General features: G+C 38.9%; 8 protein-coding genes and 1 long non-coding RNA gene across 31 annotated transcripts; 3 read left to right on the forward strand and 6 right to left on the reverse strand.

The window, feature by feature from the left end:
- Positions 1–1,747: 1,747 nt before the first annotated feature.
- RSL24D1 (ribosomal L24 domain containing 1) lies at positions 1,748–9,547 on the reverse strand. The gene is made up of 6 exons (XM_042804256.1): positions 9,412–9,547; positions 7,185–7,298; positions 4,773–4,845; positions 3,977–4,040; positions 3,414–3,499; positions 1,748–2,151 (listed from the first exon to the last, which is right to left on the reverse strand). Exons 1-6 carry the CDS (start codon positions 9,490–9,492, stop codon positions 2,078–2,080), a joined length of 492 nt encoding a protein of 163 aa, XP_042660190.1. The 5' UTR covers positions 9,493–9,547; the 3' UTR covers positions 1,748–2,077.
- Positions 9,548–14,093: 4,546 nt separating this feature from the next.
- On the reverse strand, positions 14,094–51,157 carry RAB27A (RAB27A, member RAS oncogene family). Of its 14 annotated transcripts, XM_042804175.1 has the most exons (8): positions 48,817–48,928; positions 37,085–37,202; positions 30,646–30,725; positions 23,139–23,311; positions 21,338–21,423; positions 20,465–20,568; positions 19,579–19,702; positions 14,094–16,899 (listed from the first exon to the last, which is right to left on the reverse strand). In XM_042804175.1, the coding sequence occupies exons 4-8, from the start codon at positions 23,289–23,291 to the stop codon at positions 16,701–16,703; spliced, it is 666 nt and encodes a 221-aa protein (XP_042660109.1). In that variant the 5' UTR covers positions 23,292–23,311; positions 30,646–30,725; positions 37,085–37,202; positions 48,817–48,928; the 3' UTR covers positions 14,094–16,700. The 14 variants fall into 14 exon arrangements, with proteins under 14 accessions (XP_042660109.1, XP_042660110.1, XP_042660111.1 ...); XM_042804176.1 differs by lacking the exons at positions 30,646–30,725; positions 48,817–48,928 and adding an exon at positions 51,107–51,157; XM_042804177.1 differs by lacking the exons at positions 30,646–30,725; positions 48,817–48,928 and adding an exon at positions 50,463–50,551.
- On the forward strand, positions 51,114–60,515 carry PIGB (phosphatidylinositol glycan anchor biosynthesis class B). 3 transcript variants are annotated; one of them, XM_032999294.2, is made up of 12 exons: positions 51,114–51,323; positions 51,396–51,531; positions 51,825–51,942; positions 52,542–52,646; positions 52,819–52,949; positions 53,522–53,662; positions 54,075–54,126; positions 54,551–54,762; positions 55,939–56,003; positions 58,278–58,488; positions 59,244–59,424; positions 60,020–60,515. In XM_032999294.2, the coding sequence occupies exons 1-12, from the start codon at positions 51,227–51,229 to the stop codon at positions 60,149–60,151; spliced, it is 1,581 nt and encodes a 526-aa protein (XP_032855185.2). In that variant the 5' UTR covers positions 51,114–51,226; the 3' UTR covers positions 60,152–60,515. The 3 variants fall into 3 exon arrangements, with proteins under 3 accessions (XP_032855185.2, XP_042660104.1, XP_042660105.1); XM_042804170.1 differs by having other exon boundaries at positions 51,121–51,323; positions 51,829–51,942; XM_042804171.1 differs by having other exon boundaries at positions 51,121–51,323; positions 51,829–51,942; positions 54,551–54,714.
- Positions 60,504–86,311, reverse strand: CCPG1 (cell cycle progression 1). 2 transcript variants are annotated; one of them, XM_042804168.1, is made up of 9 exons: positions 86,200–86,311; positions 80,394–80,465; positions 75,288–75,402; positions 74,254–74,333; positions 73,855–74,062; positions 69,408–69,662; positions 65,694–65,815; positions 63,216–64,618; positions 60,504–61,243 (listed from the first exon to the last, which is right to left on the reverse strand). In XM_042804168.1, the coding sequence occupies exons 2-9, from the start codon at positions 80,451–80,453 to the stop codon at positions 61,066–61,068; spliced, it is 2,421 nt and encodes an 806-aa protein (XP_042660102.1). In that variant the 5' UTR covers positions 80,454–80,465; positions 86,200–86,311; the 3' UTR covers positions 60,504–61,065. The 2 variants fall into 2 exon arrangements, with proteins under 2 accessions (XP_042660102.1, XP_042660103.1); XM_042804169.1 differs by lacking the exons at positions 73,855–74,062; positions 74,254–74,333; positions 75,288–75,402; positions 80,394–80,465; positions 86,200–86,311 and adding an exon at positions 72,726–72,859.
- Positions 86,312–87,912: 1,601 nt separating this feature from the next.
- CUNH15orf65 (chromosome unknown C15orf65 homolog) lies at positions 87,913–88,266 on the forward strand. Its single transcript, XM_009974869.2, has one exon. The coding sequence runs from the start codon at positions 87,913–87,915 to the stop codon at positions 88,264–88,266; it is 354 nt and encodes a 117-aa protein (XP_009973171.2).
- A 906-nt stretch (positions 88,267–89,172) lies between these two features.
- DNAAF4 (dynein axonemal assembly factor 4) lies at positions 89,173–101,042 on the reverse strand. 6 transcript variants are annotated; one of them, XR_006166563.1, is made up of 10 exons: positions 99,322–99,470; positions 98,623–98,770; positions 98,082–98,215; positions 96,700–96,940; positions 95,817–95,962; positions 95,077–95,186; positions 94,218–94,371; positions 93,107–93,212; positions 91,044–91,752; positions 89,173–90,274 (listed from the first exon to the last, which is right to left on the reverse strand). XR_006166563.1 is itself a non-coding variant. In XM_042803812.1 (10 exons), the coding sequence occupies exons 1-10, from the start codon at positions 100,975–100,977 to the stop codon at positions 91,643–91,645; spliced, it is 1,134 nt and encodes a 377-aa protein (XP_042659746.1). In that variant the 5' UTR covers positions 100,978–101,042; the 3' UTR covers positions 90,286–91,642. The 6 variants fall into 6 exon arrangements, 5 of the variants coding, with proteins under 5 accessions (XP_042659745.1, XP_042659746.1, XP_032855211.1 ...); XM_042803812.1 differs by lacking the exons at positions 89,173–90,274; positions 99,322–99,470 and adding exons at positions 99,963–100,010; positions 100,929–101,042 and having other exon boundaries at positions 90,286–91,752; positions 98,623–98,658; XM_032999320.2 differs by lacking the exons at positions 89,173–90,274; positions 99,322–99,470 and adding exons at positions 99,963–100,010; positions 100,929–101,042 and having other exon boundaries at positions 90,286–91,752.
- A 6,218-nt stretch (positions 101,043–107,260) lies between these two features.
- PYGO1 (pygopus family PHD finger 1) lies at positions 107,261–116,397 on the reverse strand. Its single transcript, XM_042803814.1, has 3 exons — positions 116,271–116,397; positions 111,707–111,792; positions 107,261–109,946 (listed from the first exon to the last, which is right to left on the reverse strand). The coding sequence occupies exons 1-3, from the start codon at positions 116,317–116,319 to the stop codon at positions 108,825–108,827; spliced, it is 1,257 nt and encodes a 418-aa protein (XP_042659748.1). The 5' UTR covers positions 116,320–116,397; the 3' UTR covers positions 107,261–108,824.
- A 613-nt stretch (positions 116,398–117,010) lies between these two features.
- Positions 117,011–149,927, forward strand: LOC122154554. Of its 2 annotated transcripts, XR_006166564.1 has the most exons (4): positions 117,011–117,323; positions 142,283–142,467; positions 144,798–145,024; positions 148,672–149,927. It is a non-coding gene; the product is annotated as an uncharacterized LOC122154554 (long non-coding RNA). The 2 variants fall into 2 exon arrangements; XR_006166565.1 differs by lacking the exon at positions 148,672–149,927 and having other exon boundaries at positions 144,798–145,211.
- On the reverse strand, positions 134,523–216,193 carry PRTG (protogenin). The gene is given in 20 exon segments (XM_042803810.1): positions 134,523–135,076; positions 136,161–136,260; positions 137,250–137,415; positions 138,316–138,436; positions 139,600–139,782; positions 143,393–143,563; positions 144,327–144,454; positions 146,168–146,354; positions 146,885–146,980; positions 172,002–172,190; positions 172,960–173,265; positions 174,293–174,457; positions 178,316–178,563; positions 179,208–179,367; positions 179,964–180,122; positions 181,253–181,390; positions 181,698–181,831; positions 182,840–182,984; positions 214,894–215,196; positions 216,106–216,193. Coding segments are annotated over 20 exon segments (3,579 nt in total). The 3' UTR covers positions 134,523–134,684.
- Between the last annotated feature and the right edge of the window lie 14,321 nt (positions 216,194–230,514).

A 230,514-nucleotide genomic window follows, 5' to 3' on the forward strand; every position in this document is an offset into this window, starting at 1 on the left:
CTTACAATTATACTATTACACTGGCTGTAACGAGGCACACAGGTTAAGCAACTTGTACAACAGGCAGGATATTTCAGATATTTATGGTTGCAGTGTGCTTCCCAAATGGCTCTTCCCAGCTGCTGTACAATGACTACTTCATTTACAGACCTTCATAGGAAAGGGTTAACAATCCCACACATACACTTGTATAGAGCACATAAACAAATAAAGTATTGCAGTTCATTTAAAGATACGTGACAGAAAAACTACAGATATTATGTAATATAAATTACTTAATGCTAAAAAAACTCATATGAAGTAAAAGATTGTATATAAATACTACGTAACATCCAGTGGGATTCATCGCCTTTCTCTTCTTTGCACAGATTTACTTTGCTATTTTTGGAGAAAATTAAAACTTGGCACTCGCTGAACATCGTATCTTTAAAACTCAGTTAAAGAAAAAAACATCTGTAGTAAGATTTTTTGATAAAGTATCCCACTTCAAGGATTAAGGGCATCAAATACTATGGTAAAACAGGCCATGCAAAAAAAAAAAACCAAACAAAAACCACACTTCCCAAGCTGAGAAACTTGTATAGTCACACATAAACATACTAATTAACATTCTGTGAAGGTTTCCCTTCATTATGTCCAAGGATTATACTGTAGCATCTTAGTAATTTCATCCCATTGACAAGTTTTCTGGCCAATTTACCATATGCTTTTGAGATGTTATTCGTATTACAGTTTACACAGCAAATATTATTATTGTACATCTAAAATACTTATCAGCTCTCACCTTATCAGCAAATTTTAAATTATAGCAAAATTTTAATTTCATGAAGATATGAAGGAATTATGTATTTTTGTTACTGGTAGTTATTTTTATCTCACTAAAAGACATCAGTTTTCCAAATATCTAAACATATTTCGTAAATCAAGAGATGAAAATCTGAGTACAATGCCTGTTTATTTCATACACTCCCCATTGTCCCTTTTCCTACGTTCAAATACAACTCTTTTCTGAACTACACAAAACACATGTAGGTGTGTATGTGTGTCATGTATGAGGAAGTTTTCCAGTGCTTGATATAGCACATATTCAAGTTTTGAATAGAATTACAAATTACTATTTTTCAGGACAACTAGCGCTGACAATAAAGTAAATACTATTTTAAATGTCTTTGAAAGGCTTCTCTGATCACATTGTTGTAGATAAACTGACAGTTTGAAAAAGCAGAGCATTTATCTTGGTACTGATGACACACTGAATAAAGATAAATACCACAACAATATGCAAAATACCTATGCTTTAACACAACCTTCTTTTCTATCAAAATAATCCCGAGCGTTACGTAAAAACAGTCAAAAGTGTGATTTATTGAGCATCTCAATCAGCCTGACTGAATGTCAGATTTGAATTTCAGTGTCAGGAGGATGGCAGGTCCAACTTCAGACTGGATGCTATCACCATTACTATTTTCCAAACAGCAGTAAGTCTGTCATCACTGGTAGCTTTCCCAGGCTTAGGTGTCAACCGCAATGTAATCCTGGGGAAGCTGACTTAAAAAGGAGATAAAACAAACACTATATGTATTCCTAACTTACTGAAAAATTTTCCCAGTGACAAGAGTGAAAATAAGTCTGAACTGCACTGTACTGATGAAAAACAATACATCCTGCCTCACCTTGTAACTGTTAAGATTTATTTTTATCTGCTTCTACCACTACAAAAGAACAACAGACAAAAAGAAAGAAAAGCTCAAGGCCAACATCTTTTATTCCTTGAATTATCAGGGAAAAGTTATCCAGAAAGAAACTGTGACTTTCCAAGGAGCACACAGTATCTCAAGCAATATGCCATATTCTCCATCCTGTTGACAAGGTTTTCTCAAATTACATAATTGTAAGTACTGCCCAAACCAGTATCCATCTTATTTTTTACAAAACTAAAATTCATTCAAACTGTAAGTGACTGCTATTCATTAAAATGTATTTTTCTTCAGCTGCAAGCACAGTTCTGAATGATGTCAGGTGAGGCAGTAAGGACCTATCAACTGCTGAGTGGATATAAATAGAAAATAAAAGCACTTTAAGAATCTTCTTCCATAGCCACATCCTCTTGTAGCTTCTGCACCATTTTGTCCTCCAGCTGTTTTGGTGTGCCTTCAAAGTAAAGAAAAAATTAAATTAAACATGTCTCTCTAAACCCAAATAACTGTTCTTCTTTGAAAAATATTCTAGGTGAAACAGCCTAAATATATTGCTTACAGAGTTGTTTAGGAGTAAACCCATAAAACTTACACATATTTATTGCTCACCTCCATTGCCACCTAAAACTACTGAAGAATTGTTTTAACAGAAAAGCCTATGCTGTTTTTATGCAAAATCTAAAATGCAGTGAAACATATGTTTTCATCTAGTATGATGAACTTTGATATAGCTGGCAATACCTAGCAGAACCTTCCAAATATTATAAAAATGCCTTATTTTTAACAGATCAATCGCCTTCACACATTACTTTTTATAAAAAGATTTAAGCCCTTCTGAATGCTGTGTTGGATGGCAATAGTGTTAATTGTCAATAATACTACCAAAACCAAAAAAAGTAAATGTAGTCCTTTGAATTCAGATCTTTTTTCTTTTTCTTCCCTCAAAAAACAAGGGACAGATTAGACAAAAGTCTAAAAATATCTTCACAAGACCTTGTTTCACATATGTACAATCTTAGACTATAGTTAATGCAAACTGGAAGAAAAAAAATAGAACAGACTTCTTAGTAACATCTAGTAATATGTCATACCTACATCCACGGGGACAAAATCACTGATTATTTTTATAAAATGGTAACTAATGGAAACATTTTTAACTTCTCTCCATTAGCTGTATTTTAAAAAAATAAATCATCTCTACAATCCATTGTTATCAACATCACCTAGCACAAGCTAGTACTTGTAATACTTTAGAAACCAGAAAATTACTTGGGAGAAACAGATTTCTAAAAAAACTACTCTCACAATTAGCTAACATTCAAAGAACAGAGTTTAACTACTGTGTTTTGTATCAATCAGTGGTATAGTCTGTCAATTTCAAATTATCAATTCAAAGGGAGGCCTTAGATAAAAGTATTGATTAACATGCAGTTCATATACTGCCAGGTGTCAAGTGCAGTTTAAAAACACTCAAATAAGGAAAAGAAAGGATGAATGAAGGACTAGATAAATAAAAAGGTATGTTTGAATCAGAATGAAGATACTGCTTACACTTAGTGGCAAAAGCTATTCCCTATATTCAACAGATAAATTAATTGTAAGAAAAATGCACAGGATTATTGATCTGTAGAATCAGTCATACTAAAAAAATCAATATTCATAATAAAACTGTATACACAAGTTAAGCTAAGCAAACCAGGTAAAGCAAGTTCTTACCTGCATGTGGAGCACGAAGAAGGTGGATATTTTGTTTGACTTCTTTGATGTCTTCTGCCTTCTGCAACTCTTTGCTCTTCTTTAGTCTGGGGAGGGGGAAAATGAAACTTAATTACCTTCAAAGAAGAAATGTATGTTTTCGTTTTAGTGCATGACACATCTTTAGCTGAAAGTATGTAAACTGTGAAAAGCTAGGATTATGAGGAAATAAAGGTAAAAAGTATGTGAAAATCAACTCAAGCATATACTGGATACAAAACCAGAAAAAAGCCAGCACTTATTAACTCTTACCAGAAATTTGTTTAAATCTAAGACTCCTTATCACAAATAAGGAAGTATAACTATTATTATTGTGTCCAAAAGGTACATTTCATTGGACAGCCACTAGAGCATAGTAGTTTGGTAGAGTACTAGAACCCACTCAATCTATTTTACCCTGTCACTTGGATCACTGTATATGTACAAAGCAAATAACCATTTAAAACTTTTGATCATAATTTTTCTGGAAAGACTGTTTAATACAGATTTGCAAGAGCTCCCATATTATGAATACTTCTCCTCACCTGTTCATAATAAATCTAGCTTGGCGTTTTTTCTTTATTTCTTCCACTCTCTTCATTGCATCAACTGAAATAAAGCAGAAGTGGTTTAAAATGTGCTTACATACCTACAGTTGAAAATACATGCTATTTTCCAGAGCAACACTACCAGTATTCCGTAATACCTCTACATCAGAAGCAACTCTTCTACTATCTAGAGGAAGTTATTCCTCCTTCAAAAAGCAGGGTAGAGGAATATTCTGTGTACCGACTATGATGAATTGTATTTTCACACTAATTTATGCTCCCACTATTGTGTCCCCACATATTTTCTACAATTAACCATCACTGCAAAAGACTCTTACTCTAAATGAAATCAGATGCAAGTTACAACCTTCTCCTTTGCAGCATTCATTCATGAGATAAGTAACTTCCATACTTCCATTTTACAGCAATTGATTTATTAAATGAACAAGCGACATGAGCAGGAACAAAGAAACAACTGCATCTATATAAAAGGCTTACACTAGGAGCCTCTTACAAAGCTGGAGAACCACTAATTCAAAATAGAGGAATGCTACACCTCATTTTCTAACCAGTTTTGAAAAAAAAAAAAAATCAAGTGAAACTCCATACCTTTTCACAACTCAAACCACCTCCTCCTCCTCCACACATAAGAATTCAGTCATGATTCCAGTAATTTCAAGCACAATCACTACAAAGTGTCAATACTCTAAAAAGTCTTCTCAAAACATGTTCACATAGAGTAAAACTTTGCATCCCATATTTTTCATATTTTATTTTTTCTAAAATGACTCACCAGTCTTGTTCCACAACTCTCTCTGGTATTTCACTGGTTCATTTCTACGTTTTTCAAACTCAAATGAATTATCCTATATTGAAAAAAGCAAATATAGATTATATACAGAAGCCTATTTAGATCAGTACATTCTTACTACAGCACTCATTTATATAACTTAATATTTTACATAATATTTTTTTTCCCTTTCAGAATCTCAGTTCCTAACAACCTCTAGAGATAACTAAACTAAAAGGAAATAGAGTGAAATGTTTGACCTCAAAGTGTCATAAGCCACTGTGGTTTGTCTGAAGAAAATTATTTACCAAAACATCTCCCTCAGCTATTTACTTTTTAGCAAGACAAAAGGAACAGAGAAGACCAATGTGGAGTAGGAAACACAGAGTAGACTACAACAGGTAGAAGGCAAGACTGAAAAAAGATAGAATCAAAAGCATTTAATGCAAGTCAACTAAGTTCTACTCAACAGCCTGTAATTTTGAAAAGGTTCAAAAAAGCCCAACACTGTAAGAATACTGAAACAATATAAAATCATTTGAAATTGTGAAATATTTCAGTTTATGACTTTATGGTGTTTGGGGCAGCTAGAGATTTTTCTTTTCGTTGTTTTTTTTTCCAAGAGTTTAAGATGGAAATGCAGTTTCCTGATTTTTTTTTGCTAGGTATAGTTATGCTTTCTACCAACTTTGAGGACTCTTCCCTGTCCCAAGGTTCTTTTTTGTAGAGGTAAATCAGAGTTATTAGACCAGCTGCTAATGTTCACTTGAGCTAAACACATCTCCAGTGAAAGAAACTACACAGAATAGCAAGAAATGGCACATACACACTCACAAGCCATGCTCCATTGGCAGACAAATATGAGTTTTCACCATGGGACAGCACCAAGCAAAATACCAAAAATACAAGCTGTAGAGCACATCATATGCTAACATCTACATGCCATTCTTAAAAACAACAAAAAAAATTAGCTAAAATTAATTTTTTGCCAAGTGTAACACAGCACCACATCAATTCACTGTTTATCCTAAACTGTGTCAGCTTTTACGTATTTAGAATATACAGCATTGTTTTGTATCATGAGAACACAGCACAAACAGTGAAAAGAAGTCTCATAAGAATACAGAATGATTCCAAGTGCCATGGTCTTCTAACCTACATGCACAGAGATAAACTACAGCTGCCTCATACTGGCCGAAGGATCTTTTCACTTCCAGACATGAGGGGACAGAATGACCAACTCCTCAGTCATTCCGCATGAGAGAGTAACACAGTCCCTCAAAAACACCTTGTGCACCACCACCCAGCAAGATTATGGGTTTTGTTTTTTGTGGGGTTTTTTTTTTTGTTAATAAAAAAAATCATTTGAAATCCAGAGGAACAAGGGAATATATTTAACCTCTATCCAATGTACCTGTTTAAAGCAGCCAGAACTATCACCTTCTTACAAACTACAGTATTCCCTACTGTCACAAGCCTATTTAGACATGCTCCCCAAAGCTGGCTTCTGAAAGAATGGGTACCAAACTACAACAAAGCGGTATGTTTCTACATTAATTCTTAACGTACATAGATACATCTCAAAATGGAGCATACTGTCACTTATTTAGACATGTATAAAGGAATCTGAAATTAAGGTATTTTCAGAAAGGTAATTCAACTTAGCCAGAAACAACTTGAAAGCAAGAAATACAATTAGAGAAGATGCTAATTAATTATGGCTTCTCAGAGTCACATTAAAAAAATCAAATCACATTCTTTTCCTTGGAAGATCCACAGAAGGAATCAAATCACTACATCAAAATATTAAGTTGCTAGTCTTTTGTCAAAAAACAGGTAATTAAGTCACCATAATTCTCAAATATTTTAAGTATTTTTACCACTAAAGTAACTTTGTCTTGAAAATATTTTCAAGATCTCATATATTGTTTTTGAAACATTCCTATCAATGTAAGGACTCTTCCTACACATAGTATGTTTCAAAAGGTAACTATCTTATGTGCATGAGACTTCCTGGCATACCTGGTGAGATTATCTGATTGTGCAGAAATACAGCTACCAAATGTGTATGCACAGAGAGTAGGAGATCTATAAAAGGAAAGGAGAAAAAAAAAAAAAAAAAAAAAAGCCTTGGACTTGGGAACCACCATGTATTACTGACACAGACACCTGATACACTGGCTTCCACGCAGAAGCTGAAACAGGAAGTTGCAAGCTAAATGAAGAGCTCACTTGCAAGAAAACTGTCACATCCTCTTCCACAATCTTTCTTTTCTTAACTTACTCCATCCCTTGTGCTCATCTAATTAAATGATAATGCATTAAACTAGCTAACCTAACCTGTTTGCAACTGGAATAGGCTAGATTTCTGCCATTTTAGTGAGCTAATGTAAAGTGTGAATCAGTACAACTTACCACTGTCAATTCTTTGCCAGCTGCTTTCCGGAATGCTTTGGTCCATCTCATCTTTCTGGGGTTTCGTTTCTTTTTAAAGTTTCTATGGCATTTTGATTTGCAGAATCTAAATATCTTAAAGAAGCAGCGGGGCATAGGGAGAGAAAAAAGTTTACAGTCAAATCATGTTATGTCCTGCCCTACTGCAACTGTGATATCAAACACTGAAGTTTCTCTAACAATACTGCTCATTGAAAACAACATTCATCTTTCAAATTTAAATATTTTTAATTCAAATATAGCTATTAACAAAAAGAATTTCAAGCACTATTGGTTTTTCATCATAAAGTCATTTTCACAGCTGTCAGGAACATGCACAAATACTTACAGTTATGCTGACTATAAATAAAATATAGCAGAGTTGTGAGAATTATCATCTGCAAAAGTAAATATGAAACCAAACCTGTACTATGAATAAACAATTTTCTACACCTGTCGGCACTTTTTAAATCCAGTACCAGCCTGACAACAACAAAGAATCCTCCCACCTCTCATATAACATTTCTGAATTCAATACACATACACAGATACAAAAAAATATCTATCTTCAGGAATGCAGCTTTAAGCCTTAAAGATTATCCTGCAGCAGGAGTCCTAAGCACATTAGTTAAGTCCTGGACTGAATTCACCGAAAGCTGTTAAAGCATATGCCAAAACATTCCAACTGACCTTTCTTTCTTCCCTCTATTTTTTCACATATTCTACAGAATGCTAGCCTCATTTTAGACACCTGCTGCTGCTAGCCACTGCAGCGCTGTATGTTCATCCAAGCAACGTTTTCAGGCCCAATAAAGATGCATAAAAGAAACTTCACTATTCATACTTGAAATTTCCCTTTTATGAGTACTGAAACTGTGTAACTAATATCCAAGCTAAAGAACAACCCTCTATCCCAAACTGTTTGAAATGCAAGACATTTCCCAGTCAAAGAATATCTAGCAAGATGACAGTAAAATAAGGTGGGGGGGGAGGAAGGGGAACAACACACACACAGGATGACACATAACCATATCCCTATTTAGAGTCCTTAATTTCACCTAAATTTGCACATCACTTTGAACTATCCTGGGCTGTCCAGCAACCAGAGCAGAGATGAAACTTTACTTAAGAATACTCAAAATTACATTTGTTATTCATGAATTATTGAAAACCCTATTTTCTTTCAACCATACTCTCCTTCCCATCTAATAGTCACTTCTAAAGAAAATTAATAGAAAACATGAAACCTCTCGTAAAGGCTACCATTATATTTTTCTCTTTCATAGATCACCTGTTCACAGCTAACCTGCCACTGTGCTACTTTTTTTTTTTCAAAGCACACACCTTGCGGCCATTTTCAAGGAAATGGAACTGCATCAATTTACATCTACCTCTAAATTCCCCAAAGCTGTGACTCAGATGAGCAATACAGTTGAGCCAGCACTTGTTTAGACATCTGAGCATGGGAAGGAAGCTATCTACAGAAGCTTCGTTTCACACTGGGGTCTCCAGTGCCCTATAGGATAGTTAAGGAATACAGCAGAGGCTGAGGAACCATACACAACGTTTTACGTATAAAATTGTCACCATAATGTAAAGCCCAAAGTGCTACACACATCCAGTTATGACAGCCTCAATCGGGTAAGTCATATGAGATAACCCAGTGAGCTAACCCAGTGAACTTTAAGTAGGGTGCCACGAGAGAGACATGAACCAGCTGCTGCAGCACACAGTGCCTCTAATCGAGGCTGTTCAAAGCCTCAGAACCACCTGCTATTAACCTGAAGCCCCCACTTCTCCAAAAGCGGAAAATTTAAGGACGAAGATGTTGCATTGCTCCGCGAAGCACACAATTTCTTAGTAAAAAAAATAATTCAGCCCTCACTCAGCCTGACCGCCGCAGCAGCTGGCAGGTTACTGCATCGCTCCACGCAGCGGCCCCCACAGCGCCAACAAACCCGCGCGGCGCCCGCTCAGGCCCCCTCACGACGGCGCGCGCGGCGTGGGCAGCGACCACGCGGGCTCCAGCACGGCGGGTGGCTCCGGGGCCGCAGGTGCACAACGGGAACACACACACCCCACCCCGCCCCAGGCCCGGACCGCCGCGGGAGCGCTGGGCCAGGCCCAGCCGGGAAGGCTGCTAGGAGGAGCGGGCCCAGGCGCCGCCGCTGACGGGCACCAGCCGCGCCCTCCCCTTGCCAGGCGGTACCTTGCAGTCGTTGCGCACGAACATGACGCCGTGCCCCGGGTAGATGGGCCCCGAACAGAAGTAGCACTTCTCGATCCGCATGGCCCCCGCACGCCCCGCCGGAAGGGCGCGACCAGCTGACCGGAGGCGGAGCGGCGCCGCCCGGGAGAGCGGGCAAGGCGCCCCCTGCCGGCCGCGGGGCGCCAAAGCGCCGCGGGAGAGGGCGCAGGCGCAGACGCTCCCCGACGCCCCGCCCACCCCTCCGCGGAGAGGGGGAGTCGGTTCCCGCGGTCGTTAACGGCGGCCACTGCTAACCGGGAGCCCCGGCACAGGCACCTGGCTGGCGACAAGCAAGTGCTCGCTCCGGGTTCCCGACCCGGCCGGCCCGACGGGAGTCACAGCAGGTGGCGGGGAGACAGCCCGCAGCGAGGCAGGCGCGCAGGCAGAGATGGTAGATCATTTCACGTCGTGTCAGTGTTGAGGCAGCAGCATTCAGGGTATTGGAGAACCTGCTCCGCCGGTGGGAGGTTGGTGATGCAGCACAGGAGCCGGCGGCCAGCCCAGCCCCAGGGCCCCAAACAACTCGTGGGGCACCAAGAAGTACAACACGCCAGTGGCATCTCCCCTCACAAGCGACTCGCTGGAAAACAGCATTTCCAAGTGTATCAGGGGCTGTGGAAGCCTCTCCTCACACCCGCAGTGAGCAATGGGAGAGCAGTAGTGCTCCTGTCACATGCTATAGGCATCTAAGCAGCCTACCCTATGAAGAAGCCAGCAACCAGAAATAAAGCAATGTCCCCAAGAGTCCTGTAAAATGTGTCGCGTAAGGTCTATGTGAAAAACAAAGAGCTCCTTTTGCTGAGTGTGGTTGAAGACACCGGATAGAGCTACTCCTCTGATGCGGTCTCTGCCAGACTGAGTGGGAAATGGGAAAGACAGCTCCTGCTGGACGTAAACCTCTTTAGAGCACCATACAGGACTGACCCTTAACGTCCCCAAAACAAGCATGTTCCAGGACACATTCCCTCCCAAGGATTCTGGAATAATGTGTCATTTTTTAATTCAGGGATTTTGGTTTAGATTTGACTCTAGAGTAGCATAAGCTTTTCAAATCCATCTTAATTTCTTTGGCAGGTTTTAACCATTGTGAAATACAGGTAGGACCATGAGACTTACTATATGCCGTAGCAAAATCTCTTAATAAAAATAAAACAGATCAGTCATATATAAAATGTGGAAGAGATTATTGCTCCAAAAATTAGAAACTGGGCCACAAGGCTACCATATGAACAATGCCGAGACTATCGTTTGTGTGGAAGTTCTCATTGCTCTGCTTTCTTTGAAGTTAAAAGAAAGCTCCATTTATTGGCTGATAGGAGCCACAGTTTCTAAATCATTACATAAACAGGTTACTGGGGGGGAAAGGGTGAGAAGAGTATCTACGAAAGCACAGGCCAAGAATCACAAACATGCTACACTCACTCACTGGATATACAGATCAGCCACATGCACGCTAACTGCAATACACTATCGAGAGCATGATCTGTCCTTTGATTTGACCAGAAAAAATCCTGTTGAAAGCTGAGATACAGTCATGCTCATTAAAGTATTAAACTCAAAAAAGCAACCCATACAAAGAAAAGAAGTTGGGATGAACTATTAGACAACACTGCATCTTCAAAAGTAAGCTGCCTTTTCTCTTTCCTAAATGACCCTCCACTTCGCTGAAACATACATTTATATCTTAGTATGGAAATTAAATACAAATTAAAAGATTTTGTGATCAGCTTGTGTTTGATGCCCTCTGGCTTCTCAATATAAATGCAAAATATTGTTTTAAGTGTGAAAAATGAAGCTGAAATGGCTCAGTATTAACATAAGGATAGAGACAGTAACCCAAGGAAAGGAAGGGAGTCAGACATCGATTTTAAATCTACAGTTGATTAAACTTCAGGCAAATCACTTTCTGTTCCATTTACATATTTGTAAGATCCAAGTCTTCTACAGGGGAGTTAAATTTAAAAACAAAATTTGAAGTACTGTCTAAAACCTGTGGCTCTGCACACATTACTCTGAAGAACCTCTTACTCCTGTTCCCTCTCCTGAAGTTACCTGTTTATTGTGAAAGGACCTAAAAGCTAGGCCCTGTACCTTCCTAGATTGATTGGAATTGGACAGGGTCTCCCCTCTGTTCTTCAATCTTAGGATGACATCCCAGCTCACCATAAGTGAAATCTTCATCACCATGTAACACTTTAGCACCACAATTCCTGCTTCTCCATTTAAAAAAAATTAGTTATCTGAGTATTTGGTGAAAAATCCATGTGTTGAATTGCATGTGTCTTTGGGGCAGTTTTTGCTTTCTGGTTTCTAGAACAAAAAAGGCAGCCAGCTTGGGGGTATATTAAAAATGATGGAAGGAAGAAAAAAAATTGCTTTAGCACAGTAGAGTCACTAATCTTATCAGCACAGAACTTGTCTCCAATCCGTTTGAAAACCAGACCTCAGCCACATCCTATTGCAGGAGACAGAGGCTAGAGCATATGACTGGCAACTAGCACTCACCCCCAGCCCTAAGGAAAAACAGCTCTGAACTGACTCAGAGACAGAGAGCAAGATAGGACTGTACAGGGTATTAGTTAGTCTCATGTTGCACGCCAGGGGGAAGGCACTGTGGCTGTGACAGAAGATGGCAACCCAGCTGATAAGAGGAAATAGTAGAGATACATAAAACAAAGCAATTTTATGAGGGAAGCTATGAAGATACCAAGTTTACAGCTACAGGCAAAACCAAATAGTAAACAAGATTGCTTAGGTCTAGGGCTGCTGTGCTTTGGTGTATGCAATTGCAATCCTTCTTTTTCAGTTTGATTACTTTGAGTTTCCTACCCATGTGACTTTTTTCCCCATGAGCTGAATTTATTTCACTGAAGACAGCTTTTTCCTGGCAGAGTACTGTATTGTGAAGTCTTTTGTGGCTTCTACAGTTTAAACCCTGTGGATTACAGACTGTCACCGCCTCCAGCAGACATATGGGATGTGAGAGCACAGGGATACTACAAGCATTTACAATTGGATTTTTTTCCCCCTCCCTCTGTTTTTCATATCAAGGCACTAATCTCTTCAACTACAAGCCATTATGTTGTGGATTTTAAGTGCTTATTTCTGACCTAAAAGGCAATACAGATTGAAGATTGCTGGAACCAGAACCCAGCTTAATTATCAAAAAACCCAGGTAGTTCTACTCCATTAAGTTACTCACAGACAGAATTAGGTATCCAGCTGACAAACAGCCTCACTGGAAGAAGAGGTTTTGCAAACTGAGTGGCTCATTTGTCTGATTTTTGACAGAGATTACCACAGCAAGAACTGTTTCACCAAACAACTCAATACCTTAAACTCAGAGCAAAGTTCTGGTTTGCAAATATTTATGTACTTGTCCAAGTTTCCTAATAGAAGTAAAAGAACTGTCACATACAATTCATATAAACTGTCATATAGAGTCATATAAAAGAACTGTCAGACGTGCACTTGTAGGATCAGATTCACAGAGCATATAATCATTTTGGTTGGAAGTCACTTCTAGAGGGCATCTAAACTGAAGTCTTGCTCAGAGCAGGACAAATTAACACCAGGTGGCTCAGGGCCACATCCAGTTGAGTTTTTAGTGTCTTCAAGGATGGAGATTCCATAACCTTCCTCAGCTCCAGTTCCAATTTCTGACTAATTGTATGGTGACAATTTCTTCCTAATGTCTAATCAGAATTTTCTACACACCAACTTTTCTCTGTTGCCTCTTTACTATCCCTCTGAGATAGGTCTGGCTCCATCTTCTGTATACCCTCCCATTAGATAGTTCAAGACAGCAGAAAGGTCTCCCTTAGCTTTCTCTTCTTAAAACTAAGCAAACCCAGTTCTCCCTCCTCCTACCGCCCGTGCTCCAGCCCTCTCCTCTTTGTGGCATCTGCTGGATTCACTGCATGTCAATGTCTTTCTTCCACTGGGGTGTCCAAAACAGGACACAGAACACCAGATGCAATCTTATAATTACTGAATGTAAAGGAAGACTTACTTTCTCAACCTGCTGGCTTCATTTTACTAATGCAGCCCCAGATGCAGATGGCCTTTCTTTGCCACAAGGGCACATTTCTGGCTCCTGGCCAACCTGCTTTTGAACAGGATGCCCATCCCCTTTTCTGCAAAATGATTTTTGAGCCAGTACTACTGCATGGGGATATTCCAATCTAGATGGAATACCCAGTCATACTTGCCCTTGTTAATGAGCTTTAACTCAGCCCATTTCTCTTGCCTGTCAAGGAACCTCTGAAGAACAGCTGTGTCCTCCAGCATATCAAAACCTACCTGGTAATCTATACTGCTCTTGATGGAAGCAGCTATTCTGAAAAAATAGGCTCCATACCTTTGTAGAAGCAATAGATTTTACAAAACATATTGCTTGATTCCCTCTGCTCTGAACATGCTACATGCTCACATTCGCAGCTTTCTGAACATCTTACGAATACAGAAGTGTTGCCTCTGTTTTCTTCTATGGGTTTGAGCTCCTTCTGGCATCACCCAGGATGCATCAGGCCACCATCCAACTGGTTTGGTCAGTGCAAGAGAGGAAGATCAAGTAGTACCTAGGCCACAGATGAGAACTTAAGACACATTTGAACTAAAAAAGACACAATGCATAGGGAAAGTGCAGAAGAATACAGACTGATATTATACTGAGACAACAGGAAATGTTACAGTTCAGTTCAACAAATGCTGACAAGGTTCAGATCAGGAATGTTTCATTATTTTATATTAAAAATAAATCCTGGGACGAAGCATCATAATGGAAATCCTTTCCAGAACTTTGTTCCATTACAGATCAACATTTTCACCTGACACTGTATGGAAACAACTTCTCTTGAAATAACAGTTTCTCATCACATGAGAATTCTCCATTTATTTGTTTGGGTTTTTTTTTAAAACAGTACTAGAATAGCAAGAATAGTGTAATTCACTGTCAAGGAACATTTATCGTGATTTCTCATAAGAGTTAAAAAAGGAACAAAAGTTTTGTCACAGAATAATTCAAACAAATAAATCTTATGGCACATTTCAAAGGCTATCTGTCTTTATACACTAAATAGTTACATGTAATATGCATGAAAAAATATGACAGTTTTCGTATTTAATATCCAATATCCAATCTAAACATAAGTATTCAAAATACAGTATTTTTACACCATTTCAGCAGTCACTTAGCTCAGTAGTTGGTTGCAATAATCAATATTTTCAGGAACTAGATGGAGCTATAAGCACAAAAACTCCCATTAAAGTTAATACATGACAAAGTTCCACTGTAACCCTCTGAAAAGCAAAGAGTTACATTAAAAGAAATTTGGACACTGAAGTACACTGAAATGTACTGTGTCCTACAGTAGAGTTTGATACTCCACTGGTCAGAAACATGATGGTAACTTCAAAAGGCACTCTGAGTTAAACTACAGTAACTCTGGTCCACAAGCATTTTAGAATCTTGGTATTGTATAGCAGGAAAAAAACCCTCTATTTATTCAATATAAATTGCTTTCATCTCTGTCCTAGCCCCAGAGCAGTCAAATTATATTGCACTTTTAAAATATTGTGTGTAGGCTGTGATAAAAATCTAATATTTACATATTGTGTTTGTTAAGGAACAATGCATTACTTTGTAAAATATTTTAAGAACCAAGTTTTAACACTTATTCTTGTATTATTACTATAATCAGAAGCTACATCAAGTATATAATTTTTTTTTATTAGCTCCTATTCTAGAAACATTTTTGGTCCTTCAGAAAATGTCATGCTGCAGTTCACGTTCACAACTGGTATCAATGCTTGCCTGAAATTGCAGTAGTTAGCATATTTAATTAAATAAATACAAAATTTTAAAGAAATAATAGCTTTGGAGTTTTGTAAACAAACTGCTGTTGAAAGTCTGTAACAAGATTTGGCATGTTAAGACTTTAATTGGCAATACTTTACAGTTATACAACCTCTGCCAGGGTAGAAAAGAGTTTAGGAGGCACATCTTATAAATCAGTCTGGAAAATGACCCAAAAAATACTGATTGTTCCTTAGGTTCTATCAATAAATAAAAATGATCAAAGAGTAACATGATCCATGGAAACCAAAACTGACATTTCTGTGATCCCTAGGGGGAAAAAAAGAAGTAGCAATTCTTTTTTAAAAACAACCTAACGAAATTAACAAGCCATAAATGAATATATGATAACCAAGACATACAGGACACAAAGGTTGGCAGAATAAAATAGACATTATAGATTTATAGAAGTACTGATCTAGACAGAACTGGTATCTTAGCTGCATCTCACCAGAAAACAATCATCATTCATTTTTCAATCCAAATTTGAAAAAATATTCCAAATCGGTGTTTGCTAAAACAAGTTCAGTGCAAAGCACTAGCTCTGATGAAATTTTGCTCACATCTAGGTATGCCCTACATTCCTATTAAAACATGAGTGGTAACATAAAAGAAATATAACAGATGTACAGTTATGCCATTTACTGATAAATGTATGTATATTCATGTTCTAGAAATTCAAATGATGTCAGGAGGTCTCATAGGCTGTGTTGTATGTATTTTATATAGTACAGTTGTAGTTTACATATTCAATTTCATGACATATCCAAAGTGCTCTATGTATGAACTCCTGTGCTTCTCTGTAGTTTTTTATTCTATATAGAATAGCTTCCTTTTGGTTTTCATCACTAAAAACTGATGGTTTGAAGGAGCAAGGAAAAGCTACTCGCAGGCTTTTCTGGAAAACACAGGACTTGCTCTTTAAGAATGTTATTGATTGATGAAAAGATTAAGTGATTCTGTTCAAAACCAAGAACCATGTTGGTAAGCTTGCTGTTAGTAGAGACTAAGAGAGCTGTCACGGCACATAACCTAAATGCCTCATCCGTGCAGTTAATAGAGCCTTCAAAGGGCAACTGAAAATCCTTCAATTCAGAAGCATAACCTTTCTCACTGCCCACAGAGAGATGTTTCTAAATTTGGTAATGAAAATTCCTCTCCTCTTCCCTCCAAAGTAGAAAGTTAGAGAAATACCCAGTCCTACACCAAACTAAACCTCTGTCCCATTATTAATAAACTGCATACCTTGCAAGCAAAGGTCAATGTTGTTTGAGGAAAAACCTGAAAATTAATATAGCTCATTAAATAACTACACGATGTTATTTGCCCATAAGTTAAACAGTTAAGCCACAACTGTACTATATCATATACATGAAACTTAGTTGTAACTGAGTTAACAGCCACATTTGCCTTTTTCTTGCTCCTCATTCAGTTGTTCTGTAGAGCTGTGCCCATTGGAGCGCACTACCCCTTCTGGGATCCAGGATTTATCCACACACCGTTCCATGCGCTTCATAATGAGGTCGAGCAGAGTTTCAATGGCTTTGCTTACATTATTCCCATTAGCTGCACTGGTTTCAAAATACGGTATTCTGCAGAAGACAAAAACCACAAACTTACATCACATGGTTTATATTCATAGGAGAAAAACCAATACATGTTTACTGCCACATACTTAGAAATCACACAAACATTGTTACTGCTACTTCATAGCAGAAAGACGCTAAATGGTCAGTGCTCTGAAATGCAAAAGAAATTAATGAAATGGCTGACTCCGTAGGTAGAGCAGAAGGATAAGCTTTAATTTACATCGTGGAATCCACAATTTACAGAGGCACTGGTCAGTATGAGTTCCCAAAGTTATGCTCCAGAGGTCTGTTTTTTTCAGCTCCGTTCCCTGAAAAAAGATGCAATTACTTTATATGGCCTTGTGCGCATAAGTCTTCTCCTTAGTGATTTCTATCTACATCAGCTAGGGAGTTGTTGCAAGATAGAAAACACTAGCATGGAATGTTCCCCTGCTGGCAAGGCAGTAAAGACTCCTGATGTGGTACTCTTATCACTACAAAAGTGTTTCTTCTGTTGACACCTCAACTATAAACTCTCTTACATGAAAAAAATAAATAAATAAATAAATAAATCTCAGTGCTCAGACCACCTATGTCTTTGTTAACAAAACTTTCTAGGCACCTTGGTACTGAAAGTACACTGCTAGTTTTCGTTATTGTTGTAGATCAGGAAGTTTCAAAGGCGGGTCTGTAGGCTTCAACTGTCTGTGCTCAGTGCTCCCCACAGAGTGGTGCTACATTAGTGTTACTCCCCAAGTGACAGATATAATCACTTCATAATTTTAAGTATTTCTTAATTATCTTGCAAGATTCAATGAGTGGTCATAATATTATCTTACTGTCTTAAGTGTGTAGGTCGTCTGCAGTAATTTTCAAAATACACCACTTACCAGTACAAGGCCTTTCCACAGAAAGACAATATTCACTATCTCACACTTTTGTTACCAGAAGACTGTTTGCTGCAGCAGGATTTATCTTGCTTCCCTTCAGGACTAAATGACTACTAGCAGCTATCCTGTCTCATCTCTACAGGGCAGAGAATTTTGTAACTGCCCGTTGATTAAACATGATCTATAACTTTGACTTTTAACCCCTTATTCCTAAATTGTTATTTTCAGCCACAAAGATAAACATTTAATAAATTATTTCCAGAAGTTGCATGCAAAGAGATATCTTTCAAATCTTTAAGAAATGGACGTGTGCCATCTGCTGCTCTTTAAAAGTTTTTGTTCCTTCACAAGCAACTACCGTATGCACTTGCTGTTGTCTGTGTGACATGGACTTCAAGCATTTTCATAGGAGAAGGAAAAGGTAAGAAGGTAATACTGCACTAAACCCACTTGTCTCTAACAGACAGATTGCTTCTGATTTGCTTCCAGTGATTCTTCAAGGACAAGGAAAGCTAATTTGTGACTACGATAAGAAATAGCATGGCACAACAGGACTAGACCTGCAGAACACAGCAGTTAGCACTGAGGACCTTGTGTTCACACTATGCACGTTTTCTGGGCTTTACTTTGGACCAGCTCTAATCTCTTCCTCTGGATTTAACGCAGATTACTGGCTGGAGCACATAATCTAGTTTAGTTTTCATCTGAGAAGGAATTCAGTTCACATGATAGAAAGCTGCTCCACTACCTGAATCAAACTACAATAAATGGATCAGAATATTTGCTTCAAAAGTGCACTTTTGATGCACACTGATGCAAATGTAATCCAGAGATGAGACCCATGGAATAGTTAAGGGGGTGCAGGAGTACTACGGGATTAATTACTATCTGGTAGGAATAAAGATTTCACACAGTTCCCTTAGGGATGCATGACCTGTTCCTGTAGGGAAGGGGAAGGGCAAGGCTACCCTGTTTTCCTGCTGATCTGACTTGGTTTTCAGACTCCCTGGGAGTCTGTGAGAGTGCAGATGCCTGCAAGAAAACACAGTTGGCCTCTTTGACGCTAAGTCACTATGAATTCACCTATGGTACAGTCCTAGCAAAACTGCTTAAACAGTTGAGAGAAGATTGAATGGGGAGAGGGCAGAGAACTGGGGAACCAGGGTCTGAGGCAGAACTGCTCTTCCACGGGAACCCAGGACTCTGCAAGCAGACTCTCTGAACACTGGTGAATGGGTCTCAAGGCTCTCAAAGAAACTGAGGCCACATGTTTCCATGGCCATGCCAGAGACAACCAGGTTGTAGGCTGCCCTACAACAAACTTTAGTAAAACAACTCAGTTTGTAAATTAAGATATTATTGCTCGGTATTATTTTTGTTTTCTCAAAATCTGATGTGACACTCATCACCTCACCAAATGCTCTTTTGGATTTCACTTCATAAGAGACCTGCGTTCTCTGTGCCCCACAGAAAGCCTCAGCACAGGCAACAGCAAAGAACTAGACCCCCATCATTCATCTGCCTCTCCAGCTAAATTCTCTTTTCCAAAATGTTTGTGAAAATTTACTTTGCTTACTGCTGAGGAAAGAGGTTGATTAACCAATCTCCAGTGCAGGATTATTGCAATACTAAGTATGAACTTTTAGACAATACAGAAAACGTTAATCTCTGGCAGAAAAAAAGATATCATACCAGCCAGTTAAGCATTCTGAAATGCTTATTCTCACAATAACCTTTCAGTATACAGAAAAGGCATTACAGAAAACATTTAATTCCACTTTAAACACAGCAATAATTGGAAGAAGTTACTTACCCATATTTTTCTGCAAGTTCCTTAGCCTCTTCTTCTTTCACCATTCTTTGGTCTTCCAGATCACTCTTGTTTCCACATAATACAATGTCAGGGTTTTCACAATATGCATGCATTTGCAGCTGACCTAACAGCAACAACATGAATACGGGTCACAACTTACTGTCACACATAAAGATCACTAAGAACACTACTACTGCATTTCAGGGGACACAAATCCTTCAGGAAAATGACTCTTTGAAAGACAGAAAACAAGTATGTTCTCTGTTATTTCAGAACTTCTGCTACTGCACTGAGGAGCCAGAGAACAGGTGGACATCCACTATCATGTACCCAGTGAAAAAGCCAGGGAACAAGACAGGGGAGAAGAAGCCTGACAAAGTAAACATAGAAGGTGTGTATTTGTAGCTTGAGTTATGCTCACCAAGCATCTTCAGTGAGCTGCCAGGAAGGAATATACTTCCCTCTCCTGATGGATGATGCAGTTTGGGAACTCCTTCACCTAGATACACCAGCCTCATAACATTTGCCTTCCATTAGGTGTTGCTGACAAAGCTTCACATCAGTCAGAACAGAGTTTTGCATAGGCTTTCCACACACTTACATTACTGAGTATCACCAGAGCCAGGGATATGACGTTTTCCTGGCTTGCTTTCATATAGGTTAAGATTCAAGTTCAGTAGGCAAAGCTGAATTTCAGGCAAACACTAGAAGTCACCACTACCAGTTATTACACTTATAAATGCAACATTTACCTTCTTTTACTCAGAAAGCTGTAAAAACTAATATTTTCCATTCTATTTAGTAGTGAGACTCCATATTTACAAACACAGCCTCCTCCCTGCCCATGCAAAAAAAGAAATAAAAAAAAAGCAAAGAAATGCCATACTTATCCAGTTCCTGACATTCAGAAAGCTTTGCTCATTTGTCAGATCAAAGAGTAGAAGAAACCCCATGGCATCTCTGAAGAAAGCTGTTGTCAAGCTACGAAACCTGAACCAGCAATGTAAAATTAGTTGGCTCATCTGTCAAGTTACTTTGAAAATATAATTGCATACAGTCAGAAAACTGAGGTAATTTAAGACTGAATTAACTAGAATGAAATATTAATCATAATTGTTTTGCTGATGTAGGGACTGTGTAACAAGAACTGCTAACGTTACTATGGTCTAATCAAGGCCTAAGTAAGTCAAGGAGACATTTCACTCAAGCATGAGAGCTTTAGGCAGTCTTCTACTATAAAGCATGACTCAATCAAGATTCAGAAATTAAAATAAGAATGAAATTCAAACTTTGAGCAGAGATTTGTTCCCTATACACATCAGTTCTTGATTTTAAGACTATCAACCACAAGGATATTAGTCTTTTGATAGACAAATAGAAAATAATTCTTTGAGGTGATTTCACCTGTCTGACTTTCCCAAGACCTAAACATATTTACAGAAATTTAAGGGTTAAAAAAAAAAAAAAAAAAAAAGCTTTAAAAGCATCTATATGCATTGGCCATGAAAAAATAAACTGAGAGTTTCCAAAAGACAAAAAGCAACAATTAGAGTTTTAATGTTTTACAGGTATAAATTACAGTTGTAATTTAATGGGTATTCATAGGACACTTTCCATCACTGTCAAAGTAAGTGCACTTTTCCATCTTGAGTCATGCAATTAAAATGTAACAACCAATAAAGGGAATTCGTGTACTTGGTTTCATTTGCATCTAGCTTGATGACAACTGCTTTACTTTCTAGGTGTGGGTAGAACATACCTTTCTTGCCCAGCAGTATCCCAGAGCTGAAGGTGTATCCTCTGTCCTCTGCCACCAATGCCATCTGGCCCATTGGGTCTGTACACCTGTAAAAGACAAATTTGTAAGAATGAGTGTTAGCAGTCCAGCCTCTATAGAACACAAAATAACTGACATTTAAATTCATTAAATGTAGCAAAACTAGCATTGACCATGCAAAGATCCCAAATACAGCTCAATCTCTCTGCTTTATAAGACAAAAGTAATACAGGTTGCATTTTAATTTTTCATCCAATTGAATATTTAAAATAAGGCTAAAAGTGAAACTGTAAAAACAGTATCCAATAGGCCAGGGACTCCAAACAGATATTTAGAGTGACCATTAAGTTTCATTAGACAAGCTTAATTTTAGTATTTTGATTTTCTAATTTTTGCTATTATCTTGTATTGTGTTCAAATTAAAATATTAATTTTAAGAAAGAACAGTCATATCATGAAATGTGGCAATATATTTGTACACCTAACAGAAACTCATTAGCAAAACAGAATATACTCAAAGATAATGATATCTCTTCTTAGTTGCCAAAAGACTGCTAAAAAAGAGCTGAGGGTAGATCTTATCATATCATAGTTTAAAAAGCAGAAATTGGATTATAATAATAAAATCTGAAGAGTTTATTCAAGATGAAAATATAAATAAGGGCCTCTGTTAGCTTTGGAAGGAGCAGATAAAAATAAACTAATTTCTTGTTTAGAACGCTCCATATAGGGTCATCTTCTTTACCTTCACTGTTGTTGTACCTAATGTTACCAGAGTTATAAACATATCTTTAGAGACACATAAAATTGATGAATTTGTGGATTATATGAATCAGGTTGTGAAACTTAAATCTTATCCTGAGTTATCAAATATGCTGATAAATAAACCCACCATGTTTACTATTCCACAAAAGGAATACTAACATTCGAGAGACCATTTTCACATTTAAGATATTTACTCCCTGCATTACTGTGGTGCATGTCATACAATAAAAGTCAGTGTGCACAATGCCCATTACACCATCCAGATTTATGGACACTTGGGAAATCAGACTGCACTGATAGGCATTTAATACTTCTACATAAGAATTTAAAAAAACTTGTGCCTACTCAATTTCTCAATGCAGTAAGGACCAGCATCCAATCGGTTATGGGCTCAGGTTCATATCAAAAGTACATCTGCCTAGTTTAGTAACAATTCAGGAGTCAGGAAAAACAAACAGAACAAAACAAAACAAAAAAAAAAACACAAAACAAAACAAAAAAACACCAAATCAAAACCCACCTACCTTAGTTTTCACAATTCTTCTCTGGTAGTGGTAACTGCTTAGGAAGCCAGATCAGCTCCATGTATCATGCTATTCAATTTCATTCACATTTTAAAATCAACATTGCAGTCTTTGTTCACCAGCCATTTCAGTTCACAAACAGCAAAACCATTTTTACTACAGCCCAATCCTTAAACAGAGTTCAACAATAAAAGCCCTACCCCAGGTACTATGTGCACAATTCACAGAGTAGATACACTCATCAACACTTGCTGAGCACTAAATAAGAGGTTGCTTAGAATCAGCTCCTCTAACTTTGTGGGGAAAACACACACCAACAACAAAAATAACCAGGTAAAATGAAATCATTTCCTTGTCACAAGATTAAGTACACAGTAACTATTAATTGCACGGCTACACATAAGTATCAGCAGGTCAGATTTTTAAAAAATAGATTCTAGCCATCACCAAGACAGACACCATCTTAAACTAGCACACTGTTTGTGAAAACTCACCACTCTCTTTTCCCGAAAGTCAATGCCGACCGTTGTGATAAATTTGGAATTAAATTTGCCATCCGTATATTGGTAAAGAAGGCTGGTCTTTCCTACTCCAGAATCACCGAGTGCTAAAAATTTTATGAGGTAATCATAGTCTCCATCAGACATAGTGAGAATTCAGAAGACACCTTAAAAAGCAAAACAAAAAGGATTAGTTGGTCAACAACTCTGCCAAGGCTTCTTTTGACAAATCTTTAAAATACAAATCACTATTTGAACTACAAAACATTCAGCAGTGGGACCAGTTCAGTACTCTTTTACAGTGGTTTCACCTTAAACTCTCAATTATGCCGATTTTCAATATCAAATTCAGCTGTGCCTGAAGAAGTGCATAATTAATTTTATTACATTCCTCTTACTAGAAAAAGAAGGCAACACAATTTTAACTTCTTCAGAAAAGACTGGAAATGAAGGTCAAAGTATTCTAGACATCTGGAACATGAACTGAAGAACTGTTTTTAATCTGCATGGAACCTGGCAGAAGCTATGTAAACATAACAGCAATGTAATTCTGACCTCACATTCACTGTGACATTAACATATGCAAAAAAAAACCAATTGAGACTGTCCACTATATTTAAATAAAAATGACAATCATTTTCTACAGTAATAGCTATTTTTCAGTCTTGAAAAGATTTTTCATACGAGGAAAAAAAAAATAACCAAGCAACATTTTGTTGGGTTTTTTTGATTTGTTTTGTTTAGAGGACCAATTTTCAGTTTTTGAAGTTTTTATCATGATGCTAGTTAATCATTTAAACTAAAACTTGACCCTGAATTGCCATTAAACAACACACACATTTTCCCATGGCCTGTACACATGTAAGAAATTTCTCTCTATTCTTTTTGTGCCTTTGAAAAAATAACCATATTAGATATAGTCTGATCAAAGCGCAGTAACAGCTAGAATGTATAACAAAAAACACTGGCAAGTCTCATGTATACTAGAGAAACTGATGTAAGTGCACTAGTATTTTCCTGTTGAGTAGCTACTGAGACTCTCATCCCCCAAAACAAATAGTAGAGAGCTGCCTTATGTTGTGTTCAAAGACATGAACATGAAAAGATAAACCTAAAATAATCATTCTAAAAGCAACATAAAACTGGCATTAAATTGCCTCTTATGAATGAGAGAAATAGATATAAAAATACAAAAAATTAGATAGATGAAATAAAATGAAGAAACAATAATAAAAAAAGTAAAATTGCTGTTTCAACTATAAATAAGTATTTGTGGAACTATCTGTAGCTTAAATTAGATAAAATTATTCACTTCAGGTCAAACAGTGCAGTAGTTTGCATCAATGGCAAACCACCAATTCATTTATTGAATATCAATTTACAGCTTGAGGCTTGGAACAAACTCCATATCTCAGGTATGTGGATGTCAGTCACCACCATTAAGCTAAAACCATAACTATCTTTAAAGTTTCAACTTTATATTAGTACTGCTCTTGGTTACAAGACAGAACCGTGATTAGTCAACTTAGCCATGGCTGGACTTACCACGACCAAACGCAGACAATGGTCAGATTTACACCCTGACACCCTCCAACTGAAGAGCGAGTGGAAAGTATCTGACACTTTTTTGCCATTTCCAGTTTTGAAGTCTCCCTTCCCCCAGCCAGGGCATATTTTACATTATGCCATCAATGACAGTAAAACCTTGCAAGAAAGGGGTTTTAGGTGACAGAGTTTACACTCACTACCATGCAACAGCCAGCTAATTCACTTTCCACTGTTGTGTTTCAATACAGAGTCTTGCAATAGAGTAGAAGACTGAAACAAGAAAAACCCACAGTAACAGTTATCGGTGAGCTTTTGACATAAATACACAACTACTGCAGACCTACATCCACCACACAGGTCTGAAAGAACGGCATATTCAAGTAAGCAAGTTGAACAGGCAGCCACACAGGGATGCAAGAACATTTTTGTGAGAAATTAAAAGTTCTTATCCATTGGACACATTCACACATACCAGCAAGAGGTGCTTTGGAGTTTTTGTTTTGTTTTACAAATCCTCCACCCTGCTGGGCAAAAAAAAAAAAAGTAAAATCAGATCACCTACCTTGTAGCTCTACAAAATCTTTTCATTGAAATGCACTAGAAGGGAGAAATATTTTACAAAGCAAACAAGGAGGTTTTTACTAAAGAATGGATTTGATTTAAACTTCCATCTTGTATATGATGTTTCTTTCACACTCAGATGTTCTCCAAGGGCAAAGGGCTTTTTAAGCTCCCCCTCTGCTCAAGTACATGTTCTTTCAGCTTCAATACTCTTAAATAAATTGTTGCTCAAAAAGGCTTAAATGCAAATCTTAGGGCCAGTCTATTATATAAAGACAAGATAGCTTCATGTCTTTTACTATGCTGTCCACCTGTACAAAAGTATTTGCTTTGTCTTGTTGGTATTTTGTCAGCTAGCTATAGGTATACAGAACATTTTTAATAACAAATACAAATTATAGTGCTGCTAATTTCTGTTGTAAGAAAGATAATTTATCATGTGTCCTGTGTGAGACCTTACAGAGGAAGAAAGGATGCTACAGCTCGTACTTGGAGCTGTAAGAAACTGTTAGGGTTCAGCTGCACCCTTCCACTGGACAGAGCTGGGTGAAAGCTCTGGTGAAAACAAAAAGGTCAAGGTCAGACCTTGGGGATGTAAAACCTAAAGGTATTCCTAGCGTCATATCTGATTTGTAGACTATCTGTTTGGACAAACACACCACGTCATTTGGAACACTTAAGCCTGAATTCTCAATTCTCTGTAAGGCTGGTAAACAATTTGCAAATGACTGATAGAGGACTAGGAGCCCTTCACAGGAAGGTCATAAAAATGCCTTCTAAAGGATTTGCTTAAGAAGGAAATTTTTCCTAAGGCTTTTGAAATGCACACACCTTTCACTGCACCCCATAATGTCAATCTATTATTCAAATATCTCCAGGGAGTGGTTCTTGTGAAACCCTGAACAGTTAACCTATCCTTGGAGACATGCAAAGAGCTATTTTCATAGCAGTTTCAAGCCCTGTCCTCCTCCCTGTACAAATATTTAGAAAGTGATCTCCACCCTCTAATTCTGAGACCTGCAGTCCTAGTGCCCAGACACATCCAGCTCTGCGTAACAGAAATAAGAATATATTCACAGCAAAGTATATTCATAGCAAAAACTGCTGTGGAGTTTTAAAAGTCATGGCCCTGTTACTAAAAACCCATCCTATTTCTTCCTTCCAGTTTTACTTCTTTTACAGTTAGGCTTCATAGCTTCACACCTTCCTGTCTTTCCTTCCACATTTTTATACCTCGTGTATCAAGAGAGTGGGAGGCAGAAAAGAAAAAATCAGAAAAAATTGATGATACAATTAGAATTCATCAGTGTGACCAAAAGAAAAAAAAAAAAAAAATCTGAATTCATTCCCAAATGTTGCTTCTAAGAGTAAGAACTCCTTGGCTGAAAAATTTCACCAGTGGACACAGTTTTAGGCTCCAGACCAAACTCTTCAGGGTTTGGCCTTTTGTAAAGCCCTCCTTAAATCCCATTCAGCTCTGGATTTGCACTTCACCTAGCATGCAGATGGACAGGGGTTTCGAGCAAGTGCTGGGAAAACTCCACTGGCCTTTTCCATTGCTGACAGGACCTCTGCAGCCATCACTTAAGCTGTGCCTGTACAGCTGCTGCTCTGGAGCCTCCAGATACACACATGTCCGGACCATGGCTTGCCAAGAAGGGATGCTCTGCAAAGCGAGTGCTGCTCTTGTTCAGTGGATTTTCTAGTCCATGGTTCTTTCACATTAACAGGCATCAACGTTAACAGGCTTGTATTTTTGCCTTCAGGACACAAATATCACAAACCTATTGTGTGATAAAACATTCAAGACTATGGCAATGTTGCTCCTGTATAAATTAAGAAAATTGGCTTGGCATGCATGATTTCCCCTGTGCAGTATGGGGACGGGAAATATGCTTTCTGAACTGGCCTTGCACAAAACATGAAACTCCTGTGCTGCTACAGAGCAGATGGAGGGGAGAAGGAAAAAGGAAGGCAGCACAAAGAGATGAATAAATGAAAACACAAGCCAAAAAAAAACAAACCAAAACATTGAGCTGCAAATAAAAATGTGTACACACACACACACAGAGTGCAAAATTCAGGAAATCTGAACATGCTCTTAATCAGACAGTCCTCAAATACATCAACTGAAAGTAAGTATACCACTTACCCCAAACACTGCTAAAGGAATAGTTAGGAGACACTGGAGATAGTACTTCCAGCAGGAGTATTTTTCTAGCACCACCTTTTTAGCACAGAGCCAAGAGGCTTACGTGTCACCTGTTTGCATTCATGTTGATGGGTGCTCAGAGATAGAGAGGTGTGCCTTATGTCTCCATGTTTAAGGAGGGTGCTGCCTGACAGCATGGCTGGGAAACAATTACACAGTTCATGTCCCATTTATTCCTAGAGGCAAACAGCATTTCAGAAGAGATTTGTGCATGACCTACCTAGAGGCAGATCAAAAGTATCTGCTAAATCACCCACACCTGAATACAATTACACTGTTCCTCACAAGTGTTTTCATACAAAAATGTATTAATGATGGAATACATGGATCATGGCCATTCAGTTCCATTCATAGCTTTACATCCTTCCCTCTCAGATGTGAAGTCTCTAATGCAAACTGCTGATATCTTTCTCTCTTGTACAGACCCAAGGACACCGCGCTGTCCCATGGGTACCATAGTGAAAACCTTCTTTACCATAGATTTCTAAAGAAGAAAAAAATTATTCTTTGGCAAAGACTGGAACATAAGGTATTATGTCTGACATGACTTCAGACCACACCTGCAACACTACCCCATTTTGCAGTGAAGCAATATGTATTTAACAGAGGAAGCTTTTTTCATTTTGGGGGGGGGGGGGGGGGGGGCGAAAGGGGGGGGGATCCTCCCCACACTACACCACCTAGCCAGCCCACCCAAGAGCCACCAAAAGCCACCATTCTGTATGAAACGACTCACATGAAACAGTTTGACTCAACCTACTCCTCCCTCTCATAGCAAGTGAAATGACGCTCTGTACTCTGTACAGCTCAGACATCACCGCAGCATCCCAGACCTGCATAAAGCCAGTGACTAACACGGTAGGATATACCACACAGTTGTAGAGAGACATACTAATTCCAAGTTGCCAAAACACAGCTATTAGACCAACAACTAATTAATATTTTAAGATACCACGGGATTTCATCACACTGTCATTTTGGGGATGGACAGCAGACACTCAAAGATTACAGTTAACTTTTAACAGCATCCACCTTCTGCAAGTGTCACCCAGCTTTCAGGTAGATCTTACAAAGACAGACAAGTTGTGACTTGGCCTTGCCTTGTTTGCTCGAGAAAACCAGATCTCACTGGAATAGTGGGACATTCACTAGACTATGTCCTAAAGGTGAGAGCCAAACTGCAGTGAAGTCTGCATATTCCCCCTGCAATGGAGATCCAGCCCTTAACGGATGGAGCAAGTGCAGTGAAGGGGTGACATCCCTTGGCATCTCTCACAGAAAGAGCAGTGTGCAATAGGCAAAAAATCTGGAGTCTGCTTAAGAAGGTTCCACAGTATTCATGTATAAGTGAGCCATATTTATAAATATACGATGAAAAAGTCAATGGTATTTAGAGCTCAAAAATGCTTTGCAAATGGAGATTTCCCCAAATATGGCTTTATTCTTAAAAAGCAGTTGAAGCTGCATGCTTATGATTAAAGAGCTGGGGGAAGAGGAGTCCAAATCCCACACAGACACAAAAGGAAGATACTGCAGGTCTCTTGATGGACAATGTGTAAATACAAGTACAAGGGAATAATGCATTTGTACAGGTTTAGTCATTCTGCAAGTAAATTTGTATTAAAAAAGCTTCTCATTGGGGCACTGCACAAACTTAAACAACTTTAATAACTAACTGTTTTATATGTCACTTGATTTGTTACAGCAGAAGCACTGAGAAAGTGATCTGGACCTCAAAAGAATAAGTTTACTAATGCTGTCATACCAGCATTACCATCACAGTACAGCAAAGCAATAACCACATTCCTGACCAGCGTGGGTGAAGCGTAGCAAATGGCCTCACCCTGCTCTAAGGCTTCTGTAGCACCTTAATGCAGGTCACCATCAGACATCTGCCAGCTCTGTCGAAACAAGGGACAGAGTTAAACAATGTTCCTGCTTAGTCAACACTTTATTAGAAGTACCTTTGACTAAAAGCTGCCAGATATGTACAAATGTAATATAGATGAATTATGACAACATTTTTTTACAAACTCAAGTAACTGCTATGCTGGGGAAAGACAGTTAATAAATAAGCACTTTAATATTCTGAGCTGCACTGTTTTTTTCTTAGGAAAATATATGGCATGGCTTGTTTTAATTTTCCCAACATGACACTTTCTGCAACTTCTGGGACTTTTCTGTAACATAATGAGAAGGAAAATAGCCCTTCCTCTCACAAATGAGAGGGATAAATTCAGTTGCTCTGAGAATTTATCTTTCGGTTACTCTCAATTGCTTTACTTGACATTTTACTGTTATGACCTTTTTAGTTTCAACTACAGAGGAATTCTAAGGAATTGTAGGACCATCGTCTAAGGATTGTCTCTTTCTTGGAAGGATCTAAGTCATTTTAAAAGTGCTCAGGATACATATAGGAGTCTGCAAAAATACATGACAAAAAAATAGGCTGTGAGTCTTTAGCTTCCAAATGCTGATGTCACTTCTATCTCAGCTGAAGGTGCTCCACGACACTTTGCCAGCTGTCAGCATTGCTAGAACTGCAGAATTTTACAGAGCAAGAAGAACTGACATGCATACAAAGTACTCGGAGTATTAGTTATAATGGGACACACAAGGCATAAAATCATTATTGTATCCAGAAGGGGGGCATGAACAGGGTAAGTGAAGCAACAGGTCTGCAGATGTGGTGAGAACCTTGCACAATAGGCTGGGCAAGGAAACAGCAGATTCTGGATTTCATTTCCAGAAAACCAAGGGAAACTGGGAATGGAGAAGCCAGGAAAGGAAATAACAGTTAGTTTTGCAACTATATCTGCCATTTCAGCGTAACCTAACCAACAAAAAAAGAGGATGAATTTCAAAGAATGGCTCAGTTACATAAAGGAATGAAAGGCAGCATGGAACTGGGAAAAAAAAAATGGAACATAAAACCAGGAATGTTGCAGTTAAAACTCTAATATCACCCATAAAGAAGGATCTCTGTGCAGTTTCAGCTTCTCTGCAAAAAGCACAGCACCATCACTATTCCCTCATCAGTTTCAAACATTTTCATGCTTCGTGGTTAAGAAAATACTGTAGATAAATAAAGATTTGCAACAGGATTTGATGAAAACAGTTTAACTCTCTCAGAGGACCTGTCCCCCTCCTGGGAAGGAGAGCTTTTGCCTCCCACGTTACCTCTTTGAACTCTCATCAGAAGTTGCTTTCAGGTTGTAGCAGTGAAGCAGACACACCATGTGAATAAACTCCAGAGCAGACTGGGAAAAATAAAGCAAAGATTTTTTTGTTTGTTTGTTTTTCTTAAAAAAACAGCTCCATACTACTTACTCCTTCCTCAGCCATTCAACTGTTCCTCTAATAAATACATTAAACCACAATGCCTTACAAGTTAATGTGCTATGCTTTTTCACTAACTTATAAACAGGAAATTCAGAGCAATGACCAGCATCCTTCCTTGATGTGACAATTCTGACCGCTTTGGAACCCAGCCCATAGCTTACTCACAGCCTAACCTTAACATTTGTAAGACATCACTATACTGTACCTGCTCTTGACAATATCAAGGAATTATGAATGACAGTCTCACACAGATTTACAGAGTATCTAATTCTTTCAGTCAACACAGGAGCCACCAGGATTTCACCTACAAAGCTGGTCATATTCACAGAAGGAGGGAAATACCCAGAAGTCTGCCCACCCACTCATTCAGCAGCACTTCCAACTCCAGAAGGGTAAGGAAAAAGAGCACACTTCTATTTCTGCCCTCAGAAATAGCCACTGAAAGATAGAGAAGATAAGATGAATCACATAGGATCATAAGATTTGCACGTTTCTTTAAGGAATGCTTTGGTTTTCCTGTAGATAACAAAAATCTCCAGTAGACAGCTGGAATAAACAGACACATGAACAAGCAGAATAAAAGGAAGAGAAAAGTGAAAAAATCTAAAAACTGAAAAAGGAAGAAGTTTCATATGTGCAGTTAGAATACAAATGAAGTGACATCTCCGGGAAAACATGCCCATGTACTCATGCTAAAGAAAGTATTATATTTTTATGCTCCACCTATGTGGGCGATTCAGTAAGCTGCAATACACTTTAGTCAGGCCAGGCTCTTTGTTTAAGCCTGTTAAAGCGCACACTGTAAACAGCCAGAGGAAAATATTTGCAGCTTCTTTAAAAATATATATATTTGGTTTTCTCCTCTAGGGCAGGAAAGTTCTCAGCTACCTTCCAACTTGTTTTGTAGGACAGATACCTGGAATACAGATAATGATTCAGATAATGATAGCTGTATACTGCATTAGACAGAAATGATATAGCAAAAATAAATTATCATGATTAGGTCAATTAAAAGTCTATGGAGAAGGTCAGGCAACAGATAATCTGAAGAGACCTCCTAGTCACTGTTGGACAAAAGTGAAACCCATGGAAATATGATATAAATGGGACTATTAAATTGCATCATCCATCTAACATGATGTGGGCAAGCATACAAAGGGGTGAGGCAGGAAAGAATTTCAGTGCATAATTTAATCCACTTCTCATACTTCGGATTGGGAAATACCAGCTTCTCTTTTTTTTCATAGGAGGTTAAACTCACTTCTTTGCTAAATCTGGTTTTTGATTGGAAGATGCAACAAGTTACTTTTTGTTTTTTTTGCAGCTGATACCATTCTTTAGTATTACTGCCTTTCTATAACATTGTGATCTGTGCAAGTTACTTGATTTAGTTCAACAATAACTAACAGGGGGACACAGTATATAGCATTTCCTACATTTTGTTCTGGCTATTTGTTCCGCAAGAAGTTAAGTTTTCTTATTACTTAGATGACATTGAAATATCCAAAGATTTTTAAGTCCATCAGAAGTTAGTCTGTCTATGCCTGCCAAACAAAAACAGCTAACCACAAGGCATTGTGGCCTTTTAAAGCAGGACTGATGTGTCAGATCACATTTCCAGCCACCAGTGAAAACGTCCTGTTCCTCAGAAAATTTACTGGTTATCAAAGCTGTTGGCTGAACAACTAATCAATACCCATTTCTAATAAACTGGAAAATCTCTATTATCTATTAATATTGGGCATGACATTAGGAATGGTAAATTATTTGTGGAAATATTTTCTTAAGTGGATCTAGGAAAAAGGGCAAAATATAGTTATCTGTGGGAAAGCAAGGGAAACCATCAGTTGAGAAAACCCCTGTCCAGTAACTAGAAAAGGTTATTCCTTCTACTCCTTAATCTCAAATCCAATGTGGTTGGACTTGAAATACAAGGGACAGTCACAGATGCTAAGCAGGGAAGTGGTGTACATGGACAAAGATGGAAGTCTGTATCTAGACTGATAAAACTGAGGCTCACAGCTATCATTCACTTATCCCAAACTTTTAAAAATCATAAAATCTTGATAGAGGTATCCTTGTAGATGCCGAGAGCGCTGGGGCTACTTCAGATCATGCTGGCAACCACTGAAATGTGGAGACAGCAGAGCAATGCAGGCTGGCAGCATGACACTTTAAAGAAACTGCGAGATGGGTCAGCTGTGAATAATCTGCTCCTAAGATGTCTCTGAAAGGAACTGAGCCTTTGATTTCAGAGTCTGGAATAGCTATAGTCTGAGAGAGATATTTTCAGCCAGTATTGGGCTGGATTTTTTAGTAAACATGTCTGGAAACAGTAAGCCTATGTGATGGTTCCATGTTTCATAAATGCTATGAAAAGGTGACAAATAACTTGCTGAGAATATTCCAGGCATAATTTAACTCATCCATTACATAATAAAACACCACTTCTGCCTGAAATAGAGCCAGGGTATATTCAACAGGCCATGACCTGTTTTCTTCAGGAAGTTACTAATGTGAGACAGCAAAGCAGAAATCTCGATCTGTGACAACAAGACACAGTCATTTTTGAGCATGCTTGTGGTTCAAAGCTATCACCCTTAAATTGCTCTAACAAAGCAAAGCTAAAACTACAGTTGTGGGGCTTTTCCCCGCAAGAATTTTAAAATAAGCCCATGCTTTCAACAAGTCAACAAATCTTTCACTTCAACAGCTCTAGACCTGCAGCATGTATTAACACTGTCCAACCTTTCTACTGAAGCTCTGCAGTCCGCCAAAATATTCAGATGGTGCCTTGGTAAAATGTTTGCTTCAGTTCGTATCCTAGCACAGCTTCTTTTCTAGAGCCTTAAGGAAGGGATAATTCAAAAAAAGCACTGATTAAGCAGGCTGAACTGCACAACACAAAGCTTCCATTCAAAAAGCCTGCTGTTTTTCAACCTGAGTTGCCAACACTATTTATCTTACTGCTCTGATCAGAATCCCATATTACAGCATGAATTACAATTACATCTACAGCAAAGACTGCTCAGATAAATGGCACAGCAAGCTAGAATTCCTTACACTAATTCTTGTCACAGAGGTATGCATGAGCCCTGCAAGGAAAGCAAAAAGACTCACAAGTCTAATACCACAGTTTGCCCGTACTATTCATTTTAGTTATTCCCAGATTGAGGGAGGGCCCCAAAGTGGCTGTAGATCAACACCTGGCAGCCATTGCCAGCTTTTCATGCTGTAGACTCCTTCCTGCAAAATTATTTTGCAACACTTCCTGCAGACGTACAGTGTCATCAAGTTTCACTTTAACTGACCCACAATAACAGGCAATTTCCTACCACTTACCCCCAGAAGTCTTCAATTAAAGTTATTATTCAGAATGTTTCTGTTATAGCTAATAAATGGCTCAGAAGCAGCAAGCTTACGGAACAACCACCTCTATAACCCAAGTTCCAGAAAAAATATAGTTATTCTAAGAAAATAAATCACCATTCAGACTGCTCTAATTGATCCAAGAAGTGCAAGTTTCCTGTAGAAAACATCAAAGAAACGGACATGTAGTTTTCATACCACAGAGGATTCAGACTGTGTCTTCTTGACCTAGCACCAAGTATAAAACCTTGCATACTTATGAAGAATCCGAAAATCCCACACAAACTGACAAACTTCATATAACAATCTGTAATTTTTTACATTCTACATTATGACTGAGAAATGCATCAAACCTCTGAAATTAAAAACAAGATATAAAGAGTAAGTAGATATGAAGGGATCTATTCAGCTATACCCTTCTGTGCACAAGTCACTGGAGTATGCAACGGTACTGTCCAGCAAGAGTTTCTATTTGAAAAGATTCATTAAATTAGGTGCTGTAGTTTCATCTCATATTAAAACTCTGACTTTGGCTTACAGTGTTTGGTTTGATTTTAAAGCAGTGCATATGATTTCCTATAGAAGGAAATAAAAATCCAATTAAGAGATTCCAGTAAAAACAAATGCAGTATGTGACAAAAGAAAATCTCATTTAGCACTAATCAGTACAGCTGCAGTGCCTATAGTGGAGATATGCTAACATATACCAACCCACTCACTTCCAGAGAATTTCCACCTCACCAGGATCTCAGTTCTGCTTCTGTTTATACCAACAGTTGCACCATAATGCATCAAAACTGAATTTTTGTAAAGAAACTTAATCTCGCTGACACAGTATTCAAACAAAACTCAGAAGCAGCAGCTATATTGTTTCCTAGTTATAAAGTCAAACATTTTAGACCAAAGAAAAGCTACTCTTAACTTTCTCCCCTTGAAAAGTTATTTCTACTTCCCTTTGACTAAAGCTTATTTCCCTCATTCCACTAGGATATGTTCCAGGTCTTTGTCCATTAACTGCTTTTAAGTATGAGTTAATTCTTTAATTTAGTATAGTTTCAGAATTTTTGTTGGTCTTCTTTTTTTCAACTTTTTTTCTTTAAAGGAAAGAAAAAAAAAGATATTTTCTCTTTGATGCCATTCTTAGTGACATGTTTAAAGAATTCCAGCTGAACTACACTCCTAATTTGTCTTTACCAGGCTTAATTACTAAGGGTGCTTTGTTTAGGATAGTGCTGTAAATGAAAGACATGCTGGAAAAAAGCACATATACTGAAACCACACTGGGAGTACGGTGAGGGAAAGGGCGACAGCACCACATGCTAGAATTTTGTTTTGCTTTATATAAGAGAATCCCAACATTATCAAAATTTAATCCACAAATAACTCAGGCTAGTAGAAATCACTACCCTAAAATGACCTAGAAATTGTTTCTGTAACACACATTCAAAATACACATGTAATGCAATAATTTAAAAGCATTATGTAACAGTAAATTACAATGAAGCAATTATGACAACCAATCCATCCAACATAGAAAAAAAAAAAAAAAAACCAACACTAAATCAAGCATCAATGCTTACAAAAATCCTGCCTCCCAGTTATTTTATACAAGCTTTTCATATACTGAGGATGTCTATAAAGAAACAGCAAGAAAACATTTATTTAACTATGTTTATGAATTTGTCACTTCGTTCTCATAAACACAAGTCAAGGGGTGATAATCAGGACTAGAAAAATCATCTTAAAATACTCTATGCTAGACATTAATTAAAACCCTGGGAAAGCCTTGTGACCTTCCCACAAAAGTAGAGGAGAATACTGTTTTCTGTTCTCTGAATAACTCCTCCTTGGTTATCTGGAGACAAACTCCAAACTGTGGGTTTGGTCCATGATTAGAAAAACACTGTCAAATTCATGGCCTAGATAGGATGCCTGATTACAGATTCATGCTTGGGGTGGCAAGTAATAACCTAGTCAGATAGGCACATACATTCTGGGTTTCTTCCAGAGGAGATACACAACACAATAACAACAGTCCACCCCCATATTGCCTTCACCATAATTAATTTTAAGATTGAAACCATTACTATATGATTGAACAAGCAATGTGAATTAGATAAGTTCTCATGGTTCCTTGAAGTCCAATTTCTTTTGCTAATTAGAAGTAATAGACTCCGCAGCACACCATTTTTATTCCTTTTATCATCAATTTAGCGTGCATGAGAACAAACATGATGGGACGGAACCCAGTTAAAAAACCATTCTAAAGGACTGTTTATTAAGTACAACTTACCTTTATATGTTGAGAACAAAGGAATAGATAGAGGGGGAAAAAGTTCAAGCAGTACAACATTTAAAAATACAGAGTTATTTTGTTCTGTATTACGAAATGTTATTTGCACAGGACACTTTACTGTTAAAGGTCTAATTCTACTTTCTAACTGTAGAAAAAGTTTGATTTAACAGAGAAGAAAATGTAGGCTGATGACTTGGGACCAGAAGGAGCATCCTACAGTTACTGAATTCAGACACTGGTCACTGCAGTCATTTATTTTAATCTTATTGATGAACTTACCCAAGTGTCTTTAAATCTGACTGACTCCTTTGTGAAAAGCAACGACCAAAGACATATCAAAGAGCTGCAGTTTTGTCCTTTAGACCCAAAGCCTATGTTTTACATAAGCCAATATACTTCCCAGTTTTAAGTTTACTTTTCCCCTCTAGAACATGAGCATGCAGCAACTCTGACCTGTCTCCCAAAACATTTCAGGCAGTTTGTCAAAAGTACAGCAACATTGTTTCAAAGCTCTTAACAGAGGAACAGTTGGCATACAACAACTGTCAGCTCAAGGAAAACAATGTAATAAATCTTAGGAAAATAATTTAAAAAGAGACAGTGTTTACATACCTATACTTAACAGCTGCAAATGGATCTGTAGTTTTCCAAGGGCACTTCAGTGACCAGTTCCCTGACACAGTTCAGATGTCTTGAATACCATTGTCATGCAAAAAGAGCCATTTCTCATCTACAGATAGTATCAGGAAAGAAAATAAAACCAAAATCCTGTAGTTCAGAATAATAGCTCTAAAATTCACTGACATGCAAAGCTGCCAGACCCACACAACCACCCTACCCACCTAATTACATTCAGCTGCTTGTCATGTGGTCTCGCTGACAGATCAAGTGATCCCTTTTCCTTTTAAAACTCCCCAATGTAGCTAACTAGATCTCCCTAAACCAGGTAACAAACATTGAGCCTTTGCATGAACTACTGACACTCCTCCTTCTTGTCGTAGGAAGTTGCAGTATGTTTCACTACAAAAAAATAAAATACAGCAAACACAGTAGTCTACTATAATGAAACATAGCAGAACAAAAAGCTTCCAAAACCAAATGGAGAATTTCTGTTTTGAGCCTGGATTTATTTTATGCCTTTACAGATAGCAGAAAAAGTTACCAATAACAAAACTGGCAGAGATGCTAGAGTGAGAGCACATGAGAAGGAGCTGAAAAGATTGGGAGGGCAGTGGCAACAACACTACAGGGCTTTGTGGGCACCCACATCCAGCCCCTTCTGCTGAACTACTTCTGATGGTGACAAGCTCCAACAAAAGACCAGAGTTCATATGTTGCCATAAACTTTCTGAACCACTGCAGCTAAATCTGCAGGTGTCCCCCTCTCCCGCTGCCCAATCTTAAGAGACACATGCAGACATTTTAAACATTTCAGTGATATCAAGGAAATAAAAGTTACTGATTGAACATATAAACCAACTCTTCCTCAACAACCAGTCCATTCATCAGGGCTATTAATGCAGGAACCCAACAGGCAAGGTTCATGTGTGTGGCCGCGTTACTCCCCTGGCGTCGGCACCAAGGCCCTGGCTGGACAGAGGTTCCTGCGCTGCGTCCAAGGGATGAGAGAGGAACTACACAGCCGCCTGCCGTCACCGCGAGGCCTCGTCCCCTCTCACAAACGCCTCTGACATTACAGATGCTAACAGTAGAGGACTGAAAGGTGGGGACAAAGCGAGTTTTGCACTCACTATGTATGATTTAGCAGATGTGAGGTTCTACAGAGGACTAGTCAGCTTGCACAGCCCTTTCTTGGCTCAGTTCCTTTCCTCACAGTGTTTCAAGATCAGAGAAGTAGGAAGGTAAACGAAGAAGGTTTCTAAGACCACTCTCTGGTCTTATCATTTAAGAAGCGCTGCAGACAGCCTGCTACAACATTTAACATATCCTCAGTGCATTTGTCTACCAGTAATGAAGTCAGCCCCACAAGCTCCCTAATTCAGTAGTTTCAATGCTCAACTACCTTGCCTCCTTTTCTGTGAATTGAGGCAATTTTTACTGCCCCTTGCCCACTGAACTTCTAAGTTCTGTTATACAGAGCTTGCATGGCAAACAACTATCTATCATGGAACACTTACTTTTTCATGCTCTGCCTTAGCATTTTTTCATATTTAACTAAAATCCATTTATTTCACATTTTGCTACAGGTTTTAATTTTTTAAATTCTACTCATTCTTTGTTCATCCCAATCTTCTATAAATTTCAGAAGGTTGGTTTCAGAAGAATACAGAAGTCCCTTTTTTGCTTCCACATGCAATAAAAAAGTTTGTGTTCAATTTTCAGCAATGAGAACATTTTTAACCTTTAACTGCTTCCCTGATCAATACCAGCATATTTGCTTACTGTGAAGAAATATTCAGACCACAAGCATCCGAGAATTTCTGGTAACTGCTCCAGAGAGAAGAATGAGGAACAGGATAAGAAGTGTTAACAGACAAAGCCTCAACATGTCTGCGGTGTTGCAAACAGCCCTGGGGGGGTGGCTACATAAACTAAACACAAACTCCCTGTCTAGAAGTCTCAACCAGCAATGGAAATACAGTTCAAACTCTTCCATACCGTAAGATTTTTGACATCTTTGGGGAAAACAATTCATAAATAATTCCCAGACTTCAGCTTTTGATTTCGGGACAAAATGAGGATGCTTAACTTTCCTCCTACCAATCTGGCGTGAGGACCACCAATTAATTTTCCCTTCACTCTTCCAGGAAAGGGTTTTATCTGAAACATGAGACTGTGCTAGGAAGGTACAGCTGAAGTAATGCTTATTTTCGGAGGGTGAAGTTATATTGATTTCAAACTGCAGAGTTAGCGCCAAAAAAAGAGGGCCTCAGTTTACAAATCAGGAGGACATCAGTGTTTGGTTACTTAAAGTCTCTGGTTTTAAACAAACACATTTGCAGTCTGGGCAAATGCTGCATAAACAGCTGAGCCAACCCTACTTCAGTGGCAGGAAGCGCATGCAAACTGTTCAGCAGCAGTTGGAAAAGGAATCACTGCAGCCAGCCCAAGATAAGCCTTCCTCTCACTGCTACCCAAATCTTAGGGGGCTATAAGAGCTTGGACACTTTCTAAATTTATGCAGGGGATCAAAATTACACCAGTAAAGGCCTGAAACTGTGAAATGTAGTTTTGAAGCTACAGCTCTACAAAGGAGTGGCCACCTATTCTGTTATTAAATCTTCCCACCATCTTTACAAACAAGTTTTATGAACACATTGTATGAACAAGGTGACCTGAATGCATAGAATTTATGGCCTTCTTGTAAAAATGATCTATGCTGTACAAACCTAGGAATTTAGGAGGAAATTTGAGGAGAGTCAAACACAGTGGACTGTGTAGAGCATTCTTCATCCCAAATATCAGAATATTTGCCTTCATACATTCCATACTCTTGAGAAAATTTCAAGTGTCCAAACTGGCCTGTAACAGGTGCTTCCCCTAGAAGAAAATGCTGGATTGTTTTCTGTCTGACCATGGTTCTTTGCAGGAATTAAGACATCTGCCACTGGAGATGAAAATAGAGGAAGAAGAGGATCTAGCAACAGTCCATTTCAGATAATACTACAGAACAACTCATCTCTGTCTTCAAAGCCAAAAGCTGTACCCAACATCAGTGGCAACTTCCTCCTCCACTCTCCCCCACTCCCCAGTTACCCAATTCTGTCGGAGGTCTCATCTCCAGCACTCTGACCGGTTAATGGCTTTTCCAACACACACTAAAAACACACCATGCCCTTACCCACAGCCATAGTTTTCACACATGAATTCAACAGATGACGTGCAAGTCTACAGAATGAAAACCAACTAACAGGCAGCCAAGGGTAATGTTATTTATTAGCATCCACAAATCTCGTCTGTGCCACAAAACCTCTACTGGCAATCAAAGAGGAAATTTTAAAAATGCAAGAGGGGGAAGAGCAGCCACTGGGACACACTGCCCATGAACTGTTTTAAATATACGGTGGAAAACTTCAAGAAGAGCCGGAGCACATGCTACACAGCAATTATTTCACAGTGAGAGAAACACTCTACAAAATACAAAAAGAATAGATAAGAATAAAGTAAATAGGAAAAACATGAACATATTAATTGGTACAGAACTATAGTCACTTCCTTGGAAGAAAGCTTCTTGCAAAAAGACACTGGAAAAAATTAGAGTGGCTGATGGGATTCGCTGCAAAGGAAAACTGACCCACTGTCATGTGAATGATCTTGCTACTTACTGCTTCAGCAGTCCAAAAATTCAGCAACATGCCAATACCTCAAGGCAGAATTAAAAAGACCTGAGGGAAGGAGACAAAATCCTTCACACATTTTTCCCTGCTTTACTCTCACCAATATCCTTCCAAAAAAAAAAAAAATAGAGAACCCACACTCAGATGATAAGCTTTCACATCAGAAATGTAATAGCTGAACTTTGCCAGCAACAAATCATGAAATACCCCTTCAGTGATTAAAATGAAAGTAGGTCAGGCAAGCCTTCCTGTTACCCAAAAGGCCCATCTGCTAAATATTTAGTAATACTATAGATTAAAGTAAAACTTCCATGTTTTGTTCTTTTAACTATAAGCCAATCTAAGCAGTTTCTAGTAGTAGTGACAGAGCTTTCTTTTAGCATTGCAAGAGATAAAGTGTTAGTATATTTAAGGTCACTAGCATTTTACACAGAAAAGAGCTTCTTAAAAATAGCCTCCTCCAAGAGAGGCTCTAGATGACTAACTTCCAAGAGTTACCACAGTGTCTTCAAGAATAAAAAAATGTTAACACTAAAATAATTGACAAATTAAAACTATCACTTTTGTTTCCATGGAACATCAGACTGCCTAAAGACAGGAATCCTTCCCAGCAATTGGGCATTTAACATCAGCACTTTGAAAACATTTAGACCAAACTCTGTCATCTTTTTCACAGGAAAAACATCAAAAGATTGCTTCCTGAAATAAAATTTGCTTATATTTGAAGAACCTGTTAGTATCTGAGAAAAGACTAGTAAAATTATTGCAAACAAGCAAATCTAATTGATTTGTAAATTCTGTTGAACTACAAGTTTACTGCCTCCACATCACTTTCTATTAAAGTCAGTGTAGGTACAGTTTATCCTGAGGCAAAGCCAAGAGTATAGGTGCTTGCTCCAGATCTGAAGGAAAAGTGAAGAAAAACTATAAAATTTTATTCCTGAATCAGGTTCTCTCTTATTACAGTTCTGAAACATGAGAAAGAATACAAGGAAATACAGTATCCATGTACAAGGTGTTAATACAAGAAATGTTGAATAAAAAAAGCTCTGTATTTAAAAAGGCAATAGAATATATTAGTCTAAGAACAAACATGATTATCCATTTTGACTGAAAGTAACAAAACTGATCCTTCTGCCTGGAGGAAATTATATTTTGACAACATTCAGACTATTCAGATTACATCATCTACACTTAAAAGAGGAATATTCAACCTAAAGATGGATTAATTACTCAACACACTTCAACTCTTCTGTGAGACTTATGTTGGTTCCACATTTTGTAAAACTTATATCAAGTGGGTGCCTGACTGCATGAAGAAAGCACCTAGAATGGTAATGCAGGCAGGTAGAAGTGTCCCTGCATTTTGATAAGAAACTGTAAAAGCACACTAACAATCTGATGTCTCCAGCTTCAGTCTGAAGAGTTACAACTCGCACTTTAGATCAATGATCTTCATCTACATATTAAAAGGGTTCATGACTAAGTATATTTTTTTAATTAAAATAAATAATAGCTTTACAGGAAGCTGTTGTACCAATATAAAGGAACACGTGCACTACAGCTTCCTCAGGATTTGCAATGTTTTACAATCCTATAATATTAATACAGTTTTGAAAGTTGCTTTCATATTTTTATTCATGCTTAAGCTTAATCGATATGCATTTGTTCTTTGTACTACCTGACCAAATATGTCATTGCCAAGTAAAAGACACTGCTTCTTAAAACTGATCTCAGCAGAGTTCAAATTTGGACACAGCTGGTTTTCCCTTCCAGCACAAGAAGGCCCTGTTTGCATCTTTTGAAAATCTACTTAATAGGGCAAGTGGTTCTTCATTCTCCTTGTAAACTGACAATAGTGTCTTTTACACTTTCAATTTGCTCTCAGGAGGAAAAAACGAAAGGCTAGTTATTTGCAGTATTTGACAGATATAGAAGCATGCCTCTTCTGAGCTACAGCGAAGCATTTCTTTTGTCCTATAGTACTGTTTGTTCTTGCATGCAATGAAGCATATGAAACCTAACTAAACACCTGTGATGCCTATTTTTCTCCTCTACCATTTCTTAAACCATGAATAACATGAACATTAGAGCTCCTTCATTTTCACATTTATGCAGTGACTCCCTAAGTTAAGTGTAAATGATCTGACTGGTTGATCTTATTTCCTTCAGAGTATGCAAGACGATTGGGTGGGCTTGTAAAGATGATGATTCTGAAGCACATTACCAAAGTAGGTCTTTCTTCTGTTGGCCCTATTCCACTCGCTGCGCGACTCCCAATTATGAAAAATGTTACTGCTCCAATTACTCATGAACTCTCAGGATGCTAGGCTGAATAAAAAAGTTCCTGAGGCTCAACACACCACACTGAAGATTATGAATACAATAAGGACTTCTTTGAGCAAAGCTCCAAATTTGCAATGCAGAAAACAAAGCTGAAATGTGAACATTCCTCTTAGCCTGGTTTCCTAAGGAAACAAGGCTTATTAGAGAGAGGGGCAGAGATAGTGGATTTCTGTAATTTCTGCCTTCTCCCCCAACACTTAAATCTGTTGTTTTAGTACTCCTTCACAGAGGGGAAGAAGCCACAAAGATACGTAGTTCCTATACACTTTGTGAAAAACTGGCAGCTGGATAAAGGAAAGAATTTGGTGCACACCTCCACTGCAAGAGGACAGTTAGTTTTCCAGTTGTATAAGGGACACCCACTAGCTGGCCAAGTTGTATAAGCATTGCCTCAGACCAGCCTCAGCACATGCTGTGACAATCATTCAGTTTTACATTTACTTTCAATCTGGATTTAAAGACATTTTCTACTTAAAAGCAGATTTTATTTTTAATAATAGATGTGCTTAAATTTAAAGTTAACAGAACAAAAACTAGTTTGAGTTTCACTGTATTAGCAGTTCAACTTTGGTTGGTTTTTTTTTGTGTTTTGTTTTGTTTTAAACCCTCCTAGAAAGCATGATTCCACTTTTGCAGCACATTCTTTCCACAAGTCCCCCAAAGCCTGCTCTTCAGCTTCTACTGACACACAGCAGGATCTCAGGCCCTGCCCTGTGCATTGGGTGGTATATCCAAACTGACAATTCTAGAAAACTGCCAAGTAAAGATCTATAGTCACCTCTTCTACTTCATAGCTAAAGAACATTAAAAAAAAACTACTACTTTAACAACTCCAACTTAGGGCTACATTTATCCAAACTAAAATTATGAGAGTTTTGCTATCAAATGGAGAAGAAATATAATCAAATTCAGATGGTATTGTCTTCAAATTCAGATGACACCATCTCTGTGCAGAGATGTCTATTCTGACACCATTCTAATGCAAGAATATGGAAAAATTAAGTATAGCCAGACAGTTCATGCCCCAGCAGAAAAGACCTGTCAAGTTGAATCATTGTTAGAGGAGAAAGTGGAGCATGTGCTGTTATGCACACAGGATCTTAAAAGTGCTAGATGAGAAACACTCTTTTGCAAATGGATGACAGTAGCAGGGCTAGAACCTAACCTGATACCTGTATTTCAGGTCACGTTCAGTCATGTATAAAGTTTGGTTTAGAACCAAACAAGTCGGGGGAGATGAATTATAATTAACATTTGCAATTAAAAAACAAAACAAAAAACTATACTACTTTTTGTTATTATCCACATTCTGAGTGTTAGCTAGGAGTCAAAGTAGACTTGGGAAGCACCACTCATTGGCAATAACTATAACAGCAATGCATCTCTCATGCAAACCTTGCATAAAACAATTTCGTAGCACAAGCAACCCCCACAGCTGTTAGCTTTGAGTGATATTATGAAGTTTTCAAAATGCATCACACTCCATGTTAGTTATGCAATTATGAGCAAGAATTTGCAGGAGGAGGGAGGAGTGTAATTTCCCTCAGCAACTACTAATATGAAATGTTATACTTGCAAGACTGGCAAATACACACAAAAAAAGCAGAAAACTGGCATTTTTTATCATAAAAATGAATCAACTTTTCTTTTCCTCCTACCTAACATACACGCTTTTTTAGTCATTATCACTAATAGCAGCCTCAGACTAGTTCAAATATTCCTGTTCGCCAGGGATGTTAATGGAAAGAATTTTTTTTATTCCTTTTCAGTTCAGAGAGTAACCTTTTTCTTTATACCTCTTTGAGCAGCTAAGAGAAGAAAATGAAATATCCAACAGTCATGAAAATAATGAGATAGGCCCTCAGAATGAAAGTTGGTTGACTTTAGAGAGCATATGTTGTTCGCTTTCATAGTTGTATAGCAGCTACTGTGACAGCACTGTCATTTTGAAGTGCTTAATTAGAAATGGGAGGATGCCTTTAAAACAGTAGGACTTCTGCAAGAGAACCTTCATTACCTTCTCATGACATATGCTGCCTCGTGAGTTTGTATGCTTAACAAAAGTACTATAAAAACAGTGTATCAATTGTTTTCAATTTTATTTTGCTTTCTGCCATTTCTAATTCAAACCTGAAAAGGGCTTACATATCTGAAAGCTCACCTACCCCTACTAATAACATAAATTGGTCTAATAAAAGGCATTACTTCTAACCATGGAGCTCACCTTACCTGAAAGGAAAAAACCTGAATCTTGAGTAATACTTAACTATTTTGCTATCTATTCATTTATCCTTCTATCACCTTTTCAACTGATAGCTGTACACACAAGCAGCAAGACAGCAAGCTGCAAAACTGCAATCACAAACTCCAAAGTTAATCTGGAATCAGCTGCTTGATTGGTGTAGCAGTTGTCTTTATATCCATCCAGTGTTTTATTTGCATATAAAATACTTCAGCTAGACATACTCCTTACAGTCCTTTCATTCACATAACTCTTTTACACAAAGAATCGCAGCAGAAGCATAGAGTGATTTTCAAAATACTATTTGCAAGTGCCCACAAATTTAACTTTCAATTTTAAAGCACTGCTCACATATTTCATTTTTTCCACAGCAAACCACAAATTTCTAGAAAAGCTGTACTCCTCTTACTAAGCTGGGATCTTCATTGCTGCTTCCTGCCCCCTTCCTACCTTGGTACCAGTCTTCACACTTTATCTAGCATGCCTTAGTCTTACCCATTTCTCATCATTAAAAGTATCAGAGAGAAAGGGAACAGCTATGGGAAACAGGTTTACAAACTCAGGAAAATAGCACTGCATTGGTTTACTCTTTGATATTATCATCAGAGCTGTAAAAGCAAGGACGCTTGCCTTCCTTTTTTACTTTTTTCCCCTGCAGTAGTTTAAAATACTGAGGAACTTGTCTGTTCAGATCCAAAGTGCTGGCCAGTAAGTGAAAAGGATTCCAACACCCAGTACTATGCAAAATTGTCATACCTATATCACAGTATTTTCAACCCCCTGAAGCCACAGCAACATCATAGGAAAAAAATTATGCTGGTTATATGTCATAATTTAATCTATATGCCATAATTTAATCTTCAAAGTTTATTAGATTGGAAAATAAATCACATATGTTGAGACTACTTATTACAATAATCAAAAGTAAATTCTGTTGTATAATGTATGAAAACAAAACAATGTAAGGATGTTCCAGGAAATAAATTAGGGGCTAAGACTTCTCAGTCACTATGGTTTTACCTCCACTGGAGATAAAAGGGTATGATCTCATCTGATTTAATGTGCTTCAAGTTATTCCTGCCTCCTGACAGGGATGCAATCTTCAAACTAAGACAACCAAAAAAGAAATGAGGAAAAGAAATCTCATAACCAGATGCTATTCCCAGAGGAAAATGGATTGGGAATATAGATGTATGAATAGAAAAAAAATGTGTTTCTGCTATAAAAAGCTGCCTTTTAGACAAGTATTTCTTTAACCATGCTGTACTTAAACAACTTTTCAGCCATGTTTTAAGTCAGTTCTGTAAACATGATTTTATCTCCAGCACCAGGGGTATCTGCCAGACAAGAGGAGCGAAAGCCAGTCTTTGAGCACTTGACATGTCCAGCCCAGCAAATGCTTAGTTATAAATATGTAAGTAACACTCTGAAATTACTGAAGAACAAACTTAACTATATGCAGGACCAGATCACGTGTACAGTGGAGTGCAATAATGCAGCTTTAATGCAGAAGAGAGCATTTGATGATTAAGTACCTAAATCAGAAATGTAATACATTCTAAATGCACCCTGTTATAATTATTTGCTGAGACATTAACAGGGGAAAAAGTTGTCATTCCTTATAATCCATCTCTAGCACCAATTTTGCCTAAATTAAATTCTTACTAGTCATCTGTTGACTACAACAAACTGCTCTTAGTAATGGAATTGATCTGAATTTCCAGGGTTATGCTGAAAATTTACATGACTAATCAATGGTCATTATGCCAGCATAGCAGATACCTGGCAGTAACAGAACAACCAAGAATCCAAAGAAGACACACAGGGATTACTGCTCATACTGTGTGTTTCTGTAAATGACAAAAGCTACTTAAAAATTCTTTTATCTCACCAATCTTCTATTTGAAAGAAAAGGAAATGTGTAGTCAAGTGATAAAATAATGTGTTCCCATGTTTAATGATAGTGATGAAAACAAACTTACTGGTTTTAGATATCTGGTTGCAGATGAGAAATTTTATCAACTGTAAAAATAAAACAGCCTAAGTTGTAGCACATTCCTACCACCCAGAACTCCTTTGTGCTAGAGATTAAGTACACATAAAACTAGAACCCTGAACTAGAAACACAGGAACATGCTGTTCTTTTTTCCATCTTTTTAACCATGCTTTTGAGACACTCATTTAGCATCACAAATATTCTTTCTACAATTATGTATCAACATTTGAAATGCATATTGTACTATGTTTTTCCCTGGCTGGAAAATACTTGGAACAGTCACAAAAGTAGTAGAAGTCTATGAATAGAAACAAGGGCTGAGAAGATAAGTCTACATAAGAATGCATTTCTAAGAAAAGGCAGACAGAATGGATTTTAGAAACTGATTAGTGCCGCTAATGCATTTTATGCATGGAAATCAATAAACATTTTGTAGAGTTTCAATAAAAACTGTAAGTACAGAGAAACATCACCTTGCCAATAATACCTAGCAGAACTCCTAACTCCAAACATGCATGTGTGTTACCCTGATGAAAAACTGAAAAGTACTAATCATTAGGGAAAGTGTTTGAGGAGTCATATGATCAGAAAGCTCAAAATATACCTGATGCATCTCTAAGTAGAGATAAAAGCTAAGGTTGGGTGTTTTTGACAGTTCTAGGCATGTCTTTTATACTTTCCTAGCACTATAAAAAAAAAAAATACAGCTTACATACTAATATAATCTTGTTACTTAGAGAGCTAGAAAAAAACAAGACATTTTTTCTGATGGATTTAGTTTTCTTTGGCTCCAAGATCATAAAGCATTAGTTTAGCCCAAGCATTGCAGATCAGGTTGAAGAGTCCTCCTGAACCCTCTAAGCAAGCAAACTGTCAGACAAACATGCAGCGTTCAGAAAGAAGCAACAGATCTGTTGATACTCAAACACAAAACTTAAAGTTTTGGCTAAAAGAGAAAACACACTCATACTTCTCCCTCAACGATTCACGATTTTTAAAGGCTTTTTTGGAGTTTTTTTACATCGCACATATGATCTACTTCTCTTTTTTAGGAAAGAAGTGCACGTCTTGAGGTGTGGGAAACGTCCAGGTCCTACAGCTGCTACACGGGGGGGCCCGCGAGCGCCCGTTGCCGTGCTGAGGGCAGCGGCCGCGAAGTTAAGCACACGTACGGGCACTCGACAGGCCGAGCCTCCACACTGCTTCGTCTCTCGGCTGAGGTGGCCCCCGGCAAGACCCCACGCCGCCGGTGCGGCGGGGGGGCCGGAGGGCAGCTCCCGCAGCACAGCGAAATCACCTTCTTCCCCTCAGTATTTCGAGCTCCCGGCCCAAACCGCCCGTCCAGAGAGAACTGCTGTTGCGGCGGAAGCGTTTCTCTGAACCGCCCCCCAGTGCCTCCCGCCGCCGCCGCGGACGGTGCGAGGGCCCCGCCGCCCCTCAGCCCGGGCCGCTGCCCTCCTACCTGCTCGCTTCCCACGGCACTGGGGCTGCCGCAGCGCCGCGGCCCTCCCTCCGCACCTACCCGGTTTTGGGCTGCAAGCGTGCCTTTTCCGTCAAGGCAACATCACTTCCCGTGAGGCCCGAGGTAGGGGCGGGAACGGCCCCTCCCGGCGGCGGGGCGGGCAGGGCAGGGCAGGGCAGGGCAGGCAGCACCGCCCCGGCCCCGGTCCCGGTCCCGGTCCCGGCCCCGCTCCGCTCCATCCCTCCCTCCCCCGCCCCAAGAAACGGGCGCCCGGTCCGGGAAAGCTGAGGGGGCTGGCGAGTGCGGCCCGAGGGCTGCACCCTACCGCAACCAGGCGATGCTCTGGCACTGCCCCCCCGCTACTCGCCTTGCTCAAATTCAGAAGGCCGTTTTTAATGGCACAGGCTGGCCCGTCAGTCCTCACTTTCCTGAAAGATCACATGCCGTTTAATAACAACGCACGAGAGGCAAAACAGGATTTGAAGAGAGAATACGTGGTGCCAGGTAACATCCACCACTGTGGTGGATTCAGTGAGTTTTTTCTGCCGCCTGCTGGTTCCCTTCCCTCACCAGAGAAAAGCACTTTCTCTTTGCTCTCTCGACAGCTGCGCAATAAACACACTTTAAATCCAGCAGTCTCAAGAATTCAGCAAGCACAGTCTTAAGCCCAGTTGTATCACTAACCCTTTCTGTCTGCATCAGTTCAGGCATCCTCCTTCGTGAGACTTTTCAAAATCAACAGCCGTCTTTATGGATAAACTTCCAGCAACTGCGCTTACAAACAAAGCACCTACTAGACTTCAGTTATGCCTTTTCAATAAATAATGGTCTTGTAAACAAAGGAAGCTGCTGGAATCACCACAGTAGTTCTGTGTTTGCACTCACCAGATTTGTGGCATTCCCTCATGTCCAAACTAGATCTATCATGCACTCAACTGCACCTCCCAACCCACCTTCTACTGCTACTCTCTCACCTTAGTTTCTGTAGTCTATCTACTGCCTTCAGTTGTCTCATCATTCCTGGCTTTAAAGAAAATCACATCCAGGGAAAGGAGTTTTTTCCCTCATGTAGTGCACAGATTCTGTGTTGAAACCAGAATGTGACAGAAGTTCCTTCCAAGATTTGCAGGCTTTGGTTTCTCTTTAGATTCACTAAAGCCTTACAATACCTGCTGATCTGGTTTCCCTGAGCCTCAGATTCCGTTCTCTCTGTCAGACTGACCCACACCTATTGCAAGATTAATGCCAGCCTACTCAGCTGAAGCGCTTCTCCAAGTAAAACCCAGCTTCCAGGCAATGTTACCTATTAAAGCCACTCTAGCCTCATTCTGTCAGGAATGACAAGATGCATATATGCATATGTGGTGCATATGTGTATGTATATATATACAGGTATGAATACACAGGTAAGCCAAGGACACTGAAGCTGGGTGCAGTTCCCTTCTCAGTCCTAAGTACAATTGCATTCCCAACAGAACTGAAATATTAAGAACCGAAACCACGACAGGTGGATAAAAATGGTATTTATCACTTGGAGGATCAGATTAGAGGCAATGCAAAAAAAACCCATGAAGTGTAACCATACAACTGCGGCTTTCTTTTTCCAGTTCCCTGGTGGCAATTTAAACTTAGACACGAAGACGTACCTTTACACATTCAGAATTTTATACCTATTTCAACATTCACATCCCTAGAGGCTGCTACCAAACACAGAGGTACGCAGTGACACCTTCAGCTGGCGGGCTGCAGCGGAGCAGGGCCGGGCTGCAGAGGCCGCTCGGGATGGCCGCGGCGGGCCCACGGTGCAGGAGGGACGTTCCCCGACTGGCGACGAACGCTCCGGCTTGGTGAGGGGCGTGGGCGCCATTTCCTCTGACGGAAGGCGCGGAGGTCCCGGCTGCGAGGAGCTCCCGGGGTACGGCGCCAGGGCAGCGACGCGGTTCCCACGACTCCCTTAAGGCCTCTTCTCCGGCGCGGCGACCGCCGGCCGCCCCGCCGTGCTCTCGGGGGGCTGCCGGGCCCCGGGCGGCTGGAAGACGGGCCGGTAGATGTAGACGCCGCTGGTCACGCCGAGCACCACCGCCAGAGCCACCTGCGGCAGCGGCAGCGGCAGCCGCCCCCACATGGCGGCGGGCGGAGCTGCCGCACCTGCGCCCACTGACGCGCGTGTCAGGCGCTGCGGTCCCCCGCGGCGGGGGAGAGGGGCCGGGGGGCAGGAAGCGCGGCGCGCCCCGGGAGCGCTTCGCCCCACGGCCACCGACAGCGGCGTGCCAGGCCCGGCGCCCCTCACCTGAAGGACGGGAGATGACGGAGCGGCGGCCCCCGCACCGCTCGCTACAGTGCCCGGAAGAAAGCGCCGGTCGCGCATGCGCCGCTGACGGCGGAGGCCCGGCGCGGTGCGACGGGACGGATGGAGGCGGCGGGCGGGCTGCGGGCCCGCGGGCCGGTACGGCTCCGCCAGCGGCGGTCGGTGCTGTACAGCTCCCCCGGCGGGCAGCGAGGCTCCGGTAAGCGGGTGCGGGGCGGTGGGGCGGCGGGTCTCGGGGTTGGCTCTTGACGGACAGGCTCCCCTCCCGCAGGCGCGGCCGGCGGGCCGGCGCCGCTGCTGGCGCTGGCGGTGGCGCTGCGGACGGTGAACTGCTTCCTCGTCCGCACCAGCTTCGTCCCGGACGAGTACTGGCAGGCGCTGGAGGTGGCGCATCGCATGGTCTTCAAATATCCTTGGCGCTGCCAGACCCACGCCGGTCCTCACGCAGTCCCCCTCCTTGCCCGAGTTTTACCTCCCCCCCCGCCGCATCAGCGGAGAGTCACGGCCGCGCGGTGTCGCGAGTGGGAGGCGCGCTCGGGTGGATTTCCACGGCAGTGAGGTGTTGGTTTGACCAGTTGCAAAAACACCCCTACTTTTGACCACGGGGATCAACGTCTCGACGCGGGCAAGTCTGAGCATTACACAGCTCGCGTGACACCTTTTGTTTCAGTTGTTCATGATCTATCCTTAATATTAGTAATTATGGCTACCTGACTTGGGAATGGGTAAATGGCCTAAGGGGCTATTCATACCCACTAATCTTTGCAAGCATCTACAAAGCTTTACAGCTGTTGGCCAAGGATGATGTTCAGCTGTTGGTGAGTATAATCAAAAAACACATCTGCTACTAAAATTCAATTGAAAGCATTGTATTTAAATTCAGGGTATTCTTGTAACTGGCCAGGTAAAATATAAAGCCTTGAATCTAGCAACTAGAGATGTGTGAGCTGAGACCTCACTGTAGCATACCACAGGGGTGCAGAAGTCATTCACAGATCTCTAGTCACAGTACTGATGCCTGTGACTGCAGAAGATTATTCCTGGCCTTGAGTCTCCTTGAATCTCATGGTGTTCACCACTGCATCATAACTGCTTAGTGCTTCAGCTTTCTAGACTGTTTAATAATATATGTTTGCACTAAATTCAGTAACAGTCCCTTTTGACTTCTACTGGAGTTGAATGGCAAAGAATTCTACTTTCACTTTCTGAACACTTGCAGATGAACTTTAGACTTTGTGCTGGCAGAAATACTAGTCTTACCCAAGGACCTTTTTTTTAATCATAAAAAGCTATAGAGAATATTCACTAATTCACTATTTTCATGTCTGAACAGTCATTCACTAATTCAGTAGTCCTCTCTTCAAACTTAGAATTTAACACATTTGTTGCAAGTGAATTTTTTGCTCTGCTTACATAGATATGGGTCCCTAGACTTGCACAGGCAGTGTTGGCAGCTTTTGCTGATGTGAAGCTTTACTCATTAGTGCAACGCCTTGAAAATGCAGAAACAGCAAAGTGTGTGGTGAGTGTCAGCCTTTAAAAAAATTTTATGCATGTTAATAAACGCTGGTTGTTGCAGTGTAAACAACAGCCAGATGATAGTAAGTCACACCTTGAAGAATTATTGCCTTCATTTAAAACTACAGAATTTAACACTTCTTCCTATACATACTGTTGTTCATAATTATTTTCAGTACTTCTGCCAGCTGTGTTCCTGGTTTACATGGTATGCCTGTACCAGAACTCTAACAAACACCATGGAAACTCTTCTTACCATTTTTGCTCTTTCCTACTATCCAATAAAAGGTTCCAAGATGGGAAGCAGGTGAGAAACTTTCTACTAACAGTACTGTTAATTTTTGGCTTAAGATAACACCAATCTAATGCTACTGTTTAAAATGGTAACTTTTATCTGAAAATATAAGGCAACCAAAATCACCTCGTGCACGCAGCAAGAGCTCTAGATCATGAAAGGATCAGCAATTGTGGTATTTCCTCTAATTTTTTGAAGCCATGGTATAGCTGGTATGTAAAATTGATATTCACCAGTTCCCTTATACAAAGTATCACTTTACAGGAGACTTTCCTTTAAAGGATTGAAATGTGGGGTAACTTGGGAAAAGATAACAAAAGTTTGTTTGGGTTCAGATATAGGTCATGACTTTCTTTTACCATTTTAAAGCAAGTATGTGCTTCTAGTTAGAAGCTCCATTGCTAATAAAACAATTATATAGTTGGCAGCCTCCCAAGAAAAGGAGAGTATCTGCACTGAGAGAATCAATGTTATCTACAGTATGAAAACCTTTTAGTCAGGAACATGACAATAATGTCACTGTCTGCAAAAGAATTGACCAAAGCTCCTGATAAACTTGTTTTTCTTATACTCCTTCATTCTAGTTGCAAATATTTAGCTTTGCTAGCACTTGCAATTGTTATTCGTCCCACCGCTATTATCCCATGGATACCTTTGGTCTTCAGTCATTTTTTGCAAGAACAGAGAAAAGCAGACCTTATCCTACACAACTGCCTTCCAATTGGGTATGTTCTTACTGAATTTAAACTATGACTATGCACAGCTATATCTTAAGATTGATTTTACCACCACCAAGGCAGACAACCCCAAAAGCTGATTTAATGTAAAAAACAAGGAAAAGTCTTTTTTGAGAAGTTAAATAAGGACCGTGCTTCCTTTAAATCAATGTATATGCTGCAAAAAAGCACTAGGAGAGATTTCTTGAGGGTGAGACACGAATAGCATTTCCGCTTAAATCTGGGATTGTGCCAAGGATACTGGGTGATGGCAACTGACCACTGTAAAATAGCCCTGAGTATGGATAATCTCAAAAAAGATGATGAATCTGGGAGTTTTGACAGCTACTTAGAGAACAGTAGAATCTAATACAAAAGCAACTCAGGCAGAATCACTGCAATCAACTTTTCATTTTTGCAGATTGGTCACAGTAGGAACCTCTTTAATAATTGACCGGGTGTTTTTTGGTGAGGTAAGTTGTTTTAAATTTGACTTACAAGACGGTGGTTGGGTTTTAGCATTTTAACATGGACAGATGGTTCAGACACCTCTGACTTCCATTATTTCTGTGACTGTGTCTTGCCTATGCTTTCTAAATAGATCCTAAGCCATAAGCCCTTAAACACTGACTCCTCAGTTATTTTAAATGACACAGATTGTTACTTAAAATCAGTTTGCTATCAATAAACCAGTAGTTATCAACAAACTACAAAACTTACATGCCGCTGTGTTTAATTGCTAGGGGAAGTCTGTGACAAGTCTTAGTAGAAAAAAACATAAGTATGAATGAAAATGCTCTATCATTTAAGGTCAGTGATGACTGTAATTCAATTTAGCTCTTGGTTTTCACTTTGGATTTGTATTTAACTCCCCCACCTCCACCCCTCATCTCCCAGTGGGTACTGGTTCAGCTGAACTTCTTGAAATTCAACGTGCTGCAGAATTTGGGAGCATTTTACGGATCTCATCCTTGGCATTGGTACTTCACTCAGGGACTACCAGTCATCTTGGGTACCCATCTGCCTTTTTTTATTCATGGCTGTGTGCTGGCAGCAAAAAGGTATCGCATCTTTCTAATGACAGTTATTTGGACAATGTTGGTGTACAGGTAATTTCTCCTAAGTGTAACTACTATCTTTTACTGGTTCTCTTCTTTCCAAAGCTCATGTCCTCTCTAGAATAAGTGACAGAAAACTTTAAACTATTCAAACACTCTAAGAAATGCAGTCAATTATACAATAGTTTCTAGAATTTTACGTAATACTACTTCTTATATTGTTACCAAACATGTATTTTTAGAATTTATTAGACCCTTACAGAATAAAATAATTCAGCATGACATTGGATGGAAAAAAAAAAAATCACACCACTCAAATCACCTAACATGTTTAAGCAACATTAGAAGTAGTCAGAAAACTGTGTTTACTAGATGCCTGATAATGAAAATACCATTATATTTGGTTCTTCAATATATCCCCAGTAATATGGGAGGTTCTTAGGCCTCAAACTTACTCCATTCACAAGTCTACACACAGCTCTTAAGATTTATCATAGGACTGTATGTCTTAAGTTGAGAAGAAAAGGTAAGCTGTTTCTAAAGCATCAGAATTAACTGGAGATTAAATGAGAGACTTTGAGACAATAAAATATACAGCAAATTAATAAATACTAAGTAATAAATGGTATTAAGACTACAGTAGTAACAGAATACAGCAGAACAGCAGCAAGGCCACAAATGCCATCTTTCAGTCCATCTCAAAACTGGATGTAGCTCTATTGGTTTTAGGCCTTTTTTATCTCCCTTAAGTTTTGTAAGAACCTGTTTGGTTCCCCTGACACAAGCCTTGCAATTATCCCCCAGAAGCTGGCATGAGAAATTGCGTAACGTTGTATTAGCAGAGGTGGATGTTACTTAACTTGTATACTTGAGTCTCAGCTTCTCATCCACACTTTTTGTGTTTTATTACAGAAAGTAAATTGGTGAAGTACTATCTAAGTTATATCTAGTAGTCATAGAATCAGACCACTTAATCACTAGAGTAGTAGTCAGGTGCTTTTATTAGTGCTTGGTTTAAACTGACCAAATAATTTTATTTTGAACATACTCATTAAGTTCTTAAAAAGCAACAACTTTGATTTTTACTCTAAACTGCTTCAATGCCCAAAGCTTTTTAGTACATGCAAGTGCTTTTCTTCCAGTCCTCCATGCTCTAAAAACACATTTTGTCAAAAGAACTGACGCATTGAGCTTTCTCACTGTAGTACTTTATCTGTTTTATTGCAGCATGCTCAGCCATAAAGAATTCAGGTTCATCTACCCAGTACTACCATTTTGCATGATTTTTTGTGGTAAGCATTGGTTTCAAATGTCTTGCAACCTTCCCTGTATATAATTTTTACCTAAAGAGAGCCTGTTAAAAGTCAATGTAGGTATTTGACAAAAGAGCCTTAGAACTAACCTAACTTCTTCTTACAGCTAGTGGAAACCAAAAAAAAAAAAAAAAAAAAAGGAAGAACACCAAGTGACTGAAACACAGGTGGAGACTCCTTAGCATGGATAAAAGTACTTCCTGAAAATGTGAAAATTGCCTCAGTGACTGCTAATGTTTTAGCAAGGCCACCCTTACAGTGAATTTTGTTCCGTGGGTTCTTTGTAGTATTTTTCCACACAGTTGTCTCAAATATGCCTGACAAATGCCTTTGAGTATGCAACAAAAATTAAAGTATTTAAAAACTAAAATTAGCCTTTTCTAGATTCAGATGTGTTAGTAGATAATGCTAGTTTTCTGTCTGCTCATGACCAACTACCAGCTGGAAGCTACTTCCCACAGAAGTCTGAGAGCAGTTAATGTGATAGCTTTTTCCTTCAGGCATAGTGAAGTGAATTTGTTAAAAACAGGAATAATGTCCCTAAACTAATGTGGTTAACTTAGAAGTTTAATTAAGGAGAATCTGTCCACAGTTTAAACTTGAAAGCATTTTCCTTTTGCTAATGAAGATTTTTCTCATACTTTAACAGAAACTTTAAAAGTACTCATTTATCTTTTTCTGTTATTTTGTGTTTTTTTTCTTTTAAACACAGAAAAGAGCCTAACAAAGAAGTATTTTATATTTTACAAAACTTGGTAATAACTACAGTACTGTAGGAAAAGTAAAATCATGATGTAAAGTCTAGTATGCTGAAAAGTTACAAAGGAAAGATTAAAACTTCTGGAACACGAAGCTGTACAGCTTTAGTTTACCTACAAGATCAAAACAGAGGAATCAATGAAAAACAATTTTCTTTAACCTGTTTTGCTAGTCTAAACAGAAGTAAATCTTTCTTCAATAGTTTTGCTGTCTGCTGAGATTAAGTATGTAATATGTCTTTGCTTAGTTCAGTTCAGTAGCAGATTTAAGATGAACCAGTTCTACCTCATGTGCAGAAAAATTCAAATCAGACCACTATTTTTTGTTAATATCCCTTTTAACTTTCATGTCTATAAGGGAATGAGATCATTACACAATTTATCAAGTGTTAATCATCATCTGTTTGGATACTTTAGTAAAGACAAAAGTGACAAAAGTTATTTCTGATAACTCAGTGGTTACAGAGGGGTCTTTAAATTGCTCAAAACTTCATAAATAAAAGCAGAAAAAAAACCCACATATTTTTTACAGTAATTTCCAAGCACATTTAAAGATAAGCTAAGAGCATTTCACAAGAGCAATTAAAAAATGCCTATAATAGAATGTTTCCACTCGTGTTTAAGCCACAGACTAATTAGTAGACTTTGTTTTCATTGAAGATCTGCAATTTGTTGGAACAGACCAACTGAACGCTAATTTAACTTGCTACTGACTTCTGAAACAGGCCTATTATAACTTGCTGCTTGTGATTCAGTAAATGTGGACACAGAGCTAGGCTGCATAAAATATTTTTATCTCCTGACAAGCACATGACTTAAGGGTTTCCAGACTGGTTGCAACATGGAACCATCTTCTGTGCCAGGTCCATCTAAGTGTTGGTTGTGAGAAACACATTTACACAGCTCTCTCCCATCGGGAGAAATGCCTCTTCCTATTACTATCTCCTTTAAGAAATGTGAGGGGGAAGGGGTCAGTAGATGGGAAAAGATGGAAGAGTAAACTTTTCCCAAAGGTAACAGCGCAAAAATTAGTAACAATAAAAGTATGATGGAGCTTTCAGTATGTTGGAGAAAAAGCATACCACAGCCATACCAGAGTGCACGTTGCCATTTATTCTAGCTCTACTTGGACATGCATGAATCTGAACACATCAGTAAGTTGCCACATATCATTCATCTAAACTGAATGGACTATTTTTCCCCACAAGCAATCAAAATTAAGCTCTAAAGAGACAAAGCACTGACTTTGAAATCATACTTCTGTACTTCAAAAGACAGGTATGGGCTTACACTGTTAAATCCAAGAGTTAATAAGCGCAAAGTCTAACCTCTGAATTTCCATTCAAAGAGAAAAGACTGAAAGAACACTATTAAAATACCTCAAAGCAAGGTACTGTTATCAACTCAGTTTTCCAGTAAGTTATGGTACTTTCAAAAATACTGTGTGCAACTGTTAGTATGTGCTTCTCTCAAACTTACTCTAATGTTTCTATAGGATATTCTTTGAAACAACTGAAAGCATGGAAGAAATCTGCAGCAAGTTTCCTGCTTTTATCAAACTTACTCCCAGCCCTGTATACAGGGTTGATTCACCAGCGAGGCACTCTCGATGTTATGAGTCACATACAGCAACTCTGTAATAACTCTTACCAGTCACAAGCTTTTGTCTTCATCATGATGCCGTGCCACTCTACTCCATTTTACAGGTACTACAGTAGTTAATAGTGTACTATATTAAAATCCATACACTCAAGCATAAATTAAGGTTTGGGGTTTTTTTTTTTCCTAAGCTTAATAAATTGAGATGGATAAACATATACAGGAAGAGTTTTCATTTTTCATACAGTTAATACAGAATGAATAGGTGAAATAAGCCAAATGCTTATTCCATAGATTAAAATTCAGCATCTAAGTTTTATTCAGTTTTTGTCAAATAGCTTTGTATGAGGATATGCACTCAGTCTTACGGCTTCTGAAAGTAATAACTTTTCATTATGGTAACTTTTGTAGCAAAACTGGACTGATTGTTACAAACTATTAATTTTACCCTCTGCTACTAGAGAGTAAAGAAAAGTAATTACAACATAAAATAATCGAGGTCACTATTCCAAAAAGTTTGCAATAGATCCTGGCAAGTAAATAAAACACTGAAGTAGATATAAACAGGGAAGCTGATATAGAAAAGTACCTTTTTAAGAAACTGCTGTTATGCATATGGTATTTTTATTAAGATAAATCTGCTTTCTGTGAACTGCTAACAACACAGACACAGCATTTTGGAGCTGAATCCACCTGTTCCACTTTTGCTTTATATGAAGTACAGAAGGGAAGAAAATATGACTCTGGGGGAGAAAAGCTAATTATTCCATTTTCGTTTTGGCTGAGATAAAGTGATGAGTCATTTCAAATATGAGATACTGGTCAGTTTATCCTGAAGTATTTGTTCTGTTTTTCTCCCTAGTCACGTTCACTGTCCTCTAAAAATGAGATTCCTTCAGTGTCCCCCAGACCTAACCAGAGATGAGAGCTATATTGATGAAGCAGATGTATTTTACTCTAATCCACTTGGCTGGCTTAACAAGGAGTTTTACAATGATACGTTATTACCCAGTCACTTGATCTTCTTCAGCGTGCTAGAACAGGTATGGTAACTGCAAGATGAAACAAACTAGTTTTGAGGTCAAGTTACAAAATAAATTAGGGGAGAGTTATAGTTAATATTTTTTGAAAATTGTTGTCCACAATTTTTTAAACACAGTTTAAATTCAAATTGAACCCTCTAGTCCGTAATATAGTATAGATACCATTTCAGTGATACATACTTAACATTCATGTATACCCTCTCCTGTGTGGAAATTCTATATGCCTTAAAGTAATTAATGTTTTATGAAATTCTCCTCAAGCCATATTAAAAACAAATGTACCATCCATTCCCAGAACCACACATTTTTAAGTAAGCAACAATGACAAGCAAAAACGTCTGCAGTCAAGAGTACCTTTCCCCCCTCAATTTTTTTATGAAGCCCATGTACTCAAAACAACGGTGTCTGGTGAACATCCACTCCGGACAGGATCAAACAGGATAGGTACCTCTTTTTCTAGCAGTCTTTCCTAAAATAAAGGATAAAACTTCCAGGGGACAGTTGAATTGATGGTTTTCAAAAAACTTTGGAACACTGTTCTGATGCTCCCAACTGCAATTTCTGACTCTGGAAACTAATATATGTTCATTTACAGGAAATATCATCATTTCTAACTTTAAGGGGCTATGAGAAAACAGCTACTGTCTTTCATACTCATGTACCTCAAGGACGAGTTGGAAGCCATATCTATATCTACAGGAGAAAAACTGAAATGAATCATACCTGAAGATCAGTTTCTAGACTTAAGACCTAATGAGATCAGTTTGGCATAGCAGTACTATGCTTAGAGGATCTTGTACTGCAGACAGGAGAGTGTAGTGAGTCTGAAACCGGGTAAGTCAGAAGGGGAAAGTCTGACTAGGCAGCCACTGGCTGTCTGGAAACACAGAAACCTCTTCCTGAAGGCAACTTTGGTAGCAGTATGGCAGGATGTGGGTGCTGACCTACCTTACAACACCAGAAAACATCAGGAAAACCGAAGTTACCATATGACTACTTGAACAGTAAGCAATTAGACAAGACTGGACCATTTTTATAGAACTGTACAGCTATACTAGGTTTGTTTTATAAATAAAGACTTTTACCCACAATGTCTCTTTATTTTTCTTCTACAATATGCAGATATGCAAGACATTTCAAGTGCTTAAATCAGCAAGCTGATTAGAATGCAACACAGCAAATTCTTCACAATTCAACAGGCTCTTGAGCCCCCCCAAAGACAAGAAGCAAGTATAAGATTACAAAACACTAACAAATACATTACCGTAATGTAGACCTATTTTTTGAAGGCTGAGATGAAGTTAGTATATCAAACACTGGAATTAATTATTGCTACATTATGCATGACTCAAGCTTGAACTATACTAATGGAATGCAATTAAGCATATTTTTCATACAGAAGTCATTCCATGCCTAGTTTCTGCAACAATACTGCTGGCACTCAAACTATCATCATTTCCAAAGAACAGTTAAAGCAACAGTACAGAATATGCAAATCAGAAAGCCTGACATCTGCCTTTTAACAAAAATGTGTAAAAATCAAATTATTTAGCGAAAAAACTTGCATCTTGCTGCTTTGTTGAAAAACAATTAGTTTCCGGAGAGGATGTGAATTCTAATCTTATTTTTACCATAAATTACTCAATATTTTGGATCAAAGGGTAATTGCCCCAATTCTATTTCAAGATTTGCCATGTGTCTTCCATTAGTGCGACCATGTTTATGCCATTTACCTTCTCTTTTATTACGGTGCTGGTACTTCTGAGCTTGTTTTTCATGTCTGGAATTTTCACTTTGTGTAAAAGGCCTTTTAGGTCGACTGCAAGGAGTAAACAAAAGCTTATTACTATTCTTATGAAAGCATCTCCCTAAAAACATTCTGAAACACAATTACATTGTCAAGAACAGCTTTTAACATCCTGAGGTTGACTGAAAACCAATCAGTATTAAGTAGTCCCTTCTCTTGTAAGCAAAATGGAGGTAAAGGGATGTGTTTATTTAAATCATCAATAAGATAGCATATTTAAAATAAGTCCTTTCTAAAAATAAAAATGCTCTGCAGCTGTTTGTCCGGAGTTCTTTTTAGAATAAAGCCAGGAAAACAGCTGTTTGCTTATCCCTGCTGTCATGACTGAGGTCTCAATATATATTTTCAGTGATTTTATTACATCATGCTTGATAAAAATAATGTAAACTTTACAGACCCTTAGAAAGGCATGCTTTGTGAAAACATGGGCACTTCAGAGGTTTTCATGTACAATAAGTACATTTATACAGAGAGAGGGGGCACTGACAAAAAACACTTGCTTACCAGTTCCAGTTTTTAATGCAAACAATCTCATTATACTACATGCTGTTACATTATGACTAGCATCTCTTGGCTTCTGCTAAACTAAGGCTATTTTCATCCTCAGTATCGTACAAACTTCTGCAACATACCATTAATAAATGAATTTCAAATTCTGTTTTTCTGCAAACTGAATTAAAGTGCTCAAAAATTAAGTGTTGGATTTAATTAAAAATTCAAGTTCATTTAGATAATAAACTAATAAGAAGTAGTTGGACTATAAATAAAAACACAAAACTTATGTCATGTGTTTGCCAAAACTACACATTAAAAAGGCTACTTGGTAGCTGGTAACAGGATTATCATCCTCATGGTTCAACTTTTAATAAAAGAAAGTACTACCTCACATGATTTAGTAACCCCAATGTAGTTAAGTATTCAGACTTCCTGCTGCACTAGAACACATGAAATAATAAACAAGTCCAAAAGAGAAACCTGACTGAAGAACTGAAGCTTAATCTAAATAGTAAGTATGCTTTGCACTGAATACCAGCACAGGGAAAAGTTCTATTATAGCTACAAGGACAACTTTGTGTGTATTATAAATTAGTTAACATATCACATTTTTTCTTACCTGATCAGAATAAACATTAGCACAACAGATTATATAGCCAATTTTATAATAGCAATGATATTACAAGCCACATAAAATATATACTTAAGTGTTCCAGGAGCAAGTTCCACACAATATATTAAGGCTGCTTGCTTAATTTTCTTTCACCAAAGTCTATGCCATAGAAACAGTCCACTGTATCTAGCTCCCTTGGGCCAGCCAGGCAGCGTAACAACTGCTCTGCAGAATACCTGAGAATACTATTAGATACAGGCAAGTAACACAGGAAACAATTCATGCCAAGGGCCTTGGTAAACAAGTCTTAAAGTTTAGTCAGGGTCAGGATCTGAAGTCCACCATTTGACTAGCTCTACTCTGGGCATACAGAGTATCTCCCTATTATACTACACTACAAGAGTAGAGAAGTTTGTGAAAAGCCAGCAAGGAATATACCTGCCAGAACAGGACTCTGCAACTGCTCAAATATATCTCAAAACCTTCTCATTTGGGAAAGGACAACCTAGTTAATACTGCTTCCAAGATAGTTATTCATTCCATCAGATAGGCAATCATAGCTGTTCAGTCTAAAGTCATCCTACCTGCAGTTACTCAGTCTTCTAAAAAACTCAGGAGAAATATTTAATTGCTTATAGTGGCTCTGTAGTGCCTCCCAAAGTAACATCACACACAAGATTTCTATATAAGGTACTACAGATTCACTTCATGTAACAATCTAGTATTTCCACTGAGTCCTTCAGAAAGTCTTCTAGAGTGTATATATATAGACATAAACATACACCTTAGAAGACAACCTATTAGAACAAGGACACTAGTTCTATTTACAAAGACTACTCAATGGTGTTAACAAGTTCAGAAGACATGGAAACAAACCTGGGTCCATACTGAGGCGAATTATCATAATGAAAGTAGTATCTATAGATGTATTTGTCCAAATCCTCAAAAACTTTTTCATTATTATTTTGGTATTCCTTCATATCTTCCAGGTAATCCTTGACATCATTAACGAAATCAGTGAACAGCATCTGGTCATGTATAAATATCCCATTATGAAAAAACTTATTGATGAAATTTTCTAGTTCTCTCCAGTGATGAAAGTTATGTACAACTTGTTGCAAATACTTTCTCATTAGCCGATTAAATTCATCCACCCTGATAGGATCCGATTCTCTGTTAAAAAGACTAATGAATTCTTGATGAGCACATTCAAAAATACCAGAGCAGCCCTTTAGGACAAACTGGTGTCTTCTATTACACAAAGGATCATTGAGATGTTTTGGTGACTCTGTACCTTTTTCGAATATTGTAAAATGATGTTTTCTTCCGTCTTTGAATTCTTTTGGCATGTTAGGTCCCCTGTAATGCATGTGCTTCAAATTCTCGTAAGAGTTATGTTCTCGGTAAAAAGTTCGAGCTTTCTTGTTTGCCTCATGTCTTTTATCATTTGACTTCTCCTTTTCATCAAAGATGTTTTTTGTGCTATCTTTGAAATGTCTGAATGTAGACTTTACAGAATCAGAGAATTTTTTCAGGTTTTCTTTTACTGCTTCTTTAGCCTGCTTAATCTTTTCTTTATGATGTCTTACAAACTCTTTCGTGGAATTTTTCATAGCATCAAAAGTTTCTTTAACTGAACCAAAAAATGATTCCTTTGATTTTTTTTTAGTCTTACTTTGCCCTTTAGCACCTTTCTTCTGTCCCTTGTCATTCATTTCTTGGTTTTCAGTTTGGTCTTTTGCTTCAACATACAGCTTCTCCCATAAATCAGAGCGTTGCTGCTCGAAGTTTAGCTTTTTTTCTAGTTCTACTAGTCTTTCTCGCAGAGTTTCTATTTCTTGATTTTCTCTTAATGTATCAACATCATTAGCATTGTCAGGTGTTTGTCGAGAACTTAACTGTTCCAGTTCTTTTTTCAGAGCTTCTGTAATATGACGTTCTTTGTCTAGTTCTCTCCTTAACATCTGTGCCTCTGCAAAGAGTGTTTCCTTTTGCCTAAGAAAGTTGTGGTTTCTTTGCTTTTCCTCTTCCAAATATTCCCTTAGTTTCTGATTTTCAATTACAATAGACTCAGTGCTAGTACCTTTACCTTCTAAGTTTCTAATTTGTTGTCTTAGCTTCCTTAATTCTTCCTGAAGTGAGGCCAAAGCTTTTTCTTCCTTCTCTAAAGACTCTCTTAAGTGCTGATTTTCTGCAGCAAGACTTTTTTTTTGAGATTCAAAGGATTTCTTCTCCACATCAGTAGAAGTCAAACATGTGGCAAGATCTCCCTTGAGTGACTAATACAAACAAAAAAGAAGCACAAATACTACAATTAGAATGGTTACAATTTCACTTATAAAGATAAAAGACCAAGGTAGCCCAGACAGAGTTTACTTGTCATCTTGGATGCAGTGTCACATGTTGCAGCAAGATGCAAAAATAGAGCTAGTTTGTTTATCTCAGATACACACAAACACTTTCTTGGCAACAAAGACCATGTGAGAGGCTCCCTCTTCCAACCATAGGTCATCACCCCTCACTTGTATTGCCTTAACTACCTGAAGGATAGTAAACTGAGTACATGAATTGTAACATCTTAAAAGAAAATTAAAATCAACAGCAAACATGCACATCTATGTTCAGTAAATTGGGTTTACAGATTACAAACCGAAACACATTAGCAGAAGCAAGGACATTCAACAGTTGGAGCAGAAATTCAGGAACTGATTTTGAACCAAATTTGTTGCTGAAAATGCATGTTCATGTAACTACATCCTAACACAAAAGGATCTCCCCAGTCTCTTGGCATCTTTGACAAACTCTAGAAGTAAATATACAGAATTATGTATAAATGCTGCTATCAGCAACATAAAAGAAAACTTAAAAAAAAAAAAAATCTACACAGACATGCACACACAAAGCACTCCCTAATCTTCTCTTTGAATGATCTAACATTAACAAACTGGAAGTACAGGTTAAGTATTTCAAAAATTAATAACTATTTTTCATTTAGAAAGCAAATTCATAAAATCTGTATGTTCAACCTATAACAGGTTTTTACCAGCACATTCTACTTCAGCTGTCTTCATTAATGACAACCTGGCATTATGTCATAGGGAAAGAGTCTCTGTTTCCAGATAACTCCTAGACTACATACACATAAAACCCAGTATGTTTAAACACATTCCAGTAACAAGTTTGATCAAAATACAAAATCTTTGTCCAAAATTCATGGGAAAGAAAAATTACATTCTCAGAAAGAACTTAAAGAAAAAAGATGTAATGGATGTATATGAAATTAATTTCACTTTGAGTAAATTACACACATAATGACAGAACAACCCAATGACTTCCAGCTAAACTCATACCTACCCCCACTTTATGATGCACTTTATCTCCTTGTTCTTGTTGGCACTGGTAGAGGTCATCTTTCATATCTTTTAATTCACATGTCTTTGTCACCAACTGCTGACGTTTCTGGATCTGTATTGTCCCTACAAAAGACAAAAAATTTTCTGATAGTCTGACTCACATTAAATAGTTAGAGGAACAGACAAATCCAAACATCATCTTCATTTTCTCTGCAAATTCAAAAGCATTCTTAACTTGCAGTTTCTACCCAGCACTTTACTGTTCAGCTGTAACAAAATAAAGACTATAAAACCAGATTGTTACATGCTGATTCTGTTTCTTCCAATGATAAACAATTTTTCAAACAGACCCAAAAATTTGCTGTTACACCGTCTTTTATTTGATGATAACAAATGAAGGAATTTTGGAACACTACACAGAAATAAGTTAGAAACAATGGGAGTTACACAGGAAAGGATACGTGTGACATTTTGTCATTTTTTTTTAGTAACGTGCAAGCCAACCAGGATAAAAGAGAGACCATTAGTCTACGCATTATCCATTTCAGAACTACAACTTTTACTGTTAAGTAAAGTTACATGAATATGATATTAACAGAGGCAAACTTTCATGCAGAAACACAGTTACTGCACACTGCTCACAAAGCAGCAAGTATTTGTAGGCCCTATCTCATCATTCTTATCCACGACAAAGTTGAAGAGCAAGCAAATATTCTGTCTTTCAATTGACAGATAAAGGCTAAGGCATCCTATTTTTCTGAAATAATATTTTCATTGTACTTGCCAACAATTCTTTCTATCAAGTAAACTTCTTTTCTGGTACTTCCCTACCTATACATATATTCTGTAAATCCTAACACTGATGCAGTTTTTATTTTTTTGCTTTTAAGGTTTTCTTTGAATTGACTCTACAGCAGATGGCAACAGCAAGTTTTAGGTGTTTCTTTCAAAACCAAGGCAGCATAGGCAAAGTTCTACTACTGTATTTAAAGGCAGGTGGGATGTATTATTAAACGGAAGGAAGTCTATAAATACTGTTACACTGAGGAATTTTTTGTGCTCTCTTAATTTCTATTTAATGTATTGTCAAGTATGAACTTTAAAACAACTTAAAAACAGACAGTGCTCAATTAAACCAAGTTGAACCTCAATAGTTCAATTCAGCTAAGGGAAAGCAAGGTTTTTACAGCAATGATTTTAAGTTTATATAGTCCTAATAAACACTTATTAAAAATCACACATCCATGTATAAGTAAATTTAAGTATTCTGACAGTAAATTTGGTTTCATATTTATGTTCTATAGATACTTGAAGAAGTCTATTGATCCTAAGAATCTTAAGACTGCATCTGAAAAATCATCTTTTAGTGTAAAGAGTTCACATCAAGAGGAACCTGAATTACAGAAAAACACCTAAAACTGTTTTTCTCCTTATCAAGAATCATACTGTAGATACAGTAAACGAATGACATTTAGCAACACAAAGTGTAGCAAAGACACTGAAAATGCACATAATGAGGCACCATTCCTCAGTAATTGGTTTGTTTCCAGCTGGTACTCTAAGACACAGTATCCTTCAGATTCTTTAAGTAATCTAGCTAAATCCGTTGCATTACAGCAATATTCCCTTTTGCAGACTGGTTAAAGAAAAGAATCAAATATCTGGACATCCATAAGAAGATATTCTTCTGGCAAAGACTTACTAAATTTAGCTTTTCCAGTTACCTATTTTTCTGGAAAGCTTTCCCTCTTTCAGATCTCCTCCCTAGAGCATCATAAAGCCAGCTAACTCAGTTTAATACTGATTAGGATACAGGTACTGATTAAAACCTAATCCTAATCCTAGTTGCTTTCTACATCTTTAAAAGTCTTAAAGAGATCCTGGAGCTCTAGCTAAAGGGAAAACACCGTATCCTGACACTGACCCAAAATAAAAAAAAAAAGTAATTTCATAAAAAGTAACACTTTCCAATCATCTTACATGACAATTACCCTAGCATTAAAAGACTGCTGTGGAAAACATTGATTCCAAGCTGAATCACAAAAACGCAAAGTAGTCCTCTAGGGAGATGGACTTCTCTTTGCAAGTTTGTGTTTAAAAAACAAAAAACCAAACAAACAAACAAAAAAAAAACACCAAAAAAAATCCCCAAAAAACACCCAACCAAAAACCAAAGAACAAAACCAGGAAGATGGAAAACAGGGTTTGATTTCATTTCTAGTGGTAGAAAGATTAGTTATCACATAACCATGAAGAATTTTCCCTTGAAAAGGCAAAAACTAAGGCCGCACAGAGTTACCTTCTTTCTCCTGAGAATGCTGTCATCACTGATGACAAATTTTACTTAGGACTGATTCAATGAATGAACCAGTGAATGCCTTAATAAAGATATGATCCTGAGTACATTTCCAAAATGTGTTTCTCAACCATAGATCTCAAAGTTCTTTAAAAGGTTAGTATTTATCATTAACCCCAATTTAAACACAGTAAAATGATTAACAGAACTGAAACCTCAAGTTAGCACCACAAAGCACTATTAAAGATTGGTCTAGTCATTGTGCTCCTCTCTCCTTCTAGCATGCCAATATATAACAATCAGTTTTTACACCAGCTACTACTAGCTGCAGCTGCTAAACAAAACATAGATTACACACCTGGATTAGTCATTCCTACAATCCTGCATACACTAGTAATTCCTAAAACTCAATCTACTACTTCTTTTAATATAATTATGCATACATATATGGATGTGTGTGTACACATATACACACACAATTTTAAAAGTAAATCTGAATGCAAGCACAGCATCCACAATACGTCACTCATGACACTTACCTTCAGGTTTGCCTAAGGAAAAAAAAAATCAGGGTCAAGTGAAAATTAGTATAAATCTCAAAATAAATGTCAAAATGTAGACTCCTAGCAATTAGTCAAAATCAAATCCAATTAGAAGCATATTCCAAGTCTCAAGCTGAACCACAAGTCTTCTTATGAAGGCACATTTTCATATAAAACTAAAACTACTCAGGAAAAATTACTATTAAAAATAAATGCTATTTTTTATCATAACATATGTATCTTAGAAGCTCAGGATTGCACTGTGTAGATTTAAATCTGGAATGAGTTCTGCTGTTTTGTTAAATGTAGTAACAATCTACATAATGCTTAACTTTAGGCAATGCACTAAATCCAGAAAGATTGCTGCTATCCTGGATTCCCTGAACCACTTTGGAATTGCAAGGACAACTACAGTATATTTTTCTCCACCACAGAGAGAAAACTATTGATAGTATGAACTCCTGTGAAAAAAATATACCTTGCTCTTATGTTTACCAGATGAGTACATATGAGACAAAAGCCTGAAATAACTCTTAGAATGTTGTTAGGAATGGTAAGCACTACCACACATTTTTTTCAAAATGATGATGTGAAAGCTGAAAGGTACACACTGCATTATGACAACAAGAAATTTCTATCTGAAAGGGCAACCAAAAAATTATTTTTATTTAAAGTAGTGTATATTAAATTGCATAATTGTATAATACAATTGCACCGCTGAAGGGCCTCCCTATATTATCCCTGTGTTAGCAGTTCCTTTTTCTCATTTTTAGGTTTAGATTGTCAGCAGAGAAAAAGAAAAAAATTAGAGTCACAATAAAATGGTATTTGCTATGCAAGATGTTGATTCTCTGTATACTGTATTCTATAAACTCACCATAGAAGTGTCCAAAGCCCATGCTGATTGCAATCACCAAAGCCAGTACGATGCATCTGTTAAGGCCACTACTGAACTGGCGTTTGTGCTGCTCTTCTCGGGGAGGTTCAGACCCGGGTTCAGTAGGTGACCCACCCTCAGCCTCAGAGCTAGAGATCAGCCTCTTCTTCGCCCGACGTTTTCGTACTGTAGGACTGGACTGACTGCTAGTTTCATCACTACTTGACTCATCATTGCTAGCCTGAGATGAAAAAACTGAACACCAACATAGAACAGTCTTTAAAATGCATTAATTGTTTGCTTTAAAAATCAAGTACCAAAATCCATCATTTTTATGCAAAATATATTTGGTATTTATCTTGGAGAACATTAATAAAAAAAATTTTCAATGTGATAGTTTGTACTGGATATTATGCAAGGAATGCTTGATCTCCAAGGTTAAAAACTAATTTTTTAAAAGGAAAAGATAAAGAATCAAAAAATTATCAGCTAAAAACTACAGCACTTCCCAATACCTTATCATTCACTCATTAGAACGTGTTTCTTTCAGACAATCCTGCCTCTTAAAGCATCTACATGTCCCACCTCTGCAAATTCTTATGAGGTAGAAAGGTTAAGGATTCAGTTTTCCTTCTCTTATAGATATTGAGACTGAACTATTTAATAATAAAAGAGCAACATAGAGGTTTGCTATAAGAAAGCCTCCTAAAAGACAAACATGCTTTCATTACATTCTCTCAAAAAACTTCATTCTGTGATCTACATGCAGCTGCAGACAAAATTCCCTTAAAGTTCCATTAATGTAGGTATTATGAATATATATACCTTTGCATTGCAAATTTGAGTATGTAATTATGTATACTACCATATACTACCTATTAACATCTTTACCCACTTTTCAAAAAAGCCATTTTCAACCACTGCTGCACAGGAAAAGAACCCCTCAGGTGCTTCTGTGTTTGCCCCTCCCTTACACTCCGAATCAAAAATGCTTCTATTCCCTGATTTATATTTTGGAACAATGGGATTGGACAGGATTTGAAATAACAACAAATTCTAATAATAAAAAATATATTTGATAGTATTTTTGTAAAGTGGTATTCATGATGCCATTTGTATGTTCATGTTCCTATGGCTCAAAAGCCATACATTCTAACTGGGAAAATATCAACAGAGCTGTAATTGCTTGTTGCTGTTAGTGGTATAAATGCTTGCTGCATGTACTGCAAACAAATTTACATAATCCAGTATATAAGTAATGATTATTTAATCCTCCTACGAAATCATCATTTTCAAGCATAAGGCAAATATCAAGGGGAAGCAGTAGAAGGGTGAAAAATAAGCTTTCAAATACCTAAATTCATGTACCTAATATACATGCCCAAAATGGAGTCGATGTGATCAATGAATCCTCCAGCACATGATACAGTGCTCCTGATTGGACACAAAATTTGATGCCTGCAATTACACAATGCTAATGCCCCTTCTAGAAATATGGCCATTCACTCTCATATCAGAGATCATCACTCAAATGTAAAAATATAAATACAGTGTTACTGTCCTTGAACATTTCACAGGTGAAAACCATTTGTTTGAGCAAAGCCATGCACACATCACTGAATAGACAAGAATGCCAAGCAGTGCTAGCCATTATCTATAAAACGCATTACCAATTAGGATTCTTCACTTAAAATAAATTCCAACTTAATAGAAGTGTGATTGCATTAACCCCAGAAAAGATTACCAATTAGTAACTGGAATATATGTCTAATTTCTGACTGCATGGATAAGCAACATGTCAGATAATGAAAGGTAACTTCCTCTCTTACTAAAAAAAAAAAAAAAAAATCCATTTTAGTCAATTAGTCAAACCAGACTGACCAAGCAGATCCTGCAATAAAGACAAATCACTTCAACAGCTACTTGACATGCAGATTCTTAAATGAATTTACACAGCTTGGCAGAAAAGGACACTATTTTAGAATAAGTCGTTTAAGCAGATGCATTCTTCCTCAATCCTGGACAATGAAGACAAGCATTCAGAAATTAGTCAGGAGAAAGGTATTTTTACTCAAAAGCAGACGGCAGACATTATAAAGGATTATACAGGAAATACTTAGTAACACAGGTGTTATTATTGCTTATTTGTTTTTTTTTTGAGGTTTTTTCAACAGCCAAAAAAGCTTACACACATGGAATACAAAAGTGGTTAAGGAGCAAGCTGCTTCTAGCCAAATGGGAAATTCTTTGATATATACTGGGACAGCAAAGATTAGGAAAGGGGAAAAAAAAAAAAAAGACAATCAGAAAGCAGAGAAAAAGCTGCAAGACACCTAAAGACATTCATAAACACTTACTGGCAAGTTGTCAACAGCATTACACTTTCAGGCAAGAATGACACTGCCTGACAGCTGCTGTAAGAATTCAGTACAAAGCTGTACTCTAACATTCACAGGATGACAAGGAGCATTAATGAAGAAGTGTGACCACACGAGTGGTCTAAATTTCTAGCTTCTGCCATGATTTTGAAGTGGCAGATCTACACTAGAAACCAGATGAAGTAGCAATGTCAGTTAAGAATGTGATTTTCTTTGACATTTCTCCACAGACATGACTCAAACCTAGATGCAGTTTATTTCAGTATATGAGCACTTCTGCTAGTTAACCTATTTCATGAAGCAATATTAAAACATTTATGTTCGCATGGTGAAGACAGCCTAAGCAGGAACTGGTTTGAAAGTAACAGTGGAAAAAAATCCTTGTGAAACTTTTTAATATCCACATTATGAAAATCTAAAGCTCATCCTTTTCTAACACAATAGAAAACTCAACAACAAGTGGATGGCAAAGATTTCCATTGCCAAAAAGTAGCATGAAATTTTTGACTGCTAAAACTTTGGCATTTAAAATAAATGCAAAAGTACTCCAGACATTTTCTGTAATACTTGGTCAATTAAATGCACACCGCTAAAGACCATGCTGAAATCAGCTTAAGTTAGAAGGAAGAAATTCTTTTTGCCAGTCACACATAGATTTGGAATTCAACAAGAACCATCCATTTAAACGGTCAAGCATACATATCAAAATGTATTTCAAAGCTTACTGATGTCCATTCCAAATTCACATGTAAGTTTAACATTTTTCAAATAAGACACAGACAGCTTAGTCAAATTCTTCAACGAGGACTGGCTTTCAGCATCTGCTTGGAATATCACTACTAATAGATCAAGTCAGATTGCTACTGATAGTTTTAAGAACACTCCATGCAAGCCATAAGCAATCAGCTTTACACAAGCTGATCAAATTTAATCACACCACCTTGGAAAGGAAGACTGCGAGACACATGCTCTTTCACCTCATTTCCCCATCCCCTTACACAACCAGGGATCTTCCTCAGCTTCTCCAGCCAACTGACTTTTGTGTACAAAAACATGGGGGGAAAAAAATAGCATTTTTAGAACTCAGCCCTAAAAGAAAAAAAAAAAGTCAACTAGATTTTAAATTTAAAATTAAGTCAAGACATCCAGAGGACTTAAAGAAAGCAACAGCTTTGTTACAAATCATCACTGATCATAAATAGATGCTGTCACTTTCTGATTTCCAACAAATACTATACAGATACATGACCATTTAACAATGCTTTACTCTACTTCTAAGACAAAACAGTATTTTAAGAAAAATCCTGCTCTTGTAATAAACTTACTTTGAAAAGTAAAAAAATCAGTAACACAAGTGTTACATAGAATAAAGAGAGCAGAAAAGATTACAAATAAGCAGCCAAACAGAATTAAAAAAGAAGACTAGAGAACTAGAAAAGAGTAACACAACAGTAAGCTTTTCTGTTCGGGTTTGTTGTGATTTTGTTGGCTTGTTTTTAATTGGCCAAATATTCATATCCTTCCTCCTGAATATCATGCATTGCATATTTCTACCAAGTTCTAGGAGTACCTTAAAAAAAATTTTATATATACATATATACACACACATTCACTATGTAGCTATGAAGGTAAGCAAAAAGTTTTTGTAGTCATGCTGCTATTAGTTCTCATGGGCTCAGAAATCAATTTTCTCCCAACTATTACTCATTTATGCCAAATTATAAAAGCCAAAAAAATTGTCAAGAGAAAACCTACAATTATTCTATGAGCTAAAAGTAATTTTAGTTCTCCAAAATGCACTAGAAATTTACTTTCTCTTTAAAATAGTGAACCCTTAATGGAGAGAACGCTTTCAAATAAGAAGATTGCAAACATACGTTTGGACAAAGTTTTAGAGTTAGGGCAACTAGAGTTGCTCTAGAGACTGCAAATACTGGGGCATGTACTCAACGAGACCAATTTTTTTCCACCATCTCCACACCAAGAAGATTCCCTAAGCAAAGATTTTTATTTCCTTTTTTCCTCGTGACATTTTTGCACACAGTTGCTAAGTAATTTATTGTTCTTACCAGTTTCCAGATGGGAAAATGCATATTGACTGCTAGAAGAGGAACCCATGTTAAAATCCTTTGAGCTTCGAGCTTCTTCACCATCAGCTGGAGCTTCCTCCTGACTTTGAGTTTCTTCTGGTTTTGGAGCTTCCAGTGTAACAATGTCAGAATCATCACTAATCGTTCCAATGCAGGACCCATCATCAGGGATGTTTTCTTTCTTTCCCTAGGGAAACAGACAATGTAAAAACTATTCAGATTCATACAATATAAAGTAATTTAAAAAAATAATAGGAATGCTTAATGCTTAAAAAAAAAAAGGAAAAATCAGTATCTTTCTTTTAATGCCTTCAAAACATTGCCTGGCATTATCAGATGGGGCTTACAGACACTTCTCGATAACATAATGTAATTTACCTCTGGAACTGTCTGAGTTTCCTCAAAAGCAGAGGGAGTATTATCTACCACTGATATCTCTCCGTCACTGCTGCATTGAGCTACATAAATACAGTAAAAAACAAATAAACATGGGATTAAAACTAATAACCACAAATTATGCCCACTTCTATATAATATTAAAATACGTATAATTGTGACATTTCTATTATCTACTCATATCAGGGAAGATTTTTTAAAAATACACTAAATTTTATTTTTAATATCCCTCTAACAAACATCAGAATCCCATTTGTTATTAGGTAATACAATGTTTTGGAGAATACTTAAATTCTAATGCTCCTACTGATCATAATGCAAGTAACCTATAAATGAAAAGCACAGTTAGATAAAAACCATCACTATACTGTAAGTTGATACATCAGTACATTCATATGCTAGGATAATTAAAATATTTTCATTGGAGTTTGAGTGTCTAGTCCTGTTTCTACAAGGAGAGGTTATGAATTTGGAAACATGGTCAAGCTCAAATTTAGTCCACTGCACACCAAACCTGTCATGTCTGTGTTCTCATACCGATATTTACAGATCAAGTATTAAATCCAGTAATTAAAGTGGAAGGATTTTCATCGTATTAATATGCACCAGACTTACACTTCCAACTCAAGAAATGCTAACAGTGCCACAACGTTATTTTTCAGGTGTATAAGCATTGATGGTTCCTTCCAAATTACTCTTAGTTGATCTATGACATTATTAAGGAATATTTCTTTTATCAATAGCACTTCTATAAACTATCTTCCAGCAACATCAGTGCCTACTATAACATATCTAAAATATTGACAAAATTAAATACATTCTCCTAATTTAATTTATTTCAAGAAAAAATACTTCTATAAAGTTGATGGCTGAATATTTTCCATAATACTGATGAAGCAAGTACTTTGACAGAGGCCTACAAAGTACACAAACTCTATTAAAAATACTAATTTTGTGCCAATGTTACAACATGTAACTACCTATTTTATGAAGCTGCCCCTCTTTTAATATCTTACCTTGCAAATCAGTTGGTTGCTCCTCTTCTTGTAAAGAAACATATTCTTCTGAAACAAACTCACGATTATCATTGGTACTTCCATTTTCTGAAGTCACTGTCTCTATGTCAGAACCCTGGAGTTGAAGAGTTTTAAACAAACATTACAGTTAATGGGGTTTCCATCAATAAAGGAGAAGGAAAGGGTCACAAGAAAACAGAACGTCAGTAATAAAAACAGAAGAATAATAACCTTTAAAACTGAAGATTAAAAGCAAGATGAGTAACATGTAATTAACTAGACCGAAACGACTGTTAGTGTGTAATACTTATGACTACTATTGAAAAAAGGCAGAGGACATTTCTAGGGGAAAAAAAAAAAAAGGCAATTTAGACACCAATTAACAACTAAGCTAAATATTTTAAATAACTAATTTCTATGAGCTTTGTAAGACCTATTTATTAAATAGAATTTAGAGAAACAGAGGAGACTGTCAAGTGAGTTTTGAATACAGCATCTAATTCTTGAACACTTGCCCATGTATTGTATGTAAATACACACATCCTCCCCAAAACAGAACTTCAAGAGTACCACCATGAACCCTAGTAAGTAATGCTACTGGGAAAAAATATGCATAACTCCACTCCATCTCAATTCCTGTCAGCAAATTTGAATGGCTGTTTTAATAGTACATCTCTGACATCAGAAAACCAAATATTTATACAGTCTTCAAACTGGACTTCTCTCTGTAATCCAGAAAGGAGCCTTAGTTATTAGTCAGCTGCCAGTCAACAACAACCTCAGAGCAAAACTTGAGCTGAAGATAAACAACTCTCAGAGGCTGCAGGGCACTACAGGCAAGCGATGTGGCTGACAACTCTAATCTTCATATTATAATTTTTGTTTAAAGGAACTGATGGAACACAAGTAAGGTTATTAGAAAACTATAAACATGCAAAGCGTAACTGAAAAACACAAAGTCACTCTGATCCATAAATAACTTGAGCTGTTTTTGTAAACAGAGATAGTTATTTTTGCAACAGCTGGTCTGAAATTACAGTAGTAGTAATACATCCAGATCAGTTTCCCTAGATGTCTCATTTCAGGACTTAAGCAAACATGTATGCTTTCGTTTTAAGAGAAGACAGTACTTTGAGAAAATTAGATAACTCAAAAAGAGATGCATAAAATATAATCTACCATCACATTACGAAGTTACATTCCTTTTTAAAAGGCTGCAAAAAAATTAACTGTTTTAGGAATTTGACAAATACTTTGGATTTTTTTTTCTTTTGATTACAGAAGTATCACAATTTTCATATCAAATGTTTTGCAGAAATTCCACACTCAATTATAAGCAACTTATTAAAATCTGAATGAACTCTCAGGGAAGAAAATACAAAATTAATTGGGGGTTTTGGCTCAGCTGGGTTTTGTAGATAGGTATGTAGATTTATTATGTCATAATTGTTCTCCAGTGCAACAGAACCCTTACTTTCATTTAAGTTGTGAAGAAGAAAAAAAAATAACAAAAATCTAGTTTGCCCAGGCTCCACAAGAAGGCAAACATCAGGAAGAGAGCTTAAAACAGATTAAAATTTTAGCTAAAATACCAAGCAACTAAACTAGCTGAGAATAAGGTAAACCATCCTTTTTTAAACAGGTGCAGTCTGGTGTGGATGTCTGAACAATCCAATTCACTTGATCTGTTGCTAGACCACCATCACCCTTCCATTTCGTCAACAGCAAAGAGGTTGAGGAAGGATACCATCTTCTCACTACACTTTTTCCTACAAGCCTACCAAAATTTGCAAGTCCTTTAAGAGTAGTCCAACAGTACACAGCATCACTTCTCTGTTCAAAGCAGATATTAAAATCAGCATACACAGCTGTCAGTTCTCTGCAATCACCATCTAGCCAATTGCAATTTCTTGCCCCTCCACTCGGTGCCTTTGTAACTGGCAAAACAAATGTAGAAACTGATTCTGTTGCATCATCATCAATACTAGTTGCAATAATATGTAAGAAAGCAATCCTACAGCATTTCAAATTTGTCTAATCCTTAGCTCTATCCTTTTCCTATGTTTCCAGATCATTTCCCTGAAGAATACAGTAGCCCACGTCACCCCTTTCCTGAATAACAAGCATGTGAATAGTATCTAGCCATCCCAATTGATCCTACTTTCTTCATGCTCAGATTCAAAGCTGTCTTGCCAGCAGAATGCAAATAATGGGAGCTCGTAAACACCAGTGCTTTCCCACCCCAAAGTGCATGATTTTATTTCTTTTAATTAGTGCAGAATAACTGGGAACATAAAATCTCTACACCACAGAAGTCTGTTCTGATTTGGCTAGACAAATCTCTGCCTTTCTATAATCTTGTACTATGTTAATTTATTTAGACTGTATAAATCATTTTCAGTTACAGTGTAAAATAACTATCTCAAGTACAAAAATAAAGCCTTCAATACATAGCTAACCCAACTGTTGTAGCCAACTACTAAATCCTTCCACTTTTATTAGAAGTCTGAAAAGTCCAGCAGCCTGTGTGCTCCTGTATCCTGCTTGGTCTTGAGGACTAGAGTGAGTATTCTGCTTCTCTTTTGGTGACAAGACTCCCAACTTGTCATCCAGCCCAAAATAAAGAAAAGTTTTAACCACCTCTTAAATATCACCTTGCTGCCAACAGAAATGAAACTATGACCCAACATTTATAAGCCACAAATCATACCTCTTGTGCTTTTGAAACTGATCTGAGCTTTCAAAATTTAAGTACAATCACAAGCTTGTAATGGCTTGCCTTTCAAATTACCCAAATTTTCATTATAATCTGCAAACTGGGTAGGGTGCAGTGAAGGAGAAACAGCAGATCACTACTGTCCTGTCTATACCCGAGCAAATTGCTGAAGGCAACTTTACAATCAATATGATCAGTGGAGCCAAGACAGAGTTATTTGACCAAATATGTGTTGACCTTAGTATAAGAATTACTGCTCTCTAGACTGCATTGACTTCATTGATTTAATCTGTACAATGCAAACTTAGAAACCAACAACAGAATCGGACACCTACGCATAGATACCTTGGCCACAATGAATTCCATCCCAACAGACCTTAAATTGCTTCTTTTTTTTTCTTTTGTCTCTATTTATTCTACTAGGAATTAAAAATTACTTTTATTTTAATAAAGCCATTGTCACACTATACAAATAGCCAAACATGAGAAGACAGGAAACACAAACATGCAAATTAAACCAGGGCTACACAGACATAATAGTGACTTTACAAATAGCTATACCCCATGACTTCAAAGAATGAGGGAATTCTAGCATTTCTTCCCAAATAAAAGTATGCCTGATAAATGAAGCTATAGTAGAGATCAAAAGATGGACAGAAACACAATGGAAGCTGTACAAATTTGATAGAGCTCCATCCATCAACTGAATAGGTCTTAAAAGGCAGCAAGTATTTTGAACCAATAACAGTTTTTTGCTTTGCACACAGCCTGTTCACACCATCTACCATCACAGCTTCCTTACGCAACAATAAGATTGCTTTTGTTTATTTCCTTATGGAAGATACCTCTTCAGTAAAAGGCTGCCTAATGGAAAAAAAAAAAACCAAAACCACTCTCTTAGTTGCTGCCACTATCTCACTCCTGCACTGCCATAGGAATTCCTCCTCCACAAGGTGCCAACATCCAGGTTATTTCTACTTATTTTATGCCTTATGTTCTCCTGCCTGAACAAAAGTGCCAAGGAAATCCAAAATTCCAACAAACTTGTGCTAAAAGCTGCTCTAAGTCCGTGGAAAACACAAAAGAAAGCCACTTCAAAACTCAGTCCTTCTCACAGAAGACTCTCTTGCCACCTCCAAGCCTTTTAGACTTACAGTTTTCAAGACCCTCCAAACAAAGTATGCCAAGCCCTCACCAAACATCATTTTAAGCTCCAAGGCAGCTATACTTCTTATTCCTGACCTAGCAGTACAGATGTTACTAAGGAGAGCTGCCCTACCCTCCCATCACCTTCATTACCCAATAAAGCTAATAAAATGTTGACATTCCCTTACTCATTGTAGATGCCCCCAGATTCCACTTGAAGCAATAAGGCCTGGGAAAACTTCAGCATCTTGGGTATGGAACAGATAATTACATACTCTCTGCAACATAACCCGCTCCAAAGGATTTCCAAACAGTCTTCGCAACACTGATTTCTGGAGACCCCAGACCCTCTGAACACCCCATATCTTTCCTTCTCAATGCAGAACAGCGTTCCACACAAATGAAAGTGCTTAAAATCACGCAAATAAGACCCACTAGGCCAATACTCATCTTTCTCCAAACTGCTTATGCATTCTGTAAGCAGAGTGAGGCAGCACATCTCACAGATGTTTAGGTCAGCCCTCAACTTCCTGAGCCCAGAGGCTCAACTCAGAGACAGAGACTGTTCCAGTCAGGAACAAAAGCAGGCAGTTAATCACCAACTATAGCATTTGCATGAGTCTTGAAAATGCTTTCTTCTAATATTCTAGTCATTGAGCACAAATTTGTCTCTATCCTATTTTTTCATCGTAAGAAAGACAGAATGTAAGGACAGAGGGCTGTTCCTAAACAGCAAGCAATTGTTGAAGCTAGGATCAGATACCTTAGTGGTAAAAAAGACTTGGAGAAATCATGGAATCATTTCCCTTCTGCAAGAAAATTTTTTCCTGCCCATTATTCCAAACTTTTTGGGGGGGGGGAGGGGGGGGATTTGGAAGGAAAAGAAGAAATATATTCGCAACAACAGACAAGTTACATAGAATGTCAACATTTTCAGGAAAGATGGAAGAGAGGAGAGCATCTCACTAAAATTCTAGCACATCTCATTAAAATTCTAGCAATATTTCAAAGTAAAACCTTTGCAGGAAAAAATTATTCTTTTAAATAACAAAATTTGTATCAGCTACAGTACAGGATACACATTTTTAAACAGTAGTTTTGTGTTTTGTTATTTATAAATCTCTCCTATATTCTCTGTTGAAATGCAACATACACACAAACAAAAATTACAAAGTTGAAATATTATTTTACTGCATACAGCTAGTCTTAAACTGAAAGAACTTTATTAATTTGAGATTGGGTACCTCATGATTGATGACAGTCCAGCCACAAGATGAATCACTGTCACTGGAATTTTCAGACATTTTCAAAGCACACTGTAAGTAAAAGTAGATACTTTTAATATGCAATATATGTAATCTCACTACTACCTTGAATAAAAATAAAGAAAACAGAGGAATCCAAATCATGATGTTACAGAACACTACACTAGCTCACAAACTGTTATTCTGCAATTAAAAAAAAGACGATAGAATAAAAGTTTAGAAAGAAAATATATTATTTTGTACATATTTCCTATTATCTTTTTTATACTTGGACCAAATATGACTTCACTAGTACCTACCTATTTTAGCCAGCCAAAAAGCTCTTACACTACTGTCGTTGTCTGAGCCCAGAGGGCAACTGAGCAGCACACAGGCACTCACTCCCACCTTCCCCTCAGGACTTAGGAAAAAATAAAGGCGGCAGAATAGAGATGAGGACAGGGAGGGGTGGCTTTATGGTCACAGGCAAAGGACAGACTCATTACAAGAAGAACATCAATTTTATTCAGACACTAACAAGAACAACACTTAACAGACAAGGTGGGACAGTGAGAAGCATTACCACATCAAAAAAAAAAAAAAAAACAAAAAACAAAAAACAAATAAACAAAAAACCACCCTCCCCCGCCATTTCCTGGGCTTAGTTCCACTCCAGATCTCTCTACCTCCTCTCCCACAGTGGTGCAGTGGGCAGGGGATGGGGCTCACGGTCAGTCCCATACTCCTTCCTTTGGGGCGTGGGGGCGGAATGGAACTCCTCACTTTCTTCCCCTGTTCCTCATGACTCCCCTCTCATGGGAGCCAGTCCTCCATAAACTTTCACCCCATGCTGCTTCAGCATGGGTCCCCCTGGCATGTTGCAGTCCCCCCCCATCACTGAACAACAACAGCAGGGGGTGCTTCTTCCCTCAGAGTCCCCAGCTTCCTTTAAGTACAGACACCTGCATCAGCACGGGCTCCTCCACAGGCCGCAGGTTGGCCTCTGCTCCACCAGGGAGCTCCATGGGTGGCAGGGGAGTGCAGCCCTGCTGTCTCACCACGAGTTCTGCTCCAGCACACCTCCTTCCCTTCCTCCTCCTTTTCTCCACCGACCTCGGTGTTCTCATAGGTGTCCTCACAACTCCTCCTCACAAGTCCCAGCTCCCTCTCAAGTTCCCCTTCTTAAATACATTATCGCAGAGGCGCAGCCACCATGGCTAACTGGCTCCATCCTGGCCAGAGGTGGGGCCAACTTGGAGCTGGGGGAGCTTTTGAGAAGCTTCTCACAGGAGCCACTCTTGTTACCCCTTCCCCCACTACCAAACCCTGCCACACAAACCCAGCACAACTAGTTAAACACACACACACAGCGCTAGGCAGTAAATCATTAATCAAATTTAAGATTTGTCTGTAGCATCTCTGTTTAAGATATGTTTCAGTAGGTAAAGTAATTTCTGAATTGATACATGGCACAGGAACTACAGTTTATTCAAGAAAAGCACCATGTTATTTTTGAGAAGAGACAAATTAGGCTCTTTTGGAAGTAATTCTCTAAAACTCCTGGGAAAAACAAAGCTTTGTTTCTTTCACTTCTTTCAAACACCCTCAAATGTACCATTTCTGAAGAGAATTCAGAGAATACCTGGAGAGTACAAAAACAAAGTGAAAAAACCTGAAGTTAAAATTTTATGTGTTACAATACTACTGGATTACTTTGGCAGTTATTTTCAGAAGAGAGCTGTGGCTGCAGCTGCCCATTCTTTCTCCTGTACCAGTAATACAGAGTATTCGTTACTGTTACTCATTCAGATTATTTTTTAAAGTTCTCAACCAACAGAAAGACTTTAAGAAGAAGTGTAATGCATTTCTTGTTCCTTAAAAATTCATCCAGTTGTTAAATAAAATTTACTACAGGTTTATCTTGGGGAAGAAAAACCTTCCCAAAAATACAACAATGTCCAATCAATTGTGTGTTACGTTATGCATCCAATATAATAAAACAGCAAGAGAAATCATGGTTCAATAAAGCTTCTATAAAATGATGATTATATCGAGAAATCAGAGTTCTGAGAACTTCAGACATCTGCTTTATTTCCCACAGCTAGTTACTCCTGGTAAGAACACAGAAAAAGGCACCTATTGGTTCAAATTTATTTACTCTCTACTTTATTATCAATCCTGTCTTTACTCCCAATTTGTTAACAGAAAATATACACAAACCTTGAATTAGCACATCTAAATATGCCACTGTGGCTAGAAATTTGCACAACAAACCATGACACTTCCAATTCCATTTAGATTTCTTACAAAATACAGTAAATGTTTCTCTTGTATCTCTGCATTACAATAGTTTTTCTTATATAACACTTTTTCCTCATCAACTTCAACTAATATATTTGGAGTTACTCTGTAAAAAAGGCAACGGTGACAATCACAACCACAGTTTATAAAGCAAAACCAGTCACTGACAATCAACTTACATATCAAACTTACAGAGAAACTGGATTTCCATTTATTATAAAGCCCTACTTTGAATATGGTTGCCATTTTCCTTCATATCTTTTTCTTCCTTCACTAGTGCTTTTCCTGGAATCTCAGCTAGGAACATTGCAGGGTAAGGGGAGAACGGAAGAGGATTTTGGTTTGGGGTTGGGTTGCTTTTTTTGAAAACATACTGTATTTAATCATCCAAATTTTTTTTTAAATCATGATTTTTTTTTTTAAATGATACTTCTTCAATCATCAAAATAACAAATACCCAAAATGGCAAAGATGGAGTTCCTAAATTCTCTTGAGATGATACCATCTGTTTGCCATCATTACATTATGCTGAATTTGACCCAGCATTCAGAAGCAGCATTCCTTTCAGAGAAAGGTAATTACCAGCACCAGAACTTGCCACTTATCAGAAACATCACTGGCTATGTTGCAAAAACTGTACTGGTAATCTGAAATTATCTTTTAAGGATTCTCTTCAGTATAAAAACAATCCCATTTCATTGTTGTACAGCTCAGCAAATAGATCATAAGAGTACCAAATGTATTGTCATTGAAAACCAAGCCTTTTGTGTAACCACAAAAAACACTGTTTGGGGCAAATATAGTACAGACAGCTACTCAGTTCTTGTTTGTAAGTCTGATTTCCACTGTGGAAGAAATTCAGGCTGTGGTTTTACAACATGGCAATTCCTGTTTTAGTGCATCTCAGTGCTAAATGAAAAACAATGGAGTCACATAACTAAAATCATTTAATAGACCAAAAAAAAAAAAAAAACCAAAACAACAACAACAAAAAAATACCACCACACACCCCCCAACCCCAAATCAAAACTGTTGATACAAACAGATTTACAAATTTTGCAAGGGCAAGTTTAACAGCAGACTGTGCTGGACATTGTAACGTCTGTCTTCCTCTAGCTAACTCAGCATTTCATCACAGGCCCTGGCTAACTCAAGATAAATGCTGTTGTGTTCTCCCGCTCCATCCAGATCACACACTAACAGGTAATTGAGCACTGCATAAAACCAGTTCTATTACATACACAACCATGGCCTCAGGCTCCACATCTGTCTTCCCTTCCCAAATGAAAGCGTCAGTACCTAAGTGGGCATCGGCATAATCAAAAAATATTTAAAAACCCAAACAGACGAACAAGCTGACAAACAATCATCATTTTCTTATTACTTGATGACCTTGAATCAAAAGTTACTTATCTTGTATTCGAACAGAATATTATACTAATACTGTATATTTAACTGCATACATGTAATAGATCTCAAAAAAAGAAAGATTTTTAAGTATTAGGAAAAAAATGGAAAAAAAAATAATAATTACAAAATCATTGAGGTTTACAGGTAGAATTGCTAAACCTATCAAGGATGACAGAGTGCATGGCATCAGACTGAAGGTCATCTCTAGAGTCGCTATATTCCTACAAGCATATTCAGCAAACATACATGAGTAGAACAGTTATGAAAAGCAGAGCATTATATTAATTATAATTAGTTAGCACTAAAAGAGCAAAACAGCCTAACCAGATTTAATTAAAAACCACCTACATACAGTGATCCTAAACTTCAATTAGCAGATATGGTAAACAACTTATTTCTGTAAAAGATTAATAAAACATATCTAGTCAAAACCAGTCACTTAGGGAAAGGGAAATACAGAAGCTTGATCTGAGCCCAATGGCTAAACCAAGCTACTCACAAAATCTTCACCAGTTTGTATTCTCCACCACCAAATGATAAAGACCCACTAAGAATCAGTACTGTTTTCCTACCAGCCCAAAGGTGCTGGATACCGTTGGCACTATCTTCCTGAATGCACGCTGTTAAATAAATAATTAAATAAAAAGAAATGTATCTTTGGGCGTCCGTTAAACAGAATAAGCAAACAGGCAGAAGCCTGCAAACTTCTTAATGAATCAAGATGATGCTAATGAGTTCTAGTTCAGTAACAGCAGGGATAACTGGAAGAAACAGTAGAGAATTCCACACCTCCTGTATGTCAGGCCAAGCCAGAAAGATTAAAAAAAGAAAAATTCACCTCACACACAGAGCTTCACTGGTTTGGCTTCTCACTACATAGTTTTATTGCCACAATTTTTCAAAATAAAGTTACAGTTCAAGTTCTTCTATATTCCAGTTTAAACTGCAAAGCTCGTTGTAGGTCCCCAAGCATCCTACACTCCCAGTGACACTGCCTACTACATTTTCCATCTAGATAAAATAAATATCCATTATATTCAGAGTTTAACCTCAACACACTGCTGGTGGTGGTGGAGGGAGGGAAGAGGGGGCAAGGAATCAGGAGTGTGAAGTAATTTCCTAGCTTTAGTGAAATGCAAACTAGAAGCAGAAGGTGTAAAAGTTTACAGCCATGTGTATTGCTGATAACGTAATACCAAGTTATTCCATATAAAAATGAGATACCACATTTTATTTATCCACTGTGAAGCAGAATAAACAACAGTCTCAGAAAGAATAACCATACCAGCCTAAACAAACCCCTAAGTTCTTCCAACTTCAAAGAGAATTTCTTAGACTAAAAAGCAACTCAGTGTTGACAAAGATGAATAACAAGACATGGATAGGAATCGGTGTTCTTTAGTTTGCTGTGCTGTCATTCCAAGCAAAAACTCACAGTTCTCGTCTACAGTAGCTTCTTTGTCGCACAGCAGAAATAAAAACATGTTACAGTGGTATTATACTTTAGGATTTTCATGCAAGTCTATTATTTCTACTAAGCAGTATAATTTCTTCCTCAAAGTAACATTCTTCTTAATACCTTTAGCTACCCATAAAGACTATTTCGTTGCCATGATTTCCAGCAAGTCAAATGTGGCTTCCAAAAGCCAACCCCCCCAGCCCCTGGCCTGGCACTCCCTGCTGAGCCCTCGCCACTTGTCTCTGGCCGGTGTTATGAAAACACACCCGAAACAGAAACCGGCACGGCGCAGTAACAGTTAAAGCAACAGTAAGCCCATTTATGAAACAGAGCACCTTGCATCAGCCGGAGAGACAGAGGCGGATGATGAAAGACAAGGAAGTTGGCAAACGCCAGGGCCAGGGCCGGCACGGCGGGGAACGCCGCCCGCGGAGCCCGCTCGGCCGCCCCTCACCGCCCCGCTCCCCCGCTCCCCGCGACCGCCAGCGACCGTGCCCGCCCCGGCCCCAGCGCCCCCGGGCTCTGCCCCGCTCCAGGCAGCCTCCCGCGCCCCCGGCCGCCGCGCTCCCCGGGAGGCCGCGCTCCGAGGCCAGGCTGGAAGGCGGCAGCTCCCCGCGGGCCGATCCCGCCGCCCACCTGAGCGCGGCCCCAGCGGGGCCCGGCACAGACGAGGCACCGGCAGCTGCGGCCGCCAGTGACGCCGTCAAAAACAACACCGACCCGACCCGCCCAGGCCGGGCCGCGCCTGCGCAGGGGGGCGGCGCCCCGCAGCACGCTGGCGATCGTAGTCCGCGCCTCACTGCGGCCCAGCGGCCCGCCCGCCTCGCGAACTACAGCGCCCAGGGTGCGCCGCGGCGGGCCCCCGGGGCTCCCGCTGCTATGGCAACGCCGCGCCGCTACGCTCGGGCCGCGGCGACCCCGGACAGCGGCAGCGGGTAGGGCCGGGCCCGCCTGGGCCGCCCGGCGGCGGTGGGTGTCCCGGGGGGAGGGCGCTCGGAGCCACCCGCAGCGCGGGGAGCGCATTTCAGATGCAGTCACAGGATAACCGGGCAAACGGACAACCTGCTCTAAAGGGATGCGCTCCCTTATGCGCGAATAATGTTTGTACTAAAGGAAATGGAAAAAAAGACAAAACAAAACGCAACAACAAAAAACAACAAAAAACAACAAAAAAGCCCCACCAAAAAAAAAAAAAAAAAAAAAAAAAAAAGAAAGACCAGTGTATGGACTAGAATTATTTGATCCTTCTAGTTTTGGATAGGTGGAAAAATTCTGCTGACTGTGACTTAACTAATTTGGAAAGTTTCCCACCAGCACAGGCTTGGAATCAGACGCATGTGGCTGTGCTGCCTCAGAAGAAGCTGTCCTCTCCCAAAGTACAGCTCACAACAGGCGGTAAGGCAGCAACAAGGGGTAAGGCAGCTCCCACACCAACCGTGCACCTGCAACGCATCTCATCAACAGGCACAACACAAACAGGGCAGATCCTAAAGCCCAGAAATTTAGGCCCCACCTGTGCTCTAATACTGGTGCAAAGAAACAGGACAACACCAGGCCTCATTAATAAAGTAAAGGAAAAGTCAGCATTTCTTACTTGAGTTTTATCTAAGGTAGCAATTTAAATGCTGTCTTCATCTCTTACATGACTGAGGAACAAAGGAAAAAAGTTTCATAGCACCTCTGAAGAACAGCAGGTTTTGAATGGCTGCTCAGCAAAACTAAGGGAGGTACCCTTATTCAGTGCAGTTTTACTGCATGCTCATCAATACCACATTAGAGCACTTTCCATGAATGGACTAAGAAGTATCTGTCACGTGTTAATTCACTCCCTACAGAGGAAAAAAAAAAACATAAATGCATGCATGCAAAGTTGAGTGAGAAAGTAGTCACTGGGACATTTCTTTAAGGCTATTCCAGCATTTCTGGGGCCTGGAATAATTCTAGGGCTATTTCAGCAAACATATTTCTGTATATTAGAAAAAGAAGTCAAAACCAAAACTATCCACAAAGCCTCACTATATTCTTACTCGCACTTATAATACTATTATCTACACTTTCTGCTACACATAGTATTTTCTATGCTCAAGATTATCACTAATGCAGAACTTGATGCAAATTCCAAATTTTGGCTACTACTTCATAGTCAACATGAGCCCATTTATCACTGTCCAGTTTACTAAATAAGGTCAAAAGTCTGCAGCGTTAAGTTCCTCACTCTACCGTGCACGTATTTCAATACACATCTTGAGCAACTTTTGCTCTGACCACAAACACTTAACAAATTTGAAATGCTTTGCCCTGTTATTTGAAAGGCTGAATTAAAATCTGTCTCCTTAATAGGGAAAGAAGATGACTTCTGCCAAGAAACTGCCATCAAGTCCAAACACTAAGCAAAACAAACCTCCTCATCTGCCTCTCTGCACAAATCCTGGCAACCTGGTGTTCTCCTGTATGTCGGACCCCAAAACACTCATGACCAATGCTGCTTCAACAAAGCCTCAGGTTTTACTGTTTAAAACAACTTCAAGTGAATATGGTGCTATACCACCTATTCCACAGATGGTGCCATGTATTTATCATCCAGTGGATCTAACCTTTTCAAAACACTTACTGACTTGTGCATCATCTCAAGATAGTTATTTAAACACTGCCATTGACAGAAGTAGGGTATATGACTACCCCAATTTTCAGCATACTCTATAAAAATGCATCTCCATCTTTTGTCATAGACTACACACTTAGCTTTACGAAAATAAACCTGTTATTTCAGTTATTCTGCTAATAACGGTCAATATCTGATTTATTTTGGTTTTGCTGGGTTTCATGGTTTAGCCCCAGCTCGCAACTAGGCCCCACATAGCTGCTCGCTCACTCCCCCCTGCAGTGGTATGGGGGAGAGAATCAGAAGAGTAAAAGTGAGAAAACTTGTGGGTTGAGATATAAAGACAGTTTAATAAGTAAAGCAAAAGCCACACAAGCAAACCAAAACAAGGAATTCGTTCACCCCTTCCCATGGGCAGGCAGGTGCTCAGACATCTCCAGGACAGCTGGGCTCCATCACACTTAATGGTGACTTCAGAAGACAAATGCCATCACCCCAAGCATCCCCCCCTTCCACCTCCTTCCCCAGCTTTACGTGCTGATCGTGCCGGCACCATGGTCTGGAACATCCCTTGGGCCAGTGGGGGTCAGCTGTCCCGGCTGTGTCCCCTCCCAGCCTCCTGTGCACCCCCAGCCCACTCGCTGGTGGGGAGGGCTGAGATGCAGAAAAGGCCTTGACTCTATGTAAGCACTGCTCAGTGGTAACTAAAATATCCCTGTGAGCACAAATCCAGAACATAGCCCCACACTATCTACTGCGAAGAAAATTAACTTTGTCCCAGCCAAAACCAGCACATGGGTTGAGTAAGATGTATCAGAAAAGGATGTTTCTCATTTCATAGAATCATAGAATGGTTTGGGTTGGAAGGAACCTTAAAGATCACCTAGTTCCTAACCCCCCTGCCACAGGCAGGGACACCTTCCACCAGCCCAGGGTGCTCCCAGCCCCGTCCAACCTGGCCTGGAACCCTCCCAGGGAGGGGGCAGCCACAGCTGCTCTGGGCAACCTGTGCCAGTGCCTCACCACTCGCACAGGGAAGAACTTCTTCCTTAGAACTAATCTGAATCTACCCTCTCTCAGTTCAAAACCGTTAAACCTCGTCTTATCCCTACACTCCCTGATAAAGAGTCCCTCCCCAGCTTTCCTGTAGCCCCCTTTAAGTACTGGCAGGCCGCTATAAGGTCTACCCAAAGCCTTCTCTTCTCCAGGCTGAACAACCCCAACTCTCCCAGCCTGTCCTCATAAGGAAGGTGCTCCAGCAAAAAGTGTATTTGATAATACACTTCTCTCAATCAGACCTAAACACATAAAAATAAAACTTTTGAAAATGGTATCATAAATGTGGAACTCTAATTTTTAGAAAGAGTTAAATGCAAAAGACATTGACCTGAAGGTTTTTTTAATTAAACTATTTTCTGGTTTTAAAGCTTCAAGCCAGCCTCCACATTCCTCCATCTCAGGACACTACCACCAACATAATGCATATGACTTCAGTACAGTGTACACACCATCAGCTCAGGTATTGAAGTCAGAAGTTTAACATCCATTTGCTTCCAGTATAATCAGATGGAACAGTCAGATACAGTTCATGCCACTGAGCACATATGCTTCCCTAACCTTTAAAGACAGTACTGTTTCTATTTCACAGCATTAGAAAAAGATGCCTGCCTACATCAAAAACAGCCTTGAGTAGCTATAATAAATCTCTACAATACAAACAGCCTATACAAACGTATACAGATTGTTCTAATTGGCTCTGGAACCAAAACAGAAAATCAGGAACTTACAACCAGCATCTACTTCTTTGGATTTTTTTTTTTTCCCATTGCCAATATCCCCTCTCCTTAGCCCCCAATTCCCCTCAGTAATTACATGAGAGAAAATAGCCTTATTTTCGCAAGTATACCATTACACTCAACTGAGGCACTAAAGCTCTTGCATTGCCTTCCTTCCAACTGCTATTTAAAAAGTATTTTCACCTCCTTCCATTGCAATGCAGTAAGTATCTAAAGGAAGAAGGAACAGCAGCTACCCCAGGCATTTCTGACTCACCTCAGCACTCTCAAGGCTCTGAGTAAAGCAACTGGAAGCCACACCTGAACCTTCTCCCTGCTCCAAGAGTATAAAAGTTACACAAAATAACATATATCTGCATAAAAAATATTTTGTTCTAAAAACAGAAATCAGTCATAAATGGTATTCAGGAAACCAACTGATGTGGAAAATTCAGAAGTCTGCTAAAACTGCTACTGAAAGGTGTGTAGTTGAAACAGTCACAATTTGGATAGAATGCCTAACAAAACAGAACCACCTCAAGACCAGTGTTTCAGGTTGTCACAGTAAGAAATATGCTAACATATATATATGTGTGTGTGTGTGTATAAATATATGTATATAAACAATACAGTTCTATATTGCATTCATCCACTATCCAAAACAATAGCTGCAGGACTTCAGAGCACAGTGTTGTGCTTCATGTCAATTTACAATACTTGCAACCTCACCAGGGTGGCCCCTTCTTAGAGAATCTTTAATCACACCAGTATTCCTGAGATACTGACCAATGTCAGAGTACAAGTTAAAACACTAGCTCAAGAAAAATATATATTCTCATATAAACAACAATGGCTTTGATTTAGAATGTGCTTTACAGCTACACTGTAAAATTACTAATTGTAGTAGGATGGAAGAAGTAATATGCGTTGATAGGACTATTTATCACAAGATTAATTTACCACTACAATACAACACTACAGGTTCATAATTTTTCCAATTACCTTGTTTTGTCAGCCCAAACAAATGTTTCAGAATAGTCTTAAAATATTCAACATATATTCCTTAATTTTAAAAAGAATGTTCTGCATGACTTAAAATCTACCTCTATGCTTCCAGGTGGAGGTTTTCCAAAGTAGATGCCTGAATTAGAGTCTCTAAATTCACTGTCTTAGTTTCAGATGTGCCAAACACAGCATGAACAATAAGAAAAGAAGAAAGCATATAACCACAACCATATAACACAACTGTTTAAGCTTTGGTGGAGAACAGAAAGATAGAATTTAATAGGTGTTGACTATATGGAGCTACTGAAGTTGTTTGAAAACTCATTGTCTGATTCAGTAGATATTTCCAGACAAATATTTCACTTAGTTATGAGTAACTTCAAATCAAGTACCAAAAGCATGTTTTAATATTTAGCCTACCAATATGTCACAGAAAGCAAAAATATGACAAGTTTGTATCAAAATGATATAAAATATATCTAATAATATTTGTTATAATGCTATACTTTCCAAAAATAGCAATTCATATATCCAGTCCTTTACAATTCTGTAGGTGTTTTGAGTGAAACAGAAAAATGTCTAGTTAACAACATATTGAAGAGAACTAAGATTCCTTCTGATGCCCCCAAAAAGCATCCCTGTCAAAAAGTTTTTGATTTGTTTTGTTGTTTTGTTTTGTTGTTTTTTTTTTTTTTAATTAATAATCTTGCATTGTTCCTTGAATTAGGTGTCGAATCTTCTCAGCATCTTTTTCTATAGTTTCATTTTTAGGATCAATCTTGAGAGCTGCTTCATAATCCTGGAGACCTAATACATTTATTAAGAAAGTCAATCAATAATGCAAGTGCATCCTTTTCAGCAACTAATGGGAAATAACTACTCCCTAGTTCTATGCATAATATATTCATCTTGAGTTTTGCTACTGAGCAAGATGGAATAAGAATTACATTAGGTTTAACTTTTGTCAGTAAATAAATTTATATTTTGTTTATATTTTTTTACAAAATATTTTACTGGAAACACTCTACTACATAAACATTTTCAGGTATTGAAACATGAAAGCAGAGCCTCTAAATTCACACACATATATATATATGCACACACGTACATGAGGGGAGTGTTCAGAAGTGTTTTGCAGAAGAGAAAAAAAATCGATTAACATAATGGCAGTGCATGAAAGCAAGAAAAAGAAAAAAACCCATGAACTGTGAATACTAGATCTTGGGGGGGGAAAAGGCAAACCATGAGTATAGGAAGTAAAATAAAATCTTGTTTAATTGTCTTTTTATGAGGCTTCCAAGTGCAAATGAAACTGTAAGGGAATGATAAGGGGATTCATTGGTAGAAAAAGGTTACAGATAGGAAAAGCTTAGTATTTCAACACAGAAATTTTGAATATTCTTCACTTTCTATTATCAGCTTTCACTTGTAGATTTGCCTTACAAAAGTAAACTGGTATTCTTAGAGAACCCAGTAGGACACTTAATTCAGCTATTTTCACACAAATCTTATGTACTTGAAACATTTTGATCATCAATACAGGTTTCATACATCATTTTACAAAGATACATTACTAAGCACTTCATAAGAAAGTATTTTAGAAATATTTCAGGTTGTTTTAAGTTAATTTGCTCTATATTTGGAAATGCTGTAAATATAATCTCAAAGCCAATAAAACATTGCTTCATGAACAGCAAAACTAGTGCAACCTAGTTTCACATCAGTTTGCATCCTACATTTGAATGCTTCCCAATGCAAACACCTCCTCTCTGACCTCTCATTAATTCTTCACCAACACCTTCCCTGGCCACCAAGCCTCTATGCACAAGAAAGACTGACCCAATAGACCAAGAGACCAAACAGAGGCTAGAGCCTTTTCCTCAATGGAAAAATTAATTTTTACTCCTTAAATTAGGAATACAGTCACTTTTCTTAACACTTGTAAAGATTTTTCAAGTAGAATTGCAATTAGCCAGTAAATCAAATTTAAAAATTAAGGAATGTGATAATTCTCTTAACAAAAAGAGATATAGATTGCATAGGCCTCCTTTAACATGCCTCCTGAAAAAATAAAGGTGTGAGCAGTCTCATTGAGCTAAACAGAATTACCTACATGTCACTATAAATCCATGTGCATGTTTTCACAAAATCAAAGTCTCACCTTCAGCATATAATTCCAGCTGACAAAACGCTGTTCCACGTCTCACATATGCTTTTACTCGAGCATTCTCATTATCAGGAACAGGTGGTGTCAGCAGTTCTAGTGCCTATAGAAATGAAAACACCCAAAATACTTAGAGGTAGATTTTCCATAATTTTGTTTTCTTCTCATTTACACACACTTCTCTCACCTAATTACTCTTATTATACAGTAACATAGTAACTGTTCAAATAGAAATAGAAAATTAAAATTTAACTATATGGCTTGTGAATCTGGTCATTAAGATTTGCATCCGTCACCCCACAGTTTGCTAAATACAGTTTCATTGCCATAGCTAAAAACCAATAAATACTGTGTTAAATGTTTATTGCAGTCAAATGATGTATTCTGTTTTCATACATGATACACCATACTATGCTACAAAAGAAAAAAAAAAAAAAAAAAAAAGGCAACAGCCCTAAAAAAGCACGTGTTGTAGCAGTAATTACTAGAAAAAAACACAAGTTTCAAGCCTCAAGTACTTACTAGTTCAAAAAAAAAATTACAGAAAACTTTCTCCAAATTATTCAGGTGCCATTTGAGATCACTCCTCTCACATAGCACACATAAAGGCTGCTAAAACATCAAGATAACACAGCTCTTCTTTAAAAATGTCATTTGTTGGGATTTTTTTAAGGTATCCTCCTCATCACCACTACTTTTTTTTTAATTCCCACCAAATGAAGAACACCACAACATGTTACAAAAGGTATCTGTGTATATTTTCTTTCCTTTTTTTGTGCTCAAAGTTGTCATTTGGTTTTTTTTTTTTAGTGTATATATTGCTACAGTATTTTACCTGTAAAGAAACATGTACTGAGTCAACATATGGCCATTCATCCCAAATGTTTGGAAGCATGGTGTGGGTTTTTTTAGGCTGCTGTTCTGGTTTAAGTTTCTGAAAGTTCATTAATCAAACACTATCAAATTTTAGTATTTTACCATGGCTTCATTATATCAATTTTGAATTTTAAAATTTTGAATTGCACTAATAAGTATTTTCAGATCTGCTTGAAACAAAACCATCACAACCATGTATAAGATGACAGACAGAAAACCTATGTATTTATACCTTAGAGGAATCTTCAATGACTTTATGTAAATTTCTCAGTTTAAGGTGGCAAGCAGCACGATTCAGATAAAGTAGGGGAAGCTTATTGTTTAGCCGCACTGCGAGGTTATATGCGTTTGCAGCTGCAAGATAGTTTCCTGTTGCAAACATTTTGCTAAATATAAAACAAAAAGTGAAAGGTGCATTTTAAATAAGGTGTTAAATCACAAAATAAATACCTAATTATTGTTAACAATTCCTTTTCAAAAATTTGAAGTTTTAGCAGCTTTTCCTTGGAAATGGCCATTTACAGCCTTTTCTGAGAACAACATAGCTGAAGTTCAGTCAAACTTCATGCTGACAATATAGCATATAGACACACAACTTGGCAAAAAGAGTCATTGCTTAAAAGCAATGAAGAACAGTAAGAGATGAACACATGTACCCAGACACAGGACTGATTTTCAAAGCTATGTATTTGATTACTATTGCTTAATCAAACCCTTCTGTATAACACAACACTATAAACTTACTAATATTTCTATCAAATTCCTACAGTTTGTTTTAGACAGATGTTTAACCTCTCAATAAAGTACAGATGAAAGGAAATCCACCTACACATAATATTGCACTGACTTAGCTGTCCTCATAGAAAACTATGCATTATATGTTCACAATTATTTTGTCCATCATGAGCTTCAGCAATTGCATCTCATGACTATCAGATTCAAACCCCGTAATCTGTCAGTAAATTCTTTACTACACAGACATTCACCATTTGTATCTATGACAAATAGAAAATATCAAAACTAAAAAATAGACACACACTATATAACTAATATTTCATTTTCAATACATCTTCAAATGGAATCTAGCTTACTTTCCTTTGTCCTTTAACCAGTCTGGATTCTTCTCCTCTTCTTTTAAATCTTCCAGCTCAGACAAATCAGCACTTATTGTTCTTCGAGCTTCTGCTTGTTTACGTAGCCACTGTAAATATACAACGTGCAAGAATTATTTCTGAAGGAAAATTCAAATCTAAAGAAGGATTTTGCTTTCATCTTTTCACTCGCTCCTATCAAAATAATTCTATTTGCCACATATTTTGGACAGAGAGAAATACTTCTGATATGAAAAACTTCCAAGTTTCCCCAAATAGTTTATTAGTATGTGAGAAGTAAGGTTACTGCATGACTAATACATTTTTGTTTGCTTGTTTGCTTTGGAATTTCCAAAATGACTGTGTTCATTCAACAGAACTCAAAAGAGCTAACTGTGAGCTGCTTCTTAAGAAAACAGAACTTAAAGAATATTAAATATAAGAGTGAAGACATTTCAAATTTTGTACTTCAAGGAATTCAATTAATAGTTACTTTTTTTTTTCCCACCTCCCCAAAAAAGGAACATGCTATTTATTAATCTGCACAATCACATCCTTGGTGAAAATAATTTTTCTATACAAGTTTTTATTTAAATCTTAATGTTAACAAGACTGCCTTCCTTGGAAGATAAGAATATTGCACAGGTAACATTTCTGTCAACTTACTGAATACATGGTAAATCATTTGCCACTTTGGAAGACAGTGGAAGCATCATACGAAAACAGAGAGCAATCCTTACCTCCTCCTCTTCTGCGATGCGAGATTCTCTCAGAGCTGTAGGAAAAACTCGTGCTGTAAAGTTAATTTTAATTGTAGCAGCAGAGCGAGGAGCTGGTAACTGTTCTTCCTTTAAATTTTCTGAAAACATGCTATAGGAACCATGACCTATGAAAATAATGGGAGTACTGGAAGTGAAAAATGAAGCAAAAGAGATTTGTCTGGCTTTCTACCAAAGTCCAAAGTACACCTAATTTAGAAATTCTGCACCTTAGAACCAAGCCTCTAATAGCTTAAGAAAGGTTTAGGCTTGTTCTTTTGAAGGGAAAGTTCAAAAAAAATGTTTGCTCTTGCTGTCTCATGACATCTATTTACTGGCTACATTATGTGTCACAAATGAACTTAAACTCCTCTTACACCACTGTCTCTGTCACTTATGTGATTCTCTGACAGGGCAACTGCAAAAGCTAAAACTAACCTCACCAAAACAAACAAAACAAAAATGAAATTGTTTCTGTTGTTTTAGTTCCCTGAATTGACTTTTTGTGGGGCCAAGACATGGAATAGAGAGAGTAAAAGGAGACTGTATGTCTGTGAAAACCATCAGTTAGACAACTTCGGAAAATGTGAACTCCACCCTTACACTGTCATAAAGGCTTTCTGGTTTACTTTTCTAAATCTTAGAACAAACCTGCCCTTGTATGTCCAAAGACTTAAATGAGAGCTAAGAACTCACATGCTTTAGCTCAATAAATTCCCTGAAAATAAAGACACTAAAATAAGTGCAAATGAAAAGAACTAGTTGAGAGTGGTGGAAACAAAGATAAATGATGAATTAAAAACATCTAGGAATAAAGGTATACCCACACTTTAAGGAATGGTAAAATACACTTCAGTAATACAACCTTTAGTAGGTTTGAATCTGGCCTTTGAAGTTCCTTCATTAGGAATCCTAGTTTGGCCAATTTTTTCCTTTTTCTTCTCCTTTAGTTGCTCCACTTCATGATGTAGTTCCCCTTCTTTTTGTACCTCCTTCTGTTTTTCAGCATCTTTTTGCTGGTTTTCCCATAACTCCAACTCCTTAGTGACCTTCTGCCGCTCCTTTTCTTTTAGATCTTCAATTCTTTTTCTTTCTGCTTCTTCTAGCTGTTTGAATGATAAACCTATGAGATACCTCGCATCTGATAATAGTAAGATGACTAAGTAAAAGTCACTATTATTTTCCCAGTTTCATACCCCAAGCATAGCATCACTGTTAATGTGATTGTACAAGTGGAGCTATGAAAGATGCTTAAAAATGATTGGGAGAGTAAAGATTTCTGATTACTTTTTATAAGTCATATCCTTTGACTATTTTACTACCACTACTAAGGTGTGATCCAGAAACATTCAGAAGTCATATCCTTTGACTATTTTACTACCACTACTAAGGTGTGATCCAGAAACATTCAGAAGTCATATCCTTCAACTATTTTACTACCACTACTAAAGTGTGATCCAAAAACATTCAGAAATAAGTTTTACTTGTAAACAATGAAAATCCTAGTCATGTCCCAATGCAGATCTCTGGAATATCCAGAAATGTAAAATATATGGCTTCATTTTAATACCCTATTTCTTATTTCTTCTCTTCTCTTTGAGATTATTGCATAGGCAGAATAGGTACAACATTGATACTGAGAAAGTCACTGACTGCAGTTCATTTTAGTCCAAATTGCATATATAATCTTAAAAAGTCATTGTATACTTTAAAAAAATCCTTTAAAACACAAATTAAACAATCAGACTTTTTATATACATAAAAATTTTGAAGAACATATCTTACAAAACCCATAAAACGCAGAACAAAGATACAAAGACACACACACAAAAGGCAATGAACAGCAAATCTGATATAAAATATAACAATGAATAATTAAGCTTTTTTTAAAATCGGTATTTTTGACAGTGCTAAATGACTAAACACTTGAGCTGATGCAAAGGCCACAAAAGATTACAGTTTCCCCACATTACTGTAGTCTCCTTTCAACTGACAAAAATCTGAGCTCCTTACCAAAAGCTTTAATTAGTATTACTAGTGGAAAATGGCAACTTCTAAGTATTTTTTCTATATCGCTTTCATATATGGTAATAGAGACTTTGTAAGTACAAGGAAATAACAAGGTTCTCCACCACTGTAATAAAAATTAGTATTTTTCATATTTTTAAGGTATAAATGTAACCAAGCAGCTGCCAGATTAGTTGGTAGTTACTTAAATGTGTCTTGTAGAGATCCTTCTAAGCTTACCTTCATTGTGGCTTCCAAAGCATATTTTTTGTGTTCCTGTTTTGTAACTTTTTTTGCTTCCGTCTCCTCTTTTGCCTTTTCATGGGCTTTTAGAACAGCATTCTCTCTTAGATATTGCAGTTTCTCCTTGTTAACTTAAAAAACAAGCAAAAACTATATTAGTAATTTAAGCCTGAAGTTCTATTGTTATGTACCATATTCATAAAAACATGATCCCTTTTGCTACTTTGTCTGGGAAAATGCTACATGGTTCAAATTCCACAAAGCAGTCTCTTATCAAGCCCATCTCTAAAAAAGAAAAAATGAGATTCCCTTACACACAAAATGTCATTTTTACAATAAACACTGTTTTGTGCACACTAGAGCCTGTAATTGTTCTTTGTCTGTTTTCATATACTTTCTATTTTTAACTATGAACAACAAGGTTTAACTTAGTAAATATCTAGCAGCAGAAGTTTTACATTCCTTATTACAGTTTGCAAAGTTTTGGCACAGTTTGGGTTTCTTACATGCAATCTACTTTTCACAATAGAGAACTTACCATTTGCTAGTGTTAGGGAATCCCACATGGCCACTTCTTTTTTATACAAAGTGAAGAAAATTATTCCATTTCCAATTTTTGCGGTGCTATTTGTGTCATCAATAGGAGCATATAAAACAGCTTCAAATAAAAAGGGAGGGATGCTTACCTATAAAAATATAATTAATTTGTACTAATATTTATAACTTTTAATTAAATCTCACATATTCAGAATACTCAATACAAACATACAGTAAACCTCAAGAAACACATGCTGTTGACAAAGCTAATATTTTATTAAGAACAGATAAGAGATTTTAAAAGTTCGTTCCTCAGCACTGCAACGGAAACTATGGACCTCAAATTTACAATTATTATTCCTAATCTAAGTAGACGTGAATCGGGTCATTTAGAGGACAGGCAGCTGACACCTGTTGAACAAAAGGAGCATTCAGACAGAGAATGAACAGTAGTAAAACCATTAACTCTAGCAGGATCGGTATTTACCAGCCTGCAGCATAAAAAGGGAGATTATAGACCAGCTATGATAAAAGAGTATAAACTTGATAGCGCTGCCATGGTGTATTAAGCGGGTGCTTTTTGACAGAGCTATAAGGTACCACCACGCCACAGGCCCCCGGGCACAACTGATCTCAAGGCAGCGGTTCCGCACGTCAGAAGGCCCGTGAGACCGGGGAGGGCAGGGCGCGGCCTCCCCACCTTCAAGTACTGGTCAGTGCAGAAGATGCTGGCGGGGGTGGCCCGCCCGCCGCGCAACGGCAGCGAGAGGTACACGGTGGAGCCAGTCTGCCGCCAGCTGTACTCCCGCAGCCACACCGGCATGGCTGCCCGTTGCTACGGGCGCGCCGCCGCCGTTGCTAGGAGCAGGAGAGCTTCCGCGGCTGCCCGGGAGCACTTCCGGGACCGCCCCCGCGCTGCCCCCGGAAGCTGCCGGCGGGCCCAACCCCCGGCCATGGCCAATGGCGCCCCGCGCAGAGGGGGCAGGGCGAGCCGCGGTGCACGCTGGGAGATGTGGTTCGCACGCCTCTCCCCCCCGCCCCCGGCACCCCACGGCTCTGGAGCGGAGTTCCCGGCACCCAACAACGGCGGCAGCGGGCAGCCGCCGCTCCCACCGAGCCTGCCGTCCACAGGGCTCCCCTGCCGCCCGAGGAGGAGGAGAAAGGCGGGGTGCAGGCGAGGCGCTTTTTCCTGCCAGTCCTCCCTGCAGTCTGAAAGAACGAAAACTGCCTCAGCAGCTCAAAGCAACCTGTGCAGCAAGTTAAGCAAACGTACGGTGGTTTTGACTTTCTAAAACTTAGCGTGATAGAAATCCCACTGTTGGCACTGGCCCACTGACTTACCGAGATCCAGTGTGTGTAAGGTGCTGTTCTGGTTTTCATCACTCACACCTGAGCAGAGTAGGAAGGAATGCAGCTCTTATTATCCACATACGTTTCCACAGAGACGGACAATTTCTGGTAAAAACTATTAAAAGCTGAGGACTGATTTAGCAATACACTGAAACTTCCAGATGTCCGGTTAAAATAATTAGGTCATGCTGGCAGCTCCATGCTATTGCCTTGCAATACTGTCTATTCTGCTGACTTTGCCAAAACTGGGGAGGTAATTTGCACACTGTTGCTCAACTTTCCTCAAACAAACAGTAACACTGTATCTGCCAAAATAAAGTCTAGTGTACAGAAAGCAACTGCTTCTGGGGAGAGTATGAGTTAAATGTGAGCCAAACACATTTGGATAAATATTCAGGTATGTTTAAATCCCTCAAAAGAATACAATTACTTAGAACTACTTGGAAAAAATCCAGAACCACAAAGTCCAGTTTTCCTCCTTTACTTTCTTTTAAAATATGACCAAGGAAAATTGAGTTTAATATTCCACACATTAGCTAAGATTTCTGATGTGTATCACTGAATATTTAATTATGTTCTATTATCTATATTCCAAAGCAATGTTCAAATGGTAGTGGTTACTAGGTTACTATTAAATTGTGTGTGTGTGTATATATATGTATATATATATATAGAGAGAGAGAGAGAAAAGTAGATACCACAGAGGTTTAAAACTTTTTCAGAGCAAGAAATCCAACATAACTGGTATGACTTCTGGGTTATCCTCCACCCTCACTCACTCACATCAGTATCATTTGGATGAATCTTGCATGGACTGGAATCTAAGAACTACATTAATTTCCTCATTCCAAGAGCATGCAAAAGTACAAGAGGAAAAAGATTTAACTGAAAATCAAAATGCTTTAGGTATTTTTGGCACATGTGACTTGGTATTTTTAAACCTTGCACGATACATACTTTCAGACACAGTGGAACTGCACCGTGGCATAAGGAGCCTTGCTGTCATCTGCAGCGGCAGAAGAGGAGACTTCTGTGGTTTATAGTTCTGAACCTAAACTGTGATGTCTTCATAAACAGACTATCAGTCTAAGAAACTGTAAGAAAAAATAAGTAAGTAAATAAAAGCTGAGGAAAGATTATCCCTTTGAGAACAAAACTCCTGTTTGTTTCAAACTTGCCTCCTGTTACCTTTATTGAATATCTTAGTTGTCTCTATTGCAAGACAAACTTCAGGCAAGTGCAGACAAGTATGAAACAAGGAAGTTCTAAACACCCCTTCTGTGTCACTCGGGTTTTTATAGACCTTCCTCCATTCTAAGAGATGTTCTTTTTTCCTAGAAAGACTCTCAGCTTGCTGACATTTCTTTTACATAGCTTTATCTTCCTTGCTGACCTCTGAAACTTTCCCAGTTCTACTATATTGAAAATGGAAAGGCCAAAACTGCATACAGTAGTCAAAATCCTATTTGCCTGCGTTCTAGATGAAGTAATGGAAGAGTTGGGGGTTGGAGAGGATAGTGTTTTGTTTTGTTTTAAATCAGGGTGTTCCAATAGGAGCATTGGCTAGGATGATTATAATGTAATAGTAACTCAAAATTTCCTACCACTCCAGAAGGCAACTGTAGTCATCCAGAACACAATCCTTCAGTTTTGAAGAGTTCATTCACAGACAATAAAAATCTTAGATTTGTTGCATCCTGGTCTTCTGCCTTGGTCATCCAGATGTCACTTAATCACAGAGAATATACTGAAATGAAGCAGGTTATTATCCATTCCTGCCAGAAAGAACATACTGTGTATACACACTTTTCAAGACAAGACACTTTTATGGTTACCTGTATTTGGTGTTCTCAAGTTACACAAAATGGCTCCAATACATTAACAAAAAAGTCTATTTAAAAGCTAGATCTCCAATGCAAAGCTGTGTATTTCACTTGTAGAAGACACAGTAAATGTCACTAACACATTTCTAACTCAAAATATAAGTTTTAGCTGCTAAAATACGTAAAATGGACTGAACAAGATCTTGGATTAACCTTCAAAGTCTCATATTGATGTGTATCTGCAGGAACACCACCTGTGTCATATACATTCTACATTGCTAGCTTACTTGGACAAATGACCAAGCTCTCACTATGACACCTTTGCAAAATAAACCAAACCAGAGGTCCATTCACTAACTTATCAGTCAAAAGTGCAAGAAACTTTGTAGTGAAAGGAGATCAAATTTCCCCTGGAACACTTTAAATTCCCATCTCTTGTGCTATGAAGGATGGAGATTTATATTCCAGTCAAATCTTAATAATATTACTAATGCTCTGGATCTCCCAGTTGCCAATATATACATACATCTCTTCCAAGAGTTATTTCACTTGCAATGGCTTCAGAGGCTTCAATATATGGGGGGGTGGGGTGGGGTGTGTGGAAATCCTTTAAATAGTTTACATTTTCTTTAATTTAATATATAACCCTTTTTTTCCCATCCTTTCTAAATTTCTAAATTCTCTCTCATTTCTCTCATCCGTCCATATTTTTTAAGAGCTGGAACATTTTAGGAGATGCAATTTATTCCAACTAACTGTTTTGCATGTATAGCTTGGGACCATACCACCAAAATTCTTGGTAAAATACTGATTTGTTAGGTGTTCGTTCTAGCATTTCAACAAACAGGAATAGATTAGTAACAATCTTATAAATTAGAATAAATAATTCTTATAATTCTTTGTATAATCTCTTCCCAAGTGCAGAAAGCTCTTAAAAAAAAAAATCTATTCAGCTAAATGGTACCTGAGCCTTCCTTCCCACCTTGTGAGAAAGGAATAGGGCTTATGGTACAAAACTTCTTCTAATCTGCTTTGAAGTTACTTCAGATTAATGCCCTTACAGAACAGCAGACCTCTCCAAGAGAGGCAGGAGCTCTTTTTTGATCAATACAACCTCATACTGTTTCTTGCAGGATTATGCCTAATCCAAATGCATTCTCACTGCCAAAACATTAGAGGAGTTAATTTAGGCATTACATCACCTTCATAAAATCAACAGGCAACTTCCCCACAAAAATGATCTTTATTTTAAAAGAAACTGAAACCAGACATCAGAAAGCAACAGTTACATAGAGTGCTGGACAGAACCTACCATATACATTTTCCAAGAACACTCGAATCAGATTCTGATATATGCTCTTCTAAAAGGTAAAATATCACATCATTATTAAAAAAAAAAAAAACCTAGATGTCAACAGTCTTATTCATTTTATATTTTGCACTGTTTGGATGGCAGTAGATTGGTAACTTGCCTTTTTCAACTCATCTTTAACACTGAAAGGAGAATGTGGACAAAAAAATTCCAAGTCAGAAAACCCTAAAGAACACATTGTCAGCTCTAAAGCCCATATACAAAAGCTTGGAAGAGAGACTGTCTTTTAAATAAAAATCCCTCAACAACTCCATATTATTTCACATTTCAGAAAAAGTATCAAGGAAAAAAAAAAAAAAAAGAGAAATATATTAAAGGCTTGCCCTCTTTAAAATATATGGAAGTTCAGATTTAGACCATCCTTTAGAAGAGGAGATGACTCCAATTCCAAACTGCCTCCAATACAGCAATTACTGAATTACAGTTCACAAACCTCTGAGTAAAAAGGTTGGGTTGGATCAAAAATTATTTTAGGACAAACAGTTTGAACATGAAAACATGAGAACATGAAAAGGAAAACTAATCATATATGGCAAACAATACAAAAATAGGTATTCCTTATGATGTTGGGATAAGCCATTTCTGAACCAGGAAACTAAGGGTGACATTGAATACTTTAAGCTGTAGGCAGCACCTCTAAAGGGCTGAATATCATTCAAAGTTAGTTACCTCAGAACTGATGACACAACACTAGGGCACTAAAGGGGCCCTTTATTTCCATATAAAGCATAAGCCAACAAGAAATCAGAGGAGTTCTATACAAAGAAGTGAATGTGCATAACTCAAGATGTAGTATAGGAGAGTTATATTGCGTTAAAAGTTCTGCTAAGTACACTTAATTTTCCAATTTTAAGGAAGAGTCTATTCTAATATAGAAAGCTTCAGACAAAACTTAGTAATTGCAGAATAACTTTAAAATACATCAGTTCTACATCCTCCTGCATATATCTAATCACATCCAATAGATTAAAAAATTACAGGTTTTATAAACCAAGTAAAGAATGTTAGAATAGAATTTTCACACCCATGAGCTTATTACCAAATGTTCACCCATTTGTCAGTGGATAAAATTAAGAAATTCATACTAACAGTTATGGCAATAAGATGACAATGCACGTAAGTACTGCATGTTCTGAAAGGTAGTCAGTTTTAATTACCATGAATTGCTACCATCTATCATACCTCATTCTATGCAAGATACCACGCAAGCTACCAATCCATAAACAATAATGTTTCACATACTTCATAGAGTAGCTTAAAACACATCGTGATATGAAATAATTTGTATTACATAGTAATTTAATCCCTGGCCACAGGGTTAATGCTGGACAAAGTCTGGAAACTTTTTTCCAATTTGAATTACATACATTAACTTTGCCACACACCACAGCACTAATGCATGTATTACTTCAGACATGCTCTAATTTAAAATTGAAACAAAAAAGTTGTTGCAAAAATACATGTCACCAATGTGGAACACATTCAAGATTGTATAAAAAGTACTGAACTGATATCCCAAAACAGGTATATTTAAGCAGTACATAAGGAAAGATTAGTTTTAATATGAAACAGTCATTTAAGTCACATACAACATGATAAGAAGCATGACTTCCTTTTTTAAAAATGTTACACCAAATACTTTTACTGCCAGGCAATGTTTATTTATAAAATGAAAGGGATATATTTAATGCAGATGTGTTATCGTATTAAGTTGGAATAAAGACAAATGTTAAAAAGGTGCTACATTTGAACACCACTGATTTTGTAAAAATCTCAAACCATAAAAAGCATTTCACTTGCAAATATCATACGCCCTGAACTGCAAACACTTTGAAACATTCTTGACTCTGTGCATGTCGTTCCACTGACTTGGTTAATTCTTACATACTTGATGTTAAGCCTGAAAAGTACGATTACAAGACTGCTTCTTAGCTGAAAAACATCAGAGGTCACAAAGCATACTCTTCTTTGAGCATCCCCCAAAATTATAGTTTTGTTTCAAATAGAGCAAACTTTATTACTTTTCTCTAATCTCTTTCATTTGAATATCTCAAATAATAACTAGGCCTCTAAACACCTTTAAGAAGTAAGTGTTAGTCCGATCTCCTGAAAGAAGAGATTGAGGCATAGTTAACCTGCTTGTCTCAAGTTATAGAAGGGCTTAATAAAAAAGCCAGAAACGGGATTTTTGGTACCTACCCTCTAGCCTACATGCAGCAGTGTCACCCTAACATCAATAAAACAAGTTTTTAAAGAGCAAATTAAATGTTTTCTCATTTAAAACTGCTCTCTGACAAAAAAACTAAGTATTAAGGACAGTTAAATCCAGCTTGTATCTATTTATTTCAGCTGAGGGGGGTAAAAAAGAAAAAGAACATTTTGGGCAATATAGGCTGCATTTCTGACCATGACAAGGAGCTATTTCAAAAGGACACAGTATTTTCCACAAAAATATTACGGTTTGTAAGATTTACAAAATCTTTGCAGTATTTTTGGTGTGCAGCACCAGTACAGCCTAAATCACTAGTAATGAAAGAAGCACATGATAGTTCATTACAAATTGTTTCATGTAGAGTATTACAAAAAAACCTCACCTATTCTAATCAACCCTCCCTCCCACCCACTCTTCTATAACTAATTTCTAATTCTAACCAGCTGACATTTTCCTAGTACCTTACTAACAAAACATGATTGTTGGTTTTCCTGTGCAGACTTGAACTACTACTAGTCAATACATGCAGAGAAAAACAAAGTATAATCCCCTCTCTAGATAAAGAGTCCAGGTATGCCAAAAGCATATCAGTAGGGCAAGTGTATTGATTGGATGACTTTTGGAGATCCTAATCAGTTGTATCTCTATGATCAGTGTGATAATAAGTTTGGTTTTGTTGTTCATTTATTTTTATTTTATATAATTGGCATTTGCTAATACCTTATATTTGAAGGTTAATAAATGCAGAAAATTTACTGGGTTACAAATCCAACATAGTACCAGTTTAGAGAAGCTGAAATAAATTGTTAGAATAAGTTTCACAAATACAGTTTAAGGCCTTATCAAATGATACTCCAGTTGATTTTAAGTCTTTAAGAACACTATATTTAAACTCTAATGTCTTGCTAGCTAATATAGAAAACACTTGCCTAACTTCATGTAGGGTTGAAGAAGAGATTAAGAAATACATGGCTATTTTAAATGCAATGTGTGCTCCAAAATGTTAAAACATTAATTGGACTTCTGAAAACAAATGCCCCAAACATCTTCTCACAACACGAATGGGGTGTGGGAGTGAGAAAGGTATTGTGAACAGCACACTTGGATACCAATATCATAATTGGAGCTTTTGATGGATTTTCACTGAGCAAAATGGTTTTTTTATTTACATTGCTGTAGGTCTGAACCAGCTCCACTACCTTCATAGTGCAAACTGTTGCACAGATTAAACTGATCCCCAGAGGAACAAATCTATCTAAACAAGGTTTGGTTTAATTTATACTTTAGACACCAAAAGCAAATTCTAACAGTTGGTCAGTCATTAGGAAAAGTACGGAAGAATAAATCTCTCTGAGGTTGTTGCTTGGTTGGTTTTTTGTCTGTTTTTAAATATCACACTTCTAACAAAACAAGTTTAAATTTAGTCTCTGTACTAAATAAAGAAAATAGTGATGCAAAAAGAAGCCCTGGACCTGCCTTACGTTTTCTTTACATCTCCCTATAGGAAATCCTCAAAACATGAATTGTGTCAATTAAACTTTAGACATTTCCTTTTTCCTGATGAGAGGCAAGACAAAGAAGGAGGGCAATACTGCACTTCTCCAGTAGAAGAGTATATAAAACTTTTCACTTTTAAAATAAAACAAGGGCAGTTATGCAGATCTGCACAGTATCTTCCAGTAAAGTGCCACAGTAGAGCCCATTTAAAATCAGACACAATGGTGAACTACCTACCAATCAGGCCTCACTTTTCACTCATTGGCATAGCTTACCATAAAAGCTATCTCTTTATACAGATTACTGTATTCTATGTAGGCTCCTACATCACTCATCACCACAGACCTGAACAATTTGTCACATTAAGGAACACAACGAGTACCTGTAATGCTTGACATGATTTAATTGCTGACTGTTTAAAAACTGTAAGTTTCCAGCACAGTAGTGAGTATTATAAGCAGAGTCTGTTATTACAGTGACACCTTTTATTAAGTTAAAACAACACTTCTCTCTACAGAAATAATCATTTTCAGTTGTATATGCAACTTTATCACATTGCTAAGGCTGAAGTCTTCACAGCTAGACGTTTCCCCACACTAAAAGGGGGGGGGGGGGGGGGGGGGGGGGGGAGAGAGTATTTTTGAGAACAAGAATAAGATCAAATTACCCATATTAAAACAGAATTCTTAGCATCACACATGAAACTCTAGTGCCATTTATACTTGTCAGTAGGATATCAAGAAGCTAAACTTATGATTACTTGCTCCTGATGTGAGCTAAACTCATCTGATGTGAAAGCTGGCTGAGACAGTGGTGGGAATTCAGTTTTAAGACTTTGCTGGACAAATTATCTTGCAATTCAGAGCCTGTGCTGAGCACACTCCGTTGCCTTGCGCTCTCCTTCATGCCAAGTGGACTGTGTAAGCTCAGGAGGACAGAGCAGGCTCTAGATGGAAGCCCAAGAAGATGGGCAGGACTTTCCCTGCACTAATTCATTCACAATTCTCAGGCAGCACTGAGGCAGGAAACTAGAACCATCTATCAGAAAGGATGAGAGAAATGTGCATGACTGCACAACCATGACAGATGCAAAGACTGTATCCTAGTGTATGTGCTTAAGATAAATGAATTAAGGTTACATATGCAACCCTAGTTTTGGTATTCTCTAGACTTAAAGCACTGGACTTCATAACTTTGATGCGTTCTTTTTCCAACGTAATCATATTTTGGAACTACTTCCAAATACTGCAAGACTTAGCAAGAATCTTCAGCAAGTAAGTATTTGTTGAGAACTCAAAAAAGATCACTGCCTTTTCAAGAAAATATATATGTGTAAAAGTTATTGGGTTTCACTGTGCTACTAAGCATCAAGTCATCAATTTTTGAATAGTGTGTTAATGCTTTACTTCAAAAATAGGAAAAAGCACACAGGAAATTCTCTGTATTTTCCCTAAAATAAAAACTATTAGTACTGCACATTCCTCCATGTCATCTCAACGATATTCAAAGAAAGGATAGCAAGAACATCAGTAATGGATATTCATCCCAAAAAAATGAAATGTAATGAGTACTCGCAAATATAGTACCATTAAAACCAAGCACTAAATGCTAGTGTTAGTTAACACATTAACACTAGCAAATTAGGGGGTATTCATACAGGCACATTTTTGCCTTCAATAAAATTGTCAATGCACATCCTACTTCAGATCAGTTGTCAGTTATGTTTTACAGTTTAATCAGAAACAAAAAAGTATTCCATCCTGTAAAAAATTTCAACACATAAAACTAAGAGTACCAAAGCTGAGATGGAAGTTTATGAATGAAAACAGATTAGGGAGAAAAAGATGACAGCAATCAAACACAACTGATTGTCTGCAGAAAGTGAAGTACCCAATTTGTAACCAAATCTTCATAGCAAGTATTTCAACCACCACCACCAATTCACATTGTTAGCCATCCGTATTCAACGCAGGTGGTCCTGCAGTCTCTCTGGTACGCATTAACTGGACATCTTTGTCAGCCATGCAAGTATCACAACCCCATACTGCCGATGCTTCTGCTGTAAGAAGGCCATAAGCGGACTCAGTCATGCCTGTACAGATCCGATGAAACCATTTTTGACAAGAGGCTTCACACAGGATGGCATCCTGATCATCATTAACTTCATGTGTACAAATTCCACATGGATAGACAGGTTCAGAGGACGAGTGACCATGACGACTGGGATGAAGGGGTGTTTTGCTGCTCTTTTCAGAGTTGCATCCTTCAGCAGTACCTCGAGGCTGGCGGGACTTACTCTGAGTCCCATTTGAATGGCCAGCATTAGTGTTATCAGCACTATTAGAATGGCTATTATCCTGATTTACCACATTGTTTCGAGTAACATTTTTTAGGTCACTGTTACCTTGACTCACAATGTCCTCTGTCCTGTGATGATGCTGATGAGCAGCAGTGTTCTGGCTGGCTGGTTTGCTTGCACCTTGACTAAAGTCTTGCTTTTGTGCTGATGATTTTGTCTGGTTGTACGTGTTTGGTGGAGGAACAAAAGAATGGTTTGACTCTAGCTGAGAATTTGGGAAATTTGGATTGTTTCCAGGACCAAAGTTAGATGGCACATCAGGGTGAGGTATGTGACCAGAATGGCCAAAGTTCTCACCAGGATTTGGTCTGAAATGCTGACCAGGCATATTGACATTTTGATTTATCTGACCACTACTATAAGGTGGTTGATTCCCAAAACCTGGGTTATCATGGGGACCAAAGCTGAAAGAGTGGGGTCGACTAAAACCCATTCCCACAGGGTTTTGAGGAAGGGGATGTGGTTGGTTTCTGAGGGAGTAAGAACCACCATATGGCGAGGACACTCTGGGCAGCATGTGAGGTGGCATTCTGAAAGTGTTATATCCTCCAAAGCCAGGATAACCAGGATTACTAAAATATGGATTTCCTGAAGGAAGTGGTTTATAAGACACAGTATTATAGTTGTCATCAAATGGATTTGCAGCTACAAGGTGGTCAGAGCTTGGATTCGGCGGTGGAGCATATTCAGATGGAGGAGGAAATGATGACCCCTAAAAATATTTTAAATACAACATTTAAATTAGTTTTAGTAATTCCCTGCAAGATAGACCAACCACAAAGGTCCTGGATTAGCAGCACTACTGCTAAAAGAACAGTTCAGCTGTTGTGTAAAGCTCAGCCGCTGTACCCTGCCAGGTTGTCTGAAATTTCAGCACAGAGGCAACAGAGGAGTTTGTGCTCCAGATAACATGGTGATTTATAGTAATCACAGTGTTTTAAAAATTGTGCAGTTGCACAACCATGCTTCTGAAAAGTACTACTTGATATGTGACTCCTATTTCTTTATCTTTTACATAAGAAAACCAACAGCACAGAAAGCCAGGTGTCACATAAACACATGCACAACATATTTCCAAATGTTGATGAGCAGATTTGAAGCATTTCCTTAGTTTCATTTTGGGTTCATCTTACTGAATATACACCTCTTAAGGCACCCCACTTCTATGAGGATATACAAACCTCGTGTTACTATAACCTTAAGAAGGTATATAAAATATAGAAGCCTGAATATAGGAATTTTCTCTATTCTGTGTACCAAACAGAGGTCTCCCTTATGAGCATTCAGTGATTGTAACAGTCTGCAAAGCACAGTTAGTAGGTATAAAATACAAGCATTTCTGGTTACAGAGCATAATCAAGTGTTTAATGGAGCCCAGAGGCTGTTTAAATGTCAGCAGAGCAGCTATACAACTGAGTTTCATTCTAGACTAGCCTGTGGGGAACATCTAGCTGGTTCACCCTCAAGCTAACTGTGCTCACAGAAAGCATTTCCTCCTAAACACTAATAAACTAAGACTGAATGGGTTTTTTTTCCCCAAAAAAATCTGCTGTGCTGCAGGTTTTGAACCTGGTAAGAAAAGAGAGGACACTAGTCTGCATACACTCTATAGTTATCACCATTCCAGAACACAAGGAAAGCTCCAACAGGAAAAAGGTCTGAAACCCTTAAATTAACCAATTATTTCTCAGAGCAGGTTTCACTATGACTACTTTAACACAAAACAAAAATTAAGAAAACAGATCCACATCTCAATGGAATCTGGATAGGTCTAACAGAAAGTGATTGTTTGACCTACATAAATAAAATTACTCTCACTGGGCAGTACCAAATTAACAGATACTCTCACTCAAAGCTGAATGAACACACAAAGGAAAATTCTGCACTACAGAGATCTAATTGCTTTACATGTTTTGTATTCAGGCTTCCTTTTCTGGAAACAGAAGTTGTATAGAAATGCCAAATTGCAGGGATTCACTGGAAAGAAGCCAAACCTGCCTCACAGCTTTTGCTTGAAAATCACTTGGGGAATATGCCAAGAGTTTGGTCAAAGCATTAACAAACTGTACTGATCCATTAGCCCACAAACCTACACATACAGGAATAAAAGTAAGAAGAAAAGTAGTCTCATGGCAACTACTCATGCTGTACAGATTTCTACCAATGGCTACAAAGTCATTAAAAGAAAGTCTGTCTCAGAATCAAATCCAGATGGTAAAATACAAGTTGTTGCAGTCTCACTGTGCTCCTCTCTTTATAGGTCTTTGGCAACCTACAGAGATTAAAATAACTTCAGTGAGAATAACTAGTACTATGAAGATTTAAACTTCACAGTACAACTGAAATATTTTGTATGTAAGTGCTATTTGTGAGAATAGACTGATATTCCAAACAATGCAGGACAGTCATACCAGCAAACAACATCTGAGTGCACTGTTTATTAAGAAATCAAAAGACCCAAAGGGAATTTACCTGTGTATTTGCTTTGCGCTTTTTCTTATCAGGGCTTCCAAGTTGTACTCCTGGTCCTCCTAACCCATCCAATCCACTGTCACCACCTACAAAATTTCAATCAGTGCAATACTGCATTAGTTTTCTTACAGACTGTATTTTAAGTTTGCCTCTGTCTGTCTGTCACAGCAACAGATATCTATGTCACAGACACTGAACGTGCATTAATTTTAGTGCCTTACATTGCAAGTCCTTAAGGAGCAAACACCTGGAGATAAAAGTTAGCAAATCTTGTACACAGATTTCTTACTCTATTACCACTTTAATGTCTAATTCATGCTCATTACAGTTGGAATAACCATTTCCATTTATTTTATGTTTATCTGTCCCTTGGTTCTTAACATCTCCACTTCAGCAGTTACAAGTATTTCTTGTCTGCATAATGCATAAAACTTTCAAAAGAACTGCTTAAAACCACGCCTAAGATTCACCTCCTATTTAACTTACACAGACATAGTATTTATCAAACTCACTGTACCAATATACAACAGTATATTACAGTATGCCATGAAGGAAAAAGCAAACAGTAGTAGATCCATGAATGTAAATGACTGAAAACCTGAGATGTTGTTTAGACAGATCTCCAGTTTATCAGACCTAAGTTTCACTAAATGCAAGACCTAATCAAACAAAAAGACATCTGCCAAAAATGAGAGGGACTCTAAGTGAACCTGCCCTACTCTGCAGAAAACTCACAGAATAGTTGAGTATGGCTGGCCTGGCCCAAAAATAAGTGAAGAATGTTAATTTTATTGATCATTCAGTCAGACTTGACTAAGCAATAGAAAGGGGTATATATACTTAACCTGGGATTCTTCTTCACCTTTTGTAATAATGGGAGAAGCTCTCAAAGTTGTATAAAACATTACTTTAATTTTTAAAACTCTAGTTAGACCATAGACTCCCCCAAAAAAAAATTTCTAGCACATTTCTTCTTATTCCAATCAGTGTTCCTTCATGGGGCTCAAGTGGATTTGCCATCATATGGGAATACAAAGAAAACCCTGAGCTGAAGCATGAAAATCACTTTTGGGTGATATGAGAGCAACACCTGTTAAGATACTATCATTACATTAAGAAACTGTTTGGTAATTAGTTTTTTTGAAAGGCCCATTAACATAATAGCTTATTTGCTCTTTAAAAAAAAAATATATGTATATATAGTTATAGTATAGAACAATACAAAGTGGACAATCCAACATAAAAATTTTACTGCTATTTGTCTAAAACTCATATTCAGAATACAAATCAAACTATCAAAACACAAGCACACAGCTGAACTCATAGGTTTGTCTTTGTTATCAAAGGCAACCTGGAGATAACTGTGAATTACCAATAGTATTATGAAAAGAAGCATAATGTATGACATTACACTGCCCTATGTTAGACGGGTATTCCCAGCAGACAACTAAACCAGATTTAGGATTATTTAGTAAAGTAACACAAAATCTCTTCTCACAGGGAGGAAGTAGACCTACTGTATAGAGACTGAAATACCCAACAGTTATTTCAAATACTCCTGATCAAAGGAGGCCTGACAAATTTTAACTCCTAGCACTTACTTCCTCCTACCCCTCCTGTTTTGAGGTTTCTGGGAATTTACCAGTCCTACCTCAAGTAAGAATCCCATTCTGCCTCTGATTTAATAAATTCCTTTTGTCTTCGGCTGCCACTGTTGAAACTTAATTTAATTTTTCACTATACATAAGGAAGATACGTGAACATCCCAAATCAACACCTATCAAATTTTAAATCTGAATTTCAAAGACTAGAGCATGAAGTCACGATCATGTTCTCAAAATAAACTCATGCTTGAGCATAGCATATCACAGTATAACCTACCATCAGAGTACCTAGGCATTACTCTTTAACAGAAGAGTCCTCTTTGCCTTCATTTAGAATATAAAATCCTACAAGTGTTTAGTGTGCTATGAAGCACTGTCATTGCATTAATGTAGATACTAAATAATCACAGCATAATGCTTAACATAAAGAATGATGACAAATCTCCCTTAAATTCCAACTCTATAAATCATCTTCTTGACAAACTATTTGCTCAAAACTGTCCCTGCACTTTCCACTAGCTTCTTCTCCAGCATTCTTATACCTTTATCACAAATTCAGTGGGAAATTGTACTATGAACACCAGTTCTCACAACTACCTGAAATACACTCCTGTTCATGGTCCTGTACTCTTAATACATAAATGACATTAACCACTGAGAGCAAAATATTACAAATATCTAGATTTCTTTTAATAAATTCAGCAACTGTTAGCACAGTTATCAGTAAATATGTGGTCAAGTAGAATACTGAGGATCATATGCAAGTGCTGTTTTACCGTAGCATAAGTTAAAACTTTATAAAATTATGTAGAAATTCCCTCTCTGGCATAAAATGCTCCAAAAACATAAGCATATGAATATTAGAATTCCATTGACAAGTTCCACCTATTTCTACATTAATTACTTACACGGGTGAAGTCATTCACATGCCTAGGTTTGCAGAACTGAGTCCTATGTGTGGAGCGGTACAAAGCTTTTGTATTTTCAGTTCTCGCTGTGTGAGGCCAATGATTTAATTTAGCCTTACAAATTTATATTTTCCCTGTGGGTTTTGTAATGATTTAATTTATACATGAAAGGAAACAGAATGTTAGTCCAAGCATACCTCCAAAAAAAGGAGTGAATAAGGATCATTTTCATGCAGCCAAAATAAACTTTTCAGAAAGTCACTTTTGGTACCTACCACACAGACTTTCATTAAAAGGTGTACTAAGCACTCTGGAACATTGTACTAAGGGTGCAAAAAATTATTTAATTGTCTGAGACTAATTTTCCAGGAAAAAATGCAATCCTTTTGACTGAGACATCATATATGTAATGGATCTAGAGATATAAATACATTTTTGATAACTATTCCCTTATTAAATAATGGATAAAATTTGTTTCAGCCATTTACATTTAGGAAACAGAAAAGAGATAAATCCTGTATTCTTACTTCATACGTGTGCATGACTGACATTTTCAGTGTTGGTCAGGAGAACTGCAACCTGGAGTTTTGTTTACATATTAAGAGATTATGACTTTGCATGTAATTTATGCCATACTTAACATACTGCAAATACACTGTGGAGTATTTTCATACTCACTGACAAATCTCTGTCTAGGTTTTTACAGGACAGATGCCAGAGTCTTTTTAAACAGTAAGACTCGGTTATCTCAGTAAGAGCGTTTTCCCAAGAAACATAAATGGGTGAATAAACTTTTCATTATAGACAGAAACCTAAAAAGGGTGTCATTTCAACCAGATTTGGCAGACCTATTGTGTGGCCCTGACACTGTAGACAGGTTTGATATTACGTGGTAATCACATGAAACTCAGTGGGTAGCTCAGGCACGTGAAACTGTATGTGCTTAAATATTTGCAGAATCAGGGCTTGAGAGTGAAGGAGTCTAATGAATCCCAGTCTCCTTTGTAACACTGCCGGGTATTTTCATTCTCTCATTCTCAAGGTTGTAAACCAGCTATTACTAGAACAGTTTTAGAAAAGCAAACTGCAAATCAATGACAACATGCATAGCAGAATCCACACCTTTCCCCACTTACCCAAGCATAGAAAAGCTATCAAGAACAATAGAATTCCAGGGGCAAAACAGGAGGCGAGGAAAAAAGAAACAATAAATTGCAGATCTCACCATTTTGCCACGATTTTCACCCAACTCAGTCACCTTACTGTCTTTCGTTATTTTATTCAAGAATGCATTTCTGTTTTTAAGGACTATAAGGGCACAACTACCGGTACGCAGACCGACGTGCTACTGCCATTAAAGTCAGTTGCACAGCCGAAGTCAGAATAGATACCGTATTCCTACACTTCTCCTTACCCATTTCAAAGAAACGCGTACTTCAAACCTCACTAGAGCCATACAACAGTGTTATTAATAAAGAACAGGATTTCGATAAATTTTTCGTTTCCTGAAAAAAAAAAAAAACAAAAAACAAAAAAACGGGAATCAAGCGCCAGACCAGGGGTAGAAGAGCGAACACTCAAGTGTGATTTATGGGCTCTGCATCAACACTAACTCGGACATGTGGCACTGCCGACGTATTCCCTTGCACCAACAGTATGCACGCTGCATACTAATGGACAGCACATCCAGAAAAACACAAGAGACATAACCACGCACCCGACCGCCTCCGCGCATGGGTCACATCTGAGCCTAAAGCCAGCCCCGAGTTTTGCAGCTCCAGGCCCGGAGGCTGCGGGAGCCCGCGGGGCCCGGCCGGGCCCCACCGTGCAAACTTAGCGCTGCTCCCGCGCCGCCCGGCCCCGCCGCCGCCAGCCGCGGGGAAGGACGGCGGCGGGGGCGCGGGCGGCCCGGCCCGGGCTGCGCTGCTGCGGGCCGGGAGCCCGCCGGGCGGGTCGGGCCGGTACTCGCACCCCGCGGCACCGGCAGCTCCCCGCACGGGAGTTAGGCCCCAGCAGCGGCCACCTCCCGGCCCGCACCGGCCCTCCTCGTACCTCGGGATCTCTTCAGAGCGATGGGGTCCTTCTCCTGTTCCGCTGACATTACAGACAGCAGTGCATGGCTCCCAGGGCGGCAGGAATCGGGGCTCTTTGATGCTGCTGCCGCCGTCGCCGGCCCGCACCCCGCCCCCTCCGCCCCCGCCTCCTCCGCCGCCGCCCCCGCCCGCTGCTGCCGTAGCCGCCGCCGCGGCCGCCCCAGCGGCAGAGCTGCCAGACTTTGCAAAGTTTGGGAGCGGGAGGGCTCTTCGGCGGCCCGCGGCGGGGACCGGGCGAGGCGGGCGCCGGCAAGCGGAGGGCGGCCGCCCGGGAGCTGCGCGGGGCTCCACGGGGCGCCGAGCCGCGACGGGCAGGGCCCCCGCGGGCTGCCGGCGCCCGCCTCGCTCGGCGCCCGCCGCCGGGGCTGCCAGGCCCCGCGGCCCCGCACAGCGCCCCCGCCGGCCACCAGCGCCGCTCACTGCGCCGTGGCCCGGCCGCCGTTGCCAGCCCGCTCCCGGGCCCCCAGGGGCGGCGGCGGCGGCTCTGGCGGCGGCGGGGCGCTCCGCGGGGCTCCCCGCGCTCCCGCCATCAGCTCGGCGGGGGTGCGGCCCTTCCCACGGGGCTGCCGGCCCCGGCCCCGCACCGCCCGCTCTGAGAGCGCCGCTCGGAACAAAGCCGCCGCGCTGGGGCGGGCTCAGCCGGCGCCGCCGCCCTCCCGCTCGGCCGCCGGGCAGCGCCGGGGCGGGCGCGGGCCGGCTGCGCGCGGCGGCTGAGAGGGGCGGCGAGGCCGGCGCGCGGCGACGGGGACCGTTAGCGCGCGTGAGGGCGGGGGCCGGGGCACGAGCGGCCGCTGCCCTCAGCGGCGGCTCCTCTTTCTCGGCCGCAGCCGCCCGCGCCCAGCACCGTGCGGGTAACGGCCGCGCTCCCCGGGCGGCTCCTCGGGGCTTCACCGCCTACCTCTCGGGCGGCGCGCGCCCTTCCCGCCTCCGGGATGCGGCCCTGGTTCCTCCCGCCCCGCGCGGCCGCTCGTCGGAGGCGCCGCAGCACCGTGCCCCGGCGGATCGCGGGCAGGTAGGTCCACGCTAGCTGGAGGACCCTCTTCGAGGAGGGGCTGCCTCCATGCAGGTACCACCCTCCCGTCTGGTCTCCGGCCTGACGGTAGGACAGCGGGGAAGCAACCCACTGGGCCCAGATGGTGGCCCTCAGAGTGTTGGTGAACCTTTGCCGAACCCTTGAAAAACACAAGATGGTGGGTGAAACACGGCTGGTGTCACTGTAGTTTTGTGGATACATACATTCTGCCACAGTTTCCCATCTTCTGAAGTGGCTGTGTTTCAGAGATGTTCCAGGTGGAGTCCTCATCCTTGATCAAAATTGTTGATCAACAGTGTTCGTTAACTTTTGAATGAGGATTTATTGCCCCTTAACTGGGATAAAAATGTCCAGCTGTAGAGTACGAGGTTTGCCATCATACCTCATTTCGCAATACCTATCAGTGCTATTTCTTCACATACCTTCTTGTTAGATGGGTAGTTGGTACTTTTCCAGTATTTGGAACACTTTTTCTGAGGGGAAAAAAAGAAGTGATGTTTGTGTAGAGGTTAAGGTATTGGAATTACTGTGGTTTTGCTTTATCATTTTGCACGTCTGATGAAATAAAATGGAGAAAGTAATTAAATATTTTATGTCAATTTGTGTCCTTCCCTAGACATCACTTTTATTTGTCCACAGCCTTGTACTTTGCAGCAATCCCAGAATGCATGTGCCTCAAAGTATTGCATACTGTTGGTATTCTTGTGGGATCTGCTGGTTAATTTTGTGTAATCTTGCTGAAGAGAAGTGTAGCCTGTTATTAGGAAGGTGGGTGTAAGCTAGTCTATATTTGGAGGAAGATGTGCCTTATCTGTAAAGAGATCTGCATTTTCTGTGATGGAGCTCGCTGTAGGCCTAGATAATTCTCCAAGGACTGCACGAGCCTTTGTACAAGGCTGCCTTGTAATAGCATGTAGACTGTAATTATGGATGCGCAGATTGATGTCCCTGAGTCTATAAAGGTTCCTAGGGGGAGATTGTCTGCATCAAAAATGTGAGCAGGGAATTCAGATTTAACCCAGTGCTCTAGTTGCAAAAAATTATGTCTGTTTTGCTGTTCATCCAAATCCAGCTTTAACTTGTACTCAGGTCTTTAGCGAGTCGTCTGTGAGGATGCTTTGGACTGACTTTACACACCTGAACCTACGTTGGAAATGGCTGACACGGTATCTGAAGGGAAGTAAATCACTTGCTCAGGTGCCTACACCAGCACCTCAAATATTCCCAAAAAGTCTATGAAAGTTCTCATTATCACACACCATTTACCACCTGATAGCCTTGCTAAGTTGTTCTTAAAATTACTCCATCATTTCTTCCTCTAGAAAGTTGGCATTAATTAAGAAGGCTTAGGGGTACCTAGTAGCAACCTTCTGACACTTAAGTGGAGTTTACCAAGAAGAGACAGACAGGCTCTTTACTGACATGTATAACAGGCAAATGAGACTCAGTGGTCATAATTTGAAACGAGGTTCCAACTGGCTATGAGGAGAGCGAAAAAATTGTTTTGAGGCTAAGCAACCATTAGAACAAGAAACTAAAGAAATTGTACAATCTCCATCTTGGGAGGTTTTCAAAACCCAACTGGGCAAAGCCCAAATAGCCTGGCCCAAGTTCAGCATTAACCTTGTTTTGTGCAGGAGATTGGACTCAAAGTCAAGACCTCCCAATTCCCCTTCGAACTCTAATAATTCTGTCATTCTGAAATAATTTTCTTCTTTTTAACAATAACCAACCACACAGAAAGCTCTTGCTCCCTGCCAGAGCACTCAGTTGTGAACAAATAACAAATACTATTTAAGTTTATACTCTCTAACTCACCCTGACTGTTGAAAAGGGTGGCTTTGTTGAGATAACAGTAACTTCAATCACATGTGACATACCAGCCCTAAAAATGTTGTTAAGTATAGAAGAGCTGGTCTTGGTAACTTCTAGGTTCCTTTCCTTCTGAATGCAGGTTAGAAAGAAGGCTACTACAAGAGCCTTTCTGTACAAACTACCCATAGGTAAAGGAAGTTCTAATGATTGTTACCGTAGTGCCTGAACATTCAACACTGCATTACATTATCAGGAGAGAAATATCAATTAGACGAGGGTCCACACCAGGGCATTAACATTTAAGGGGTTTTACTGCATCTTTTCACATCTATCTACTGCATATCTCGGGAGCAGAGAGTATCATAGAAGCACATTTTGACAACATAAGAATGTATGCAAATGCACTGATGGAAAAAATACAAACATCTCAGAGAAATTTACTGACATTTAAAGAATTCAAAAACAAAAAAAGTGAAAGATTTGTTCTGTTTGATTTTATGGGGGCCAAGATTTCATCCCAGAAGAATAAAATTAGGGAAGGAAAAAAAAAAAGGCAGATCAGAAGGAAAAGAGCTGTAAACTGGCTGAACTGTGTAACTCTGCCACTTCTACTACCAGGGGAAACTGTAAAAGTCTTCATCTCATGTAAACTGTGTATGTTCCAAAATAAAGCATGCACAGCTTCAACCTGTGATTTACCAACTCATCACAGAACATTTCCTACACAGCGAGAGAGCAATGCAATGGACCTAGACCTAGAGTCCAGCAGGCTGGTGCAGAAGGGCAGCACATCCGGCCTGTGTGGGCTGTGTCAAGGTATGGCACATGCACAGCAAGATCAAGCAGCACCTCCGCAGGTTTTCTGGCACATGGACACAGAAGCCAAGCAGCCAGTGATCTCTCTGCCTCCCAGACAGAAAGCGTTGAGCTGGAAAAAAGGGACACATTTAAGGAAATTTGGATTGTGATAGCCTTAGCTCATAACAGTCTTCTAGCATCAGCAGATTTGATTCCCCCACCTGCTATGAGGGGAAAAAAATAAAATCAGTAATTATTTTTTCCAAAAGGCCCTTTTTCATGTTATACAAAATAAACTGCTAGTTCTACAAACTTGTACACGTTTCACAATACTACTGTGATAGATAGGACTGTATCAAGGCTGGAGGGAGTTTGTCAGGCCTGAGACTACACTAAAAATCTGTTTTTGCTGTTACACTAGAGTTACACCTCTTCCTCCAGACTCATTTGTTCTTCTCCTCCGTATCTCCCTTTTTCAGGGTAGTAAAATTTAACACATGTTTATAAGTTACACAGAAATGTGCATTTTATGCCTTATTAGTCTAGCTGGTTATGCAGCTGGTATTGCTCTGGGAAAATGTGTTAACTAGGTCCCTTCTAGGTCTTATCAGATGTACAGCATCTCTCTGCCAATCTCGGGGATTGTAACCATAACTGAAACAGTTTGAGCACAAGTCATTGAAGCTATTTTAGTGCAAATTGCTTGCCTACTGGTGAATGCTACATCTGTTATGGTGATGTAAACCAGATCTCACGAGCCTACGTCTGTTTCATTTCTGCTTTTAATCAACAAAAATTAAGACTATCTAAATTTCTGCATTAACTGTTCATCCACATAATATTATGTACAAAACAAAATCTAATTAATTGTCCATGTTTTAACTTTAATCTGAAATGAATACAAAACTGTTTGTAGGGAAGAAGTGCAGAACAGATTGCTTTACAAGTTAGTCCATGAAAGAATGTAAGATTTTTTTCTGTAGTTCATTGCGTTAGTCTTCTTCCATGTGATGCATGATATATCTTGAAATGAGTAAAAAGACTGAGAGTGATCATGCCTTTGTCTAATCACATATCAAATCATTGGCTGATGAAACACATTTTCCTAAGCTTTGCAAGACATTAGTGGACTGATCAAAAAATGTCTCAGAAATGGGTACAAAGGGCATTGTAATGTCATATCTATACTGGAACAACATTTTTTAAGTTCAAAGCAAGCTCTTAGATAGTCCTGAAATTTAGCGAGACTAATTGATTTCTCTTTTTGAGTGCACACTTACCTTTTCAGCTTGCAGTTAAAATACAGCCATGTTCAAGTATTTCAGGAAAAACAACTCCAATGCACTCAGATACTCTTGCCAACAACACATATGACTTAGAAAGTTAAAACCTACAATTTACCAACAGTCTTAAACTATAAAATTTTATAGCCAATATGTAAGAATTAATACGTATACTACTTAAACATTTCAGATATGAAGACAGACATTGGTTATCTAGGCACTCAAGTTTCATTATTGGGTTTGTTTATATACAAAAGTACAAAAGTTTTTACAAGAAATACAGTATATGTGTATATATACACATTTAAAAACCCTCATTTGATCTTCAAGTTACCAAGGAACATAAGATTTCTTTCCCCTTTACCTGTAGGATAAATAAAATAGAACTTTCAGTTTTCTATGTTAACGTTGTCAAGTTAATACATTTTAGAAATGGGAAAATACATGTTTAACAAACCTTTGTGGGCTCCTCTTCAAAATGGTCTACCACCTCAAAGTGGTCGCCTGTTGAGCAATGAATAGTGAAATGGGGACGCTCTGTGGGGAAGTGAAAGAAATGCAATTTCGTGTACTTTCTGGATTATCATTTTTAATTCTCTACATTTTCATGTTTATCATGATTTGATGAAAAGAGAGGCAAGTATTTCTGCACTTTATTCGGTTTTCTCAAGAGCCCTTTCTAGTTTTCTGCAAAGGTCACACTGATCTTTACCATAATTGGTTATGAATCAGCTCATGGATCCAGACTCCAATGACCTTGCTGAGAGTCCAGGTTATAAAGTTTGCTACTGTGAAAACCCAAGGAAGCCTTGTCTCAGGCTGTCCTATGCATCAGTGCATTTTAAGTAATTAAATTTAGGCAAAGACTCTTCTGGGATTTGCATTGCAGAATTGCCAAAGTGAAATCTTTGCCATAAAACTAAAGGAGTGGTAATGCTAACTCTAGAGGTAGAAGAGCCTCTTTTGCAGAAAAAGCTCTCCAAGCTTAGCACAATTGTGTGGGTATTCTCTCATTTTAGCTTTGTTCCCCAGTGAGGCCTTGGACAGGCACAGAGCTTCCTGACCCATGCATATCTGTCTGATCCAGATCAGTAGTTGAGTTTTTCAATAACAATTATGTTTCTTTGAAATTAAGAGCAGGATGCTCAGAAATCAGCTCTACATTAAACAACAAACAAGACCAAAATCTTAGTACAAAAATATCGTTGTTTGTATTGGGTGTAGGCGGCATGGTTTTTGTAGCAGGTGGGCTGCAGCGGTGGCCTCTGTGAGTGCAGACCCGGAATAATAAATTAATCTTCCCCAAGCCCAGTCTGTTTTGCCTGTGATAGTAATTGGTAAGCAATCTCCCCGTCTTTATCTTGGCCCACGAGCATTTTAATTTCATTTTCTCCCCATTCTGTTGAGGAGGGGGAGTAAGAGAGCAGCTTGGTGGTGATCTGGCAGCCAGCCAAGTTTAACCCACCATAATGTTACAGACCTTTTTACAGTAAGACCACATGTATTTTATAGTAATTACTAAGCATTTCCACAATTAGCAAGTAACAAGGAAATACAGTTAGTAGACAATCTAGGGGACTGCTACATGACAGTATGCGCTATGTGTTTTTTTTCTATTATTGGCAATTATAGCTTAGTCTTATTTTTTAAGGAAAATATTTACTGAAATGCAGTAACAAAACCTCTATTTTGAACAAGTAACTATGAGTAATAGGAAATCTGCTGGGAAGCAGGAGCCAAATACTGTCTGAATTTGGGGGTTTGTAGACTATGAAAGGAAAATGCAGCTAAAGCAGAAAAAAAATCAAAATGAAAGACAAGATATCACAAACATACCATTGTTAGAAAATGCAGTTAAAAAACCACCACTGTGAAATCTCAGAATTCTGCCATCCTTTAAGAGGAGATAATGAATCATACTTGGTTACCCCTTTTGTTTATTGTGCAACAAAAGTAGGGAAGAACACAAGAACAGATAACTAAATATGCCTAAGTACACTGTGACCTAGTTACATAGATGCTGCACTCACCCTTTACATCTGAGAGCACTTTCTCTAATCCCCAGGCAAAAATTCACATGAAATCCAGGATTTCAAGAAAAAAATGTGGAACTAATTATTTAAAATATATGCACTATCTGTCTGCAAACACCAAACTAGATTAACTTGCTTGACATGTATTATGCCTAGTGGGTACAATTCAAAATCTGAAATTTACAGACAGACGTTTTAGGGTACTATACATCAGTTCCTATGGAAATCTGTTAGTTATCTGCAGTTGCAGGTCTGGGCTGTGAGTTTGGGCCCAGCTAAGCTATAGAAGAGGGACATCATCACAAACTCTTAAAACCTTGTCAAATGCTAAACCAACTTGTGGAGTGATCCTATTAAAAGACTGTTTCCAGCCAACCCAACTACAAACGGCAACCTCATCAACCTGGCCTGAGACTTCTAAATCATAGGATATGATGCAAGCCAGCATACTCTGCTGGGTTCCAGGGTGCTTATCCAATCTCTGGCTAGTGCTCAGAAGCCAATCACAGAGGTAGTCCAGGCTCATGTACAGCTCTGAGCCTTTACAATTGCAGAAGCTGACTCTTGAGTATTGAACGTTGTGCTGGGTTTGCGTGTGGGGCAGGGGCTTTGGTAGTGGGGGGCAGGGCTACAGCGGTGGCCCCTGTAAGAAACTTCTCACAGCTCCCCTGGCTCCATGTCAGACCCAGCTCTGCACCGAGGCCCAGCCAATTAGCCATGGTGGCTGCCACCTTGCCACCCATGGAGGTCTGTGATGGAGCAGGTACCCACCTGCAGCCCATGGAGGAGCCCCCACTGGGGCAGGCATCTGCACCCAAAGAAGGCCAGGACTCTGTGGGAAGAAGCCCCCACTGTTGTAGTTCAGTGCTGGGAGGATTGCAACATGTGGCAGGGACCCACACCAGAGCAGCTAGGGAATGGCTGCAGTCCGTGGGAAGGTCTCGTGTCAGAGACAGTTTGTGGAGAACTGTCTCCTGTGAGCGGGGAACCAGGCTGGAGCAGGGGAAGAAAGTGAGGAGTCCCTTCCCCACCCCAGAGGAGGAAGAAGTGGCAACACTGATTGCACCCCCCCATTCCCTGCCCCTGCGCCACTGTTGGGGGGAAGGTGGAGAAATCTGGAGCAAAGCTGAGCCAGGGAAGATGGGAGGAGTGGGGGAAGGCTTTTTTAAGATGTGGTAATACTTCTCCCTGTCCTACTCTGTCTGTTAATTGTTGTTGGTGTCTGAATTAAATTGATGTTCTTCCCCTAATAAGTCTGTCTTGCCCCTGACTCTTCCTGTCCTTACCTCAATTCTGGAGCCTTTCGCTTTATTTTCTCCTTCCCAGTCCTGAGGGTGAAGAGGGGAGTTAGCAGCTATGCGGTGTTCAGTTGCCCTCTGAGCTCAAACCACAACAACTGTGATTCTAGGCCGTGCTACAATGGCTTCTAATATGCAGACCTTCTGCACAGATTTTATCTTACCATCTGTAAATCAGAAAGCTAGAAATGCAGTATATTAAAAATAAAAGGGTGCTTTCCTCTTTAATATAGTCATTTTGCTGTAAAATAATGTAAAATCCAGTATCAGAATTCTTTCTTGTTACGAACTAGAGGTTGTCTTGCTTTTGATTTTGCAGGAGAATTTTAATTTAAATACTTATAACTCAAGCTTGGAGTTAACTTATCCTTTGAAGTTGGAAATCTCGATCTCAAGGGATTCATTCTGCCTTGACTGTGGGCTTTGTGTAAAGCAAAGCCAGATTGTTTTATTTGGTAGAGACTGAGCAAGCTGTTACTGACTTTTAAATATTCCAAAGCATGATGGTTGCTAACATGAATGATATAATTTTTAATGGAAATTAATATTTTTTTAAAATTGTACAGTCTGTGCTGTAAACTATCTTACTTCCAGCTTCAATTGCATGACCTAATATAGGGGAGGCTATGAGAAAGTAGTTCAGTGGGATTGTTTTAAGCTAATATGTCTGTAAATTACAAAAAGTAAAGAGGCAGCATATATTGAGCTCTGTCACTCATCCGCTGGTGATAGCTTTCAGCAAACCAGAGAGGTTAATTTCCTAGACCAACACACCAAAATTCAAATTGTTAAAGGCTGTAGTGAGCTATAGCGTGAGCAACACTTTTCCTGCTTTCATGTGGTGCAACTGCCTGACAGCCTAGCGAGAAATCTGCTGCTTTACTCGTGAAGATCTTTTTTTCCCAGTGTATTGCCATGCAGATAAAAGGAAATTCAAAACCATTCTATTAACATGACCTCTGGGGAGTCCCCAGTCTATTTCCAGCTAATGAGGAATCCAGTGTTTTGGGCACTGATTTAAAACTTCCCCTGGAGCAGTATAATGGGATACATAGCTTCAGTCACCCACAGAAATTCACTTCCATCCTTCAGACCTGCAGATGATTACAGTGACCAGCATCCCCCAGCCCACCTGACATTCTGATCAGTTTTCAGTGACACCCAAGCCATCTCTCCCAAGAAACCCTGAGAAACTTGGACCACTTTGCAGCACTGCCTGAAAACCATCTCAGCTGGTTCTTGCAGGCCAAACAGGGATTCACTCATGACAGTAAGGGCAGAAATCTCCCAGAGAGCAGCTGGCACCCAAAAGTCTGCCAGCCCCCAGATCTCTATTGCCAGCCAAGGGAGATCCTACAGGCTAGGGGTATCTGTGAATTGTCTATCTTTCACTGAGGCACAGCTAGATTCTGAATTATTTGCTTTTTCTGAATGTCTTAATGGTGCATTCCTGTGTAAATAGGATATAAATCATGGGATTTAAGTAAAGCTTACACTCCACTTTCAGGTAGGAACAATACGGTATCTCTTTGTCAAATCTGAGCTTGTTTGCCTGGGGCTCTACCATGCAGGTATATGCAAAGAGTTCAAATCCCATCCTCTTCACTGTGTGGGGAGGAAAAGGTGAAGTCATGTCTTAATACACTAATTCTAGAAAGAGTAGGACACTGCAACACAAACAGCAACAGCACTAGCACCTACAGCTTCTCTCTTACTGACGGGGGATACGCTCTGCTGCCCAGCAATCCTGAGACCATGACTGCAGATGAAGGAAAAAGTGGAGACAGACTGGACTCCAAAGTGCCAACATAGATTAGAAGTAATATATGGCACAGGTTAATTCTACTGATAAAAAATGCTTATGCATCCCCCAGACAGAAAACCCAGCTGGATTTACTTGTAAATATTCAGAGAAATAACTTAAGGAATACATGAAAGGAGAGCAGATATCTTTTTTCATATATAACAAAATGCAATGTCAGGCTTTAGGTGCAAAAGAGATTCCAAATCTACAGTCACCAGAGCTCCACATTTGGTGGAGAACTGGGCTGGTTTTCAAGACACACATGCCCACTTTAGACCTTGGGGCAGCCAGTTCCTTTAACACGTGGGGCTCTGCACGGTGTTAGCAGTCAAATAAAGGCACAAACTCTGCTTCGTAACAGAGATGGCAATTTTACCTGCTGAGTGAAAGAGCAAGGACAGGGAGAGGAATTAACCCATGAAGAACTGCTGCTCACCTGTTGTAGTGCAAGGGCTGTTTCGCATATCACAATCCTGATGTGTTCCCACAATCGCAGGCAGAGTCCTTTCCCTCCCTACTTCCCCGCCTGCTGCAGCCTGGCAACATGCCAGGCATGGCAGGAAGCTGGCCTTCGTATTCCAAGATACTGGTCCTTTTATCCAAAACCACAGATAAGCAAAGACTGTAGATTGATGTCACTGATAAACTAAACAAAGCAGCAGCAATGCTGTCATTTCAATTAATGTGGCCATTCCATGTAAATGGCCAACAGAGCTCACCACTCTGAAGCTCATACGTTCGGGTTGGTGGCAGACTGCAGGCAGGTAGCACAGCATCAAGTCACAAGCCAGGGCTGTTTTAAAGCTTTCCTCTGCAGTAATAACTCCTTGAAAGATGGGGCTTTACTATTTATTTTTTGCTATTGAGAATGATGATTCTGGACTGTGAAAGGTATAGCAGTAACAATCAGGAACTGCAGTTGGTTCCTTTTCTCACTGAGAATAGCATCTCTGGTGGACTACACTGGTAGAGCTTTCATACCACTGGGCAGTCCGAGACTGACTGCTCCCTAGCTATTCAAAATTATCTGTTATCTTTTAAAATAGAATTTATTTACTATATTTAAGATTTATGAGTTTTTTTATAAATACTCTGTTAAAATACTTTATTATATTTTCAGCATTGGCCTAATTTTCTCAATTATCTCTGAACAGCAGTATTTCAGTGTTCCTATATTTGAACATAAGGAATAAAGAATTCTGGATTAGAGTTTGTTCTATAAATAGTCACCACAGCTGGTGCTCTAATACTCCCAGGGATAAATGTCGTATCAGCTACCCAACTAGGCAGAACTGTTCTAGCAGCAGACTCTGCAGGTAAGAACAGCTGTGATTCATAAAGGAGCATGATGAGGCTTTTTGGATTTTCTTCATCTTCTGAGAATTCAAAAGGAAAGGCAGACATCATGGTTCTACTGTAGAATCCAGGCAGCCTGACTCATCAGCACGAGATGGTGCCAGAGCAGAAAGGCTCCTAGGGGCACACACAGCACACCCTCTCACTTAGGGACACCAGTAAGTGACAGGGTGTGCGCCTCTTAGAGAGGGTCAAAATAAGAAGTAAAAATAGATGTATTCAGAAGCAGTCATTTCCTGGACATAGAAGAAAGTTAGTGAACATTTATTTCATATTTTCAATTCCCAATAATTTCAAAGCTTTGAAATACGTGTGAAGTATATTCTCTTTCCCATTAAGTATATTCAGTGCCAGTCTTTTAGGGAACAATGCAGATGGAAAAAACAAAGTCAAACCTACCTAGGTATTGCAAGAGGTCAGATTCCATGGCTGTTTTGTTTTTAATCTCCCTACAGATCCTGTAAATAACAGCAGTAATTACTGTGGTTTCATTTGCATTAGTGTAAGATTTGCATGGGCACCACTACTCTAAATCCAACTCTGTACTCAACTCTCTAAACCACCTGGCCAATTTTTCAGTTGCTTTCAAGTGGCAATCAGTAATCAACCTGCTAGCAATAAAAACCTTTTAATGCCTGTAGAACATGATTTCCTTGCTAGTTTAACTTGACTGACTTTCATCTGGGTTGTAGTCCTTTGTGAAAATAGAAGTTTGCCTTTTGACCAACAGCAACTGCATTTTTGTAGTCATCACACATTGAAATACCAGGTTCAACCGTTGGCAGGTGTAAAAATGCTGGGAAAAACTCAGTACTGCAGCTTTGTCAGCAGCTTTCCAGACTTTTGAGAGCAACTGTGCAGAGAACACATCTTCCACACCCAATGAAAATATACCAAAACACAGATCTTCCGTGGGTGTTTGACAATAGTTGAACATAGATGGATGTTTTAGGTGGGGAAATAATTCCAGGTACATAAATCAGACATGAATACATGTTTAAGAAAGTTCTATAAATGTCAATGAGAAGGCATGTGCAGTTTACATCTTTTTAAGACTTTTAAGTGCCAACATCTCCTTGGCCCCTCAGCCTAAAATAAGGCACTGTCTTCCTTGTTCAGAGCCAGTTGTCAGAGACACTGAAATAAACTATTTATCAAGTAGCACTTTTACTAAGGAAAACTTTTATTTCAACTGTGCAATCAATCAGTATTTAAACAGCAGTTTCATAAACATTTGGCATTTAAACTTCTATTACTTTTTGGCATGACCTTGGGGTAGTATATAAACAACCCTGGAGGGGAAAAATGAACCAACACACTAGGTAACGATTACTAGAATGCTAGAAAAAGAAAAACAAATCCACATTATTAAACAAAATAGTTTTTAAAAGACATTAAAAAGTTACATTCAAATCAGGGCAAACATTAGCTTTCCTCGTGCAATGGAATTCACAGAGCTGATCCCCTGAGACAAATATAAAATTAATACAATTCAGCTCCATCTTCCATTAGCCAGTCAGCTATTGTTGCCCTTAGAAGAAAATGGCACACGGAGTGAAAGGATCCAGAACACCACAATATGAGATACATACCTGGCTCCTACACTGGCAATTCATTCACAACTTTTAAAAAAACCCAAAAGCCAAACAATCAAAAAGCAACATTTGTATAAGTCAGTTTTTCATATACAGTCAGTCTTTACTGAAAACACACCAGGCAGATACAATGTGAGTATATGCAACCATGAAAAGCTGAAAACTTCCAGGAGCACAGCTCGCAATGGAACCAGAGGGCCCAACACAGCAAAGCCTTATGCATGTGTTTACATCCCTTTGGAGTCAATTAGAACCAGTCTCAGTGTAAATCTAAAGGAATTCCAAAGATATAAACTTACTCACATTTGAGCCAAATTGAATTTGTGTTCTTTTCATAGGGTCCTTTATAACAGAACACGATTTGGTTTTGGACTTGTATTGAAAAATACTATTTTTTTGAAACACACGTTCCAAAACATACAGTTAGATAAATAATATATTTTTAGCTTATGTAATTACAGAAAGGCGCTCAGTATTTCCTGTAGACAGACAAATTCCTCTGCTTTAGAAATTGCTTGCTATTAGCAAACCTGCAGTTGCAGCAACTAGTAAGTGTGTAACAATTGTTCAAGGTAAGAACTACCTCTTTAGCAACTACTAGGTGTCATTCTGCTTTCAATTTTACCAGAATAATTTCAGGAAATTGGTTTCTGTGAACTACCACCAGAGTTACACCTGTGCAGCTCTCCTCAGTTGATGTGAATGAGATTTTTGGCTAAACATGGAATGCCCTACAAACCCTACCAAAATTTTCCCTGTTAGGAGATGGACTTTGCCATGCATGAACTTCATTCTGCAACAGATAAAATGAGCAGGAGTTCCTGGTCTTGGGGCTTACAAGTTTGCTCAGAGTAACATGTTACTGAGACCCAGCAATTCATGCTAACTATGCTCATGTGCACTCAGTTTGCAGCAAAAGGTAAATCATTCAAGTTGACTTAGTTTGTAATGAAAAAAAAAAAGTAAACTGACTTGAAATACTCAGTATTTACTACAGGCTAAGACTGGATGCATGGAGAGTTACAGTGGACCTCTGATGCACAGGAATTTGTTATCTTACAAAAATCAATTTGCCAATGGGAGTTTTAACCCTGTAAGAATTCTGTCCTTTAAAAACAGTAATACTGCGAAGAATTAAAAACCAACCAAACAACAAAAAGTCTGATTTTGTCTCTCTGGACCATGCAAACCGAAATAAAATTAATTCTCCCACTGACTTGTAAAGAAACAGGATGAGGATCCTGATCTATGGCAAACAAGATTTAGCTCACAGTCTAAAACAAGGGAATAAAACCAAAGAGGCAATGAACTAGAAAGAATAATTAAAAATAGGTAAAGAAACCTCTCGATACACTTTTCTGTTAAAATCTCATGAGTTACACAAAATCCACAGCTAGTATAGGAAATTATTAGAAATGATATGTAGATTTTTCAAGTTTCTCTTACAAAAGCAGAGTTATTAAAAAAATCAACTGATAGGTCCTGGTCTACACAGCATACACATTCCCAATTTCTCCTAGATAAAAAGTATTCTCATCTTTCAGGAGTTATTTGTTAAATATGAAGAAAGTACACAAGTGTAACTGTGGGCAGATTCAGCATTTCACTTTGGATCCAGGTCCTGCAGAACAGGCACTGCTGTTGTAATTGAAGGGCAGAGTCCTCACTTGGAAACACAATTAGCATGGTGAGCCAGTTCCAAGATTTCCTCTATATCTTTTGATGCTTTTCAAGTGACATCAACTGTAACATTTTTGCTTTCTTTTTAAAGTACAATGGTTGCATATACACTCATTACACCAGCCACGGCTCCTTAGTTCTTAATACACTTCAACAAAATCAATTCACATAGTGTAACACTAAATTCCACATTTATGTTCATCTTTCAGAACATATTTAGTAAAATTCATAATTAAAAGATGATTTTTGTTTTCTCCAGGACCCAGTTTCTATAGACATAACCAAGAAAAAAAAAATATTGGAAAACCTGAAACCATCCTGCCTGCAGTGTTCTGCCAGCTCCTTCTAGGCAAATGTAATGAACAAAGTTTACATATGAAAAACTGATTTCCTTAGAGAGCCACAGGCATAAACTTTTAAGAAAATTAGTATCTCTAGTATCATATCTATAATTACATGTGTTGGCTTCAAGCATATGAAGCATTTAAACTTTGAGCCCAATTTTGCACTGCTACACTCATGCAGGATTGATTCTGCTATTGAGTTCAGTGGAGAAAGTATCAATTTCTACTCAGTTTTTCTGGAGATTCCTTTGCTTACATTGGTGGAGTGTTCAATCATAAGACGAATTTTCTCTTGAAAAATGTTGTGATATATTAGTAATAGGCCGTGAATTTTTAGAACATATTTTTTGTTCTGTAGTAATCATGACTGTGACAAAATAAAGGGAAGCACATGAATGTAGACTGGGTTCTGGAGAAATGTATTATATTTGGTTAACATAAAAATAAAGAAAAAGAATAATTAATGTCTAACTAAGCTTGCCTATATGCTGAGGTAACCTTAAATATCTTTGGTTTGTTTTTATTTGCTGATAAAAAGTACCGTAATAAAACATTAAGTCATAAATAGAGTTTTCTGGATGTGCTGCTCTCTAATACACTGAATATTTTCAACTCTTTGGCCACTGAAGTTAGAGCATCTATATTAAACTGATAAATTTTATATGAAGTATGTTTCTGTCAAATTATCCATGGGTTAAACTACAGAGTTGGTCTCTGGAAGAAAAGTTTAGGATTTAAAGTATTTACCTGTAATGAAGGTCATAAATTACATCCCATTATCAGTACTTACAGCAAACAAATCTTTGGAAAAGCAAACAGTTACCATCTGCATATCAGCTCTTTCTGAATGAAACTAACAAAAGAGGCTACTCTGAAAGATGAAGTGTGAAACTTCATGCTACAGTTACACATTCTTAATCTAGTTTTGATTAACTCACACTTTACCTAACTAGAAACAGTACTCTGCTGTACACTAAACATTCTGCCTGACAAGACCAAAAATAAATCTTTGGTGAAAAAGTTTTGTTTTTCTTCAGCAAGTAGATAAACAACTGTTCAAAAATAATTTTTTTAATACTGTATTGTTGATCAACTACATGCTGGAGAAAAAAATTACACTTGGAAGTCTTTGGAGATATCTGCTGGTATTATTATAACTTTCTTTAAAGGCTCTTGTAACAACAAGGTAGTTAAAATTGTAGAAGCATACAATTCATCTATGCTATCAATTACTACAATCAAGAAGCCCTATTGTTTTTTGTTAGTAACTACTTATATGGTAAAATGTAGTCAGCTCTTCAAACCTATAGCTCTTAACTACTTCAATTATTTTTGGACAATATGTGGCTTCCTTCTCTTCTACAGAAAATCTTTGGTACAAGATTATTTTAAAGCATTTGAATCAACACTGTTATGAAAAGGTGAATGTGTACTGTCTGGTTCAGAACTAGCAAACAGTTACAAGGTGAGAACTATAATAACTAGAGGCCGATTCACCAACACAAAGCAGACAGAACAGTAGGGCTTACTGATGACTTCTGAGCACCTTTTGATACATGAGGAACAATTCAAAAGTCAGCCTGGCCTATGTTGAAGTGTGACATCTTGGCCCCAGTAAGGTCAGTGGGAGTTCTGACAGACTTAAATAAAGCCAGGAGTTCCTACGGTTGCTTTCTCACAACATTACATTTTAAACATTTCTTTTTTTAAAAACATATGCCTAATTTTTTTTTTTTTTTTTTTTTTTTTAAGTAAAACAGAGAAAGATCAGGAGTAAAGAGGAGGACTGGATACAGATACAGGCAAGTTTATAACATTGGATGATTCCAACCTCCTCCCTCTCTCTCCCTTTCTCCTATTAAAAAACAAAACATGATACCCTGTCATTTTGCTCCACGTTTCTGTGAGGCAGCTCAAAAGTAACAAATTGTTCCCTGAGTACAGGAAAAAACAACAACAACAAAAAAACCCAAAAAACCACTAGAATAACTTTTAAGGAGGTAGTATAAAACAGGAATTGCATGGGTTCAAGGCAGTAGCAGTACTCACCTCTTTCAACAGACTCTTCAACTAAAGCTCTGGCTTTTATTTCTCATGGTAGCCTAGTCAGAGTTTTAGATTGGCATGTGGGTAAAGTCACTCCCTGAGCTAAAATTCCTGGCTAACAGCACACTAGGCAAAGGCAAGGAGCAGGGTTGCATCCTAACAACAGCTCTGAGACATACTACGATACTAGCAGTGCTTATCAGCACTCAAGCTGGGTAAAAATGAACAATAAATTCATGATACAGTTTACTTAGAACATCTAAGAAGAATTTAAGGCATCTTTCTGTACTCCAAAGCAACTTCATGAATACTAAAAAGGCGTAAGGCAAATCAGTAGTTTTATATAATGCAAGGCACCATTGTTAAGAAGTACTGTGACACTGGAATACTCAGCATTATCTATTCCATGACCCCCAGGCAGAGCCAAACTGTTTGAAATGCTGAATACTTCTTTATTTTGCCATGCTTTTTAGCATTAACTGTCAATAAAGGGGCAACACTGGTCACTGTGGGGAACCCAACGTGTCCCAGAGCCCTAAGGATACAGGATACATCCTCTCAGCAGTTGCTGGCACAAGTTTCTGGGGAAAAGGCACTGCCCTAGGCTTACAGGGGTTATGAGAAATCAAGAGGTACAAAAGATTTCATGTGGCTGTGTATGTGGAAGCACAAACTCCAATTTTCCCAGTTTTTAACATCCTCTATGTCAACCACATTAAATCATTACATTTTAGACTCTGAGGTTTCCTTCTTTTCAAAGACAGAGCTTCAGCTAAACAATCTTGTTCACCTACCTATACAACTCCCTGATCACTGAACGCACACACGTGCGTGCGCACACACACACACACACACACATTCTACAAAAGTGAAAACAAATGAAAAAAAACACAAAATAAAACAACACTACTAGGAAGTATCATCAGTTCCATAGCTGAGACCAACTAGAACACAAATGAGGTAAAGCAATCGTCATTCAGAGTTCACCTCTCGGCAAACTGAGGTAGATAGTCAGCAAAAGGGCCAACAGACTTCCCTTTGCTCCAGTGACATTTTTAACTTTAGTCAGAAATCTTCACTGTCCTTTCACATTTGTTGAGCACTGAACATTCAAAATGAGTGAGTTTTTAAAACAAACAAAACAAAACAAAGAAAAAAACATTCAACAGAAATATGGGATCACCTGCTAGGTTAGTCAGGCTTTCCACAATATAAAACTTTGGCTCCCTGTTCATTGTCCTTCGAACAGACATACACTGCGAGAATGTCTGACGTGGCCCCAAGGATGTCAGTTTTGTGCCGCAGAGTGGATCTGAAGAGGCAAGGTAGGAGTCTGGTCAGTAGGGAACGGCAGAGGAGACTCTGTGCAGTTACTTCTGGCAGGGCTCATCATGTTCGTACTCAAGTCACTGCTTACAAAAGGACTGGTAGGGGGAGGCGTGGCACTTGTCACAGAGGAGAGGTGTATCTCATCGTTGGACTCGTGAGAAAATCTTCCGGAGTCACCAGTCTCATGGCTTCCTTCGCTGTTGGCTGAATGCTCCGTATCAGCAACAATACTGAACGGCACCTGGAAATTAGACTGCTGGCCAGGAGAGCTGGGGGACTCATCCTCACTGATCAGCACAGTGGTGCCTGGCTGATACAGACACATCGCCTGGACAAATCTTCTCTGAGGTTACATAAAAAGCAAAGAGAAAAAGGTTGTTCAGTGTCTGAAAAGCTGAGCCACAATTTTAATTTTTATTACATTTCCTATCTCCTATTCCGCTAGAGTGGCGCTAACAGCATTGGCTCGGAACTATCTGGGCTTTCCTACAGGAGGTTAAAAAGAATCACTCTCAAGTCTTGCTCATACTTTTCCATGATAGATGAAATAATCCCTTCTAGCTAAGCATGGCTAATCAAGAATAATTTCACTGGAGAGACCTGAATGATATTTTAAAAACATACTTGGTAGAGATCTCTACCATCCCTTTGTGCATATTCTTTCAGCATTATTCCTTGGGTGGTAGCAAATGTTTTTCTTATAGAGGCATCAGAAACATGCAGCTGCTTCTGGAAATATTTTAGAATACTACTTCACAATACAGATATAAAGATTTCCTATTCTTTAAACATAGGAGACCACAATACATGCTACAGTTCAATAAATATTAGTTAGATGCCCTATAGATGTGAATTTGCACAATAATGTTCAGGATTTGGTTTAACACTTCAGTTTTAAACTGTTATTTTTCTTATCCAAATAGCAAATGTGTCCAGAGCAACAATTTCAGAAGCCAGACAGGTCTACTCAGATTCACAGTTTCTTCAGTAGTTTGGATAAATCAATTACCCTCTCTTGGTTTCTCTTCAGCAAACAAAGTTTTAGCTGTCAGAGTAGGAGGGGATTGTTTATGTTTTTAATATTATTTTAATTTATAAATACATATTCTATTTATAGTTATACAAAGTCTCTGTAGATGCTATGTACAGACCCAGTACATAGAAATCCTTTTGCTCACAGATAAAAGGGCACAGGCAACTAAGTTATCAGTTAACTGTAAAGAGTTACAACATCTGACAACTTGGGATAGAAAATTCACCTTCCGTAAGACTTCACTGCGTGATAGAACACCATCAACCTTAACACAACTGAAACTATCCAATTAAAAACTTAGACCATTAATTATGCTTTTCCATAACTAAAAAACTACATATCTTGTTTTGCAAATACAGGGTATTAAAGACTGCACATCTCTGCCCATTAGACCAACTACCTCCTCAGTCTTCTTCTTCGTATCTTGGAAGAACAGCCACCTTTTCTTGCAGTTAGCCTTTGTGACAGGCCCATAGCTGTTAATAATCAGATCAGATCCCCCCTACAATAGAGGAAGACACACAGACATTTATTTTAACAAACTAAATTTCTAAGATATTTGAAAATATTTTTCTATTCCTACCTATTAGCTCCATACTGAAATGGAAGACAAATGAAGTCTTAGTGCTCGGTTACATTTTTGCGGTCCAGTATTCATCTTCTGCTCGAGACAAGTCAAGACCAGATCCACTAAATCAGGCAAGCCCATAGGCCAGATGCAACAGCTAGAATACTGAAAACACACAGCAAAATATTCCAGCCACTGCTCTTGCTCTACTACATTGAATGGGACCATTCATAGCCACAGTGTCTGTGCCTCTACTGGGATCCATTTCCACTTCCCAGCTCTTGCGCGTATCCTCAAGGAGCAGCTCCATTCAAGTTTGCAGTGTGTACAGAACAAGCCTTAAATCAGTACGTCTGCATGTGGAAGTAAGGCCAATGTGGTTTTGTCACACTGGACTCCTGCACTGTAAGATTCTACACATCCACTGATACATCCTGCCATCTAGATTAATTTATAATTTGACCAAATATGAGTTTATAAAATGTAACATTGTCTTACCAGTAAATATACAAAAAAATAGTATTTTCTTTCATACCTGCTTAGTGTCATACTTGACTAGATAGTGCACAGGCACTTACAGAAGTCACTGCTGACAAGGACTCTCACCTATCTCCTTGGATTAGCAGAGGCCACCTAGCAGCCCTAAGTCTTTGAAGCTTTTATCCTTTGATACTGTGCCAGAGTCAAACTCTGCAATCTGCAGAGTATAGTGTAAGACAAGTGTATTGAATTGGATCTCTAGCTAAACTTTAAGATAAGTCTTGAAAATCTGCTCCTGGGTTGCCAAACTCGTGCTTGTCCTATTAAAAAACCTGCTGTGGATTTGCAGTGTACATATTTTGCTTTTGATAAGGACTCTGATGTTATAGCAGTGAATTCTAAACAAAGATTTCTGTTTGGGGAGTGAGTAAAGCTCACCGTACCTTAGCATCGAGGAAGCTGTTTCCCACCATCATTGGCAATAAGGATTCTTCATTCTGTGCAATTCCTTCAATACTCTTCTCCACCTCATTAGCGCTGGCTAATGAGATGCTGTTATGTGACAGCTGGTCAGTGCTTTGCTGCCCAGGTTTAGGAGCAGATGTTTTCCTACACAGTGTTAAGCAGAAATAAAATTGATCCACAGGAAGAAAATATTTAAAAATCAAGGATAAACTTCAAAGCTATTATTAATCAAGTAATATTCTTGGCATTTACATTTTGTTATATGATACTCCTAACTCTCATGGAATTTAAATGTTATTGCTTGTGATAAAAATAACATCTGCTTCCAGTTAATCATACACAGTAGGCTACAAGCTTACGTGCAGACAGGAATTGTCATAATTAATAATATTACTTGGAGGAAGTAAGCATTAATGATACCAAGACCTTTCTACCATGCTACACAGAGACTGTCTCCCAATCCTATTTTTTCCTGCATGTACACTTGTTACTAAAATATACTTTCAGACAGTTTTTAAATTTATTATTTCAAGTAACTTGTATTTGTTCCAATCCCAAAGTTATGGGCAGAGTCACTGGGCCAGTTTACGTCCCATAGCAGCTGATGACAAGGTAGACACGGTAGCTTGCACCACTGTGAAGAGATTGCATCATGAAACTGCTTTATGTCAGAGTTCCTCTTGTCCAGCAATACCAGAGGGTTAAAGCCTTGCAAACCAGGTCCGGGCAGGCTGGAGGGTTAAGCAGGAGGAGCAGATGATGTAAAGCAACATGCTTATCTGACTCAAAACGGGTTTTTTATTTGGAAACATGCCTCATACTTAGTTGTCAAAGCACCCCTGACTCACTCTGGGTTCTTCCTTTTAATTGGAGAAGGGGCTTAGGTAGATTAGGAAGAGCCAACAAAGTGCTTTATTTCCACTGCTGGTAGGAATAGGTGAAGAGACAGAGTACTGCCGAGAACTTAGCATTCTTGGAGGAGAAGGCACATCCCAAGAATCAATGCACTGAGAAAGAGCTCAGTTTTCAAGAACAAAAACATACCTGGCTTTACTTCGATAAATTAAGATCAGGATGCAGATAAGGATGCAAGTCAAGGCTATGCAAACCCCAACAACAATGCCAGTCATTGATTTCTGGTCCAGATGGTAATAGTCAGAATAAGCTATAGCAAAAAAGAACATAGAAAGACTCAGTAAATTAGAACAGTTACCCCGCTACTCCCTGTCAGGAAATTAATAGGGTGACAGTCACAACCACGGAGACAAATGCTTCCTTTTAATGAGATTTCCAGACCTTCTCTGTCATACATGTTGACACTTTTGAGAACAAAACTTGTAGACCAGAGAAGTGTATGCAGTCCTGGTGTGGGAGGGGGAGAAGGGACTGTTGGAGAGCAGCTCTCTCCAACCCTTTCCTTACATGGTGCTACTGGACAATAAAGGGACAAGGCTTGGAGAATTCCAGCCACTGTTACCTAAGAGGATTCACTTTGGTTTGTGCTTTGACATCATATATCTATTAACCTAATCCTGGGGGCATGGCTATTTGCTTACTCAGGCCTAAAATATATCCAAATGCCAGGAAGGGAGAAAACATGAGCAAGAAAAATTCCTACGTTTTAATCACAATTCAGTGTATACAAACAAGAAAAGATTAAAAGGTTCATGTACCTGAATAATTACTAGCTCTTGTCTCCCCAAATAGCTTTAAAATTTGTAACAAGTCACCAGGATGAATCCTGTTCTACGTCAGACAAAGACAATGTGTTCTTCCATTCTTATATGGAGAAAGAACCAATATTGCCTTAATTTCCACAAGGTAACTGATCATTTTCCCCAAAGAGCTGCAGGTGGGACCGACTTATTTGGTGAAAATATATGCTGGTATATCACTGACTGGCAGGTTGATTTAGGTTGCTAGAATACCAGGAACCAGAAAATTTCAACAGATTTGAGATGCCATCTCATCTCTGCTGGGCTGTGTGGTTCTAACTGGCCCGGTACTACTGGTATCTCAAGCCAAATAAAGGACTTATAAATGTCTTAGAAGAGCAGCTGCAAAGCTGATACTGATACAAAATTCAGAAGAGTTATGTATTCTCATTTGAAAGGCAAATTTCCAACTTTTGAGTGAAAGAATTAAACCAGTTGAGTTGAACTGAGATAAAAATTCCAAGATGCTTTTATGTAGGAGAAAATGCTACACTGTTAGGACTGCCTCACATAAACCAGAATGGTTTACCCAGAAAGCAGTTATAAACTAAAAGAAGCAGGGATCTTTTTTCCTGGTACTTGTGACATCAGTAATCAAAACATTGCTACTGACTTGTAGAATCTCCGGAATCCAAGCGTTTAGGTCTCTGATTAGACTCTGATGTTGACTTTGGCAGGACAGCAAGTTCTACTGCATTTGAGAAGGGTCCTTCTCCCACTTCATTGGAGGCTGCTATTTTGACCAAGTAGACATTTCCTGCTACAAGGTTCTCCAGCAAAGCCATGGTCATTGCTCCTGTGAAAAGATTTGATAAACAGTTCTAGTTAGACAAAATCTGTGGGAACAGACTGAGATTTAAACATTGGGACCTACGCTTTCCTTCCAATAACACCTCCAAATCTTGTTTGGGGACTGTGGTCATTCTCATACATTCTAACCTGCATATACAGCATACAGAATGAACACTGGGGTTGCCTGTTTGTCCCTTCTAACCTTTCTCTCCATACTGCTTGAACACAGCACACTGTGAAGCGCCAATATAGTTCAAAACCAAGAGTCAAGTATTGGCTACAATACACAGCATACTAATCCTAAATCTAGCACTAGCTGCATTTCATTGTGATAGCATTTCTGTTGTGATCATATCTGTGACTAGATCCTCCCAGCATTAACCAGACTTACAGGTAGAGAAAGCAGAATGTTAGACCTTTCTCATATACTAATCTGTGCGCCTCTCCTAGAGCCACTGTACCATGAATGTGAATGAAAGTTGCCATAACAAAATAATTCAGGTTCAGTTTATCAAATTTCAGGTCTAGTTGGTAAAATGAACAAGACAGATTTGTAAGAGTACCATGCTTTTAAAATAAAATTAAACCCTAGTTAGACCTGTGTAGGCTTCCTTGATTACTGTGCATCTAAGCTATGCTACTAAATATATTACAGAAAATGTCTCTCTCACATGCTAAGGATTTATTTGCTAAAGTCCCTGAAGGCAGAAAAAAACAGATTAAGAACATAAATAGGATTCACTTGCATTGTCCTTAGACAGGCAAAACTCCTATCAAAGTCAGTGAGATCTTTGCCTGCCCAGGAACTGCAGACTGCTGCTTAAAATTCCAGTTTCTTTCTGAAATGCCAGTGTTTCTTCCTACCATAGAAATATATTGCTTTTCTCTCCCTAAATAGTGGCAGGCCAAATCTATCCCTTGTTCTCTTTCACATATTCCATTTACTTTCTCAGACTTAAGTCTAAATTTCAACCTTTCAAATCAGTTTCAGAAGTCAGAATTTATAGTATCATGGGAGTGTATAAAATACAAGGTTTTTTTGTTGACAGAAAAGATTATACATTTGGCAAAAGGGAAGCTACTTCAAAAGCTATTTCAGGTCTTCCATAAAAAACACCCATTAGCTGAAAGCATTTGAAGTAAAATGTGAGGTATCTGTAACCAAAGGAGCTGTAATGTTTAGCACCAGCAAGGGCAAAAGGTCATGTTTCAATATTACAGGCTCTTTCCCACCAGCTCCTCTCAAATCTGCTGCATTGCTAAAGCAAGTAAGCACTTGGTACTGATTTACTGCACACCGAGTGTGTAAAGGCTGTAACTTCTTATCCACTTGAAGAGAACTAGGGAAAAGGCGGGAGGGTGGCTGGAAGACAGCTCACATCATGAATCAGCAACAAATTGCAGTTATATTTTTTAATTCTGCCATGCTTAGCACAAGCTCAATCAAATTAGAGGATCTTGGTTTTTAGGTGATGAATTGATAGAAATTTTCATGCATAAACTACAGCCTTTGCTAGCACTTACATAGGTGGTAGGGTTGGTTTGTGGTTTTTTTGTTTTGTTCTGGTGGGGGTTTAGAATTTTTTATTTGGGAGGGGCATGTCTTTGGAGGTATGGGAAAAGAATGGGGTTAAGATTTCACAAATCTGCAGAACAAGTTTAGTGTCAAGACAAAACAAATGCTATTTATTACATGGGGTGAGGTGATCTTATCAGAGTAAATGCATTAAAAAAAAACCACCTGCTTCTACCTCATATTACTTATGAAAGGACTGTCACAGGACTATCCTAGTATTTGCCCAATCTTACCTCTACATAGTAATTTTCTTCCACAGACTTTTTCATCTGTGCTTTAACTAAGAGCATTACAGATTATCCTAACGTGTCAAGATTTCCAAATTCCATGCCATGCCTCAAACCCTAATATAGCTGTCAAAATACAAAATTAGTGACTCTAGCATCGATGGACATAGTAATTAATACACTGAGATTTGTAGCTCTCCATTTGCTCACTCCCTCCAACTCTTTCAGCATGGGAACACATTAAAAATGTTTACTGTTATTGCCATCCCCCTCATCCGAAATATCTATGGTAAAATATTATTTGAGATGATGTTCAGTTTCACAGCCATGGCTGAGCTGAGTATATACCTGACAGCAATTCAGCCACTTTGCTGCATATAACAAATGCAGCGTATCATCATCTGAATGACAAGATTTATTCCTCAACTGTAAGCTGTCTGTGAATTTAAATCTGCTGGGGTTTTTAGCGAGTAAAAACTAATATTAAATTGGTTCTTTAATATGACAACATTACATCACCGTTTACTTCAACAATTTAATGGGACAACGTTGTATCGCTGTTTCTTTTAAGAATTTTAATAGTGAAAAGACATGGGCTCAATATTCTCCCTATAGTTAGACCTCACTGATATTTCGGAGACTAGTTATTTTTCACAGATCTTGCTTAAGATTAATAGTCATCTTACTGTTATTCTTCACAGCTGACCACTGCATTTGAGGCCAGCCCGACAAATACCATTCTGCCCCGGCGAAGACAAAGCGGCACTGCTACCTCTCAAAATGGCTGTTGGTTCTTCGTCCTCTCTTCAGGAGCAGAACAAAAAACAACCACAGTCTTTGAACTGAAAGAGTTCACACTCACTGATGGTGGAGTGAATTGTCCTCTGTGAGTGCATTCTCATTATGCTTTATGAATTTTATCCACAGAAAATTTAAAGCCTCACTCTCTGCTAACAGCTAAGCTTTCAGCCATGAAACCACACAGAACAACAAAACAGTATCTCTTCCTGGGCAATCTTCTTAAATAAGCTACTCAAGTACATGAATTTACTCTGTAACACTGAGCTTCTCTCTCTGGTTTAATACATTATTAGAACTTTATCTATTCTGAACTGCCCATCTATTTTGACTACCAGCCGAACGGTAAATGCCTTTTTTTTCTGGCTATAGTAGAAACCTGTTCTTGATGCAGCTCTTCAAATCATAGTATTATTCTGGGAAGTGCCTATAAAAATTTAGACTATGCCTACATCTAATCACAAAGATGTGACTGCAGTTCATATTGCCATACCTGCGTTACTGTTAAGATTAGCTAGCTGGGGCTAGAATAGAGCCAGAGAGTTATATTGAACTTGCAGAGCAATTTACTGGGAGTAGGGGAAAGTTCATTAAGCAAACTGAGCTAATTGGATTGGTGGTGATTGAAAGAAACATATAAATCCACACAGCCATTTATAAATTTATTTCTAGAAAACAAAGCATCTCAGATTTCAGATTTGAAAGGATGTATTTATAAAACGAAACCATCATAATCGTGGTTACAACTGAACTAAGATGAATGTAATCAGATTTATGAGATATTTTGGTTCACATGCACATACTGATCTCCAAAGCAACAGACAGCCCCTCTCCCCTCACCTTCTGAGTATTAATTGTTTTTTAATAATTTTCATCAAAACCATGGGAATAATTCTTTTATGTGAACATATGGATTTCTTTCTTATTGTAGTCCAAGAGAGCTGAAAGTAACAAAGCATCCTGTAAGTAGCATCATCATTTGTCCAGTTCATACGTTTATGATTTTAGTTTACCTTCTCTGTGCAACACTTGCCATTCCCCAGCAATCCAAGACTTCCTGGATGCATAGAGGATAGTATATCGTGTAACAACTGTTTCAGGACCATCAGGTGGCTTCCAGGAAACCAAAGCAGTATCATCCTCTATCAAAGTCACCTTCACTCCTACTGGAGGGCCAGATGGTGCTGTGAGAACAGTAACACAATGCTATTAGGCTAACCTAATTTACATGCAATTAAATTGCTCAGAAAGAAACTGATGTGCAGACCCAAAGGCTACTGCTACATCCCAGACAAACAACATACAAACACACACATACTACTTCTCAACAGAAACTTTCCTCTTAACTCTGATCTGGTTAATAGCTTAGATTTTGTAAAAGCAAATTTCGTATTTTCCCTTCAAGTCCAGAAGGAAAGTTACTGACAAAAAAACTACAGCATTATCCTGTGAAGAGGTATATCCCAAACACTGCAGTGCTAAGAACATGAAACCAAGGTTTTTGATTTTCACTGATCAAGCTGATAGAAAAGCAAGCCAGCAGCTAGGGCACTGGATGTGTAATATTCTTATAGTTTCTAAAACTTCTGGGTTTTAAAATATGTTCTCATAATGCCTATGAATCAGCCATGCCTCTTCAATACATATTTTACATCTTTTATTCAAGTTATTTTTATTCAGTGGTTGCTAATGGTGTAAGTATACCACACTCTACCTAAAAATCATTGCTGATTTTAGGTAGAATTTGAAAAAGAATTTCACAGTTCTAAAACAAGGATTTTCTTGACAGCATTTTTCTATCTCTCACTGAGAAGAGCAGTATCAGTATCTCAGAGGAAAGTACTTCTCTCTTCTACAGACAATTTAAAATTAATAAGCAATTTTTCAGGCCATTTTGTTTACAGAGCTTTTTTTTTAGAACCATGTGGTCCTCTCCTAGTGCCTTACCTTCTGGAAGGGTAGTATGATAGACTACTGGACTCCAGGGACTGGATAGCTGGTCCACATGCAGCCTAACTGCAAATTCATACATAGTTTTTGGCTCAAGACCTTGAACTAACATGTGAGTCTCTGACCTATACAGATGAAAGAATAAATTAAATTTTACAACAGCAGTGGACTTGGAGATCCCAAACTCAAATGATACCTCTTAGTCACTGTGAGTAGATTCACACTGTCAGTTCAACACAAGACAAACCAGTTAAAGACCAGACACGTGGTCCATCTGCGCTGTCTACCTGAAAATATAATTGTACTAACCCCAGAGCTCCCTGGAAGATATTACATCTGCTGTCAGTTGACTTGAGTTCAGGATTTCACAAGGATTGTTTGGACAGCTGATGCACAAGCAAGTCCAAGAATATTATTTTCCAGATCACCAGTGGGAATCCCAAACTCACTTTCCACTTTTGTCCACAGGACATTATGCTTCAAGCTGGCTTAACACTTAAACTACAACCACCACCACTGCTGAAAAGGTACATGCTGTTGGTTCCACCAGTTATTCCTGGATCTGCGTCTCCATTCCCAGAACAGACATAGGCTACGTGTGCAACTTCCCCTTCCACTTATGGCCTCTAGCACCTCACGTTTGGAGGATCTCTGTAGAATGTGAATGTTCTCTACTCATCTTGTAGTTATATTTGGTAATTTATTAATTGGAAAATGTATTATATTAATTGTAAAACTGCAGTCTGTTATTTGATCACAAAGTCATCTGTAGACATGCTGCTTTATTTTTATTCTGCAAACCGGGGGAAATCTTTCATATACACAGGGGTTAATTCCAAGTGATAATACTGAAATCAAGATTAAATCTCAATTTTAAATGGTGTTAGTCTACAAATATTACTTTATTAAATCTCATTGAGTATTTTCACCTTCCATGCTGCAAATGCAGTCACCAGTACTTGCAACAGCCTCATCACAAAAAGCAGCATTCATTGCTATGCTCCATATTGCACACTAAGAATTTTACATGGTGATTATACTGTGTCAAATCGTTAAGTCAGGAGTTATACAGCAGGGGATGTGTTCTTTGAAGAAAAAAACATCAATATTAGGATAGGAACTATCTTTTAAGATAGCATTTTTCTTATTTAGACGGCTTCAGTAAACCCAGGTATTGAAGGAGCAACACACACAGAATCCCTCAACAGCACCATGGCCCCCAGCATAGGCAGTCACTATGTAGCAAAATCTTCTGCTCCCATACCACCTGGGCAGAGAGCTGGACACCAAGCTGGGGCAGAATTTCTTCCCTGTTCTGCCATTCTGTGGCTCATGCATTGCTTCTCTGAAAAGCAAGCTGTAGCTCCTACTAGCCTTTCTCCTGGCAGGGTGCCACACACTTAAGAACACGGCATTCCCACAATAATATGCTCAGCCCCTCAAAATTCAAAAATTCTTTTTTCCAGTCTTAAAATCAGACGCTGGACTAAGTCCCATCTTTGACTAGACAAACTACCTATAAAATAAGTATTCAATTCCGTTTGGTTGATGAAGAGCTTAAAATTAAATTCAACTTAGACAACTAAAAAGCCATTAAAAATTCTAGAGCTCATCCAGGGATCCAACACAAGGATCACAGGTAGAGAATTAAGCTGTTCTACAAATATATCTTAACCTAAGAAACAGACCTAGCAGCCACTGGGCAAAACACACAGTCCTCTAAGGGAGACAGAAGTTGTTACACTAAAAGGCTATTAAGAGAGGGCAGAAGGAGCAGAAACTGAGTAGGAAGGATCTGGAAATGGGAAACCAAGACTCATTAGTAGCACTGCACTTACGTTTGAAGGTAGAGAACCAGAGAAGCATTCTGCAGCCCTACTGGGTTGCAGCGGATTGTGTAGTTAATGACTTGTGCAGATGTAAAGGCAGGCTTTCCCCAGTGAAGGTAGATAGAAGATGAAGTATTAGCTTTGGCATAAAGGTGGTGAGGAGGTGGTGGTGGTGGCACCATGCGATCACGGACAGCTGTTTAAAACAAAAAAGTAGCATGAATTATTTAATGAGCTGTATACAGATACTGGTAAGATTAAGAGACAGGTCTGAGCCCACAGGTTTAGATCTGCCCCTGCACAGAATTACCTAGTATTCAGACCCAGGAATCTGGTTTAATGGCTTTAATGGTTCAAGCCATTAAAGACCCCTCCTAACCCAATACATGTACTCCTGTAGTCTCATTTGTTTAATCAAAACCAAAATCAAAACCATAAACAGAGATAAACCTCTCATATGTTATATGATACATCACTGGTTAGATGATGCAGACAATCCAACAAGGGAGGAAGACATGCTTGGTAGCTATCTTGTTTCCTCAGCTGTAGTTCATGAACACAGGTCTCAGTTGCAGGATGACTAGGATAGTATTTGTCACAGATATAATCTTTCTGGTTCTCTGTTTTACACTGAATTAATTGATTATTTATAGGTTAAAAACACAGAGTTGCTGGGACATTGAAACAGCTCAGCTCTTAAATTCTTCATGCACCTACAATACTTACAGACACATCCTGGAGTGCTGACTGTTTGGTCTGCCTGATAACCTTCTTCCATACTGTTATATGCCAGCAGCCTTACATGATACTTTCTTCTAGGGTCTGCACAAAGAGAAAAGGAATAATTAGACTCAAGTAAAAAAATAAGGATTTTCAGACTTCCACAGATAGTGACATAGCTTGATTCTCCTGCAAGTTTGGTTCAAAACTTGTCTGCTACAGTCAGCAGACCGATGAACAGGCTGGATGCCTGGAAGCCCATCTTTTCTCCAGCTCTGTGAATTTCTCTGAATCTTTGCCCAGAATCAGTCACTTATCTCTCAGTCTTGCTTCTGACAGCCTAAGACACTAAGTTTGTAACAGAAATCAGTGGAAGTAGGATAAATATGACATTTCTATCTATAACAAAATCACACCTTCACAGCTACAGAGCTAGATTTAATAGTATGATTCAGCATATTGAAAGCATTTTCAGTCTTTAATAATTATTTGTTAAAACGGCATGAGGTCCACAGAAACCAACATTTATTTCTGGATAAGCAGGCTGTAATGAAGCAGGGCAATCAAAGCAAATGCAAGACGACAGGACCCAGCAAAGAGATGGGAAATGTTTTGGTTCCAGGTTCTAAGCAGAGATGTTCTATGAAACAACAGTGATTGTTAATAATGCCTCTGACTAAGAACTTCCTCTTACATGTGTTTTTTTCAAAGCTGGTTCTGGCATTCTTAGAGGATCACTGTTCCTAGCTTGAAGTGTCTCCTTATTTCTCTTTCTCTGGCCATGTCTTTGGGTACCCATATTGCAGTTTGCTGCTTCTCTCAGTTCTGTTAATGGTACACTGGCCTTGATCCAAGTGAAAAATTACTACAGAGAAATGAGTTAGAAAGGGGCCTTGAGTTTTCTGTAAGTGGAGATGCCGTGGGGTACCCAGAGGCAGTTAGGAGTACAAACCACCAGGACGGCCACCCTACTTCTCTGCAGCCTGCTCCCTTACAATGGCATTTGCAACAAATCCCTTCCATGCAGTGATGATTTGCAAGGTGGTAGTGTTTGCTATTAGTACAGATGAGCTCTTCTTCACCCCAGTACTGATGTAGGTATTAGGACATTCTCCTCTTCTATTGTCATGAACTTATTTCTTTCTCTTATGAGCTTCAGAAGGTTCAGATGTTACACAACTGTGCTGCTCCTGTTTATTTCTTCTTTTCTTGCCCTAAAACACCATAATATTATCCCTTCTCAAAATAAGCTCTACTCTTTCTAATTTTAGCTGAGATTTGACATAGTCTCTCCCACGAAATAAACAGGAACACAAATCCCTGACATTTCTTCGTGAATAGGACAGTTGTTAACATTAGACCGTTAGCTCCCTCTGCAGTCTCTGCACCAGCAATACAATCTTAACAACTCGATTCAATGTTTCCGTAAAGACAGCGTGGTAATTTCATAATAATGCATTCATAAAATATTTTCATATTTATTTTGAAATCGATAATCTTTTTGTGCTGTAGTTACATCAGCTTTAAATGAGATATTGCTAGGTAGAGTTTACATCTCTAAATATGTTTATTTTTAAAGACTATTAAACCAAAATCTAAATATAGGTGTGAAAGAAAAGGGGCTTTTAAATTTGAAGTATTTCTTTAATGTGTTTAACACTAATGGTAGAATAGTCAAGAGGATACCATTCCCATTTTTCAAACAGACTTTAACACACACTTTACAAGTAGACAATATAAATAAAATGTCAAAAAAATAGGTTTTTTAACTTAATTTCTCATTTGTTTTGTAGGTTTTTTTCACTCTACAGTATCACTTGAGCAACAGATGACATCAGTTGTTCCTAGCCAACAAACTCCAATCAAAGAAAAGGAGATGGACACAAACACACAGAATAACCTTAAGCATGCGGTAAAAGAAAACATGGAATTTTAATACTGAAAATTCAGAAAGATAGTAAGACATTATATATAAATCATTATAATCTCTTAAAAATTTGTGAAAACCAAAAGACACATGAAGGGAAGCTGCGTTTTAAAACACTGAGCCCAGCCAAAAAGATACGTGCACTTGAAAAGTACCAAGTGATATGAATACACCAAAATCAAGTTATGGTGACTTCTTGAGGTGAATTACAGCATGCATCTCAGAAAAGCCGAAATATATAACTTCCTAGGCTGCTTGACTTGTGGTAGGAATACATATATTTAGCATGTAACTGAAATATTCAAAAACAAAGAAACAAAGAGAACACCAAGACAGCTTTAATATTATGCTTTGGAGGTTGTTACAATGATCAATTCTTCCATCCATTCTTAGAAAAAACTTGCATTCCGGTACTATTTAGGAGACCCTTGAACAGATTCCACACAAACAGGCGGCATCCAGCCAGCCAAGTGTCACAGTCCATCTTTCTTTACAAGTTCCTGCAGAAGAGACCCCTGCTGCATTTCCGCAAGACACAGGAATGACAGACACAATTTATCATCCTGCCGAGCACCTTCAAAAACTCTGTGCCCTTTGAAAGTGGTCACCCAGAACTGATCATCTTCACTGTGAAATGAAGAATAACTAAGGTCTAGTGCCCTGCTGAGCTGAATGAGGAGCCTGTGAGGTCTGTTTATCCTCATTGCCTTTTTTTATATAAAACAAAAAAACAAAAACCAAAAAACCCACCCAACCTGAATTCCTCATTAACACTTGATGGAGGAGGGGGAAGGAAGAATAATGGGATGGGGAAGAAAGGCAGAAATGTAACTTCCATCAAAAAAAAATCAAACGTATTTGAGAAAAACACATTCTTTTCACCTTAAAGTGTCTTTAATGCTCTACATTTAGAAAAAGCACTATATTGAATACCATTCCTCTTACTCCTGTATAATGCAAGTAGTTTCAAAAAGAATCGTCTTCATATAGAAGGGCCTGTTTAAAAATAAAGTCTCTCAACTAGTCTCTACTATCTAAAACCCAAGGTTGTTTCCACTGCAGGACATCATGGTTCAATTGGTAGCAAGACTAGTTCAATCCAAAAGCAGTGTCAGAATTTTTAAACTGTCACACATTACTGCTTCTATGGTTGAAAAACATCTGCTGGTATCTGTAATTGAAACAGCAACTGGGGAGGGCTGCATTACATACCAGCCCAGTAAAGCCTAAATGTTATAGTAATCTAAAAAGGAGAATATAAAAGAATTTTAAAGACAGTGTACTGAACAGCAAAAAAATTGGTGTGAAACTTCCTTCATAGATTACATGTATAACTTTAGCAAAGACTAATTCACAGCACCTGCTGAGATGCTGTTCCATGTTGCTCACAGCTTTACCATATGCAAAACAAGACAACCAACAACCAAAGATCCACCTCCAGTTCCAAGAGAGATACTTGCACACTATTTGTTTTATGAAGTGGTGAAAAATACTTTTTTGTCTGAAGTAGTCACTGTTTAGAATATTTTAAACAATTTTTAGTTTAATTTACAGGCTTATTGTATGATTTACTTCTCAATGGCAATCCCAGTACAACTTGGCATAAACACTTTCATCTAGCAGTTCATCAGCTGGATCAAACATTCAAAGCCAGACATACCCTTAGAGAGAAAAACTTCAGGAGCTTTCTCATCTTTAACCAGCATAGGTATCCTGAACAGTTTACACATAAATCATTGATAAAAGATTGTGGATAGCATGGCCACCTGGGGGGCTGACAGTCTCAAATTTAGTGTATGCCATCCATGCACATTACACAGCAACAGGAGGCTTGAGAAGCTCAGAAAACAGGGAAGTGAGTACGGAGGCCATCAGTCATGCTCATAACAGACCCAGAAGTAATGCATTTTTCCAGAGAACACTGCTATTCAAAACCAAATTAGGTGCAGTGATTTATTCAACCCATTCAACACATAAATTTAGTTTAAATAAACAAAAAAACTCAAATCAAGATTTCACCTCTGCATTTTCAAAATTTCTCTGGACAGCTGGTAACACTGAGTAATTTCAATTAATTCTCTTGCACTTGCAATTGCCAACATTTGTGTAGTGGTGGAAAGCTTGTTCCCAGACCTAAGGTGAACAGGAACAATTTTGTAGCCTATTTAACTTTAAAAAATTCAGCCAGTTGTTTCTGTTGAATATGATTTGGTTCAGGTTTTTTAGTGCTGCTGGCATTAGGTTGTTGTAAAATTAATTGTCACAGAACCTACAGCTTTTAAATAGGCATTTTTATTGTTATTACTTAAATCAGCTCATGAAAAGGATGCAAAAACTGCATTGTTTGTACAAATCAAGATGCCACACTAATGTTGATAGAAACATGCTAGAGCCAACTCATAGATTTTATTACAAGAGTGCCTCTGGACTACACAGAGACTGTCTTAAAAGACATTATAGGCTGGATGTGATAAATTGGCATAGCTTCACACAGTGAAATGGATCTGTCTTACACATCCTTTTTATATAACCAAAACCTGTCAGTGTTAAAAACACATGAATAATAGTCCAACCAGAGGCATAAATTTCGCCTCTGGTAATAATACTCCTTTAAAATAAGAGTAAGAAAAAGTTAAATATGCCTTATATTGATTAGTTTCAATTTATCAAATAGATACTGTCCCAAAAATCACTGTTTTACAATTTATGTAAGATCAGCTTCTTTTTCCTATGGCAGCTTTTGTAGATAGATCACTGGTCTCTGGTGATACTCCTCTGGAATCTCATATCCTGTCATTCATTCTCCCATAAAAATCTGCAATGAGCCCTGCAGATTCAACTCTGATAGGTCTTTCAGCAGCAAGACACATGGGGGAGTCTTCTCTTTGTTTTGCAAGTCTATGAATACGTTCTACACCTTATAGTAGAACTATGGCAAAGCTAAATACTGCAAGTGTGAGCTGAAAAATTAAATTGAACTATCATTTAAAACATGGATTTTAACTCAGAAAAAGCATTAAACATTACAGTAGCTGAAGCTTGGTAAGAGTTTGGATGACAATGATTTACTTGTCTATTTTACTGTCTTACTACATCCCTGAAATATAATCTTAGAAATTATGCTTAGCTTCTCAGAAAGCAGGTAAGAAGCTCATAGCAGTTACTGGTGTTGAGGCTGTAAAAAAAGATTCTTCAAGAAAAATACTACACTGCACTCAGATGTTCCAACCCTGTTTTTGCGACAAGTCATTTAATTTCCCAGCACAGAGGGAGAACCACAGCTGCTTATCTGTCTAGATGAAAGAAACAGAGAAACTGAAAAAATATCATGAAGATTTGAGACTTGATTTATTAGTAATTCTATTGCTCTACAGTTCATTGGAACATCCCCACTTTAATATGTTAAAATTATATATACTTATCAGTTAAACATGGATTAAACATACAGACCCCAGTTTTCAAAGCTTATGAAAATATAATTGGTCTAAGTAGACACATATGCGATGGTAGGCAAAAGCAACTATAGGACTGATATCTTCTCATACCAGAACTAGTTTTAGTGTATGTTGGTGAATTCTACTAGGTTAGTGTCTCAAACTTATTTCTTCAGTTCTTCTAAAACATTGACACAAATACACAAAAACTATTAAAACAATCTGGCATTGTTCTACAATAGAATAAATGGTGCTTCTGCTGACCCTTACTGGCCTCTGAAATACATCCACTGAAGACTTAGGTTTTTCTGGGATGGCTGCTGTAGCAGCTACCATTACTTGGAGGAAAGGCGGGGTGGGAAGTCCTCTGTTTTGAAGACACTTTCCTAGTGATAAAGGTGACATGCAGAGAAGGAACATCTCTCCAACCAACATGGGTTAGTTGCATCTGGTAGAGTTATACCTCATTACTGCCAGATGGTGTCCTCATGCACTTCCAATGAACACAGCTGGAAAAACTAGAGGCATCAAAGATTAAATGCCTGTATTAGCAGTTAAACAAGAAAAATGTGCTTCTAATCATTTTGCAGCTGGTGAAGTATTTTTTAATGCAACTACCTCATTCTTAAATTACCAAGATTGCACAGACTGAACTTTTCCTAAAAGTTACTAAGAACAATAAAGTCACTTCCATATTCACAATGGAACAAAAATTCCATTCTCAATACATCCTATTACACAGTTAAAACCCTCTAAGCTTAAAGCAGCATGACACTAACAACACAGCCAATGAAAAATCCTAATCCATATATAATTCCATCCTTCCTTCTCAAAAGAATACATAGAAATGCAAATGTCCTGATTACATTTTAACACTATCTTCAAATCAGTTTTCTGCAAAAGACCAAACTGCATTTATTCCATTCAGAATTTTCCTATTCTGGGTAAATACGTAGCATTGAAGTTAAGTATAAAACCTGTAACAGCAGGTTTCACAGTATGTATGACATCGTACACATAACACGCTCTGGGTAACTGTTCAGTCATCTGAAGCTTATGTTGAATACCCAGTGAAGAGGCCTAAATCAAGACTGTTAGGGCTGTGTTTGCTGATATCAACACAGCCAAAATTTAGGCTTTCTGGCAAATGCTTCATAGAAAGCATCTGTTTACAGGCTACTTAGCCAAGGTTACAAGAGAGTGTAGTATTGCAACCCCTAAAAGCCCTGTCATTGTTTCCTTCAGCTGCTGCATGTTTGTGAAGCTCCGAAGGCCTTGAAAGGAGCCAGAGCAGAGCCAACAGGTCAGGGCTAGATAAAATTAAGAAAGAATCTGAGGTCAGACCATGAAAGAACTTTCCCCCCCCCCATCCCTCCAGAACAGTGAGTCCACCTCCAGCAGCCTTTCATTCAGTCCTGATAAGAAGAGACAGCACTCCACAATCTGGATTTCAGACTTTTTAAATCCTCTTTGGGGAGAGAAAAAGATAAGGAAGCCCAAAGAAAATGGACGGTTTACTATCATTTACTGTTGATTCATTAAGTCTGGAAATTGAACATACTTTCATACCTGTTTTGAACATCCCCATTCTCAGCACTTTAAAAGGAAGATATTGATAGAAATAGAAGTGTTGGGGACTTTGTTCTTGCTTCTAAAATAATTAGGATTGCACAGAATTTCTAGAGAAAAAGCCAAAAAAGCTCAATGTCTTAATGTTCTGAGTCAAGCTCTGTAACTAGAAACCTAGAAATAACATTGAATATGGCAATTCTAACAGTTGGGGAAGGGGATAAGAAAAATATTTCTGTTTTATTCCAGTTTACATACAAAATTTTAAATAATAACTTTAATGGAAAGGAAAAAATTATCAAAACTGCACTACACTCAGAAGGCTGAAAAAATGGTTGTTCTAAGGACAAAACTTCTGTGGCCAAATGTCCATTTTTAATTTAATCTTTTGTGCTGCTGGATTTTTTTGCGTAACCTACAGGTCCATTGTTGGGTAGTGGTCTGGCTGGATAGCTCATTGGTCTGGTTTGCCAGGGTGACTGCGCTGCCCCCAAGCCCCTCCCTTCAACACAATAAACTCCAGATAATTATTCAAAGAAGAGGCCAGCAGCATGGGCTGCTCTGACATCGGGTCATGGCCTTTGACATCGAATCTGGGGCTAGCCAAAGTCTGCTCCAAGCAACAGAGGTCCAGGGGAATTATTAAGGGGGAAGGGTGGGAAAGGAAGAGCATGGAGAAATACTATCCCTAAAAATGTACTTTTAAAGCAAAGTAATGTAAATACAGCAGAAACTTATTAGGAAAATAAGCAAATACATTTCAAATACACTAGACAAAAGGGACAGAGAGAAGCGCATCAAGCCAAACAGTAACATAAAGCTGGGAAGTAGAAGAATGATACAGATTCATGTCTGTTCCTCTGAAAAGCAGATATTCCCTCTCAGCTTTTCAATACTGGATTTTACTTCTCTTTTCTAAAATATGCCGTTTTACCTTGCTTGAGTACATATGATTAGGCAAATAAACACAGTTTAGCGATCCTGTTCTATTACATTTTTTTTTATCTTGTCGAGACTCCAGGTATGTAATTTCTGAGCATTATTACTAGCTTCAGATAATATTTAATTACTTCTATTTTTAAAGGAGTTGATATTTCAATTGATCACACATTTTAAATAACAACCTTTTAATATCAGATCAAAATAGTTTGAGAGGTTACAAATCACCAACATTTTATATTTCATGGTTTCTTTTTCAATTTAAAGGTAACTCTACACAGATGGAACAAAGACTGTCTGTGATACTCATGTTTTCCTTTGCAAACCAAATAACTGAAGTAGAAACTAAGCAATTTGTTCTTTGTACAACATTGTAAAAGTTTATTTTGGTAGAAACTAGAACATATGACATATGTGAATTGATCCAGCTAAACGGCCTGGCTTTCCACGGCTTTGGATGGCTCTCGCTTATTTGTCTAAATTTGAAAAGGGTCTGTATCCCTTTTGTAGCTTTGTGCTATCCCCTTAGAGGGCCCCAGGACAAACAACACCTCACAGCCCCCTGCAGTAAAAACATCACCTCTCCTATTGCCCACCATCAGCAATAGCAGCTTTATACAAAAAAGTGTAGAGGCCTAGCAGGGCAGGATAAATCCCCAGCATACAGCATTTTCGCCTTTTGGAGACTACAGAAACATGAAAATTATCTAAATGTCTCTAATCTTTTTAAAAGAATTGAAGCAAATCTCAAGGATTTTAAGTTTGCTCAATTTCCTTATGGGCATAGATCATTACTACTGTGCCTGCAACGTTTTTGATCAGACCCTATGTTTCTCTTGCGCTTCAGAGAACTGTTAAATTGCACAAGCAAAAAGCTCTCTTCCAATATTATTCTAACAACACACTCTAAAACTAGCAGACACCCTTATGTTAACTAGCCTGGCTCACCATTTTCAAAGTGAGCCCTCAAAAGCTAACTTGAAAGCAATACCAGAGGCCTGGACAAACACCTAATTTTGATCTTTTGTGCTCGTCTTTTCTTCTGAGAGACCTTTTCTTTTGTTGCTGCCCAGTGGAAAGCACATAGCTCATTGGTCCTGCTTTGAAAGATGAGAGCACTGCCCCTCAGTCCACCCCTCAGAGCACAATCACTTTAATGGAATTATGTAGAGAGGCCATCTCTGGAAGAAGAAAGGGAGGGTGAGGGGGGATGGAAAGAGTGTCCGAAAGAGCCAGTAGAGCCTTAATTACCCCCAGTTACTAACACAGATATGTCCACTGAGAATTTATGCAGTTGTCCAAGTAAGATGTGCCACCCCATACAGTAGGTTCCCTTACGTACAGCAACTGACCCATGTATGAGTGACAGAAAAGAGTTAGTGAATCAAACATTATAGTATAGGGTCAGGGGAAAAAAAAGAAAGGAAAAAAACCCAAACCACCACCACACAGATGCTGCTACAAGCACCCCTCAAAACAGGAGTATGCTATAAAAGGTTCTTTTCCATAAAATGGAACAAACTGAAAAGATGATCTCCTCAGTGAAGACCAACATTGCTGGGTTGCAGATAGGAAGTTTAGATAATTTGCCTGACCTTCATGCTAAGAGCAATGCTTTCAGAAAATGAATCTAAACACAATGCAATAAGCGCTCCACCAAGTTTGGTTTAACATCTGCTTCAGTACTAAGCTCTATCATACATACGCACTGAGTGTCTGACATCCAGCATCACCTTACAAGCAACACATTTTTATACAGTGACAAAGGCAATCTGTTCACAGCACCCAAACTTTCCCCTGAAGCTATGAAACAAATTTTCTTTCAGAACCAACATTTTCTGCTGGTCTGTCATGGACTCCCCATGCCATTTTGACCCTTTTGTGCAGCAAAATGAAAACACTCTCTATCATTACTTGCACCACAGTAACTTTGTAGGAGTTGCACGGTTTCATTTCAAAAACTTCTGTGGTCTGGTGACTCTCCTCAGATCTCAAGCTTTAGGAGTTGTGCTGTTACAAGCATCACTGCAAGATGTAAAAGCTTCAGGTAGGGCAACTAACAACCAGTCTGGTGCTCTCCTTCTTGAGAGGGCAATAAGGAACTGCACTAAAGCACATTTAAATTGCTAGATGTAAAACAAGTCAGTCATAACAAGAAAACAAACAAAATACACTCAAGTAGAAACCACCACTATATTTTCCTTAAGGCAAATATTGGCTGCATGGCCTATATCCAGCTGCATCTATAATTAGGGCCCAAACTTCATTGGGACATTCTGTTATTGCAGGTGTCAAGGGCCATGTGTGCTCCCACTCACACAGCACTCCTTTTTATTTGTCAGACACCAGGTTGTGGTGGTGCACCTACTAGACAGATACCTAATCTACACTGTGTTCATGGGCTTGCTGGCATGCACAGTTGTGTGAGCACTGAACTATTCTTACACAGGCACTTTGCAGATGTAAATAAAGCAACTGCTTAATGAAGCTCAAAATTTGGCACTCATTTGTTGAATACAGGGTGGAGGGGCAAGTTAACCTAGAAGGCTGACAAGTTTTATAGTGAATTTGCTAAACAAACACATTTGTCAGACTGCCAGTTATTCTGATATACATTTACTGCTTCTAATATGACAACTCTGATACTTCATTTGATAAAGTTAAATTCAGATGCACTGGAAAAGCTTAAAATAAAAGGCTGGCATCAAGTGTCCTTTGTAGACTACTTTTAATACAAAGTATTCACTGAAAACTCAGCATATAACACTAAACATTTGCCAATTACATAGGTTAATAAAGAAGGAGGCAAGGAAGACAGCTAATAGCACTTGTAAGGAGTTCAACTCAAATGCCTTAGCTCAGCAGGTAATTTCACCTGAAGTGTGGTGACATGAGGACACAGGTCTGTTTCCTCAGCCGTGAAATGCATTGCAGTATCTCTCTCCATACATGAACATGTCTGTTACTTTTCCCTCACTATCTTCTTAGATGCCTCATTCTCTACAGCTTCTCCAACTGGTTGCATATCTGTGACATTTAGCAAGGGTATTCATTTTAATTACATTTTAGATTACGCTGAACTACCTCTCTAGTGGTTTGGCACAGCAGTGTTATTTTTAGCCTTTATGTTTTCACACAGCACATCCCAGACTTCTAAAACATGCCCTGAAGAAAAATTTCCATTTGTAATGATAATAAAAGTATCCAGGACCCTACAATATCCTTGGCTCTAATATGCACCACTGTTACATCCAGTGGTACCCTGGCATGAGTTACTCATAATGAGCTTTGTGGTAGGACTCTGCACAGAAGAGTTTATTAAAAGGACACAGTAAGTGACAGCTTATCATCAGGCCATGAAGCCTGATATACTACATACTTATATTCCTTCTTGAATGCTTTCTGTGAGTTTAAATTTGGTACAAATACGCACCTAGAAGGCCAGGAGAATTTGCTTCTCTGTAAACATTATACTAACTTTTCATCTCCACTCCGATTCCACCTAAACCCATATTTCAATGACATTTTGTGTTCATCTCTTCCCAGGTCAGGACTCTGCTCTTCTAAAACAGTTCACCAGAAGGATCACTCAGTCCGTATTAGTGCCAGAAACTGGGAAAGTTACTGTTGTTGCTGCTTTTAATTAAATAGATGTTAATGGTTTATGTGAAGACTATTTATTTAAGACCAAATTTCTGTTACAGTATTCTTGAAAGCACCATAGAGAGATCTTGCAGGTGGTAAAAGAGGGGTCAAACATGTGCAATCTGAATTTGGACCTAATATTCTTAGGAGCTCAAATCCTTTACTCAGAGCAATTATCTGAACTGTGTTCTGACTACTAATACCTTTCTACAAATGTGTTGTTTAATGCCCAAACAAGCAGAGTAACCTGAAAGATTTCAGGCTTCCTGAAACTTCTGAAAGTCTTTCTCTTCTGGCTGACAACACAGCATCTATTATTTCTTTTACAAGTTGAGGCATTTTGTAAAGACAAAAGTGTATTTTTCCCCCCACTTGAAATGGATTAGAACATGTTTTTAATGTAAATACTACTTACTACAGGTAAATACTACTGTGTTTTAAAGGATGCTCAGAATAGCACAGAACAGCAACAACATGGAAAAGTGAATTACAGTTTTGCAGGATGTAGAATAGAATTTTACAGACTGTGTTCCTTTTTCCAATAATGCTTTTTATGTGTGTGAAGTATTTTCCATAACTATATACATGGGAATTTGGTGTGGTTTAAATTTTTCCTTCAAATTGTTTTTCTTTAAGGTTTGGGTTTGTTTTTTTTTTTTTTAATAAACAAAATCACTTCTCATGGGAAGCAACACTGTTGTTGTCAAAATGTCTGACCACAGACCAGTGGTAATTTAAGTCTTTCGCCATACCTGTTGTATTTTTTAATTTGTTAGTTTTGTGAAGAACAAGCATTAAATATACATCAAACATAATATTAACAAACTAAAAGTGAATAGTAAAGGACTAGGAGGCTACTCATAATCAAGGTTATTTTTGTTCTTTTTCCTAATGCATTTAAGATTTAAATTGAAGCTATATTACTATCTTGATAGAAAAAGGGAGAAGAAAATTATCTTGATATAATTCCTCTGCATATGAAGTTTATACAACACTTAGAAAATGGAGAGCAATCTGACTGATTGATTACTTAAGTAAAATAAACACATAGCTACTTAACTCTTAGCTAGCCATCTTCCTTTGTACAATTAAAAGGGTTTCCCATCATTAATTCAGTTTTACAAATGCTAAATTGAGACTGCAGTTTGATGAGCATTTTAAACCAGCATTAGCCAACACTGCTGTTGAAAGAAGCCAGCCGGCTTCCCTTCAGCCTTCAACCACTTGGGTCCTGCCACTACCTTTGCTGAGATATTTTTCATTCAGGCCAACTTCCCACCCTGTCCCTGTGCAATCACACAAGTGTTAATGGAAGCACAAAGAGGAGCAGCAGAAATTAGCAGACAGATACATAAGGAATGTGGGGTGTTTTCTTGACAGCTTTTGCTACTTTATTGTGCTCTGAGTTGTACTTTGATGAACTCAGAGAACTATGAAACATCCCAAGGCAACAGAGCAAGCCAGTGGCAGAACCACCTCACTATTCCCAGCTGTGGCCAGCTGGTTAGGACACAACACAGCCACCATGAATCTGTCTCATCTTATGCAGCCTGGTGAAACCATGAACTGCAAACCTATGCACACAAAAACTCCAATGATAGAATAACCATGTTAGGAATTGATTAATAAAATACGTTTCCCTCAAGGGGGAGCTGTTATCTAATAGACTGAATGCAAAGCAGGAAATCTGGAAATTTAGAGCTCAGTTCTGTTGCCGATTTTGCGGATATCATACCACACTCAGTTTAAACCATCAGTACCTGAAGCAACTCCATGAAAACGGCCCTTCTCTTCCTTGTTTCAGGTACCCAGTTTGTAAGATGAGACAGTGAACATTGATCCACTTGTGAAACTCACTGGAATGGTTACCAAGTGCTGGAAGAACACAGCATGTATTATCAGCAGAAATAAAGTGGAAATATGAAGAACTGCCTAAAGTGGATTTCTGTCACACCAGGCAGCGTGCTTCAGCAGCCTTGCACAGGGGCACAAGGGGCAACAGAGGCCCTGGCATCCTACAGGGGAGACTCCTGTCTTCAATAAGGGGGAAGATGAGCCTTCAGAGACAGATAGATCTTCAACAGGTAGGCCCAAGCAAAAGAGGGGGGTGTAGGCACTGCTGGGCCGCCGAAGTGCCCTGGATTTGTGCCTGCACTCCGAATCATGCCAAGCAATTCACTTCTCTGTCCTACAACTTAACTGTGCTTTGGTGCTTTTCTTCAGGTATTTTATTGGGTTGACTGGAAGCATGATCTGGCTGTAATTTCTGAAGGAGAGGGATTACTATCACTTCATATATGACAGGGCTCTTCTAATCACAGCCCACATATACCTGTCTACTCTGCTTGGATAACATACAGAGACTTAATACATCCAACCCACCCCCTAAGCAAAGTTTTCCAGCACAAATAACTGGTAGGGAGTGCTACAGCTATGGGTTTTCCAAGGCAACTGGTTGTCACCAAGGCAAGGAGGACTGATGGGAAAGTAAGAGAAATTAGATAAAAGCAGGTGAGAGGGAGTAAGAAGGTGAACACAAGACATAGAGAAAAAAAAAATAGGTTAGACCAACATTAACAATTATCATGAAAATAAAACATAATACAAAGGACTAATATAGTAAGATGTATTGTTCTGATGGAGAAGTGCTGGACTAGACTAAGACAAAGATGATCAGGAAGCCAGAAGATATCCTATTTTTCTCCCAGAAGTTTCTGTATACACATGCAAATATAGACACCCAGATACAGAGCTAGGCTGTGAGCACATCCATCCCTGCATTTTAAGTATACAAAGGAAAAAGTGGGGAATTGATGAGTAAATGGACACAAAGCACAGTCGTACAACACCTACCCATCTGCCTTTCTTGCCCCATATACACTGTCCTAACCCTACTGCTCCTAAACATCTCCAGTTCAACTGCCTTAAAAAGAGCCCTGGAAACTCACATAAAGACCACATTTTCAATATGTATTTGCATACAATATTCTACATCTCCTCCTTTGTCTGAATATACAAACATGTCAGCTGTACAAAGAGCCACAGCATGCACAACTGGATGCACACAAAAGGCAGAACATGCAAGTCTTCAACTGATCTATCAAACAGGTTCAAGAATGTGTTTCCCTGTTTCAGCTTCTACAAACATATGGAGTAACAAGTATTTTTGTTTTGTAATGATAACCAGCTTGAGTCGGGGTACCATATTCAGCTATGATAATGGTAAAAACACTGTGAAAGTGTGTATAAATGCTGAAATACACTCTTTATGCAAAACTTCTTTCTACTAAATTTTTTTTCCAAATGCAATAGAAATTTCACAGCAAGAGCTGCTTCTTCCAACAGAAGATTGTTTTTTCCCCCACTTCCTGCATACCCTCCCTTCTTTTGCACAAAAGTGTGACTCCAGGCAGCCTGGAGGGGAAAAAAAAAAAAAAAAAAGAAAAAACAAAAAACCCTCCAAACAAACAAACAAACAAAAAACCACAAACAAACAAACTACACCACACAAAAAATAAGGAAACCATTGGCTTTTCCACAACAGCATCTTTTCCCAAAGTAGCAAAATGCTTCTGTTAGTAATAATGCCTTCTTGGCAAATACATAACCAAGGTGTTACTCAAGGCAGGAAAGCTACCAGAAAACATAAAAACGTATCTTAGCTTTAGAAGTGCATTTACTTATCACTAACACAGAATTTACAGAGAGCCCCTACTATTATCTTTCCCATACAACTATCACAAGTGGTAACATGACTCAAAAAAAGTAAATGAAAAAACCTCAGAAGAAATTAAGTTAACGTTTTGATAACAACATCTGGATTGTTGTTTAACAAAGGAAGAATATCATAAAATTTTAAAAAGGTGGGAAAAATTAAGAAAGGTACCTAGCCCCGTACAGCAAATGTTTTCTTCTGTCCACTCTGAAGTCTCTTTCATGTGCTAATGGTGGCATTTTTTTAAACTCTTCCCCTTTGACTTACTCAGACCTTTAAGGACCTCACACATCTAATGGTTCCTCACATTCACCAAGAACAATCAAGAGAGGTCTGGGGGTTGACATGCAGTATGATTAATGGACAATGTTGATTTAATTTCCTATAACAGGAATTTTCTCTAAGCTTTCTCCAAGGAGCAGTTTCTTTGCAATCCAGGATTTAAGTATTTTACTAATGAAGTCCAATAAATAGCAAATTAAATAATGCTGTCTCCCAGAGACAAATCCTCTCATTTCAGGGAAGAAAAAAAAAAAAAACAAAAAAAACAAAAAACCCAAACACAATCACCACCACCATATTTAAAGTGCTGTTTAAATCTAAAAAAGGTTGTATAGTAGGAATGTACAAAGCTGTTGGTGGGATTTTTTTGGTTTGGTTTATTTTGCTGTTTTACTTAAGAAACTTGAGCAATTATCTGGTTGTTTCTGCCATTGTTAACTGCTTGGTCTTTTTTCTCTTTAAACAGGGGTACACATTTAACTTAATTCCCACTTCTAAGAAATTAGTCTTTATTTATTGGTCACTTTTAGATTACAGCTATTAAAACGTGTACTATTACATATTCATTGTAACACTTATAAACATTTCGAAAGCAACTGTTAGGGTCTTTAGTTAAAATAATTTACAACTTTCTTGATGTAAGGAGTGATCAATATGTCCTTTTCACGAAGCAAATTTTAACCTTCAGCTCGAGCAAATGAACAATGAAACACTATTTGCATATCCTAACTGTTACTCAATCAACATGACACAATTTCCCAACTGAATTAACACACAGGTTTAGGTTTAAATGATGGAATTTCTACCCCAAGAATGCAGAGCAGCAGAGAGCACTTCCTGCAAGATTCTAATCTCTTTCCCACCACTGAAGATTTTAACTTTAAATACTTTGAAGACGCACATTTTGCTTTACTATAGGCTGACAAGTTATCTTGCCAGAGTGCAAAAATCCTCTCCCTCCTATTTCCAAGGCTTTACAGCAGCCTTGATTCCAGTTCTTCAAGCTGTTACATAATTAGGCTGATGTCCTAAGAAAAACAATTGCATCTGACTCAGTTATGGAGACAGTTGATAGAGAGTCTCTCAAAAACAGGCAACAACCCTCCATGCTACTGGATTGGGTCCACAGAACATAATTTCTCCTGTGGCCTTAGTAAAGCCTGTATCTTTACATTTTTACCTTTAAAATTGCTGCAAGGCATTGTCCCATGAAATGTAACTTCCCTCATCCTGACAGCTTCCACTATCTCTTTAGAGAGTCAGGCTTAACTGGTCTTAGCACACTCTATTTTGTTTTTTGAAGTACAGTATATTTAGTCTCTGTTCTGCACTTGGGTATCTCCTCACTCACCTTCTCATCCCCTTTAAAGAATCACTAGCATGGGAAGTTAAAATGAATTACTGCAAAAGTCAAAGCGTGTTTAAATGAGGATGTCAGGACTATTTTCACAGATAAATGGGTTCAAACTAGAACAGATCAGAGAGCATGTTCAAGAAGGTTACATGAAAATATATTAGGCAATCTTTCCAAAACACAATCTACCTGTTTCTGAAAGACATTAACTGTCTAAGAGAGCAAGAATGCATCCTTCTGACCCAAGATTAAGTGCTTAGCATGTAGACAAATTAATAATTTTCCATGAGTTTCAGAGCCATTTCATGACTCTGTAGTTAATTCAAAGAAATCCTAGAGATTCCTCTTAGTGTCTGTCATATCTAACATTTTAATCAACACCAAAACAAGTTATGCTGCTAATGCAGATGTTACAGATTTCAGTATTCCAGCGCCTACTGAAGTTGATTACTGGCTAAATCAGTAACCCATTGAGAGGCTTGATGGTGTAATTTAAAATTGACAAATACATTAAACATAAGTTAAAGCTTTCCATTACAAATTAACTGTATGAAAATAATGATTACTTTCAAACAAACCAAATACATGGACAGAAACAACTGTGGTGTGATTTAAAAAAAAAAAAAAGATAAATCCAAGTTCTTTAATAGAGGCAAACTTAAATGCTGTCAGAAAGAATACATGACAAACTAATCTTTCTTAAGAACAAAAATTAAAGTGAAAATATGTAATTATGATACAAATCGGCAATATTGCACAATGCAAGAGAAATAGTGGCAGAACTACACAGGAAGGCAGGCACTATATCTTTACAGATGGGGCACTTGAACTGCATATGCAGCATTGGCAGCTGATAGTTAACTGGCCCCTCCTCAGCAAATCTGCTCAGAACAAGCTGATATTTATCTAGGATTCCCACTTAGTCGTGTGTAAGAGTGCTTAAATAAAGCTGAGCCAAAGACACAGTTGTTGTAATGGATGCCATGCCACTAAGCTGCAACAAAAAGGCCACACAGTTAAACACGAGCTTCAGTTTTGCTCAGTAAGAATTCAATTTAGAACCTGCGTGAATCAATTTTTCATCTGAACAGCAGTGTAGTGTTTTTCTTCCATAAGGTTGGCATGAACCTAGTGGGTGAGTCTGCGAATCTGTTTGTTCAGCCATCTCATGTCAGTATATTTGTGCTGTGCAACCTCCTGATACTCCTTGCTCTCCTGTCCTAGCACACGTCAAGCTGCACATAGACCAACAAGTATATATATAACCAGAAACACTGCACAAGACAGAGGTTCAATTCCGCCCCTCTCTCTGTCACCCAACCTAGCTCTTGCACAAGCAAGAACGTAAATCTGAATCGAAAAGGAGCTCTCCGCAACAAACATATCTAGAGAAATTACTAGCACTGACATACATTTGAAACAAAATGTGATGTGACGGTTTGTAAAGTCCAACAACAGAACAGAACAAAAACCAGTTTGACCTCTATTTACACTTACAGCCTGTAAAATGCAATAAGGTTCCTTATATAAAAGAGGTAAAAGCTTATCAAAGCAGCATTTGCTTTGATATTTTACAGATTTAAAAAGTTACAGGGTAATAAAGCCTCCACCCTTCTCTCTTTTAATCTATAAGGGTTTCTCCTCCTCCCTTTTTAAACCCTGAAGGAAAACAAGGAAAAAAATTATACACAGATAATGCCACATCTGCGTTTGGAAGACAGGCTCATTTAGAGTGGTGACAGGTCTGCTTTTCATGATTATGAAGTAAGGAATGTGTGTCTTGTTTATTGACATGTAGAAGAAGTGCACTATCATACCAGGACTAGGCAAGAGCTCAGGTTTGTTAAGTACAAATATATATAAACTGCCATGTCTGTGAAAGAGAAAGCTCACAGCTGAGGAATAGGCTGCTTTTAAATATGCCCAGTCTACTTCTAGGGCTTTTAGTTTTATTACTGTGCAGTATGACCAATTCCTCCTCCCCTCTCCCAACAAATCCCTTATGTTTTAGCTGATAAGTAGTAGTAGCAAGCCTGTTACACACAATCAGGAGAATTGACAGATAAGAGGTTTAGTTTAAGGATGTAATCAGCATGAGTAAACACTAGACTGACCCAGCTGTAAACAGTGGAAATAAATTATAATATTTGTCCTGGTCACCCACTGAGCTATTAGACACTTTTTGCTATGTAACAATGTAAATATAATGGCTACAGTATAAATAGCATACAATGCTATCACCTGGTTTTCCAAGTAAGAAAACTGAGATTTTAGTTTTCTTTATTAAGAACTAAAGTAATTTCTGATTTTTTTTTTAAAACAGATCTGTAATTTGTTCAAATCAACATTTCATTAACTGTGAACATCTGATACGATACAAAATACCGCAAACATATATATGTAATATAATACTGTATTTTACTGAATGCCATTTGAGAACTAGTAACTATGAAATAAAAAAAATTTAGCGTTGGGGAAAAAGACCTGTGTTTCTTTCATATAAGTTCATGTAACTGTAAGAATGTCTAGCTCCTCAAACTTCTATAGGAATCCCAAACCAAATTTCCATAGTAACTTCTAAACAAAAAGGAGTGTCAATTCCAACATACACAATTTTGGATATCCCTGAACTTTCAGATACAAGTATGTGAGACTACGTTTTGACATCAACAAAATCTGGGATAAAACTGAAATTATAGCCCTAGCTATCAGAAATAACTACACTAACACATGTAATTAGTCTTTCTCAATATTACAATATTTGCAGTTCTTAATGAGAAAGATATCATTAAGTTTTTACAATTTACATTTTTCTAGCATATCTACTTGCAATATGGTGCAAACTAAACCACTATGTCATATCTAGCCATCATACCAACTGCATTACAAAACTTCATAAGTGCTTTTACAGCATTTTTACAAGAGACACTTGGGTGACATGCATCAGGCAGTTTAATTGGAGAAATTCTTTGCTTTGACTATTCTTACACACCTTTATTCAATTTGTATAGACTGTGGAATCACCTTGTCATCTCTGCTGCCCTGGACTAAAGCTTAGTTATAACCATGGTTGTAACACAATATAAATAGATCCAGGGGAAATTAAAAAACTGAAGGCCGAGCCTCTGGGGAAATGCTAAGTGTAGTAGGTGGCTGCCTAATTCTTCAATACAAACCCCCTTTTCAGAGGAGAGTGCCATGCAGGGTCACAAAATGTGTCTTTGTGTCATTTAGACTTTGACACATTCTTCACTTGGAAATTTTGTCCAAGTCAAAGAGGGCAGAGGAGCTTTCAGGCAGCAAAGGTTTTCTGATCAAGTCCGAACTTCTTGGAGTAAATTGCACATATAAGACTGACTGAATCTAATTCCAAAATAATTAGATTAGAGCAGGGGAAAATGCCACCAGGTAATGTAAAACTGGAGTACTAGGAGAAGCAACAAGTGGTTGTGATGTCCCTCATCACAACCACTTAGATGACCCCAGTCAGCATAGAAGCAGCTTTCCCCGAGAGAGATATTGCAGTCTCTCCAAGCCTCAGACCAATCACCAATTTTTTTTTTTTTTTTTTTTAAAAAAAGCAGATATATTCTATTTCACAGCCATCAAATTATTTGGCAGTTTCTGCCCAGTCCCCTGCAGCCTGCAAGTGCCCCAAGCCCTGGGGAGCCAGCAGCACTCCTGCGGGCTGCAGCTCCCAGCACAAGACACTCTACTCCACCAGCTCTCCTGGGGAGGGGCCTTCACCAGGGAAAAGCCAGAGTATGTGGGATCCCAAGCTCAAGGCATTTGCACCAAAGCTAACAGACCAGTTTTTCCATCCCCTAAGGTGTCTGCCTGAAAAACTGTTATTTATTGCGATATCATCTTGTACACAACAGAAACGAAAGGGGACCTAAGGTTCACACATCTCTGCCACAACCTTCTTACCTGTGGGTTTGGTATGGATTTAGTGAGACCCTAAGTTAGCTCTGTCACCAAAGTGCAACTTTGTAAAATCCTCACTGTAACTATCATCACTCAAGGTGACAGTCCCAGACGAATGAATCAGCAGCATGAATTCTTGCTTTCCTCTCTCCCTCCAAGCATAGAAGGCATTAATGGCACAGGAACACATTGAATTCCCCACCACCACCACTGTCATTTGTTTAATTAATTACTAGCATGGTGAGAACTGAAAAATATAAAAAAAGTTCAAAGAGGGAAACATCCAAGCATCTTGAAGAACAGTGTTCTTGTGTTACAGCATCATAATTGATCATGCTTTCTTGAATTTGTTAACCAAGAAGCTGAATTTTACTTTATTCTACCTAGATGTAAATTCTAGGATGAGATTCCTATCACCATTACAACCTAGTTATGAAGAGTTCGTGGCTCCAATAAACCAGATAAGCTTAAAATGGGTTCTGAGCCACTGCCCTTCTTGTATAGGCTCTATTTTCCTATCAGTCATATAGCTACAAACACACTGAGCTGTGACAAGCAAACAGTAAACCTAGCACAGTAGTGAGTACCAATAACATTGAGGCAGAGATGCATATGCACATGCTTAAAATACTCTTTGAAAAAAATAATTTGAAGACATTTAAAGGGGGAGATGAGCTTCTCTGGACACTCTCTTTGTTTTAACTACCAAGCTTTGACAATCCCTTCTCTCCTGCACAGCGAGAAGGTTCCCAAACAAACTCTTCCACCAACAAGACTCACTTCAACTTCTGAATACACATATTACAGAAACAGACCACATACCAGCAGACTCATCAAGTCGCACAACTAAAGACTTTCTGTTAGGAAAAACTTTCTAGAAGAGGAGGAAGCAAAGGAAGAATTAAAAATAGAGGCAAAAATGCATGGTATGCACCCAAGGGTCTGCTCCTGTGGCAAAGTCAAGTAATAATGGGGTTTTACACTGGACTAGGAAATGGCTTGCTATTGAAAAATAAGTGCCAAGACCTTTAACACAAACAAACGTCTGTGTGAAACTATGGATATTTATTTTGAGAATGGCAGCTCTGACTCTGATCAGATCATTTAGTTCTATTCACACGGTGACTATCATGCTAAATAATCCGGTTTAAAAATGTAGAGAAGTAACCAGGTGGATCTACACTGGAGTAAGAGAGGTCAGTTCTCAAAAACCAAGGCAGGAACCAACAAGCAATTAAAACATACAGCATAATATTCATGTTGCTATATTTAATGTTCAATCATTGTAATCTATTTTACACTAGCACTGCTGATTCTGCTTTACCTATCACACTTGTCCCTCCATCAAGAGTCCTGAAGACATTTGTAAATGATTTACAGTAGTTATATCAATGCTATCAGCAATCAATGCAATCAACAGTTCTTATAATATCAATGCTAATGTTCTCTTTGATTAGAGAATATTATGAATTCTGATCTTGTGATGCACTTCAATTACCACAGAGTAAGTGAACTGCTGTCTTTAAATACACAGATTTTGCACAGTTGGCTGTTGTACCAACATCTGCAGAAAGTTCCACGGAGAGACATATTGACATGCTCCAAATGTCACTAAAGTCTATCTGCAGTTTATTAACTACGAAAGAAAACAGGGAATGGTAGAGTTGCCTTAGGTCATGACAAACTAAGACACGAAGAGGGAGTGTTTGGAAGCCACATAACTTCAGTGGCAACAGATAATACATGAGAAACTACTCCACCTTTGCCACCAGGAAGCACCTAATACTATTAGCATATTCCTCCAAATGTGGAATAACCTTTTCTTTTGACCATGTTATCAGACATAATATGAAACCAAAAATATTAACACACACCTTTCCCCTTCAGGTTTCACACTTACAGTACTCTACTAATTCCTGTAGCTCATAATGAAGACACTTATTTTAAAGAGGCTGTCAATAAATCAGTAGTTTAGTATCCTCAGGAGAGGTAAGTGGATGACAGAACATTAGTTCTCAAAGCCTCTGTCCAGTTCATGAAGATTCCGTTTACCATAGTCACAAAACCTAGAGCAGTGTCTTGCCTTGTTTAATCTCAAATTCTACCAAGTAAGACCACTTCCCAATAAGTAATATTTTAATTTGAAACACATAAATAGCATAACCTGGTCCAAATGATTTAGATTATTCACAAGGAATTAAAAGCAAATCAGTCCCTTCTTAACGCATGGATGTTGCTACAATCTTTGTGGGTTTATATATTGCATATAATTTTACCTCCTATATTCTGCAAATGTGTAGCTTCCACAGGCACAAAAAGGTTGGTTATATACTAAGAAATAATTTAGCATGTGCAAGTATTTCAAACAGGCATCTTCTCAGTGGGCAAATACAGTAGTCAGACAGACACTGTCACTATGAGAAGTCTGCATGAACTTTCCAAGCTTCAACATATTTAATCATCTTAGCAGTGGAAATTCATGACCTATTCAAGTCTCCTGTGCCAAGTGAGTTTTGTAGCTGTAGCAATTAATGCCTTTTTCTGTAAACGCTACAAAGCAAACAAAAATAAGAAACCAGCAAAGGAACTTACACATGAAAACTTCCCATATTTTATATACTTTTTCAAATAACTCAATACATCCCATTAAAACTAAAAACAAAAATATTACTTCTACTGAAGTTATTTGTAAAAAAAAAAAAAAAAACAAAACAAAAAAACCAAACCAACAAACCCACTCTTCAATGGATCTAACCTATAGCAGAATAAATTACGCATACACAAAAAAATATAAATTATGACAATCAGATTATATGGGATGTATCATGTTTTGGTCACCATATTTAACTACTTAGAATTATGATAAGGAATAAACACTCAGTACATCACATGCACTATGACTGAATGGTTAACTCAAACACAGGAATTCTTCCATTCCCACACTACTTGTAATTCAGTTAAAAGCGTGACCATGTGAAAATTTTAATTTCCCAAACTCACTTGGCTTTTGTTTTCTCCTCAATCTACATGCTTACTGGAAAGAAAAAAACAGTAAAAGCACACAGATAATAGACATTCTAACATATTTCCATAAAATAATATTTTAATCCAAGGAGGATTAGTGTACTGAGAAAATCCATATGATGTGGATCACACAGTTAATAAGTTTGCATGTGTCTGAAATTACTGCTTTGTAACCACATAATGAGAAGACAAAAAAAAAAATGCATTTATGTCCCAGGACACACAGACACCACATCCTTTCAACCCACTGCTCTTTTGTCTCACAGCTCTGTTAAACAGTCAGCTGCTGCCAGATGCTCTGGCTAGAAATGGTCACAGATGGTCAGTTGTCCACTTAACAGATCAGAATGCTCTCCTCAAATCTCCCCTAAAATAGTATCTCAACTATATGCAGCAGATGAGAATATCTGAGCATGGTCAAGAGGCAATGTGACCTAGTTAAGACTGCAGATTAATTTTGATAATTTGGGCAAGATAAATTCTCCACACTACCCCTAGGTAAACTATCTCAACATCCTTCAAACACTAAGTATCAAGTCCTACATTACTTTTGCTGATTACATTATAGATCACATCATAAAAGAAATAAATTCTCAGTTATATATGTAAACAGAAGCACCTTCTACCTAGGGATGACCAACACGTCCGTACTAATACACATCACAAGAGCTACAGGAGGAAACAGAGTCAGGTGATGAATGGTAAGACTCCAATGGGACTCAACAAGCTCTATGCCCTCATCTTTGTGCTTAGTCCTGCATATATTTACCAGTACTCCTTAAAAATATTAACAGGATAATAACATGCACAAAGGCTACTTGCTACTACAGTGAGCAAGCAGTGCTCAATGTATAGTACGACTGTGAAAAAGGCTACAAGTAACAGAGAAATAGGCTAGAAACAGAGAAAAATCTTTGGTAATTTGTATTAATCTTTCACTGTTACTAGACCAGGCACAGATACAAAAAAGCTGAAAAAACTGTGTATTAAACTGAATATTAAAAAGACATGTAATGTACTGGCAATATTTACTAACTATAAGTTCTGTATCTTGCGATAAATAGTTGGGGGTCCTTCTTCCAACTTACACAAGATTTACAAGATCTGGTTATCTAAGTGTTGTGCAACACATATTTTGGGAGAGGATTACTCCATCAGCAGCATAACTCAAGCTTGCAAAGCTTACTGTTGGGAAAATAGATGGCCAAATATAACGTTGTTGCCTTATAGGTCTAATGAATTAAACTAACATATTATTTGACTTCGCTGTCTTCCAGAGCACAGAAATTAATATTTTATATACTCACCTAAACCACTGACAGTATACTCAAGATCACTGGCATCCAACAGAATTGGTCCATTCTCCTGTTGGCCTTCCTCCTTGTAATACAGCTTGTATCCTTGAATAGTTGCAGTGTCCTCAGAGTCCTGCTGCCACTGGACCGTAATGGTTGTACAGTTCATTGGCTCCAAACGCAGCTCAGGAGACTTTGGTGCTGGTTTTAGAGAAAAATATGTAATATTTTATATTTTAGAAACAACTAATTTTCATGCAAAAATCTGGGTGCCCATCAGTCCAAAGTTCACTCGAGACTTAAAACTTCAAATATCAAGCCAATTTGCATATTCAAAACACAGGTGCATTTCATTTATAACAGACATACATGCATCAACTCAGATCCTTTAAGTACCCATACACACTGCTAATGTGTAAGTTCCCAGTTTGCAGAAAGGTATTTTACACTGAACAACGGGGTTTAGGGTTGTCGGGGTTTTTTATTCAAATTGTACAGAACAGAAGAAAACTGTGTTATCACTGGAAACAAGTCTACAAGCTATAACATGTGAGCAGCTCACAAACATGAATTCAAGTTTCCTGCCACCATGTCAAATACATGAACATCAACATATGGAAACAATCAAAGACTGACACCAAAACAATATATCAGCTTTTCCTTCTCCTGTCACATGTAAGGTCTTTCATAAGACTGATTAGTTCCTCTTCAACTTTTGATCCTGAAACTATGTATTAACTATTATTTAAAGTGTTAATTTCTTAAATTTAAAATATTATTAATTTAATAATCAGAAGTTTCTGAACATTATGCACAGAATCATGGTTAGAAAGCTATTTTCTAGATCACCAGAAAAAGAGCATGTAATGAGAAAACATCCTTGCACTACGTGACAGAAAAAAAATTGTAGCCTTCGGAGGCAGTCTACAATTGACCCCGTCTCTAAGCTGCTGGTAACGTTAGGAATTACCTTTCACACTTGTAGCTTTGGGAGTCCGGTGGGAAGTCCACAAAGATGCCTCTCCCCAGCCAATCCTTGTTGCAGCAGTGATACGAACCAAGTACACACTGTCAGGCCTCAGGCCCTCAAGGAGATACTCATCTGAAGTCCCTGGAAGCTCCAAGACTTGGATTTTGGTCTCTGTGCTGAGGCGGAAGGACAGACGGTACAGGACCACCTGACCTCTCCTGTATTTTGCAGGAATTGGCAGCCAAGAGATGAGAATATCTGTAGGACTCCTGCTTGTCAAACTAATTTCAGGAGCTCTCAAGGGAACTAAAAAGCAAAAGATAAAGCTTTTGAGTTTAGGGAAAAGAGATGGGAAATTCTCATGTCACACCTTAGCCTATGATGAGGTGCCAGTAACGTAAGAGTAAATAACGCAGTATGTTTTGTAGATTCTTGTTTATTTTAAGGATAAATTGACACTGCTCATACTTCTCACCTTCTGCATGCAGTAATGCCTTAGCAAGCTCCTTTCTGTAAGGCCCTCAACACTTTCTTCTCTTATTGCTGCCAGCAGTAATCAAAGGCAATCACCACCTTACTGTTCTGACAAACTGACTGTCAAGGTTAGATGCAGCAGCTTAAACTAAGAGTCTAGACAACAACCTATACTGTTGAAGACTCAGTGCATGTTTTCTTCCGCCAACCACGTAATGAGGTTAGTGACTCCTGGCAAAGAGACAGGCAGACAACTGGAACTGGCAATGTTCCATGCTGCCAAAGCTTAACCCTGTCCGAATTTATTAATCAGTTCTAATGAACTATACTAAACAGTTTGTTGTTGCCATGATGTTCAGATTAGTTAAATCACTGCATAGAAATAAGTCAGTAGGGTCTTTTATGAAATTCTGATTCTACTAACAAGCACACAGACAAAAAACACAAACAAAAAAACATTAATTTTTTTGACATGGCAAATATTTATTCCAATTTTTCCTCCAAAATTTGGAAAAGATGCAGTGGGTGTGCAGTTTGATTCACGTTTCAGATGCCCAAGAGTCACAGACACTAAATCCTAGACTACCACCAAATTCTCAGGTAAGTTCTTGAAGATCTAGAATAGTTACATGATTTAATGAAATAACTTTCAACGTAGAAAAAGACACATTGTAATATGCAATGTTGCCCTGTCAGAATGTTATTTTATTCTCTTTCCCTTCATTAGTTGGCTCAGTCTCCGGAAGTCTCACTGATGTCAAGGCAAATTTTGGATCCTCAAGAGCTGTTAGCACTGGATTGAACGTTTCTATTCAGTGCAAATAAAAACGTTCACCTAAATCAGTAGTATATGTCTTACCATCTTCAAGGGTGTGCTGAGTCACATGATCTGACATCTGACTGGCTCCCAGAGGCATATAAGCTACAATATAGAAAGTGTAGTTGCTGGCTGGTTCCAAATCATCAATAATGTAATGGGTTGTATCATTTCCAATGACCACTTGGTACTCTTCATTATTTAAACCTGGTATAAAACAAGAGTTAGACAAACAAAAATTCCTGATAAACCCTAAACATTGTGTCTTGGCTTTAAAATCATACAAAATTGTTTCATGTTCTTCCCCAGCCCATCTATTTTTTCAGTTCTACTAAGCAAAAGCTCTTTTATGCACAGGAGTAACTGTGTCTTGCTGTGGTGTAGATTATGGTGTTTCAGGATTTTCCTGAATAAGGGATGCTGAATGCAATTCTAAACCCTATTTAGAATTAGTCACAACAAACGTTGCCCAATGTACAGTAACACAACAGACGAGCTCTAATAGCCTTATCATTTATACCAAGCTTCTAAATCTATTTGTTTAGAGTCAGGGAGGTTTTTTTCAAAACCTATTTAGAGAGCCATTCTATAGCAGACTGCAAGGAATGCAAGGACTCCACTCCATCAAAAACAAAACAAACACCCCCCCAGAAAAGAAACAAACAGGAAGAATTTATTCAGCAAAAGGATCTCATTTTAGCCCTGTGAATTCTATTATATTTGACTGACACATTTTTTTCTTTAATTTGGAGAAACGCCAAGAAAGACCAGAACGAGCTTCGAAAATGTTTGGCTCCTTAGTGAGTTGTTAAAAAAGAAAATTTCTTAGCAATCACATTAAAATATGCATAGCAACGCATGCAGTAGTCCTCGTCTTTGTTGGGCTTTATTCCTATAGAGGAAGGCTATAAAGTGGAATAGGTGTGGTGAAAGCTGCTGTGTTAACTAACAATTCGCACCAAGTGCATGTCAACTTAATCAAAACTTTGTGAGAGCCAGCTCCTCCTCTTCACAACTGAATTTATGAACAAAACGAAAGGCAAATTCCACCATTAAGTTTTCCCACATTTATGAATTAACTTGATAGCATTTTAATTAGACAAGATTACGAGCATCTTACAACAGACTAGTTAATGGCTTGTTAATTAGGAATTGCAAGGCACGATTTCTGACCTACTAAACAAGATCCTTGAGCTCAAATTAAAAGGACTTGTTCTCTCATTGAATGGATTGCTAGGCCTCATGCAGAGGCCCTAATGAAACAGCCATAATAGAGAACAAGGCTTGCCTTCCACCACAATCAGTGTTCCCTTTGTGCCTTTTCTAAATCACTAACAAGGAATTAACACACTCCAACATGCACGCTCATCAGACCCTTATTCCTCTTGCTACTATGACCCTGATTTGAATGTAAAATATTCTGCTTAAAGAAACAAAAAACAAAAACACAAAAAAACACCTGTTAGTTTCTTCAACTAACTTGATTAAAACACTAACTTTTTTTTTTCTTAATAGGGAAAAGGACCTGAATCTGTTTTTACACTGAAACATCAGAATACTCAAGTTGTGAAATTAAACAATGAGTGATGGTATCTTTTGTATTCAAACACCTACCACATTGTGAAGTCTACAGAAAAAACTCTACAAAATAGTGTACTATACAATTGCCCTTTCTGTTTAAAGTTTATGGAATCATAAGCATCAGTACAACTTAGGAGACAGCAAGCACTGCTTTTCATTTGCAATAAAATGTTCTTCACTCACACTGACAAATGTGGTTCCTAACTAAAACAAGAGAGCAATATATGAACACAGATGTACAAAGGAAAAAGTTACACATGAGAAACTTTAAGCAAGTAAGATATACTCTACTTCAGTCAGATACATCTGAGATCATTTTTAATTTTCACTAGGGTCTGAAACAGGGTATAAAGGAGGACTGGGGAAAGACAGGCTGAAAGGAATAATGAAAGTAATCCATTCATACAAACTATTTATATTAATACATAACAATCCAGAATTCTTAGAGAGTAAATAAGGTGTTGACAATGTCAACAGTCTATGTTAGCACCTCTGTGGCCTGGCATGGTCTGAATGTCATCAAAAGTTTTTCCTTAATATTTAATTTGCATTTCTTTAAATATAGTTGCTTCTAAATTTATATGAAAGAGATAGCTGATGTGATACTTTATCACAATGGCATTTTCTAGGTTTTTAATAATGCCTTTGATATGTGGGCAACATCCTGAGAAAGGTTTACAGACTATCACTTAGAAAGCAATTATTTTAACAGAAGTGCAGTCTGCTAGCCTTTGAAGGTCAACATTTTTTCTACAAAATGAGACAAAAGTGGTTTTATGTCCTGATGCAGATCTACACAATCATGTTACCAAAGAAAAACTACATGCAGATCACCCACATTTTGATTCCCACCACTATAATTACTTCGCTTAGCACAGTCCTCTCCAATCTCCTGTGTAGATTTCTTTACTAATGCAAGAAGATGCACAACAGCATTATATTAAAGTAAATATCACAAGACAGTCTGGAAACATAAAAAAATGAGTATGTGAAAAAGCAAGTTCAAATAAATCAGAGTTTTTTGGTTTGTTGGTTCCTTCTGTTTGGAGTTTGTTTTCGTTTTTAAACCAAGACAAAGCTACTATCTCATTTCACAAGACATAACCTTTGGATAAGCAAGCAAACAAAGCAGGGATTACAAAACAATTTTGCATAAAACACATTTTAGAAGATATGTCCTTTCACTATTGTGGCAAGACTATTTCCTGCACACATACACACTTCCTTAAGGACAGTTTTCTCTGAAGTTACCTGGTCTCTGCTCATCTTATTGGCATCAGAAATACAATTACCCAGACAACTTATTTAGTGTGACTTTATTCATATTAGCTTTAAGAGCTGTTTGTGAGCACAATACCTCAGTGACTGAAAGTGTATGGGGTAGTTTCCCGCAACTCTTGTCCTCATTATCTTTTAAAACTCTTTCCTTCCTTCAGACAAAATTCTCTTGTGTCCCAAAATATCCCACTTGCAAAAGCAAAGGCAGCTATTCCTGCATTAGTATTAGAGTAATTAAGTTGTCCTTCCTGTTCTCTGCTTAGCAGATGGCAGAATGGTATTCCACACAGAGCTGAGCATCTGCAGTCCCGTCCTTGAATAAACCACTTACTGAATAGAAGTGGAAAAAGAAATCACTCCTAGAAAACAGAGCTGCATCACAGCTTAGTTTAAGCCATGCACCTAACAAATCTTCAAGTCATTTGGCAATCACTTCTGATTATGCAAAATACCTCTTTTCTACCACCTTCAAGACTACCTTAACTTGAAGCAATTACATAATACCATGGGATTTTAAAATGTCTACTCACTCATTTTTATTCTGGTTATCCATTCCCTTTTATGTAGGAATTTATATATCATTTTAGAGACTAGGATAAACTGTTAATGGCTATTTCAGCATATTTTAGAGTTTGAGTATACCTTTCTCATTATGAAAGACCAACAGGTGAAAGGAGAACACATTTTACCATTCAGCCAATACTCATTTAAAAGAAAATATAGTTAAGCCAATAAAGTATCAATTATTCTATTCCAAAATATATAAAAAACAGTCAAGTCACAAGAATCTGGGGACCTAGGAAAAAGTACTGTCTCTGGTGAAAAGGACAACTCTGTAAGACTCCAGGATCCTGTTGTATGCTCTGTCCTTCCCTGCAAAGCACACACAGAGACAAGAGGAAGCAGAAGCTCCTGCTGGGGGACAGACGGAAACCCAGACAGCAGTATGGAGGGCCCAGGTTTTAAAGCCCATTCCTAACTTCAAATTCTGCTTACCGGAACAATCAGACAAGGGCGAGCGGGAAGAACACTCAGTCCCACAAAAGAGATGATGTGTTGCTTTTCCCAAGCATGCCTGTTGATATATGCTGGTATGCTCTGATGCAGCCCTGGTTATGAACCATTCAAATTTGACAGTCTTTGAAAGGACATTCAAGTTCTTACCACATACAAGTAGTTAAATAGTATTTAAATCAAACTGCTTACCTTCTGCTTTCATGTAATGCACGGAGTATGCAATTACTTTGTCTGAATTATACAGTGGCCTCTCCCATGCTAGCAGGATTGCTGAGCTTGACATCGTTTCAGCGTGGACATTGTAAGGTGCACTGGGTCTGTCTTCTGACATAACTACAGTAAGCCTGGCCCTGGAGAGAATAGAGCCCTGGCTATTCTCAGCCATGCACTGATAAATGGCATCGTCTTCAGGAATGATCTGGTTAATCACCAATTTACTGAATCCAAAAGGAAGAAAAAGGGGGAAAAAAAGCTCACATCTTGGATAAACTTAGAGCTAAGTAATGTAGCAAGTTATGTTTACCTCTGCTTCACGAGTTTAGTATAATTGACTTGTGTCACAAACTCTTCTAGGAGAAATGGATGTGCAGCTGTGAAATTTAGCAACTTGAAGTGCTCCTCAAAACATGTCATGTTTAATGTTTATGCCTGCAAAGCCAGGCACAGTGAAAACAAACCCATAAATCTATTCCCCACCTGGAAAAAGCAGAATCATAGTGTTGTCATTTCTTAGCCAACTCTTTAATATGAGCTGCTCACTCCACAGAAGTAGTGAAAATGGAGCCTCAAAAAAACAAGCAAGATTCTGGTCTCTGCTATACTAGTGTAAATCTAGAGCAACTCTGTGGTGAAAACTCTTCAGTTTCCTACAGGTAAGGCAGCGATCAAAAAAGCTTTGCTGAGGATTCTAGGTATTGATTAATCTGCATTCCTTCTGCCAAGTAAATGTCCATAACTATGTTTAATGTTAAATTCCATATTTACTTGAGTTATAACTTCCTTGGCTATATTTAGTTACTGGAATTTCATCCTTTGGTAGCACATCACTAGCACAGCTCTCATAAAGCAATCGTAATCTTACCTGTTGTACATTTTTATTCTACCATTGGAGTGTATTCTCCTTCCATTTTTTAACCATGAAATTTTGGGAGCAGGATTTCCTTCTGCCTGACAAGCAAAACGAGCAGTACCAGCTCTAGGCCTTGTTAAACTTTCCGGCCATTCCACAAATGAAGGTGGGGCTACAAAAGAAAGAAGGGGGGAAAAAAAAAAATATCAAGCCCCCACAAATGCAAGGACAGTCAGAGTAATAATGAATTTTCCACACACAAACCCCTCTCCTCAAGCCACTCAAATACACATATACCCATGCAGAAAGCACATTCCACATAAACAAAGCACATGTGTTTAAAGATACAGACTGTCTGCACAGATAGCAACATTTCTACACCTTTTTGTTCATGCATTTATGAATACAAACAAATCAAACTCCAGCCCATGACATACTGCTCACAAAGCATACATATACATTACATACTTTGTTATGGGATTCTTTTCTGTGTTGAAAGCCTGTGTTCCCAGAGCAAACATTGCACCTGGGTATCTTCAAGTGCAAATGAACTGCTAGTTTGTAACTCAAATGTTGACTATCTGACACTTCTCATCTAAGTCAACAGACAGAAGAAGGCAGCCACAGTTCTGTGATCTGTTTCATCTCTACAGTCTCCCTATAGCCCTCAGTGCCCTGTGTTTGAGATATGAATTCAGCCCAATACATAGCATAGCTCAAAACAGACACAAGATATTAAAACACACTGAGAAGTCAAAGCAGGCTCACCCAGCACAGTGAGAGTTGCCATTGCTACTGTGAAGTTTCGTGTGCCTGGAATAGTGGCTCGACAGACATACACGCCTCCATGCTGCACCTTTACGTCAGAGATCATGAGGTTCCCATTTCCAAGGACACGGGTATTGAAGACATCAATGGACTTATGGTCTATTTGAGAGAGCAGAAGTGTGGTTACGAAGCTGTTCAATATATCTAAATAACTTATCTAAATAGAGTTGCCTAGGCAGTAATGGCATAGATTAGAGTTTAAAAGTCAAAAGAAACAAAGGAAAATTACAGATGAGTTTTCAGAGGTTTCCATTTTGCATTTGCGTCATTCTTCACTCTAGTTATTTGACCATTCAGATGGCTGGGTCTCACCACTTGCTAAGTGGTTTATATCTGAAATTCACTATCACAACTAAAAAAACTTAAAACTAATGTCATTTTCCCAGTTAGTCTCCCCAATTGCCTTGCACTATGATTCAGTTCATCACAACCAACATCATTACAGAGATCATCTATCTCCTTCTGAATTATGCTGGGCATAAAATTAGTCTATTTGATTACCATATATTTTCTTCTACTGTCACAGCAAATGCTCTATGACCTTTTTTTTACTTGTTTGTCTATATGCGCCACTGAATCAACCCGGAAAGATGTGTTTATTTCTCCCACTTTTAGAAATAAAAATGTAGGAAAACTTTAAATTATTTGCTTCTACAGATACAGTCCTGACTTTCACATTTAGGTACATGTCAGAATAAAAACGGAGGCAGTTTTCACAGAAAAATGTGATGCACTGACGAACGTTGTTATTCTTATTGCATTCCCTCTCTTCTCCCCTTCCAGGCAGACTACTCAGGGTTTGACTATACTTATCCATAGTTCAAATGGCCCAGTAACACAAGGTCCAAATCACATTCACACAGTGCTTCTAAGAAGAGGAGGAAGAGAAATATTAACAGGACTGCTTTATAGGATGCAACCACTCCAACCTGCCATTGATTCTACTGCAAGTCACAAATCACTGGGGGCCACCACCCTACCCATCCCTTTGCCCACACTGCACTGGTGGCAGTGCAGGATTGACAGCAGAAGTGGGGAGTCCAACTCAGGGCTTAACAGCAGTATGGAAGTACGCAACCAAAAGCATTTCACTTATCCTACCATAACCTACTCGTTATTATGGACTACAAGAAGCCTCAGACCAGTAACTTAATTGCTGAAATCCTTTCTTTCCAGTTTCACTTCCTCTCCACAGACTGAAGGTCATATGCTGTAATTTTAAGACCTACCTAACCGGCTCCATGAAATGATTGGCTTCGGATTCCCTGTGGCTACACACTCCAGTATGACCGTTTGATGAAGAGATGCCGTAATGTTTTGAGGACCAGCTATTATAGATGGCTTGTAAAAAGGCTTCAAGTCTGAGGCTTTGGAGGGGAATAAAATTTAAAAAAATAAAATCAAAGAAAGTAAGAACAATTAAAAAAACCCTCAAATTAAATATGCAATAAAACATGACTTTTTTTAAAGGATGCTTAAAGTTACACCAAAGCCTTATTTCAGTAATTGTGGAACCTTACACAGAACAGTATTTTAGCTGCAAGATAGAATCAAGCAAAATTATTATTTGGGCAAGTGGTTCAGATGACAGCAACAGCTCTTCAATGCATGTGTTTTTGCTATAATGTAAAAAAATACTATAATGCCATTAAAAAAATCTGACATGGTGAGTACCTGGAATAACACTCAGGACTGCCTCAGTGCTTTTACGTCTACTGACTACTGTTGTGGCAACACATCGATAATTCCCAGCATCCTTCTGTTCAACGCCATAGATTTGAAGAACTCCTGTAGGTAGAGCAGTTATCCTGCCACAGAAACGACAAAAAGAAATGTAGATAAGCGTTCAGCCAGTGAATGCCATCATGGAATAAGACTACTTGATTTACAAACAGCCATCGCTACACTGACCTGGGAGCATCAGGCTGGTGACTCAAAAACATTCTCCATACATGACTCACCTCCCTGTATTTCTGAACTACAGGCAAGATTCCCACCAGTACCATGATGAAAGCAGAGGAATTTACTTTCAACAAGCAGATCTTTCTCACCCTCAAGAGCAACCATTCCAACCTTTTTTAGCCAGTTACTACATTCATACTATTCAGGTTGGCTGATTTTTGGCAACAGTTTCTGATATACTGGCGTAACAGGTATACAGTTCCCAGAAACCCACCTATGCTTTCAATTTTTATGTTTGTCTTCCCACCTTCCTTTGCATGCTAGGTATCTTAGACATGTACAACAAAAGTTACATGTCGAGAAGGATGGGAGTAGGTTCAGTGAATAAAAGCTGAACAGGAAAGGAATCTAGCAGGGAACAGGCTGTATGCTTCGAGTTAATTCAAGAGAAGTCCCCCTGTGCAGAATTTCCCTAGCATGAAGTGATTTTATTCAATTTACTGTACATATAATTCTTTATTGGTCCTCTAAAGAAAAACAGATTCAGCATCAATTCTTCTGCAAAAGCAATCCCACTAGTTCAAACCATCCCCCACAGCCCACAACCACCTATTTTGTATCCCATAACAATTCCCATTCCTGAGGATGGCTCGCACACAAAATCCACCAACAATTCATAGGTCAATGATTACTGTGTAGACAATAGCAGGTGATTCTGGTCTGCACTCATAACATCTATTTAAAATTCATTAACAAAATACCTATTACTAGCTATTTTAATACTTGACATACTATATACACATGGAACCTTTTTTTATGTAATAGCATTGCAATTATTCAGATTTTCTTCTTTTAACAGGCTCAAAATTATCAGAGAAAATATATGAGACTCTAAAATGCACAACTCTACATACCTGTCCATGATTAAAGGTAAAGTTGTTCGATTCACTTCCCATGTCACAGTGGCAGGAGGGTTTGCTGTTATTTTACAGGCAAAACGAGCTACTCCACCTTCTTGGACCTCAGTTGAAAGTGGCTGGACTTCAAATGCAGAAAGGGCTAAAAATAAAAGAACACTGAATTTAAAGGACTAAATCAAGGAAAAGTTCCTGGCTAAACCAAACTCCAGATCATAGATCATCTTGCTGAAATACCCAGAAATACTTCAAATAGCCATCTTTTCTACATGCAAAGACAGAGAGGACTAATTACCTTGTCAGCTTTGCTTGATAGTGTGGTTTTATTGGTTGAACGTTTACTTAAAATAACTTTGCTTTAACCTAATTTGGTAAAAAAATGTTTCTATGAAAATTACACCCAAATAGAATTAAGTATACAAATTAACTGGCATGCAGTTGGAAATGAAGTTCATGTCTATTCAGCTAGTTTGGGACTGGCCCCACTACACTTCAAAAAAAAAAAATCTGATTGCAATAGAAAATTTCCAAAACAGTCGGTTCCTGACAGTCATAGGTTAGTCCTTTAATAATACTCACTTTAGTAAAAGCATCTGCAGAGTTGTACAAGTTTATGTTTGGTAAGAAAAAGAAATCAGAACCAAAAAAGATCTCAAAAGAAGTTTAATCATGTAAGAACACTTTCATCCCAACAGTCTGAGCAGTCACCAAGTGGTTGCCTGATCCACAGAACAATATAATTTTGACCATTTACAACTTGAGGAGTTCACAAAATTGAGCCAACTTAAGTGGCAGGTCAATAAATGCCTTCCATCCAACAGGCACCTAAGAAATTGATCAGTAGTTGGATTTCTTTGCTCAGAAAATAGAAGTCAAAGGGAAAGGAATACAAAACCCTCTAATTAATTGCTTATTTACTGCTACTTACAGTGTAATTAACAGAAATAACTGTTGAGAGGCAACTCCTTTTAGGTAACTCGCAACACATAATTTCACATACATTTCCACCACTGTAACTGCAGAGGGAACAATCTCTGCATAAACTCAATGGTACTGATTTGTTTTTAAGAAAATCACAGATTTCAAATAAATTTCTACTCTTGTATAAATTATACAGAAACATGATTTCAATAGATACACCAATATTATTAAGTTACCCATCTCTTAACATTCAAGTTTTATCTTGAAAGAATTCCTCTATTTTACTTGTTTATTAATTGAAATGGTTTTTCATCCTATATACTCTAACATGTTCTCAATAATGTCCTTCTGCATAGGGGACACATACAGTACTGACGCACACCAAGCATTCTAACAAATGCTCCTCTATCCTGTCATTTTAATACTACTGCTTATCATCAATAGATTAATACTGGCATGTGAAGGAAATGTGACATCACCTGGTTGCTTTCCCCGCCACGCACAAATGACCTCCTAACATGGGCCTAACTACATGAGTTAAAGATTCCTATGACTAGCATATCTATTTAATTTCCCAGGTCAGAATAAATCCTTTTTTTAGCACTGCATTCCTGTAGCACCATCAGCACTGCTGGAATGAGCGTCCCTAATCATATCAGCAGAGCACAAGTGTTGCAGCTTTGTGAACAGACCTCCCAAAGATTTTGATTAACAGGACAACCAAACTGCCTTGTACAGCAAAATCACCTGAACGCAGTTGCAGCCACATGATGCAAACACAGTGGCTGTTGGAAACGAGCTCTGGCACCTCAAATGTGATTCAGACTCCCAGTACGCAAGCACAGATGCTCCTGGTATCCATTTTTTAGACCAGTCCCGTGCTCTTGGCAGCAGGTCCTCACAGCCTCAGCACACTCTGCAGTCTTGTACCCTATCCACCTTCACCGCAGACAGAACTAGCCTCTCTCACCAGTAGAATTTGAACCATTTGCCTGTGTTCCACTTTTTGTTCGTTCTTTCACGTTTGAACAGCACCAGGTTCAAGAACCAACAAAAAAAAAAACCCCACAACTTGTATAAAGATGTTACAACAGAAGTCTTACATTTAAAGTCTCTCGGGAGGAAACATGAAAACAGTTCTCTCCTTAAACAGATTTTCTTTTGAATGCTAAGGAATCATCAGAAGAAAAAGACGACTTAAATAGTTCTTTGCCTACCTACAGAAGTTCAGCTTCACAGAACAGAGTCTCAGTGTAAGTCAAATAACCTGCACATACACCAGGTTGTTCCCATAACTCTAAACTTCCTAGATTCACTTTCTGCTGAAATTGATGCAGTTTGACTCTCCTGTAGTTTTCCACCACAGAAGAGAAAGGAGGGGGAAGAAAAAACCAAACCAAAACAAAAAGCATTCAGGCTTGTCTGTCTTCCACTCTTCTTTCCTCATTCTAATTCGTCTCTACACAGACAACGTGTTAACCTGGAGTCAGAGTATTTCCCTCTAGCACTGTTCTTAACAGATTTTGTAACAGAAAACGTACTGCTTTGTATTCTTCCTTTATTTACTGTAAGTATGATGTAGAAAAACAGGCAATTCTGCTTGGCTTTCAAAATAAAATCTCTAGAAATGTAATAAAGGCATAGATAATAAGAACACCACAAATTAACATGAGTTTTAGAGACACCATGTAGCACAGCTGCACCACACAGCCAGTAGCATAAGAAAGGACCATTTTAAGAAGGCAGAAAGGTAATGATAGTCTTATCAAAGAAAAGATACACCTTTAAAAGATGCATCCTTTCTCTATAGGACCATTGTATCTTTTCTCCATCGGAAGTATAAAATCACACTCAGAATTTTCTTATATTGGTATGATTATTTAAATAGTGAGGCAACAGAAACAATATTTGGTCTTCATTTATGTATTTAAAAAGAATTATTTATTTCCATGCATCTGGTATGTTACAGCTGAAGACTGAGGACAGGAAGTGAGATTCTCAAGAACTACAAAAGAAACTGAAGAAAATTAGTATTTCACAGAACACAAAATGTCAACATAATAGCAAGCATGACCAGATTCAGCTATACTATTTAGAAAATCCAATGCAAGTTGTTAATTGAAGCTGATATTTAAAATAAAATTTTTCCACCTGAGCAGGAACAACATATTTCCTCAGAAAATTAAACTTTAAAGATAGCAAAAGTTAGAACTATGGAGAACTGCATAAAATCTTCAGAAAAACTCAATGTCACAAAATGTGGTTTTAGAAATAAAAAATCCCCACTTACCCCTCCTCTAAATTTATACATTGTTCATCAGTTTAGCTCAGTATTTGCTCCTTCTGTATCTTGTTTCTTTATGCAAATCTCTGGTTTCTTCTTAATTCTGACTTTATTTGTTCCAGTAAAATCTGTTTTTACAAGTCTGTTGCTGTCTCATGAAACCTGACCTCTTTGTAACAGGCTTGTTTTCATGACAAGCACTGATACCAACTCAGAACCCCAAGAACAAGCCATTAAAGCAGTGCTGTTAAAAGGCCAGAGCTCTATAAAATGGATAAGAAACAAAGTCTCAAGAGACATATGCTGTTCCCCAAAACAACCCTGCAAAATGCAGTAAATGTAAGTACCTTTTTATTTGAGTTTTCCCCCTCTTCTCCAGTCTATTTAATCATTTTGTTCCCAGATTTATAGTCAAAAAAAAACAATTAATATCACTCCAAGAAGCTGATGCTACCACCATTTTTAACTTGCAAGATACTACTTAGAGAAGAAGACAACAATAGCTAGAAACTGTATTTACTTTTATAAATTTCTACAATTTATGTGATGGGAACATGTGTTTGTATAGTTACTTTTGAGTATGAAAGTCTTTGATGGTATAAAACACACAGTTCTGTCTAATAAAAGAAAATCAGAAAAGCAGAAAGAAATCAGTGTTCAGTTGTGGTATTAGTTCCCTCATTTACCACTGAGGCAAATATCCACAGGTTCAAAAAACAAATGATTACTTGCTGTCACACACTGATTAAATATTAGAGAAACATTGCTGGTGTCTCCTGCACCATACACAGATTGAATACTACTCTGCATGCAAAAAAAAATTTTGTGTACCTAAACGGGTTTGCACAGATTTAACTATTAGGATATGAAAAAGTAACTTAAGATGCTCATCCCTCATGCTTTTTTTTTGTTTGTTTAAATACAGCAGCAGTCCTTCAATCACTTTAATTAAAAAAAAAACAAAAAAAAAAAGATAAAAAGAGAGAGAGAAAAAAGAGACATACCACACCCTCACTTCGTTCACTCCTGAAATTAAATCCTGAAGCTCATTCAAACACAAGTTGAGGTGACTTGTTCACCTACATGCTGCACCTTCTACTCACACGCTTGTGTCAATAAAAGATTTTCTGAATGAGCTTTCTTAAGAGGCAAAAGAAACTCCAACAGCCTACATGTTTATTATTGCTAAAGCTTGCTGGTTTCATCACAGCTAACACTAGCCCAAAATTGGACTGCAACTGTATAATAAAGAAACTGAAAGAATGGAAGATAAAATCTCTGAACTGTGTCCTTGCAGGACTGAGGCTTGAAACAGATTCTGCCATGCCTTCTGGCTATGCAGACACATATTTTGAAATACTTTGCTACTCAAATGGCACACACTGGCCTGCATCTGGATTGGGAATAACCTTTACATGAGTACTGACAGATCCAGACACTCAGCAAGACTATAGACACATATCTGTTCTCCCCAATTCTGATGGGGCAGTTGGAGTACTCAGCACTGGAGCTGTTGTCAAGAGATCTAATTGGTGAGTTTCCCAGGAGATGCTAGTAAAAATTAAGTATTGTGGAACTCAAGTTCTGCTTAGTACATACAGTTCAGAGGTCAATGTCACACAAATGGAGCAATATGGGTAACATTTTTCATAACTATAAGAGAAAAGGGATTACTGTGAAAGGGAGTTCTGTATGTGCTATCACAAGCACAGTGATTTCTTACATTCACCCTTTAAAATTCTAATCAAGTGTTGTTTGATGTAGAATTATTATTTTTAAAATGTGAGGCATAAAAATGAGAGATTTCAGGAGAAAACAGAACCTGACCTGTAAGAAAAGATTAAAAGATCTGGGACCTGATTAGCCATGGGAAAGGAAACTGAAGCGAGAAGTAACAGTCTTACAAATATACAAAGGAGACATTAGAGAAGACGGGGAGCTATGACTTTCATTAATCACTAAGAACAGAAAAAGAAGCAGGAACAGGCTTTAGCTCTAGCAGGGGAAGCTCAGGTGAGGTTGATAAAGAGAAATGTATTAGGAAGGAGCAGGCAAGTAAGGGAGGTGATACAACTGCCAGCAAAAAGGGTGCTGGGGCTTTTACCTACCCACCCGAGGGCAGTGACACTGCTCTTGCCACTTTCCTCACACCACATGCTATAGAGTAAAGATCCTTTCACAAAGAAAATAATTTTGTCCTTCAGAAATATCCAGACTCTAGTAGTGTTCTGGGTTTTTTTCCCCTCAGGAAAAAAAAAAAAAAGACAACTCAAAGTAGTTTTGTATGAAGAGGCTCTTCAATTTTCCAACCTTTCCCCTTCCCCCCACTTCTTTTTCATTCTTCTTTGCTCTTCAGAGCTTCATCAGTGTAGTACATTTTACATTGATAGGGTCTAAAATCTGTGAAGATAATGAAGCTAATACATAAAAATAAGGATATCTATGAGTCAGTGCCAGAAGCACTCCTCTGTAGAACAGAAGAGTCAGCAGACAATCCCCTAAAGTGGCATATAGACAACTGAGATGTGCCATTGCTCAACCTTACCTAGAACAACTATTGCTGGGACAATGGTTTGTATACTTGCTATTCAACAGCTGATGCATTTGAGTAGCTTAATAACCTTACACACCTCCATGCTTCTCAAGCCAAGTCAATAAACTTATTTCAGAGAGAAAAAGGTGACAAGATGATCAAGAGGTACAAAAGGTAGCCTCTGAAGCCTAATCAGCTGTTCAACTACACGGGAAAGAGGATAGCCTTACTTATTTTTAAAAACAAAACATCAACCTAGTTATTTAAAATAATATGTTCAGGACTTGAAAACAAGTTGAATTGGAAATAAGTTTTACAGCAACACAGATCTAAACTGTTCAGTCCAAAAAAACCCTACCTTTAATCAGTATAGGCTGCAGACTACAAATGAGTGTTGCTTTTTTTAGGAAGACAGCCATGCAAAGAGAACAAACGTAAAGTGCATGCTGAAATCCAAACCTGTCAAAGTAAAATTTTACTGGCTGTTTGTTTGGAATTTTTTATTATTAAGCAGGTTATAACCTGTTACATTTCAATTGAAAATTAGTAATTTAAAAAAGAAGAAATCCTAAAGCCAACTTTGGCATACAACATACAATGATCATAGTTCCATACTAAAGTATGGAACCCTAAACACAAAAGGAAAATCTCTCCAGATAGCTGTAAAGTCTCATAAAATAGGATTTCTAGGATGCAGGCAGATGACAGCTTGAGGCATTTAAAATGCCATGTTTTTAGTAAACTGATAAGGAAGCATCTTATACATCAATTCATGCAGAAGCACATAGTCTGTAAATGTAATCTAAAAGGATGTGTATTTTAATGAAGGAGTTGGGAACATGCTGCTCCTAATTCACTAGGAAATGTGAAACTTAAAATTATAACTTTAAATTATAACTTACATTCTAGATACAAGACAACCATCTCCTTTGCATTATTAAAGGCAATATAATAGCATCCCAATGAAGTCGTCAAAGTACCAAGACTCTCCCAACTGATTCTGAACATCTTCTGTTAGCACTAAATATGACTATAAAGTAGTGGATATGCTCATACAAAGTATCACCATTAGAGAACTCTCAACTCTAGCAGGGACTGCTCTGAGGTTCTTGACCTAACCTGTCCTTACAATTCACTGTCTCATAATGCACTCAAAATAAATTCAGTAACTGTTAGGCTGCTAGACCAAGACCAAACACCTGGACCAGCATAATTTCTTTGTAGTCTCCCATCCAAATCTGTTTATTGCCTCTCTTTTTCCTACATGAATTTTGAATTTCTTGGCACAGGGACTGCATGTTTTTTCTGCATTTGCTTGATTACAACCAAATGCTGTCTTCCTGCATGTCTGAGACCATATCTCAGTTTATAACAATCTTAAATACATTAACAAGAAAGCTGGATTTTTCCTTCCCTCAGGTTCTCTTTGCCTTTTTTTTTTTTTAAAAAAAAAGTATCCTTTTCAAGTTTCTATTCATTAATGCATGTATTATTCAGCAGGACTACCATAACTGCCTTTCTTAACATTTCAAACAAGCTTTTCCAGACAATTACACTTCCAAAGATAACATACATTGTAAAGGATTACTGAACCAGTTCATCACAAGTTGTGTGTGTGTGTATACATATAAATATATGTATGCATACTATAATTGGGACAGAGAAACCACAGGCTTTAGGCCATCCCAGTTCACCTCACTGATACCTTGGGAACAGCTTTGCTGGAATGGCACCTCATACACTCTAATCCAAAATTAAACTAAACCCTTTTAAAGTGCAACAAGGAGATCACTGTTATTAATCCTGTGATTTTAATGAGGTACTAACACTCAAAACTGTTAGACATGACTATAAAATCAGTATTTGCTTGAATTGTCTGGAATGTGGTCATCCCTGTTAAAGGGCATTCATTTTATCTTTGTTTTTGTATTCCAGCTTCACATTTTAGCTGGAATTTCTGTCTCTCCTTTGTTCTATCAAGTTGGTTACTAACAACTCACTCTTACAAAGAACAGGATACAGACCTGAGATTACATGACAAACACATTAGTTTGCCATTAGCAAGTATGACATTTAATTTCCCAATATGGAAGATAAAATAATTTTCCTGGAAAACCTAGACGTTGCACATAAAAAATTATTTTTAAAAAGACCTAATTCAGACATTACATAACAGAAAATAAATATTTTAAGAAAAAACAGAGGGAAAAAAAAAAAAGACATGGAATCAAACAAACACTGTTACATAAATAAAGACTCCTCAATCCACAGTATCCTGTCAGTTTAAAAGCCATTATAGACAGGTGTAGTTTTTTCTACAAACATTACTACAAAGCAACAATTCGTTGTCACCAAAATTATTGTTTCTACACACAGAAATATTTCAATACTTTTCAGATTCTTTGTTAATACCTTTCTCCAGAAATATCTGAACATGCAAGTCAATAGCTAGCAGAGAGCCTTTTCACAGGATAAAAAGCCCATGTATCTACAGAACTACTGAGCTGGCAGGATAAAAATTCTACAGAAAAATCTAGCTGCACTTTTAGCCCTAAAACTGTACTGCCAATATCTCAGAAAAATCCAAAGGTTTTTCTCAAGAACAGTTCTGAAAAATACCTCTATAATCACTCCAAGTGGCAGTGAAACTTTCTTAAAAATAAATGTTTATACCTTGACTTACGGAAATTAAAGCTGAGGAAGAAAAACCTTCCCTTTAACTACTAACCAAAAGGTTTAAGTTTATATTAATCAAAACTTTTTCCATTAAAAATTCTAGTTGAGACAAAAATGTAATTCTGGGTATGGTAACGAGCCATGTTTCCTTTAGTCTACACTGAAAGGAAAAGCAGTCTGACAAGTGCAAATAATGCTCCCTTTTTTAATACTCTTCCTACATTGTTCAGGAACATAGAGAAGAAAAACCCCACAGCCTGCTGTGTATATTGGAAATATCAGCAAGCAGGATAACATTTACTCTATCACCATGCTATTTGTGAAACAGATTACAGTGTGTATTTTCACAGATATTTCTTGAGTTAAACATATTTCCAGGATAAACCTTACACACCAATTTTCTCTTTCTAAAATGAAAACAAAAAGATAAAGAAATGTTCCTGTATGACTTTACCAACATGAAGAAATTCTTAGACTGTGGTAGTATGAATACCCTAGCAGCAGTTTTGAAGATGATAGTTCAGATTTGTATTGAAAAAGAAGTCCAGTCCCAGGCTATTATTTTAGAGCATTACAATTAAATTATAGCGAGGTTAAATGAGACTGAAACTGCTGCATTGATTTGACACTATCAATAATTGATATGGGACAGCTATTAATCTGTCTATCCCAAAGATTTTTTTTTTCAAGCATTTGCCATTTAGAATCTCCTAACAGGCATTTTAACATTTTAAAGAAGGTGGATTGGAATTACAGCTTGTAGAGAATGCAATCATTTTCTACAGTGATCATTATTATTCAGATGCTTTGGAGAACCCTGCAGAGTGGGAAATTACAGAGCTCCATTTTGAGAAGCAACTAGTTTAGCACTACAACTCAGGTTCCTCTTCCCTTCCTAACATTTTTCTTCCTAAACCAAAAGATATATTTTACCAAAATGGGATGACATTTTGGGAGCTTCTGGCATAGCTTATTGGCATCCATGCACTTTATGTTCACAAATCCAGAGAGTTAGAGAGCCAGATGTTTAAGACCGCTGACACACAGTTCTTCATTTTTTTCCAACCTGTTGACCTGTAGGAGTCTTGTCCTTGATTTCAAAAGGCTCCGAGTCAGGGACTTACCTTAGAGAGATGAAAAGACCCTTTATTGCAAAAATACTGTGTCTCGTCAATTCTCTAGATGATGTGTATTACTCCAGAACTCTGGCATATATTGCTTTGCTGGGATCAGAAAGAGGGAACAAGGAAGACCAGAAGGGAAGGGAGTTGTTTTGGTTTAGTTCACTATTCTTTAAATGATTTTTTGTTATTATGAGTGCAAAATATAACAATACTTCAACTGAAAACACAGACCTAAACAACAACAAATTTTAGAAGGTCCAAATATTGCAAAAAACTAACAAGATTAGAAATCCCATTTCTACAGTGTGCAAGATGTGTAAGCACACAAAACGAGCCAGGTTTGGCCATGAAATTCAACATTCCCTATAGACATAACTGATCCTTCACACCATGTGATCCTAACGTTTCAGTTCACAGAACAGTGCTGGCAGGTTGTAGGCAAGGAGCAAATCTTTCTGAAGCATTTGTCTGCAAGATTCTTTCAAAATCATACTTTGAGTTTTAGAGGAACTAGAAACTGCTCTGCACATAGGTGTCATTACAGAAAGCTTTCACTGATAACTACCCAAATGAGGTAATGAGTGAAGATTTGGGCCATCTGCCCTTTCTGCTATTCTCAATTCATTACCTCTGCTCTGGACAAATCTCCTCCAGTGCCCTGACTGCTAAACTGAAGGGTGAGCTCCTTTGCACAGCTTACTGTGGTTTCATCAGTCAATTACATCTGGGAAACTGTCTGCACTTCTAAAACTTATGGTCACCTTATTGCAAAAACATTTACTTCTAGCCAACCATATACTTAGTTCAACCACTAAAACTAAACAAAGAGAGAGAGGTGCAATAGAGAGAGGAATAGAAAACAGAAGAAACAACGTTATGTTTTAATTTTTCCTCTCCTCTCATATTCTTGCCAACCTGCTGACAGATATCTAAGAAGTGTAATTTTTAGACAATGATTTCCAAACTAAGATGCAGGAATTACCCTCTGATCTCTGCTAAAAAGGGAGAAAATTAAATAAATCATTAGCTTTTTATATAAAAGCCACACTTTAAAAATACAATGCAAAACTCTATCTTTGTGCATTAAAATCTTTGCACAACCACATCCATAATTGCCTCCCCCACCAAAAAAAAAAAAAAAAGGTAGCATTTGCCCAGTCACTAGCCACTACTTTTCTAGTACTGAAGAATGCTATAATCTAAAGGCAATGAAATGGAGAAGCAAAGAGGTCAACAGCCTGAGCACCCTTGAACAAAAGTTCCCTTGGAGATGTCAGCTGCAATCTCATTTGTTTCCTCTAACACTCAGGTCCCCCTGCTCCTTTCTTTAAACCTCCTAATTCAGTGGCTGACAAATGATCACTTTAAAAATCTCTGTACAGGAGTAACCAAGTCTGAGTATGTCCCTGAAGATCATTAAGTTCTCCACCATTTGAGTTGGGACTAGATTCTGTAAAAGTGTTTCTGGCCACACACAGCAACACACACAGAGACACAGTTTTCACCAACAGCTTCTAAAAGTTAAGACCACTCTGAAGTTTCATATAATATTTTCTCTTCCTGAAAACTTGGAAGTCAAGTAGACTATTCTGGACTAGGATTTTTGGCAAATGTGCTCATTTATTCTTTCTTTCCTACAATATCCTCTTATTCCTTTCTTATAGGATCCTTAGAAAGTAGGAATGTATATCATCTTCTCCACATACAGAATGAAAACTATTGTGAGCAAGTTTCTGATCTATCCCAGTGCAGAAAGTCAAGAGAAGAGGAAGACTCAAATGGATGCATGTTGAAGACAGTTGACGGGAAAGGAGAAGAAAAATTCTGCCCCCCACCCCGGAGGAACTGAGAATAGCCATTTCCTTGTATGTCCTGACTTGCCCAAGTTTGTTTTTGTTTTCATTAAAAACAAAACTTTCTTCCCCTCTTGCAAGAACTCTTTAGAAGTGCAAGGTCTGGAAACACGGTCTCAAAGACAGAGTATCATCTTTAGCTGCTCCAGATTAAAAGCAGCAGAAAAAATGAACAAATGAGGCATGTGGTCCTGGAACAGCCTCCCTTTGGTGAGGCAGTTTTGGAAACACAACCCCATCCTACACACATGCACATCAATGAAGGCTGAGGAAAGCCCTACCACTGCCATTTGACTACTGTCTCAGAAGCTTTCAGTCTCGTAAATGTTGTCTCTGGACACATCAGACAGCACACCAGACTCTCAGCTTTTAAACATGGGGCTGGCTGTTTAAGCTTTCCTTCTGAGGTAAAATCGTGAATTCAAAATTATTATAATAAGCACGATAATACACCAGGAGACTGTACCATACTGATCCACTTTTTCAAGGATAAAAGCAATTACTTTATCTCAGGATATATTGTACTTTATGAAAAATGCTCTTTCCTTTTGCTAAATAGGCAGCATATGTTCACCGTAAATTTTGGAAAGTGTTAACCTTAGCAATAGAAAGAGTTCAGAATTAGCATGTCTGCTGTATGTTAAAGAACACCACCACAGTTAAAGAAAATTGGCTCCTCTCAAGCGGAAAAACTTTTCTTAAATGCAGGAACAGAAAAGTGCAATTTGACAAACTGACTATTTGTACTGTTTCTTCCTCACTTCTTCAGACTAACCACTAGGACATTAATATTGTTATTAATGACATATTAACATAAGTGTGACAATAAATGGGATCCTAGGCAGCACCAATGTGCTAGAGAAAATAACAGTAGGATCCTAACTGACATACTACCAACCCATGAGTGCCTTATTTTACTGTTCATTCTCTGGCCCATCACATGCTCTTACAGCCACACAGAGATGACAATCCAGAATTGCAATGTGGGGGCATGCATCAAAATTCCCAATCAGTGATGGAAGAAACTACAAAATAATACACCAAAGTCTTTCTACTTTACCTTAGTTAAAGCAGCTAATGATGTTGCAACAATGGCACTTTCCACCTCTTGCAGCTGTGCGTAAGCTATTCCCATAACCATACATACTGCCATACCACACACCTCAATCATTTAATAAGTAGCAAAAAATATAGCACTACCACACTTCCCAATGAAACCAGGCATACATAGCATCTCAGGAGTTATCACTAGCACTGTTTTAAAGGAAATAAAAGATTGAGGCTTAGAAATATGTGGCTCTATATATGCAACAGTTTATTGATGGTGTAACCGACATACCCTACTGAATCATGTAAACAAGCATGAGAGATTTGATTTTTTCACTTTTGAAGGCATCCCAGCTGGGGTTTTCCCTTCTCAGTTTATCTATCATCTAGGCAACAGTGTGTGGCCGCAGAAGTGCACAATAAATGCTAATGCACTTATCAAGGAATTCCCCTCTGCTCTTCTGCAGACAACAAATGTAGGAAATCGTACAAAAAAGGCACACAGTAAGCCACATTAACCAGCTTCAAAGCTGTTCTACTTGTGTGGCTTCATGCATTCAGGAGAAAAAAAAACACCACTTTCTGCCCTCCAAGGACTGCTTTCCTTCAGCAGTTTGCCAAGTGATTGCCTTCTAGTATCTATGCTTAATCCTACAGATGCCTTTCTTTGGAGTTGTTGCCATTCTGTGAAGAATTAGTTCTGCTTAATAGCCGAACTGTTGCATGGGGAACATCCAGCACAGTTTTGTACTTTATGACATCAAGAGAAGGATCAGAACACAAGCAGGATCATGCAACAAAAGACGTATCCCTTCACAGCTATCCTAATTTGGCATCCAAAAAATAAAAAAGGGAAAATGGAAAAAGAAAATAGAAATTACCATAGAAATTTCCACAAAGGTAAATAGAAATAGGAAATTAAATATTAACTACTATAATTCTAAGGTTCCTCATAGAACAACACCAGAAAGAACAACAAAAATGTAGTCATCACTCAATGCAACACAGAAAAGACAATTTCATCACTGTGCAACAAGAGCCTCCAGCACTGTCAGTTCTAAAACTGCCCCATTCTGATCAATGAATTTCACTGCAGATGCCAGCAGAAGGGTAAAACCTTTATTTAGCAGTCATGTACCTTTAAAAATAAATAAATGCTATTCCTGGCTAAAATAAAACAAGACTCTAAGCAGAATGCAATACCCAATCTTCACCTCAGCCTGCCCAGCTCATCAATCAGAGGAAGCACTGCAGAGCACATCCCAGGACAGGAGCAGGGCCCCACACATTCCTCTGCTGCACCGCCCACCACTGCGCCTTCCCTCACATCTGGGGGGAGGCAGAGGAAGAGGTTTCATTTCATACAGTGGCAAACTGACACTATCCACATATGAATGAGAGTAAGCTGATATGGCGGTGCTGTAAGTCTTCAGGCTGTCAGAAATGCTACCCCTGAGAGATATGAGCACTCTCCATTTTTTGCTTACAGTGTTTCAGAATCAGCATCCTAGGATGAAAGACACAATTTCAGTGCACAACGCTGAGGAGAAGCACTGGGAATTCAAGCCCTACAGCCCCCTCTCCAAATGTCAACATTTCAGTGTTCCCATGAGGAAAGGAAAGAAGAGATGCCTCCGCTTTCAAGGACCAAATGCCTGCAGCTCATTTCCCTGTCACCAAATGCCCTCCCTACTGCATTACACAGCCCAGAGATATCTTCCCAATAACAGTATTTCTACAGAGCATACCAACAGCAAAATCCTGAATGTCCTAAAGTTTGAAAGCAGCAGGGAGAAAAACAGAAACAAGTCACACAAAAAAACAAGTAACAAAAGTCATTGTCAGTATTACTTATTTGTTGAAGTTACTTAAACCCTCTAATTAGATGTCTAATTAATCTGGAGGTAGGAGAGGGGGAAGAGTTTACAACTCTTGCAATTTTCACATAAGACAAATCAGAAGTGTGCCTTCCAGATAAAAATCTTATTGCCTTCAATGTCATAGAAATCCATGTATTTTTCACAAAGTATATTTCTCTAATTCCCTTATGTGTCTGGAAGATATCCTGCAAACATGTTCTGAATGCACCATAAAAGCCCTCATATCAAAGGCAAACAGGAGAAACCAAAAAATTTTGTCTTCAGAGGAAGTCGCCTTGCTATAGCTGTTGACTGCTTGGGTGGGAGACAACAGTTGGATTTCCAGTTTGCCTAGCCATAGTGCAAGCAAATAACCATGTTCTACTAGGTAGGTAATACCTCTGGTTATTAGATTACTTATATTCTCTAACACACAATAACAACCCATTTTCCTTTTCCATGACTTTCAAAAGCTCATTATTTATCTCCAGCTCAAGGCCACAAATCCAAGCCAGCAGGAAGGCACCAAGAAGAGTGTTATCTGGAGTGCAGAGAAGCCGGTACCCCCATTGCAGACACCAGGCTCCAGCCTGGAACAAGCAAGTTCTGAGAAAGGGGACTGATCCACAGGAAATGCAACTGCAGATGTGAAAAGAATACCACCAGGCCTCCATGAAAGGACTCCTATTCAACAGGTGGTGTACTTATCCCAGATTTCTGACATGTACGTAGAGGTGTATAACTGAGAAGAGTTAAGCAAGGTTAGATTATCTCAGACTTCCTTCCTCTCTTGTGCTCTTAAAATAGTTAAGCCACTCATTTATCTCAACAAATACAAAATTCTCCCTTTTCCCTAAAAAAGAAGGAAAGAAAATAATACAACAGACCAAACCTCACTGTATTTTCTTCTAAATTATGCACTTGTGCTTCCATCAGCAAAAGTACAACACCTTGGCCTGAAGCCAATCAGAAATCCCTCATAATGCATTCAATAAGCCAAATCAAAACAATACATAGCTTATGAGAGTGGGGTAAAGAAACTTGAGGGTCATATTTCATCTGCTGCAGCTCATCATGTTCATTCAAACAGAGGCATAAGGTTAACTGGCAGGATCTGCTCTTTAATGCCTGTTATTTCCAGTGGAAGGAGCTAAGCAACAATGTTCTTTCCTCAGTACCTCATGAAGAGAATGAGCAAAAAAATCCTAATGCTAAGGAAACACAGCCCAGCAGAATGCAAGATGGACAGAAGAGCCTGGCAACACAATGAAAAGGAAACACACCTCTAGTACAACTCAAAGTTGGCTTTTGGACGCATTAATTATAACACTGAAAACATGATTCAAGTTTCATAAAGCATGGAAACATCTTCCTCTTATTTTAAAAAGAGGGATTATAAACCACCAGACAAATGGACAGATAGCACACTTGTGTATTTGGAAAATGCCAGGTTTGTACAACAAACTTTTGTTCATCAGGTAAAAAAAGGAACTGGATAAAAAATACTAGGTTCTACCCTCATCTTTACAGCTGCCTGTGTTGTCTGTAGGAAAGTAATTTATTACTTTGGTCCTGCAGAATTTAGTCTCTTCTCAGTTCTCTCCACATCTGAAACAGAGGTAACACTAATCTTTTACTTACTCCAGCTAAAATTGCTTAACACAATATATGAGAGGTACTAGGGACATTAATACTCATATATCACATACATTAAAACTAAGAGTGAGATTAACAGAAATTAATATTCTTAACCCTCTGTTATATCAACTAATCACAAAAAATTTATGGACTTGGTAAAAAAATAGTGAGGTGGATGAATCATAAAAAGGAGGAGAGGGGAACAACAAAAAACCCACAAAACAAAACAGCCCTATTGCACTGATGGAATTGAAACGATCTGTCCCTCTTCACGAGCACCACACTGAGCTGATAAACTAAATCTCTCTTTGATTGAAGGCTGAATTAAAACAGAGCAATGCAGGAACTCTTCTGACCCAAAAGTAATCCACTCAATCATATAATGCATCCCTTTCCTTTTAGTAAAATGAATAGCCCTCCATAGAACCTTTTTCTTCCTTGACAAGTCCTTGACAGAAGAATGTGAATCTGGACAGTTAAATGAATCAATCACCAGCTGCTAGTCTAGGGCCAAGATGGTGAGCCAAGGGGCCTGCCAGAGTTCACTGACCACTGGTCAAAGCAGGACAAAGGCTTCGCCTCTATGAATAGCCTGCTTCTGGGATCCAAAGGTCACTTAGCTGCCTTGGAAACGGTCCCTTTTGGTTATTTAAAGTTCTCAGGCTATTCTGCCGCTGATGATATTGTTTCAGGTGGTCACCATCTTTCCTCTTCGTAAGTTCGTGAAAGGCCAGGCAACCGTTATTTAGGTAAATGCAAGACAATGGTGAACACAGCAGCAACTAAATAGTGACAAAAGGAACAAATAAAGTAAGTACAAATAATGCTTTACATTTCCTCATAATTCCAGCTTCTGAACATGCCTGTGAAAAACATGCTCAGAGAAGGAAGGGCCCAGCACCCAAAGGGCCAGATCCTCAAGAGGATCCAGGTGTGTACCTTGCACTGAAGACATGAGGTATTAAACACTGCCTTTGAGATTTTTTACATAAATGTGTCAGGAAAAAAGAATGAAAAAGGAGTATCAGAGCTTTTCTGTAGTCACCACTGCTGGGCTGTATTTGCAGAAAGCTGCCCTGTGGCTCAAAGTAAGATCTGTAGTCTAACAAGTAGGTGGTGCTGGAGTAAACACTTGAGAGAAGAGACAGACCAGATGAAGGAAGAGATGAAACCAAACAGTGCTGCTCCTCCACAGCACTGAAGCCTGCAGTCCTTCCTAGCACCTACCTAATACCATGTGCCACAAAAAAAGCTCTTCTCCCATACACCAGAAATAAACCAAATTTCCTCAGTCAGGTCACAAAAAGAATAAAGGTTACACTGACAAACACCAGAGAGCATGCAGGTGAGCACTCACCTAAACCCTGTCGACACATAAGCTTAAACTGTAGTCAAAAGGATAAATTAAATGTGGGGTTTGTTAGTCCTGTGCTAAAATGGTTTCCTAAATCAGATTCCGCTCTGATAAACACTACTACCAACAGGTTTATAGATATTGCTTCAGACCTCTACAGTATCTTCACTGCTCAGTAAACCTTTATATAGGAAAAAAAATTATCTGAGGATTATTATCATCAAGTTAAAGCTATTGCTAAATACATGTTTAGACACCAGCCCATGTTTTGGTTGAATCAAAAAGTTCTGATAAACTTGTTTAACTTGTCTCAGAAGTTGTCACAGTGCCCTCTGTTACAGCTCTTTTTTTTCCTGACGCCTTGCCTATATAAAATTCTAATACTTTTAAGCATATTTATTTAATTTTTTTGCTGTGTTACAAGCATCATTAAATAAATGCAGCTAACTCCTAAACTTCCCCACTAACACAGCATTCAGCGTATCTGCCTTTTACACGTGTATGTACACACATGATGAAAATTTCCAAACCCAAATGCTCAGAAGTTAGGAAAGTGAAGAAATTAAGCTGCTTATGTAACTGATTTGCTCTGTTTATATACATGCTTTAGGAAACAATCCAACTGAACAATCACACTTCCCCCTCTATTCACAGCACCAAATGAATGGTGCTCACATAATGAGCATCTATTCAATATTTTGTTTTCTCTTCTCTCTTCAGTGTGTGGCCTCACTCCTTATTTATTACACTCTATTAAGCACTGCCCTGAAGACAGAGTTATTAACTTCCCCATGGCCTTTTCTGCAGGGCTTTGCACTACAGTTCTTCACAAATGTTAATGCATCTACTCTTACAACACCTCCAGATGCCATTCTATTATTATTTTAATTTTACTGTTGGGTATGGACAAACAGCTGAATGGTGGCCCAAAATACTCACTGAAGTCAAGTGTCCAAGATACAACACTGATCCTTCACAGCACTCCATATATTGCAACCACAGCTCCCCCAACTTGTTGCAGCTCCAACTGATCAAACCTCAGAACCTCATACCAAACACTGAGACCATGAGAAACACATAATCACAGACTTCCCATGAAAACAAGGGACAAGAAGACTTATGTCACATACTGTAGAAGCTTCTGGCTGAAGCAGTGAAGCAATTTAAATCCTTCAAAGCTCCCCTGACTTGGAGCTTTGTCTTTCTGAAGTTCCCAAAGGAAGTCGAGGGCTCATGGGTCCACATTCCACGTCCTGAAAGATCAGCTGCTCCAATGGGATCACTCTCTTGAGTCAGCCTTTGCCAGCCTCTCGGTTCTCTCCCAATCCCAATTTATACCTATGGCAAACTCCCAACTGAGACAACCCCAGGCCTCAATTCACAATTTTTTCCTTAGTACTAGCCGCTTGTGGTTTCTCTTACCCTTCCTGACCTCTAGACCCATGAGACCAGTCACACCTCCACCTCACCCACTTCCCCTCCAGGTAATTAAACCATTGTTTTCACTTACTTCAGCTTTCAGTGCCAGCTGGTTTCTCCAGGCAGTGTTAGATCACACTTTAGCTCCTCATTAATTCAGAACAGGAAAAAAAGGCAAGTCCACAGCTGCCTAGGACTGCTTAGAGGAAAAGCCCAGCTCAAAGTTCACAAGCAACATGCTCAGCACAAACAGCATCTTCTGTGTCTCTAGCTAGTCAAGCTAAGTAAGCCTGTGCTGAACATGTGCAAAGAAACAAAAAAAAGAGTTTGAGATTTTTCCTCAGAACTTACAGGGCAACCCAATTTGCAAATATAATCATAGCAACAGCAAAAGCTACTTCCAGACACAAAGACCACTCACTTCCCCTACAAATCCCGTGTCTCTGTTCCCTAAGTAGACATGCCCATGCTACCCTAGTGAAAACTAAAAATTACAGAAAAAGCAGTTTCATCTTAGATTTATTCTAGGTAACAGGATAAATAGTCCTGCAGAAGTATACTACATATATATATAAAGAAAAAAGAGTTAAAGGGATGGATACCGACATGACAAATTTCTATCCAAAAGGTGAACCTGTCAGAAACTTAGCAACTACAGTCCTGCAATATCAATATTTGGTAAATTTAACAGCAGAGTGCCATCAGTCCCCTTAGAATAAGATCATCATTTGCACAAAACAATAGAACATAATAGAAGTCTACCAGTGGTATTTTTTGCAAGAGTCACGATTAGAAGCATCAACAGGCTTCATCTCTACTATGCAAAAATGAAGTTTGGCAGCCAATTCTCTTTCTTGGGTTGAGCAATGGGAAGACTTCCTACATCTTCTTAGAAAATCATGTTGGGTTTTTTTTCCCCCCATTGATACAACTCTAAGCTCTGCTATTCCTTCAGAAGCAGTCCTGCTAGGAGGACTATAGCCAGGCCCCACTAACCATTCAAACCTATTTCACCTTCCCTAGCACAAACATTTTGATGACTTTAAATCAGAGTAACACCTGAGTGAAGTTACCTTCAAACTGCTGTTTCTTGAAATGGTCAGAGCTAATCTACAAATTAGCAGCTGCTAAACAATGAAGACAAATTCACGTCAATCCCAAATCCCTACTTACCTCTAGCCAGCTCTAGTACTTGTCAGATAACAGAGAAAGCCAGTTCAAATCATCACAGCTAACCACATTGGTTAGATAACTATGTAGCTAAAAAAAAGTATTTTAAAGTATTTTTTCTGCCAGGTTATTAGTCAGATGAGCACCACAGACTGCACAAGGGATATGGCATTAACTGCATCCTAGTCTGTATTTCCAATATTTCAGAGCTAGTGTCAGCCACTTTACGTTTAAAGCATGATTTATTCTTCTCTTTTTGCAAACTAGTGGACTGATTAAACTTTATATTCCATTTAAGTTTCTTCTTTAGTAGCATCATGTTTATGTTGTCAGTGGACTTTCATATCTAGTACACACCAAATATCTCACAGGCTACTACTAACGAAGGGCATTAAAGTCAACATTATAAACACGCATCTAAACACAAAGCACAGATTTTGAATGTGCTTCATTCTCTCCATAGGATTTACCTCCCGTATCAGCTCTGGTGCACAAATTGTAATATGCCTTTGACATAGCTCTAAAAGGAAATAAATACTGTTTCTCAACTGAAGTGTAATAAAATTCTTCATGAGAAGTGTTTAATATGTTCTTAAAACTGACCATTTTCAATAAAATCTCTGACCATAAAAGAGCCTAATACACTACTACATATCTCATAATAATACCTATTAGCAGATTAGATGTCACTTTTTGTGCAGAGAAAGAGTTTCCTGCAGTTATTTTATGATAGTATAGGGGTTTTTTTAGTGTGCATAATTTTTATTATTATTCTTTATTTACCTTAAATAAAGTAATGCAAAAACAGCAGTTATATTGGGGGGGGGGAGGGGGGAGATAAAGCACTGTGTGGATTTCAGGGATTCACCATTTGAAAGCTTTTATTCTTCCAGAGAGAAGGAAAGTTATGACCTTTGACATGTGGCCATGGTGCCAAAGAAACTGCTCATAAATGTGTGTCAGTAAAGAAGCAGAAATCAATAAATTCATTTAATCCAGTGAACTATTATGTAGTGAGACACAATATATCTTAAAGAGCCAACTGCTCTACTCTTTCTCTCAAAAGACAAACATTTTATGTAATGGATTTGTGGATATTCAGTTCTTGGAAGGTTTTACAATCTGAACATTATCTTTGACCCATTAATAAATATTTTAGTTAGTTACACCACAATTTGTTAGTACATTCATTCTTGTTTGAAAGATCCCTGATACAGTTGGATTCAGGTAACACAACAGGAACACTAGCAGGTGGGCAGATATTCTATTAACAACCCCAACCATTATTAGAGATAGCTATCCACATGAATCAAACACAGGCAGGTGTTAAAAGCGCATATTTTTTCCCACTCTGGGTGCTCAAGAGCAGAAAGAATGAAATATTGTTCATTATTTCAAACATAGTAATTTCAAAAGGCTAAACAAAACACTGCTCTACAAAGTATATTATAAAGGCTTTCAACAAAGCATTTGGTCACCTACCATATATTTTATGAGAATCAGCAATAAGCAACATCAGGTAAAGATGATGACCAATAAAAACAAGCACTAAATGCCATGTGCTGGGAATGTCACAGAACTCCAATCAATGCTACCAAGAATTCCATAGTTAATTCTTGCACATGGTATCAATGCTTACCTCTCCTAGTGTTTAGTATATCCAAGAATTCCAAACACTAGAAAACATGATTATTGCTGGAAATAAAGTTCACACCCTTAAAAGGAAAAAAAAAAAGAAAAAAGAGAAGAAAATTTACTAAATGGAATAAACAAAAAATTCTACTAATGAGAAACAAACAAAAAAATCTCCATATCCAATTATGTCTCCACTTCTTAAATAAATGAAATATTAATTTTAAGAGGATAAGGTAATGCATCTGAATACAAATTCACATGTACCTGTTCCACGAGCCAATGTGTACAGAGCACTGTGGATCTGTATTATGATCATTTTTACAATAGTTTGGTCATGTGATAAAATTGAGCTTCCTTCCTGGCACAAACTGGATGAACTAATAAAAGCAGTATCCGCTTTCAACCTCTCTTGAAGATCAATGATAAATCTGCTTGCAAACTGTGGGCCACAGGGTTGTTTGCATAAACAAGCATTAAAAGCAAGATGAAAAAAGAGCTGATCATATGCTCACTTATGCTTTGGGGGAGGGTGTAGGGGAAGGAAGTTTCACCCTTGTAATTTGGGACACACTATGTACAGAGTTTCTCTCTCCTCAGGCAAAATGACAGAGTCATGCCAAAACTCCCAGTGAATATTTCCAGTTAACATCAATTTGCCGGATGTCACAGACAAGTTTAATGAACAAAATGATAAATGTCTGTCAATGGCTTCATAAAGTCAACAAATTCTTGCTACAAAGAACATATATAACGCACAGCTCTGCCTGAGGCACATGTTACTGTTAGAGGTTTACTAGAGATCTTGATGTGGACAGTGAAATGGTAATTTAACTATTTACACTAGTTATTTTTCTCATGTTACCTAAACAAATAATATGTCAAAGATTGTACAAGCAGGAGTAAGCAAAAAAAAAAAAAATATTTAAAACTCCTCTGCATGTTCAAAGACCTTAAGATTAATTTTAAGGTTTCTTTGAAAAGATGTTATTTGATAATTTGCAGTTGTAACAATTTGTAAAACAAAAAATAATACTGTGTAACACTGAATTGTTTTTATTGTGCATGGTAAAGGCTATCAAAACAGCTTTTTCCTAATCATAATAATCATGTGATTTTGAAGTGATAACCAGACCACTTGAGACAAGATATTATACTTCTGTCAAATCATTCTTACCTCATCTAAATTTGGGGTCAAAACTGACCTCAAAGTATCTTATGACACTTCCCTCCTCTGCCACAGCTGTGAAAATACACTCCGCTGCAAAGTACCTCCTTCCAGTCATCAGACAGGAATAAGAAAGTGGGGGTCACCAGAAGCAGTTTTGTAAATCCTAAAGAATGCCATAGCATATATGTGACAATTTATAAAGAGAAAAAGATAAAAAACACAACTGACTATATGCAGCAAAACCAGACTGCACCTAAGAAAAAAGTGGGAACATGGGAGAGGACACAAATGATAAGAATTTTTTTAATATTAGAACAGATAAGCAAATAAATGAAAAACTTTTCTATTTGATACTTTCCATTTTTAGACGTACAGGAAGTACGTGTCTCAATACAGCTTAAAACTGACAATTCTACCTTGTAAGTAGGCTGATAGATGGCTTTTATGATTTTAGTGGGAAAAGGCTGACCATTGCTACTTTGCATGAGAAACTCATGCTGCAAAGGTTGAGGAGATACAGAAAAGTAAGTTAGTTTTCTAATCCTATTTTATCTTGTTTTGTCTTTAATCTGAAATGACTCAAAGGAGAGACAAACAAACAAACACCACCACCACCACAAAAACACCCTCCACCACTCTTGACTGAAAGATTTAGAAAGATCTTCGGTGTAATGCAAGATCTTAAAAGCGAGTCATGCATATCTGTCAGGGTGTCCAAAGATGACCAAGTACACATGTGGTAAGGTTACACTGATCAATTAAAAAGCCAACATTTTTTTCTACTTTCATCATTCTATCAATTTGCCAGCGATACCATTAAAACATAAAGGTTTTGCACAGGATATTCTGATCTACTGAAATGAGAAAAAACAACATAATCAATCAACAGGATTATTATCTGGAGACACTAAACCAAATCTGAAGATTCAGAATTGCTTCTGTTCACAGAATCCCCTCCAGTTTCCAACATTCATGCATCACTATACACAAAATATACATCACAAGCTGTAAAGACTTAGTTAAACCGCCCCCTAGCTATGTATTAAAAGAACACCGGATGACATGTTTAATGCTTGTAGTAACTTTCATGTACCCCTTACTCCTGGTCAATCAAGAGATTATTTCCTTCAAAACTGTCTCTCATATGCAAATCATTTCAGAATGGAACTACTGCACCTCAGAGCTGAAAAGCAAATTTCCATTACACATACTTCTAAAACCAGGTAGACTGTTGCTATTATTACATTCAAAATCATAATTTTCATATATTCTGAGGCTAGAGGACTAGGACAAGGTAAGTCTTGCTGCTTTGCCATCAATATACCACTCACTGTAGCCTGTAGTTATTCATCCCACTCAAAGTTGTGATTCAGAAAAGCCTGCCAATTTTGGCCAGAACTGTAAACTTGCACAGAATGAACAGACTTCTAGAAGGAGCTGGGACAGAGTGTATCACGTGTTCTATGAGCCTCGCAAGCCTCCACACCCATAACTGCAAGAAACTCTACTTAATGAGGTTTCTATCTGTTTACTAATTTTATAACAAAAGTTCTTGTCTGTTCTCAACTTGGCAAGAACTTTGCAATCAGTACATTTCCAGCTATTTCATATTACAGAAGTTATTCCTTTCCTCAAAGCTTTGCCTATGTACAGAAACAACTTCATAACATCATTTTCAAATAATTTATAGGAACAAGTGTGTATTCTTATTACTTCAGAAATCAGTTTAAACAGGTATAAGCCAAAGAACCACAATTTCAGAAGATTAAATAACTGTACTCCTTACTGACTTTCTCCCTCTCCAGTAACCCTTTCAGAGATGGTGAAGTAGTATCTTGATACACTGCAAATTTTGCCTCAGATTAATGATTAAATTCTGATAGCAGCTTTTGACATAAAGCTTGTTGTCAACATTCCTATGTCTTTTATAACATGTTCATTTTCAGTTTTTCATTTCTCACGTTGCATTCTACTGATCTGGTATCAGTAAATGAGAAAGTACTCACCAAATACTATCACAATTGCTACAATGAAGCATTGAGGCTAGAAGCAAACATAACTTCCTCAAGATTAACTACTGAAAAATTTACAAAGTTTTCCCATCTGCATAACTCAGGCAATACACTGACCACAGCAGGAGTTTTAAGAGCTGTTTAGTGTAACAGTGGCACAAAAAGACTGGTTAACCCTGAAATCTTTACCCCATAAAATACAAAGAATGCACATTCTGTCCCTTTTGGGTTATGATAACCATAATCTAAGTGAACTTCATGAGTACACAGCAGACCTATGTGCATCTGGGGGGAATGATACCTAGATCCTATTCTCCTAAGGTGCAGATGCACTAAAGTGTTAGAAACCTCCTACCAGAAGCCCAACAAACAGGCAATTGAGAAACAAGCACTTTGGAACAGGGACTAGAGACAATAACTGTATTACTCAGATGCCACTTAGTTTATTTTGCCATGAGGAGCATTCATGTTCTTGGAAAAAACCTTCCACTTGCCTAAGGAGATCAAATTCAATTTAATTGGAAAAAACCTAACCAGAATTACTCCTGAGATTTATGAAACAAAGTAAAAGCAATAAAGAAAATGTGTCTAGTACTAATTATTTACATTTTCCTCTAACATAATAGGAAGGCCATCTCCCTCCAGAACTTTTTTTACATACAGAAAAAACAACACAGAAGAGAAAGTTACAACAATTTCATGAAGTCACAGACAAGCCCTCTACACTCCAACAGGCTCACAATCATCTCCTTCCTATGTCTGCTGTTCACCTCTATTAAAAAAGTAACAATTTCATCCACACAAACAAAAAATGTTTCTACTACAAATGTAGGTTTTGAAAGGCTGCCAGATGAATTTCTAACTCCCAACACAGATCATCTAGTCTGATTTTTTTTTCACCTCTAACTCAATTGTTGAGACAATCAACTTTAAAATGTAGATGCTGCTAAAAATGCTGCTGCTTAAAAGCTACATAGAGGTTGACCCTAGTAACTAATGTTGACCATACAACCCACACTTACTCAACAAAATGTAGAGACTCGACATTGTTGATTACTTTTTCACTTAGGTGGTGATTACCAGTTATAAAAACTGGAAGTAATCAATCCCAATTTAACAGCTGGGCCTATTGATGAAAAAAAAAAAAACAAAACACCAACACACAAAACATAACAAAACATGCAAAACTCAACAAAAAATTATGTCCACAATTTCGGAGCTAAGATGTGGAAAAATACGAAATCCTGAGGAAAACATATGAAAACTAAGCACAAATTTGTCCAACAATGGAAATTAGCGTATTTCTGTAGGAAAATGCTTAGTAACTTTTAAATTCTTCCTGCAAGATTCTCTTTTGTCATTGTCTTAAATTGTTCTGCACACCATCAATAGCCACAGCTGTTAAATTGTGAAGACGTGACAACAAGTCTCTAGGCAAACAACTGCTCACAGTGAGATCCTTTTCTTTAGGATAATCAGAGCTGGCTGACAAAAGGGGGCCTTACTGAATGCCCTTTCAACAATTTCTACACCAAGAAATGCAGAGAGGGTGGGGGAAGAAAGGGAGCAGTGGCAGGGAGCACCAGACTGCAAGAACAGAACAGAATCCTTCGCTGCTATACATTGCTTTGCAAGTAGAAAAGAAATCTCAATAGTTTAGTGCACATATCACACACAGAATTTGCACCAGGTAGGAACTAAGTGCCTCTAGTCATAGCTCAGAACAACTTCTAGCATGGTACCATGTTTTCCTTCAATATTTCTCACACAGGTCAAGGTTTTATTAGCTATGGAGTACACTGCTAATAATACTGAGCGTTTCCTTAAAAAAAAAGAGAAAAAAAAAAAGCTGGTAAAAACTTTATACATTGTAAAGTTATGGTGTTAAAAACTAGTAAAAACCATAACAGCTTTGGCCTTATTAGCTAGAAAGAAAAGCAAGGGCGTGAAATGACTCAGTGTGGCATTATGCTCAACACAAATTTGCAACTGAGGTGTTGAGGAAACCCATAAAAAGCTCACTTCTCTAGTAATGTGGTAGTGGAAACAAATGCTGTTCATGTGCACTAAGTAAAGTTTTATACATTTTTTTGTCCTGGCAACAATATAAAAGCCCATCCCTTAGTATGTGGAAGACCTCTTACAAGTACAGACCAGTCATTGCTGGAAGAATAGGGAATGCCCTAGTGCCAAAAAAAGCCCTATTGGTTATGTCTTAAAAGGATGTTGACAATTTCTTCTGTAAAGGTGTAGAAGTTCAGGTCAAAAGATGTCTGGGGGAGTTCTAGAGGAAAATCCTACAAGAAAAAGAGATAAGAAGGGAAGTATTTCCTTGTTTTATTTCTTCAGTGTATCTCAGTTAAAGGACAAAAATCTTAATCCTCTTCACCATTATCAACTGGCATTGCCAACTGAGACATTAAACCTCTTTCTCCTGCCTTAAATACTGGAATTGAAATGCACTAAGTATCAGTCATGCGCACTCTCATCTACGAAACAGATTCTACTCTCAGGACATTCAAATCAACTAATCAAAGCAATAGCAATAAAGCACCACTTGTAAAACGTAAAACAAGAGCTTCCTCAAACTGTCTGTAACCACACCAGTTCTACAGCATTTAGACCTTGCTATCTCTTTTAATATAAGACCATTGTCTACAACTGCCATTTGCCATTTCACTACCACCACAGTCCAAAACCACTTCTGCTCCGTAACCCTACCCTTCCATCTCAGAAATTATTCTCTCTCCATTACTATTTAAGAATAATTAAACATACCTTTGAGTTCTATATGCATTTGGAAGACACATGAAATGACTCAATACTAAATGAAAACTATACTGTTAGACTACAGCTACTAAACCCTTGATTTAAGGCAAGATACTAATTTTTTAAAAAATAGCAGAAGGGTAAAATTTTTGCCTATACACGTGTTCCATAAAGGCCATAGTTTGACGAACATTTATTTTTGTGACAGTCAGTTTCAGTAGCCTTCCTCTGTCCCCACTAAGCCTTCCCACCTCCATATCATTCCTCTCAGTTACGCCAGTGCAATCACCAAGTGGCTCCATGACAAACCGCATCAGGGAACTCACTTGGGTTAAACACCACCTTTTGTTTTAATTCTATTATTTTAACCCAGATCAGTTCCCTGTTCACTTAGCCACACATGCAGCTGTGCCTACACAAGGAAAGGCACAATGCAAAAGTGGGAACAAACAGCTGGAACTGCTAAGAAAACATGATTGTCACAGTACAGAATAAGGCTCAGCTGGATGCACTCTTAAGTGCAAATATTTAGAAGCAGAGCAAAAGATGTTATTAGGATATCAAAACATAAATATTGACAATTATTGGCATGACAGTAGGACCAGAAGTCACATCACTGACACAGCAGATAAGCAGAATTACAAACTCTCCACAAAGTATAGCCTGCTACATGTAGAAGGCCCAGCGTTTCGCAAACGGCAGTGCAGCATGCACACGCAGTCTCCCTCCGGGAGCATGTTTCCAGAAACATTCTGCTTGCATAACCTTTCATTCTTGTGAAATGTAGAAACCTGCATGTGAAGAATTGGGCTTACATTTCCTGTAATTCACAAACATTAAATTCAATTCAGCCAAGTTACAAGAAAGGGTTATCTAGGACTGTTCCTACCCAGCTGTATCTATCCCATCCAACCATCTTTAAGACTTCAATTTCCACTTCTTGTGAAAAGGAAATAAACAATGAGTATCCCGTCCAATCACTGCCCAAAGCCCATGTTCAGATCATGATCCACCTTCTCCATTTTTTTCTTACTACTATCTTATTGAAAGCCTAGCTTTATTTTTAAGACAGAATCTTAGTTAACTGTGGTTAAACAGTCATAATTTTAAAATGCAGGAATACAAAAGTCTCAGCTTGTTTATTTTTGGCTGATTCAAAGTAGTACCAAAAGTGCTTAGACTTTCTCCACAGTCTACATTCCTTTTATATTCCATTAAAAGAGACCTTTCTTAGTGGCAGTAGTAAGCTGAATTTTGAGTAAGTCATACTCTTTACTACTAGCATTTTACCCCCACATGTTGCCTCACAAAGAGCCACACAGGATCCTCCCTCCTCCCCCCCCACATCAATTAGCCTGCTTCCAAAGCAACTACAAGCATGTACTAAAACTAATACTTATTTTTACCTAAGCAATACCTCAGCCCCACAGTTTCCTCTAAAAAAAATAGGGGCATCTCACCGAAAAAAAAAAAAAAAAAAGCCCTAAATTAGTCAAATTCTTTTGTGCATGGATGAACAACAGGAAAGCAAAGCCTTGGGGCCTCTGGGGAGGAACCCTGTCCCTGCAGACCTACTCTGATGTGCTCGGGAGATAAGGCTCCATAGTGACACTTAAGGAAAGGCCTGCTCACATTTGAATTTCTGCATTCCTCAAGAACAATTCATGGCAATCACTAACTTTGCAGAGGAGCTACATGAAAGCTTTGGCCAATGAATGAGGGTCATCTGCTCTTTATCACAAGGGTAAACCTCATCCTGGCCAGTTTCTAACCTTTTAACCCTGGGAATTCTTAATTTGCACATGAATAATGGAATTCTTGCCAAGAGTGCAACCTTCAGCTTCCAGTTCCTAACTTTAGAAACCAAGACCTGATCTCCTTGTGTGTTCAAATCTTAAACTCTGGGACAGATTAAAGTTTTTTATTTCCAAATGCAACACTAAACATTACAATTATAAGCAAAAGATAAGCCTACTGGCAAAAGCTCTGACCAGGCAAAGTAAAAGAACATCCTCGCACCCTGCTGCTACCAGTGCCCAAAGAGAGCATTTGCTTTTTTCCTCCAAAGAAAGAATGCCCATTTAATGCCTATTCTCCACCTGTTTAATATGTATAGTTCCTTCTGTACCCTGATCACAAGGTAATTTGCCTTCACAGCAACCGACAACTGCTTCTAAACAAAATTATAAACCTACACAATCCCCCACAAAACTTTTATTTCACTTAAAACGTCTGCAAAGTTCAACCAACTCATGACAGCAGGCAGAAACACTGTAAAAATGAGATATAAAACTAATTTTGCACAGTTTATGGGCTTCAAAATATAATGATACAAATTACTGCCTTATTTCACAGCTTTACAACAAAGATGACATTCTGAAACCAGTCAGATTGGAACATGACTGAAAAAGAGACTGCTACATAGGATAACCTCATGTTTGGCCACTAGTTAACCACTTAATCGCTAAGTCAACAACACCTACTGTGATCATTATGGATCCACTATCTCTTCCAGTTTTCTCCAACAGCCATAGGAAACCTTTCAAGTATTCAAAGAAGAAAAAGAAACCTTTTGTCACAGTCTCACAGGGGAGGGGAAGAAAAAAAACAACAGGAAAAAAAAAAAAAAAAAAAGGAGACTGCAAAACAGGAGTCTCTCTCCACAGCATGTAATCTACTGGTTCACAAGTCTTCCTTGATGAAAATCTTTCATTATCAAAAAAAAAAAAAAAAAAAAAAAAAAACACACCACAGAAAAATGAAACCATCTTTTGGTGAAATAGCATGCACATGAAAAACAAACTTTCATAAAAGTTCACTACTGTCTGACTAAAGCCAGATACTACAAGTGTATTACTATGCTGTACTACTACAGTACTCTCTACTATTCCAGTTCTGATATTGAGCACAGAACTCATCCTGCAATGCCTCAGATTTAAAACAGCCCTGAATTTTCCACAGTCCTACATACAGAATCCATCATCCACTGCTTTGCTTTACATTTGTTAATAACAACAACAAAAAGTTCCTGTCCTCTTGAGAAAGGTTTCATTCAGTCTGTTTATTAACAGTGTTGACACACTGAAATCCAGCGATGTGAATTTAAGTTTCAACAATACTAATACTTCATTTTTCACCATTTTATCAAAAGTATCCAATCCTGTATGTAAGATGCCATAATACAAAGCAATATACAGCCAGGTTTTAGAAATCAAGAGTTCACATGCAAGCTTTTTACAGCACATGAAAAACTCATCACTTACTTGGAGCCACCTTCTTCCAAGCTGATTTTCAACAGTCCAACACTGTGGCTCACTGAACAACATATTTCACATCTTCCTGGGGTATCTTATAGGCAGGTTTTATAATCAATTCAGAAGCACACAGGAAAAAAACCTAACAAATGTTAACATTCAGACATTTTTTAATGTTAACTAATGTACCAATTGGATTAACTAGTTTCAGATTGAACTTGATAAAACCTGCAATTACAATTAATGTCAAGTTTCCACAGAGGTATCAGCACCACAGTTTTGTGCAACTTGCTACTAAGAACAGGGTTGATGAGGTCAAAAGAAGCCTTTTCCTATTAGATTAAGTTCATCAGTTAAGTCCTATTATAGAGGGAACATGAGAAGGCTACGTAAACTGTGTACTCTCTGTGTTATACTTTCTTGAAGATTACTCCATGAAAGCAAGAAATTACAGTGCTATAGAAGCAGCCTACTGCCAAAGCACTGCACTGGCACAGAAAAAGACATGACATTCGGTTCCTGACACACATCTCTTGCTCAATGCATTTAATGATACTAGGAAAAGAGAGAGCAACACACACTCAGCGTCAGACTGGTAAAGCCATAAAGGCACTTCCACACAACTGCTTCCTTCACCGTTCATCCAGCAGTAGGGAGTCACTCTGGAAACGCACCTCTCACTTCCTAGTGGAACCAGATAACAGGCCCTTTATGGTGGGTTCCAGAGGACGCTGAAGCAGTTCCAAAAGGGAGAGCACCTGCATCTGCTTGGCTGAACATGTGTCAGAAAAGCAAGAAATAAAACCCTCATAGTTGCCCAGAAAACCTTTCCCCTCTTCCTTCTCCTGAAGACAGCCATCTGTATTATTATTCTGCCCTGCCCCAAGATGGCACAACACAACATCAATCTACTGAACGAGGAATAATTTTATCAGATTTGTAGATAACTCTTGTCAGTCTGCCTGAACAGCACTTGAGAAACAAGATCCAGGACTTTTGCAGGAGGTTGCCAGCATGGCTCTGCATCACTACCTGCTCTAGAGACCAGTGACCCACATGAGCCACCCACACAAGGGACGTCTCACAGGTGGCTGCGACCCTCCTGCCACATCAGGGACTCAAAACAGGACCACCACAAGTTTTGCTCATTATCTTTAAACATGTAAAAAGAAACAAAGGTTCTGCAGAATTCTGTTGCTCTTTGCTTTTGACAGTTGTCTTTTCAGGTACACAGTCAAAATGATAGGTTGCTGTGCATTGTTCATGGAATTCCTGTCAAAATTGCCTGAGTTTATTAACTCAGGAACTGGTTAATAAATAAGAGCTGGAACTTACTTGCTAGTGTGAGGTGGCTTTTTTGACTAAGAATGGCCCCATATTTGTTCAGAGCTAAGCACTGGTAAAATCCTTCATCAGACAGCTCTCCCTTCTTTCCTTCCACCTCACTGATATATAACGAGCCATTGGATAAAGTGTAGATCCGTTCATCTTCAGATACTTTGCCTCCATTTTTCAGCCACGTAATAGTTATAGGAGCTTCACCACGGGCCTGGCAGTCTAAAACCACCGGATCCTTCCTTGAGACAGTAACATCCTGAGGCTCTTTCACAAAAAACAGTTCACTAAAGCACCACACTCCTAAGAGAGAGAAAAAAAAGATTTTGCCAGTAAGTACAGACGTGCAAGTTACCAATTGCACTTACAAGCTGCCATTTATCTTGCTAAACCCACAGCACGATGTAAAACCACCGTTATTACAGGCTCGGAGATCTCTGAGCCCTCCAAACTCAGAAAACACCAGGAAAACTACGGTACTAACGTCAAGTGGTGCAAAGCCATCAGGTGGTAAAATACCCAGACGTTTGCCTCCTAGTCTGCGAAGGCACCGTGCCAGGGAGCTGGCGGACCAGAGCCCTGAACACCCGCGCAGCCACAGGCAGGGCTCAGCACCGGTGGCACTGGGTGTCGAGGTGCGCGGCGGGGGCGGCCCCACAGGTGCGGCCGTTCGTGCCGCCGGGGCAGCGCCGCCCGGGGACCCCGCGCCGCTCGCTAATTTTACGAGGCTGCCGAAGGAGCCGGAGCGGGGCGAGTCGTAAAAGGTTAATTTTACAAGAAATCGTTAGCGAAACCCCCTCGCCGGCGAGCGGAGGAGCGTCTAACCGCCCGGGTCCCCCCCCCCTCACCACCGCAGAGCCTCCCGTCCCCTCAGAGGCCCCGCACCCCAGCTCGCGAGGGCGGGAGCGCGCGGCTAATTAACGGTCGCCCACCGCCCAGGGCGGCGGGGAAGCTAACCGCCACGCGCGCGCCCGGGAGCGAGCCCGCCCCCACGGCCCGCTGGCGCCCCCTGCTGGTGGTGGTGGGGAGGGCGGGGGGGTGCCCGCGCGCCCCCTCCGCGCCCCCCGCCCCGTCTTGGCGCTAGCGCGAACAAAGCGCGGGGACCACGACCGGTCCCCGGTCCCGCCGGTGCCGGGTAAATAAACCCACGTGCAGCGGAGCGGGGCCGGGGCGCGGGCGGACAATGGGGCCTCCAGGGCGCCGCGCACTCACCTGGCAGCGGGAGGAGCAGCGGGAGCAGCAGCGCCCGCGGCAGCGCCCGGCGGCGGAGCGGCGCCATTTAGCGGGAGGCGGCTGGCATGCCCCACCGGCCGCCGCGAGAGAGACCGGTCAGTGGGCGAGGGGAGGAGACAAGGGACGGACGGAGCGGCCCCGGCGCGCCCGTCCCGGCCCTACTCTCCTCATCTCGTCTCCATTGGCCTTTGGGGAGGAGAGGGGCGAGGGGCAGGGCCGGGCGGGGGGCGGAGGAGGGAGGGGACGCCGCTGGACGGGGCGGGCCGCGGCGGACAATACCCCCGGCGGCGGGGGGAGCGGCGGGACCCGGCGGCTCCACGCACGAGGGGCGACGGGCTCCGGCGGCAGCGGGGCCGAGCACGGCCGGGAATGGGGGAGGGTCGAGCCCGACCCCCGCCCGGGTCAGGGCCGGCACTGCCCCGTAGCCGCGGCCTCTCCCGGACCCGATGGCAGCTCCCCGCCCGCCCACCGGGACAGCCCCGAGCCGGCCAGGCGCCGAGGGCTCCGGTGTTTCGCGGGCCGGGGCAGGAGCTGCCGGCCGTGCCTTCCCCCCGGGGCTCAGGGATCCCCCGGGACAGCAGAGACTGCCGCGCTCGCCTCACCGGCATGGCAAGCATCTGCAAAACGTGTGCTTAGCCGGCGGGTCTGTGCCAAAACGAGAGATGCCCGAGGGGTAGCGGTGCTCAGCCCGGCCCCGGGCAGTGAGCGCAGTGCAGGTGCGGTGATACCCCAAAGGCCCAGGTGAAACTGGTTTTCCCACACACGCAGACTGATGTTTGAATGTGAGGATGGGAACTTATCGGAAATGGAGTGCCATTTTGTCCATGGGTCTCACTGACTCCTTCATACAGCACCAATAAAACCACTTCCAAATGGCCATGCAGGGCAGTGCTCAGCTGCCGAGGATAAGCCGCCCTTTACTTGTCTCTACCAGAAAGTAGCCATAACTTTACATCTGCCTCAAGTCCAAAATGGAGCTTGCTGATAGTGCAGCCTAAACTGCAAACATATGGCTTGAGAATCATGCTATCAACACCCGATGGATGATGTGTATGGGAGCTACTATCAAATCAAATGCTGCCACTACCGTTTAAGCTTTCAGCTTCACCCCTGATCCTACTCCATGCTTGCAGCCAGTGCTTTCTAAGCTCTTTTTTGTCTGCTCAGAGTTCTAGTTTCTAAAGTTACCATGTAGGAAGGCATCTTCTTACTCAGCAGATTTGCTCCCTGTTTGCATTCACTGTGAGAGCTGCTGACTTCAGTGACCAGCAAGTTTTTACTGCTTTTTGTTCCTGCCAGCACTGCAAAGCTCACAGAGCCAGGAGTTGGCAGCCAAACTTGGTCCCGTCTGCTGCATCATCACCAGGACTGGCTACAGCCTCACTCAGTGACTCCTCTGAAAGCCTGCGGGAGAAAATCAACTATCTAAACACAATGTAAGCCATAGTTTGACCTATATCACCACCCTTATTTGTCAAAAATACACAAGCAGAATAATTGAGCCTGCTCTGATTTTAGCACAAGTTTTCAGGAAAGATAATTAGAAAGGATTTGCTTCTCATGCAAGTCAGTTACCCAAAAGGCATCCAGGCAGTTTCACAGTCACTTTGCACAGCAGAACTACACATGCACCACACTGGCATCTGAATAGGAGCAAATACAGTAACAGAATCCACCTGACCTGGTATTTCTGATTTTTCCTCAGTGTTTTACTTTATCCAGTCACAGAAGTGTGAGCTATGAAAAAAAGTATCACTTAACCAAAATTGCCTTTATATCATTTTCAAATATTAACAATTAAACATGAATTCTTTCTTGTGGCAAACTCACAACTTCCATCAGCAGCTTGTGCTGGTACTGTACTCTCTCCTGCTAAACTCTGGATGACCAGAGTGACCTGAATTTGAGATTTCCTAGATGACCTCAGCATGTTTAGAGGACAGACACACTGAGAAGGAATGTATTACTCAGTAACATTTCTATGCCATGTGCTTTGCTCAACTAATGGAGAGGCTGAAACTGTCCCTGTTAGATGGAGTGTTATTTCCCTGCAGCCCGTTGCTCTGCACAGCAGGGCGCTGCTTCCCACAGGCACAAGTGGGTGGCTGTGCTGTGCTGCCCAGCACTGGACACTGTCCCACCCATCCCAGGAAGGACACCTCCTTGCCTAGTTCACCAACCTTTTTTGAGGCAGGAGTTGATCCTGCTGGGTCAGGGGACAAAAAAAAAAAAAAGCCAACAGAGAGAGAGCAAGTTGTAGTCCTACTTGTGGGCTGGTTTCCATTAGCTGTGTCATCTGTGCTCACTGCTGTGTTCTGCTGTGGCAGGGAAACCGCTTCACCGTCTCCCTGGACTACAGTGTCCCAGCAGGAGGTTTTGACTCCTGAGATCAAACGCAGTATTTGTCTTAAATGTCTTAACAAAGAAAAGTGCTTCCCACTAGAGTGCTCCTTGTGCCTGGGTCTGGGCAGCTGCGAACACCAATATCTCCCTTTTCATATTTCTTTTGAGCGAAATAAATAATAAACACCTTACTAGAATTAAGCAGTCCCAAAACTAGATGAGCATAAACTCTCCCTCCTTAATTTGTCAGAAGTCATTATTTTAACACATTTTCCAATAATTAATTGGATTAGAGATAGTGCAGACTTGTGATAACATATCTAAATTCATACTTCACTGCAACCTGATAAACCCACTGAACCACAGTTTAAAGGCACTGCCAGCCATAATTTTGTCAAATACACTGTGTTAGTAAATATGGAGCCAATAAATGCAATTATCTACTTGGCTAACCATCTCACAGAAGCATTATCTTGAGAAAGCCAGAATAACAATCCAGGATGAGTAAAAGATATTGCCAGCCCACATAAAGCTATGCCTACTTTGCTGCAGGGCAGCAATTTTTCTTCTGTCACCAACACAGACTTTTTTGCTTGACTCCATCTGTATTTTTTGGCGTATGTGGGAAACAATGAAAACTTCCGAGTTTTTGTGGTTCTTTTCAGACCCATATAAACCCTTTTCCATGCTTTATCTTAGATTTTGGGGTCTGCAAACAAGCTGCACACAACTTTCAAAGAAATAATAACTTGTAATACTTCAGCAGTCAGCTCCTCAACACCTTAAAACCCCAGTCAGTAGAAAGAGCTCTCTGAAGTGCTACCAACAGCTGGAATAATAGCATGCTGTCCAGGTTGCTGTCTGTAAATAACCTGGTTTACCTTACGCTGTGTTTCATTCTCAGCATCAGCCCTAGCAAGCCCAGATGGTTTGTTTTTTTTTTTCCTGAAAATAAAAATTTTAAAAATCAGATTGACATGAACAGATCTAGCTCAGGGCTTTGCTCTACTGCATGTGGGTGAGGGCAGCTATCAATCCATCCAAGACTGCTAAACTAGGCTGGGGCCATAAAATCCAGAGTTTTGGTCCCATGATGAACCAGCAAGGAAAGAAAGGGACTTTACAAAGGTGAGTGAAGTGCCATGACCATGCTGTTTATACACTTTGTTTTGAAAGTGTTACCAACATCTCTAGAAAGGAAACTAATATGCAGGATTCTTCTCTGGGATGGAACATAGCAACCTCAGGAAAAGTAAAGAAGCTGAAAATCCACCTGTAACTGGAGCTTCCTGAGATGAACTCTGTATTTACGAGATCTCTGCAGTCACAAGTCCAGAGTGGAGAAAGAAGTTTCTTTCCAGGTTAGAGTAAGATTTTCTGGTATTAGACCATTTACATTTCTTTCAGCTTAAACCAAAAATAGTTCAGTTTGGTCTGTGGTCAGTTTTGCACTGACCATTTCAGCTCTACCTGAGAAAAAGAAGAGCATCACGTGAGCTCTCCTCATCCCTGTAGTCTGGAAAAAGCCATCACAGCAGCACAGATGGTGTTTGGCATGGCCACACACTGCCTGAGCTGGCTGCCCACATGCTGCCACGTCCTTCCTGACCTAAGAAGGCTCAGAGGTGGGAAAGTGGCTTTGCCCACATGATCCATTTCCCCAGTTTTGCTTTGCACAGCTCTGCTCTAGCACCATAATATTGTGGGACAGAAAAGGATAGGGAGGAGCACCCATGGGTGGGAAACAGGAGAGGTGGGAAGAGGGCTGCTTACAGCAATTTAAGTGTCTCCATTGTCACATTTACAATCGCAACACTATCCTCAATTAGCTGCAGCCTATATGAGGTGGTAGTAGGGTCCTGGAGCACAAATCTATTTTCAAACCAACATATAATCATCATCCTAGTCCCCCCACTGCTCCCAGCCCCACAGGTTCAACCTTTCCCAGCTACCAGTGCCAGTTCCCAGCTCATCATCCAGCTCTACCGGCAGCTCACCACATGAGCTGCTGCATGTCACTGCTGGCATGAGGAAAGCTATAGCTACAGGCACCCAGGGCAGAGGAGAGGGTACAGTCACCACGGGCAGCTTAGCACAGCTGCGGCGGTATTGGAGCTGCAGTCATTTTTCAGGGCAGGCTGAGAGTGGTGGTAATTGCTGGAGCCCTACTAAGTGCAGGGGAATGATGCAATTTGCAGCAACTCACCTCTGCCTTCAGCGGCTGGAGCTCTCAAGCCCCAGCTAACGGGCTACACTCCCAGCACTTTGTCATTAACCCTTCTTTTCTCAGGGAAGCCTCTTTTTTCTTCACAATTCTTGATCTGAGTGTTTTTGATCTGGTGTCACTATAGGCTTGTTTAGACAGTCTTGTTTCTCATGCCAAACTCCCAACCCAATTACAACCTTATTCACAGATTCACAATATGTTAAGCTAACTCTATTAAGACCCACCATACAAATGTTTACTTTCAGCACATTTGGTCACTTAGCGGATTCTTGCTTCATTTTGAACCTGTGTACAGTTACCATCTCCATTGCCTTCTCAAAGGACATTCACTCCTTTCATGAGCAGATGGGCAAACACACCTTGGGCTGATCCCTGGGGATGTTAATGAACTTTCTCTCTAGGGAGCCTTCCTGTACGGCAGAAGCACATCTTGACAAAGGGATTTTAACACAGATATCATCTGGTTATAAACTAACAAGTACTGAAGTGGAGGGAGTAAAATTATTTGCCACACTAGCATTACTTTTTTTTTTTCCTTCCAGCCACCTTCCACAAGAGTGACCCACTGGCCCAAATTGGTGGGTGTGCCTCTGCCAGGTTGTTTCACAGTGCCCCTGAGGCAGCCTCCAGATGTTTACCCCCACCTCTGAAGGCTCATCACACCAGAATGAAGAGGGATGCTGCCATGAATTTCAGCAGAAGAAAAAGGACACCTCAACATCCTCCCCTGCTGCTGGATGTAACTACAGGCAGTACAGAGGCGTAACCTCACAGGGATCTGGCAAAGTGCATTTCCTCACTCTCCCATGTCCATTTGCTGCTGCTGGAAGGTGTGAAAAATACCTCAGTATTTTTGGTCAGTCATTCTGCTGTTTCCTGGATGAAAGCTACCACATCTTCTTGGTACTTTTAACTAACCACACTGCTACAGAACCAGAGTACACACCCGAGGGCTTACCTGATCCCAGATGCACTATTTCCCTTATAGATAGTGTAGAGCTCTCATGATGTGGAGTTTAGGTTTACCACAGATCCGTGCTCTCTCTGCTGGCCCTCATGCCACAGCTGATGAGTCCTGTGCCTGCAGTGAGCTCCTCCGGACACATAACCTGCCAGAAAACTCTTCTTTGTTTTCAGTAGAACTTGTTTTCTCCCGGATTATCTCCCTAACCTGGCTCTTTGTAGTGTAAAATGAATGGTGAAACACCAAGGGTTGCAACATGCAGCTGAAAATATGGCAATAGCATGGGACAGCAGCTGCCCTGACTCAGGTCAGCCAAGCCTCCATGAACATTTCCCAGGCCAGGGCAGCGTGCACCCCTCTGCTATGCCACCTTGGGCTCTCACGCAAGGTGCTCAGCACTGTTTACTTCCTCCGGCCCTAGAGATGCCTGGGAGGTAAGCCCTCGGTGCTCAGCTGGCTTGGGACCAAAGTGACAGCAGACAGGCAGCCGCAGCTGGAATTTGTGCGCTGAAACACATGAAATAACTTCAGTTAGGGTTTATACATGTGTGGAAATTGCAGCAAGGAACAGGAATGGCCAGCAGGTGGAGAAGAGCTGCCCCATAAACTGCATCTGTAATGTATATAATTTTTAATTGACTCTGTACAGTCCCCTCTCTCAATAAGAAAATTATTTCCCCAATAAGAAAACAAAACAAAATTGTGGAAATGCTGCAGTACTGTACTCTGATGTTATCTTATGTAAATCAAAGTGTTAATGCACTGGGTCAATGTAATAAGTATCAGACCAAGAATAACTGAAAGAAAATATCTCCTAGGTTACCACCTTCTGTGTTTGAAGCTACAAAGGAATCTCTCAAACTTTCCAGAGGCAGCTTTTTGTTAGTGTCTTTCTTGCTTATCATGACAACCCACTGTTCTGCAGCTATTTGTTTAGCAACAGGCATGAAATATGGTCTCCTTTCATTCCTGTGTAAGTTACCTTCATTCTGCTGTTACACCAGGAAAGAGGCAAATAGTTTCCGACTCTTTTCCTCTATATGTTTGCAATCAGGAAACGATTACTGGAAATAAATTAAAAACAAGCCAAGTCAGAGGCCGACTAGCAGTTGGACATACTGCTGAATATACAATGCTAGATACCTATTTATTTTTGCTATGAAAGATTGCAGCCCTTTCTTTTTCTTTGCATTCTCAGCTTGTTAACAATGCGGTCTCTCTTATCTACAATTTATCCCAAGGAACTATTAAAAAGAACAATTGGAGGAGACTTCCTGCTGGTCTTGTCCCATTTCATCTCACAGAGACATAAGGAATTGCTGGCCAGGGAGAGGCCACTTGGCCAAAGCAGGCTATGCCCCAGAGGTTTATCTCCTTGCTGCCAGCACAGCTCCCTCCAGTGCACTGCCCTGTCACGGGAGAGCGATTGCCACTCAGAAGTGTGAAGATAAACAGATTTGAAGCCTTCAAGGCATGTTCCCAGCACCTCCTCCCCCTCACATGCACACAGGCTCGTCCTGCAAATGCCCCCGCGCACAACACGGCTTTGGGAATGGACAGAGACATGTTTGAAGGGCCACACGAAACTGTGACTTACACCAAAACAGCTTTACCAAGAATTCAGGCTGACCCGCTAAAGACAACACACCGGTGCAAGGAGCAAGCCAAGGAGGGGGGTGAACTGAGGGGAGCCAAAAGCTGGGCAGCACAGGGGTGATTTCTTTTGATGCCAAAATTACTGCCTCCATCAGTCACTGGGATTTCATCTCTGCTGGGCTGCAGGAGTCACTTGGGAGCTCACAGGGATTTCTTGTATTTTAGGGGCTCTGGAAGAGCCATGTGCCCCATGCTGGACACGAGCTAAAGGCAGGAGGCATGGCTGAATCGCTATGCCCTGCATGGCCCAGGGCACCGAGGTGAAATGGAGCAGCCCACCCTCATTCCTCTTTTCCTCACATTGTTACTAATGTGGCTCAGGTCTCTGTCTGGCCCCTGCCCTGTCGAAGCAGGGCAGGAGATCAGAGTCTCTGCTGGAAGCACATCCACAGGCACCCTCAGTTTGTTTGATGCAATCCAGTGCTTCGCAACTTGCAGTGCCTGTGTTGGGTTGGTGTAAGAGCTTGTGTGGCCAAGTGACAAATCAGAGAACTGATCTTGATGGAAATAACTTGGGTGAAAGAAATACATACAAGCAGTGGTTTTTGCTGGAATCAAGTCCCTGGTGCAGTTTAGTATGTGGCACACACAGATGTGCCTGCATAGTGCATCAGGAGAGCAACCAGCCATTCAGGCTGTTGGTAGTACAACTTGGTTTCAGCTATGCTGCTATCCACTATCTAACCGTTACCCCAGGATTATGTTTGCTAAATACTAAAAAGCGTTTTACTGTCATTTATGTTCAGATACCTCTAAAAATTCACAGTGGCCAAATGATGGCACATGACAGAACTTGCATTGGGCAAATAATACATGTATGGAATACATACCTTGTACCTTCTAAAATGTTCATCCTAACTAGGAAAAAAGTGTGTGTGGCAGAGGAGGGGAGGTTTATGACAAGTTAGTGAGTTAAATTGGCCTAATGTGCTCAGATGAAGACCAGGCCAGTGCCAGGCACCGAGTGGAAATCCCATCTGAGGCAGCTGGGGCCACAGGGGCATCCCGTTCAGCATCAGCAAGCTATTGCAGCATTGAAAGCATGATGCCTTAGCCTAACTAGAGAAAAAGAAAACCTGAAATATGCAGAGAGCAGTCCAAATCCTCCCCCAAGTGTTAAAACTCTTACTGGCTTTAGGAGGGGCAGAGACAGGCAAATGCCCTTTCCAAGGCATCCTGAGCAAGCTGCAGCCCCCTCCCTGTTAACACCCCCAGTACAGGATACCCTGAGTCACATCCTGCAGCTCAGCTCCCAGTCATATCACATCTCCACTGCAGCTGCAGCCCAGTATACAGCCCCAGATCAACTGATTAAGCTGCTCAGTCTTCAAGTTAGATAAAGCATGATTAGGATTAATTTCTTTCTACAGTGAGAGATCAACTGCTCCAGTCTGTCTGCAACTTAAAAGTCAACTAAATAGCTAGACTTTTTCCAGCACAAAAAAGTATTTACGTGACTGGAGTGTTGTTTGCTCTCCTAACTCAGGTTTTATGCAAGTGTGCAAAAAAACTCAACTTCACTTATTTTTTATCTTTAAAAAACTGTAGACATATATATAAGTGAAAATTTGATCTTAGAAGGATTTAGTCAGACTTTGAATTCTCAGTGTGGAGAAGAGTAAAAATTAATTCTTTTGAAAACAGCCATAATTTTTAGCTATATGTTAGAGCTCAACTATATTATTTTTGCCTTGGATGAAGCAGCACCATGTTCTGATGTTTTGAGAGCTAACTTTTAATTGCACTAAGAGAAGATCAGTTGTAATATCCTGATAAAGAACAGAGGATTATTTTTTACTAACCTGTGAAGTAATTATTCTGTGAGTCTTCAGCACAGGATATACATGATTCCTTAATACTTTTTGCACAGGATGTCTGTAATTATTGGACTGAGACCCAACATACAAATGAACAGCTTCTCAGTCCCCTGGTTTTTGTTCCATTGCTGTAAGCCTACATAGAAAGGAAGGCATTTATTTAAAACTCTGCATTACAGCAAGCAATAGCACATGAACAACTAATTAGGAATATATATGTTAAGGATGGACAACTAATTGCTGGGCAGCAATTCATAGAATGGGGGGACACTCATAACTCTACCAAACACTTTCCATAACTGAGTTTATTATATAACATATCATAACTAGAAATTAATGTTACAGCTATCCAAAGTAAAGATATCCACAGAAACTGCAGCTTCAGCTAGAGAGTAATTTCCAGACTCTTCTATAAGGCAACCACCCAGAAACTCTATTACCTGGGCCAAGGAAGAAAGGCTTTCAGGACAAAGACGTGGCATGGCATGGCCAGGGTAACCTCTATTAAAGTGGCCTAGTTTGTCATATCTGACAACCCACTGAAGAAAGTTATCACTACTTCAAGGGCCTGACCCTGCATTCCTTAAGTAGACAAAAATCCCTTTGAAGTCAATGAAGCATCCTGCTCAGATAACTATATCAGGATTTAGCAATTAATGAAAACTTCTAATTTCTTAAGTAGATTATAAAAGGTTTTCCCTGAAAAACAACTGTTACAGGTTACTCACAGCAACTCCTCAGCAGTGTAGGTTTGCTTCTGGCAGCTCTTGCAACACAGTAACTGTTTCTCACTAACTAGAAATTACCAAAGTCAGAATCACATTGTTTTATATTTGCACTGATCTGTCTTAAGTGTTCTACTCTAGCTGATGTCTAGTTGAAGGTTTCGACAGCTTTGCATTCGAAAGGTCAGTAAGGAGTCCTCCAGGCAATTTGAGTTAAACCTCTAGCATTTTGCATACTCCCAAGCAGCAGTGCATAGTAGGACATATATGTTCACAGCCTCCAAAAGGTCATGTTTCTCAGCCCTCAAAACAAAACCAGTCAGAAATATTTCAGCTTGTAGAAAATATCAGAAAAGCTATCAGACAATCATGAAAACATTTTCCATTAAATTAAACTCAAAAGGGCTTAAGAAAAACAAAATTGTGATATATGTTTTTAGACTGTGGTGTATTTCAACAGAAAGTTTTACATTCTGTCACATTTAGGAAGGCTGCCTTATCTGTCTTTCCTCAAGAGGCATGCTCACTTACTTAATGTCTGTTCAGGTTTTCCAAGCCGCTTTGCCTCCCCCCTCCCTGAATTCCCAAGCCTCTCTCTCTGGGATGAAAACCTGAAACCTACAATGCAGAATTCGTTTGAAGTCTCATTAAGCAAGAAACCTCAAATTAAGGACAGCTCAGAAAAACAAAACATTTTTCTACAGTCACGTGGATATAAACCAAGCATTACATGGAAGTTCTCCCTCATTATCCCCTTTGCGAGCTGTTTGCATTCTGATTAGCGTGCTAATGATATATGTTCCACATAGAAAAAGCAATTAAGTCTCCACTTCAAAGAAAAATGATTTAGTATAGGCATACCAAAGCTTGTGCTTGCATCTCCTACTGATTTTGTGATGCCACAGAGCAATACAGCAGCTGTTAAAAGCTTAATTCCCGTGGAAGATGGTAGGTGTTGGTTGCCTTTCAAATGTACAGATGTTTCGATAAGGTGCTTCTACGGCACCAGAGGTATGGATTCTTGGTGGTGGTGGTCTAATTGCAGATAAATAAGTGATCTCATCTCAGTTCACATCATAAGCACCACACACTGATTCCTTTAAAGAAATTGTTCAGTAGAGAGTGGAGATATTAAACTAAACAAACTGCCCTTAAAAAGCAGAATCTTAAATAAAATCATTTGATAAAACCCTACGTGAAGAAACAAAGCACCACGGCACACTAATTAATGAGAAACAGAAAGGAAAACACAAACAAACAGACAGCATGAAGAACGAGACAGAAGAACCTGGTCTCCTAACAACTGGCATTCTTTTGACCACACAAGAAACGAATAAAAATAAAACAGTATTTAAAACTACACATATTCAGTGTTGATTACCTCATGTGTGTTTTAGCATGTTATCATTCCACTCTAGGGAACTGATAAAAGTATCATGTATTTGCTAAGTAACACTGAAGTTGCACTGAAAATAGCACATAAGAAAAATGCTAATTGCACTGACCTAGGACATGTTTCACACTGATGGTATGCCAGAGGCATCTGTGGATTTCAATGACACACATGCAGATTTTTGTAAAGACACCGGCAATTAGTGAAAGAGCACCAAACTGTGCTACAGATGTACATAACAAATCAAATGCCAAGGCACTAGGTAGCTTGCAAAGTAAATTTATGTAAGAAACAATGAGGTAAGAGAGGGAAAAATAGGACAGAGAAGAAAAATGAGTAGCCTACAGTCACATATTTTGCCTATGTTTCATGCATAAGTACTCAGTCCTACCTCTAGTAAAAAATGATTTAACATGCTACAGATGTGAACTATTAATAGCAATTAAAAACAATTTAAGTCATGTGCCCTTTTAGCAGTGTAAGTGAAGCCTCAGGGGCACTTAAAAGAAATTATTGTTTTAGCTTCCTACTAAGCCACAGCTCTGCCTCATGATGGAACAGGAACTCTGAAGAATCACCTGTACCACCTTGAGAAGTGAAAGATTTGGTACAAAAAACACCCAGCCTAAAAATCTGTCAGTTGAGAGAAATTTATTTTGAAGAAAAAACCACAGCCCCCACTGCCCCAAACCTCCAAGTTATTGCTGAATGCTTCTTGATCATACCTGAAGTCTCATTTCTGTAACACCAGACTAGAAAGCATTTCCACATACATGATAACCTTTGGAGTAAAAGAGAAATGTTAAAGACAGACAATTTCAGTCCAAACCCCTTTAAGTCAATACAACTAACATTATTTACATCGGTTGAGAACCTAAGAAAATTTCACCCACAGCAGTCTCAGTAGACCTTAGTATTATAAGCAGTTTATACTGCAAGCCTCCGTTGAGGTTAATGTATATATTTTACCTTTTTTTAGACTAAATAAATTCACTATGACAGCATGGTGTTTATTTATTCAGAAGCACCATCCACTGTAGCGGTAACGATTAACACACAAGTAAACATCACCACCATCCTTAGTAAAAATGAAACAGAAATGATTTAACTTCACCAGGAAAGTTAAGCCCCTGAAAAATTCCGAGCGGTTTTCCCTGCCCTCGGATGATCTAACCCCGCCCCGCACCGGCTCGCTGCAGATGACTCGCCACGCTCCGGCTCGCGGGCCCATTTTGTGGCCGTGGGCTGCCGGGGATCGAACCCCGGGGCCCCGGGCCCGGAGCGGCAGCGCCACCTGGCGGCCCGTCCCGGCGCCGCCGCTGAAACGCGGCCGCGGGGAGCCGAGGCGGTGGCGGCCGGGAAGGCACGGCCGAGAGCCACGGCGTCACGGTGAAAGACAAAGATTAAACACAGAGCAGCTTCTGAGGTGCATTCTTCATCCTCTAGAAAAGACGGTTTGAATCAACATTTGCCTGCAGAAACCATAAGCGGTGGCAGGAACTGTTTTGCTGACAGCTTTAAGGCTTGGAACAGCCCAGAAAACTACTACCAAAACCAACCATGAATTTTCAGTGCAGTGCTTTTAAAGCTGAGAAAAGTGAAACTATTTCTGTTGCAGCCATCTTCTCCCTCATGTTATGGTCCAGTCCCTGCTCTAGAATTAGCACATTGGTCAAGTCTCCCTTTAAAAGATTGTTTCTTCACAGATCTATACCTTATAACCAGATCTGCACAAAATCTCTTACTAATGTCAACCCTAGATGCTATTTTTTTCAGCAGATTGGTACATTTAACTCTTACCTACCTGGGAAATTTTCTGCCTGACCCTTCATCCACCACAGATGGGTGTTAAGAATAACGAAATTGCAGTGTAACAGAGATGGTCCTTAACACACAAGGAAGCAGCTGTTCAACTCTCATCTGTAATACCATGGTACATCGCCTGCAGCTGGCACAGAAAGATACTAGGAACAGTATTTCTGGTGAAAAAATAATAGGTAAGTGCTCATAGTAGCATTTTTGGAGTTGCTCCCCCCAGTCTAAGAGTATATGTTTCAGGGAAAACGGAGTGATGGGCAGAAAATACAAGCACAAAGAGACATGCAGCAGATCAAGGACAGCAATTCCCTGGTTGGCCAAGCCAGCACCCTTGCTTAGCTGTTCATGACCCACAGATGTCATGGAGCTTAGTCTCCTGGAAGAGCCAGCATTTGCACTTCTGGAATTCCTTGAGATGCTTCAAAGTCTGCTCTGCCCACTTCCTCACGACAAACAGGTGGTCTACGGCAAGTCCTCACCAGTATGTTTCCCATACTGGTGTTTCCTGACTCAGACCCACCAAGCTCTGTACCAGCCTTTCACCCCTTCCACCGATCCCCCCACATCCAAGTGGCTCCAGCCGTACGAGCCATGTCTCTTGCTCCTCCTGGTCTTTCCCTGGCTGCCTATGAGTGTGTTCAGGCCCATGAGGCAGGCTCCCTTCAACCTGTGGCATCCACCACAAGGGCTGCCTCACTCCCACTACCCTGCCCCAGTACTTAGCACCACTGACCTCTCTTCTCTTACTTAACCACAAGCTGTTATCACTGTTCCTCAACAAAGCTTGTTTAAAGCCCACAGAAGGGACTCTCTGCACTCTATCACCCACCACTTCTCAGTGTCAACACTTGGTTCAGGCCCATCTGGCTCTGAACCCTTAACGCAAGTTGTTCCTTTGTCTATGACAGCACCATAGCAATTTTGTAAGTTCATACCCAAGGGTAGAGAAGCAGCCTTTCTTCTGATGCTGGAAGTCACAAGCTTCCAGCTTCACCCACCTTGGGAATCTCCATCCACCACCTGCCCAAGTAGGGCCTCTAGCTGCTCCTGCTTACTCCTACTGTGTGGTTTGGTCTTTTGCTTCTACAACATCTCTGTGAAGACCCTTATGACCTCTTGCTGTTCATCCACCCCAATGCTACAAACCCTGCTCACTTCTGCAGCTGTTTCACGGGGCAACTCAATGCCTTGCCCACAGCAGAGTTCTGCAGGTAGGGCCAGCCCTGCCCTGGCTCCAGGGAGAGGCACCAAGATACTCCCTGCAGCCCAAGACCTGGCATCGGCATCCTTCTCCAGGAGCTTCCACCCATGCACCAGGGCATCTTCCCCCAGCTCGCCCTGCAGACCGAGCCCTGCGGTGTGTCCCATTGCTGCGGGGCAGCCCGTGCTACCTGGAAAAGTGCTTTGGGGCCCTTTCACACCCCTTCCACACTCACCACCAAAGT

The sequence above is a fragment of the Tyto alba genome, unplaced genomic scaffold, assembly GCF_018691265.1.
Source record: "Tyto alba isolate M040663 unplaced genomic scaffold, T.alba_DEE_v4.0 Super-Scaffold_41, whole genome shotgun sequence".
In the NCBI taxonomy this organism is placed as follows: Eukaryota; Metazoa; Chordata; class Aves; order Strigiformes; family Tytonidae; genus Tyto; species Tyto alba.

Excerpts from the sequence above, each read along its gene's own strand:
- CUNH15orf65 (XM_009974869.2), top strand. The coding sequence starts at position 87,913 with ATGACTTCTGCCAAGAAACTGCCATCAAGTCCAAACACTAAGCAAAAC.
- PYGO1 (XM_042803814.1), bottom strand. The coding sequence starts at position 116,319 with ATGTCAGCGGAACAGGAGAAGGACCCCATCGCTCTGAAGAGATCCCGA. Across the intron at positions 111,793-116,270 it reads CGCTCTGAAGAGATCCCGAG|GTGGTGACAGTGGATTGGAT; the intron begins GTACGAGGAGGG and ends GAAATTTTGTAG. Across the intron at positions 109,947-111,706 it reads AGCGCAAAGCAAATACACAG|GGGTCATCATTTCCTCCTCC; the intron begins GTAAATTCCCTT and ends AAATATTTTTAG.
- DNAAF4 (XM_032999312.2), bottom strand. The coding sequence starts at position 99,444 with ATGCCGGTGTGGCTGCGGGAGTACAGCTGGCGGCAGACTGGCTCCACC. Across the intron at positions 98,771-99,321 it reads GCACTGACCAGTACTTGAAG|GTAAGCATCCCTCCCTTTTT; the intron begins GTGGGGAGGCCG and ends ATATTTTTATAG. Across the intron at positions 93,213-94,217 it reads TCATTGAAGATTCCTCTAAG|GCACTAGAACTGCTGACACC; the intron begins GTATAAATACAT and ends TCATTTCTATAG.
- CCPG1 (XM_042804168.1), bottom strand. The coding sequence starts at position 80,453 with ATGTCTGAAAATTCCAGTGACAGTGATTCATCTTGTGGCTGGACTGTC. Across the intron at positions 69,663-73,854 it reads ATTTTCCCATCTGGAAACTG|TTTTTTCATCTCAGGCTAGC; the intron begins GTAAGAACAATA and ends GTTGGTGTTCAG. Across the intron at positions 64,619-65,693 it reads AAGTGCATCATAAAGTGGGG|TCACTCAAGGGAGATCTTGC; the intron begins GTAGGTATGAGT and ends TGTTTGTATTAG.
- RAB27A (XM_042804176.1), bottom strand. The coding sequence starts at position 23,291 with ATGTCTGATGGAGACTATGATTACCTCATAAAATTTTTAGCACTCGGT. Across the intron at positions 21,424-23,138 it reads ACTTTCGGGAAAAGAGAGTG|GTGTACAGACCCAATGGGCC; the intron begins GTGAGTTTTCAC and ends TGTCTTTTACAG. Across the intron at positions 16,900-19,578 it reads GAACTTGCAGAAAAATATGG|AATACCGTATTTTGAAACCA; the intron begins GTAAGTAACTTC and ends TGTCTTCTGCAG.
- PIGB (XM_042804170.1), top strand. The coding sequence starts at position 51,121 with ATGACGGAGCGGCGGCCCCCGCACCGCTCGCTACAGTGCCCGGAAGAA. Across the intron at positions 51,324-51,395 it reads CGGCGGGCAGCGAGGCTCCG|GCGCGGCCGGCGGGCCGGCG; the intron begins GTAAGCGGGTGC and ends CCCCTCCCGCAG. Across the intron at positions 51,943-52,541 it reads AGGATGATGTTCAGCTGTTG|ATATGGGTCCCTAGACTTGC; the intron begins GTGAGTATAATC and ends CTGCTTACATAG.
- RSL24D1 (XM_042804256.1), bottom strand. The coding sequence starts at position 9,492 with ATGCGGATCGAGAAGTGCTACTTCTGTTCGGGGCCCATCTACCCGGGG. Across the intron at positions 4,846-7,184 it reads CTGGCAAAGAATTGACAGTG|GATAATTCATTTGAGTTTGA; the intron begins GTAAGTTGTACT and ends TTTTCAATATAG. Across the intron at positions 4,041-4,772 it reads AGAGTTGTGGAACAAGACTG|TTGATGCAATGAAGAGAGTG; the intron begins GTGAGTCATTTT and ends GCTTTATTTCAG.